Here is a 288,358-nt window from a genome sequence, read left to right as displayed (position 1 = left end):
GTGCAGCATTAGATAAAGTTTAATCGTCGATTAATGCACGTAGGCGCCGCCAAAGCTGCGAGGGGGTATGGTTGTCGAGATGCTCCTCTTGAATAATGTGATGAATGGCCTCTTCTGGCATGCAATAAAGGTGCTGGATAAGCAGTGCTTTGGCCGTTGAATATTTGTGCGAGACGGGCGGTGAGAAAAGCAAGTCGCTGATCAGATCCTTATGTGTGTGTAGGTGGCTCACCAGGCAGACAAAATGGGCGTCATCATCCAAAATGCTGCAGATGTCCAGTAGGTGGTCCACTAATGTGAACCAACTTTTTGGGTTGTCTTTTTGTAATGCAGGTAGTTTAGGGATCCTGCCAGGTAACACATGTTGAGGCAGCACCGACAGATGGGGATCGGTGCAGGCAGAACAGGATGCCTCCGACACTGGAAGTGCGGTAGGGTGTTGCCTGAGGTCTGTGTGGGGCGGTGGCCGCATGCAGCATACGGTGCAGAGTGAGCGGGCATATTAGTCATTGCGGTGTGTCCAATCTGCAAGACCGATGAAGATCTTGGCGCCAGTGTAATGGCCGGTGCCGTTGCAACAATGGGTGGGGGCGGTCGCGGTGGAGCCATGTTGTGGCTGACCTGGTAACCGCGCGGGTGGAATGGCTGGCACCATTATGAAGGTAAACAGAAGGTGGTCATGGTGCAACCACAATGCAACAGTCACGCAAACCAGCGCAGTCGAGGTGACCGGCGTTGTCGAGGCATCATTTGGCGAGGTTGCTGCAATGCCATGTATATTAGAATGTGCTAAACCGCACATAGAAATGTACAGTTCACAGTTCTAGAACTTTGTCGGCAAGTCAAGCCTTTTGGAAGGTAATGATGTACATGAAGGATAAACCACAATGCCTTTAACTAGAAGGTTGTCCACGTTGTGATTAGGCGGCAGGCACTGTCCATGTTGTGGCTGTCATCGTGTGGCCACGCTCGCCGTGGCTGGGTGTAAATAATTGTTTGTTTTTAACCAAATTCGACGAAAGTACACTTGTCCACTCATGTTCGCAAGTGGCGTAGTTAATGGGGGCCCGTTACACTTGCACTGAAAGACCCTGGTAGATCCATTGTGGCAGGAACAAAGTGGGCTGGCACACGAAGTTCGTAAATGATGAAAACAAGGACAAAATAACTTGCTATGAGACGACGATGGTGTTGGGGTCAAGACTGTGGTTATCATGTAGGATTAGTTGAGGCATAGCACACACTAAGTATTCAATACACATTTATTAATAACTCGTATATAACAAATATGGCAGTTGAACATTTTACGTGCCGAAAGTTTACACTGGAACAAAGCAGTCCAAAGAAGCAAAGTCTCAAAGACAGGGCACTCTGTGCTAGAGGTGCCACATACATATTAACGTTGGACAATCACATTGTCAACTGATAATTTTTCTCAGTGTTATTGTCAATGTGAGGTCGCTTCAGTATATATTGATGGTTTCACAAACTAGTTCTGTCAATAAATATTGAATGTTTTCAGACCTCTTTAGGTTATTCTCACCTCAGGCATGCAGAATAGAGTCGGAGTGTGATTACAAGCAATACTGGCAAGTGACACCACTTTCTGTATGTAAACTCATTACTGCAGTGCCGCTCGTGGGAGATACTATAGGTTGGCGGTAGTGGCAAGGGGCACGGAAACCTTAACTAAACAGTACACGCACAGTCTTAACATAACAGTCTCGACACTCAATCTCATTTTTGTTGCCCACTGTGATAGCAGTCTGCCACGCGGTCAGAGTGACGGTTCTGTGTGCGATTTCAGACGATTGCGAATACTATGAGTTATATTGATTTGCAAAATAGTTTTTACAATAGAGAGTGTGCCATAAATATCGACAATAAATACAAAATGACATTACATTTGTCATTCTTTAGTTTCTTAAGCATCCTGGGAGGTATGAAACTGTAGATTACAGGACTGTTCCTTTATGATTCCCTTGTAATGTTATGGATACTTGTTGAAGAACGTCATTCTCCTTTAATAACAAAACATTGCCAGTAAACACCAGAAGACCTGACCTTTAACAGAAAGATGTCATAAACCTACTCAACAACTTCCAGCCAACTCTGTGAACATGGAACATAGTAAATCGGTATGAAAGGTAATACCTACATTATTTAACGTAGACCCTACCAAATAAGCCACCACGCAAATAGCTGAATGGAAAACCACATAGACCTCATAATAAAACATCAAAAAGCAACAAAACTGTTTAGCAAGAGGGAAGAAACCAATTCCAAGTTGTCGCTACATCTGAGCCACAAACAGCAAGAATTTTCAACATATTTGCATTTGAAGCAAAAATAAATACATGTAGAAAAATATTCGCGTATCACCAAGTCAGATGAAGCCCAACAACAAGCAATCATTATACTCCATAAAAGAATTTTTATGTGTCAGCAGATGTGCCTGTCACAATAGAACACACAGCAACAGAAATATTTGCTTGTTGGGTGTGAAATATGTATTTATATTCTCTTGTCAGTGAAATAAGCTGCAATTATTCACAAATTCAAAGGTATTTCTTCATGAACAACTTGCAGCTTATGTCACTGAATCGATGAAATTTGGCTGTTTTTAGATTTATTTCACGATAATCCATATCCCTTGGTAATTTAGTAATGCATGGAACCCAAAAATATAACAATTATTTTGTTACTTAACCAGAAAAATAAATGAAACGTTTATTATCCTTTATGCATGTCACTGTCTGGTTTCTGAATGCTTGGAGCACTGGTGTTGATCCAGCTGTCAAACGATAGCAACTTTCACACCAGCAAGAGTCGCGGCTATATTTTTTAGACAGTGGAACACCTGTAACAAGAAAATATATCTGTTCTGTGATTTATAGGCCATCCCTAACATGGAAGTAAAAAAAGAAGGGAGGTGGCATTACGTCACAAACTTGAAGCCAATATCCGCCATCTTAACTAGCCCAAAGCATTAGTTCACCACATTCATACCCCAAAGTTCACTGTGGTGACACTTGCCCGTGACATCACTCCAACTGTGTCGTATTACTAGTGTTGTGTCTAGGAATCCTGCATACTCTGTTCGCTAGCCAAAAATCTAACAACTTGTATTAATGAATTTTATTACAAGACAAGTACAAATTCTTAACTTTGATCTAAGAATTCTTGTAGTCCTTTATTCACGATCATTCCTAAGTGTGATTACACACATGTGTTGCAAGCAAAGGGGGACATACAAAATAATCAGTCTTCTTCAGAACAGACAAACACAAGTAACACTTCCTGCAACTGCTACTTACAAAAGTCTGTCAACTGAACTGCAGTAACTGCTGATCTCTAACTGTGTTACATAAAGATTGCCAATGAAGAGGCTACGTTGTGTTGGCTAATGAAGTGGCTAATGTCGAAGCTGCTATCGAAGGGAGCAGCCACCAGTCGGGCAAGGCACTTATGTAGTCTCCACCTAGGGGCTGCTGCTATTGCATTGTCGTCCTGGAGGGAGGTCAGTCAGTGAGCAATTGGCTAGCCTCTCGTCACAGCCTACTCTTCTCTGTCATTTCTGACTGGCTTGCTGGTGCTGACTCTACACCATAACAACTAGAGCAAATATGCATTAGTGAACAGAGAAACATTCGAAGTTGCCCTCCTGACGCTATGTTATTCGCATAAGCTTTATAATTTTTAGTATTTATAACAGTTGTTGCTTCTCTGTGGCTGGCACAGGATGCAGAAATTGCTTTAACCCATACCCATTACATGCAAGGGAATATTTGAAGTGTCTACATAGAAGAAAAGGAAGTAATTGCCTATGCAAGCACTGTTGTTGTGCTGCAATTGACAATAAACATGTGTTTCTGCAGTCTCCCTGATTTTGAGTGGACTTAATCGGAAATGTGATTGATTTGGATATGAAGTTGACTCTAATTTGCATATAAAATGTGGCTGATTTGCATAATAACATATCACTAGAAGGGAAAGGCGAGGCTATTTATAGCCCAGCACCAGAGTTATCACACCTCTTGCACAATTGGAAATGAATTTTTCTCCATCATCGGTCCAAGTAATACTAGAGACAGTAACCAGTTTATGGCTCACAGAGACACGCACATTCACAGAGACACACAGAGACACAGCGGCGTTGCAGATGACACAGAGAGCACCCCAGAGTGCCCCAGGGAGCTACAACAACAAGAAAAATCGCTTCTCAGCTTTTGGCAAGATCAATGTGTAGAGTTTTTATTCAAGGTCAACACTTTATTTACAATAATACAGAGTTAAGTCACCAACAAGTGATACATCTTCACAACAACCACGTCTTTTACACCAAAAATATATAGCTTTATCGTAATCTACCTTCCTGCAATCACAAGCCATTTTTAAAACTTTGTGGCACATAATGTATTAAAAGAAATCGGTGTGCCCTCACTTCTTCTGTGCATGACCTATGCCCCTCACACTGTGGGAGGCCATAAGGAATGAGCAACATAGACTGAAAGCTTCAGATGTCATTAAACCAGTATCTGCAAGGGAGTGGGCAACACCTTTGGTTATCGTGGAAAAAAAAGTCAGGGAAACTACACCTGTGTGGAAACTTGACAGTCAGTTCCCAGTCAGAGATTGATACATATTCCCTTCTGAAATCAGATACACTTTTCTCTGCACTCACAAGAAGTCAGTATTTTTTGAAAGTCAATCTTTCCAAAACTTTCTTACAACTGTCCCTGGATGAGGAATCACAGAAAGTCCTGGTAGTTAACATGTCACACGGATTACAGTTGGAGACAGTGTTAATGGCTTCTGATGGCGCAGCTCACAAAGAATGCTACAGTGCCAACTTGGGTGAAAGTGCATAGACAGCACCTATGTTACAAACAGCTGCAAATAGTGAAAATTTAACCTACTTTGCTATAGTTTGGTTCGCTGTGCACCACAAACTGTTTCCTGATAAATTTATTAAGTGTACTTAGAAAGTATGAGAACAGAATGTTTATTCAATACTTCCAAGCCATAATGACAAGAAAAGAAACCAGTGACACAGATTCTTGTATTGCGGAATGGCTTCTATAATAAATGGCACCTTAAAGAACACATTACTCCTTTAGTTGCCTCTTACTTTATTAACAAAATGATGAAAGAATCAATTCTAAAATATCCACAGCATGATGAACAGCATTTTAAACTACATTGTATTGTAGTCAGAATAGCAAGATAAATAAAATAAAATTTCCATTACAGAACATAAAATGCTCTGAACTACTTTTTACTACATAGACTGCTTGACAAAAGGTAGATGTTCCATGAAAATTACAAAATAAATTTAGATTCCATTCACTTATCTTTTTATTTGGATGTTTCACTGTCACTGCTTTCAGAACTGCAGTAACTGGATGTGGATAGCAGATTAACAATTAACTAATCCATTATTTCACCTCCAACAGCTCCACTCTGGTAATTGTCTTCTTGCAGTTTATCAGTGTGACATATGCAAGCTTCCCAATCAGCAATGGTGAAGTTGTCTATTGCTTCATGGATCAGTCTTTCAGTGTTGGCTACTTTAAACACAGTATTTTTATTTGCCACATATCTCTTCATTAATGGCAGTGATAAGAACTATCAGCCTGTAATCATGTTGCAGAGCTATGGAATCAGTTTCATATTTTTCACCATTGCCTTTTGAAATCTTAACCAGCTCCAACAGTTCTGCTCTTGTTTGTGTTTCAGTATGTCATATATTATTACTTTGCAGCCATGAAAGAGAATCACTATTTGTTATATTTGTAGTGGGATGCCTCTTGGAATAACAGAGTAGCATTGTCCATAACAGTGACAGAGCCTCAATGCAAATAAGGCAACAATTGATTCTGAAACCATTCTGAATTGTTTCTCCATTTTGGAATGGTAGACAGAGTTAGTTTCCGATTTTGATCACACTACAAGTTTACTTTGAGGCACAAATCCCATAGCAGCTGAACCAGCTCGACACATTATAATATGCCCTCCTTTCCCCAGTGGAACTTCCAGGCCACCTTGTCTCACTGTTGTTTGCCAAATAAAATTTGTAGTGCAGTTTTGATGAACCCAAGTTTCATCCAAGTAATACACAGTTGAAATTTCTTTTGATCTGACTTCCTGTATTGTTCTTAGAAATGTCACTTTTCTTCATTAAAATTTTACCTAATTTGGCACACTATGTTTCTCCCTGGAAACTGAAATTCTACATTTCCAGTTGCCTGCTAAGGCAGCCTGACCTCCTGCACAATTCATCTGACAGTTCACACATCAACATTACCACAGGCTGCTGCAGTGCTTTCTTGCACCTTGGCAACCTTGCAGACTGACTTCACCTGAATCTACCTCACAAAACTTCAAAAATAAGATCCCTTGCCTGTTTGTGAAACTCTTGACACTTTCTAGGTGTTTCAAGTATTATGAGAAAGCTTATAGAATACCACAGAAATCAGTCAACTGTAGTTTGACACACATAAAACATGATAGAATGCTCAAATATGATGGAAGTTCACACAGTACAGAGCATGGAAAGTGACTGCGTGCTGCATGGCTATATGGGCAGCTGTCTGTTGCAAATCCCATCACAGAGACCATCAACACTGTTGCGGACTACAGTTTGTTTCAAATGCTTAGTTTTTGAGGTGGACAGTGACCCAACAATCTTTCCAAGGTTCCTTGAGTAACTGTTGCAGGATGTTCCTGGCTGCATAAATTATCTAGACAACATTGTGGTGATGGGGCCAATGATGGAAGAACACTTAGGAAACTAGTGACAGTAGGTGAAGGTATTAAGCCCGCACAGATGCTTCCTTGTCCAACAAATTTAAAGGGGCTCCACTCCTTCTTGGGGAAAAGTAACTTACTACTGAGAATTTATCCAAGGTGTGACATTGACTGTGCACCTGTTCAGCAACCTGCGGAAGAAGAGAATGCCTTTTTATGGTCACAGAGGCATGTGAACAAGTGTAGAACATCAAACAGGCCCTCCTACCAACACTATGTCTCTCCATATTTCAGTTGGGCAGACAGTTACCGGTTGCAGCAGATGCCTCTGAACAGGGCCTGGAGGCTGACCTGACACATCGGGACACAGACAGCTCTGAAAATCTCATCAAATTTGTTCTGAAGGCACTTAATACCATGCAGAAGAGGTATTCACTACTAAAAACAGAAGCACTCATAGTTATCCTTGTGCTGGAGAAATTTCATGTATTCCTAGTTGGAACAAAGTTTCAACTTATTACAGATCACAAGCTTTTGATCTCCCTCCTTGGTCCTGCAGCAAAGCTACCTCAGAGGTCTGTCCACCAGCTCCAGCGCTGGGCACTCTTTGTCAGCAGGTACATTTATGAAATCCACTTCTACAGTACCACTCACCACACTGATGTGGACGTTCCATCCCATCTTCCAATGTGTCTTGACCTGGAGTTTAACCAAATCTTGTAGTCCTAGTTGGACGAAGATGTTCAACAGGCAGTGGATGCTTTTCCCATTGAGGGGAGGGGCATGTGACTATAGTCATGCCCAGGGACACCATCTTAAAACAGGTATGGTGCTACATACAATGGTGCTGACTGGACCACATTTCTGGTTGGGACTCCAATCCATTGTGGTCTTACTTCCGACTCCGCCACTGGCTGGTCATGGTGGACAGAGCTATCCTACTGACCACAAATTGGTGATCTCCCTGGGTAGTCCTGACAGAACCTCTGTGCTGACAGCGTTAATGGCTATAGCACCAAGGCCACCGGCACACCTCAGGGAAAAAACTGCTTGCCCAGTGGCATGTGTACCGGCCAGATATGGACTGGCAGGTTGAACACCTTGTCTGCAACTATCATCAGCAAGTGGCTCCCTGCCACATGTTCTCTCCCTGGATGATGCCCTTGGGAGCATGTTTGTGTACTTCACAGGTGCCTTCCTGGATACTACCTAGTTCATTGTCTTCTATGTATGCTCTAACTTTCTGTACATGGTTGCTTGTTGGTGCACAAGATCAGAGGTAGGCTACAATCACAGTGCCCAGCAGAATTTTTGCTACTGAAGAACTTCCTCTCATGTTGGTGTTAGACAATCAACCACAATTTCGGTCACAGGTTTTCAATGAGTCCTGAAGACCAGCTGTTTCTGCCTTTCCACCCCAGTCAAATGGTGAGACCAAAATACTCATTTAAACTTTTAAAATACAGATGAAGAAATACACAGCCAACGCTTCTACAGAGAAGGTGCTAACACTTTCTTTGATTTCCTACAGGTCGACACTGATAGGGGGAGGGGGGGAAGAGTCCAGTGAAACTCCTCCATGGCTGCCAGCCCTGCATGCTCCTCCATCTCATGCAGCCAATGCCTGAGGTGTCCGCAAACTTCCGGCTAGTCACCCACACATAGGCATCAGGCTTCAAACACCAGGACAAGGAGATTTGGTGGTCGTCCAGCAGCAGTGGGGACACTGCATGTTCAGCCAGGCATGGGGAATTAGACAGTGAGACGCCATTAAAATTAGCTCCATCTGTGGCAGGGGATCCAGCCACTGCCACCTGCAGGCCCTCCAGTAGGCACACATTGTGGTGATGCCACCTTTTGTTTCTCTTTCACCAGACCCTCTCCTACACCTCCTCCTGGTCCTGAGCTGTTCCTGGACTCTGCTTCTGAGCCTTGTTTGCCAGTCCCCCTGTTTGTACAATGACCGTTGCAGTCTGGTCCCTTTAATCCCACAAACCACAACCTGTTGGTAGGTAACCTGCGATGGACAGGATGTCAGAAGAAGATCATGCTGCAGTACAGGTGTGACCCTCACCACTGAAGCTCCCTTCCATGCCAAGTCTCGATGTTGAGATGGTGTGGCCTCCACTACCAGCATCAGAGCCATAAAGACTCCAAATGCACCACCGAGCAGGTACCTTCCAGCCATACACTCCCATCTGCACTGACCGGGAGCTGGCGCTGGTAAAACCTGAGGGGCTGTTGGACGCTTCCAAAGACGTTGCCCTGGTTTGGAGTGAGGCTTAGGTGCCCAACTGAGTACGGGACAACTCCCTGAGATGCTGCTCACTGCTTCCTGATGGAAGAAGAGATGCGGTAACCCGCTGGGCTACCATCTAGACGTTTAGCACCAACCAGTGTCTCCAACTTCAGCCATTGTCACACGACTGGCACATACAATGCAACAGTCATTCCACATCCACTATTGTGAGGCAGGCCACCAGTGGGAGATATCACAGCTGAATGAACATGCATGACAGCTGTGCAGTCCCAGAGGCACCTGCAGCATGCTGTCTACATACGAGGGGGTTAAAGCCAAAGTGGTGTAAGTCATGTTTCATGCATTTAGAGAAACAGAAGGTTTTGTGAGAAGCATTATAATAAATTCCACAAGAAATGGTGGTGGTGGTTAGTGTTCAACGTCCCGTCGACAACGAGGTCATTAGAGACGGAGCGCAAGCTCGGGTTAGGGAAGGATGGGGAAGGAAATCGGCCGTGCCCTTTCAAAGGAACCATCTCGGCATTCGCCTGAAACAATTTAGGGAAATCACGGAAAACCTAAATCAGGATGGCCGGAGACAGGATTGAACCGTCGTCCTCACGAATGCGAGTCCAGTGTGCTAACCACTGCGTCACCTCGCTCGGTTCCACAAGAAATCAATACCACTTTTTTGTGTTTTACATCGCAGGAAGGTGTCATTGTTTCAATGTGTTCATAATTGAAAACAGTTTAATACAAAATCATGTGTCTTTTGAAGGGCCCAAATTATTTACTCCATTTTGCGTTTAACCAATCTTGTATTTGCAGTAAATTTAAATAAAACCAAAAGGTATTTTTAATGACAAATGATATATTTCAGAAATAACTAAGAGCAGTACAACAAAATATCCTTTCTTAGCTATGACAATGTTCAGTCACGTTCAGTATCAACAACATCCAGCGGGCCTGCATCATCAACTGTTGCTTCAGCTGTTGTAAGTCCCTGGAAGTAAGCATGGTTGATGGGTGGAATGTATGGTAGAAGATCTAGCATGTCCCTTTTCTTTTCCTTGGTTACAGGTCTTGGTCCATGGTATAGGTTTTCCATAGCAATACATCCAAGTGAAACTGGCCTTCCTGGTTTGGCTGGCTTTAGACATAGATCGGAGAATGGAAAATCCTCATTAAGAGTCTCCAAGTAATAGAGCATAAAAGGTTCATTCTTCAGTCAACGAATCCACTGCATATTAAGCCACGACACTGGTTTTTTAGTGACATTTTGTTTTCTCCTTGTAATAGCTTGTTCAAGATTCTTCGTAAAGTTGAAGTCTTCACGTGACATTTGCGTAACAATAAAAGCTCTCTTTCTTCTTGATTTTGCGATTATGGAGCACTAATCAGCAGGAACATAAATTGTTTTACCTCTTGCATAGGATTCTATAGATCCAAAATCTGAATCATTAGGGAGATAGGAGTGGCCACTAACCAGAAATTTATGGTCCATAATGTTGGTGTTAACACTGGTGTGAAGCAATTTCATGAGACACAATGCAAATTTCAAATTCCTACAAGTGTCACTACACATGACAACATGTTTTGAAGCTGAAGCTCTTGTAGTAATATGTTTTGTAACACAAGAACCTATTTCTTGTGACCCACGTGAGGCCATTGTCTCATCCCATGTGTACATAAAGCCAATATCAGTTGACAGCTCATGACAGCCAAGATTGTATAAGTACATGTTTCTTTTATAATAGGCCACAGAAGTGGTCAGTTTGGGGAATGGTAGAGCTTTCCGCAAGTCAAAAGTGAAGGCATAATACAATTTATCTTTCTGTGACTTTTCTTTATCTAATTTCATGGATATTCTAGCAGCCTCGTCCTTTCGAAGATGAAGTTCGTGTTGAACTTCCACGTTCTTTCTTTCTATTGCATCTTCTAAAGTGGACATCTGTATTTTGTACTTGTCACACTTCACACAGGTATCTTTATGTGGAGCATGAAAGTGCAAGTTGAAGTCATTACTGAAACATCTGCGATAAATGGGCTCTTTAACAGGTAAGATTTTTTTTCTCTTTGCAGTATTCTCTGTGTAAGTTATACATAAGACGTACATTAAGGTCAGGGGATAAATATTTTCTGTTTGGATTTTGAGCGCTTGAATAACGAGACTGGTATGAGGGGAATGATGAAATATGCTTCCGGACAATATCCATTCTTTCATCAGAGATTTTGTTCATGGGTATCCCACTTCCTCGTTTGTCCGACCCTGGTTGCTCTCCCATTTTCAACTTTTGTACAGATCTGGTCATCCGCCCATCTGATATTTGGAATGTTTGAAGGAAATATTTCTTGCATACTTTGACACTAGTTCCATCAACTTGAATGTAAAATTGATTGCTGGTTGACTTTGGCAATCTTGACCCATCTCTAGGACGCCTGTGTTGAGGACTTATGTGCTTAGTTAACCCACATAGAAAAGCATTCTGACAGGAAAAAGAACCTAAATTCCAAAATGTTTCGAATGAACTTCTGCGTGCCACTTCTGATATCTTATCCATACATTTTAATCTGCAGTTACAATTTATGTTTGAGAACATCTTTTCAGGACCCTTTCTCCCTTCCTTAGTTTCATATGCCTGACCCAAATTTCTTTTTTCTTTCTTTCCTGCTTCATACTCCCCCTTTTTTGCCTCTTTCTACTTTGATTTGGTAATTCATGTTGTGTTATTTCCACTTCTTCCTCTGCAACCAAACAAACACACATAATTATTTTCCGAATGTTATGCTACGACGTTTTGAGGTTGTGTATCAAGACTGTTATTATTTTTACGAATTGTTTTGCAGAAATTATGCTACATCATTTAGCTCGTGCACCACATTTGCTATTATTTTCAGTGAAATTATGTTTATGGGCCAGTCATTGTTAAACTTCAAAGACATGATAATGTGTTACTAATGTAATTGACCAAATAATAGACTACGTGAGTTAAACTTACCTGAAGAACCAAACATTTCATTCTCTGAAGGATCATAATCATCACTAGATCCTGCATTTTGCAATATACTGGGTTCACTACTTGTGTCTTCATCAAATTGAGGATCCATCTTCACCAAAACACGTAAACTACACAGTACGAAAGCACACCTTAGAAGCACTTAGAGGAATAATGGCATAAGTCAGACTTGCACCACAATGCCTGTAAACAAAGCGGCCGTTTCATTCACAAGTGAAACTGCTAATGCCATCTATGGGGGTAAGAACAAAACTGTGAGTTACACCATTCTTCCATTTAACAGATCTATATTTCAAAATTGTATTGCAGCACTTAAGTCAATAATTTTAAAAACGTGACTTACACCACTTCAGCTTTAACCCCATCATATGCAGTTACTGCTTGGCAATAGCCCTCAGTCTGCTCTTGTTCATTGTGCTATTTACTACACTAGCCAGAACTGTACTGTATCTGTTTTGCCATGTAGCTATGAAACATTGTATTAGTTGTGAACTGTTATCCTGTGAAATCATTAAATATACTGTTCTGGAGGTGTTGTCTTGTGTTTTTTTATGCTGTGAATTACAACAATATGTTTCAATTAGAAACACACATTCCCCCTTAGTAAAAATTATACCTGTGTTCCATGGGGCTCTGTCCTTGCCTCCTTCTTTTCCATTGTGGCTATGAATGAACTGCCCCATTGTGCACCACAGTCTGTAACCTGCTATGCTGATGGCATAAATTTACTTATTTTACATCACAACATCACAGCTATTCATAAGATTATGCAAGAAACTCTTGTCTTGGTATAAAATAGGTTGCAACCAATAAACTTGTTTGTAATCCAGACAGAACCCAAAATCTGACGGTAGGGTTTCTAAGAATATAGAAAAAAAATGTATCACACTCTTAGGAATGTATATTGATGCCAAATTCAATTGGGAAGAGCATTTCAACTGAGTTTGTAAAAAGTTCTCAAGAGTGTCATGGACCATGTGAAAACTGAGATGTATGGTCAGTAATTATTATCTCTGTACAACATATTTTGGGCTCTTCCCATCACATATCTCATATGGATACATTCTTCTCATATCAGTAACATCTTAAAAGTACAACAAAATCGTTCTCGTACTATGCAAGACTGGACCTATAGAGCACTGTTGCCCTCTTTTTTACTAGGCTTTGGATACTAACAGTTGTGAATCTATGTATCTGTGTGTCTGCATTCTTTGTGAGGAACACTGTTAAACAATGTGTTATCAGGGAGGCAATTCACAAACACAATATTACAAAGAAGGCAAACGCTGACATTCCAAGACATAGGCTAGCAATAACAAGAAGCTCTCATGAAGCGAATGGTCTCAAAATTTCCTCTTGTTGTTTGATCCTTGCCTTTTAAAAAATTCAAAATAAAGTTATATGACTGGTTAACAAAATATCAATGTTGCAGTATGAAAGAGTTCTATGATATGGATGATGTTGAATTTAAAATTTAAGTTAAAAGCTGTACATCTTCACTTGATATGCATGATGATGATTTTAGTACTTAAGACTGTAGCTGTACTATGTAATTTGATTACACAACTGTTATTTACAAATCAGTGATGCACTTTATGAAAAATGTGTAAGGTTGGCCCCAAAGAAAACTGCCATTCTCCCTTCACTAAGGTCACCTTAGGCACAGACTGACAAATACAGGGAAATCTCACAAAATGAACTCCCTGAAGTTTGTTAATGAATTGTCACATTCTGGTCTAAACACATCTTTAAACAATTTTAACGGGTTCATTATCAATCGATTACAAAGCATGACAGAATTATTTGGCATATGTAACGATGAAACAGATATTTCAGATTCTGATTTAAGATCTCCGTAACTCAGTAATATGTGATATTTAATTTGTATATGTAATGTGAACATTAACTCGAATATTTTGTCTGTAACTGTAACATGCTATCACTGAGAAAGCCTTGTCTATTGTATCTGGTCAATGGCAATTAAAGAAAAAAGAGAGAATAAAGAATATGGGGGAATAAAGAATAATGGAAAAATTTTAGAAACATAGGTGTGGTGAACTGTACTCCAACAAAATTTCAGATTTTGTTAAGGGATATTTCCAGAGTATTTTCATACAAGGTACCCATGGCCTCTGGCAGTTTATTATAGAATAATAATTTAAAAATGGTTTATTCCATTTGTTTACTTTTGTTTCTCTGAAAATACCTTCATCATAGTGATAAATCCATTACTATTCAATATCAGAATGTACAACACAAGATACAGTAATGCAACAACCTTCAGAAAGATGCAAACATTATGTGATGTGGCTGCTGTTGTTGCAGGAACAGCTCAGCTCAGAGTCACTGAGTTACTCTTTTATTAAATGTAGTAGTAAGACTGCCACAAAAATAAACCTGAAACAGAACCAAGCAGTACTTAATGCAGGCTTGAGTCAGAAGAGAAAGTAGCTGTTATCAACAACAAGTACCTCAAGTGAATGAAAACTGTTTGTTTCCTAATCAGACACACAGTGCATACTGTCAACATTGTACTAATGTGTAGATATTTTTAGTGCAATACAGATGCAAAGAAAGTGGAGGTAAGAAATAGAACAAAATGAAATATCTCTACAATGAGCCACAGGAGACCATGGGCCTCTTACTCAAAAAATATCTCCAAGCAACCTCTGAGGTTTTGTCAGCAAAGTTCAGTTTCAGCCTGCGTGTACAGGGTGGAGAAAAACTGTGTAACGAAATTTTAACCCTGGGTAGCTGATGCCAGTTTGAACCAAAATTACTAATGTTGTGTAGGTCAACAATGCACCATTTTAAAATTATGGAAACTTGGCACCATGGGCTCTGATTGGCCATGGGGTTGCCCTGTTGCCACCAGTCAGTTGACAGGCAGAGCTATGGTTGTCGATTCACAATACCAACGTCCCTCACCCCATCACATCACGATCTTCAGATGGGAAAGCATTCATGGTCATGCGATATCCAGAGCATCTGGCAATGGGGCAATCCCACGGCCAATTGGAGCGTGTGGCGCCAAGTTTCCGTAGTTTAAAAATTGTGCATTGTCGACCTACACAACATCAGTAATTTAGTTTCCTACCAGTATCAGCTATCTAGGGTTAACATTTCGTGATACAATTTTTATCCACCCTGTTTGATGGTTAAAAAACTACATGGTCCCTGAATGGACTATAGTGTTGATAGTTATTGTGAAAACTGTTACATTTATGAGACAGTGCTGATGGACTGTTGTGTATACAAACAACAACCACTCTTCAACTAATACAGAAATTGAGTATGAATGAATAACAGTTGATGGGCCTTAATGCCAAGTGTGCTGCAGAGTTATTATTTCCATGTATTCTGTTTATTTTGTCAGAGTTTGTGTCCACAAATCTGACAAAATAAGGGTATCTGATAATGATACTTTCTTTTGACACTTAACATTTGCTGGCTCATATTGGGAGGTCTAAAATAGGGCATTAGGCTATCCTTCTTTTCATCCTCTTTTTTTCCAAGCAACTTAGAATGTGCACATCCCAATATCCTTTTCTTGATAGGTTTCAGAAACAGGAAAATCATTTCTTGCTAGATGTTTTGAGATTGGTGATTGTCATTGGGTAGGTCATTTTGTTAAAGATATGTTGTTATTAAATTTTAATTCTGCGATACTTCAATGAACACACTCAGCTGAAAAACAAAGAAATTTATAGTTAGTTAGTTTGAGTTTGAACTTAATTATATAATTAAATTCTATACATTACTGTGTAGGTGATCAAAGAAATTTGTTGCCGAATACCTGTTGTGTGCCACCCTAAAGCTGACAATGAGTGATGGGTAATGTGAGTCATTCCTCCTAATGTTGCAATTATTTTTTAACTGTTATTAATGTTGACAACAAATTTCATAATGGAATTAATGTTCTGTGAGGCTGTTGTCAGTACGAGCAACTGTTTAAAGAGCTATCTACAGGAGGTTCTTGAAGCTTCTGTTACGGTTGCAAGTCAAAATGCAGGATGCCTGAAACAGAAAATGGCACCTTGTATGTTAAAAATATAATAAATTTGCAAGTCTTACCAACATTCATCAGTTTTTATTCTTACACGGAAACTAAACTACAAATGACATACTCAAAATTAAAATATTTAAAAGTTAATGGTGTCTATCTTATATATTCATGAAAATCAGTGGGGCTGGAGCTGGAAATTAAAGACATGTCTGATGTAGCAGCCTTTAGAAGTTTCTTCTTATGTGGAAATTGCTGATTAACTCTGAGCTCATATTATAATTTATTTTAACAAGAAGTTCACTTTCCACAGATTTCATGTTAAGTTTTTGCTGCTTATCAGGACACAAGTTTCAGGGAAAATACTTATGCTATGAGCACACTGCTCACAGGAACAGAAAACACAGATTTCGCTATCTTTAATCAGTTTGGAGCTGCATTTTTACTAAAGAACTAAACCTATTTTTGGTGTGTTGGTAAACATTACATTTTAAAAGTTTTAATGACACTTCTTAATGCTAGGAATTCATTGTACAGTTTGTCACCATTTACTTATATACTATCATCATTTACTATGTCTATAAGGCTAAATTTTTCCTGGTATGAATTGCTCAATCTCTTCATATTTTGAATCACATTTTTTTAAAAATCTTTCAGTCTATATTCAAGGTTTTCTTCAAGAATTCTAAAATGTCATAAAGATCTGTAGGCTGCGTGTTCTCATTTTCAAGTTGAACAATTGTTGATGTAATGAAATAATATAGTTATGTATGAACTACATATAAAAAAGAAAAGTGACCACTGATGTCCTCTTCCATGCCTTTCACAGAAGTCCATATTAAAGAGTCAGTCTCTTTTTCCCCTAGAGAGAGAAAGTACAATCAAATAGCTTCCCAGTGTCTTAGTAAACTCACAAGAGCTGGCAACAAGGGCAACCACCAAATAGGAGTATGCCATAAAATTGTTGAATGTTGTTCTTCAACAAAATCAAACATTTTTTTGAGTTGATGAGTTTTCTTACCAGAAGGTAAGAACTCATTGTAGACTTTTAGAACTAGACTCTCGACACTGAATTTAATCATTTTTCATGCATTTCTGGCCATATTATGAATAACATGACAGTTATAATTAGCTTCAAGTATATTGCTATTTAAAGATTTATAATTTTGAAAAACTACATGATTTTTCCAAAGTTCACTGCTGCCTTGTCTACACTGAAATTTGATGTGTTAAAAAGTTCCAAACTGCATTCATATAAAATAACTTACACTTTTGGAAAATAGCTTCATCTGTTTCACTGCTACCATCATAGAACCATAGTAATTTCTGCTTCATCCCAGATACACTATGTGATCAAAAGTATCCAGACACCTGGCTGAAAATGATTTACAAGTTCATGGTGCTCTCCATGAGTAATACTAGAATTCCATATGGTGTTAGCCCACCCTTAACCTTGATGACAGCTTCCACTCTCACAGGCACATGCTCAATCAGGTGCTGGAAGGTTTCTTGGGGAATGGCACACCCACGCCCATGACTATCAGATAACAACAGTATGTTGTTGTTATGCTTGATCTGAATCATTTGACTACCAGTAACTGTTTTCGTGCAATTGAAGGACGTTCCACTCCATTCTGTTGTGCCTTTTTTTGCAGAAGTATTGTTTTTTGGTGGAATATTGACGCTAACGGTTGCTGGTTTCAAATTGTGCCCTGTAGGACTATTAGTTACTGCATTTTGTTTTGAATTAGAAAGAAGAGTGCGAGTGCTACGTATTCCAGGTTCACTTTGTAGGTATTTTTTCAGTAATGCATCATATTGATGTTTGAGAAGTTGAAACTCATCTAATATCATCAAGATAACTTCATCTTTACTGTTAAACGTTTGACCTTTCCCTTGTTTACAGCATCTTCGACATAGCCAGATTTTTTGCTTTTCGCTAACATTCATACAGCTGTTAATGATTAATACATTCTTAACCTCTTTGACAGAACTTGAGGTATTCTAATTGTGATTTTCCTGTATAAGTGTGGCACTGCTTCTTAAATACATTCTAGTGTTTTATAACCTGTCGATTCCAATTTTCTGAACAACTTCTAGGGAGTGCTTGTTAAATACATTGTCTACATGATAGCTGCTATTTATTGTTTGGCTATTTTGTTTAATAACAAAGTCCTCACATTCCTAAACTAATTTCTAGGCCTCTGATATTCAATTTTGTAACTGAATAATTAATTCCAGGCATTGTACAAAGGTTTTTTTTATTTTTAATCACTTTCCTCAAGACAATATTTCTTGTAACATGAAATATGACTTACTTCACTGTTTATCATAAACTTTCATACAGTTCAACTTAATTTTCCTTAAATATGGTATTTTGATTTATTTTGTGATCCAAGGCTTTTACGTGTCTTATTTTGCCACACTTAATGTTTTCTTGGTAAGGCAACTGTCAAATATTGATCTAAATCCATCTGTTAATACATTAAATTTGGAAACGACATGTCACGTTATACACACAGCACTCCAGTCATCTTTCTGTAAGCCTGCTTAGAAACTTTCTGTTGTCTGTTTATTATTATTATGTTTTCCATTATACCACTGGAGTGTAATCAGGTAAGCTATTTAGTATGGATGGTTGTACATCATGGTCAGAAAGGACATTCACTACTGAATAAACATTGATATCACTGCAAAAAAATTGTTGATTAGTGTACTGTTCCACTTAGGAATTCTGGTATGAAAATTAATAACAGAACTCAAGTTATACATTTTAAGCAACATTTCCAAATCATTTCTATTATCTGAATCTTTCAAAAATTAATGTTGAAAGCTCCACACACTATCGTTTCCTGTCTTTTGGCTGTTAGTTAGCATAATAATGACAGATTTTTCCAACAAGTTTCGAAAATTTCTCAGTGGGGCTCATAATATAATATGAGCAAGGTTTCTACGGCTGCCGCTGCCTCTCACATCCCAATCTCCATCGTTCATGGCCATTCCACTCTCCTTCATTAAGACCTCTCGCCACCATTGCTTCATTGACATTGTCTTTCCAGCATCTCGCAGGTCTACCATGCTTTCTTCTTTGTTGTCGGGTCCATTGCCATACCCGTTTTGGCCATCTTGTGTCTGGCATACGCTGCAAGTGAGCATACCAGAGTAGGCGATTCATTTCTATGTAGTCTAGGATTGTGCTTTTGACATTCATCCTCTCTGATCCTATCATTTCTAATATGGTCAAGTCTGGAGTATCCACAACTCCGTCTCCAGAAATCCATCTCAACAGCCAGCGGCGATCTTTCTGCCTCTGAGTTAGTTCCCACAACTCTGCACCATATGTTGTGATACTTTCAATAATTGTGTGGTAGATGGTATGTTTTGTTCTGCGCAATATGTTTTTGTTCCAGAGAATACCATTTAGTTGTTTTATGGCTCGCTTGCCCTGGCCTATTTTATTGTTTACATCATCCATACTTCTACCATTGGATGACAGTGTTGCTCCCAAGTACTTATAATTATGACACCCCTTAATAGTATCAGAACCGAGCTGTAAGTCGTTAGCAGTTTTTTCTCCCATTTTCAGATATTCTGTTTTAGATATGTTTATGACAAGAACCCATTTTTCATATTCTTCTTTTAATTTGCGGAGCTCTTTTTAGCATAATAATTACAAATAACTTTTCCACTAACAGGTATTCATGACCGTATGTTTCCAAATGTTGCTCTGAGCTGAAACTACTGGTTTCTACAGATTCGAACTTTTATGTTATTTTTAACACACAGGCTGGTATTCAAATGTTCCCAAAATGTATTATTTGAAATTTTTATGGCTTACTTAGACCTTACTCTACACAGAAGCCTTCAAAGTAGTTGCTTTGGGAGCAAATACATCAGTCTCCCAATCTTTGTGCCACTTTTGAAATGCACCCAGAAAGTCTTTCTATGCTAGGATATTTAACACACCCTGTGATTCCACTTGAATCTCTTCCTCAGTATCAAATCTTCACCCTTCACCTTGATTTCCATCTTGGTCATCAGTTGATGTTTGCTTATTTTTGAAATGTTTATACCAGTCTTAAGTCTCTATCTGACACAAAGTGCTGTCCCTGAAAGATTCGACATTAGATGCTTTTCTGTTCAACTTTAAAACGAAAGCTCATACAGATACACTGCTCTTTCTGGTCAGTCATAAGAAAACCACAAATTCCTAGAAATGCAACAATGGAAATATGGTCATCCTGGACTTGGCCCAGCTCTAAAAATACAGAAAAAGTACTCAATACACAGGTGGAAGTTCCTTTACCATGAAAACAACTAATGTTAAGGATACAGGTACTTTTCTGGCTCAATATCATGTAAAAATCAACACCTATTTCTTTCAGGCACTGTTTATAATGCATATGTTTTACAGATTTTTTGTTGATATCAGGTAATGCCCACACCCCATGAACCATGGACCTTGCCATTGGTGGGGAGGCTTGCATGCCTCAGCGATACGATAGCCGTACCGTAGGTGCACCCACAGTGGAGGGGTATCTGTTGAGAGGCCAGACAAACATGTGGTTCGTGAAGAGGGGCAGCAACCTATTCAGTAGCTGCAAGGGCAACAGTCTGGATGATTGACTGAACTGGCCTCGTAACACTAACCAAAATGGCCTTTCTGTGCTGGTACAGCGAATGGCTGAAAGCAAGAGGAAGCTACAGCCGTAATTTTTCCCGAGGGCATGCAGCTTTACTGTATGGTTAAATGATGATGGCGTCCTCTTGGGCAAAATATTCCGGAGGTAAAATAGTCCCCCATTCGGATCTCTGGGTGAGGACTACTCAGGAGGACATCATTATCTGAAGGAAGAAAACTGGCATTCTACAGATTGGAGCATGGAATGCCAGATCCCTTAATCGGGCAGGTAGGTTAGAAAATTTAAAAAGGGAAATGGATAGGTTAAAGTTAGATATAGTGGGAATTAGTGAAGTTCGGTGGCAAGAGGAACAAGACTTCTGGTCAGGTGAATACAGGGTTACAAATACAAAATCAAATAGGGATAATGCAGGAGTAGGCATAATAATGAATAAAAAAAACAGGAGTGCGGGTAAGCTACTACAAACAGCACAGTGAACGCATTATTGTGGCCAAGATAGGCACAAAGCCCACACCTACCACAGTAGTACAAGTTTATATGCCAAACAACTCCACAGATAATGAAGAGATTGATAAAATGTATGATGAGATAAAAGAAATTATCAGTGAAGGGAGATGAAAATTTAATAGTCATGGGTGACTGGAATTCGATAGTACGAAAAGGAAGAGAAGGAAATGTAATTGGTGAATATGGAATGGGGCTAAGAAATGAAATAGGAAGCTGCCTGGTAGAATTTTGCACAGAGCATAACTTAATCATAGCTAACACTTGGTTCAAGAATCATAAAAGAAGGTTGTATACATGGAAGAGACCTGGAGATACTCAAAGGTTTCAGATAGATTATATAATGCTAAGACAGAAATTTAGGAACCAGGTATTAAACTGTAAGACATTTCCAGGGGCAGACGTGGACTCTGACCACAATCTATTGGTTATGAACTGTAGGTTAAAACTGAAGAAACTGCAAAAAGGTGGGAATTTAAGGAGATGGGATCTGGATAAACACAAAACCAGAGGTTGTAGAGAGTTTCAGGGAGAGCATTAGGGAATGATTGACAGGAATGGGGGAAAGAAATACAGTAGAAGAAGAATGGGTAGCTTTGAGGGATGAAATAGTTAAGGCAGCAGAGGATCAAATAGGTAAAATGACGAGAGCTAGTAGAAATCCTTGGGTAACAGAAGACATATTGAATTTAACTGATGAAAGGAGAAAATATAAAAATGCAGTAAATGAAGCAGGCAAAAAGGAATACAAATGAAATCGACAGGAAGAGCAAAGTGGCTAAGCTGGGATGGCTAGAGGAAAATGTAAGGATGTAGAGGCATATCTCACTAGGGGGTAAGATAGATAATGCCTACAGGAAAATTAAAGAGACTTTTGGAGGAAAGAGAACCACTTGTATGAATGTCAAGAGCTCCTATGAAAACCCAGTTCTAAGCAAAGAAGAAAAAGCAGAAAGGTGGAAGGGGTATATAAAGTGTCTGTACAAGGGTGATGTACTTGAGGACAATATTATGGAAATGGAAGAGGATGTAGATGAAGATGAAATGGGAGATATGATACTGCGTGAAGAGTTTGACAGAGCACTGAAAGACCTAAGTTGAAACAAGGCCCTGGGAGTAGAAAACATTCCATTAGAACTACTGATAGCCTTGGGAGAGCCAGCCCTGACAGAACTCTACCATCTGGTGAGCAAGATGTATGAGACAGGCGAAATACCCTCAGACTTCAAACTTCAAGAAGAATATAATAATTCCAATCCCAAAGAAAGCAGGTGTTGACAGATGTGAAAATTACCAAACTATCAGTTTAATAAGCCCTGGCTGCAAAATACTAACACGAATTCTTTACAGACGAATGGAAAACCTGGTAGAAGCTGACCTCGGGGAAGATCAGTTTGGATTCTGTAGAAATGTTGGAACACGTGAGCCAATACTGATCCTACAACTTATCTTAGAAAATAGATTAAGGAAAGGCAAACCTATGTTTCTAGCATTTGTAGACTTAGAGAAAGCTTTTGACAATGTTGACTGGTATACTCTCTTTCAAATTCTGAAGGTGGCAGGGGTAAAATACAGGGAGCGAAAGGCTATTTACAATTTGTACAGAAACCAGATGGCAGTTATAAGAATCGAGGGGCATGTAAGGGAAGCAGTGGTTGGGAAGGGAGTGAGACAGGGTTGTAGCCTCTCCCTGATGTTATTCAATCTGTATATTGAGCTAGCAGTAAAGGAAACAAAAGAAAAATTTGGAGTAGGAATTAAAATCCATGGAGAAGAAATAAAAACTTTCAGGTTCACTGATGACATTGTAATTCTGTCAGAGACAGCAAAGGACCTGGAAGAGCAGCTGAACGGAATGGACAGTGTCTTGAAAGGAGGATGTAAGATGAACATCAACAAAAGCAAAACAAGGATAATGGAATGTAGATGAATTGAATTGGGTGATGCTGAGGGTTTTAGATTAGGAAATGAGATGCTTAAAGTAGTAAATGAGTTTTGCTATTTGGGAAGCAAAATAACTGATGGTGGTCGAAGTAGACAGGATATAAAATGTAGATTGGCAATGGCAAGAAAAGCGTTTCTGAAGAAGAGAAATTTGTTAACATCGAGTATTGATGTAAGTGTCAGGAAGTCGTTTCTGAAAGTATTTGTATGGAGTGTGGCCATGTATGGAAGTGAAACGTGGACGATAAATAGTTTGGACAAGTAGAGAATAGAAGCTTCTAAAATGTCTGGGTAGATCACATAACTAATGAGGAGGTATTGAATAGAATTAGGGAGAAGAGAAATTTGTGGCACACCTTGACTGGAAGATGGGATCGGTTGGTAGGACATGTTCTGAGGCATCAAGGGAGCACCAATTAGTACTGGAGGGCTGCGTGGAGGGTAAAAATCATAGAGGGAGACCAAGAGATGAACACAAGGCTGATTCAGAAGGATGTAGGTTGCAGTAGGTACCGGGAGATGAAGAAGCCTGCACAGGATAGAGTATCATGGAGAGCTACATCAAACCAGTCTCTGGCCTGAAGACCACAACAACAACAACAACAACAACAACATCAGGTAATGCAGCACACTTTTTATACAAATTAGAAGTATTTTGAATATTTTTGAACCTGCTTAGTGCTATTAAAAAAAATTACAAAGAAACTGATGCAATCTTTTTTTCCAAAATGCTTCCTCAAATTGAGGTACCATTTAATCCAATGTTATACATTTGAAGGAGACCAAATTTTTACCAGATATGCATGACATGATGGCTGACGTACTAGACCTATTTAATTCCACATATTATGTATATTACAAGGATAAAAAATATCACATCTTACATTTTAATTTTTATAATTTTTTCCTAGCAAAAATGTTATTTTTTTAATAATTTAGTTCATTCTGCAATAAATTAGGTCTACTACATAAGCACCGACTATTGCAAGTTACAGAAAAAAAACTTTAGGAAATATTTGTACCTGAATTCTGAAAAATACAACTTGTGGGAAATGGTGAATGCAGATATGAGTCCAATTAAATTGTGCCTCAGAACATTCCTGAAGCATAGTCTTCATCCTGCAGCATTTATTCATCTTCAAGCTTCCTCTTGGCATTCCTTTTAGCACTTCTTGCTTCTTTGGTAACTTGAAGAGTGAATCTTTCAGCTTGTTACATTCCATCCTGGATTTTCCATTGTTTTAATCTTTCAGCTTCATGCACCCATTGTCTGTCACAAGCAAGCAATTGGTCTTTCATATTAGAGCCACATTTTATGCCTAAATTTCTCAGGACTTCCAACCTTCCTACCACTCTATCATTGAAACACATCACTGCATCTAGTACACCAACTTTTAATGTATTTAGTCCTACAAAAACATTCTTGGGTAATCTTTCCCATATGAAATGGTTGAAACTTTCATTTGTATTCTGAGTGCCCCCATGAAGACATTTACTAAGCAAAATAGGGTCACTGAGGTCTCTAAAAATTGGTTTTACTTCATCCATAACAGGCTCAGCAAAAGAATGCTTCTGATGGTATATTTGACTACATTCTTTTGCTTTTTGGTAACCATACCAAGAATCTGCTCCTTTAGGGCAAAGTCCGTGAACTGGGTGGTCATCTGTGGACAACTTCTGAAAGTTGGTGGCCCATACAGCTTTTCTCATTGCTGTAACATCATTCAGAGGTGCAGTTCGTCTAATGTCCAGTTCATAATAACTCTGAAGAAGGTCTTTTTCAGTTTCTGTCACTCTGCCTTGGCCAGACAGAGATTTTCCATCAGATAGCAACTTTCCTTTCATTTCTCTTCGTAGCTTCCTCAATCTAGCACCCATCCTCTTTTGCACTTGTCCACAACACTCCAATTTTGTTATCATAAACATTGAACTCATCAATTTTACTGAAAGCTTTAGAGTTCTCATCGCCTAGGTACTTCGTATATCTAACATTATAAACAAGCACTGACCTCTGAAATATTTTTAGAGCTCCATCACACTTCACTCCACTGTAACCATCATAATTCTTAGAACATTGATGTTCAATATGTCCTTCAGTGTTACCATGGAAGGTGTGGCAGTACTTAGATAAGCACTCAACATCAACAACTTTTCCATTCTCCAGAGAAGTAGCACTTACAACACAATTCAAGGAACAATGTCCTAGACATTGCCATGTCCCATCAAGTGCAACAGCTATGTCCCTGGTTCTACTAATATTTGCAGTTTCTTCTACTGCACGTTTCATAGATGCTTTAAACACAACCATCAAGGGACCTAAAAGTATTTTTATGTACTTGCTGAACCTACTGGAAGGAGGAGGAAGGTTCATCAAACCACAAAACGTTTGAGCAGCCTCTTTTCCTTTTCCTATTGGAAGCACTGCATTCACTAACTTCAAATTCAAATTGTAAGAATTATGCACAATGTTTGAAGTCATTTTCAAGGTAGTTTTATTGCAGGATCTACACAGAACAACTAATTTTGACGCTAAACCCTTCCTGCTACTTTGTTGTTCAGTTATTTCCAGACAGCCCATACCATCACATTATTTACATTTCGCCACTTCCTTTATCAAAGAAGATAAGATGCCCACGTCAACAACAACAAATCCCTTACAAACAGCATCATTGTTAACACAAAAATTTGAATCACCAGGAAGCATGCTCACAACAACCTCTGAAAGACTGCACTGGTGCAAATCTGCAACACACCAGATTACCTTAAAGTAAAAGTTTTAACAATTCACACAAGCACACAAACTATGCACCCCACAGGAAGGATGTAAATGGTACAAAACACTAAAATTAAAAGATCAACTTGCCACCAAAGGTGAAAATTGATTTTAACTTCTAAGAACAGTCTTACGGTGGAAGGGTGGCAACTTTATATACTAAAATGACCATTTAAATAAAACCCTATGAAATGCAATCTTATATAAAATATACAAGGTTGACCAAACATGCTCTACATTACACATATACCGGCTCTCAAGATGATAGGCAAGATAAAAACATTTTTCAGGAATTCGGCCATTACACTTCAAGCAATAAATTCGTTAACACACTGAATCTGACAAATATGACAGAGGCAGCTACTAACATATGGTAGATTGATAGGGAGATTACCGAACAACCTGAACCGCAGGTTGCTCTAACCCACCCCTACTCCACACGGGAAAAACGGACCACCCAATTTATAAACAACCACCTTCCCATGGGTGGGCAAACAGAGAAGAATGGTGGGACGACTCCAAAGCAAAACGGCTGGTAACCTCACCAAGAAAACAAGTAGAATTTAACAAGAGTAAATCAAACAAGATATCACCAATCACTTAACTTCTAATAAACTGCGACTTCTCAAGAAGACCTGGCGCAGCACTCCCAAAGCAATCTCCCGAACCGTCCGCTGCCAGCCGCTTCAACGGATGCAGGAAGGCGCACCAATCTCCTGTCTCATGGCGTCGCAGCTCGCACTGGTGAGACTGATGTCGTGGGTTGACTCCTGTTGCTCTCATGTCGACCGCGAACTCACTACCCCTCGCTATACGCCGCGGTCCACTGGACTCACGTGGCGACCTCACATGCACTGACACTCAAGGCAGACAAGTCATCTTGTGTCTCAGTGCGTGACCAACCAACTGATCAATCCAACCGCCAATGATCATTGCCTGAGCAACTCGAGCAGACTGGCGGCCTAACACACAGACTCAGATGTAGCAACTAAGTCCCGACCGGGTGACTACTCGCTGAGTTCTCTTACTGGCAGAGTGGAAAGACTTTCATTTATCCAGCTTTAAAGATTGATCCAAACGAAAGACATACTAACACTCCAGACGACAAACAGACACTAACCGCCCCACAAATTCAGACGAGAGACAGACTAGCAAGCTGGGGACGAGAGACTGACCCAGACTGACCGACTGGCGAGCTCATAGTGCCCCTTAAATGCTTGTGAACAGGCAATCTTACCCTTTTCCCACCAGAGGGGAGACACCAAAGCTGCGATTGCCACAGCAGCATCACCGCCAGAAACGGAGGGCGACTGCTTCACACAACGCGATGTGGCACGATCTTCAAAACAGCAATTTTTACCACAGACCAACCTCCTCCTCTCAAACTAGAACAGGCTCCCGAACTCAGAGATTTCACCTGGCTCAAATGGACTCAATATTCCCTACCGGTCTGATCATGTCTGACTAACAGGTTAACCGGCCCCAACACATGGAGCACTGTGCATGGACCTATAAAGTGGGGTGTGAACATCCCTGCTCAGCCCTCCATCCTTCCTCGACCCCGAACATTCTTAATATAGACTTGATCCCCCAGTTTACCCTGATAAGGACTCCTATTGCGGTTGTACCCCACGGCTTGATGACCATGGGCAGCCGCTATATTCCAACGAGCCCAATTCCAGTTCTTTCTAATTAACCCCGGGGATACCCGCTCATGAAGTAAGTCTTGGATGCGCCATCAGTTAGACAAAAAGACGAATTGATAGGATAGGCTGGAGTAGTCTTCAGTGCCTCATGAGCCACAGAGTTGAATGCAAAATTAATCGGTTTAACCTGATGGTAAATTATTAAAGCTGATTTTAGGTTGCGATTCACACGTTCAGCAAAGGACCCCTGAGGGTAATACGGTGTTGTGTTTATGTGCTTGATGCCAACAAAAGGCCTTAAACTTGTCTGACACAAAAGCAGGGGCATTATTACTAACCAAGCTCTTAGGAGGCCCAAAGATCGAAAAGATGTTAGTAAGGTGAGAAATAGTTACGTTGGTAGTACTACTTCTACTCAGAATAAGCCAAGCAAAGCGAGAAAAGGCATCAATTACCGCCAAAATATACATATTCCCTCTACTGGAATGTGGCAACAGACTCACATAATCGATATAAAGATGATCCATCGGATAATTTTCACATTCTGAAGATAATAGATCTTGCTGTAGGGCATTGCTAGGTTTCACGGCCTGGCACAAATGACAACCGGCTACTAATTTCTAAACGTCACGCTCAAGATGAGGCCAGGTCACGTACTGCTTAATTTTCTGAATCATTTTATATGTGCCTAAGTGACCTCCCATCAAAGAGCAATGATAATACTGGAATATTGGCTGGATTAATATTTGTGGCAGACAAGTTTGGATGTGGCGCTCTCGACCCACTGCCTTACACAGAATACCTTTCCTCCAGCTGTAGCCTCCAACTACATCACCAGACCTAATCCGGTGTTTGATGGAACCTAATTCAACATCCTGTTCCTGGTTTTCTTTGAGATTACTAAACACTTGGGGTACTTCCCCCAAAACCAAAAGCTGACCCTAAAGTGGACCCTGGTGGTGCTCCTCCGAACAATCGGATGGTGGGTCAAACATCCGGCTGAGGGCATCAGCGACCACATTCTCGGAACCCTTGATATACCTAACCTTAAATTTATAGGCTGAGATTCTCACAGCCCAATGTGTGACCCGACCAGTCTTACATGGCCTAGCCAAGACCCAACTCAAGGCTTGATTATCAGTCTCCAGCAAAAAAGGTTTGTGCTCAAGGTAAACCCGGAATTTTTCTAATGCAAATAGGACTGACAAGGCCTCACATTTGTAGACTGAGTATTTTGCCTCAGCATCATTCAAATGGCGCAATCATAGGGCAAAGGTTGCCGCTGACCTTGCCATTCTTGTAATAAGACGGCTGACACACCCGCACTCGAAGCATCCGTCTGAACTATAAAAGGCTTATCAGAATCAGGCACCCCAAGCATTGGTGGATTAGCAATGGCGGTTTTGATCTGTTCAAAGGCCACCTCCAGGGTGGGACCTCAAGTAAATTTAACTCCTTTTTTATGAAGCTGATTCAAAGGGCAGCTAATGCCGCAAAATTCGGAATGAACCTCCTGAAATAATTTGCCATACCAATAAACTTAGTGACTCCTCGCTTATCAGTAGGAAGTGGGAGTGCGCGCAAGGTTTTAGTGCGCTCTTGATCAATCTGAACGTCATAACCTGAAACAATATGGCCTAGAAAGGAAGTCTGTGGCCTCGCAAGTGTAACATTCGAGAGTTTAAAGGTTAAACCAGCCTGCTGAAGCTTAGTAAATACTTGATGTAAATGACTCAAATGCTCTTCAAATGATTTACTATATATCACAAGGCCATCCAAATAGTTACAAACAAAATGCAATTTAAATTTACCCAGTTTACTATCTAATAAATGAGTCAACACAGCATCTCTGGTAGCCAGCCCAAATGGGACCCAGTTAAATTTGAATAGATTCCAAACAGTGCAAAACACTGTAACATGTTTACACTCCTCAGTCAACAGAATCTGATAATAAGCTTGATTTAAGTCAAGAACGGTGACCCAATATGCGCCTGAAAACTAAGTAAAGGAATTGTGTAGATCAGGCAATGGAACTGACTCCAACGCCACCTTCTCATTCAAACGACAGTAATCGACCACCGCCCTGAAATCGCTACCCTGATCCTTCAGTACCAAGAATATCGGAGAGGCATACGGAGAAGTTGAGGGATGAATAACCCCTTGATTTAACATCTTCTGTACCTTATCCCGCAATACTTTCATCTTAGGTGGTGAGAGATGATATAGGGACTGCCTAACCGGAATATTGTCAGTCAAACGAATATGATATTCTAATTTATTCATTACTCCAAGTTTATCGCAAAATAAGTCAGGAAAAGCCTCCAGTAACTGATGGACCTGTTGAACCTGACTTGAGGAAAGATGATCAAGATTGACATTATCGAGAGTAGTGACTGACAAGGAAGAAGGCAGGGATGACACCACCGCTCGACATTCACACAATCTGAACTTCTGACTTGGCGCAAATTTAAAAAAAAAAATTACCCCCTAAATAATCCAGAACAAGCTGAGTTTTAGAAATGAAATCACAACCCAGCACCATATTTACCGGCAGGTTAGCAACAATAGCATAGGTCATTGACCAGGAGAACCGTCCTACCAAGACACTACCCTTAACCCACCCAGCCAGAGGCAACACCTGACCATTGGCCATACGACATCTCTGAAGCGGAATCTTTTCAGGTTTGAGCCTGGTAAGATTGCCAAATTCCAAAACCCAAGCCTGTTTAAGCAAGGAATAAGTGCTACCCGTATCCAATAAGGTGCAAAGGGGTTCCTGATTCAAACTCGGACAAACATAAGGTCGATATAACCGGGAATCATCAGCTACGGCATGCCCCTCACTAAACAATAACTTACTCCTGGAAACGTGCCACCTGCCCTTATGTTACTTAGTACTTCTTGCCCCACGTAAAATCAGACAACTCCTAACCAAATGCGTACTAGCCCCACATCGAAAACATTTCCTGTGTACGCCTTGATAATTACTACTTGGATGATCTCTCTCCACTCCAAAATATTCCTTCGCTTGTCCCAACACACTAACTTCCTAGAGTCCTTGCTTAACTTTAGTGCAGATGCAGAAGTAACAACAACAGAGTGTCCTTCCCAGGTCTTCGGGGGTGACTTGAAAATAAAATTTATTTTATCAGCAGCCGCCATCCCTTCCAAAACTACTGCAATTAATTGTTCTTCTGACAAATCACTTAGCAAGGCCTGTGAAGCTACCCTTACCCTTTCCACATACATCGACAAATCTTCACTAGCGGCCTGCACCTTCCAAATATACTGACATTCCAGATGTTTCCTAAAGGCCTCTGTAAGTCTCTCAGTGATTATTAGTTGTCTAAGTTGTCGTAATGAGAACCCCTTCAAAAAAGCTCTAGAAATTAATTTGTTACACTTCCACATTGCTAACGGGTACAGCAGAGCTAACAGGGTGGAGTGCGATATTCGAAAAGCAAAAGAATGCTGCTCAAAATAAACCAGTAACCACAGAATTTCCTGTATCTTCACCAATGATTCTACACTTAATTCTCCTACATCCTTTAACAGAAGTGCAATCGGGTTAGGTAGCTTTGAGAAAAACTCCGAGTTAGGTTCAATTCCGCAGTTTGGGTTATTTAGTTCGCTTCCTGTTCATGCCAGATCGACTTGGACCTGCCCTCTGGATTCTTCGGAGCTAGACTCTAACCCAGTTAACCTAATCTGTAACACAGCCACCTTTCACAGCAACTCAACCACTTCCTTACAATCAGCTGTAATGGTACTTTGACTACCGCGCCTCCGCCAATACAAAGATATAATTTACGATCACACACACAGAAGAGTGCTGCGCCAGTGACCGATTTTTATAAATAATTTTGTTCATCTTTTTACTTTTGTGTAGGTTTTTGTTTATAACAACTAATTGATTACACTCTCTCTCTTGTCTTCATACGAAAGATGTGTATTTTTCGGCGATGTGTTGAATGTGCTTTTGGGTGGAAATTAAAATTATATTACAAAAAGAGGTTGTTTCAATAGTGATTCGAGGTGGTTATTGCCAAATTTGTAAATTGATCATGACAGTGAGAACTTGAAGAAGTTTTCAACAGACGGAGAAAAGTGAAAGACGGGTCGTCCTACAAGAGAAATTAGGAGGACAGCCATGAAGACTATATTGTAATTAATACCGTGTATCTAACAAGATTATAAGGTAAATTTAAATTAGTTTCTGATGCTATTTCCGTACAGTCGCTTTTTGTAGTGTTGCCGACCCGGTCTGCCATGCACGGTCAAATTACAGCACGATCTCAATCAATAATACAAAGTCCAACTTATCTGTAACTGAAACCACCAAAATTCAAAACCCAATCAGATTTTCTATTTTATATTTTTCATGGCAGAACCCCAAGGATAAGGAAACACTACAATTGGGGACCGTGACAGGACAGATTGTCTGGCAAAACCAGCCGATTTACCAGACATAATTAGAACACTTAAAAGCCACTTACCATTTCCTTACCGTGATAAATTAATAGGAGTGTCCGAGGACAACATAAAGAATTTTTTCAGTTATGTTGATGAGATAGATGTTGTTTACAGAGATGAGATCAGGAATTTCAATCAATTGTATCTGATCCATCCAAGCAATTCGCGTACGCTCAACAGAAATGACAGAGGCTATTGGAATCCGCCTCCGACACCACAACAAAACACTCAAAGAAACAATTCGCACTACACTGGGACAAATTCATTCAATATTAGGAGAAACAACTAGCAGCATTGGCAAGGAAACAGTAATTATTACTATAATGGTTATCCGACCAGTAATTACAATCAGAACAATAACAGTTGTATTCAAAATAACAACAACAGCCATGTGGATAAGATGCCTGTCATCTCAACTGCTAGTGATACGAGGCTGTTGGCATCCAGCACGGCATTCCGTATTCCCCTCCTCAACCTACCGATTCCATAATCTGCTAACAGTCATTGGATCTCGACCAACGCGAGCAGCAATGTCGAGATACGATAAACCGCAATCGCGATAGACTACAATCTGACCTTTATCAAAGTCAGAAATGTGATGGTACGCATTTCTCTTCCTTACACGAGGCATCACAACAACATTTCACCAGGCAATGGCGGTCAACTGCTGTTTGTGTATGAGAAATCTGTTGGAATCTTTCCTAATGTCAGCATGTTGTAGGTGTCACCACTGGTGCCAACCTTGTTCGAATGCCCTGAAAAGCTAATCATTTGCATATCACAGCATCTTCTTCCTGTCGGTTAAATTTCGCATCAGTAGCACGTCATCTTCATGGTGTAGCAATTTTAATGGCCAGTAGTGTAATATTGTTTGCGCCTTGTTTCATAAGTATGTGTAAATAAATTTCCCTCAAAAAGATGTCAGTTTTTTAACTCAAAGAGAAATGTTTCATATATAAACATGGAAGGAATTGTCAGTAAGTCAAGGCTTGCAAATAAAGGCTTGCATGATTGTCTATTGTTTGTTTCAGTCATAGCTCTGATAATTTTTTTGTGTAGCTTGAACACTTTGAGGAGGCTTCCTTTTTCAACTCCCCCAAAAATTATGTCATATCTTACAATTGATATACCGGGTGATCAAAGAATGAGGAATGTGCTAGTTCAGTGTTATGATCCTATCGCCATAGGAAAGGGATTCAAACTGGTAAATGTCCGTTGACAAATGCAGCTGTGGCAAGAATGATTTTGAAGTTTGAAGCCATGGGTTGTTTAGATGATAGACCCCATAGAGGCCAACTGAGCACAAGGTGTAATGCTGCTGAGACAGTTCGGGAAGAAATGGAGACTGTAGCGGGTTCGCCTTTGCATGGGGAAGTCAGCACTCGTGCAGTCGTACGTCGCACCGGCGGTGTTTGGTTGGCACTGAAGCGTACCCTCCGATGCTATCCATACAAAATCCATCGGCATCATGAACTGTTATCTGGTGATTTAGTGAATCGGAGGGCATTTGTGGTGTGGGCGTTTCAAAAGATGGCGGAAGATGACGATTGGTTGAGTAATGTGTTGTGGACCGACGAAGCTCATTTCACGCTCCGAGGGTCTGTCAAAGCCCACAACTGCAGAATTTGGGCTACCAAAAATCTTAGAACTGTCATGGAAACTCCGCTGCACGATAAGGAAGTAACAGGATGGGTTGGATTTACTACATCTGCCATTATCGGGCCCTTTTTCTTCGAGGAAATGCGTGATACTGGTTTTGTAACTACTGTGACAGGTGAGAGGTACGCCAATATGTTACAGAATCACATCATCCCCAGCCTGGCTGATAAACACCTGCTGGAACGTATGATGTTTATGCAGGATGGCGCTCCACCCCATATTGCTAGACACGTGAAAGATCTCTTGCGCGCATTGTTTGGTGATGATCGTGTGCTCAGCCGCCACTTTCGTCATGCTTGGCCTTCCAGGTCCCCAGACCTCAGTCCATGTGATTATTGGCTTTGGGGTTACCTGAAGTCGCAAGTGTATTGTGATCGACCGACATCTCTAGGGATGCTGAAATACAACATCCGATACCAATGCCTCACCATAACTCCGGACGTGCTTTACAGTGCTGTTCACAACATTATTCCTCGACTACAGCTATTGTTGAGGAATGATGGTGGACATATTGAGCATTTACTGTAAAGAACATCATCTTTGCTTTGTCTTAATTTGTCATGCTAATTATTGCTATTCTGATCAGATGAAGCGCCATCTGTCAGACGGTTTTTGAACTTTTGTATTTTTTTGGTTCTAATAAAACCCCATGTCATTCCAAGCACGTGTGTCACTTTGTACCTCTCTATCTACATTGTTCCGTGATTTATTCAGTTTTCAAATTTATACTGACTTTTCGATCACCTGGTAAAATATGCATTATACACAATTTTCCTAACAGCTAAGTCAGTTACTTTATTCAGAGCCTTCATTGTGTAAACAAAACTATTTAGCTGCTTCAGTAAGTAATCCAGTCCATGACAAGTTTTTCTCTATGGTTACTCCCAGAAATTTGACAGATTCTGCAGTTAGCAGTTCTCTACCTTCATAACTTAACTGTATTACATATTCAACAGTTTGTTTGGTCGTGAAGTCTGCAATTTATGTTTTTGTTAAGTTTAGTTTCATAGCATTGTTATTTATCCAATTTTCTAGTTCCTAAAGAGTCTGTTTTGTTTTCTGTGCTAATTCTTCAGTGTTTTTACAGCACACTACTGCTGTTGAGTCATCAGCATACAGAATAGTATCAGGGCGCGGTTCCATTTGTGCCAAGTTTATTTTCAATGCTTAATATGTGTTTGTAGACAGGCATGCGGTGGTGGCGTTGACGATAGACACGTTGACAAGGCATAGTGCTTCAATGCTGTTGTGGACAGAGCTCACAACGGAATGATTCCACTGGCGTGCACTGCCCGCTTATATAGAGAGCGAACGACCTTGGTTACGTAAGGCAGCTGATAAGGGACTTAGACTCTGCAGGCACCAGCGAGCGAGCGCTATCCCCGACACGCATGCTAGGTGTTTTAGAGTATGCGCGTCCACTGGTGCGCCGGCCTGGCACCGAGCCAAGCGGGTTGCATAACTGGCTGGCTAGATGCCCAGTGGGCAGTACGGCACTATGCTTTGTAAATTTTTTAGAACTGTTGCATCCTTGAGCCCACGGTTCGAGATGTACCCTTGTCCGGTTACAGGTTGACGCTACAGATCACACTTTATTAATAATTATAATACAAAGTTACATCACCAGTTAGAGTTGCATTTTCAGCAAGTACACCAAGTCCTTTAATCCATACATGTATTTTTTCATCATTACTAACTTTACGACATGAGCGAGTGTACAAAGTAAAAGGCATATTACTATATACATAATTAGGTCTAGATTGGGATTTAGCATCTATTCCACAATGCAAGGTCTCAAGGCTCAAGGATGCAACAGTTCCGCACTGGCTGCTTGGCACCTAGCCGTGTGGTTACGCAACCCGTCTGGCTCGGCGTTGGCGGTGCGCCAGCGGGGACGCGCATACCTAGAACACCTAGTGTACGCGTCCGGGATAACGTCCCACTGGCCACTGCGAAAACACTAAGTCGCTTATCTGAGGTCAAAGTCCTCGCACAGTATATAAGCGAGCGAGCACTTGCGCTACGCTCAGTCTGTGTCTTGCTGCTGCACTGGCAACTGCATTGAACGCCGCCAACATGCCCTACAGGAGATATCGACGTTGTCGTCACACAACAGTTTACAAAAATATAGAAAATATTGAACATACTACAACATCAGGAGACAAGGAAAACCGCATTCCAGTTAAGAGTGTTGCAGCCCATGCCCTCATATACATCTACATCTACATCTACATTTATACTCCGCAAGCCACCCAGCGGTGTGTGGCAGAGGGCACTTTACGTGCCACTGTCATTACCTCCCTTTCCTGTTCCAGTCGTGTATGGTTCGCGGGAAGAACGACTGTCTGAAAGTCCCCATGCGCGCTCTAATCTCTCTAATTTTACATTCGTGATCTCCTCGGGAGGTATAAGTAGGGGGAAGCAATATATTCGATACCTCATCCAGAAACACACCCTCTCGAAACCTGGCAAGCAAGCTACACCGCGATGCAGAGCCCCTCTCTTGCGGAGTCTGCCACTTGAGTTTGTTAAACATCTCCGTAACGGTATCATGGTTACCAAATAACCCCGTGACAAAATGTGCCGCTCTTCTTTGGATCTTCTCTATCTCCTCCATCAACCCGATCTGGTACGGATCCCACACTGATGAGCAATACTCAAGTATAGGTCGAACGAGTGTTTTGTAAGCCACCTCCTTTGTTGATGGACTACATTTTCTAAGGACTCTCCCAATGAATCTCAACCTGGTACTCACCTTACCAACAATTAATTTTATATGACCATTCCACTTCAAATCATTCCACACACATACTCCCAGATATTTTACAGAAGTAACTGCTACCAGTGTTTGTTCCGCTATCATATAATCATACAATAAAGGATCCTTCTTTCTATGTATTCGCAATACATTACATTTGTCTATGTTAAGTGTCAGTTGCCACTCCCTGCACCAAGTGCCTATCCGCTGCAGATCTTCCTGCATTTCGCTACAATTTTCTAATGCTGCAACTTCTCTGTATACTACAGCATCATCCACAAAAAGCCGCATGGAACTTCCGACACTATCTACTAGGTCATTTATATATATTGTGAAAAGCAACGGTCCCATAACACTCCCCTGTGGCACGCCAGAGGTTACTTTAATGTCTGTAGACGTCTCTCCATTGATAACAACATGCTGTGTTCTGTTTGCTAAAAACTCTTCAATTCAGCCACACAGCTGGTCTGATATTCTGTAGGCTCTTACTTTGTTCATCAGGCGACAGTGCGGAACTGTATCGAACGCCTTCCGTAAGTCAAGAAAAATAGCATCCACCTGGGAGCCTGTATCTAATATTTTCTGGGTCTCACGAACAAATAAAGCGAGTTGGGTCTCACAAGATAGCTGTTTCCGGAATCCATGTTGATTCCTACATAGTAGATTCTGGGTTTCCAAAAACGACGTGATACTCGAGCAAAAAACATGTTCTAAAATTCTACAACAGATCGACGTCAGAGATATAGGTCTATAGCTTTGCGCATCTGCTCGACGACCCTTCTTGAAGACTGGGACTACCTGTGCTCTTTTCCAATCATTTGGAACCTTCCGTTCCTCTAGAGACTTGCGGTACATGGCTGTTACAAGGGCGGCAAGTTCTTTCGCATACTCTGTGTAGAATCGAATTGGTATCCCGTCAGGTCCAGTGGACTTTCCTCTGTTGAGTGATTCCAGTTGCTTTTCTATTCCTTGGACACTTATTTCGATGACAGCCATTTTTTGTTTGTGCGAGGATTTAGAGAAGGAACTGCAGTGCGGTCTTCCTCTGTGAAACAGCTTTGGAAAAAGGTGTTTAGTATTTCAGCTTTACGCGTGTCATCCTCTGTTTCAATGCTATCATCATCCCGGAGTGTCTGGATATGCTGTTTTGAGCCACTTACTGATTTAACATAAGACCAGAACTTCCTAGGATTTTCTGTCAAGTCGGTACATAGAATTTTACTTTCGAATTCACTGAACGCTTCACGCATAGCCCTCCTTACTCTAACTTTGACATCGTTTAGCTTCTGTTTGTCTGAGAGGTTTTGGCTGCGTTTAAACTTGGAGTGAAGCTCTCTTTGCTTTTGCAGTAGTTTCCTAACTTTGTTGTTGTACCACGGTGGGTTTTTCCCGTCCCTCACAGTTTTACTTGGCACGTACCTGTCTAAAACGCATTTTACGATTGCCTTGAACTTTTTCCATAAACACTCAACATTGTCAGTGTCGGAACAGAAATTTTCGTTTTGATCTGTTAGGTAGTCTGAAATCTGCCTTCTATTACTCTTGCTAAACAGATAAACCTTCCTCCCTTTTTTTATATTCCTATTAACTTCCATATTCAGGGATGCTGCAACTGCCTTATGATCATCGATGGACCTTGTGTATTTCTTGGATGTTCACTTAATTTTAGCTTGGATATAAATGATACATTCTCACATGGAAATGGATGGTTCACCGTTGCTATAGTGAGAGGTGGTAGTGGAGTGTCTAGTGTTCCTGGACTTGAAAGTTTTAATGATAGAGATGTAATTGCCTATCGTATGTATCATATTTTTGAAATTGCTAATAAAGACTTTGGTAAATCTGCTTATGATTCTACCTCTCCAGCCTAGCCAGCTGGTTACGCAACCCGTCTGGCTCAGCATTGGCGGCGCGCCAGTGGGACGCGCATATCTAGAACACCTAGTATGTGCGTCTGGGATAGCGTTCCGCTGGCCACTGCAAAAACTCTAAGTCCGTTATCTAAGGTCAAAGTCCTTGCACATTATATAAGTGAGTGCGCTCTCATGCTGTGCTCAATCTGTTTCTTGCTGCTGCACAGGCAACTACATTGAACGCCGCCAACATGCCATACAGGAGATATCGACGTCGTCGTCGTACAACAGTTTACCTTTCCTGGCATGTCATTTATATAATATAGAATAGTATTGGGCTTAGTATGGACCCCTTGGGTACACGTGCTTGTATTTCCTTCCAACTGGAGCAAGCTTTCTTGCCCTTATGTTGTATAGCTACCCTCTGTTTCCTATTTTTGAGATATGACTTGAACCAATTTAAAGATTTTTCATGGTAGCCATAAGAAGCTAATCTGAGGAGCAGCTGCTTATGGTTTACCATATCAAATGCCTTACTGAGGTCACAGAAGATACTGGATACACTCTCCTTGTTATTGAGACATTTGCTTATTTTAGTGATTAATTCATTAATACCACTCACAGTGCTTCAGGCCTTCCTAAATCCATACTGATTATTAAGAATAATGTTATGTTTTTTTGTTATGTTTTTCTAGTTGCTCAAATATTTTAGAAATAATTGGTAGTATTGATACTGGGCAAAAATTTCCTATCTCCTCTTGTCTGCTCTTTTTGTGGATAGGTCAAACTTCCACATAATTCAGCCCATCCGGAAAGCAGCCCTCATCAAATGATTGATTTACTGTGTAACAGAGTTGGGATGCAATATTATCACATCCTGCCTTTATTATTTTTGTTGGGACTTCATCCCACCCCACAGATTTTAGCTTTTTAGGGATTTTTAATGTTAATCACCCCATAGCAGGATACATGAGTGAATTTGAATTCTACTGATCTGTGCTGCATTATATTGGGACTTACATGTGGAGGAGGGAGTTTGTCAATTTTGTTAGAATTTATGAAATACCTGTTGAATTCTTTGAAAATGTGTCTGGAGTTTGTAATCATTTCCCCATCTATTTCTAATTTATGATTAAAACTTTTTGTTTTTTCTGCACCTATTTCACTCCTGACAATTTGCCATACAACTTTTGATTTATTTGTGGCATCTGATATGTATTTACTGTTTGTCATTTGTTTTTCCTGTTTATCTACTCTACCAAATATGTTGTATAGAACTTAAAGAGAATAACATGTTAATCATCAGTATATAAACTCTGTGTTCTTAGATAAATTTGAAACTCTGTTCCATAAGTTAAAAACTGCATAAGAAACTACTTATGTGTGCTGATTTCAACATAGATGTAAGAACTGATAACAAATTTGCTTTACTTTTAAGGAATATGATAGCTACAAATGGGCTAAATCTAAATTTTGACCAATGCGCACAAGTTACAGCAACTATTTCAACATGTTATTATTATTATTATTTACATTTTATGGCCTTCATTGGCCACTCTAGCCAACTTTATACAAAGAATTTTCCAGTTTTCTGTCAGCCTTGTACTTCTTCATTCTCTCGGATCTTATCCTTCTTTCTTCCTATTTCAACATATATTGATAACATTGTTAGTATTTATAATTACAGTGTCAAAGAAAAATGTATTTAAGGCTTAAGTTTATCAGACCCTGCAGCACTATTTGTATTGTTTTAAACTAACAACAAATAGATGTAGGAACTTCAACCAAGAAAATGTGGAGGTATTTATTAAAGAACTAAGCCTCACCCTATGGTCGGTCAGCATGTAGGTGCTTAAAGATGGATAAAATAAATAAATAAATAAACATGCTTCAGAAAAATGACAACTACAATAAGTTTGTAACCAAATTCATGAGTATATTCAATGAATGCTTCCCTCTTGTAGCAGTACAGACTGTGTCTCATAAAAGTAGATCTTGGGTAAAAAAAGGAATCAGAGTGTCTTGCATTAAGAAGAGGAAACTGCATATGGAGGCAAAAGTTAATTGAAATCCTGTATTTCTTAAATATGTAAGCACATATAAAAAAACTTTCCAAAGAATGTAAATTAGCGAAGTGTTCTGCAAACAATACATTCATTTTAAATGCAAAAAGCAAATCCAGAGCTGTTTGGTCTGTTATAAACAGTGTGGTTGGCAGTGAAATGGAGACAAAATGTCATTCCAAACTAATGATAAATAGTAGAGCAGTTGCAGATCCCAGTGCCATATGTGAATCCTTCAGTAATTTCTTCATTAGTTGTAAAAAAAATGGGTGACTGTACACCAAGTGCAATTCCTAGTGTGGCAGTAAGAAATTGCTCAGTTTTAAGTTTTCACCCATTTCAAGATCTGATGTCATAAAAATCATAATGTCCCTAAAAATTTAAACTCAGTGGATTGGGATGAGGTTCCCATTAGAATAATAAAATCAGAGTGTCACAGTATTGCATGTCCACTCTCTTTCATAATCAACCAGTCTTTTGCAGAGGGATGTTTTCCATATCAGTTTAAATATGCTGAAGTTCTACCAATTTATATAAAGGGCAAACAAGATGAAATATCTCATTGTTACCAATTTTCTCAAAAATATTTGAAAGAGCTGCATGTGACCACATAGAAAATTATAATTCATTCCACAACATTATTTTATGCAAGCAGTTTGGTATCAGGAAACCCATGAAATGAATGAATTAGTCACAAAAGTTGGCGGTAGTCTCAGGAATAGAATGTGTATATCAGGCATCTGTTGCGATCTTAGAAAAGCCATTGACACTGTAAATCATGATCGGCTACTTCAAAAACTGACTGGCTATGCTTTTCAAGGAAAGTGTCTTAGCTGGATGTCATCATACTTGGCAAACAGAAAAGCAAAGAGTACTTGTTAATAACAGTGGCAAGAAATTCCTTTCTGGCTGCAGACACATACAATTAGGTATCCAAAAGGCTTGCTATTAGGACCATAACTATTTTTGTATTAATCAAAGGTATGCCATGCCAGGTTGAGTCAGATACCATCCTTTATACAGATGGCTCAACAGCAATAGTCTGCTGTAAAACTGATGAAGACTTAATCCACCAAATTGAGCAGACAACTGGTGAACTGGAGGCATGGGTAAAAATAATACTTTGAAATTAAACTTTGCAAAAACAGAAATTGTTCATTTCACCATGAAACAATCAACACAATATATAAGTTAAATAAGTAGTGTGAACTTTGATTGGAGACTGCAAGCTGTGTCAGATTCCTTGGTGTGTTAATAAATAAAAATATGTTGTGTAGTGATCATGTAGACAGCATTCTTAATCAACAGAACAGTCTTTTCTATGTCATGAACATGAATTTTCTGGCGGTCTGAGAAAACTAATCTGCTCAAAGCCTTTAGACTACAACAAAGATCATCTGAGCCATGGCATGAGTTAAAAAGAATCATCACTGCAAAACCTATATTCGAAAAGCTAGGTCTAATTTCCATTCCAAGCATGTATATATGTGAGATTCTCATTTTCACAAAGAGAATCCCTCAACTTTTTGAGTCTCCTGCAACAGTATGAGACTAGATGTAGGACAATCTACATGCTACCTACCCACAGACTCAAACTATATGAAAACACTCCACACTACATGGGCATGATATTTTAAATGAAGCCTATACGGAGAAAAGTGACCCAGATCTCAAAAATACTGAAGGAGACCTGGAAAAATATTTTAAAAGTAAATGCTACTATAGTGTAGAAGATTTCTTGAATGACGACTGTGCAAGTAGTTCCTCTCTAAAAAGTAACAACATATATATTATAACAATAGATTTTTAAATGACTACACCTACAGTAATATATATGTATTGTCACCTTATAATAGTTTATTAGTGTATATGTTAATCTTAAAATTGACAGGTCACCCTTGTCACAATCTTTGATTGCATGAGGCATGTAATGTGATGATAAAAATTTGATTTGACTTGACACTCATCAACAACTACCCGAACCACTCAGCTCATAACCACTTGTCACACTGATTCAAGGAGGACACATTTCAGTGTACTCATAACCATTTGCATACATAGTTCAAGTTCCAGAATGAGATTTTCACTCTGCAGCGGAGTGTGCGCTGATATGAAACTTCCTGGCAGATTAAAACTGTGTGCCCGACCGAGACTCGAACTCGGGACCTTTGCCTTTCGCGGGCCAGTGCTCTACCATCTGAGCTACCGAAGCACGACTCATGCCCGGTACTCACAGCTTTACTTCTGCCAGTATCTCGTCTCCTACCTTCCAAACTTTACAGAAGCTCTCCTGCGAAACTTGCAACTAGCACTCCTGAAAGAAAGGATATAGCGGAGACATGGCTTAGCCACAGCCTGGGGGATGTTTCCAGAATGAGATTTTCACTCTGCAGCGGAGTGTGCGCTGATATGAAACTTCCTGGCAGATTAAAACTGTGTGCCCGACCGAGTTCGAGTCTCGGTCAGGCACACAGTTTTAATCTGCCAGGAAGTTTCATAGTTCAAGTTTTAGGAACTTTTGAGCAACACCTCGTGCCTGACCTTATCTCCTTTCTCCATTTTTCCCACACTCCAATAGCCTACTAATTTACAGTGATTTATGTTTAACATATGACTTCTTGTGTACAGGCTACATGTTGCTCAGATAGGCATAATATATTGTCTTCCTTTTCACATTATAGATTGTGTTAACAGATATGACATTAATTAAGTTTGTTTTTTAGTCTTCTAAAATTCTGATGCATCACAGTAAACTTATTCAAAAAGCTTATTTTTTGTAGTATGCTTCATTTATCTAGCCCTCTTTTACAACTGCTCTGTCTGAATGTTACACCTGTAATCACAGAAATGGTGACAGAGACAACTCTCAACCCCCCCCCCCCCCCCCCCCCCCCCATTACCATGCACCCACCTTATTTTCATTGTTGTTGAGATACAGGCCATATATTGCCTATCTCCATCTCCCAATAGCAGCAGCTGGCACAGAACCAATGTGAGCCCCATTCAAAGTCAGCAGCAACACCACTAATTCCTGTTTAACTTGCTGATGCCTTTGTTCCTCAAAAGTTGGTCAAGTCTACAGTTATGTGTCAGGCAGCAGCACGTAGCTTATCCAGGTCAGTTCTGATAGTGGATTCTCTGTTCTTGGCCAAGCTGTTGCCTATTTCCCCAGCTGTCAGTTCCTGGTCTTCTTCCTTCAAGTCCCTAACTTACAGTCTCAGTATCCTCTATTACCTAGCCAGGACCAGCCCTAGGTTTTACAATGCTTGTGGCTTGGCACCCTGAACCTAGTCTCTCCTGCAGCTACTTAGTAGCAACACAATCCTTTTTCTTCTCAGTTCAGTTTTTGACCTGTCTTGTAAATTCTTGATAATGATCTACTGACCCTGCTATTTTCCAAAGCTAAATGAGGCTCCTTCCCCTTCCAAGGTAACAGATACACTGTATTATCTATTTATTAAACCCCTTACAGTTCAAGCATTCTTTATTAAACAGATAATATAGAAATGTTGTAATTGTTTTGAAGTTCACAATTCCAATCTGTACTGGGTCATGTAGAACACAACAAAAGAATAATCCAGATAGTCCAGAGGCAAGCAAATCTGCTAATAATCTGTGGAACAAAAATCCAAAACATAGTCCAGCTGAAATCCAATAAACAGGCAGGCCACAAAACTATAGTGCAAGCAAGGTAGAGACTTCAGAAGAAAGTGACATGAAGTGTCCTTCAGCAGTCTGGTGGTTGGGTTTTATCTCCAGGTTGATGTGAGCAGCCAGGCCCACATGATGGCCCACTGGTGCCCCTTTCCAGCTGCCTGAGAAGTCTTTGATAGCGGGACATCAGCACGGTATTAACCTCGCTGTCAGATACCAGGTATACAGAACTGCTATTGATCTCAGTGGCAACAGAACTATGCCAACTCCTTTCTTTTCATCCCTTTCCTGTTAGCTTTTCTACACTCCACTTTCTTTTTTCTTCTCAGTTGTTCTACTTCAGTTCAATTTTTTTGTACTCAAACTCTGCCTGAAGGACAAAAATTGGTTCCTCTTGTTCTGTGATCTTCCTGTCTTTTACCAATAACCAACGTAGCCATGGGAGAGTCTTATTCAGAATCAGTCCAGTGAAAAGCTATTCACACGCCCTTCTCCAATCTTAAAAGTATTAACTAAACTGTGGCAGAATGCACATTTGTCATGCACAGTCCTAAAATTATAAATAATTGCACAGGCGTAGGTTTCTGTTAACTGACAGAGCGAATTGGTTACCTGGTCGGGTGGCAGCATTGTCACGTTTACACCCGAGAAGCAGGGAGAGGAGGCAGCTACAGCATACATTCTAATACTCTTACAAGGGGAACACTATCTGTGTGTGTCAGTAAATGAGGTGCTGATTTAGAGAAAGAACAGGAACAAGATTTACAATTCATCTCACCTTGGCTGCTGATGATGCTTCACTGGCAGTTTCCATAAAACCACTTTCCCCATTGTTGTTGCTATTTTCCACAGCTGTGTATGAGACCTCTGCAATTTCTCTTCTGAATATATGTACATAATCCAGTAATGAAGTGGCAGCAATAGGGAATGACGCAGGGTTTTTGTTTGCTCATAGTTGCATGTGGGCACGTGCACATTTCAACCTGCCAGAGTTTATGTCGTGTCAATCATGTAATGTTCTTTGTGCATGAAAAATATTTTTATATATGTCTCGTCAGCATTGACATCCTGATGAGAAAGTTTTATGTTTCTTAAAGAATACCACTGTTGAACTGGAAATTGTTTTCACTGTATGAAGATGAGGATTTTGTACCAGAGACAAGCAAAGATGAAGATGAAGACATCATGAACATGGAGGGGTTATTGGAGGAGGATTCAGATGCTAATCTGCAACATACCTCACCTCATCCATCAAAGCAAGTCCAGTTGTTTGCCCCTAGAAAGATGGTCACCAGGAATGGCACCAAGTTGGGGATTGCTACTTTTTTGTCTTCTGGAAGGAGCTTACAGTTGTAAATGAGTAAACGAATCTGTCATCTGTGCTTTCCACCTTATTTTTGATGAACCAGTGTACATCTCTTGAAGAAATATACAGAAATAAAGGCTCAAAAACTCCTAAAAGCAATGTCTCAAAATACACTTACCAGTACAATTGTGTGTTCTATGATTTGCTCCATGAGGTGACTAGAGGAACTGTAACACACAAAATATTAGTTTACTTTATAACAATATAATTTTGAAGATTTACTTAACTTGGTACAACCCCTCTTCAAATGAATGTTCACAGAATCTACAACTGTTTCTGAATACTAAAGTGTCAACAAACAGCTGAACTGTGATATTTTATGAACAGAGAGGAAAACATTGTGGCTGAATTTAGACAAACCAAACTGGGAAATTTGACTAGACTATAAATTTTGCTAAAAGCAGAAAAGTGGAATGATGTATACATAAAGGTCAGCATAGAAAATTGCTGGGAATTTTTCTGTGGTGTATTAAGATACCACACAGATATAGTTTGTCCTAAAATATGTGGAACTATCAAGAGTAATCCAAACAAAAACTGGTACACCATAGAAATTAAAAAATCAAAAGATGTGCTGATTGAGTTCTGCATAAATTATCCAAAAGACAAAGGACACGACTCTCATGAGGCTTACAGGTGCAAGAAGAAAGGATATACCAGTATGATAAGTGAAGCAAAGGCTAACCACCAAAAACCTGAAATGCAGACATCTTCTAACACCTCTAAAACAGACTGGAATTAGATAAATGAGAACAGAAAAGAGTAATATGTCTTAAAAGATACAAGTATAAAGTTGACAAGGGAGCAGAAAGAAGTGACAGATCCACAAAAGGCCTGTAATGGTGAAACTTCAATGAGCAAGGTAGCGCCACTATCTGAAGGAGATCCAGCTGACTACAGACCCATAATGATCACAACTGTTCTGTCTACAATAGTAGAAGCTGTGACTGAAGATAGAATTGCAAACATAAAAGAGAAATAAAACATCTTAAATGAAGCACAACACGGATATAGAAAGGGGAGATCTACTAAGACTGCAGTGGCAAACTTCATAACATACACCACAGAGGCATTGGATCACCAAAGGAAAGCAATGTGTACTTTGACCTTTCAAAACCTTTTGATTGTGTCTGTCATAACATTCTTATAGGAAAAGTGGACTGCTATGGCATAAAGGGAAAAGCTGCAGCCATTATAAAAATCGTTGTTGAACACAAATAACATTGTGTTGAAATGAAACATATATCAAGGAATACAAAGAAAAATGTCTACTCTGATTTTCTGCAGGTAAAATATAGAATAGCTCACAGTTCAGTACTAGGACCTCTGCTCTTCATCTTGTATATAACTGTTATGCCCACTGTAGTAGACAGAAAAGTGATTATGTATGCCAATGACACAACTTCATTATTATATACTGGCTCAATGAAGGAATTGGAAAAGAGAGCCACTAAGAATATGGAAATGGCAGAATAGTATTTTAGAGAAAATAATTTATTGATCAGAAGGAATGAATTTATGTGTAAAAAATTTGAAACAAACAGAACTAATAGCTCAGAGGAATTTGTTCTGAGCATTTGGGATGCAGATTTGGAACAAGTAGAGTGTAATAGATTTTTGGAAATAGAGGTGCGCAAATTTCTGATAGAGGAAAACCGCATTGATAATATATGTTCAAAAATAAGTACAGATATATTTTAATGAAAAAATGTGCTATATAGTGGACACAGAAATCTTGCTAAAAATATGACAGACATCTTCCCACACATACTGTACTGTTTAGCAATATGGGGAGGAGCAGCAGATGTACATACAGCAACTCTAAACAAAGATTTTCTTGACCACAACACAAGAACTAGAGAAAATTACAATATCTGCAGCAAAAATGGCAAATAGGGACCCTACAAATGCAGGAAGCTTATTTTATAACAGACTGCCACTTAGCTGCAGAGCACAAAGGAACTGAGCACCTTCAAAAGAAAACTGAAGGAACATCTCATTTCTGGTATAAAGTGAAGAAGCACTAGCAGGCAAATCCATAAGACAAATGTAAATGTAAGGTTGGAAATGGAGCAAAACATTTTATTTTTCATGTGGAAACAAATTTCCTGAATGAAGGAAAATGGAAAATGAAGTGTAGTGCTGAAAATACAGAAGAGAACATATAGATTAAAAATAGTTGTGCAAATATGATTTAAATGAGCTTTCACTCTATAAATCTCCAAGTATTTTCTGCAGTGTCACCAACACATATATGATCTAAGAAATTAGTTTTCATTTTGTCAAAATGCATTAGTATTTGCAGCAGTAGGGCAAAAACATATAACTTTGTAGATTTGCTTGTGTATGCAAGACTGTTGCATAATTTAATGAGAGTGTTAGTAGACATAATCACTGTGTATTATTACGGATTATTGTAGTGCCCCCAGAATTTTATGAAAGTCTGGAGACACTTGTCTTCCAGCCATTTTGAACACGCATTATTTTAAAGCAGGGCGTAAGGATGAGCACGGGACATTGCACTCATTTATTGTTTGTGCGGGCTAAACTGGAAGTGAGATAATTCGTCGGTGCTGGCAAGTGTTCAGCGCAACCTGCCAAGAATAAGCAAATACGGCCCAGAGCTCTGTGGCTGGCTGCAAAGAGTAATGTAGCATTGTATTGTTAAAAAGTACGTGGACTGAACGTGGATAGTCAGCCATGATAAAAGCTTATGTATTAATTATGTTCAAAAATGTGTAATTAATTGATTCTGGTTGCCCGGTAATGTGTGGCTTACATCATAAGGTTCAGCTGTTTTTTTGTACAAAGTGGAAATAAATATGTTCTGGTTCATTGACTGATATTCCAAGAGTAGTGTATTTTTTAAATAAGAAGAGAAAGAGTGAGAGAAGCGTCCGGTGCTAGCAGAAGACATTGGTGCTGCAAGAAAGCAGAACCAGCATTTTTCAACAAGTGAGTCCACAAAAATGCTTAAGCTGTATAGAGAGAGCTTAACATTACACCGGGCCACCGCATTATCTGTAAAACATTATTACAAACAATATTTTTGTGTGTTAATGACAAATTCGGGGTAGGTATTAAAATTCATGGAGAAGAAATAAAAACTTTGAGGTTCGCCGATGACATTGTAATTCTGTCAGAGACAGCAAAGGACTTGGAAGAGCAGTTGAATGGAATGGACAGTGTCTTGAAAGGAGGATATAAGATGAGCATCTACAAAAGGAAAACAAGGATAATGGAATGTAGTCTAATTAAGTCGGGTGATGCTGAGGGAATTAGATTAGGAAATGAGTCACTTAAAGTAGTAAAGGAGTTTTGCTATTTGGGGAGCAAAATAACTGATGATGGTCGAAGTAGAGAGGATATAAAATGTAGGCTGGCAATGGCAAGGAAAGCGTTTCTGAAGAAGAGAAATTTGTTAACATCCAGTATTGATTTAAGTGTCAGGAAGTCATTTCTGAAAGTATTCGTATGGAGTGTAGCCATGTATGGAAGTGAAACATGGACGATAAATAGTTTGGACAAGAAGAGAATAGAAGCTTTCAAAATGTGGTGCTACAGAAGAATGCTGAAGATTAGATGGGTAGATCACATAACTAATGAGGAAGTATTGAATAGGATTGGGGAGAAGAGAAGTTTGTGGCACAACTTGACCAGAAGAAGGGATCGGTTGGTAGGACATGTTCTGAGGCATCAAGGGATCACCAATTTAGTATTGGAGGGCAGCGTGGAGGGTAAAAATCGTAGAGGGAGACCAAGAGATGAATACACTAAGCAGATTCAGAAGGATGTAGGTTGCAGTAGGTACTGGGAGATGAAAAAGCTTGCACAGGATAGAGTAGCATGGAGAGCTGCATCAAACCAGTCTCAGGACTGAAGACCACAACAACAACAACAAAATGACAAATTTATAAGAAATTTTTTTTAGTCTGTATAAAACTATGACATGCCTAATATCATTGTAAAATATGATCTATGGACAAAGAAATAAACTAACTGACCAACTAACTGACTGCCTAGCTATCACTTGATACAGACAGATTTATGAGATTCTTCACTTGTAGGATAATTGACATAATGTTCTAACAAAGACGTTTGATTCACTACGGCCTATCTGAGATGATGATGTTGTCTTGATCAGTGATTGAGAACTGGGATGAGCATTCCTTTGCTCAGCTGCAACCAAGCCATCAATTAAAGTGGCATAGTGAAGCTCCTGGAGGCACAGCTATGCCAGCTTTGTCCATTGGCTGGTGTGGCATGCAGTGACTAAACTCCTCTGTGATTTTGATGCAAGGTTTCAACCTTGCTTTGGCACTCTGTTCTTCAGACATCATCACACTTTGGTTACAAAGAAAGCCTACTTTCATCGTGGATATTATGCCAAGGGATGGCTCTCAGAAGTTTTTCAGATGTCTCTGTTTTGATGCAAAACTTGCCTGACGTAAGCTTGTTCTCTTGTCTCTGAAATCTGGCAAAAGTCCATGAAAAACAGCTTTCATTTTTTACTGTTCTGGAGAAAATATAACCATAGATGAGCAACCATTGATTCACTGGATTCATGCACAACAAACCTGACAAATACAATAAAAATTCTGGATTGTTGTTGAGGCATCAACAAAGAATATATGTAATGCTTTCTAGTAGCTTGGAATAGAGGACATGCATAGAGGGAAGTAACCACTCATAAAGTATGTAGTGCTGCATGTCATGAAGCCATTTCGTAATTAAAGAAGAAATATGACAAGAGACAATTTAAGAATGGCTCTTCAGATTTCTAAGAAGCTCAAAGGAAAGAAAACTTCATCAGTGAGTACAATGAAATCAAATAACACTTCACCACCATCCTGCCCCAGACTGACATCAAAGACTGCACCACAACTTCTTCTTCTTCTTTTTATTTTTTTTTATTTTCTGGATGTGTTCTAATCTCTGTCTTCATCTACAGTTTTTATCCTCTACAGCTCCCTTTTAGGACCACGGAAGTTATTCACCGATATCATAACACATGCCCTACCATCCCAACCTTTCTTCTTTTCAGTGTTTCCCATATATTTCTTTTTTTGCCATTTCTGAAGAGAACTTCTTCATTCATTATCTTATCAGTCCACCTAATTTTCAACATTCTTAGACCACATGTCAAATGCTTTGATTCTCTTCTGTCCCAGTTTTTCCCACATTCCATGTTTCTCTACCATGCAATGCTGTGCTTCAAACATACATTCACAGAAATTTCTTCCTCAAATTAACGCCTATGTTTGATATTTGTAGACTTCTCTTGGCCATGAATGCCCTTTTTGCCAGTTCTAGTCTGCTTTTGATGTCCTCCTTGCCCAGTCCATCATGGGTTATTCTGCTGCCTAGGTAGGAGAATCCTTCAACTTCATCTACTTTGTGATAATCAATCATGATGTTGAGTTTCTTGATCTTCTCATTTCTGCTACTTCTCAACACTTCCATGTTTTATCAATTTACTCTTGAACCATATTCTGTACTCATTAAACTGTTCATTCCATTCAGCAGGTTCTGTAATTCTTCTTTCCTTTCACTGGGGACAGTAATGTCATCACCAAATCTTATCATTGACATCTTTCACCTTGAATTTTAATTCCACTCTTGAACTTTTATTTTATTTCCACCATTGCTGCTTTGGTGTACAGATTGAACGGTAGGGGCAAAAGACTACATTCCTGTTTTACATCCTTTTTAATTAGAGCACTTCATTCTTGGTCTTCCATTCTTATTGTTCCCTCTTGGTTCTTGTACATATTTTATATTACGTGTCTTTCCTTGAGCTTACCCCTGCTTTTCTCAGAATTTCTTACAGCTTGCACTATTCTACATTCTCAAATGCTTTTTCCAGGTCAACAAATCATATGACTCATTCCTTATTTTTCTTCATTGTTGCTTCCATTATCAATCGGAATGTCAGAATTACCTCTCTGATGCTTTTACCTTTACTAAAGCCAAACTGATCCTCATTTTTCTTTCCCATTCTTCTGTATATTATTCTTGTCAGCAGCTTGGATGCATGAGCTGTGCAACTGATAGTGCGGCAATTCTCACACATGTCAACTCTTGCAACTTTTGGAACTGTGAGACTGATGTTTTCCTGAAAGTCAGATGGGATATGCCAGGCTCATGTATTCTAAACACCAACATGAATAGATGTTTTGTTGCTACTTCCCCCAATAATTTAGAAATTCTGATGGAATGTTATTTATTCCTTCTGCCTTATTTGATCTTAAGTCTTCCAAAGCTCTTTCAAATTCTGATTCTGGATCCCCTATCTCTTCTATATCAATTCCTATTTATTCTTATATCATGTCATCAGACAAGTCTCCCCCCCCCCCCTCCCCCTCTTAGAGGCCTTTAATATACTCTTTCCACCTGTCAACTCTCTCTGCATTTAACAGCAGAATTCCAAATGCATTCTTAATGTTACTGCCCTTGCTTTTAATTTCACCAAAGGTTGTTTCCACTATTCTGTACACTGAGTCAGTCCTTCCAACAATCATTTCATTTTTGATTTCTTCACATTTTTCATGCAGCCATTTTGCCTTAGCTTCCTTACACTTCCTATTTATTTATTTCTTAAGTGACCTTTTTTTCTGAATTCATGATTTTCCTTGAACATTTTTGTACTTTCTTATTTTGTCGATCAGCTGGAGTATTTCTTCTGTTACCCGTGGTTCCCTCACAATTACCTTCCTTGTAATTATACTTTTCTTTCCAACTTCTGTGACTGCCCTCTGTAGAGATGTCCATTCCTCTTCATCTGAGCAGCCTACTGAGCTGTTCCTCATTGCTGTATCTATAGCCTCAGAGAACTTCAAGTGTATCTCTTCATTCCTTAATACTTCTGTATCCCACTTCTTAGCAATTGATTCTTCCTGACTAGTCTCTTAAACTTCAACCTACTCTTCATCACTACTAAATTGTAATCTGAATCTATATCTTTTCCAGGGTATGCCTCAAAAACCAGTATCTGATTTTCGAATCTCTGCCTGACCATGATGTAATCTAACTGAAATCTTCCGGCATCTCATGGCCTTTTCCAAGAAGAACTTGAACAGAATATGTATTATGTTGCATGCCAATCTTGTGTATGGCAATAAAACGTGTAAAATTTTCAAAGTCCCAGAGTGAAGCAATCTTGCTACATTATGACAAATTCAGCACAAGGTAGCCAAAATGAAAACATTTCGCCACTGAGACTGGGTCAGGACAAAATACAATATCAGTGTTTCTGGTGAGCCAGGCAGCAGACTTCAGCAGAATGTAGTGGGTCAGGGCTAAGGTGAATGCAACAAATGGTACCAAGATCTTTTACAAACCATTTATGTACTATAACAAACTCATTAAGCAAGCACAGCAGGAGGATAACTCCTGATATCTTCATAACAGGAAGCCCTGTGTGATAATGACAAATGATGTTGGGTAAACATTAGCTACTACTTCACTCCATAGATACCCCAGCAGTTTAGCTCATAAGTCAGTCAGCCACATTGACTGATGGCTTACCTTGTAAGGTAACGGGGGATAATATGGCCACACAACAGCTTTGCTAGCAATGGAAATATCTGCTATGAAGAAATGGATGGGATGTGAAAAGCACAAACACAAGTCAATACATTTATAGACTCATATTTCCCTGATAAAGAGAAGGCAGCATTCAGCAGTTTCAGATGGTTTAAATTATTTGGTTACATAATTGCATATAATTACTGTACATGACTTTCCACTTAAGTAAATAATGTAGGGTGTGCTTGTAATGTGAGTCCTTGGATTTGCTGGATACCTAATCACTGAAATAGAAGTCATGCAAAAACAAGCTCTTCCAAGTAGTTTGTCATTTAAATTTAAAGCACAGCAGCAGAAATAATATGTTGGGCTGGTGTACTTCAATCAAAACGTTTCATAGTAGAATTAAGTTATAAAGATGTTTAGATTAACTGCAAAGTAAGTCATTATGAAGACACCATTCATTTTTGATCTTTCCAGTGCCAGACAAGTATTTGCATGTCTCATATATCGTGCAAAGATGTCGTTAAATGAAGGGAGAGGGGTGAAACTGTACCAAAACATAAGGTTATTCCTAATTATGTAAATCTGATGGCATGTCATAAATTAGTATTTATTTTAATTTTCAATGCTTAAGAATAAAATTATGTATTAAATGCAGAGTGAAAATAGTGTAATGCAAAATGGACATGAAAGTACTTGTTTCGTGTTTTGATGAGCGTTCATAGTCCCATTGCATAGTGTTTTATTTTTTAATTGCTACTAATTATAAAATTATGTGCTGATAAATGTGTGTAAAATTATATAATGTATTTAGGTGTAAGTATTTACAGTAAATCTTATAAAATTGTATATGAATTGTGGCCATGTTTAGGAATTACTTTGATTAATGTAGTGTCCCGTGACCCAACTCAGGACTGGGGATATGAGCGTGAAGGGTGGCTTTTGGTCATTGTCTATTGTGGTGGTAAGTTCAGAGTGGCAAAGTGCTACGAGTGTGAGCATGGATGCCAGTGTATGCGAATAAACTATGAAGCAACAATGTGAAAGTGTGTAGGTGCGAGACAATAAACCATGTGTACAAATTGCACTGTTTCTCATTTATCCAGATCAGATTTATTTGTGAACTTTAATATGCATGGCCACAAAGTTAGAAGTGCTTTTTTTTAATAAATAAGTTTCAATCTGAGCTTGTATAGTGTGCCTCATTTTGTGCAAGGTAGTGGCATAGACAATTGTGTATTCAATTCACTGCTATTCAAAGGCTAGCCAATATATGACTCAGTATTAGGTGCGCAAATGCAACCATTCACTACCAACCCCGTTTGCAGATGAGCCACGTGAAAAATAGGTAGTGAATGAGCCCGAGTACAGTTGCAACCTCACGTTTGCATTTGGTCCCCTGTTTGCAGCAAAGTGACATCTGGCAAAAGTCTGTTATAGATTTCCTGCATGCTACAGAGAAACACAGGCACTACTGGGAGATATAGCTACCCTGCCATAATCACCAGTCACAGAGTTCAGCACCACAGCCTGTCTCTGTTACAGATGGGAGGACCTGGAGGTCTTTCCTTCCTTCCAGGATCAGGACACCAGCATTCCTGACATTCCAGTGGGCTGAATAGGGCCTGCTTGGATGGCAGGCCAGTATTGTTGTACTTCACAGCAACCATCATTGCAGTACAATGGATGACAAAGAGTAGTGAGTGAGAGAGGACACAGCACCTCCCAAGTCAGCACGTATGAGTTCACTGCATGTGTTGCCATCACTCACAGCCGTGGCGTCATAGTACTGCTGGTACAGGTGTCAGCCAGTGCAGCAGCCAGCTGGAACTAAGTGTGCAGTGTCAGCTGCCTCGAGCAGTCTGAAGGCTACTTATGACGCAGATCCTCAGCAGACATTGACAGTCGTTGCCAACCATGAGTCGAGATGCTACCTGTATTTTTATGGAAATAAATAACTAGTTCTGAACCTTCTTTCACTGTGCCTACTGGTGACCACAGGTCACTACCATCGAGAAAAACTGGCAAGGAGCGAACTGGGAGAGTGCTTCCTGACACAGAACCAGTTCTACTTACGCCCTCCCAATTGTCACCTCTTGCAGCTATTATGGCTGAAATTTATTACAGAACTCAATTAGCCTTTCTCCTCTCTCATTCCTACTACCGAACCTATATTGCCCCATAACCCATTCTTCTGCTCCTTCCCCTACAACTGATTTCCAGTCCACCATGACTATTAGATTTTCATCTCCCTTTACATGCTGAACTGCCCATTTGGTATCCTCATACACTCTCTCTATCTCTTTATCTTCCACTTGGTACTTTGGTGTGTATACCTGAACTATTAATGTTGGTGTTGGTTTGCTGTTGATGCTGATGGGAGCAACACTATCACTGAACGCATTCCTATTCATAAAAAATCCTACCCCCATTATACCATTTTCTGCTGCTGTTGATATTACCCTAAACCTGTCCAACCAGAAATCCTTGTCTTCTTTCCATTTCACTTCACTGAGCCTGACTGTGTCTAGATTGAGCCTTTGCATTTCCCTTTTCAGAGTTTCTGGCTTCCCTACCATGTTGAAACTTCTGACATTCCATGCCCCGACTCATAGACCATTATTCTTTCATTGGTTATTTAATCTTTTTCTCATGGTCACCTCCCCCTTGGCAGTCCCCTCCCAGAGATCTTTAATGTTGTGATTTCCATTGCCTTCTACACCCTCATGCCATTGATCACTGCTGAATCTTCTGCCTTTGGGAGCAGTTTCCCACCCCAAGGGCAAGAGAGTGCCTTCAACTTTCTCTGCTCCTCCACCCTCCTTGACAAGGCTGTTGGCAGAATGAGGGTGACTTCTTTGTGCTGGAAGTCTTCAGACAACATTGCTAGTGATTTTTATTGAAAACATAAGCAGTGCCAGGGTTTGAATACCAGGACTGAGGACATTTTGATTAATAATCAAAGACACTACCCGTATACCATGGGTTTATCAAGAAAAGAAGAATAAGAATTTTATTCTTCTAAGTACACTGCATACTGAAGTAGCAAAAAGCATAGAAGGAGAGATGAAACCTGAATGTATAACAGTCTACAATGTAGCAAAGGTGATTTGGATGTTTGATCAAGTCGCCTGTAAATACACTACAAAGGTTGCACCTAGGAAATGGCTGGAGCACATCTTCTACAATATCTTGGACATGGTGGTGAAAAATGCAAGGGTCATCTACAAAATAGCAATGAACAAGAAATTTGAAAGGATGAAGTTCACACTTCAGCTGTTGAATGAACAAGAAGAAGAAGGAGAACAGGAAGCTGCAAGACTGGAGATAACTAAGTGAAGTGTCAGAAAGCGTGTGCAAAAAATATGGGCATGAATCAGGAATTATCTGTGTCAAGTGCATCTAGAAAATTACAGTGACTTGAATAAAACGTACAACAAAGCTGTGTGTAGAATGCATGCAAGTATAATATGGACCATATACACTAAATGGGTCTAGAAGGTTGTATGCACAATTAATATAAGAAAGTTCACAGTCTAGTGAATTTGTTAGCATGAGCAACGGTAAATCAGTAAGATATTTTCTTGTTGCAGTAAGTACATAAGTAATGTATTCATTACCATGTTACTTAATTACAGCTATAACTTGCAAACGTTGGATTTAACATATACTAAAATAAAATACTTGTTTTAGTTAAATCTGAAAATATTTCATGTGGGTTCAAAATGACCCCTTTTATGCCATTTATGGAGTGTCAGAGACTCCACTGTTCTTGTCAATTCCTTGCTTGATGCAAGTACTGATGATGTTAAGTTATGTGTCACATCTATAAAACAATGTAATACATCCTATTTAAGTACAATAAAGATCTTATTTGAAAAGTGTTTCAAAAATTTTGATATCCTGGTATCCACTGACTATGTTCACTTGTAGATCCCATGTGCAGCTCCAGAATTTCAGTTTGTCTTCACCATCAGAAAACTTGTTTTCGAGGTGTCGTTGCATTGCAACAAAAAGGTAAGGAACTAAATAAACAAGATCTCTTCTTCCATGTGCCTTCCAAAAAATTAACTTTTCTTGACATAAAATCCGCACAATTACACTTAATCATACAATGTAGACTTTCACAGCTGATATTTGCAATATTGCTGACATCTGATGTATGGGCAAAAGGCCGTGAGCCAAGGCATAAGTCTCTGCCAAACATTTCATCTTCCACTGCTGGAGATTCGCCAGAGCTTTGAAACTCAGAAAGCTGTTATAGACTCAAAACAAGCTCAGCAAACTGAACTATATACATGTATCCATGCAACAGTCAGCTTGTGACATCATCAGCCCACTGCCTAAAATCATAGAGTTCTTTATCCTCAGAAAATTGAATGGAAACTGAGTGAAATAGAAAAGAAAAAAGTTGTCTATGCACTAGAGAATGTATGTGATATGAATATTGAAACATTTCGACTTGGAAACATTGAATCCTGTATCGGTTCCAGTGGATCCAAATGTGAAACTGTAGTCAGTGAATGAAAATGTGTGACTTACAGCGAAATTTTCATTCAGCAAAGCTGTTGGTTCACTTTTATTTCTCACAACTGTTTGTTGACCAGACCTGGCTTTGGCAACGAATGTAGTGAAGGAATACTTGAACAATTATGAGAGTCATTTGGGCCCTCACACAGACATTCCTAATTGTGCAATTTAGGATGTGCCACGAAGCTCCATGCACAAGAATGTCCATGTGAACACAGTGTCATCAAAGGGGCAGGTGTGAGGTCAAGCAACCACCACTGCATTTAGACATACATGCCTGATGTACGGCATTGTAATGCATACAGTTTTGTGCTTACTTGCAGATTCTTACATCACCAGCATTGACAGCTGCCTGAATCAATGTACATGGATGAGCTGCCACTAGACAGAATTCATAAATATGTGCAAAGAACAACAGTGCTTGTGGAAAGTGAGATTCAAACACTACATAAATAATAATTTAAAGAGAGAAGCTCATGATAAATTGATTGTATCTGGCTAAGCAGTTTTCCTTGAAAAGAACTGTGACTTTGTTGCAAAAAAATATGAAGCTTACAAGGCCCATTTAGAATTGAACTGAAGAAAGTTTGTGACAGTAAGAATAATGGCAGGTAGTGTGATTACATATATTGTAAATTTTGTGATGCTATGACTTGCTTTTATTTACTGTGGGCCAAAGGCTGCCAAGGTTTGTGTTATGACCAGATGAAACTGCTCTGGGAGGTGGCTTTTCAGAACTAGAACATATGAAACATGAAGATGCTGTAAGGTAAAAGATGTAACACATCTGGGAGAAATAAAATACGTTGGAGCAAGAAAAGCTGCTTTTTCTTTACAAAACAAATATAAAATATTGGTTCACTTTATTATGTGTATGATATAAAGGTTTACTTAATTTGATACAATCCTTTGTCACTTGATGCATAGAATCACAATCTTCTCTTGAAGTACAGTGTTAAACATTTATGAATATCCATCTAACAATATTAGAGAAGGAAAGTTGCTACTCACCATATCGTGGAGATGCGCACACACACACACACACACACACACACACACACACAAACAAAAACTCACACAAACGCAACTCTCACACATGTCTGCAATCTCAGGCATCTGCAGCTAGACATTGTTAATGTCAGTGTCATTGATGTGCATTGCCAACTTTGGTGAGGCATCACAATCTTTGGACAATGCCACATTCCTCCATCCCCCCCCCCCCCCCCCCCCCCAAAACCTCTGCATCGCTATCACGTAGGGTGGACTCATGTGATGACAACAGGGAAGAGAAGCATTGAATGCAGGCACGTGATGACCTTACAGTGGGGGCTCATCCACATGCATTGGTTCGGGCAGCTGAGCAAGTGTCGACACCGGTGATGTAAGCAGTAGTGACTATGGTGGTGACAATGATAGCTGTGGGCCATCAATGTCTATGGGCACTACAGCAGAAAGTGCCAGCTATGACTGGTGGAGAGATGGCTGTGACCTCAGGTGCAGACCCCAGCAATGTGCTGGGTCTGTGGACAGAATATGTGTGGTGAAGCTGGTTTTGGTGGTGCTGCAGTAGCCCAGCAGAACCGAGTACAACATAAGATGAGCATCTGATTGCTTTGGTTATGACTCCATGCTCCTAAAGCTATTTCTTACCAAAGACTAAAGATTTCATCCTCTGGCTGAAATGTGGACTGACCTGGTGGAATGCATTGTTCCTGCAGTGGCCACAGAAGATGTAACAGGATGCAGTGCCTTGGACAAGGTAACAATTCTGCCACTGGCTTTCCATCATGTGGCAAGGAGTGGTTGGAGGAGAGAAAAATATTGAGTGCCTGCTCCCAAGTATGGGAGGAATGGAATGGCTTTTGAACATTTGAATGAATTATTCATCCTCACTGTTTGACTGTGGATGAAACGGTGGACCTATCACTTGATGCATGTCATTGGCAGCACAAAACTATTGGGTATCAAGTAACATGAATTGTGGTCCATTGTCAGTACCAGAGAGCTCTGGGAGACTTTTAAGACCAAAAATAGAAGACAAAGCTGATACAATACTTGCAGTAGTGTTGGATACTATGGAGACAACAAAAGGAAATTTATTGTAAGCATCTACCACTAACTAACATTGCATATTCCAGAATGGACCCATGAACTTAGTGTCCATGTGTTGCCACAGTCCAGATGGATCTGTGCAATCAAAAAAATGTTGCAGCAGAACTGATTGATTTTCCACATAAACTTTGCGATGAGCAGTCATGTTCAATCCAAGCATTGATTCCCTGCCAAGTAAAATGATGGTGGCCTTGTTTCTTTGTGCAAACATTGCCCAATGACCTTGATCCAATAAAGACAAGACTTCTGGCTGTGGAAACTGAAGGATTACAACACATGTATCATCATTCTCTGTCCACAACAGCAGAATACCTGATCATGCAAAAAATGCATGATAATGTAAGAAGTAGCAATGTGCCACTGGGTGGGAAATTTCTTTCAAACTGTGTGGCCACTCATGGTGCATGTATTGTAAAACAGCTATGTCAGAAGCAGTGGCAGTGGCAACACACTGGAAATCAAGAGGAAAATTTTGAGGTGTTTTAAAATCCTGAGAATCAATTCGAAAAGATGATTCCTCAGACGAATCAAACATTGTGTTGGTACCTTCTAGTAACTGGGACAATGTGTCAGCATTCGAATGTTGGGCAGTAGGCATGTACAACAACTCATACTGATGATTAGAGAATATCAGAGCCCAGGATTGTTCCGGCATAACGTCAAGCACTGGCATGACAATTGAGAATGGAAGAGCAGAGAGGGCTGTGAGACAACGTCAGCCAATAGTTCACTGATAGACCCCTCTCTAGGATGACACCAAGACAGGATTGGCATCTAGACCAATAGAATATAAGCAGTAATTTAGATAATGTATTGGTTTGCTTATATTATGAATTGTATATACTGAAGAGTTTGCTTATGTTTGTCAGTCGCCCCTTGCTTGCGACACGTCTGTATCTCACAGAGTTAAGTATTGTTATTATTTTCTTTTGTAATAAACTCCATTAACGTGATTTGCTTGAATTGTTGTCTAGCAATCCAAGAAAGCAGGTTTCCTAAGTACCCTATATTAGATGAGTGAGCAGAACACAACACTGGCAACAACGTGTACAATGAACCATGAGCTGACAGCCACCGCTGCTTCCCTGTTTTGACTTTTCATGGGCTACAGTTTTGCTGGCTCTATAATTATCTCTTGCCCTTTTCTTTGCAGGGGTGTTTACTTGCTTTAACAGTCTCTTATAGTGTTTTTGCTAATCAGTGTTTTCCGGTGGGCATTGCAGAAATTTTCTTTGCTTTTGTACTTAATTTTCTTGCTTGCCTTGTCTGTTTATTGCATTTGTCTCTTCCAACATGCCCACCCCACATATCCCACCACCTGCTCAGGCACCTCAGCTGCAAGTGTTAGATGAAACGCAGCTAATGCAGATGTTTCAGTTCCTAACCCAGCAAATATCTACACTGCTAAACATGGTACAGCAACTATTGGCCAATGATGTGTGCCCAACAGACCAAACTACTAATTCAGGCACAATCAACACCTACAGCAGCTCCTAGTGCTATACTGCCTTTTTGCCAGATTCGTGAACAAGAAGAGGAATGTCTCGAGTGGTTGCAACAGTTAGAAGCCCACTTACTTATTTACTGTCCATGGTAGGAAATACAGTGTTCCACCTCATTCAAGAACTCCTTCCTAACGTCAATCTGAGTAAACTTCCATATGATCAGGTTGTGGGATCGCTAACTAATTATTATGACCAACAAGTGAATGTGGTAGCAGCTAGGCACCAATTCTTTAATTGCAAGAAATGTTCAGAACAAACTTATTGTGAGTGTGTAACAAATTTGCAGGATGCTTGTGGTGCTTTATATTCAGATGTTATGCTGCATGATGTGATTGTGTACAATCTAACGGATGTTAAATTCCGAGAATACATTTTGAAACAGTCCGATCTATCATTTCAGCAAGTAGTGCAAATACTAGATCAGTATGATTCAGGTTCCCTGTTGGCCCACAAATTGAGCACCCAGGCCAGCAATTTGTCAGGTTGAGTTGTACCTTGCTAGTGACCGGCCCATTAAGCAACAGCTTGTGAGTGCTATGCTCCGTAAACAGTTCTCCACGCCGCGTAAGCAGCTCGCTTACCATGCGGCTACACAGGCGAACAGAATTAAGTCATGCCCTCAGTGTTATTCATGGCACAAACACCAAGACTGCCCCCACCCCCACACTCCCACTGTCGTCGTGCTCCCTGTACAACGATGGCCTGTTGCTTTGGGAGGAAGGGCTGTGAGACAATGTCAGCCAATAGTACACTGACAGACTCCTCTCTAGGATGACACTGAGACAGGAGTGCCATCTAGGCCAAGAGAATATAAGCGCCACTACACTTGGCTGCAGCAAGTTGTAGTTGAGCTGACCTATGAACGCCACAGCAGTGACTTAGAAACTGTATTGATTCACTTGTATTACGAATTGTGTATACTGGAAAGCTCGCTTATGTTTGTTCGTTGCCCCTTGCTTGCAACATGTATATGTCTCACAAAGTTAAGTATTGTAATTATTTCCTTTTGTAATAACCTCCATTAAGATGATTTGCTTCAATTGTTGTCTAGTGATCTGAGAAAGCAGCTTTCCTAGGCATCCTATATCAGACGAGTGGGCAGATCACAACAAGCATTGCAATGTTTGCACTGTCCAAGGTAAGACAGATTTGATACGATTGAACAAGGCCATTAAAGTCTGATGATCTGTCATCAAATAGAACTTCTGGCTATACAGATACTGGTGGAAGTTCATAACACCATAGGTAATGGTGAGAACCTTTTTTCAAGCTGACTGTAGTTACACTGCATTTTGTTAAGAGTTTTTTAGGAAAAAGCAAGAGGTCTCTCTCTGAAGAGCCAATCTTATGAGAGAGCAAAATAAACCAAACACCTATGACTTAACAATGCATCTTTCAGTTGCTGAATTGCATTTTGGCATTCTTTAAGCCACAAGAAAGGAACATTTTTGTGTGGCATAGCTGGTGAAGCAGAGCAGTAATTTGCAGAGTGTTTGGTATAAATTTGATATAATAGGCAAGCTGACCCATGACTGATTGGAGCTCCTTAATGTTTTGGGGTGCTGGCAGATCTCTAATTGCAGCCAAGTGCAAAGCAGTGGAATGTATACTCTGTGCATTTTATTACATGGCCCAAATAGTTCAGTTCTTCCTGAAAGAAGGAGCACTTTTCCTTGTTGCACTTTTAGCCAACAAGAGAAAGAACTCAAACAAGCAGTCTAACTTTGCTAAATGTACAGCAGGTGTACAACCAAATAGTTTGTACGAGAAAGGGCTCTTGATGTTAACTGTGGAGCTGAACCACTTCCAAATGATAATATTTGAAACTGGAACAAATCTAACTGAGTGTTTATTTCTAAGTATTGCTTGAACTGTTTGACAAGTGGTAGCTTGCATATGCCTTCTGCAAATCTCTTTTTCAAAAAGTATCTGCCCTGATCCATCCTGTCCATCAATTCTTCCAGACATAGAAGAGGAAAGAATCCACTACTGTTTATGGATTTACTGTTGCCTTAAAGTCTGCAAGCAAGTGTAAACCACATGAAACCTTCTTTAGAATGACCAATGGTGATGTCCGTTAGCTTGCAGAAATGTCTTGGCTAACCCTATTGTCTTGGCATCTTCCCAATTCTTGAGCAACTTGCTCTTGTAGTGTATGTGAACAAGTTGTGTGTGAGAAAGTCACAGCTATGCATTGTCTTTCACAGCGGTGTGTGCTTCAAAGTTTTTAGCTGTACCTACATATGGTTCAAATAGTTCCGTGCACTTACTACACAAGTCAAAAACGTTAGTGTGAGGGACAGAAACACTGATTTGTAGCACATTGTTTTGAATTCACAAATTGAACAAATCAAATAAATCTAATCCAAAAATGTTTGCACTATTTCTAGAATTAAGTGCATGAAATGAAACACACTTTGTCCCAGCCAGAAACATTGCTGGCAAACTATACACACTAAAGAACTGAATTTGTGTACATTGTAGGCAGACAAAATAAAAGTACACACATCAAAAGGAGTTTTGCATCACCCTGGTTCCCAGAACTCCTGAAGACAGACATTGACTGTGGATGTTGTATCACAGACACAGTCCCTTTGACTGTTCAGAGATGTCACTAAACCCACCCAAAGATGTAAACAACCATGCATGAGCACCGCCTATTAGACAGAGGGGGTCCAACAGACGATCAGTCCCTGTTATTCCACCAGGAAGGAGGTAAACGGCTCGTCTTGTCTGTAGTTCCCCATGCCTAGATGGTCAATACCACAGTTCAACCACATCTGCATTGTTACTTTAGGCCAAAGGGATCTCAACAAGGGAAGTGTCCAGGTGTCTCGGAATGAACCAAAGCGATGTTGTTCGGATATGGAGGAGATACAGAGAGAGACAGGAACTGTCGATGTCATGCCTCGCTCAGGCCGCCCAAAGGCTACTACTGCAGTGGATGACTGCTACCTACGGATTATGGCTCGGAGAAACCCTGACAGCAACGCCTCCATGTTGAATAATGCTTTTTGTGCAGCCATAGAAAGCCGTGTTATGACTCAAACTGTGCGCAATAGGCTGCATGATTTGCAACTTCACTCCTAATATCCATGGCGAGGTCCATCTTTGCAACCACGATACCATGCAACACAGAACGGATGGTCCCAACAACATGCCAAATGGACTGCTCACGATTGGCATCACATTCTCTTCATCATTGAGTGTCACATATGCCTTCAACCAGACAATCATTGGAGACGTGTTTAGAGGCAACCCAGTCAAGCTGAATGCCTTAGATATACTGCCCAGTGAGTGCAGCAAGGTGGAGGTTCCCTGTCGATTTGGGGTGGCATTATGTGGGCCGACATACGCCGCTGGTGGTCATGGAAGGTGCCGAAATGTCTGTACAATATGTGAATGCCATCCTCCAACAGATAGTGCAACCATATTGGCAGGGCATTCGTCTTCATGGACAACAATTTGCACCTCCTTCTTGCACATCTTGTTGAATGACTTCCTTCAGAATAAGGACATCGCTCGACTATAGTGGCCAGTATGTTCTCCAGACATAAACCCTATAACATGCCTGGGATAGACTGAAAAGGAATGTTTATGGATGACGTGACCCACCAACCTCTCTGAGGAATCTACGCCCAGTCGCTGTTGAGGAGTGGGATAATCTGAACCAACAGTGCCTTGATGAACTTGTGGATAGTATTATTGAATACAGGCATGCATCAATGCAAGACGATATGCTACTGGGTATTAGAGGTACCGGTGTGTACAGCAGTCTGGACCACCACCTCTGCAGATCTTGCTGTACAGTAGTACAACATGCAGTGTACGGTTTTCATGATCAATAAAAAGGGCAGAAATGATGTTTATGTTGATCTCTATTCCAGTTTTTTCTATAGGTTCTGAAACTCTCAGAACTGAGGTGATGCAAAACTGTTTTTTATGTGTGTAGGTTGCTGAAGTGTTGGGCTACTGATTCTGTCATAAATGTCCTTATTTATCAGCAAAATAGAAGCACCATTGTCTGACCGTAACTTAATTGTCTTTTGTTCCACTTTTAAAAGAACAAAAATGTTTGTTCATGTTCTGGCATAGCACAGTAGAAGATTTCTGAAATGCTGAAGTGAATGGTTTGGTTCACACCTAAGTGAGTGGTGTGGACCGTACTGTATACACCTGTTGACAGTGTAGCTGCGGTTGTCGTGCACTTGCACAACTGCGGCTGTTGTCCTGGCCTTTCTTGCCACATAAGCACATTGATTGTATGTGCTCATGTCCACAAATCAGCACGGCTTTGCAAACCATCACTCGTGCAAAACCTAGCTTGCTCTTTTCTCACATTATATTTTGTGAACTATGGATGAAGGGCAACAGGCAGATTCCATATTTCTAGATTTCCAAAAAGCATTTGACACAGTACCCCACTGAAGACTGTTAACACAGGTACTTGCATACGGAATAGACTCCCAGATACGTGACTGGCTTCTTAAGTAATAGAACCCAGTATGTTGTCCTTGACGGCGAGTGTTTATCGGAGACAGGGGTAACATCAGAAGTGCCCCAGAGAAGTGTGATGAGACCGTTGCTATTTTCTATATATATATAAATGAGCTGGCAGACAATATATATAAATGATCTGGCAGACAGGGTGGGCAGCAATAGGCAATTGTTCACTAATGATGCTGTGGTGTACAGGAAGCTGTCAAAGATAAATGACTTTAGGTTGATACAAGATGACCTTGACAAAATATTTAGTTGGTGTAATGAATGGCAGCTGGCTTTTAATGTAGAAAAATGTAAGTTAATGCGGATGAGTAGGAAAAACAAACCTGTGATGTTTGGATACAGAAGTAGTAGTTTCTGCTTGACACAATCACATCATTGAAGAGTAGGAAAAACAAACCTGTGATGTTCGGATACAGAATTAGTAGTTTCTGCTTGACACAATCACATCATTTAAATATCTGTGCATAACATTGTGAAGCAATATGAAATGGAATGAGCATGTGAGGATTGTGGTAGGGAAGGCAAAAGGTCAGCTTTGGTTTAATGGGAGGATTTTAGGAAAGTGTGGTTATCTGTAAAGGAGAACACATGTAGGATGCTAGTGTGACCTATTCTTGATTACTGCTTGAGTGTTTGGGATCTGCACCAGGTCATGTTGATAGAAGACATTGAAGCAATTCAGAGGCGAGCTGCTAGATTTGTTAGCAGTAGGTTCAATCAGCATCCAAGTGTTATGTTTATGCTTCGGGAGCTCAAGTGGGAATTGTTGGAGAGAAGAAGACATTCATTTTGAAGAACACTACTGAGAAAGTTTAGAAGACCAGCATTTGAAGCTGACTGTTGAACTATCCTACTGCCACCAACATACATTTCACATAGGGAAACCAGAGATAAGATATGAAAAATTAGGACTCATATGGAGGCATATAGGCACTCGTTATTCCCTTACTCTATATGTGAGTCGAACAGGAAATGAAACAACTAGTTGTGGTGCAGGGTACCGTCCACCGTGCGCCGTATGGTGGTTTGCAAAGTTTGTATGTAGATGACCTTCATGTCCACATTGAAAGCAATTATTGCTACAACAGGGACAATCTTCCAATTGTGCCTCAAAAAGCAATGATGACATGATTTTCTCCCACAGAATTGTAACATGTTGTGTGCCACGAGATGGAAAGTTTTCACTTCTACTGTTTTTACTGTTCTTACTACTTGTCTGAGCTCTATTCTTAATTACCTGAACACTATTCTGCACATGGGAGTGAATGTCTGGCACACTACGAGCAAAAGAACCAGGCGGAGCATCAAAGTCAAGCTCTGTTTAGTCCACAATTATTTGAGATTCCACTATAGACACAAATGTTATTAAGTCACAGCAGTTTTAGAATTGCAGTGCAAATGCATGCATCTGATATATTATGAGATATAGCATCATGCAATAAGACTTCACTATAGCTAATTCTACATGAATACTTACTTGCAATGCCTGGTGAGGCCACTGAGTTCAGCTACTCACACTTTGGTGAACTGACCAGGTTGCTGCTTCAGATGAAAAAATTTAAACTGCGCAGCTACTACATGGATTTTACTACAAAAATGTTCATTCAACAATTTCACGATGTTGTCATATGTGATTTTCTTTGGAACACTTTTGGCAAATGATTTGACAGAGAGGTGATACACATCTGAACTAACAGCAGACTAAAAGTAACCATTGTGCCCCATAGCTGTTATTTTGTAGGCTGCAACGTGGGTCTCTAATTGTGCTCTATGGTACAACTATTCTTTGCCTCAGCCGAGGTATGGGTGAAATTTTGGAGCAGCTACTGGTGGCAGTGATGCTTGCTTGTTCAATACAGGTATCAACTGGCTGACAGTGAGCAGCAGGTGTTCCATCAGCTGCTCCTGAAATTGTGCCAGCTAGGTTGAGACATTTCCTGTGGCAGCTCAGACATGGTGAAATATAGTAGAGCACAAACTAATGTAACAGAGTGAAAACAAAGAAGTAGCCAGAAACACATTTTAAAGATCTTTTGAACGTTACTACTTAACTTGCGTTGGCCTGTGGTTCATTGATGTTGTGGATGCTGTCGATAATGAGAACAACATGAAAATTTCAAGCTTGACAAATTATTTATTGACATCAACTGATCAACAGAACTGACATAAGTGCAAACCAACTGATGAAACTGAACTGTACTGTCTCCTGAAGTAAACAAAACTTGACTGACTCCCCGCACAGCCTCACTGTGTCGCTTTAAATACCATTTTAACAATCGCTACCATTGTTAATTTATTACAAAATGTAACTTACAATTAAAAACATTTTCATCTAAACTAACTGCTGTTACGTTTGTACAGATTATAAAATATAATGTCAAATAACATGATATTTTTTATCATTATCTTGGTTTTATGTGTGAGAATTAATTCACAATCTGATTTCAACAATTATTTTGATTTTACTTCAATTTTGTAATTAGTGGCTTTATGAATTTTATTACTGACATTTGTTTGAAGTACGCATCGTGTTTCGCCAGATTACATAAATTAAATACACACATATTTTCGCAAATACTGGAATTTCGTAAATTTGGGTGGTGTAACTAACAAGTGGTAAATATCTGTGTAACTTACAAGCATCATTAATTACAATCGATTATATAAAAATGAATAACGAATGAAATTACATCACTGGATAATAATTACTATTTTCATTAGAATGGTAATGAGGTTTTTGTGTTAGTGAATTTACAAATTGCAATTATGGTAATTAGAGGCATTATTTATTTATTCTAACATTTCCACAGCCTGTTAATATTTGTTGCTAAACATCTATTACTTCAGTTTCACGATCTGATATTTAATTTGGCATATGTATACATTTTTATTAATGACAACACTCTATTAACAATCACAAGAATGTACGCCATTCCAGAATATTCTATACGTATTTACAAAGAATAATAATTTTTTGGGCAAACTGAACTGAACGATACCTATAAAAATAAACATAAAATGTTCTAGGAAGCACTGACTCGCATGATAAATACACGGATGCATATAAAAAAGGTGGTATCAAACAGTTCATATTGATATTGCGGAAGGCTATTGCATCATAACATGAGCAACATGCACAAAGGGCAGCAAGCTGGTGTGAACGATGAGCAGCCCCAGTTCTCATCATCATTTGTTATGATCAGATGAAACGACAATCCCCTGGCCATAACTGTGCTGGTGTAAGCTTGCACAGCACACTATGCAGCAGAGAGGTTGCGAGACAACAGATAGAGACCCACAACACACTTGCAGGGAACACACGGCCAAGGCCCTCTCGGCCGCCAGTAATTAGTATCACCGCCACAGATGAGAGGGCCAGTTAGTTCAAGTCTGTAGCACAGAATGAGGCAGCTCATAGCAACCACAATAGAGTACATAGTGGACTTTGTACTACCCCTGCAGTGAGGCTAAAGTGGACTAGGACAGAGAGCTTGTACCGCAGCACATGGAAGATTAAGTAGCTCTTTGTTTACGTTAATAAAGGACTCAGTTAATAACTACATGCAGTTTGTGTTTTAGAAAGAGGATACTGGCCACCAAACAGAATCCTCTCCTTGCTCCTATGGTACAGCTCTACAGAGACAAAGGGATGACATAAAAATAACTGTGGGTTGTTTGATTGTTCTGGGAGATGGCTTGTCACAACTAAAACATATGAAATATTAGTTCACATTGTTACACAAATGATAAAAAATTTACTTAACTTGGAAGAATCCTTTGCCACAGGATTGCCTAATAATTCACAACTGTAACTGACCATTTAAGTGTCACTTGATGCAAACATTTACAACTCTTCTTTTGAAGTACAATTTTCAACATTTACAAAGGGAAAATTTCGATCTGAGACTTGAATAACTCTTTAGTCATGCTCGATGATGTTGACTGCTTCAGCTGAGGTCACAAACTAGCTAGAGTGCTTCCATGCTCAGCTCTATGTTGACCTCTGTGCTTGGGTGCTGCTGCGCTGACAGATAGGACGTGTCTTCTTCAGTCTCTCCCTTTTGTTGCTGCAGATAGCAGCAAGACATTGCTAATGTCTGTGGTATCGATCTACATTGCTGACTTCGATGTAGCACCACGATCTTTGGATGATACTACAGTTTGCTGAAAACTTGGACTACATAGACTGAGTTGTGTGACAATAATATGTGTAAAGTCAGGCTGTTACCAGCACCATCCCATGATTCAACAAATTTTTTTCCCTTGTCTCCTCCTACATGTGCAAGATCTCAAACTTCCACTGCAGATCAAGGCATTCTTCCAAAGCGTCCCAGCTTAGGATACTTTCACTGTAAGTCAGTTGATTACATTCAACAACCAATTTATTGACACAATCAGTTTATGTTCACAAATATAAGTTCGGCAACTATTAGTACTTTAAAACAAATAAGAAAAGTCCTTCTTAAAAATAAAGTGATGACTTCTTTTACAACTTAAAGTTCTTGGGAAGCAACACAACTAAGTATCTGTGTGCGAGTATCTTCTGAAAAGTTCTCTTGCACACAGAACACACTTTCTTCTTAGCCATCAACAGTAGGCAGAAAATAAAAGTCCCATCTCACGAGCAGTACAAGGAGTTCCAGCATCAGAGTGCATGGCCGGAGCAGCGGGTTGCAATGCATGGTGGCCCCGGCAACATTGAGTCTGGGCATCATTGTGGTGCTGACGATCTTCTAATTCTGCTGGTAGAGATGGAAACCTGTCTGCTGCTCACCGAGTGCGGGCAATTATATCTGCATGGTGGATGACTACCAGGTAGATATTGGTCTAGCAATGTGGGCTTAGATTGGCTGAGGAAAATGGCATGGCAGATGTAGCTAAAGATCTGTATATGTGGGAGCCTCTACTGCTCTTGCACTTGCCCTCTGAACTAGCCTGCTTCCTGCAGGTTAGGTGAAGTTCAGCTGACTTTGGCTGGTGCACCTGTCGAGCTAGAGTAACGACCCACATAGTGATGCAGGTTGGCGGCATTGCAGGGACCTGAGAAACACGTCAACTTACCTGAACACATTTTACTAGAAATATAGTAACTATGTAACCACAGAGTAGTAACAGCAGTGAATCTTTTTTATCGTTTATAAGCAATGACATCATTTAAAAAATGGATATCTGTGTGAGTTGTCTTCCATGTAATTTTCAGTAATTTCTTAAATAAAAAATTTTGATATATTTACCAACGTTCTTAATTGCTTATCTTCATGACCTCTAGTCATAGTGCATCATAAAATACACTCCTGGAAATTGAAATAAGAACACCGTGATTTCATTGTCCCAGGAAGGGGAAACTTTATTGACACATTCCTGGGGTCAGATACATCACATGATCACACTAACAGAACCACAGGCACATAGACACAGGCAACAGAGCATGCACAATGTCGGCACTAGTACAGTGTATATCCACCTTTCGCAGCAATGCAGGCTGCTATTCTCCCATGGAGACGATCGTAGAGATGCTGGATGTAGTCCTGTGGAACAGCTTGCCATGCCATTTCCACCTGGCGCTTCAGTTGGACCAGCGTTCGTGCTGGACGTGCAGACCGCGTGAGACGACGCTTCATCCAATCCCAAACATGCTCATTGGGGGACAGATCCGGGGATCTTGCTGGCCAGGGTAGTTGACTTACACCTTCTAGAGCATGTTGGGTGGCACGGGATACATGCAGACGTGCATTGTCCTGTTGGAACAGCAAGTTCCCTTGCTGGTCTAGGAATGGTAGAACGATGGGTTCGATGACGGTTTGGATGTACTGTGCACTATTCAGTGTCCCCTCGACGATCACCAGTGGTGTACGGCCAGTGTAGGAGATCGCTCCCCACACCATGATGCTGGGTGTTGGCCCTGTGTGCCTCAGTCGTATGCAGTCCTGATTGTGGCGCTCACCTGCACGGCACCAAACATGCATACGACCATCATTGGCACCAAGGCAGAAGCGACTCTCATCGCTGAAGACGACACGTCTCCATTCGTCCCTCCATTCACGCCTGTCGCGACACCACTGGAGGCGGGCTGCACGATGTTGGGGCGTGAGCGGAAGACGGCCTAACGGTGTGCGGGACCGTAGCCCAGCTTCATGGAGACGGTTGCGAATGGTCCTCGCCGATACCCCAGGAGCAACAGTGTCCCTAATTTGCTGGGAAGTGGCGGTGCGGTCCCCTACGGCACTGCGTAGGATCCTACGGTCTTGGCGTGCATCCGTGCGTCGCTGCGGTCCGGTCCCAGGTCGACGGGGACGTGCACCTTTCGCCGACCACTGGCGACAACATCGATGTACTGTGGAGACCTCACGCCCCACGTGTTGAGCAATTCGGCGGTACATCCACCCGGCCTCCCGCATGCCCACTATACGCCCTCGCTCAAAGTCCGTCAACTGCACATACGGTTCACGTCCACGCTGTCGCGGCATGCTACCAGTGTTAACGACTGCGATGGAGCTCCGTATGCCACGGCAAACTGGCTGACACTGACGGCGGCGGTGCACAAATGCTGCGCAGCTAGCGCCATTCGACGGCCAACACCGCGGTTCCTGGTGTGTCCGCTGTGCCGTGCGTGTGATCATTGCTTGTACAGCCCTCTCGCAGTGTCCGGAGCAAGTATGGTGGGTCTGACACACCGGTGTCAATGTGTTCTTTTTTCCATTTCCAGGAGTGTACATTCCCTGTCTCAGGAATTATGTAGACAGCAATGATGTGGAAATTCCTGTGGCAAACTTTAAATCTTCCAAAAAGTGAGAGTAGCACCGAGACAACTTTCATTTCTTTAGCACCTTCTTAATCTTGTATTTTTTATGGTCTCTTGCATGGATTCCTGTTTCATTATTTCTCTTATTGTCTCATTTATTACGCTATCAATTCTAGTTAGTTCTATGCAGATTTTTTGAAATTTCATCTTGCAAGCCCATATTCTGCTCACTGGTGTTTCTAATGTATATGCGAATATTGGAACATAACACATTCAGTATAACAATTAAAATAATCAAGTTTTGACAATATAATTTAACTCGATAGATAAATGACTGTATCGATGAAAAATCTGCTCACCAAGTGGCAGCACATACCTAGAACCTTTTTTCATGTGTGTTCTCCAGCTGTCACTTGGTGAGTAGGTTTTTTATCTGTGCAGTTATTCAGTACAACAGTTGCTTGCTTTTCAGTGGTACATTCTTGCCTCAGAGAAAGCTATTTTCTGTCTGATGGCTCCATGGGTTTGCTTTCCCCTTCCAGAAATCTCTTTGTCATTCCGGCCACTGTCTGCAATTTCCCTCCGTAGGTACTTGAAACTTGCCACATTTTTTAGTAATTGCCCTGTGATACATTCATTGCTACACTCATCATATTCCTTATTGTCAAAATCACTTCACACTTATCAATAATGTTACACTATTTCCTCCTCTATCTTGTACACCCCCTCCTCCATTTCACTATGCCATTAAATCATCTTGCTTCAGCCCATTTGCCTCTTGTAATGAGTTTGTCTTCCCAATTTACACTTTAACAACCATTCACACTTTCTTGATACATTTCCTTTATTTTATCATAGTCAGCCTTCCAGTTCCCTTTTTCTTAAGGACTTCCCAAATCTTGCTTCTTTTGAAACCATCATAAATCTTTTCGGTTTCCTGGAACATCACTTCTAAATCCTAAACCATATTTGGAGTGTCTCTATTCATAACTTTACTTACTTGTAAATATGCCTCTGAAGTCGCATGGAATTTTTGTTGTTGGTTGTCCTCCTGCTATTGATGGACTTGAGCAACATTTGTTGAAGAAAGTACACAACACGGCAGCAATTTATTTTTGAACTCTTAATATTTTTTTTATGATCAGCTTTGAAACATTTTGGAGACACAATGTCTTAGACAGGTCAGTAAGCTACACTATTAACTAACTTGTATAAAGTTCATTGGCAGCAGATTAACATATTACTTTACATGACTCTGATAGATATAGCAGCTTCACATTTTAACTGTTTTGTCACCAACTGACTAAGAAATACACTATGTTTAAGTGACTACTGGTGCATCATTTAAATTACCAAGCAGGGACTGCATTAGTGTTAGTGTGCCACACCTATTTATAGATGCATGTAATAAGAAAAATTACAGTTTGTTGAAATACGGAGGAAAATTAAAAGCAACAAAGAGACAACAGGCAGTGATGTAAGTTTGTTAAGCTAATATCAATATTACTAAAAATAGCACAATTATTGATATTGTTTTATATGAGAGCAATTCATTGTGAGAGGGGGTTCCCAAAATTCGCTACAGATTCTTGATAAAATGAAATTATATAACTGGGATAATTAATAAACCAAGAAGTTACAAGGGCCATACTGATAGTTGTGAGCAACCCATTGTCAAAATTATAATTCCAACAATGTAACAAAAACTACTGCAGAATTGTAATCTACAGAAAATTCACCAGCTCAACGCCATATTGTGCCGCCATTAGTGTCTATCACATGATCACAGGCAGTATGTCCAAAATGACAATATCAGTGTTTGTCTTCAAAATGATGTCAAACGGGCTGACTTGGGGCAGGAGAGGCACCACAGGACATTTTAATTTCCACTGTCTATACTTTTACAAATAAATTCATAAAACTTTGAAAGCACGATCAGGAAGGATTCAGGATTCATACTCGTAGGAGTGGAAGCTCAAAAACATAACAAAATACATTTTTCTACTTGTGAAATTTCATCATTTTTTTCACTTACTACTGGCTGCATTTGTTGCTATAGGTACACTTTTCTACCTAAGTAAGAGAGATTCTTTGATGAATTTTGCACACTATACAAACTATAGTTACATGTGTATGAAACTCTAGAGTTTATTTAATTTATGAAAAAATGAATGAACTGTTACATTTTAAACTTCATGTTTAGAAAAAACTCAAATTTTACAGTTAATTATCTCAATTTTTACCACAGCTTTTAATAGATTTAGAAAATTCAAGAGTTTCATACACCTGTAAGTACTGATTGTATGCTGCGCAAAATTCATCAAAGAATCTCTCTTACTTAGGAAGAAAAGTGTACCTTCAGAAACAAATGCTACCAGTAGTAAGTGAAAAAATGATGAAATTTCACATGTAAAAATAAGGTATTTTGCTACATTTTTGAACTTCCACTGTTATGAGTGTGAGTCCTCAATCCTTCCTGGTCATGCTGGCAGAGTTTTATGAATTTATTTGTAAAAGTATAGACAGTAGAAATTAAAATGTCCTGTGGTGCCTCTCCAGCTCCAAGTCGGCCCGTTTGACATCCTACCCCCCTTAAAGAGGGAAAAAGTTCTACTGAAAGTCACCTCAGACTTCAGTGTAACTATGGAAATGTCTGAATGGGTGCCAACAGTGTTCAAAGGTGGAAACAAGAGTATCCAGGATGAGCCTCATGGTGATCGCTCTTGAACTGCCTTCATGGAATGCAACAAGGAAAGATTCTGACTGATTATCTTGAACCTGGATGAATGATAAATGCCGCCCATTATATACAGACACCATTGAAGTTCCATTGTGCTTTTTGCACTAAATCCCTTGGAAGATGATCACCTGGCAGCAGGATAAGTGTGTCCTTACGCTGCTGGTGTCACTGTGGAGAAGATCAGGACATTTTGGTGGTGAACTCTTCCACATTCTCCGTACAGTACTGATGTGGCTCTCTCCAACTACAATCTTTCCAGGTCCGTTAATAAACACATGTGAGGCCAGTGCTACGATACAGCAGAGGTCATTCAACAAGCAGTGTTTAGTGTCTCCAGGAAGCTGGAACAGAGTTCTATCGTAAGGATATTCCCAGACCAGCATAATGATGGGAAAAATGTGTGCAAAGAAATGAAGAATATGTTGAAAAGTGACAAAGTATGTGTATCAAGATGATGTACTTGGTGTGTCTAAAAAATTAAAATTACAAGTATTAAAAATTGTTGCTCATCACTTTCAGTAAGACTCTTGTATTTTAGTGGAAGCTAGTATTTTTGGAAACAGAAAAGTCAGGGATATAAAAGTGTGGTACTGAATTTTTGAAATAATTGAATATGAATAACTTTTGAAATATTGTGTTTTTGGAAAAAGTAAAAGGTTTGTTTCAAAGAGGTGACTGAGGGTGTTCATATGAGCTATACCAGTTTAGAAACAAATAACTCTTTGCTCATTGAAAACTCAGCTTCTTATGGTTTCTATGTATAGCAAATACAAATATTTCTTCAAATAAAATATTTCCAGGGGAACTTACTACACTACTGTCATCAGTAACTGGGAAATTACACAGTGAATAATAAAATTTTATGAATTCCTGATTGTACAAGAAATTGGATATTTTGAATAATTGTTGTATATGTATTATTACTGAAAAGAGATATGACAAGCAAAAAAGTTTGATGTCAGTAGTGGTATAAGAACAAGTAGGATAATGCCACCATCCTGTGTTATACCTTGGAGCTGCCTTACACTAAAATTACATCCACTGTCAACCTTCCTTGTCTAAATCCATATCGATCCTCTCCCTGTCTTCCTCCTGTTATCTTCTGTACTCTCTTTTCCAGGCTCTTCTCAAATCCCTTGTCAATGTGAAACATCAAAGTAACTCCCCTGCAATTCTGTCATAATTTCCTGGAACAATGATACCTTTTTCTCCAATCTTCAGGTGTCCTCCTTGTAGCAGGACTTTGAATTTCGCCGTGCTACACTCGTTCCCTCAGATAAAAATTATACCGTCGCAGCAGTATGAGCGCTCGACGGCAGAGAGTAACTCTTTCTTGTTTTCTATCCGTTTCTTTATTGTCTCTCGAGAGCAGAAGCTTAATGCAGACGTGATCTGATTAAGATGAAAAAACTAATTAATGTGTAGGCATATTGTGGAAGTTGTTATGACATTTGGAGGAGGGAAGCAATGTAAAATAAATTGCATTTAATATCAAGACGGTTTTTGTATATATTAGAAATTGCTGGACAATGACACTTATTGCAAGATTTCGGAGCAGACTTTTCACGCAGAAATGAAGTAGGAGATTTTTGAAGACCTGGACACTGCACGAAAGAAGACATTTAACCTGGTAAAGGATGAACTCTTATCTACACCATTTCCCCCTGTCAGTTACATTTTGTTAGTCTCGGTTCTTTTTCAGTACTTTTTGTAGTGGAAATTGGTTTAACTTTTGCTCAAAAATGCCACAAGGGCCACCCTAACAATAGCTTTTCCAAATCATGAAGTCTGATAGCTTTTCTGTAATATGAAGTCTGATTTGCATTTCATTCTTTCGCTTTTTCACGGTCATTTTCGATTTTAAAACCCCCTTTTTTATTCACCATTTCTTTCCCACATTTTCAACCTTTTCTTTTCTTCTTTTCTATTTTTTTTATTAACCACTACATCCTTTCCATACTGTTCTTATTGACTCAGTACAGCCACTGCACTCTAACAATGCCAGCTACTCGACCATCTCCAAACTTATGAGTATTTCACCCAGTCCAAGTGTTTTTCCCCACTTTCATGGTCTTTATTGCTGCCTCTAATTCTTTTCAGGTTAGGTCCACCTCAACATCCTCTGCATCCCCCAGCTTATTATTTTCCTTTTCTGTATTTCCTGTTTTCAGTAACTCTTCAAAACATTCCTTCGACATCAACTTGAGTTCCTATACCTTCTCAGCTACCTTTCCTCCTTTACTGGCTATACTAACATTTTCCATCATACCTCTCTTATTTGAAAAACAAATTTCCATAAAGGAGTTTCTTCTCCTCCTAGTCTTCTTCCATAATTTTTGTTCACTCTTGCATCCATTTCCTCTTCTTCCCTGCTGCCATTCGCTTGGGCACAGTTTTATTCTCAATGTATTGCTTTTTTGTTTCCTCTAGTCTCTCTTGAAACAATTTTTGCAACTTTCTCTCTTACTCTGTCGTTTCATTTGAACTTTTCCCATCCCCCCAGTACTGACTATTTGATCTTTCGGAATATTTTCTGAAAGTCTTTGCATTTCTCTTGTTCCAACTTCCATATTCTCATTCTTATTTTGCATGCTTATGCTTCTCTTTAATCCAGTCTTCACTACCGAAAGGTGGTGGTCGCTATCTAGGGCTTTATAATATTTGTGTCTCAGTGACATATTATGTAGTCTACTACAGATTTACTGAACATATCATTGCTGTACCAAATTACCTTATGACATTCTTTCTTCTTAAAACATGTTAGCTGCTGGTCCATTTCTTTTACAAAAGTCTAATTATTTTCATCCTACCCCATTTCTCCTTTCCCTCCCTATACTTCCTCATACCATTGCCCATATGTGTATTTATGCCTCCCATTTTCATTGTCTTTTCTCTGGTTGATTGCGCCTGCATTGCTTCTTCACAGACCTTCTCCTCTTTAGTAGAACATCCAACTTGTGATGCATATATTTGCAGAACTTCAATTTCCTTTCATTTTGATCTGCATCATATTGGCACTCATTTCCTTCACCTCTTCTTTCAATCCTACTCTCATGACTACTGTCACTCCATCTCCCTTCTCCTTCTTCCCTCTCTAGTATAGCATAGCTCCGATACTCAATTCCCAGCTTCCTTTCCCCTTCCATCTGGTTTCTGAGCCTCCCAGGATAACAAATATCCTTCTGTTTATAAAGCCGACTGGTTCTTTCACCTTCCACATCAGTTTTTGTACATTCAGTGTCCCAAATATTAGTCACTGAGAGTAGTTGGGTCATCCTCCATTATATTTGTTGTCTCCATGGCTTGTTCCTTGTCTGATAATATATAGTCAATATAGAATTTATTTTTACTTCTAATAATGTGGTTTGAATCTACTCTTGTTATCAACTACAAATATCATTACAAAGTGTATGATCTGCCATGAAAGCATATGGATCTCTAAGTCCTTGAAAGGGTTCTGCAGTATGTTTGATCACCAACTTTTATTATTATTATTATTATTATTATTCCTAAAGGACCCAACTGCTGAGGTCATCGGTCCATAGACTTACGCACTACTTAAAGTAACTTACGTTAAGAACAACACACACACACCCATGCCCGAGGGAGGACTCGAACCTCCGGCGGGAGGTTGCCACGTAATCCGTGACATGGCGCCTCATACCGCACAGCCAATCCGCATGACGATCATCAACTTTATGCAGTACTCTTACCACATGTTTCTGTAGAATAAATGCTTTTCTATGTAAACCTCACCACCCCAGAATATAATGCTAACAAACTATATTGTCTGAAAGTACACTAACAATCTTGCCTGGAAGTCAAGAGAGAGATTTCTGTATCCAGGCAGAACTGAGCTGTTTAGTTAACTTATCCACATGCTGACGCCACCTCAGTTTATCATACATATGAATGCCTAGATCTTCACACATAGAGCCTCATCCAGTGTGTGCTCACTGATTATCTTACTTCCAGTATCTACAAATAATGTTTCTCTGTCTGAAATAGCTTAATATGAAGCCTTTGAAAGATTGGGCTCTTCACTATGAATGAGTTGTACCCTGTTCCATTATTAACCAGACTGTATCTGCTATGGATGTGTCTGTGCCCTTTACTGGAATACTTTTGTCATCAGCAAACTTCACAGTCTCTGAATAGTCCTCTAATGTCCCTGGTACAGCATTTATGAAGAACAACAGGACTGGGTCAAGCATCATATTTTGTAGGACACCATATTTAATACTTTCAATTCCAAAGGTACTCTTACTCCCATCATATTCTTCATTAATGTGATTTTCTGTTTTCTACAGTTAAAATATCACTATCAATGCTTTGTATATATCTTTATTGTCATAACAATAGTAGGAAAGTTCTGTCAGAATATAAATAATTTAGGAGGCCACTCACTAAATAACAGTGCCATCGACAGGTACACGTGAAATAGAATGAAAATTGTTTGTCCACTCAGCACAGATGTGTGTGTGTGTGTGTGTGTGTGTGTGTGTGTGTGTGTGTGTGTGTGCATGTGCGCGCGTGCTTACATTAATTTCCTAGAGAGTAATTTTTCTTGTTTATTTATAACAAAACTGAGTTTGTGAGATCACAGGTGTTCTTTGTTGAGATATCATTAAATAAACCAAACTGTGGTGATGTTAAAAGATTACTACTGGAAAAATGGTTAAACGTTCTTTTGTAAACTACCTCCCCAAAATTTTAGAGAACATGGGAAGATTGGTCTATAATTAGAGGTAACATCCTTATCTTCAGTTTATAGATAAGTGTCAGTACCATATAGTTCAGTTTTTCAGGACATACACCTTGACTCACTGACTGCTTACAAAGGCACCACAAAAGTTCATATTTTTCAATAACTTAAAATTTTTTGTGATTTTTACAAGTAATTCAGCACAATTTTTGTCTACGGATGGAGTACACAATGCCTGTGCAAGTAAGTCTAATGGATTGGCTTTTGAACTTATATTTTTTGGTCTCTGTGTTTTCAGTTACTCTTTCAAAGAATTCTTTGAATTTAGATGACAATTATTTGAATTTAACATCATCTGTATCAGTCTTAATGTCATAAGAGAGATGAATATCATTTGCCTTACTGAGTTTATTTGTTTCCTGCCTAATCATGATCCAAATGGATTTGTTTTGTTCTTGAAATATTGAATTTTACATGCATAGCATGTGGTTTTATCCTAATTGATGAAATCATGAAGAGTTTTGCAATACTGTTTGTAGTGCATCTTAATTCTTGATTAGAGCTAGTCCTCTTCATTAAATAAAGCTCTCTCTTCATGGCATAAGATGCTTCAGTCCCACATATTAGTCTCCCTCCCTCCCTCCCTCCCTCTCTCTCTCTCTCTCTCTCTCTCTCTCTCTCTCTCTCTCATGCTTGCATTTGACCTATTGTAAAGAAAAAATGTATACATAGTGTTGTGAGAATATTTTTAGGAAATAATTAAATTTCTGTGGGTGCCATTGGCAAACTCCTTCATACTGCTCATGCAGTAAATTCTTTCAGATTCACTTTACTGAATCAGCATTCATGATCCTGTGAAACTGTACTTTCCTCTTCTTTGCTAAGCATGAGTTTTATTGTTGCCATTTGACCACCATTTATTATGGTAGAACATGCATGAAAGACGTATTTAGAAATGAGTTATGGGTTGCTGTGGCATTATGTCTTTATATTCCTGTTAAGAATATTATGATGAAAAACAACCCATTTCTGAATGTCCTTCAATCTGTACTATTTTAAATGAAACGTCCAAATATGATGAGTTCCCAGTTATTTAAATACCCTGTTAGTACCACCTTTAACTGCCGAGTCTAGTTTAATACACTTGCTGTTGGGAGTCTATACACTTTAAGAACTACTATCATGTATGTTTCTAAAACCTTACACAAGTACACACAAAAAGAGGTGTTCTATGCAACCATTAATTAGGACTATGGCCTGGCACTTGATTTTACACTTTATGTATCACTCTGCTATTCCTTATGTCATGCTTAAAGTGAAGTTATACTACTTTTTGTGACGTTTTACGAAATTCAAACCAGGAGCAGATTCTATAGTTTCATGTGTGTGCTTTAGTAGTTTAATTTCATGAATTTCTGTATGTTAATTTAATATTTAATAGACAAAGTTCTCACATTTATGTTTGCATTCGAAAGTAAACCAATTTCGTGATGTATTACAAGTTCCTAAACAGGAGCAGATTATTTAGTCTCAACTGAGTGCTTTGGTAGTTTAGTTTTTGAATCTCTGTATGTTAATCTAATTTATTAGACACAGTTCTTGCATTTCTGTCTGTGCCTACAGTAGAGTTCTGTAGTGTGTGTCGATAGTCCTTTGTTTGTGTAGTGTAGTTTTCTACTGTTTTTAGTATGGATAGGGACAGGGATTGCTGTGTGTGGATGCAAGCCAAGTTGGTGATACTCCACTCTCAGCTCCAGGCTGTATTGGCTTCAGTTAATTGGCTTGAGGCTGCAATGGATGGGCATCACTGCTGTGAAGTGAGGATCCAATGGATGTCCAGCACGACCCATGAGTCTGCTGATCAGCCCGCACCGGTAGCTAGCACAGTTACTGCTTGCAACGAGGTTGACCTCTCATCCATGATTGAGTGGGAGGTTACCGCAGAGCATGACAGGCAGCAAAAGACGTCCCGAGGGGCCAAACATAAGGCCTCCATGGTTGGTCTGAAAAACATGTTCCAGGTGCTGCTTGTGGCTGACACTGTTCCTCAGCCAGATGCAGTCGCTTGTCCTGTTTCAGAGGAAACCACTCAGCCTGCAAGATCAGGCAATCACAGAGGGTGGGGTTATTGGTGGCTGGGAGCTCCAATGTTAAACGCATCATGGAGCCCCTCAGGGACACGGCTGCCAAGGAGGGGAAGAATGCCAATGTACACCCTGTGTACATACTGGGTGGAGTCATCTCAGATGTGGACTGGGTGCCAAGAAGAATGCAAGGTGCAGTCAATTGCAGGTCATGGCCCACATTGGTGCCAATGATGTGTGTTGTTTTGGATCAGAAGAGATCCTATCTGGTTTTGAGTGGCTATCAGCAGTGATGAACGAAGCCAGTCTTATTTGCAAGATGAAAGCAGAGCTCATCATTTGCAGCATAGTTGACAGGGCCAATTGTGGAACTCTGATACAAAGCCAAGTGGAGGGTCTTAATCAAAGGCTCAGACGGTTCTGCGAATAAGTAGGCTGCAGATTCCTCAACTTGCACAATAGGGTGGTGCTATTTCGGAATGAACTAAATACATCAGTAGTTCATTACATGCAGGGGGTGGGTACACAAATGCAGGGGCTGCATGGCATGGATTAGTCATTTTTTAAAAGTTGGATCTTGGGGAAACACAAAAAGCGATTCAGTCTCAAAGGGTGCAGGTTGACCACAGGAAGAATGTAGATTTAGCAATCACTGCTATAACAGCTGCAAATTGTCGTAGCTGTGTTGGGAAAGTACCAGAGCTCCAATCACTCATAGAAAGCACTGATGCTCAAATTGTTACAGGCACTGAAAACTAGCTAAAGCCAGAGATAAGGTCAGCCAAAATTTTTGTAAAGGACCTAATGGTGCTCATAAAGGATAGGTCACACACAGTTGGTGGTGACCTGTTTGTTGCTGTTTGAAGTAGTTTATCTTGTAGCAAAATTGAAGCAGACGCTTCCTATGGGTTAGTATGGGTAGTCATTCTTGGCAACAAGAATAAAATATAATTGAATACTTGTACTGACCTCCCAACTCAACTGGTACAATTGCTGAAAGGTTCAAAGAAAACTTGAGTCTAATTTCAAACAAGTATCCGACTGGTACAATTATAGTTGATGGTGACTACAATTTACCATCCACATGATGGAAAAAATACATGTTTAAATCTGGAGGCACGCATACATCATCATCCAAAATTGTGCTAAATGTATTATTTCAAGCAGTTAGTTCAGGAACCCACTCGAATAGTAAATGTTGGTGAAACACTCTTGACCTCTTGGCAACAAATGATCCTTAGCTAATGAGGAGCATCAAAACCGATACAGAGATTAGTGAACAAATGGTTGTCATAGCGAGACTAAATACTGTAACTCCCACATCCTCCAAAAATAAACGAAAAATATACCTTTTCAAAAAGACAAATAAAAATTCACTTAATGCCTTTCAGGAGGCAATATCCACTCCTTCCAAATTAACAACGTAAGTGTAGACCATATGTAGCTTGAATTCAAAGAAATTGACAGAATTGAGAGATTTATACTGAATAAATTAACAAATGGTGGAGCTGATCCCCCTTGGTATACAAAACAGGTAAGAAAACTGTTGCAGAAACTACGAAAAAGTTTGCCAGATTTAAACAAATGCAAAATCCCCATGATTGGCAATCTTACAGAAGTTAGAAATTGAGTGTGGGCTTCAGTGTGAGGTATGTATAATAGTTTCCATGATGAATGTTGTGACTCGCCGATCTTTCAAAGTGCCGCCGCGTAGTTACGCATGTCCTCTGCATGCGGCGCTGTCTGCCAGCCATGCAGCAGCCGCGCCACCTAAGCGGCCAGCCAGCCAGCGGCCGCTAGACTTGGACTCAGTGCTGATTTGACTGTTACAGTGTACACATGTCTTACTTTGTTTACTTGATCTGTGACTTCCATGTATTGTGTCGTCCTAGAAATATATTTGTTCAACTTGACGTAACAACAATTGGCGACGAGGTAGTGATTTTTTCTTTTTCATCGTTGACCCACAGGTTTCCATGGCTACTTTAGAGCAACTATTGCAAGGTCTCACTGAACAGCAAACGCTTCTCACATATGCGATTCGTGATTTCATCACGGCATCCAATGCGGGGTGTCTCTTGTTGTTGTCTCTACCTCCTTTTCCTTCTTATGACGAGACAGCAGAAGAATGGTCTGATTATGAAAAATGTCTTTGACAGCACTTCTTGGCATTTCATGTCGCAGACGACCAAACATGTAAGTAAGTCTCTGTTCCTTTCATGGATTTCACCTCAAATGTATCGTTTGTTGATGCAATTGGCTCCTTTGAAAGATTCTGCGTCTTTGTCATTTGCTGAAATGTGCTCACTTCTGTCCGTATATTTTCAAAAGCATACGCATGTGGTAGCCTCTTGTGTTGCCTTTTATTGTTGTCAAAAACAACCGAATCAATCCTATTTCGCTTGGGCTGCTGAACTACATGGCCTCAGTCGAAAATGTCAATTTGTTACTGACATTCACAAAGAATCCTATGCCGATTCCATGGTACGGGATGCTATTATCCGGTCGGCGCTTGACAAAGAAGTTAGGCAACGTGCCCTTCAGTTGGCAAATCCGACTCTAGCTGAAGTCCTATCCATCGCTCAGTCTTTGGAAATTTCTCATGCCGCTGGAGCGCAAATAGAGGCATGGGGTGACATCAGGGAAGTACAACCTCTGTGCTCTGTTGATGAAGTGTGCGGCGTGTCTCCGCCGGCCGACGTGGCTGCAGTACGCTCCCAAGTGCAGCCTGGGCCTAACCATAAACAAACCTCTAAGAAACTGCAGCAAAACCCACGGCAACTTCCTTCATGTCCGCAGTGTTTTACGAAACATTCACGTGAGGATTGTACCCAACATTGGGCCGTGTGTTACAAATGCAAAAAGAAGGGCCATGTGTCATATGTTTGCAAATCCGACCGCATACCTGATGTTCATGAACGTGACGCTGATTCTGCTTCTGTGTTGTCTGTCAATGGTACTTCTTCCCTTTCAGGGAAGTTATTCCTCACTGTCCAAATCCTTGGTCGGGATGTTCGCATGCAGGTGGATACTGGTTCTGCTGCCACTATCCAATTCTCAGACGTATCTTCAGTTGGGTTCTCCAATCCTATCACCTGTCACTAGGCAATTACGGACGTACAATAAACAGAAGATTTCTCTCTTGGGACAATTTAATGCTGTGGTATCTTACAAATCCATCGCTCCCACTGTTCCCGTATTTGTGGTCGACCATAGTAACATGGAGAATCTTTTCGGTTTCAATGCCTTTCGCGTTTTTGGGATCTCCATAGACAACTCCGTCAATATCGTCTCTGATGCTATTCCTTATGCTCAATTGGATTCCTTCTCGACTACATTTTCGTCCCTTTCTTCTCCTGAGTTAGGCCGTGCAAACGATTTTGAAGCTCATATCACGCTCAAACTCACTGCTCGGCCTAAGTTCTTTCGGGCGCGGCCCGTTCCTTTGGGTCAAACGGGAACTGGATCATCTCACTGCTTCAGAGTCACTTCCTGTCACTTAAAGTGAGTGGTCCTCTCCTGTCGTTGTCATTGCTAAGCCCAATGGTAATATTCGTCTCTGTGTCGATTTCAAAGCCACTCAATGCCTCATCGACACTTACCCTATGTCCCAACCTGAAGAATTGTTGACTAAACTTGCTGGAGGCCAGTATTTTTCTAAACTTGACCTGCCAGAAGCTTATCATCAACTTCCTCTCGATGCTGCTTCCCGACAGCTCCTGGTCCTTAACACGCCTTTCGGCCTCTATCAATACCAATGACTGCCAATCAGTGTTGCCAGCACCCCTGCTCTCTTTCAGCGATTCTTAGAACATTTATTGCTCCCTGTCCCTGGGTGTATAAATTACATGGATGACATTGTTGTCACTGGCTCCACCACTGAAGAACACCTTCAAAATCTCCGCACACTTTTTCACGTCTTACAGACTGCTGGTCTTAAGTGTAATCTTCAGAAATCAAAAATTTTTCAGGCATCTATCACGTACTTGGGGCTTCAATTCTCTCGGGATGGTATTCGTCCGCTTCAGCAAACTGTCGCTGCGATCGATACCCTTCCTTGCCCTACATCTGCTAAGAAACTGCAGGCCTTTTTGGGGAAAATAGGTTATACCATCTGCGGCTTCGGTGTGCAGCCGTTGCATCACTTGTTGCATAAAAACATGCCCTTTCACTTCTCTGCGTCATGCAATGCGGCTTTCCAGAAATTGAAGACTATGCTGAAACAGGCCCCATGCCTGGCTACTTATCGACCTGGCCAACATCTTGTTCTTGCCATGGACGCCTCTCAATAAGGGGTTGGTAGAGTCCTTGCGCACCGTTTTTCTGACGGTACTGAACAACCCATTGCTTATGCCTCCAAAACACTCACGGATGCCCAACGAAAATATTCTCAAATTGAAAAAGAAGCTTTGGTCATTATTTATGCTCTTCATAAGTTTGGTGTTTTTCTCTATGGATCCAAATTTCATCTTGTTACGGACCACAAACCACTTGTTTCCTTGTTTCATCCATCAACGTCGCTTCCCGACAAGGCTGCACACTGCCTCCAGCGTTGGGCTCTTTACTTGTCTCGTTTCAATTATGAGATTCATTTCTGGCTGACGGCTCAACATGCGAATGCTGATGCACTGTCTCGCCTTCCCATGGGTCCTGATCTGGCGAACTTTTGTGTTTCCACCTGGATGTTGCCGAGCAGCAGTTTGTGGACGGGTTCCCCATCACCGGGGACCGGTTGGCGGCTGCTACGGGTTCTGACCCTACCCTCTCCCCAGTTTTACGTTGTATTCAGAAGAGTTGGCCAGATCGTCCATCCGCTAAAGACTTATGATCCATTGCGGAACTACTATGCTTTGCATTACTGCCTCACGGCTAGGGATAGTGTTATCCCCCTTTCCACCGAAAATGCTTCGCCACGTGTTGTGGTACCTGCGTCTTTGCGTGCTTCGGTCTTGCGCATCCTTCACCAAGGGCAATGGGGTGTCTCTCGCACAAAATCTGTGGCGCGCCGTCATGTGTACTGGCCTGGCATTGACTCTCCAATTGCACACATGGTTGTTGCCTGTGGCCCTTGTGCGTCACAGGCCGCTGCCCCAAAGGTATCTTTGTCACCGTGGCCTTCGCCCGAGAAGACCTGAATTTATGCTGACTTCGCGGGACCTTTTTTAGGTACTTATTGGCTTCTCATTATTGACTCCTACTCTAACTTTCCTTTCATTGACCATTGCACGTTGCCCACCACCGCGGCAACCACGAATGCTCTAGCTCGCATTTTCTCTTTGGAAGGCCTTCCCTCTACTCTTGTTACTGATAATGGTCCGCAATTTGCCTCTTCTGATTTTGCAGATTTTTGTGCCCGCCACGGCGTTATACATGTCACAGCCCCTCCGTTTCATCCACAGTCAAACGGTGAGGCTGAACGACTGGTCTGCACATTTAAGGCTCAGATGAGGGAACTCCTGATTTCTTCTGCTGCTGATGATGCGCTTCTCCAATTTCTGTCTTCTTACCGTTTCACCCCCATGGGCGACCACAGCCCGGCTGAGCTCTTACATGGCCAACAGCCCCGCACGCTACTTCATCTTCTGCAGCCTTCCACCTCACGGCCGCGGGTGCCTTCGCCAGACTGGTTCACCGCCGGTGACCTTGTACGGGTACTAGGATATGGCAGGTGGCAAAAATGGAGTCCTGGCTGCATCTTACGACACCGTGGCCGACGCCTGTATGAAATCCGGATGGACGTGGGTGTTGCAGTGCGTCATTCAGACCAGCTTCGGCCTCGTGTGCCGGCAACGCCTGTTCCAAGTGCCGCTACACCACCTTCGGCTCTACCTGATGCTCAGGATACTGGACTCTCTCATTACTCACAACGCAGTCCATCATATTGGTGCCAGTACAAGAACTGACGCCACCAGGAGACATGCCCATGCAGGAACCAGATGACCATCATCTGTTGGAGCAACTCTACTCGCCTCCTTCTCCTACAGACGTCGACACATCACCCATGTCTCCTGTTATAACAACCGGTCTTGCCGCAATGGGCAGATTGGGGCACAGAACCCCAGCAGATTCGACCCCCACATCTCCTATCATCTCGACCCGTTATCATCGGGGACACTTCCGTCCGTATGGGAAGCCTCCGCCTTGAGACTTTACGGCCAGTCAAACAACACCTATGGACGTTAGCAATCTACAGGTCACCTCCATCAAGACCAGTGCAAAATATTTAAAGGGGGGAAAAGTGTTGTGACTCGCCAATCTTTCAAAGTGGCACTGCACAGTTACGCATGTCCTCTACATGTGGCGCTGTCTGCCAGCCATGCAGAAGCCGTGCCACCTAAGTGGCCAGCCAGCCAGCCAGCGGCCGCTAGAGTTGGACTCAGTGCTGATTTGACTGTTACAGTGTACAAATGTCTTACTTTGTATACTTGATCTGTGACTTCCATGTATTGTGTCGTCCTAGAAATATATTTGTTCAACTTGACGTTATAACAATGAAATTTTTTGTCTTGAAACTTGGAGGAAAACCCAAAGAGATTCTTATTTTATAAAGTATGGTAGCAGCAAGATACAATCAATGCCTTCCCTGCATGATAGCAATGGAAATACTCTCGATGACAGTGCTAATAAGAAGAAGAAGAAACACAGCCCTCCAAAAGAAGACGAAGCAAATATTCAAGAACTTGAATCAAGGATAGCTGCCAACCTGAGTAACTTCGAAGTAGATATCCTCGGAGTAGTAAAGCAACTTAAATAACTTAATGAAAGCGTCTTCTGGTCCCGACTGCTTGCTAAATGAAAGATCTGTACCCAAAGACTGGAAAGCTGTACAGGTGACACCAATATTCAAGAAAGGTAATAGGAGTAATCCACTAAATTACTGGCCCATATCATCCACTAAATTACAGGCCCATATTATTAATGTCGATATGCAGCAGGATTTTGGAACATATTTAGTTCAAACATTATGAATTAACTTGAAGAGAATGGTAAATTGACACACGGTCAACATGGATTTAGAAAACATCATTCTTGTGAAACAAAACTAGCTCTTCACTCACACCAAATGTTGTACCTCAGAAGTGGATTATTATCAAATTGCGTGCTTATGGAACATCATCTCAGTTATGCGACTGGATTTGTGATTTCCTGTCAGGGAGGTGACAGTTCATAGTAACTGATGGAAAGTCATTGAATAAGGCAGAAGTAATTTCTGGCATTCCCCAAAATAGTGTAATAGGCCCTCTGTTGTTCCTCATCTACATAAACAATTTAGGAGACAATCTGACCAACCATCTTAGGTTGTTTGCAGATGATGCTGTCATTTACCGTCTAGTAAAGTCATCAGAAGATCAAAACCTATTGCAAAACGATACAGATAAGATATCTATATGACACAAAAAGTGGCAATTGACCTAAAATAATGAAAAGTGCGAGGTCATCCACCCAATAAATCAATAAAATCTAGAGGCCATATATTCAACTAAATATCAAGGAATTGTAATTACAAACAGCTCAAACTGGAAAGAACACACAGAAAATGTTGTGGGGAAGATGAACCAAGACTGTAATTTATTAGCAGAGCACTTAGAAGACAAAACAGATCTACAAAAAACACTGCCAACACTATGACTGTCCACTCTCTTTTGGAGTACTACTGCCTGGTGTGGCATCCTTACCAGATAGGATTAATGGAGTACATTGAGGAAGTTCAACAAAGAGCAACAAGTTTTATATTATTGAGAAAAAGGGAGAGATTGTCACAGACATGATACAGGATTTGGGGTGGGCACCATTAAAACAAGCCGGCCACTGTAGCTGAGCGGTTCTAGGCGCGTCAGTCTGGAACCGGGCGACTGCTACGGTCGCAGGTTCGAATCCTGCCTCGGGAATGGATGTGTGTGATGTCCTTAGGTTAGTTAGGTTTAAGTAGTTCTAAGTTCACCTTGCCGTTGGTGGGGAGGCTTGTGTGCCTCAACAATACCGACAGTCGTACCGTAGGTGCAACCACAATGGAGGGCTATCTGTTGAGAGGCCAGACAAACGTGTGGTTCCTGAAGAGGGGCAGCAGCCTTTTCAGTAGTTGCAGGGGCAACAGTCTGGATGATTGACTGATCTGGCCTTGTAACGCTAACCATAACGGCCTTGCTGCTGTGGTACTGCGAACGGCTGAAAGCAAGGGGAAACTACAGCCGTAATTTTTCCCGAGGGCATGCAGCTTTACTGTATGATTACCTACACTTGGTTCAAGAATCATGAAAGAAGGTTATATACATGGATGAACCCTGGAAAAATAGAAGGTTTCAGATAGATTATATAGTGGTAAGACAGATTTAGGAACCAAGTTTTAAAACGTAAGACATTTCCAGGGGCAGATGTGGACTCTGACCACAATCTATTGGTTATGAACTGTCGATTAAAACTGAAGAAATGTGAAAAGGTGGGAATTTAAGGAGATGGGACCTGGATAAACTGAAAGAACCAGAGGTTGTAGAGTGTCTCAGGGAGAGCATAAGGGAACAATTGACAGGAATGGGGGAAAGAAGTACAGTAGAAGAAGAATGGGTAGCTCTGAGGGATGAAATAGTTAAGGCAGCAGAGGATCAAGTAGGTAAAAAGATGAGGGCTAGTAGAAATCCTTGGGTAACAGAAGAAATATTGAATTTAATTGATGAAAGGAGAAAATATAAAAATGCAGTAAATGAAGCAGGCAAAAAGGAATACAAACGTCTCAAAAATGAGATTGACAGGAAGTGCAAAATGGCTAAGCAGGGATGGCTAGAGGACAAATGTAAGGATGTAGACGCTTATCTCACAAGGGGTAAGATAGGTAATGCCTACAGGAAAATTAAAGAGACCTTTGGAGAAAAGAGAACCACTTGCATGAATATCAAGAGCTCAGATGGAAACCCAGTTATAAGCAAAGAAGGGAAAGCAGAAAGGTGGAAGGAGTATATAGAGGGTCTATACAAGGGCGATGTACTTGAGGACAATATTATGGAAATGGATGAGGATGTAGATGAAGATGAAATGGGACATCAGATACTGCGTGAAGAGTTTGACAGAGCACTGAAAGACCTGAGTCGAAACAAGGCCCCGGGAGTAGACAACGTTCCATTAGAACTACTGACAGCCTTGGGAGAGCCAGTCCTGACAAAACTCTACCATCTGGTGAGCAAGATGTATGAGAGAGGCGAAATTCCCACAGACTTCAAGAAGAATATAATAATTCCAATCCCAAAGAAAGCAGGTGTTGACAGACGTGAAAATTACCGAACTATCAGTTTAATAAGTCACAGCTGCAAAATACTAACGCGAATGGAAAAACTGGTAGAAGCCAACCTCGGGGAAGCTCAGTTTGGATTCCGTAGAAATGTTGGAACACGTGAGGCAATACTGACTTTATGACTTATCTTAGAAGAAAGATTAAGGAAAGGCAAACCTACGTTTCTAGCATTTGTAGACTTAGAGAAAGCTTTTGACAATGTTGACTGGAATACTCTCTTTCAAATTCTGAAGGTGGCAGGGGTAAAATACAGGGAGCGAAAGGCTATTTACAATTTGTACAGAAACCAGATGGCAGTTATAAGAGTCGAGGGACATGAAAGGGAAGCAGTGGTTGGGAAGGGAGTGAGACAGGGTTGCAGCCTCTCCCCAATGCTATTCAATCTGTATATTGAGCAAGCAGTAAAGGAACCAAATAATAGTCTGGAGTAGGTATTAAAATCCATGAGAAGAAATAAAAACTTTGAGGTTCGCCGATGACATTGTAATTCTAGCAGAGACAGCAAGGGACTTGGAAGAGCAGTTAAACGGAATGGACAGTGTCTTGAAAGGAGGGTATAAGATGAACATCATCAAAAGCAAAACGAGGATAATGGAATGTAGTCGAATTAAGTCGGGTGATGCTGAGGGAATTAGATTAGGAAATGAGACACTTAAAGTAGTAAAGGAGTTTTACTATTTGGGGAGCAAAATAACTGATGATGGTCGAAGTAGAGAGGATATAAAATGTAGAATGGCAATGGCAAGGAAGTGTTTCTGAAGGAGAGAAATTTGTTAACATCAAGTATAGATTTAAATGTCAGGAAGTCGTTTCTGAAAGTATTTGTATGGAGTGTAGCCATGTATGGAAGTGAAACGTAGACGATAAATAGTTTAGACAAGAACAGAATAGAAGCTTTTGAAATATGGTGCTACAGAATAATGCTGAAGATTAGATGTGAGGAGGTATTGAACAGAATAGGGGAGAAGAGAAATTTGTGGCACAACTTGACTAGAAAAAGGGATCGGTTGGTAGGACATGTTCTGAGGCATCAAGGGATCACCAATTTAGTACTGGAGGGCAGCGTGGAGGGTAAAAATCATAGAGGGAGACCGAGAGATGAATACACTACGCAGATTCAGAAGGATGTAGGCTGCAGTAGGTACTGGGAGATGAAGAAGCTTGCACAGGATAGAGTAGCATGGAGAGCTGCATCAAACCAGTCTCACTGAAGACCACAACAACAACAACAACAACAACGAAGTTCTAAGGGACTGATGACATCAGATGTTAAGTCCCATAGTGCTCAGATTCATTTGAACCATTTTTTTGAACCATTAAAACAAAGGCGTTTCTTGTTGCGGTGGGATCTTCTCAGAAAATTTCAGCCATCAGCTTTCTCCTCCGAATACAAAAATATTTTGTTGATGCTACCTTAGATAGGGAGAAACAATAAACATAATAAAGTAAGGGATTGCATGAAAAGATACAGGAATTCGTTTTTTCCGCATGCTGTTCCAAAGTGGAATAATAGAGAATTCGATGAACCTTCTGCAAAGCACTTAAATGTGATTTGCAAAGTATCTCTTTTGATGTAGATGTATCCATTCGGGTATGCACATGTATTTCTATGACTTCAAAATGAAGTTCTTTAATGCATAGCACCTCTCTAGTAGTCATGTGAGAAGCTCAGATTTCTTATTCAAAAAGCTTCTTATGTTTTGTAGAAAACTCCAAATTGGGTGTGATGTTTCTCTGTGTACTGACAAAGGATTTTTTTTTTTCCTCTGGTTGTTTCAACAAGATCAATTGTCATTTAGTGGCTCTGAATTTCTGGAACACTTACCTTAATAGACCAATGACAATATTGGAAATCACAGGGATGGTTTTGACAGACTCTGCTCTGCTTACAATGAATGCTTCAGAAATAAGTTGTGGATGTAACTTCTTACCGAAAATTGTCACTTGTAGTTCATGTTATGTGTGGTGTGATTATATCTGGGGTGATGCTTCAGTCCCATCCATGTGTGACTGCTGTACTCTATTCAGTGATTCCTCAAGAGCTCTATTTGCAGTCAACAGAACAATTCATTCACGATTTGTTGTATCATTCAAAGAATGACACTAACTTCATGTCAGTGTGATGAGCATTCCTGGCAATGTGCCTGATGCCAACCTTAATTGGGTAATTGAGCTTACAAGCCAAACTGCTCATGGCTCTCCCAATAATCACAATGTGATATTCTTTATGAAGATCTTTCCCCATACACACTAAATCAAGGGTGACATTGCTGAGCCCTAAATTTGGTTTAAAAATTCTAGTTACTTGGAATTCTCTACCCAAGGAATTCTGCTCTAGTTCAGACCTTCCCCTCCCATGACTACTCCCTAGCAGAAGGAACTTTGGCATCTGATTATTACTAGCCTTAACCTTTGCCAGTAGAATTTTCCTACCCACTGCATTTCCTCCAATTCTTATTTATATTACGCAGACAAGGATTTAAGGGGTTGTGGACTGTTACACTACTTTTTTTTTTAATTAAATGCAATGGGAGATCACTTAACAACTTTATTTTCTTTTGCACTAGTTTTTCAAGTTGCATACAGTGTTTTTGTTTATCATTATTTATAATTTTTTCCCATATGATACTTCTTAAAACATTCTCCCAGGTGCAGTCCAGGCTTCCTCTTGGCTATATTGCAGCAGAAAATTGTTTCTCTTCTTCCTCCTTTCTTCTTGTGTTTGCTGCAAACCATGCAATCCTTTATTCGTTTCATTTTGCATTTCAAAATATATTTTCCTGTTTCATGTCTCCTCAGTGTCACACGATCATGTCTCCTCCTCTTCTTTGAATTTCTTGTATAGGAAAGGTGAGTCTATAGTTGCTCTCCACATTAATTTCTGTCTATTGAGAAAACAAGATAACTGTCCACTACAGCAACTTCAATCAATCAGAATAACGATTTTTTCTGCCACTCATATGGTTGCCTTGTAAAACCGTAACAACCACAGTGCTGATCAGTCCTGTTGCTCATCCCATAAATTTCATGTATTCCAAAATAACAATGGGTTTTGGCAACTGCACAGGCTCTTTCTTCCAATAACCAGTGATCAATTGGGTCTGAGAACCAATGAATGTACTCAACATTGTCACTAAGCTCTTGCCATAGAATGAAAGACATGATTTTCATCTCACTTTAAGAGGCACGTAACTCTTATTCAGGAAGTTTTGTCTTCAAATCACATGGAAAATCCTTCGTAGAAGGTGTAAGGTTCCTAGAAGGCTGTTGGATGAAATTTCATTTTGTGCAATTAGCAAGAAAGTTGATGGGTTGTGTAGGACCTGTAGATGTGATATCCTGAAGCACTTGCACAAGCTAGCAATTTATGTGCTAAATTAACCACCATTCGGTTTACAAAAGGTAAATCAGGACAAATTGTTCTTTCTGGAGTTGCATTTCCATAATATGGAATTTGGGGAAAAACATAACCGTTTTTTGGATCACACAGACAGAAAACTCATAAACCCCACTTCATAGGCTTCCTTCGATTGTAGCACTTAAATTGAATTCTTCCCTTGAATCCTATAGTGCTCCCATCTACAGCCACATTTCTTTTTGGTATGTAAAGTTCTTTGCATTTACTGTCAGTATGCTCACTAACATTCTTCACTTTAATCCCTCTGGTATGTTGGAACCTCTGAGCTGTGACAGGTGGAACTAAATGCAGCATCCAAAATACTGGAAGGGAGGGGGGATATAGAGATAAGCAAAAACATCCTTGAAGAATGGAGTTTGTTCTAGACAGTGTTCTCTGCCTTCAAATGCAAGGCCATGTTCAGTATTACACAAGGAAAGCTTCCAGTTCTTCTAATGAAACATCCCTACATGAGTGACACATTGAGTGTGTTGTAAGTCGAGTGACTTTTCTTTAAAATACATATTCACAGCATTCACAATTTTGCTAATAAGATTGTCAGTGAAGGGAGGTTGGAAATATTCAAGTTTGGATTTTGGTCAAATACTATGAAGAACGGTGAAACCTTGTTGCTTGACAGAAAAAGGAAACTTCTTGGGATCACCATCACAACAAACCTTCCAGGTAATGGCAACAGATTCTGTACCTTATCACTTTCCACTCCTTCAGCACATTATGATTCACTAGAACTTATATCCCGCAAATGGCAGAAGTTTCTTCCTGAACATTTTCATCACTAAATTTCCCTTCATCATGTCTTGAAGAAGCTACCTGGCAATATCATCATCACTTACTTGTTTTCTACTGGCCATTATGCTACCAGAAACATTTGAGTTGTCAAGTCTTCGTGCTGCCATTTGCCTAGCGAATTCCAACAATGGAACGGACAGTAAGCACATTAATGGAAATATGTCAGACAACATCTGACATTGGAGCCGTAGTGGATAATCATAATGTTGAACATAGTCTGACAGTTGATCCAAAAGAATTAGCTTGCACTTTTCCTCTCTTGTCAGAGCATTGCCAAACTCTCTGGGTTATTTGAGCACTTTAACCACAGTTTCCAAGGCAGTGAAGTTGTTGGAGACATCTAGACTAAAGCTAGCAGACAGAGTTAAAATACATTCACATAGAGCTAGCAGGTTTGATCATAGTCCAATTGCTGTGAATTGTGGTAAAGTCATGATGTAAATGCTCTGGTTGTCATATGTGATGTTAAAGACCAAATCCGTAAACAATGATTACAAACATTCTACTGACCTGGCAGAGGTATGGTGAGTACACATGGCGTGCTGCATACAGCAAACTGCCGAGACAGCAAAACTTGGCAACTTGAAGCTCTAGGAATGAACCTGGCTGCAGCACAACAAAGATGCAATAACTAAAACAACAACTTTTTTTAAAATTTGTTTTCCTGCTACTAGTTTCAGGGCTGCAGCCTCATACTAAAGCACTCATTCTTGTTAAAATAAACCAGACTGTCATGTTATAACCCGACATCATCAATACCTTGCTTCTTTTTCCCATAAAATTGTAAGTATCACTTTTCAAATGTCAATATGAGACTATGTGTTTTAAGGTGTCAGCCAATATGGAACTAAATTTATAGTTAGGACTGCTGATGTAGCTGACTCTTGGTCTTTTTTCACTTTTTGCATTCCACTCCTGACACTACAGTTCTAGGATTTGCAACAATGAAGTGTTTAACTCCTTTTTGAAAAATAAGAACAGACATCCTTCTGACATTTTTTTAACTTGTGCTTGAAATTTACTGGTTGGCTCTAAATTTATCTAGTTAGTACAGTTTTACTCAATAAATCAGAGGTTTTGTGTATGTAACCATGTTGTTTCAAAATTATTCATGTAAATGTTACTCAATAAATCAGAGGTTTTGTGTATGTAACCATGTTGTTTCAAAATTATTCATGTAAATGTTAGTTTCAGCAGTTATTTTCATTAGTTTCTAAACTTTGTGTTCTGAGACCATATCTTTGTGTCAATGATTAAACTTCATAGTTCTTGATTTGGGCTTATAAAACTTTCTCCTTGTTCATGTATTAACAATATTGTAATGAAAATAAATCTTAGTTACATTCTTAAGATGCAAGGTAAATATGCCCCTGTCATCCAAAATATAGAAAAAACTGCTAATAACAGGCAAACTATACAGTACATCTATATCTATCATAAAATATCATATATCTAAAACAAAGAAGATGTGACTTACCAAACGAAAGTGCTGGCAGGTTGATAGACACACAAACAAACATAAACATACACACAAAATTCTAGCTTTCGCAACCAACGGCTGCTTCATCAGGAAAGAGGGAAAGACGAAAGGATGTGGGTTTTAAGGGATAGGGTAAGGAGTCATTCCAATCCCGGGAGCGGAGAGACTTACCTTAGGGGAAAAAAAGGACAGGTATACACTCGCATACACACACATATCCATCCGCAGACGTGTCTGTGTATGTGCGGATGGATATGTGTGTGTATGCGAGTGTATACCTGTCCTTTTTTCCCCCTAAGGTAAGTCTCTCCGCTCCCGGGATTGGAATGACTCCTTACCCTCTCCCTCAAAACCCACATCCTTTCACCTTTCCCTCTCTTTCCCTCTTTCCTGATGAAGCAGCCGTTGGTTGCGAAAGCTAGAATTTTGTGTGTATGTTTATGTTTGTTTGTGTGTCTATCAACCTGCCAGCGCTTTCATTTGGTAAGTCACATCTTCTTTGTTTTTAGATATATTTTTCCCACGTGGAATGTTTCCCTCTATTATACTCATATCATAAAATATCATATAGTATACATAAACCAGGAAAATATGACATTACAATGCTCTCTTAACAATTCACAACAACAAATGACACCATCAACCAATCAAGGTATATTTAACAGATGTTACAATATAATACATGTGAAAGAAATGTTGCGCTATACATTCATGTAACACAGATGTTTGTATTATCTTTGAAGAAACACTAGATAATCACTGAAAAGGAAACTGTACGATATAAATTTTTGTTATATAATTTCTTTAAAAATGGTTATGGTGTCTGCTGAAATTGTACACAGCTGTAGGCTCTAACTCACTGTACAAAACAAAGAGCTCCAATTGTTTGAGAATAACACTTTCCATAACAAAGTGAGACAACGAACAAATACTTTAATCACAATGTTATTTGTGAAGGTTTTTAAAGACACTACTGTTTTATTTCTTGTATAAGAAACTTCCTCCCATATCTATATGTCATAACATCATCTTTTTGCTCAGTTTTACCCCACTATTAAATTTTCATGGCACATTGTGCAAAAGGATAAGTGGCAAAAACTGACTGCTGTGGATCAAACAATATGTGAACCACTTTTAACTCATATATGTTATTGTCATGCCATGCCACGCATCTTACTCTGAATGGCTATGCATAGAAACTTCTTTATTACTTCCAAACAACTGTCGTATCTCTGTAACAGGTAACAAAAAAATGTTACATGATAAACCTATCAATTCCATCATCTACTATATTTGCATCCCAGAATAGAGTAATTTGTGTTTCTTTGGTATAAGCTGTCTTATGTAGTTATATGGAACAAATGCAATAGCAACCCAGAAACACAATAAAATAACAACATCAAAAGTAATATAAATCACATAAATATCAACTGAAAAATCCAAAAAGAATTTAACAACTGCTTGTAGGCAGTATTCTTGGCAACACTGAACTGATTAATTGGCTACTCTCTAAATTTTTCCAAATGTTATTTCTCCACTTTTTTTAAACAGCTTTAAGACTAGTTACTCTTGTGCAATTTTCTGTTACATGAGGTGACAGCTGGCTTGAGGTGATAAGAGGCACATGTCTACATTGGAACAAACGTAAATTGCTCCACCCAGTAAAAATCTGTAAAAGGCATGTGCAAGACTGCATCAGAATAGTTTGCAACTATTTACTTATCACAGGAATCACATTTAACTTATTACGTGGAATTTCAGTAATATTAAAATATGGAATACAATCAAACACAAATAAGGGCGAAGAGTGATATGCAAAAGCCATCAACAAATAAATAGAAATAATGGACACATATCAAAGGAAGAATTAACACACAGCATTTGGTTGTGTCACACAGGCACCACAGATGTCGTACGATAGATCCAATTCATTTGTGGAATGAATGTGATGAGACTGCTCATATTCATATTACTTTTAGTCTTGTCAAAGTTATTTTTTATTTTTATCATTCTTAGATTACTTTCAAATATTATTATAAGTATACTACATATTATATCATAAGTATCACAAAATATAATTAAAGTAACAAAATTACTCCAGTGTATTTCAATTCTATACACTTCACAGAATTTCAAAACTTCTGTTCACTTATTTTTCAGTCTTCACAATCATTGTATAATATACTACCATAACAAAACATTGGGGGGAAAAACAAAAATTGGAGTTGTAGTGTTTTAAATCAATATACTTTCAGCAAAAAATGTGAACTAAAATATTCCCCTACTATCCATTTTATCAGTTCTGTCCATAGAAGATGCAACAATGGTCTTCATATCATTGTCAGATTAAAAAATTACATTTTACAATGTAATAATTTTTAAAATATAATTTCTGTTTTTGGAGTGCTGTACTCAATTTGCACTTCACAATTAAATGCCAACAGTTTCAACAAATGTAAATAATAATCTCCTAGAGGGAGGTGAAATAATTTGTCAAATATCTCAATGATCTGTAATACATACTGAAATCAACAGTTTTCTAGTGAAGATTTGTTATTTGTGAAGGTTCAAAATGTGATGCAAAATTTTTTATCCTTTGAGTAACAGACAATTTGTGTACAATGCAAAGAAGTGAAAATATTTGTTGGCTAATATTTGTGAGGAAAACTGTTCACAGAATTCTTGAATATTATATCTGAAGCGTTCATTGCACATTCTAGATACATTGCACATACTAGATACCCATGGTGAAAAATATCTATTTCAGACAATGCAAATTTCTTATACTGACTTTCCACTTTTTGCCAAAAAGAGTAAAGTTTTCTAGATATGCCACCCACTGAAATCTGTTTCCAGCAACATTAATGAACTGTGAGCAAATCAATCACTTATGCAACACAGTTTGTTATGTTCTGGGCTGAAATCAACTAACAACACTCTAGAAATACAAACCATGCATGTAATCAGACAGCCTCAGAAGTTTCACTGAGTCACATAAATGTTTAGTTTTGTTCAGACAAATTGAATTCTCTTTCCTTTTTAAATTTGACTTTACTTTATTCACAATTATATCACTTTATTTCACATAAGACCACTACACAACTCACTGAGATAGGAACTTTCTGGTGGTATATTTGATGGAGGTTCATCTTCTAATAATCTATCAAGCTCCAGAGCCTTTGGTCCATCCATTGGATCAATATTTAATGCACATTGCTGAAAAAAGAAAGTGTAGAAAGTTTACAATTAAACGTGCACACTTGTTTAATAAAATCACGAAAATTTTGGCAAGCCATACTGCAAAACTTAATGCCCACACAAGCTACAATATTTTGAAAATAATTAACATAAAATGTACACTTTCTGCTACACATTGTGGAAGTGCAGTAGGCAGTTCTGTTGATTCATTGGAAAAGAAAATGGATAGTGTGAGTACAGCAGGACAAGAAAATTCAGAGACATATATAAATAAGAAACCAAAATAAATAAAGTCAATGAAACTTCACTGAACTGAAGTCATTCCTTTGATGAATTAAAGGCCTGTATGATCTAAAAGGATGAAATAAACAATGCAACACAAGATGTTTTACACTGAAAAGGTAAGCCTAAAATCTTTAGTTTCAAATCAATTATACAACCAGACATGAAAAATCAATAGTCCAGGAAAAAACTTCCTCGTTAAGCAGGAAATAATATTTCTAGTTTCCTGGATGGAACAAATGTTGTTGCAAGACATGAAAAACAAGACCTAGTGATCTCACTTAAAAGAAGAGCAAATGAACTTAATACCTTTAAGTTTCACACCACAATGACTTGTCAAAAAGGTCCTAAGCCACCAAAAATGTGAAAAGTGTTACCATTGAGATACAATATATATGTAGGCGACTTGTAAATGTAACAAAGGGGATCATAGAGCAAACAGTTGAACATCAAATGTTTATTCAAACTTTTAGCTACATTTCGAATGATGTATAGCTGTCTTCCTCAGAATAAGTAATAACTCGTGTCACATATTTTGTGAAAAGAGAAATGAAGTCATAGGGCTTAGTCAACAATAAAATGATTCGTATAAATGCTATGGCATGGCCATTTGGATTAGCCAACAGTAAAAATGATTTGCATAAAATATAAGGTAGATGTGCATCATATACACAAACAGACAACTGCGTATATTATGCACCAACCTTAGATTTTACACACGTCATTTTTACTGATGGCTACGCCATACAATTTATATGGAGCATTCATTGTTGACTATGGCTTTGTTTCTCTTTGCACACAATATATGAAGTGTCACCACTTTCGAGGAAGACAGATTTATATCTGTTGATGCCTATGTAAAGTTTTGCATTAACTCTGACCTGCAACTGGTTGGCTGTATGACTCCCATTATATCCGTAATTCTACAGTTGCTGACTACTGCCACTTTCAAGATTTGAAAATGTAGCATTTGAGATACAAGCATATTGAGAAAAAGATCCCTCACTGCATACAGTTTATATCTCAATAGATCAAGGAAAAACTTTGTAACAGAAAATATTTTAAAAACAGTAAATAAGAATATAAATGTGGATTGTGATGTTTCAGAAGTTATTTCTGCCAATGATAAGAATTATGTATTACTGAGAGAAGCTAGTGTGAAATGCACTCCCATCCAAATGTGACATTTTGATAGTATAAGGAAACATCTTCAATGCCAAGTACTTCATACACAAGAACAACAGTAAGAGCAAAATTGCCTGAAGTATCTACAACAACAACAGCAGCAGCAGCAGCATCAACATTCAATAACAGTTTATCCACCATTGATCACATACAGCATAATAGGTTTGAACATTAAATATACAATTAACAATAATTTTTACAGTGAAGTTTTTACAGTTTAATTCCATATCTTTCAGTGTTCCTGTGATTTAAATTGGTTCTTTATTCCTGATTACTTTTTTTTATTTTTCAGAATTTCACTGACTTGATAAGAATGTCCCCATAGCAGTATGCCATAGGAAATGTGAAATAGGTGAAAATATACCACCTTCAGATACCAGTGACAGCATCTGTCACTTCCACATGAGACAGTATACTCTTGCAGGCTTGGCTAATATTTTACTTCCAGTTTCATTTGGAATCAGTGTGAAAGCCTAACAATTTACTGACATACTTTCCTCAGCTGTAGCTAAACCCAGAATAAGTTCCTGTGTTTTATCAAGCTAACATAGGAATTCTTTGGAAGAAAACCAATTAATTGCTGGTTCTAATTTTTCCTGTGCTGCCTGATGCAATTCTGTCATGTCATAGTGTGTATTGAGCAGTCATATCATCTGCATAACACACTGTTGAATCTGCTCCTACATTATATGACACATCATTAATTGCAATTATGAACAGAAAGGGTCCTGGACTGGGCACTTGACACTCAAGTTCAAACTTCCTTCAAAGAGGAGTATCTATTTTTAACTGATACAAAAGACTGCCCGTTTCTTAGCTACCACTTGATTACAGCTTAAGATGGGTCATGTATGCCGTAATATGCGAGTTCTGCAGGTAACATATTAAACAATATACAGCTGAAGGTTTTGCTGAGATCACAAACTACAACTTGTACTAGAGCCTTACATTTAAATGCAGTCAGCATCTGGCTAACAACTTCAGTGACAGCAGTAGCAATATTTTTTCCATGTTGGAATAGAAATTGTCTGTTGTAGAGGAGATTTTGCTTTCTGAAACAGTTATTTTGATGGTTGTACATTAGATAATCAAAAACTTAGGATAAAATTGGGACAATAGAAATTGGATGATAGTTTTGGGGCAGATGCCTATCTGTTTTTTTAAAGGCTGGTATAATCATAGCAATTTTGAACGCATGAAGGAAAACTTCACATTCTAAACACATATTAAAAATGAAATGAAGAGGTTAACAGAAAAGATATATTATTTTTTTAATTACATAGTTAGAGAACCAATACCAGTCCACAGAGGGCAGGTCTGTCAGCAAATCTGTCACTGCTCTCTGGCCTGAAAATAACACACAGTTTAAAACAAATTGGCACACAGTGATCTGTACGCTACAATTCCCACACACTGGAGTCTCTTCTTGCTACAGCAGGAAGCCATGCATCATAGGGCTGTGGCCTACGCCAGGACTAGTGAGGAAAACCTTGTCCCGCCGAAGTGGCTGGAAGGAAGGATGCCACAGCTGCGCTGCGCGCAGCGAGGCGATAGCATGTAGGTGGATGGCACACCACAATGACTGAGTATTGTGACATGCCTCCTTGGCTTCCATCCTTTCATTCCCTGCAATATCCATGTGCCCTGACACTCAGCGGAAAGATACCTTCCTCATTAGCCTTTGCAGTCAGAAGAGGGTGCCCTAGATATTTTGGACTACTTTACCTTTACGGTAGAAGTGTTATAGACTGTGAAGGGCACTCAGAGAATAGGAACAGACAAGGACTTTAGTACTCTAATCATGTCTCATCTGTTCTAGTGACTGCAAGAACACATATAATTCCACATCAAGGGCAGTAAAGTCTTGAGGCAATTGGACATTGAGGACACAATCAGGGAAAACAATGGAGCAATCAATCAAGTCCCCCTCTTTCAACCCACCTGTAAAGACACCTGGAGAGTTGTGGTGCTCAGTTAAAATGTTCTTGAATAATGTACTCAAAGCATGTGCAGAAGTGCAACCTCTCCTGTTCTCCACCTAATGAATCCAGCACATGCTGCATGCAAATCTCAAACAGCCTTGTTGCTTGTGGATGACTGGATAAAAGACACTCCAGAGGCAGAGGAGCAACAGTATGGTATGTAGGTGAATCGGAGATGCGAGGAACTTACAAGCATCATGAGAAGCTGCTGCTGGATTGTAAGTGGTGGTTCACCAGCCTCAGCCACAGCTCAAGAGGCTGGGTATGGGTCTGGTCCTATAAGCACCCATGGGCAGTATAATCCCTCTCATGGTGGGCAGTGTCAGTGATCCATACACTGTGCACCCATAGTCTAGCCGTGAACACATGAGAACTCTATAAAACTGTAGCAGATGCACCCTGTCTGCTTGCCCAGATCTGTGACTTGACAGACTTCATGGTATTCAGTGGCTTCAGGGTTCTTGCTTTCAGACATCTTAGGTGTGGAACCACACAATTTGGAGTAAAAAATGAGGTCCCTAACCTCCACACTGTTTAAGTTCCAATTAACAAGTCACTGGAGGAGGAACAGAAAACACAAAAATCACCCACAAGTACATCAGGGCTCCTTACTGTAGACGTGATACTGTTTATAGCTGTGGCAAAGATGATAATAGTTAAAATATTGCCCTGAGGGACACCATTCTCCTGCTCAAAACGATCCAGCAGCGTTTCACCAAGGCAGGACTTAAAAACCACTTAGGCAGGGAAAGACCATATGAAGATGGAGTTCAAATTGGCTCTGAGCACTATGGGACTTATGAAGATGGGGAGCTGGCCATGAAAGCCCTACTGATGAAGTTGCTCTAGAATACTATGTCTCCAAGTAGTGTTGTATGCCTTACTGATCTCAAAGAATATACCAAGACAGTGATGTTTATGTATGAAAGCCTGCTGCCTTCTAGCAGGCCAGGTTGTCGACACTGGATTGAAATCTCTGGAATTCCCACTGAGAACAGCTAAAGAGTGGCCTGGTCTTTAACAACCAGACCAGGGTCTTACTGACCCCACCTCGTTAAGGTGATACTCTGGTAACTAATGGGACACGTGCGATCCTTTCCTGGTTTGAGAAGAGGATCAAAATTGCCTCTCTCTAGGAGTTGGGAAAGTGACCTGTCTGCCATGTCAAATTAAAACATCTGAGGAGGATTTCCTTGAATGTTGTAGCCAAATGTTGATGCATGCAGTACCAGATTTGGTCATGACCAGGAACACTGTCAAGAGTCTCAGACAGGGCCAAATCCAGTTCCCACATGGAGAAAAGGTAACTGTAAGGCTCAGAATTGATGAATATGATGTCCAACTTGCCCTCTCTACAGTTGCATGGTAGTGGATGAAACACCAGATCCTGGCTGGCAGTGGTAGTAGTCTATGCAAAATGCTTTGCCATCATCTGAATGATGTCTCCAGACATACTTTGGAGACTTCCCTGTTCCAGCACTGCTGCTATTTACATGCATTTACTGGAAATACTCCTGGTGGCTTCCCATACTTTTGTAAAACAAAAAGAACAGCCCAAAATGCTGTGAGGTGGCAGAACTGAAACTGACAAAGAGCCACACACCTCTCCTTGATTATTGAGTGGCACTCTCTGGTCCACTAACGTATGGGGTGCCTCCTAAGATGACCTGCAGACTTTGGAATGGATAAGTCAGCGGCACGATGTATCACTCGTGTAATGTGGTCCACCCATTCCTTGACATTGCTGCAGTGGTCAAACACAGCCAGCTGGCTGAACAGTGTCCAGTTAATCCTGCAGACCATTCATTTAGGTCGCTTCCATTCAGGTAAAGCTCCATCCAGTAGATGGATCCACAGAGGGAAGTAGTTACTGGAATGAAGTTGCTTTCCATTGGGCTGAGACCACAAGGGTGGGGAGCAGAAAGAGAGTCCAATGTTGGATGACAATCCAGTAGCAGCTGAGCAATGAGTGTGACTGCCCATGTTGAGGACGAACAGCTCCTGAGATGATTCAACCCCCAGGGCAAGTACTGTGCGAGGCCCATAATGTAATATGGGCACTGAAATAACCCAATAGGAGAAATGGGTGGGGTAGTTGTTCAATAAGGTCAGTGAGAGCCTCAGAGTTTATTGCATCCTGAGGACGTAAATAAAGGGAGAAGATAGTGATCTTCTGATCCATATGAACTGAAACAGCTACTACTTGTAGGTCAGTAACTAAGGAGACTGCAAAGCAACTCCTCCATTGGCTCTGTCCCCAGTCAGGTCATCCTTTCAGTAGATGGTATAACACCATAGCATAGAGGCATAAGTGGCTTTAAAATGTGTTTCTTGTAAACACAAGCACAGGGGGTGTGCCTGTGTCAGCAGTTTCAGCTCCTCCACATGTGAGCTGAACCCATTAACGTTCCACTGTTATATGGGAGCCATTTATCATGTGGGTTGCTCTTTTATCCTGCCTTTCTACCAGTGAGGGGAGCCTGTAATGGGTGGAGGCTCAGGCTTGAGATGAGATGATTGCCCTAGTCCAACATCAACATCTATTAGCACTACAGAAATATGATGAGAGACGCTAGAGACGATGACATTGACATAGTCGGACTGTTTACTGTCCGGCTCTGTCAGTGGTGGACACTTGGCCTTTGATTTTTTTCCCTGTGGATTCTTTGGAGCCACAGCCATGATTGTGGTAGCGGCAGCACTGGAAATTATACCAGACTGAATCTTAGGAGGGGCAGGTAGCTCTGCAATGTCAGTAACCATGGCCATTTCTGAAGGTCTTGGAGGAGGTACAGATGTCGATATAACTGCAACTTGACAACTACTCTGACAAACACATATAGTAGTGGTGACACTAGTAACCTCCACTTGTGTAGCAGCATTAGCTTTCTGCACTGTCTGTTTAAAAACTGAAGTAAGGGAGGTGCCGAACATTGGGGGCAGCATGGCCTGTCTTACCACATTTGCCACAAATGACTCCTCTCTTACATTCAAGAGTAGTATGCCCAAAGCACTGGCATTTAAAACAGTACATCAGGTTGGGGGCATAAGGCCACACACTTAGATGAAGGAAACCTGCTGTAACATGCTGAAGAAGTTTCATGTAAAATCTGACTCCTTTATCCTGATGTTGAGTACAACATCCCCGTCCATGCTCTTCATTATATTTTTGCACGTCGACTACAACTTCTGGAGTTCACTCATCTTTCAGTTCCTCCTTGGGAATGTCCACCAGATCCCTGCACATCACAACACCTTTGATGTAATTTAAGAATGTATGTAGCTTAGTTTTAATGGCATATTCCTCAAGGCATTGAGCTTTCTTTACTTGTTGGGAACTGGAAGTTACTGCCAACAGTGCCCCATTTCACAATCACATGACTGATTTTAAGGTACCAGCAATGCCGTCTATGCCATTGTGAATAGAGAAAGGTGAAACTTTCTCAAAGCTGTCCTCTTTTCTTTTCACAATTAAAAACACATTCTGACTACTGGCATTCATTCTGTTACTTGAAACAATACTTTTACAATGTACTCCAAGGCCAGGAGGACTGGCTATGCAAGCCCTCTTGTTTGACTGGGTGTAGGTACCTATCAGCAGTCCACCCTTTCCACTGGGAGGAGATGGAGAGAATTTTGGGGGTTTCATATTGGTCCCACAAGCAAACAGGGAAATAAAAGTCCACCTAGACAGAGCCCCACATGCCTTGGTAAGCATTATACTACTGAACTGCGACAGGTTCATCAGAGGTTGCCCACTAACAACTGTTCCACCTCAATAGCCATGCATCTCATTGGTGTGCAGCGCACCTTGAGGTTGAAGTTTTTTTCATAGAGGCTTTTACCACCCTCGTGATCCAGGTGGTCAAGCCAAGATCACTGTTCCCTGAGACACACAACATCCCACCTATGTGTCTTACAGAGGTTGCTGAAGCATGCACAGAGCTTACGGTGACAGAGGACTGGTGGTATTTACCAGTCCCCAGTTCAGGGGCCCTTTTTTGAGGGGTGGGGGGAAGCAGAAAATAAGTAAAATTTGCTTGATTAGTCTACTCAAGTTCATTTGTGTTACATACCCATAGAAAGCGAGCACACTTTTCCACATGGTGTCCGTCAGCTTCACATGCAAATACAGTTCATTGTTATGTTGTCTTCTGTACTTACTGTTCTTTCTTGCTGGGACTAATATCTTTTTCCCATAGAGTCCAACTTATTATTCACAGTTTCATAACATATCACAATGTCCAGAGCCACTGGTAGAATTAATACACAATAATACCTCAGCTTGGCATCAAATAACAATGAATGGACACCTCTACTCACTTGGTATGTCACTACCATCTTCCTGATCCGAGATGTAGAGGCTTCTTGCTCAGTAATGTTCAGTTCAATGCACTGCCCATAGGTACCTGCACTTTTCTGCCACGTCAAATCTCCCCTGATCTACATGTAAGCTCTCCAGTCAATGGATTAATATTAATTATAAACTCCTTGTTATCACAGCAAACCTGGAGGTCACACTGGTCCTTGTATTTTGAGTTAACTGACTTGTTTTTCAGTTGGCTCTAGGGAATCAAATGAGACTGCAATGTCACCAGCATAAGCTAGGCAGTCCATTGCCAGGTCTACGATGCTGTGACTAATTCAGACTGCATTTTCGAGCCAAGAATGCTGCTGCTCTGGGCCGAAACAGTAGAGAGAGGTTTGCCCTCTACAACCATTATGTATAACAAAAAAATAAATAAAGGGACTATTTTTGTTTCTTATAATAACAACTCCTAGCTATTTTTTTGATTGCCAGTTCATCATCTGTGATACAAGATGTAGGGTAGATTGCAATTTCAGTACTTCCTCACACAGGTCTAAACAGTACATTCCATAAATATATGGTCCACTGTCAAGGGGCTACCACATTCACATAAGAGTTGATCTCCTTGTTTTAGGATTAAATTATAGGTGCACTTGGTGTGGCCAGTGTGTCTGCATAACACGATGAATTCTTTCTGTGAAATGCTTTGACAGGACATCTACGCAGCTGGGGTTCACTTAATCAGTGTTAATTTGTTAAGGGTTGTTGGGACTGTCAATCCTCTTCTAAAACTTTTAAAACTGAATGCCTCAGCCATATTTTTTGTAATATCCGACTTGGTTTTTTGATCAACATGTTCATTTCTTGGATACTCACGTGACAGAGATGCTAACATCATGAATTTCTGCTAACCAGTACTGGATGTTAGGTGCCAGTGTATTATAAGTGACTATTTGTTGATGATTCATAGGCCTCTCATTGAATCACTTAGTAATAGGAGGCTAATACTCTCTTGAGTTCTGATGTGATGCAGAACCTGCATGATGAGTAGTTCAGTGATAAACATGATATATGCGTTCACCAGAAATCATTTCTCTGAGCCAACAATGTACAAGAGCACAACACAGACTTAATCTTTGATTCAAGACTTGTCTTTGCACACAGTTTCTTAGTTGCCGTAGTCTTAGAAAAGTGAGTGACATATTTGTCAGAAGGTTGTTAAATCAATGTTATCCTTTGAACTCTGGGACAGGTATGGATGCATCATTAGACAAGTTACTTGCCACAGAGTCACCCGTGTTTTTTGTTTGGTGTTTTCATTATATATGGGGCATGCATCTTCCATGGCTTTCTATTCTCTTCAGAGTGCCTGCCTCTTCACTTCTGGGCATCTTCCACTAGACTTCAGTTGGACTTCCCCAGCACTCCTGTTCTCCTGTTGTGGAAGTTTCCCGATAAGCCTGGTCCCACTAGGTCCTTCAGCAGTGAGGTCCGTTTTCTCAGCAATGACCTTACATGGTTCTCGTTTCTCAGGTTTGCTTCTTGCTGAAGATGCCACCATCTCTCCCTTGGGAGTGGAGGATGCTGTACCCTTGGCTGTGACCTACATCACATCAGCTGACTTTAAAGTGAGGTGGCTCCAACATCTCCTACGTAGGTAAGAAGAATATGGTATCTGTGACTGATGCCTTTCAATCCAGGCACCAACCGCACAGCAGTGTGTCACAATTGCCCCCTCCTCCTCTCCCGCCGTCCCAACCCAAGCACCTGCAACTCACTGCAACTAATAAAGCCTGTACCAACCATTGTGATATCTGCTGGTGCCACATCTGCTGAATACAGTTCTTTTATCATCAGCACTAGTTCATCTCCATGAGCCACATTTGGCACGATTCTCTGGTAAACCTCAGCAAAGTGGTTTTATAGGATGTTGACCTGCTGCTCTCAAATCAGTTCAACATTGGAAGCTAATTCTGTGGTTCTCTGGGCCAAGAGCTGACCGCACAAGAAGTCCCACAATCAGAGGTCCTTCTGTCGGAGAGCAGCTTTCTTCAAGGTAAAAAAATATAATAATAATAATAATAATAATAATAATAATAATAATGCAATACAGCTACATCCCAATGTATATATACAACTACAGAAATCTGTAATTATTGATACATGTTCAATTACCCGAAAGTTCCTAAATGCAATGTAACATATACCGCACAGTTAAAAGGAAGTCACACTTGATCAAGGTCCGCGTCACTTTCTATTTTTAACAAGACATAACGTCTGAGAAAGGAAAGAAGTAATAATGATAATAATAATAATAATAATAATAATAATAATAATGATAATATAAATCACAAGGACATCTTCCCAAGCAGAATAAAAGTTGCAAAAATATGCTAGTTGCATGTTTAATCAAGAAACATTCACAAAATTAATTTCTTCAATTTCAGAATCTCAAAGAACCATGCAATAGGTGAAGTGCACAACACAAATTACTTTGAAGATTTAGAATATTTTGTGTACTCACCAGCTCACTGAGTCTTTTCACATAATTGTTATAATGTTCAAGAGTCTGGCAATGTTGTTCTGCTTGTTCATACTCCAGGAAAAATTTATGACACATTCTACATCTCAGCCCCAGAGTCCACTTTAGAAGCGACCTGCCTGAGAAAAAGAAGCAGTCAGTTGATTACAGTGAAATATTAACAAATCAGAAACACTGAATTAAAATCTATGAATTGTTTAGGAATAAAGGAGATGACTCACCAAAAGGCAGAAGTGCTGCTTTGTCGACAGGTACACAAACTAAAAAGGTACAGAGCTTTTCTACACACACACACACACACACACACACACACACACACACACACACACACACAACCTGTCCCTCTGCATTGTGCTCGGTCAACTGCCAGCTCTTTCCTGGCCCATGGTGAGAGTACGGATGTGAGGTGAGGGTGCAGGGTGAGTTGGGTGAGGGATGGAGAGAGGCAGTGGGAGGCAGGAAGGGGGTTGTGGAGAAGCATCTAGTGGCTAGGGAAAAGTGGGGAGCCATCTGTGGGCTAGCTAGGGGGTGCAGGTGTAGGAGGCAGGTGGCAGACGGCTGGGAATGCGATTCCAAAGACTAGTTCATGAGCTCGCAGCACACAACTAGCTGACATGTATTGGGCGGGCATACTCACTGATTGAGAATAACAAATTATTTAGGAATAAAGGACTGGTTGAGAACAATGAATTATTTAGGAGTGTTTGTGTGCATGTTTCTTCAACAGCTTGAGAAAGAAATTTCACTCCAAAAGCTAGCTAAGCTCTGTACCTTTTGCTTGTGTACTTGTCAATGACGCAGCACTTCTGCCTTTTGGCGAGTCATCTCCTTTATTCCTAAATAATTTCTTAGTCTCAACCAGAACTACTCCGAGATAAACTGCAATTGTTTTTACATTTCTTAGAAAATCATGTAATTTGACTTTATTACAAAATTTCAGTGATGAAATGTTACACCATTTTTTGCTTCATCTTAAGAAAGACTTAATTCTACAATGGGCACATGTGATATATGAATACCCAGAAAAATGCTGAATTTTAAATATCTCAGGAGGTTATAAACAATCAACAGGTACACTTTACTGCAGTTGGCATTACTGTTGCAACTAAAGTTTTCATAAAAACTAGAAGAGACACCAATCACACCAAAAATTACATGTCACAAATGATGTGCTGTCATAGAAACACAGTATTCATCTAAAAAACAAGGTGATCATCTAACGATGAAAACAGAAAATAATGCAAAGAAAGAAATATATTATCATGCAATATGCAGATAGCTCTTTAAGCCTTTCACCATACTGACATCAGCTTCGTAGCACTTGCTACTGCCATACACTTCACAGTGATTTATGGAGTATAGATGTAGATATAGAATAGAGGTATTCAGCCATAACCTACCCAGTGATGTAAAGAAATGAGTAGACAGTAAAATTAACTATAGAAACAAGCTGTAATCATATCTGAATGTGTAACAGTACTGTGTGTATGCCACAAGCCATCTGATTGTATGTGGTGGAGGGTACTTGTGACACCTCTAACTGATACCCCTTTCCCTGCTCCATTCCTGAATGGTGCATAAGAAGAGTGATTGTTAGTGAACCTCTGTATTCTCAAAGTGGTCATTTCTTGTGATGTACACAGGAGGAAGCAATATATTGTCTGACTATTCCTAGTAAGTACTTTCTTTGTAGTTCAATAGTAAACCTCTCTGTGATGCAGAATGACTGAGGACTAATGCCAAAAGATGATATATCTATAAGAAAACTCTAAAAGAAGAGATCATTCTGGAGTCGAGAAGGAAAAAAACTAGTGGAGGATGCCACAAGAGACCCATACATTGCATTAAGCTCCAGAAAATGAGCTGAAACACATTATATCGATACGAAAGAATGGGAGACGCACTTTGACAATGTACTGAACAAGGAAGGACCACAGAAGAGGTCAAAGATCCTATTAACAGCACAAAGAACAAAAAGGCTGCAGGCCCTGACAGGCTTTATAGTGAATATTTAAAAGACACTGCCCAAATACTAATGCCAATGTGGACAAAACTCTACAATAGGTGCATAGAAACAGCCTCCATTCCAGAACAGTGGAGGCAGTCAATAGTACAAGTGCTATATAAAGGGAAAGGAGACCCCATAGACCCTAGCAAATACAGAGGCATAACCCTAGACAACTTACCTTTCAAAGTATTCAGAAAAGTAATAACAGAAAGAATAAAGTAAACAATTGATGAATACCTACCCAAAAGCCAAATAGGATTTAGGAAAGGAAGATCAGCTCTGACCCAAATAGAACCCCTGCTAAAGAGAGTATGGGAAGCCATTGAAGACAGGTGAAAGTTTTATGTAGTATTCATAGACTTCACAAAAGTCTCTGACTTTATAACCAGAAAATTAGTGGGCAAAAAACTAGAGGAAACCCTAAATGAAAACAACATATTGACATTAACGATAACTGCAATATTGCGATGGAACGAGATAAGGATCTTGGACAACTTCTCCCTATCAGAGCTGATACTCTAATCAGATACTTCAGGGAGACTCACTGAGCCCTCTGTTGTTTATCCTTGCCACGGAAGAAATTGTAAGAATACCCTAACTGGGGGGGGGGGGGGGGGGTAATCTTATATGCACATGCAGATGACATTGTAATAGGCGGAAAGGACATTGAAAAAAAGTTACAAGAAACAATAGACTGTTAGAAAATGGGGTTTAGGTCAACAAGGCCTTCATCAAACACAAACACAAACACACACACACACACACACACACAAAATGTAACTTACACACTCATGACCACAATCTCTTGCTGCTGAGGCCGCACTGTGAACAGCAGTTCAGGATGGGAGATGAAACTGGGTGGTGGGGTTAGAGAGGAGGCTAAGGCAGGGATGGGGAGGGTTAGTGGGGTAGGGATGCAGGACAGTAAAGTGATGTCTGTGGGAGCATACAAGGACAAAGTGGAGAGAGGGTAGGGCAGCTAGGTACAGTTGGGATGTTAGACAGAGGGCGAGGGAGGGTTTGTGAAAAAGGAGAGAGATAAAAAGGCTGTGGGTGCATTGGTGGAATAGAGAACAGTATAGTGCTTGAATGGGAACAAGGAAGGGCAACAGGATGAGGACAAACACAAACGAAGGTTGAGGCCAGGAGGGTGTCTTGAAAGTAGGATATATTGCAGGGAGAGATCCCACCTCTGCAACTCAGAAAAGCTGGTGCTCGTGGGAAGGATCCAGATGGCACAGGCTATGAAGCAGTCATTGGAATGAAGAAAATTGTGTTTGGTGGCATGCTCAGCAGTGGGGTCGTCCAGCTGTTTCTTGTCCACACTTTGTTGGTTACCATCCTTGCAGACAGACAGCTTGTTGGTTGTTATAGCCATGTAGAATGTAGCTCAGTGGTTGCAGCTCAGCTTGCAGATCACATGACTGGTTTCACAGGTAGCTCTACATGATGGGATAAGTGATACTTTTGACCGGACCAGTGTCGTTGGTCGTGGGAGGATGTATGGGACAGGTCTTGCCTATTACAGGGATGTGAGCCATGAGATATGGAGTTGGGAGTAGAAATTGTGTTGGGATGGATGAGAATATTGTGTAAGTTTGGTGGGCAGCTGTGGGAGGTGTGGGAAGAGTAATGGGTAGCACAGTCCTCATTTCAGGGCACAATGAGAGGTAATCAAAACCCTCGTGGAGAATGTGATTCAGTTGCTCCAGTCCTGGGTGCTACAGAGTCACGAAGAGAATGCTCCTCTGTGGCCGGACGGTGGGACTTTGGAGGTGGTGGGAGACTGGAACGATAAGGCATGGGAGATTTGTTTTTGTACAAGGTTGGCCACAGTGAGGTCCCTGGTGTATTTTGAGAGTAGCTGCTCGTCACTACAGATGCAATGACCAAGGTAGCTAGGCTGTATGGAAGTGACTTCTTTAGTGTGGAATGGGTGGCAGCTTTTGAAGTGAAGTTATTGCTGGTGGTTGGTAGGTTTGATAATGACAGATGTACTGATGTAGCCACCCTTGAGGTGGAGTCAACAGTGAGGAAGGTGGCTTGTCAGGTTGAGCGAATGGGGGAGAAGGTGTTTAGGTTGTGGAGGAATACAGATAGGGTGTCCTCACCCTCGACCTGGATCATGAAGATGTTATCAATGAATCTGAACCTGGTGAAAGGTCTGGGTTTCTGGGTGTTTAGGAAGGATTACTCTAGATGGCCCATAAAGAGGTTGGCATTGGATGGTGCCAAGCAAGTGCCGACAGCCATACCCTGGATTTGTTTGTAGCTAATGCCTTCAAAGGCGAAGTGATTGTGTATGAAGATCTAGTTTGTCCTGGTGATTAGGAAGATGGTCGTAGGCTTGGAATCCATTGGGCAACTCAAAAAACTTTCCACCCTTTTCATTTCCTGCTCCCACCTTGGACTACCACTACCCACCTCCTATACGACCGCCTCCAAACCTCCCCCACATCATCTCATAGTTGACAAACAATACCTGCAGACTTACTACATTTACCTCACCCTCAAAAACTCCCTCCCACAACCATACAGAGTCTGAAACTAAACAGACCTGAAACACAGTCATGGTCCTTTCCTCCAAAAGCCCCGCAGAAATATCAATCCTTTCCAAAGGCCTCTTGTTTTGCCTCATTCCCAAATGCAATCATGCAGGACTTGTTAAAGATCATCTCTCCTTCTTCTGGTCCCTACAGTAGAAAAACTTTTTCTCCACGAATCCTACCAATCACGTTCAACCAAAGACCAATGCTGAGCCCTGCCTGAGTCAGTTGACTCGGCCATCAAACCGTGATCCACCCCCACTACTCACCAAATCACCTTCCGCTAACTTTCCAGAATTTCTTAACCTCGAACCTTGCCTCACCATCATTCCCCAAATCCCTCCATATGCAACCTAAGCTTACATCACGGAAAGAACCAGAATTTACCATCTAAAAACTGATCCTAACCTTATAATCCTACCTGCTGACAAAGGCTCCACCATCATTGTTTTGAACTGCATGGATAACCTGGTGGAAGGGCTCCACCGGCTGTCAGATTCATCTACCTACAAACCCTGCCAGACTGACTCCATTCCAGAAATCCAGCAGGATCTCCTGTCTCTCCTCAAATCCTTAGGCCCATCGCAGAACCTCACCCCAGAGTCCATCTCTCTACTTACCCTACCACTCCCCGCACCCCCACCTTCTACATGCTTCCTAAAGTCAATAAACCCAACCACCCAGGATGACCCATTGTGGCCAGTTGCTGTGCCCCAACTGAGAGAATCTCTGCTCTCATAGACCAACACCTTCAACCTATTACCCAGAACCTACCCTCATATATATAAGATACCAACCATTTCCTCGATCGACTCTCCACAGTTCCTGTTCCTTTACCACATGATACCCTGCTCGTCATTAATGATGCCACCTCCCTTTACATTAACATCCCTAATGCTCATGGCCTTACCACTAATGAACCCTATCTTTCCCAACGACTGATGGGTTCCGAACGTGAGACCTCCTTCTTAATCACCATGACCGACTCTATCCTCACCCACAATTACTTCTCCTTTGAAGGAACTACCTGTAAACAAATTCAGGGTACAGCTAAGGGCACTGACATGGCACCATCCTATGCCAACCTATTCATGGGCCATCTAGAGGAATCCTTCCTAAACACCCTGAATCCCAAACCCCTCACCTGGATCAGATACACTGATGATGTCTTCATGATCTGGATTGAAAGTGAGAACACCCTATTCACATTCCTCCACAACCTCAACACCTTCTCCCGCATTTGCTTCAACTGGTCCTATTCAACTCAACAATCCATCTTCCTTGTTGTCGGACTCCACCTCAAAGATGGGTACATCACTATCTCTGTCCATATCAAACCTAACAACCACCAGCAATACCTCCACTTTGACAGGTGCCACCCATTCCATACCAAGAAACCCCCTTCCAACAGCCTAGCCACTTGTGGCCATTGCGCCTGTAATTATGAGTGGTCCCTCTCGAAAATACACCAAGGGTCTCACTGAGGCCTTCACATACTGTAATTATCCTTCAAACTTTGTAGAAAAACAGATCACCCATGCCTTACCTCTCCGGTCACCCTCCACCTCCAAAGGTCGCACCGCCCAGCCACATAAGAGCATTCCCTTTGTGACTCAGTAGCAACTGAATCACATTCTTTGCCAGGGTTTTGACTACCTCTCATCGTGCCCTGAAATAAGAAATGTCCTACTCAATACCCTTCCCACCCCTTCCACTGTGGTATTCCACCACCCACTGAACCTACACAATATGCTCATCCATCCCTACACAACTCCTGCTCTCAACCTCTTACCTCATGGCTCACATCCCTGTAATAGACCAAGATGGAAGATCTGTCCCATACATCCTCACACCACCACTTACTCCAGTCTGGTCACAAGCATTACCTGCCCCATCATGACAAGGCTACCAATGAAACCATTCATGTGATCTACAAGCTGAGTTGCAGCCACTGTGCTGCATTCTACGTGGTTACGGCAATCAACAAGCTGTATATCGGCATGAATGGCCACAGACAAACTGTTGACAAGAAAAAGCTGGAACACCCCACTGCTGGGCACACCGCCCAACGTAACATTCTACACTCCAGTTACTGGTTCACAGCCTGTGCCATCTGGATCCTTCCCACCAACACCAGCTTTTCTGAATTGAACAGGTCGTTAGTCTTTGTCCTTACCCCTGTAGCCCCCTCCCTGTTCCCATACCAATACTACACAGTCCTCTATTCCACCAATGCACCCACAGCATTTTTACTTCTCTCGATTTCCGCTAACCCTCTCCTGCCCTCCGTCTAACCTCCTAACTGCACCTAGCTGCCCTACCGTCTTTCCATCTCGTCCCTGTATGCTCCCTAACAGCACTTTACCATCCTCCATCCCAACCCTGCTAAACCACCTCCTCTCTGCCTCAGCCTCCTCCCTATCCCCACCACCCAGTTGCATCTCCCATCATGCACTGCTGCTTGCAATGTGGCCTCAGCAGCCAAGCAGCCAGAGACTGTGGTCGTGTGTGTTGTCTATAGTTATACATCCTGTATTTTCCATTGTTGAAGAAGCAATAAATGATATGGACAACTGTTGCATCTAACACAGCCTCAAAACAAATGTGGCAAAAACATAAATGAGGGTGCTCTGAAATAGAGGAAGAGCACCCGCATCAGGTGAGATCTCCATATGGGAGAGGAAAATGAGAATTGTACCAGACTTCAGGTACCTAAGGGTACAATACAAACAACTGCAAAATGTTTCACAATGGTTGTAATAGAGAAGGCAACGGAGACAACAATGGCTATCCATGAGAGCCAAAATCTTCCCAATACTGATATATGACATAGAAATTATTGGACCACATCTCACAGTGGAAAAGCTAATGACACGAGAAAGAGTAAAGGTGACCTATATAAAGAATACAATTGGAGTGTTCAAAACAACACAATCAAGACTTGTGCACCTTCTGGCAAGGGAACTGTTCCTCACTGAAGACAAACCTGATGCTACCCAGCAATAGTGCTTCGAAAAGTCTACAAAAAGCACTGAAGGAAAAAAGGGAAGATTTACCTCCAGAATTTTAAGCACAGACACCATGACTGATCAAACTTGGACAAAGGAAAACTTGGAAATGTGACACATGATCACTAGAATGGTGGTCCATGGTTTCCACCAACTTATTTTGAACAACACATCATACCATGAACCAACCACAAACTGTGTCATCAAATATGCAAACGTTACCATATGGAACTCTGTACTGAAAGGAGATGGTCAGTAAGTGACTATGCACACCACAATATATAAAATTTCTAATTTTGTGTGTTATCATCATTGTACATCGAACTTGTGTGGCTATTTGGCTGCAATAAACTTATTATTACAATGCCTCTCTTGTAGCATCTGCCACTGGAGTTTGTTGATCATCTCTGTAACGCTCTCGCACTGACCAATGACTCTGTGATGAAATGCACCACTGTTTGTTGGATCTTCTCTCTCTCTTTTATCAGTCCCACCTGGCAAGACTCCCAGATTGATGAACAGTACTCAAGAATTGGTCAAATAAGTGGCTTATAAGACACTTCTTTCATGGATGAGTTACATTTCATCAAGATGCTTCCTATCAATCTCAGTCTGGCACCTGCTTTTCTCACTACTTGTTTAAAATGGCCATACCACTTAAGGTCACTCTGGATAGCTACTCCTAGATATTTTATAGTAGATACTGTTTCCAGCAGTTTGTCATCAATAGTGTAGTTGTACAGCAGAGTGTTTCTTTTCCTACGTATATGCAGTATGTTACATTTATTCACATTCAGGGTCAGCTGACAGAGCCTGCACATTTGCCAATTCTCTGCAGGTCATTCTGCAAACTGATACTGTCTTCTAGCATTACTACTTTCTTACAGACAATCGTATTATCTGCAAACAGCCTTAAAGAGATTGCAATGCTTTCTACTAGATCATTTATATACGAGGGGCGCTTGAAAAGTCTGTGCAAAGTCCAAGACATGGTACCACCAGCACATATCAAGGTTGTGTTTAGTTAGTAGCATCTTTGGAAAGAACGCACACCAAGTTTCGGCCATATTGGTCTATTTCTTTGTGTTTGGCATTCGTGTGAATCAAGGAAGTCAAGTGATTGTTAAAAAGTGGACGAAGAAGAATTTTGTTTGGTGATTAAACATTACTTTAGGAAAGGCAAAACGCCTCAGGAGACTAAAGAGAAGCTTGATAAACATTACGGGGACTCTGCACCTTTGATTAGAACAATTTATAAGTGGTTTCAAAATTTTCGGAGTCGCCATATGGGCACAAGTGGTGCTGAACATTCTGGATGCCCTGTGAAGGTTACAACTTCAGAAATCATTGGTAAAATCCATGATATGGTGATGGATGACAGAAGAGTTAAGGTGCGTGAGATTGCTAGTGCTGTAGGCATCTCGAATGAATGGGTATGCAACATTTTGCATAAACATTTGGACATGAGAAAGCTATCAGCAAGATGGGTTCCACGATTGCTCACACTTGACCAAAAACACAATCATGTCAAGTGTTGCAAGGATGGTTTGCAGCTGTTCAGGAAGAATCCACAGGACTTTAAGCATCTTTTGTCACTGTGGATAAAACATAGATAGATTACTATATTCCTGAGACCAAACAACAATCTAAACAATGGGTTACCAAGGGATAATCTGCACCAAAAAAGCGAAGACCAGTTCTTCACCCGGAAAGGTTATGGCGACAGTCTTTTGGGATTCACAAGGGATAATCCTCATCAACTATCTGGAAAAGAGTAAAACTATTACAGGTGCATATTATTCATTGTTTTTGGACAGTTTGAAAACCGAGGTGCAAGAAAAATGCTGACAATTGGCCTGCAGAAGAGTCCTTTTCCATCACAACAATACACCAGCACACACCTCAGCAGTTGTGGTCACAAAATTAATGTAAATATGATTCCAACTCGTTTCACATCCCCCCTATTCTCCAGACTCGGTTCCCCCAATTTGAGGAAATGGCTGGCGGGACAAAGATTTTATTCAAACGAGGAGGTGACTGCAGCAACTAATAGCTATTTTGCAGACTTGGACAATTCCTATTATTCGGAAGGGATCAACAAATTAGAACAGCATTGGACAAAGTGTATAAGTCTAAAAGGAGACTATGTCAAAAAATGAAAAAAGGTTTACCCCAAACACGTAAGTAGTTTTTATTTCTCCATGGACTTTTCAAGCGCCCCTCGTACATTGTAAACACAACAGTCCTATGACACTCACTAGGTGTACTCCAGAAATTATCTTTACATCTATCAACTTTGTTCCATTAAAAGCAGCATGCTGAGTTCTATCAGCAAGGAAGATCCAGTCACAAGTCTGATTCAATACTTGATGAGCTCATATCTTTTCACCAAACAGCGGTGCAGGACAGGGCCAAATGCCTTCCTGAAGGCAAGGAACACAGAAACTACCAGAATGCCATTGTCTACAGCATCATGTATCTCGTGGAGGAATGGAGATTTTTTTACTCTCCAAAACAATTCTTGAGCATATAGGCCTATAATTATATGTGTCTGTCCTATGACTATTCTTGAAAACGGGAATGACCCGAGTTTCTTTCCAGTCACTACATACACTACATACTTTGTTACTCTAGTGAACTACATTAATTGAACTGCTACTGGAAGTGGAGCAAGTTCTTTTGCATAATGTTTGTAGAATCTTACAGGTATATCACCTGGTTCTGATGCCTTTCTGCTACTAAGCGATTTTAGTTGCTTTTCTATTTCATGATCAGCTACCTCTGATTCTGCCATTTCAACATTTGTACACTGATTGAAAGCAGAGATCCTATTAAATCTTCCATGGTTAAACAACTTTGGAAGATCAAATTCAGTATTTCGTCCCCCTCTTTGCTATCTCCCATTTCTGTGCTAGCATGGTCCCTGAGTGACCAAATGATTAATTTTGAAATGCTTGCTGATTTCACGTGAAACCAAAACCTCTTAGGGTTTTTTAGTCAGATTAATTGACAAAATTTTACTTTCAAAGTCACTGAACGCTTGTCTCATCGTTCACCTTCCACTCATTTTCATTTCGTTTGGCTTTGGTTTGTTAGCTAGGTTTTAACTTCTATTGAATCTGTGATGAAGCTCTCTTTGCTTATGTAGCAGTTCTCTAACATGGTTATTAAACCATGGCACGACTTTCCCGTGCCTTAAGACATTGCTCAGTACACACATATCGAAGGCAAATGAACAATGCTTTTAAATTTTTTTCCATTTGTGCTCCACAACTTCGTCATCATCTCTTGACTACTCAAATACTCTGCAATTTGTTTATCTACATTTTTTAACATTCGTTGTAATACACGTAGTCAGTTGCTATCACAGCTTTCTTATCGCTGATATCTTCCTCTACGTTAACTGATTTGACAAGTTCAGGTCCATTTGCTGTTAGGAGGTCTAAGATGTTACCTTCATGAGTTGGTTCTCAATTACCTGCTCAATGTAATTTTTGGACAAGACATTCAGAATAATGTCACACAAATTGCCTGTCTCTGGAACCAATTTTGATAGCATGACTCTCCCAATCTATACCTGGCACACTGAAGTCACTCCCCATTAACGGCAACATTAGTTCTCTCTGTAACATTCTACCACCACAGCTCCTGACCCAGGCATATTATAAAAGCATTCAATTACTATTTTTGACCAACATTTGTTGCTTAATTTCATCCAGACTGATTCACATTTGGAATCCGTGATAACATCACTTGATATTATTGAATTCTTTACTGCAATAAATATGCTGTCACTGTTGGCGGGTAACTTATCCTTACAACAAATACTCCAAACTGAACTAAGGAGTTCACTGCTTTTCACTTACAGCCCCAACCAACTTTCTGTTCCTAACACTATCTGGGCATTATAGCCTTCAATAAGCGATACTAATTCTTGGACCCTCCCTTGGATGCTCCTGTAGATTAATAATATCATATTAAACTTTTCTGTATCTGATCTGCAAGATCAAGCATTCTCTGAGAGAACTGTGGCTGACATATCTTCAATTATGGCAGGCAATTCATCTCTGTTCCCAAGGGGGTGTTCCTCTAACTTAAAAAAAAAAAAATAAAACCCTGTGCCCATCACACATACTCCGCTACCATTGTAGCTGCTACCTGTTTGCAGTGCATGCCTGACCTGTCAATGAGAACCCTACAATTCTCCACCTGATAGTGGAAATTCACATCTGATACTGTCACAAAATTATCTGGGACTCTGTGTTAGATCTTCCACTCTGTTCCAAACTAGAGGACTGTGATCAACCTGGGTATGATGCTACAAATAGTAAGCTTATCCTGCACCCTGTGTGTGATGCTAGTTGCCTACACCAAATCAACCACCCACTGAAAGGGATCGAGGAAGACTTCAGGAGCCAAGTGGCAACTGTTATTTGCACCAGCGTGTGCCACTATTTGCAGCTGGTTGCAGCCAGCCCACTTGACAGCCGCCGGCAGTGCCTCCTCCACATATGGGATGAGATCTCCTAGCAAATATTCTGAGTGCACACTGGCATTGTTTCTGGCCCTGTTTGCTATTCCCCTAAAGCCATCCTCACACAGGATAAGGCAATTAAAGGTGACATAGACAGGGCATCCAATCTCAGGAGAAAGCATGCCTTCGGCACACGTTGAGGGGTAACATGTCATTCATAGAATGACAATACAGGAAATACATTGAGTTCAACTTCTCTGCATGTGTTATTCCACTGCAACAAGAAAATTCTCTTTTATCATTCTTGACTCATTGGATTGAAGTCCATGGAGGAGAAGCTGTGATGCAGTTCAAGGATACTGAACAGAAGGACCCTTGTAACATTGGTATTGTATGGGGAAATTAGGGAAATAAAGACCATGGAAAAATTCCAACGGGATGGGCTGGTTAACAATGATCTGTGCTCTCTGCACTCTTCAGTGGCCATGGTTGGTTTTATTTGGCTTGCAAACTGCACAGCTCCTTTACAAGAATCAAAGCATGTAAAATAACTGCTATTAGTGACTTTCAAAGAAGAGCAGAGAAAATCATGAAGAAGACTTTGGACTCATTAATGGCTTGAACAGCAAATTAGTGTTTGAGGAACATTGCATAATGCTGTACAACAATCTGAGATATGTACTAGTACGAGTTATTCATTAACTCAAGCGAATGTTCATCCCAAATTTGGTTTTAAATAGGATATAGTTGAGGTCATATTGTGCATGCACAATATCTATGTTCTCAGTGTTCAATGACTACCAAAACTGAAATAACATACTTCATTAACTAGATTTAAAGATCGAGATTCGTTTTGTAATTTCATTCAAATGGAAGAGCAGATTTTGTTTCAAAGCTGCTACCTTTAACTGAAAAAATATTTCCTGGCCATATACAAGCATGATCCAGTTCAGAAGCCCACAGATAGGTATACATATTTTACAGATAGTTCATAATAGAAAAACTGTACACTGTGTAACTTGTGTTTGCTTTAGACATAGACTAGCAGTCTTGTTAAGACCTATGGCCATGGAGAAACATTCTAATCCTTAGCCTTTCAAACAAGAATTGCAGCAAATACTGTACACTGTGTGTGTATATTACTTATAAGAAATAACATTGACTATTGAGATAATGCTCCTATTAAATGATTATAATGGGCCCAGACTCTTTAAGGACACACACAGGAAAAAAACAGAAAGAGACGGATGCAACCCTACTACCTTTTTCATCACAACTGAACTCATGACACTATCAACTGTGCTACAGCTGCAGCACTGCTACAATGCCTCCATATATGGAAACAGTGTTGAAAGACTGAATGTACAGGTATCATTTTTTGATACTTAATATGCTAACTGCACCAAAAAGATGTGCTTTTGATAGGTCATCATTGTGCTGTAGGATTGAAATGGTATATTTTTGTAGCAAACAAGTTATAACACTAAGAAGAATCTACAGAAAGCCTTTACCTACCAATAGTCATTTTATTATAACAAATTGTTTCTAAAATGAAGCACTTTCAAGAAATCCTCAATTGCTGATGCTCTGATGCAGCTTAAAATCAAATCACATACTCTGCTAGGAAGAAAAAGCCACCAAATAAATATAGTTTAACATAATACATTATGGTGGCTCCTATGTTCTGCTTGTGGTGTAAAACAATGACACATTATATTGGCCATGTTTTCCTTCATGAGGTAAAAAATCTGACATGAAATTCAAAATTTCCTGCTCTACACTTCAGTGGAAAATGGAATTTCACACTGTGACAATACCAGCTCCTTGTCCACCTGTGTTTTCACATTCTGTGGAACAACTTTGTCTCCATCATCTGCCTAATATTGGAGCTCCAAATTACTAGCCTACATGACCTCTGTACTTCTCTGGACTGGGCAGGAAAGTAGGCTACTGGCCAACAGAAGAGGCATCCCCTGCTGGCTCAGAAGTATTGTCAACAATGGGTAGCAACTTGTACCTGTTGCTAAGACATAAGGAGCCACATATGTGGCCCCTTCCCTCTTTTGCCTTCTGCCCAGTGACATGTGAACCCTCCACTGTCCGCCACTCATTCTCGATGGAACAGTCAGATGTTGCATATTGGAAGAAGCAGCAACAAATAGGTCACTAGGGGATTACAATGGTAGGAAAGTTACAGTGATTAAAATTCTTCTGGGTATTATGCCGCGTCATTGCTAAAAACTAACAACAATAATAAACTAAAACCGACGTTGCGGCCGAATTGCAACGGCCTTCCTCAGGGCACAACTGGTTTTGCATGGGGATAGGTGCTTCTATTTATTACAGACTATCAACGTCTTAAATAGCCTGCACAAAAATATAAAGTTCACACATGAGACTGAAAACAATGGTACCTTGCCATTTCTGGATGTGGAAGTATACAGAGCTGCCGAAGGTAAACTGGGACACAAAGTGTACCGAAAACCAACGCACACTAATCGGTACCTGCACGCGGAGAGCAACCACCACACAGCTCAAAAGTATTCTGTTCTGCATACGTTAACTGCCCGAGCCTACCGGATAAGTGATGAAAATAACATCAAAGAAGAATTAAAGAAGCTACAACACACATTTCGTGCCAACGGCTATGATGACAACATCATAAGAAAGGTAGCTAAAACCAAAGGGAGCAGAACACAAGAAGAAGGCAAAGAAGAGAAGCTTCCACTGGTACACTTTTTTTTTTTTTTTTTTGTTTTTTTTTTGTTTTAGGGCGCAAAACTTCTATGGTCATTAGCGCCCGGTCCGTGACTTAGGAAACAGTAAAAAACCGAAATTGAAAACCAGCAGCAATGGGAACGAAAGTCATAAAATTGGAGAAACTAAAAGCAGAAGGAAGGCTTAAAAATCCACTACAGAAAGGGGTTGGTTGTCCCCAAAAAAGCTTCAAATGACTGACGTCATTTCACTGGCACTAATAAACTTGAGAACGTGGTCGGCTGAGCGCGTATCATCTGCTAAAATCGACGATATATCAGGCGATAGCTGTAGACGGGAGCGTAACGGATTAAAATAGGGGCACTCAATTAAAAGGTATCTTACCGTCCACAGCTGAGAGCAGTGGGGACAGAGTGGGGGAGGATCGCCGCTTAAAAGATGTCGATGGCTAAAAAGACAGTGCCCTGTCCAGAGTCTAGTTAAAATTACCTCCTCCCGACGACGCGTTCGGGAGGAAGAGGTCCAAGAGCTTTCATGTCCCGCAATTTATTATGGGTAAGTGTCGACCAATGCGTGTGCCATAAATGAACAACACGTCGACATAGAACGCTCCGTAGATCGGCGAAGGGAATCGATTGAATAGCTGGCCGAGGAAGAGAGACTGCAGCCTTGGCTGCAATATCGGCCGCCTCATTTCCACAGATACCAACGTGTCCCGGGAGCCAGAGGAACGCCACTGAGACGCCCCCCAGGTGGAGCAAGCGCAGACAGTCCTGAATCCGGTGGACCAGAGGGTGCACAGGATAAAGAGCTTGGAGACTGAGGAGAGAGCTGAGAGAGTGTGAGCAGATAACGTACTGTATCCGCTGATGGCGGCGGATGTAGTGGACAGCCTGGAGAACAGCGTAAAGCTCCGCAGTATAAACCGAACACTGGTCGGGAAGCCGAAAGTGATTTGGGGTGTCGCCAACAATATAGGCAGTCCCTACACCTAACGATGTTTTCGAGCCGTCGGTGTAAATAAATGTGGCGTCCGTCATTTGTGCACATAGAGCAGCAAATGCCCGACGATAAACAAGTGAAGGGGTACCATCCTTGGGAAATCGACAAAGGTCACGGAGCACGCAGATCTGGGGACGGAGCCAAGGCGGTGCTGTACCCCAAGTTGTCAAGAAGGTTTTAGGAAAGCGGAAGGAAAGAGAATGGAGCAGTTGACGGAAGCGGACTCCCGGTGGTAGTAGGGAGGAGGGGCGGTCTGCATACCCTACATCAAAGGAGGCGTCGAAAAAAATGTCATGGGCTGGTTTAGCAGGCATGGAAGAGAGATGGCTAGCATAACGACTCAGAAGGACTGCTTGCCGATTGGACAGTGGAGGTTCAGCAGTCTCAGCATAAAGGCTTTCCACAGGGCTGGTGTAAAAAGCTCCAGACACTAAACGTAATCCACGGTGGTGGATAGAGTCGAGACGCCGAAGAATAGACAGCCGAGCAGAGGAGTAGACTATGCTTCCATAGTCCAATTTCGAGCGCACTAAGGCGCGATAGAGGCGGAGAAGGACCACTCGGTCCGCTCCCCAGGAGGTACCATTCAGGACACGGAGGGTGTTAAGGGATCGCAGACAGCGAGCCGAAAGATAGGAAACGTGGGAGTACCAGCACAGTTTTCTGTCAAACATAAGACCCAAGAATTTAGCGACGTTTGAAAACGGAAGGTTGACAGGACCTAGATGTAAGGAGGGCGGAAGAAACTCCTTACGTCGCCAAAAATTAACACAAACGGTCTTACTGGGAGAAAAACGGAAGCCGGTTTCGATGCTCCAAGAGTGGAGGCGATCGAGACATCCTTGAAGACGTCGTTCAAGAAGGATGGTCCGTTGAGAGCTGTAGTAGATTGCAAAATCATCCACAAAGAGGGAGCCCGAGACATCAGGAAGGAGACAAGCCATAATTGGATTGATGGCAATGGCAAACAGTACAACACTCAGCACGGAGCCCTGGGGTACCCCGTTTTCTTGGGAGAAAGTACGGGAGAGAGTAGTGTTCACCCGCACCCTAAATGTGCGCTCTGCCATAAATTCGTGAAGAAAAAGGGGCAGCCGACCTCGAAAGCCCCAAGAGAACAGAGTGCGGAGGATGCCTGTCCTCCAACAGGTATCGTATGCTCTCTCCAGATCAAAAAATATTGCTACTGTTTGGCGTTTCCGGAGAAAATTGTTCATGATGTAAGTGGAGAGAGTAACAAGATGGTCAACTGCAGAACGATGCTTTCGGAACCCGCATTGGGCAGGTGTTAAAAGACTGCGGGATTCCAGCCACCACTCTAAACGGTAATTCACCATACGCTCCAAAACCTTACAGACACTACTCGTGATAGAAATGGGGCGATAGCTAGAGGGGAGATGTTTGTCCTTTCCAGGTTTCGGAACAGGAACGACGATAGCTTCCCGCCATCGTCTGGGAAAAGTACTGTCGGTCCAAATTCGATCATAAAGGCGAAGGAGGTAACGCAGACTATGGGATGGTAAATGCAGCAACATTTGGACGTGGATACCATCCGGTCCTGTGGCGGAGGAGCGGGAAGAAGAGAGTGCATGTTGGAGTTCCCGCAAGGAGAAAACAGTATTGTAGCTTTCGCGATTTTGAGAGGAGAAAGCAAGAGGTCGCACTTCCGCTGCACGTTTCTTCGGGAGAAACGCTGGCGGGTGATTTGAAGAGCTCGAAATCTCAGCAAAGTGCTGACCCAATGAGTTAGAAATTGCGACGGGGTCCACTAATGTGTCATGCGCGACAGTGAGCCCAGAGACCGGGGAGAAACTAGGCGCGCCTGAGAACCGTCGAAGCCGACTCCAAACTTCCGAGGAGGGAGTGAAGGTGTTAAATGAGCTAATAAAGAATTTCCAGCTTGCCTTCTTGCTATCGCGGATGACACGACGGCATCGCGCTCGGAACTGCTTATAGCGGATACAGTTGGCCAAAGTAGGATGGTGGCGGAAAACGCGGAGACCACGTCGCCGCTCACGTATTGCATCACGGCATGCCTCGTTCCACCAAGGAACTGGGGGGCGCCGGGGCAATTCGGAGGTGAGTGGTATTGAATGTTCCGCAGCTGTAAGAATAACACTGGTAATATGTGTGACCTCATCGTCGACGCTGGGAAAGTGACGGTCATCGAATGTCGCTAGAGATGAAAAAAGTGTCCAATCAGCTTGGGCAAACTTCCAGCGTCACGGGCGCATGTAGGGCAGTTGAGGCTGCAGTCTAAGGACACATGGAAAGTGGTCACTCGAATGTGTATCATCAAGGGCGAACCATTCGAAGCGCCGAGCTAGCGGAACAGTACCAACCGCAAGGTCTAAATGAGATAAATTTGTCGTGGAGGCATACAAAAATGTAGGGACCCCAGTGTTGAGGCAAACTAGATCTGCTTGGTGGAAGACGTCTAGCAATAGTGAGCCACGTGGACAAGGATGTGGAGATCGCCAAAGCGGGTGGTGGGCATTGAAGTCCCCAACCAGCAAATATAGGGGTGGAAGCTGATCAAGAAGATGAAGGAGATCAGCTCGTGCCATTGGTGTGGACGATGGAATGTAGACAGTACAAAGAGAGAACATGTATCCGGAAAGGGAAAGACGGACTTCGACAGCTTGGAAGGAAGTGTTTAAATGGATTAGGTGATAATGGAGAGTTTCTTGGAGAAGAATCATGAGTCCTCCATGTGCTGGAGTGCCTTCAACAGAGGGGAGATCGTATCGGATGGACTGAAAATGAGGGAGAACAAAGCGGTCATGGGGACGCAGCTTTGTTTCCTGAAGACAGAAGATGACCGGCGAGTAGGATCGTATGAGGACCGACAATTCATCGCGATTGGCTCGAATGCCACGGATATTCCAGTGGATAATGGACATAGAGTGAACAGAAAATTGAGGAATGTGACCAAGGTCGCTGTCAACTCAACGACTGCTCAGAGCTTGCGACTGACAGCATGGAATGGCATTCAGCTGAAGGCAGAAGATCCTGATCCATAGGTTGGTCAGGAGCAGCTCCTGCCACCAGCGATCGGCCGGATGAGCGGCCGCCAGCAGTGCGCCTCGGCGACACAGAGGACGGCCGAGGGCGATTTCCGCCAGGTGGTGCTGTAGATGGGACACGCCTTGGCGGAGAAGGAGAGGTAATAGGTTTCTTTGTAGCCTTCTTGGAAGTATGATGTTTAGAGGAAGGAGGAACCGATGGTTGTGAAGTTGGGGTACGTAAAAACTCTTCACGAGTATGCTCTTTTTTCGAAGTCTTGGTGTCTGACTTTTGGACTCGAGATTTAGCAGAACTCGACGAAGGGTGAGCCAGAGAGTGGGCAGGCGAAAGTGGTGAGGTTGATCGGGTGATCTTTGCGCTGGCCGATCTGACGACCGTGGCACTAAAGGTGAGGTCGCAAGTTTGCGTGGCCGCCTCCTTTGTTGGCCGAGGAGAAGCAAGGACAGTGCTGTATTTTCCTTTCTGAGGCACGGTGGGCTGTCGACTGGCGAATAATTTTCGAGCAGCAAAGGTCGACACCTTTTCCTTTACTCTAATTTCCTGGATGAGCTTTTCGTCCTTAAAAATGGGACAATCTCGAGAGGAAGCAGCGTGGTCACCCATACAGTTGATGCAACGAGGGGATGGAGGTGGACAAGCACCCTCATGTGCATCCTTGCCACATGTAACACATTTGGCCGGATTGGAACAGGACTGGCTGGTGTGATTGAACCACTGACACCGATAGCAATGCGTAGGGTTTGGGATGTAAGGGCGAACGGAAATTATCTCATAGCCTGCTTTGATTTTCGATGGGAGTTGAACTTTGTCAAATGTCAAGAAGATAGTGCGGGTTGGAATGATGTTCGTGTCAACCCTTTTCATAACCCTATGAACAGCCGTTACGCCCTGGTCAGACAGGTAGTGCTGAATTTCTTTGTCAGACAATCCATCGAGGGAGCGTGTATAAACGACTTCACGCGAGGAATTTAAAGTACGGTGCGGTTCCACCCGGACAGGGAAGGTGTGTAGTAATGAGGTACGCAGCAATTTTTGTGCCTGGAGGGCACTGACTGTTTCTAACAACAGGGTGCCATTCCGTAATCTTGAACAAGACTTTACAGGACCTGCAATTGCATCGACACCTTTCTGAATAATGAAAGGGTTGACCGTGGAGAAGTCGTGACCTTCGCCAGACCGAGAAACAACAAGGAACTGTGGCAACGATGGAAGAACTGACTGTGGCCGAGACTCAGTGAACTTACGTTTGTGAGCAGACATAGTGGAAGGTGAGGAAACCATTGCGGAAGAATCCCCCATGATTACCGGCGTCTCCGATGGCGCGCTCCTCCCTTGTGGGGGCCCTCTCTGAGGGCACTCCCGCCTTAGGTGATTGTTCACACCTCCCGACAAACGGACGGAGGGACCAATCGGCACTTTCGGAAGGTATCAGCTCAGGTAATCACCCCTCCCTGGGCCTGGCCGTTACCAGGGGGTACGTACGTGTCCTACCTGTCTACCCGGGGCAGGGAATTACGCATTACCCCGTCACCGGCTACGCATGGAAGTGCATGGGTCGGCCTTCAGACACGCACAGGGAGGAAGAAAGAGAAAGGGAAAGGAAAGAAGAGAGGTCTCAAACGCCGCAGCGGAGAAAAGGGTAAAGAGAAGAGGCAAGGAAAAGAGAAGGACAAAGGAAGGATGAAGACATACAAGCAAGGCGAAGAATGCGGTACATTTACAAGCGTCCGTCTCCGGACGTAGGCACAAACCATACTCCCAGAGGGGGAGAAAGGGAAGGAAAGAGCCAGAGGTGGGGGGGGGGGGGGGGGGCGCGAAGATGGGGGATGGGGAAGGATGCGGAAAGGGAAGGTATGCAGCCCGGAAAGGAAGGAAGGCCACATTAGCTCGGGGTCCCGTGCTCGCTACGCACGTATCCACAAAAGAGCTGTGGATCCCCTGGGGGAGCTGGTACACTTACCATATGTAAAAGGAGTCAGTGAACGGCTAGGCAATGTCCTCTGCCAATGAGGTTTCAAACCGATTTTTCGAAGCAGTCACAGGATCCACAAAATGATAGGTTCTACCAAGGATGTAGTCAACAATCTTAACACTGCAGGTGTTTATGAACTATGGTGTGAGTGAGGAGTTGCCTACATAGGAAAAACAGAGAGACCTGTCAGCTTACGAGTAGCAGAACATGAATGCTATGTACGATTACAACAATATAATAAATCAGCGATAGCGGAACACCACCGTGACTGTAGACAGCCTATCAGGTTCCAGGAAGCCCGAGTACTGGTGAAAGAATCATGGATACGAGAATGCAAAATACAGGAGGCGATCAAAATTATTAAGCAGCCTGACAACATCAACAGAGAAGATAGCTACAAACTCCTGGCGTCCTGGCTGCTGGCCATCCCAGTCCAACGGGCCACGAGCGGTCACGGGGCAGAAGCTACATGGGACACGGACGTATCTGCACAGACAGCTGTAGAGCAACTGTCAGTCCACTTCCGCGCACATCAGGAGGAAAACGTGCTGACCAGAAGCCGAACGCTGATTGGCAGGTGACATGGACATCCACGAATAGCCTCTTTCCTCCCATCTTCCCTTACGTCATGACTAGCCAATCATATTACAGGGCCAATTAAAAGTTTTACAGCAGTGACGACAGACATCAATAGTCTGTAATAAATAGAAGCACCTATCCCCATGCAAAACCAGTCGTGCCCTGAGGAAGGCCGTTGCAATTCGGCTGAAACGTCGGTTTTAGTTTATTATTGTTGTTAGTTTTTAGCAATGACACGGCATAATACCCAGAAGAATTTTAATCACTATGACACCGGCCGCGGAAGCCTACGTTCTTATATCGGTACCGAAGTTGTTGCAGGTCTCATCACTGGTGCCCCAATGATACTGCAGTTTTGAGCAGTAGCCACAAGCTCTGTCGACCATGGCGAAAGCAGCTTCCAGCACTTTGACTGCAGTCAATTTCCCTTGGGTCTGTTCACGATAAGCAGAGTTCCTATCCATGTCATACTGTGTAAAAAACTGAAGAAGATTTCAAAAAATACAAACAGTGCAGCCAGGAGTAACTGAGAAAGTACAAAGAGAACCTGCAAAAGAGATAATTACCTGACTGCACCACTACTGGCTGTAATGTACGCAGAATATAAATGAGGAGAATATACCAACATAAAAATCTGCTCTTTAGAGTTCTCACTAAAGCATAACATAAATATTAGCTCACTGAATGCACATGGACAGCACACAATCAGACAAACTGAGACTACCAACTGACTTCTCTAGCATGTTCAAACTACTTGGCTGTGGTACTTCACGCAGCAGAACTCTACACTACTAAAACTACGACACACAAAACAAGAAAACTGAAACTAGCTCTCATTGTCTTTTAGACTACACTGAAGGTGATACTAATAATCACTGTTACAAAATGAAATGCACAGGCTGCTAGACAGGGTGAGTCAGGAGGAAAGATTGGTTGGTTGAACTGAGGGGGAGGGGGAACCAAACAATAAGGTCATCAGTCCCATTGGATTAAGGAAGGGTGTGGAAGGAAGTCGGCTATGCCCTTTCAAAGGGACGATTCCCATATGTGCCTGAAATGATTTAGGCAAATCGTGGAAATCCTAAATCAGGATGGCTGGACACAGGTTTGGACCATCACCTCCTGAATGCAAGTCCAGTGTGATAACCACTGCACCACGTAATGGGGATGGGGTGGGGGTGTGTGTTCTAGGTGGGGAGGGGGCAAGCAGTAGGTGGGCTTCACAATACCCAGATCCTAAGCACGCCCGGTCATAACACAAAACAGTCCACAAAATAACTGGTGTAGAGCAGATTTCTCAACAATACTTCAGTTGGCTGTAGAGATGAACACATTCATTTGTGGACAGAAGTAAGGTTGGTCTAGTGTCTGCTTGATAGTAAATTGTCATGACTGCTGGCTGGACACCCTATGTTGTTCTGCCAGATGTAGATGTAGTGTAGCTTATCAATTGTACGTCATCATCCATCAACACATCCAGTAGGATTACAAGATATAGAACTAAATAATTAACTCCTATGAGCTAGGACATTTCAGATCTGAATCAAAGTTATAGGAAAGCAACAGGGAAAAGCAAAATCACTGTTATTGCTAACTATACACATATTTAGAAAATCCACAGAAATAATGTTAAGTCAATGGAGATACAAATATGGGGAATGGAGAGGGGAGTGAGGTGGGGGTGGATGAGAAGAAATAAGATGGATGGAGGGAATGGGACAAGCAGTGAGTGGAAATGAGGACATTTGTACATTTTTCTATCATGTCTGAGACACCCTGGGAAAATCATGTGCCCCAAATAGCCAGAAATAAATGAAATTTATTTGTACTCAAACTGGATACAATAAAACACTCATTCAGACTTGAATACAAACTATTTGGTTCAATTCCACGGATGTTGCAGTGGGAGACTTCTTACAAGGGCAACGTCTGGGCAGCCATATCATATCAGTGGAGAGCAGTAGGGCTTGAGAACAGGCCAGGAAAGAGTTTCTGGCAAGGCGGAAGCTTGTAGCCGGTTGGAGGTAGACATGTCTGCTGCATAGAGATGGTTGCCTTGGACAGATCAATGGCAGAGTAGGAGCCATGGCGAGCTGCACACAGATGGGCTACAGGTGCAGCAGATGTAGAGGCCAGTGTGGAGAACTCTGATGAGATGCCGAGTGATGACTTGAGCTGGGGGACTGAGTGTAGACATTGGGGGCCAGTGTTGAATGAGATGCAGAGTTAAGGCTCAGAACATAGCCTGGAGTGAAGACATCAGTGATTGATATGGTGAACTTGGATGGTATGTGGAGTGAAGTGCTGGGCAATGGGAGGTATGATTTACGGGCTGGTGATTGCCGTCGGGGTTCTGGTCTGTAGTGACCTCTGATATGCAATGGCTCTTGCAGGCTGGGCAGCACCCTTTATAGCAGATGTATGTGTGTGTTTGGATCTGATGGGCACCCAACGGCTAGGTCGTCAGTGCCCTTACACTTATGAAAGCAAACGAATGTGGGGATGAACTAAAAGTGTTTGTACATGCATGCACTTGAAATGACCACACAGTCCCTCTGTATCGCATGCTCTCTCACATGCATTAAAACCAATTAGGATGGAAGAGAGCTAATCAAGGAATTAAAACACAGAGAAAACAAAACACAGAAGAACTAAAAGAAAAACACAGGGGAATGTGAATGGTTGACCACTTACAAAAAAACTAGGCTGAGCCAGCCACCCTTTGACACATTAAGAACATCTCCCTAAAAGCTTGTTAAAAATGTTGGACAATTCACAAAACATTAAAACCCTAACACATTTGTTTGAGCATTACATAAAATAGACAGCAGATCCGCTGGCAAATCCATCGCAGTCCGCTGGTCGGCATAAGCAGTCCAATAAAATGTGCTCACCGTGGTCTGCACACCACAAGCACCACACATTGGAGAGTCTTTTCGCCGGAGTAAGAATCCATGTGTCATAGGGCTGTGGCCTATATGAAGACGAGTAAGAAGGACCCCATTTTGCCAATGTGGCTGCAAGGAAGTAGTCCACAGCTGAGTTGTGGGCTTGATGACATGGAGCTTGTTATCAGTCTCTGCCAGCCACTTGTCTCCCCATCTACACATGACTTTGTACCTTAACAGCAAGGTGATAGCGTGCAGGGGGATAGCACTCGCTCCACCCTTTCATTCCCTGCAATTCCAATGTGCCCAGGTACCCAGCAGAAAGACACCTCCTTCCCCAGTCGTCGTAGTTGTAGGAGGGCATCCTGAATATTCTGGGTTACTGTATCTGCTTGGTACAAATGTTGGAGGGAGTATAGGGCACTCAGAGAATCTAAACAGACGAGACACAGTGCGGTTTCTGGGCCTCGTGTTTGACTCCTGATTGTGGTGGTTACCACACCTGAGAGACCTGAAAGCCAGAACCCTGAAGGCATTGATCATCATCAAGTACCGTAGCCACAGGTCGTGGGGAGTGGACAGGCTGTATCTCCTTCAGTGTTATCGGCCGGAAGAATGTCTCATCTGCTCCAGTGCTCACAAGATCACATATAATTCTGCATTGAAGATGGTAAATTCTGGAGGCAGTCTGATCTTGATGACGTGATCCAGAAAAACGACAGAGCAACCAACAGAGTCCCCCTGCTTAGACCCATCCGTAAAAACAGTTACATGGTTGTGGTACTCAGATAAAATATCAGGGAATACCGCATTAAAAATGGAAGCAGGAGTGCAGTCTCTCCTGTGCTGCACCAAATGTAAAATCACTCTGGACCTCTCCAGTAACCAGGGTGGCAGACAGTTGAAACCCTGGATTTGGGGTTGTACTGGCTCCACACCGAGTGACACCAGCACATGCTGCACACGGATCCCAAATGGCATTGTGGCTCATGGACAGTTGGAAAACAGGTGTTCCAGAGGTGGACGAGCAACAGTACGGTGTGTGGGTGAAGTTGGAGCTGCAAGGAACTTACACACCTGATGCACCATGAGGAGTTGGTGCCGGTAAGTGGTGGTTCCCTGCCTACGGACAGTTGCTAGGTATGGGACTGGTCTGATAAGCACCCGTGGCCAGCAAATCCCTTCATGGTGGACAACGTCAATGATCCACAACTAAGAGGACCTCTCTGACCCATACACCATACAACCATAGCCCAGCCATGAACGCACAAAAGCCCGATAACACTGAAGGAGATACAGCCTGTCCACTCCCCACAACCTGTGGCTACGGTACTTGATGATGATCAATGCCTTCAGGGTTCTGGCTTTCAGGTCTCTCAGGTGTGGTAACCATGACAACCAGGAGTCAAACACGAGGCCAAGAAACCACACTGTGTCTCTAAAATGTAGGATGGTGTCCCCCACACTCAAGGCAGGCAAATTAAAAAGATGATGAGAATGAGTAAGATGAATGAACACACACACACACACACACACACACACACACACACACACACACACTCTCTCTCTCTCTCTCTCTCTCTCTCTCTCTCTCATCTGCAGAAAACTGGAATCCCATCTTTGCAGTCCACTCCTCTAACCTCCACAATGTAAGTTGCAACTTATGACTTGCCTTTGCAACACTGGAGGAAACAGAAGACAGCAAAATCGTCTAAAACTAAGGAACACGTTGAGGACTTCTTACCGTAGATGTGATACTGTTGGTGGCTATGACAAAGAGGATAACACTTGAAACACTGCCCTGAGGAACACCATTCCCCTGCTTAAATTGGTCAGATACCATGTAACAACTCGGGCCCTAAAAAACTGCTGAGACACGAAAGACCATATGAAGATGGGGAGGTGGCCACGAAAGCTTCATTGATGCAGTTGGCGAAAACACAATGCCTTACTTATATTGAAGAATATGTGGAGGAAAGCCTGCTGAATAGCTGCCTCTAGGAGGGTCAGATAGTCGACAGTGGACCGAAATCTTCGAAATCCACACTGAAAGCGGTTAAGGAGTTGCCTGGTATCTAACAACCAGACTAGATGATGGTTAACCATTTGCTCCAGAGTCTTTCCTATATAGCTCATTAAGGCGATACTCCGTAACTACTGCGACATGTGCGGTCCTTTCCTGGTTTGAGGAATGGGATCAGAATTGCCTCCCTCCAAGAGTTGGGGAAGTTGCTTGTCTGCCATATTAGATTAAAGCATTTGAGGAGGATTTCCTTTGATGCCATTGGCAAATGTCGAAGCATGCAGCACTGGATTTGGTCATGACTAGGTGCAGACAGTGCTGATTCGTGCTCCAACATGGAGAAAAGGGAGTTGTAGGCCTCAGAACTATTGGACCGAAAGTCCAGCTTTTGGGGGTTGTTGGGTTGTTTTTGGGGAAGGAGACCAGACAGCGAGGTCATCGGTCTCATCGGTTTACGGAAGGACGGGGAAGGAAGTTGGCCGTGCCCTTTGAAAGGAGCCATCCTGGCATTTGCCTGGAGCGATTTAGGGAAATCACGGAAAACCTAAATCAGGATGGCCGGACGCGGGATTGAACCGTCGTCCTCCCGAATGCGAGTCCAGTGTCTAACCACTGCACCACCTCGCTTGGTAGTCCAACTTTTCCCTCCCTAGTGTCACTCAATAGTGACGAAATGCTGGATCCTGGCTTGCATTGGTAGTAGTTTGTGCAAAATGTTCAGACAGCGCTGAGTAATGTCTCTGGGTGTTGTTTGGAGGCACCCCTGTTTCAGCACTTATGCTATCAGTAAATGGCTGTGTTTACCAGAAATCCTACGGATGGCTTCCCATACTTCTATAGAAGAAGTGGAATGACTGATGGACTCCAGGAGCGCTTGCCATGGCCTTTTCTTATTCTCCCTAATGACACGTCGAGCCTTGGCCCTTGTGACTCGAAATGCCCTAATGTTGTCTGCTGCTGGTCGGCATTTAAAGTGTTGAAGAGCCACATGCCTTTCCCAGATCATGGAACCGCACTCATCTGTCCAGACTGTCCGATGGTGAGGTCAGCACACGATGGATCACTCGTGTCATGTGGTCCACCCATGCTGTCGGAGTGTTCGAACACAGCCAGCTGGCTGAAATGTGTCCAGTTAGCACTGTTGACCATCCATTTTGGGGGCTTAACTTCAGATGGTGAGCCATTTAGTAAGTGAAGGTGGATAGAGAAGTGGTCACTGGAATGAAGGTGGTCGATGACCTTCCACTGAACAGATTTGGCGTGGCCAGGAGAACTGAAAGAGAGGTCAATGGCTGAGAGTGACCCAAGTAGCAGTAGAGAAATTTGTGTGAGTACCCGTGCTGTGGATGCACAGCTTGTGAGACATCATGAGGCACTCCAAAACCCGACCCCGAGGGCAAGTATTGGTTGAGCCCCACAGGACATGATGGGCATTGAAGTCTCCCAGGAGGAGGAATAGTTGCAGGAGTTGTGCAATAAGATCCTTGAGAGCCTCAGACTCTAGTGCATCTTGCAGAGGTAAATACAGTGGGCAAACAGTGATCCTTCAACACACATAAACTTGAACTGCAACTGCTTGCAGGTCAGTAGCCAAGGGGAGCGCATAGAAGTGGTATGCATTGGTAACAAACACTGCAATACCTCACTTGGCCCTTTCCCCTGATAGGTCATCCTTGCGGTATACCATATATCGCTGTAGCACAGGGACATCTGTATCTTTAAACTGAGTTTCTTGTAAACAAAAGCACAAGGGACATGCCTGTGCTATGAGTTTCAGTTCCTACACATGAGTCCTGAACCCATTCATGTTCCACTGTAGTATGGAAGCAATGTCATTGGTGTGGTTTTAATTTACACATATCTTTACACCGGGGAGGTGAAGCTCTTGAAGAGCGAGGGGGAGTGGAGGGGCTGCCTGGATCCGAGGCATCTAACTCCACGATATCCTCCTCATCAGTAAGACGGGAAAGAATGATGTCTGACGGTGCTCAGGACAGTTTTTGACCTGAACATCATGAGCCTTTTCCTGCTCCCTGTCCTTTCGAGGATGAGGGGGAAAGGGGGCATCGAGAGGCACTCTGCTTTTCTTGTACCTTCTGGATGCTCGCTGTGGAACTGTTGTTGGTCTTTCCTGGTGCGGCTGCCTGGATTGCTTTGTCCTTACTCTTTTTCACCTTGACATGTACATATGCAAGTACAGGTGCTTTTGGTAGATACGGGCATACAAAGTGTCATCTGTGTCAAAGTGGCCACCTTGGGAATAGGTTTCTGCACCATGGAGGAATATGAGGTAGCATAGACAGGGGGTTTTGTCCCCTTATATTCTTTTTTGGCTTCGGCATATGAGATCCCCTTGGTCACTTTTATCTCCTGTATTTTGCATTCTTCAGCAAAAAAAGATCAGTCCGGCTCCAGACTTGGTAGTTCCCAGAGCATTTGACACAGATCGCCAGAAATGGGCAGTCAGTCCCAGCGTTATGAGCAGCTTTTCCACAGTTCCCACAGATTGCTTCACCTCCACAACTCATGGTTGTATGGCTGAAACGCTGGCATTTATAGCGCTGCACAGGGTTTGGAATGTAAGGCCGAACATTAAGTCGAAGGGACCCTGCCGTACAATGTTCAGGCATTGTCTGAGAATTGAATGACAATGAAACTGGCAGTCTTTTCAGTTGCTTCATTATTCCTGTGTGATCGGTGCTCAACATCGACTATTCCCTGGAATGCCCATTGTTGCTTCAATTCTGCTATGTCCATGTCCATAATATCTCAGCGTGTGACAACACCCTTACTGGGGTTGAGAGAGGTGTGCATCTCAACAATGATATCATAGTCACCAACTTTATGCAATTTCTTAAGGTCTAATTGCTTTGAAGTATTAGTTTCAACCAACAATGAGCCATTGCGCAATAGTTTTGTAGATTTTAATGTTCCATCAAGCCCTTCCAAAAACTTATGGATATGAAAGGGCGACACTTTTGAAAATGTCCTCTCCTTCCTCTTTATCACCAGAAACACATTGTTATTCATGACTCCATGAGCCCTGTTACTGTAGTCCAAAGTATTCTTATTATTAGGAGGACTAGCCTCTCTCATTCTTTTGGATGAATGGGTGTGAATACTCCCGCTGGGAGGAGAAGATGATGATTTTGAGGGTTCCATCTCAGTCCCACGAGCAGCTAGGGAAATAAGGACCTCCTCAGACAGAGCCTCACACGCCTGAGTAAGCCTTATACAACTGAGGTGTGGCAGGTTCCCCAGAGGTTGTCCGCTAATGACAGTTCCACCTCAACAGCCACACATCCCATCAGTGCAGAGCACACCTTGAGATTGAGGTTTTTTTTTATTTTTATATAGAGGTTTATCCTGTCCTCGTGATCTGGGCAGTCAAACCAATATCCCCATTCCACCACAGCACCACATCAGAGCGTTTGGTGACAGGGGATTGGCGGCTCTTACCAGTCCCCAGCTCAGGAACCCCAGGGTCACCAAGCCTGTACCCAGCAAATCAATGCTGAGCCCCTGAGGCACTTCCGTGACAATTGGTGGTGATGCGATCAGCAGAAGAGAATTCATGCCCACAATCGCAGCACTAATTGCAGTGCCTGAAGTAGTGAAGCAGCCATGGCAGCTGCAGGAAATGTGGTTGACAGAAAACATGATGTGCTTACGTTTATGGTTGTACTGTGTTCCCTGCAACTTCATGGTGGTGTCACCAGCAGCCTGGAGAGGCTGCAGCCTGCATTAGTTTTGTGTTGCATACCAAGTGGATCCTTGGGTGATAATATACTCCTCACCCCTTAAAAGAGGTGGCAGAGCTGGCTTGAAAGTGAAGATGCTGCTGCCAAGAGGAGGCAACCTGAGACTGGTGAACCTGTGGTGGCAGCAGCAACAGCAGCAGTTGATAATGAGAGGCAATGCATGATCAACAGTGGTCACTATAGATATGATGTGCTCACACTATGTGTGATGTAGCACTGATGCAGCTGACAGGAAGGGGCTGCACCGATTGGGGATCTGTGCATGGCTGTCATGAAGGAAGCTGGCTGGTCACTGGGAGGCAGCGATGGTGATGAGACCAGATGAGACACAAGGTATAGCATCAAAACTTCCACAAGCACCCTACCATATGCCAGAGGAAAAGGACAAGGAATGGGAGCAAAAGCTCAAGCATGGACGATACAATAGGGCAACCATGTAGGAATGGAAGGAGGCGGTGGTGCAGGAAAAGAGGACATAATGGTGACTCTGAAAGGGCCAGTGGGAGTACGGTGGCATTGGAGGTGGTGAATCAATGGAGGTTACCAGTGGTGACATTAGTGGCAGAGGATCGAAAACATTTCTGCAGGCGTCCAAGATGACACCAGTGCAGCAACAGGCGTGGCTGTAATGGAGCCTGCGATGGCAGAACTGGCTGTACCAGAGAGCATTGTGGTGGCAATAAGCACAGCAGGAGGCTAGGTGGAATCTGCTAGTGGGGTCAAAAAGCCAGCAGAGGAGACGCCGATAATGCAGGTGCTTGACCCAACACCAAGCAGCGGCAGGTAATGGGCTGGTGGGACATCGGTAGCATGCCGACAGCAGTCTCGGCTAGAAAACAACAGGCCAGTGGGATGTTGGCGGGGGAGCAATGGGTTTGGGCAGATGAATGTCAGGCCAGTGTGACACTGTCTGCGAAGAAATGACATTGGCCAGATGAGTGTTGCATTAGTGGGGTGTCAGATGGGAAACAATGTGCTCAGATGGATGTTGATGCACCATAGTGATATCACCAATGTGCAGATGGGCTCGGCTGAGAGAGACGGCGAGGGCCTCGCTCAAGGTGATGAGCGGCATGCAGATTAGCTTCTGCCGAACATTGTTCCGTTGTATGCACTGTAGTAGCAGCAGCAGCAACTGTGCCGGTACAGTTGAAGGCAATGAAGCCATACTGCATGAGACACACATGTGGTGAGAGACAAACATGCGACCATCCTAAATAGTGCACTGAGTTGGATGGCTACACTGAGTGAGCACACAAAAAAGTCTAACTGTCTGTGGTGGGATGAGATAACATACGTGGTTGTCAGATGTGCATTTTGCAAAATAACTACTGGGACAACACTAGTATATTTGTGGTAATAGTTATTTATCTTGTTGGTATACAGACCAACAAAGCGTCTTATTCTTAAGTGAAATGTGGCATTTATTAAGTACTCACCCTGACAAAAGACATTTGCAGTAGCAGCAGCAGCAGCAAGATCAAGAGTGTCAGTGTGTGTGGAGGAGTTGGCTGCACTGCAACAGTGACACCAGAGCAGCTACAAATTTGGTTGGAAGCAGAGGGACACCCTACGGTGCTACTCCAAGAAACAGGAACACGTGTTTGGCCACCCTGGCATAGCCTTCCAGCTGCCCACCAGCAGACAACACCTCTTCTACCTGTTCCATGGGCATGATGCTAACTGCAGCAGCAAGTCTGGCGAGTTTTACCATCTGCCCCCATCCCCTGGAACTGTCTAAGCAACACAAGTGAACTGTAGGGTATTTAAGGCACCAGTGCTCAGGACGGATTGTCCATCATTTTGGTTCACACACATAGAAAGCCGTTTCAGCAGCTAAAGTATGATGCAAAACTCCACCAAATTGCGGATGTAATGGTACTACTAGACAACCCTTAGCTAGTGAGGTTAGTAATGTCATCACAAACTCGCCTGCCTCTGGAAAGTAAGAGTTATTAGCAGGCGAGTGCATTTGGTGGTTTTCTCCCTCTAGCATACAACTCTTAGGCCAAATGTTGCACAGGAAGGAAACTCGTGACAGGAAGCTTGCACAGATCCTGCAACACCTCCACAGCTCGACTGGACCAGACATCCTGAACCAACTCCTACTGTCCATATGACTCTCTCACTTGACAGAGGTGCATTGCACCCTACTCTCAGTAACCCAAGAGATGAATTTGAGCACCTAGCAGAGATCACAGACAAAGTATCTGAGGTTCCTTCCCACAGGTGTTTACTACAATGCCCACTGTAGAGAGGATGGACTACATCACCTCTCATCTCTACGAACTGACATGCAGTTCACAGCATATATAAATGACAAAACCATTACAAACAGCCATCTGGGACTCTGCAGTACAAGAGCATTAGGACCACAGCATTTTTCTTGGCCTGGTATATAGAAGGACAGCCATACATGGACTCAGAATTGCATCCATTGCAAGAAATGCAAAGTAACAAGGCACATATGAGCTCCACTCAAGTTTCGATGTCCCAGGGGTGTGATTCTCACATGTCCATATGGACTTGGTAGCACCGCTCACTGTCACATGTATATGCCAACTAGCTCTGCAGATGATGAAGAAATAGATGAAATGTATGACGAGATAAAAGAAATTATTCAGGTAGTGAAGGGAGACGAAAATTTAATAGTCATGGGTGACTGGAATTCATGAGTAGGAAAAGGGAGAGAAGGAAACATAGTAGGAGAATATGGATTGGGGGGAAGAAATGAAAGAGGAAGCCGCCTTGTAGAATTTTGCACAGAGCATAACTTAATCATAGCTAACACTTGGTTCAAGAATCATAAAAAAAGGTTGTATACCTGGAAGAATCCTGGAGATACGAAAAGGTATCAGATAGATTATATAATGGTAACACAGAGATTTAGGAACCTGGTTTTAAATTGTAAGACATTTCCAGGGGCAGATGTGGATTCTGACCACAATCTATTGGTTATGAACTGCAGATTGAAACTGAAGAAACTGCAAAAAGGTGGGAATTTAAGGAGTTGGGACCTGGATAAACTGAAAGAACCAGAGGTTGTAGAGAGTTTCAGGGAGAGCATAAGGGAACAATTGACAGGAATGGGGGAAAGAAATACAGTAGAAGAAGAATGGGTAGCTCTGAGGGATGAAGTAGTGAAGGCAGCAGACGATCAAGTAGGTAAAAAGACGAGGGCTAATAGAAATCCTTGGGTAACAGAAGAAATATTGAATTTAATTGATGAAAGGAGAAAATATAAAAATGCAGTAAATGAAGCAGGCAAAAAGGAATACAAACGTCACAAAAATGAGATCGACAGGAAGTGAAAAATGGATAAGCAGGGATGGCTAGAGGATGTAGAGGCTTGTCTCACTAGGGGTAAGATAGATACTGCCAACAGGAAAATTAAAGAGACCTTTGGAGAGAAGAGAACCACTTGTATGAATATCAAGAACTCAGATGGAAACCCAGTTATAAGCAAAGAAGGGAAGGCAGAAAGGTGGAAGGAGTATATAGAGGGTTTATACAAGGGCGATGTGCTGGAGGACAATATTATGGAAATGGAAGAGGATGTAGATGAAGACGAAATGGGAGATAAGATACTGCGTGAAGAGTTTGACAGAGCACTGAAAGACCTGAGTCGAAACAAGGCCCCGGGAGTAGACAACATTCCATTAGAACTACTGATGGCCTTGGGAGAGCCAGTCATGACAAAACTCTACCATCTGGTGAGCAAGATGTATGAGACAGGCGAAATACCCTCACACTTCAAGAAGAATATAGTAATTCCAATCCCAAAGAAAGCAGGTGTTGACAGATGTGAAAATTACCGAACTATCAGTTTAATAAGTCACAGCTGCTAAATACTAATGCGAATTCTTTACAGACGAATGGAAAAACTGGTAGAAGCGGACCTCGGGGAAGATCAGTTTGGATTCCGCAGAAATGTTGGAACACGTGAGGCAATACTAACCTTACGACTTATCTTAGAAGAAAGGTTAAGGAAAGGCAAACCTATGTTTCTAGCATTTGTAGACTTAGAGAAAGCTTTTGACAATGTTGACTGGAATACGCTCTTTCAAATTCTAAAGGTGGCAGGGGTAAAATACAGGGAGCGAAAGGCTATTTACAATTTGTACAGAAACCAGATGGCAGTTATAAGAGTCGAGGGGCATGAAAGGGAAGCAGTGGTTGGGAAAGGAGTGAGACGGGGTTGTAGTCTCCCCCCAATGTTATTCAATCTGTTTATTGAGCAAGCAGTAAAGGAAGCAAAAGAAAAATTCGGAGTAGGTATTAAAATTCATGGAGAAGCAGTAAAAACTTTGAGGTTCGCCAATGACATTGTAATTCTGTCAGAGACAGCAAAGGACTTGGAAGAGCAGTTGAACAGAATGGACAGTGTCTTGAAAGGAGGATATAAGATGAACATCAACAAAAGCAAAACGAGGATAATGGAATGTAGTCAAATTAAATCGGGTGATGCTGAGGGAATTATATTAGGAAATGAGACACTTAAAGTAGTAAAGGAGTTTTGCTATTTAGGGAGTAAAATAACTGATGATGGTCGGGGTAGAGAGGATATAAAATGTAGACTGGCAATGGCAAGGAAACCGTTTCTCAAGAAGAGAAATTTGTTAACGTCGAGTATAGACTTAAGTGTCAGGAAGTCGTTTCTGAAAGTATTTGTATGGAGTGTAGCCATGTATGGAAGTGAAACATGGACGATAACTAGTTTGGACAAGAAGAGAATAGAAGCTTTCGAAATGTGGTGCTACAGAAGAATGCTGAAGATGGGTAGATCACATAACTAATAAGGAGGTGTTGAATAGGATTGGGGAGAAGAGAAGTTTGTGGCACAACTTGGGATCGGTTGGTAGGACATGTTTTGAGGCATCAAGGGATCACAAATTTAGCATTGGAGGGCAGCGTGGAGGGTAAAAATCGTAGAGGGAGACCAAGAGATGAATACACTAAGCAGATTCGGAAGGATGTAGGTTGCAGTAGGTACTGGGAGATGAGGAAGCTTGCACAGGATAGAGTAGCATGGAGAGCTGCATCAAACCAGTCTCAGGACTGAAGACCACAACAACAACAACAACAACATTTTGGCTGCTCCCAGCAAGTGACTTCTGATCAGCAACAGCAGTGGAATGCAGAAATATTCTGTGGAATGGCTCAGCTGTATGGGACACATGTGACAAGGACTTCACCGTAGCATGCAGGCTCAAACAGCATTGTTGAGTGCCTACACCACTCCTTGATGGCCACTACAATATGCCACATGATAGATTTGTGGATTGACACCCTTCCAGTAGTACCCTGGGATCGTGCAGTGCATTATAAGAAAACTGTAAGCCTTCCCAGTGGAGCTAGCAATGGCAAATCTCTGAGTCTACCACGGCATGTTCCAAACAACAACTCAGCCCTCCATGTTCCGCTCCAAATTTCCTCTTGGAATTCTGGAGGCAAATGGAGGCCATGAAACTGAGTGGCACTACATGGCATGGAAAAAAGGCTACTTTTGTTTTCAGAAACCTGCCAATGACAAAGCACGTTTTCCTCCAAAACGGCTCATTTTGTCCATCACTGGAGTCACCTTACCAAGCCCATACAGGGCTAAACGATAGGCCACTCACTCTCTTCATGAAAGTGGTAGACACAGTATTGTCCACTGACCAGTAAATCCACCTTTTGAAGTGCAGAAGACACTGGCCAAATGCATAGCATCACTGGGTACAGAACACTCGCAACATCACAGCTGCTGGTAATGCAACGTTATCTAGAGCACAGCAGCCCATCCATCTGCAGCAGTCACCTTCAAGACCAAACAACCAACCAACCAGCCACAACAGAAATTCAACATGGATGAAAAATGTTGTTGCATTTTCATCCCACAGACTTTTCTTCACACATTTTATGTATAAATTAGTGTTTACCAAATTACTCTAAGTTTTGCTTTTTCATAAATCTTACTGCGTATCCTTGTGTGAGGCAGCTTCCTCATGTGATTTTTGCACCAGCAGAAGCAACACATCACCTGACTACATCTAAATCTCATGATAGTATACAGCATGTAGTTTAGATCAGAGCATTTGAGTTCACATATTTAATTCCTGCAGTAGCTTTTGCATAAGCAGTTTGTCTAGTAAAACATAACTGTTGATAAATCGATTTTCAGTAGAGAAATTCATTTCTTTCTTAAGAGCTTGCGGATCTTGCTGTTTCAGGCTACAGTGAAACTTTGCAGAGCTGATTTTATTGTTGGTTTATTCTCCTTGTAACATTTTGTGTACATTCCATCCTCAGTAGCACCGCAGTCTGGTCACTCTCTCTTTTGTGTGAATCTGTACCTTTTCAGTTACTCCCCATTGCTTTGCTTGTATTATTCGATTTCTTTACACAGTATGATATGGCTGGACACAGTGCTTGTTGTGAGTGGAAACAGAATTAGCTGCTCTCCGTGATCAGCTAGAAGTTGCTTTGGCCACAGTTGACAGGTTTCTGGCTACTGCTAAACCCTGTGGCAACATTGGAGCACCAGTGATGAGACCAGTGACATCTTTGGTGTTGTTGGAAGCCCTGGTGAGCTAATTGTTGCTGCGTCTTCTGATATGCAAAATCAGACAAGTCTGTCCTCACTCTAGAGTGAGTGTTGGACAGGTATGAGGTGCTTCCCAGTGTTGATAATACTTCTGAGCCAACATAGGATGCCTCTTCCAATAGGCCAGTGGCCCACTTTACTGCCCAGTTCGGGTAAGTGAAGAGGGCGAGTATGCTGGTCTTGTGGAGCTCCAATGACAGGCAGGTAATGGAGTCCCTCAGGGAAACAGCATGCAGTGTGGGAAAGAATGTCAGTGCACACTCAGTACGTTTGGCAAGAGGGGGTGGGGGGTCTCATTCACAATGAGGAAAAGGCCCACCTCAAGCAAATCAAGCAGACTGGGTGCAACTGGTTGCAAATAGTGACACAGCTTGGCATGTATGATGACTGTCGCTTGGGTTCTGAGGCCATCCTCAGCTCCTTTTGACAGATGGCTGATTTGGTGAAGGCAGTTAGCATCAGATATGTGGTATCATCTTTGATTTGTAATCAAAACATCTTCCGTCCTGGGCTCAAAACCCACCACCCCTTAAATTTTGATTAATAATCAGCATTGGTGGCCAAAGACTTATGTCATAAGAAATCACCCTCTTTCTGTCAACATACTTGTCAAAGAGGGCAGAGGAGTGGACAGAGGTTCAGGGAGTGGAAAACAGCCCCTAAAGGCAGAAGAATCAACAATCATCAACGGCATGAGGAAGCAGAAGGCAAAGGAAACCACTGCATTAAAGACACACAATGTGTATCCACAGGTCATGTGGCCTTTAATTGAAAAAGTGTCATGATGATCTCTCCATTGGCAAGAGATTCCGGAATAGTCTCCCATTCAGATCTCCGGGAGGAGACTGCCAAGGGGGAGGTGACTATGAGAAAAAGATTGAACAACCAAGGAAAGGATAATGTTCTACAAGTTGGGGCATGGAATGTCAGAAGCTTGAACGTGGTAGGCAAGCTAGAAAATCTGAAAAGGGAAATGCAAAAGCTCAATCCAGGTATAGTAGGGGTCAGAATCAACAGCAAACCAACACCAACAACAATACTTCAGGTATACCTTCTGATGTCATAAAGCTAGAGAGAGAGAGAGAGAGAGAGAGAGAGAGAGTGAGAGAGAATATGAGGATGAGGATGAGGATACTGGAAGGGCAATACAGTGCGTAAAGGAAGATGAAAATCTAATAGTGATGGGGCGCTGGAAACCAGTTGTAGAAGAAGGAGTTTTCGAAATGGTTACAGGATAAATGGCCTTGGGGCAAAGAATGAGAGAGGAGAAAGACTAATTGAGTTCTGTACTAATAAATTTCAGCTAATAATAGTACCCTGTTCAAGAATCACAAGAGGAGGAGGTATACTTGGAAAATGCCACGTGATATGGGAAGATTTCAGTTAGTCCACATCATGGTCAGACAGAGATTCTGAAATCAGATACTGGATTTCAAGGCATATCCAGGAGACGATATAGACTCAGATAACAATGTAGTAGTGAAGTTTAAGAGATTAGTCAGGAAGAATCAGTAGATGAAGAAGTGGGATACAGAAGTACTAAGGAATGACAAGATATGCTTGAAGTTCACTACGGCCATAGATACAGCAATAAGGAATTGCAGAGTAGGCAATATGGTTGAAGAGGAGATAGGTGGAAAGAGTACACTGAAGGCCTCTATGAGGAGGAAGATTTGTCTGATGTGATAGAAGAAGAAACAGGAGTTGATTTAGAAGAGAGAGGGAATCCAATACTAGAATCAGAATTTAAAAGATTTTTGGAGGACTTAAGATCAAATAAGGCAGATGGAATAGATAACATTCCACCAGAATTTCTAAGATCACTGGGAGAAGTGGCAACAAGATAACTAGTCACATTGGTGTGTAGAATGTATGAGTCTGGCAACATACCATCAGATTTTCAGAAAAATATCATACACACAATTCCAAAGACCGCAAGAGCTGACAAGTGCGGGAATTATTACACAATCAACCTAACAGCTCATGCTTCCAAGTTGCTGACAAGAATAATATACAGAAGAATGGAAACAAAAACTGAAGGTGTGTTAGATGATGATCAGTTTGGCTTTAGGAAAGGTAAAGACAATTCTAATGTTGCAGTTGATAAGGGTAACAAGATTAAGGAAAAATCAACACACATTCACAGGACTTGTTGACCTGTAAAAAGCATTCAGCAATATAAAATGGCGAAAGAGTTCAAAATTCTGAGAAAAATTTATAGGGGTAGATTGGTAATATACAATATGTACAAGAGCCAAGAGGGAATAATAAGAGTGGACTATCAAGAAAAAAGTGCCCAGATTAAAAAGGATGTAAGGCAGAGATGTAGTCTTTTGGCCCTATTGTTCAATTTATACATCAAAGAAGCAATGGCAGAAATAAAAGAAAGGTTCAGCGTGGGATTAAAATTCAAGGTGAAAGGATATGAATGGTATGATTTTCTGATGACATTGCTAACCTGAGTGAAAGTGAAGAAGAATCACATGATCTGCTGGGTGGAATGAACATTCCAATGAGTATGGAATATGGATTGAGAGTAAATCGAAGAAAGACCACAGTAATGAGAAGTAGCAGAAATGAGAACAGCAAGAAACTTAACATTAGGACTGATGGTCACGAAGTAGATGAAGTTAAGGAATTCTACTACCTAGGCAGAAAAATGGAACAAGGAGGACTTCAAAAGCAGACTAGCACTGGCATAAAGGGCATTCCTGGCTAATAGAAGTCTAATAGTATCAAACATAGGCCTTAATTTTGAGGAAGAAATTTCTGAGAATGTACATTTGGAGCACAGCATAGTGTGGACTGTGGGATAACTGGAACAGAGAATAGGCGAAGCATTTGAGATGTAATGCTACAGGTAAATGTTGTTAGGTGGACTGATAAGGTAAGGCATGAGGAGGTTCTATGCAGGATTGGAGAGGAAAGGAGAACACTGACAAGGAAAAAGGACAAGATCATAAGACATCTGTTAAGATACCAGGGAATGACTTCCACGGGACTAGAGGGCACTATCAGAAGCAGAATATATTGGGATATTTTAGGTTATCCCCTTCCCTGCTCCCACTCTGGCATTACACAGCCCTCTACTCCACCAAAACACCCACAGCCTTTTTACTTCTCTCCTTTGCTGCTGTCCCCCCCCCCCCCCCCCCCCGCCAGTCCCCTGCCCTCCATCATCTAAACCTCCCTACTGCATTCAGCTGCCCTACCCTCTCTCCATCTCGTCCCTGTATGGTCCCACAAGCAGTAATCAGCACTTTACTGTCCCCCACTTCTATCCTGTTATTCCTCCCCCTCCCTGCCCCAGCCTCCTCCTTACCCCCACCACCCAGATTGTTTCTCCCATCATGCACACCTGCTTGCAGTCTGGCCTCGGCAGCTAGAGACAGCGGTCATATATGTGTGTGTGTGTGTGTGTGTGTGTGTGTGTGTGTGTGTGTGTGTGTGTGTGTGTGTGTGTGTGTTTTTCGGAAGAAGACTTTTGGTTTAAAGCTTACTTGTTCAACAATCATTTCATTGTGGCTATCTGCAGCTCAATGTCTCCACTATATGGTGAGTAGCAATCTGTCCTTTACATAATATTATCATTATTCTATTCAGGACTTTCCACTGTTTGAAAATACTACATTTGTCAAACAGAGTATGCATCTATTACCAGTTTTTGCATAATCTCTGAATGATTGATCAATACCCTTATGTATTGTGATATATTGTGAAATATACAACATTTCTTGAGGGTCTTGATAAACTCTTACTGTTATCATCAATTGTAGGCTTAAACTTAATTGTGGGTTTTAAAAATTTATGATAACAGGAGGCCTATCCTTGTTCAAAACAATCGTTCTCTAATTTCATTGCACAGTTACATGATAAATAGGTTAATTTTGAGAATTTTCAGACAATTACAAAAATATATTTTTGTAAGTTACTGGGCACGAGTATCTTCGTTACATAATCTATTTCGTAACAAATCTGCATCTGTCGTTCACTGCCAAAGAATACATCATCCCTGAATTTCATTGTATATCAATGCAAACAAACATACATTTTTGAGAATTTTCAGAAGCTATCATTGTCCATTGCATATTGAGTAATTTGTAGTAAATTGGTGTAGGTGATTTAGTTACTGTAGCAGATATTCTAACATTTTGTGTTACACCTAGTTTTTCCTTTAAGAGGAGTAGTCCTACATATCACACATATTTATTGTAAATTAACTCTGTTTCTGATTTTGCTAACACCTATAATTAGGCTCAAATCTCACTGGTTAAAAAGCCTATAAGATTACAGCAGGACGGATATAATAGGAGACAAAAAAGGCTAAGAAAACGGACTGTCTTAATTGGTGTATGGAATATACAAGGATTACAAAATAAAGTAGGAGAAGTGATTAAAGAAATGGAGGCTAGAAATCAAGATATTATTATACTCCCAGAAACAAAAAAAAAAAAAGGGCGAGGTATTGAACGAATAGGATCATATACACATTTCTATAGTGGTATCCCAAAAAATCAAAGAGCAAAACGGGGGATATCGATATTGATGAAAAACAAATTCAAAAGAATGGTCACAAACTGGGAACCTATTGATGAAAATCTGATTAAAATTAATATTGATATTCATGGATAAAAAATTACTATTATAGGAGTATATGGAATAAGCGAAGATGAACCAATTTGTAAAAAGGATGATTTCTATAATAATTTAAATGGAATCATAGAGGATATCGGGAAAACCAGGGAGATTATTATTGCAGGGGATTTTAACAGTAGAACTGGAAGTAAAATTGGAAATAAAATTATAGGACCATTTGGAGAAAATGTTATAAATGATAATGGTAATAGACTTATTGATATCTGTGAACAAAATTCATTGAAAATATTAAACGGCTTTTATCAACATAAAGAAATACATATATATAAGTTTGTTTGTGTGTCTATCGACCTGCCAGCGCTTTCGTTCGGTAAGTCACCTCATCTTTGTTTTTATATATAAAGAAATACATAAATACACATGGCATAAAGATACATTGAATCAAAAATCAATAATAGACTATATTATAATTAAACAGCAAACGAGGATAAAAATACATGACATAAGAGTATATAGAGGGGTAACTCTCAGCGATCATTATTTGGTAAATTCCAAATTTTTATTCCCCTTCAGAGGAAAAAGCACTGAAGAAAATCGAAATTGTCCTATAGAAAATATACAAACAGAAATCAAAATTCCTAAATATAATTTGAATAGTTTTGAGAATGAAAGCACAATATTTTTATATCAAAAGAGATTAGATGAAAAACTGGTAGAAACAGAGTTTGATAATACAGAAGATCAATATCATTATATTGTAAATAAACTACATGAAGCCGCCAAGGAAGCTTTAGGAGAAACAGAAGAAACACGTACAAACCATCCATTATACTACTGGAATGAAGAAATTAAAAAGGAAGTGAAATTAAAGAAAGAAAAATATTTAAAATGGTTAAATACCAGAAACCTTCAAGATAAAATAGAGCTTAATGCACAACAAGCGAAAATCCGGAAAAACGTTGCAGAAGCAAAAAACAAAGTTTGGGAACAGTCATGTCAAAAAATTGAATCCTATATTGGTGGTAAAAGAAACACAGAAGCATGGAAAACTATAAAAAATTTAAGAAGGAATTCCAAAGAAACAACACATATTAAATATATTACTCATGACTCTTGGGAAAAATATTTTAAAAGTTTATTAACAGAAAACAGGGAAGAATACTTGGGAAACCCGGAATATAATGAAATGATAGATCTACAAGCAGAAAATTACATCCGTTTGGAAATAGAGACAGTAAAAACTGCAATAAAATCTTTAAAGAATGGAAGGGCTACAGGCATTGGAGGTATTCCTGCAGAATTATTAAAATTAGGAACAAAGAAATTAATGGAATTGTTAAGAAACCTTTTCGAAAGATGTTTAAATGGGGAAGATGTCCCAAATGATTTGAAAGTAGGATATATTTCAGTGATACATAAAAAAGGAGCGAAAGATGAGTGTAAAAATTATAGGGGAATAACAGTGACCAATACCTTCAGTAGATTATATGGAAGAATTATTAAATATTTGTTAGAACAAGAATACAAAGAAAAGGAGGCTGAAGAACAAGCAGGTTTTAGAGCTGGAAGATCAACAATTGATCATGTCTTTTGCCTACAACAAATTATTGAAAAAAAAAAAAATGGTTCGGGCACAACCTATACATCTAGTATTCATAGATATAGAAAAACCCTATGATAGTGTGCCTTTATCCAGTTTATGGAAAGCTTTAATATCAATAGGAATAAATCCAAGAATAATTAAAGCAATTCAAAATTTATATAAAAATTCTATTTCAAAAATAAAAATTGGTAAATATCTATCACATGGATTCCAAGTCACAAAAGGATTACGTCAAGGATGTAGCATCTCACCTACATTGTGTAAAATATATACAGAAGTAACTTTACAGAATTGGAAGAAAAAATGTCACGCTATGGGACTACCAATAAATGATAGAACAATATACTCGTTACAATTTGCAGATGACCAACTGATTATAGCCCAAGACTACGAGGACATAGAGTATATGATCAGAAAATTGATTCAAGAATATAAAAAATCAGGTCTAAATGTAAACATGAATAAAACAAAGTACATGGTAATTGGTGGAATGAATGGAGACTTAATATTAGAAGAAGGGATGGGAACAATAACAGCTACTGAGGAATATAAATATTTAGGTGTGAAAATTACAAATGATGGGAAACAGGACAAAGAAATTAGATCAAGAATAAATTCTGGAAAGACGACAATCTCTTTATTGAATGGAATTCTCTGGGACAAACACATAACAACTGATAACAAAATAAGGATTTTTAAAACAATAGTTAGGAGCATTATTACATATGGTTCAGAAGTGTGGACAACAAAATGGCAACTGAAATCAAAATTATTAGCCACAGAAATGGATTTCTGGAGACGTTCAGCAAGAATATCAAGACGAGAAAGAATAAGAAATGAAGTAATCAGAGACAAGATGAAATGTAAAAATTCAATTATGGATTTCATCGAGCACAAACAACTTAAATGGTATGGACACATCAGACGAATGGAACAGGAAAGGCTACCAAAATGCATAATCGACTGGGTACCAATTGGAAGAAGAAAAAGGGGACGACCACCTGATACATGGATACAGGGAGTTCAGTCAGCAATGAGGAAGAACAACATTCCTGAAGATTTATGGACATATAGAGAAAGTGGAGAACAATAATTAGTGACTTACTGTAATCTAGAATAGGTGCTGGAAAAATTTACTCACATTGTAAATCCAGAATAATAATAATAATGTTTTAGGAAACATTATATGTAATATCCAACTTTTTTTCTATAAAATAAAAGTTTACAGGTAGGCTAATCAAATATCCATGTTAATTCTTAATCAGTTCACTTTTACTACAAAATCCTGAAGTATAAGTATCTCCAACTCAAGCATTTAAGTCACATTGGAATGGGATGCACAGTTATTATAATACACTTTTGCAAATGTTCTGCTGCCATGCCCAGTCTTCTGTCTGACAGTATGTCTGAATAAGTAGACAAAGATTGCTGACTTCTTTTGAAGTCAAAGGTGCATATTTGTACAGAGGATTATTCTAGGAATAACATTCTCAGAGTGTTCCACAATTTCACCATTAAATAAATGAGGCAAAATAACAAGATTTGAGTATCGAGGGTTCTTATTCACCACAGATCACAGTTTGCTGAAAACTGCACCATTCGCTTCACCTGGTACAACACTGGTTTCCGAACTGCATCTTCCATTATTACCACAGCCTCCTGGAGAGGCATACTTCAAGCATCCAGTTTCTTAATACTGTCATGGCGCCAGCTGAAGTGACTTGCAATGTATGAAACTGAGTTGAGCACTTTAGAACTGTTGAATGCTGATAAGTATTCACTCACAGACACTACAAGATCAGAAGATAGTTCTCCACCACTAGCTTCACAATTTCAATGTGTTTTTTCTGGCTCCAAAGGCAGAAGTCCATCAAGGCAGCTGCCATTTGTAGCATTGTACACGATATGGACATGTCAAAAAAAACATCACTTGTTGTTGATATCTGTGTATTTACTTCCGGGAATTGGTGTCTGTCTGTCTGTCTCTCTGTCTCTGCCACTAGTTGCAATGCATGACCTGTACATGTAACAAGCACTTGGTCTGGATAAAATACAGTAAGCAATTTCGCCACTTTCAACATGTATGAAGTGGCATCTATGTACACCAATAAGAGACCCTCTCCTTTTACACCATGTGGCCATAGTAATTCAAGCCCATCATTAATGAAGCTAGCAATTGTTGGAATATTTGCAGCCTCCAAAGGTTTACAATAAATTAAATGGGGTTTGGATGAAGCCTCAGAGTCCAAATGGCCTCCAATTCAATTAGCTATGAAACAGACTAGATCACCCATTGTCTCATTAGCAAGAATCCAAATGTCAATATAGTAGCAATCTCAGTACGTCTTTCTAAGAGTCGACTCGTTGGGAATATTTTGGTTCCATTGTTTCAGTAAGCAATGTTTAAGCCCAGGTATCTAAAGTTTGTTCTAGGGTATGTTCCCTGCAACCAATTCAAAACACAGTGCTTTGTAAAGTTTACTATTGAATGATGTAGGCCGTCCTTGCAGTTGTGTAAGTAGAACCTGTTTCTTCCAAGAAATCCAGTGTTTATTTCTAGTATGTAGATTGCTTCATTATTAGTGTTTATTTTGAAATTTCATCCTACATCCTATACATTTATCATAAGTTAGGCTGAGAACTATTTCACCATTAGTGGTTAATGCACTGTCAATTAATCCACGTTTTCAGCTATATTGACAACAAAGTCAGAATTGGTGCCACTGCTAACTTAAATGCAACTGACTTTTACATATTGTGAAGCTTTCAGAACACTAAAGAAAGGCAATTAAAACGAGTCACTGTTGTCCTCATTGAACCTGGGCAGTTTAACTATGAGTGTAACTGGACTGACAGCAGTATGAGAAAAACAATAATGAAACTTATTTTTTGTTTCTTTCTTACTATGTGAAGAAAATGTTGGGGCTTGTAAAATGTATAATGATTCCGCAATAACATTTACATATTTAAAATTATGTAATATAATGTGAAATACATAACAAACCTTACAAAAAAAAAAAAAAAAAAAAAAAAAAAAAAAAAAAAAAAAAAAAAAAAAAAAATTGTAATTTAAAACTTTGAAATAGGGGCCATTCAATGGAATTTGTCAACATTTTAGTTTTTTTAAACAACTACATCTAAATGAACAGAATATCTAATAATGTAATCTGGGCTTTCCATAGTGGTTCACCTTGTCCATGAAAGATGGTGGCTTATTTTTTTAAATGTTCAGGGATGGGGAAATATCATCTATGGCCTCTACATAGTCACTGGTTTTGAAGTATCTTGCATTTGTTAATTTTAAACTCAGGTAAATGACCGAATGTTCAAAAAATGACACTTCATGAGGTTGAACATGTGGTCAGCTTACTGCAAGGCAGAAAAAAAAGTGAGTGTATGTTTTAGGATGTTCGTGTATGTTAGACTCTGTGATGCTTATAACATCGAGATAATCACAGCACAGAAATCTCTCAGGTCTGTGGTTCCACATATCTTTGGAATACGGCAGGAGCACCACAAATAACAAACCAGAGCCTCTGGTGTTGGTAGATACTGAATGAAGTATTCAGATTGAGAAATCTTTGGCAGCCTGGGTGCAAAGATAATTGCAAAAATGCCTCCAACAGATCGATTTTAGAGTAACATTTGTATCCTTTTAATTTATAGAAGAGCTCCTCAGAGTGTGGAATTGGCAGGATCAACCACCAACTGTGAACTGATTATTTTAAAATTTCCGCGCAGTCCCTGGGAACCATTTGGTTTGTGTACCACAACTAAAGGGGACACCCATGAATCAGACTAGGTAGGTGTCATCACTTGTTATTGAAGGCAGATGAGCTCAATTTTAATGCCTTCACACAGAACTTGGCATAAAGGACGTACCCTTGCAAAATGGGGAACTGCTTTGGATTGAAAGTGTATCTTGGCTTGCATGTCAGCAGCAAAGCCTAGCCATGAAAGAAAAAAAAACCTGGAAAATGTGTACAGAGATTGTCGACACCCTGTAAGGGAACTGTGGTTAGATACAAGATGAACTGTCTCATTAATGGCAAACTGTAACTGATTAAACGCGTTGAGACCAAAAATGTTATCTGTTGCAAGGGAATTAATAACAATTAAAGTGATGTGACAGAACATACATTTATACATCACTTTCATTTGAAAACTGTCTCAAATGCCTAGTTAATGTTCACTGTAGGATGTAAACTTCTCTGAATAAATATGCAATGCCTGTGAACTGAACTCTATGTATGTGTTTCAATTTATCAGTGAAGCTGAGACCCCTACATCAACTTGAAAGAAAATAAGTTTGTTGAACATTTTCAATTCAATTAATAACTTCTAATGTGCACCTGTCTCAGAGTTTATGGCAGTTTTGATTTTGTTGACAGAATTCTGTTCCAGGTCCCTTGCAGAAACTACCCCTGTTGCCATATTTCCAACAGGGAACACCATTCATGATGCCTGGAGCATCAGTCGTGAGGATAGTCTAAAACAATAATGACAGGATGACAGCTTCCATTTGCAATTTGTTGAGGCACAAATAAAGAGCTATAATTGCAGAAGCGTGATTTGAATTTTGAACCCTGTCACTGAGTAGCTGTTTGCGAATTTCCTTGCCTGAATCATATTGGATAACACAGTCACAAATGACATATTCTGGGTAGCTTTTTACTTGTCTCATTCACACACACAAAGTTACAGAGCCAACTTGAGTCTTTTTAGTTCTGCAATCCATTTCTGGTACAATTTGGAAGGTGATTTGTGGAGGCAGAAAGATTAAAGTCTGGAAAAGACAGTCTGTCCATGTTGTTTAACATGTGGAGCTTATGGAACAAACACAAAGGTCTTAAGAGGATCAGGACCAACAGATTTCTGGATCACTATCTTTAAAAGATGTGAAGAGGTGGCATAGTCATCAGAGATATACACCCAATCATCCTTGTCATCTTGAAAAATATGAATAGGGACACTGTTAGCTGCTGATATATCAATATGATAAGACACTACTGCATGGTGAGCTGTTGTCCATTTCATTCCTTCCTGCAATTTCAGCTGTTTTGATGTGTCTCCTCATGAGATTTGAGGAATTTAGGGAACCCTGGTTCCGTTGTGAAACATTATGGATATGTAGAACATTGTTACAACTGTTAGAATGGTGTTTCTGTTTCCTCTATTTGAACAGAACCACAAATTACAGGTTCTGCACAGGTTAAGTGTCTGGTGCACAACAAATGATTCTGGCTGTCTGCAGTTACACATAAGATGAACATCATGAAATACAGGACGGTTATAATTAAAGTTAAACTTTCAAACCACTGTAGAAATAACATCACTGGTCATATTGACATCAAATTGCAACAGAATATTATTGGAGAAGGGGGAAAACGCATGGCAGAAGCAAAATAAATAGTTACAAAATGTAGCAATAGATGGCACTGTAAGCACCATAATTTAATAGTTATTGACTACAAATGATAAATGAATCATACAAAAATACCTAAGGTAAACAAACTGTACTACTCAGTGTGCATGGGTGTACAGGTGTGATACTGTTAGTTACGTAAGTCCATCCACTACGGCAAGGTAATATCACATTGGATGGGAAAAACTGGTTTTTGTCTTGAGACCACAATCCGCATGAAAAGCATCAAGTAAAATCAAATCGGATTATTAATTTCCATGTGACTGGTGCAAAACATGTTCAATATGCTGTCCACCATTTTCTGCAACAAGTTGAAATCAAGAAACAGCATGTTGCACAACTGATCGAAGTGTTTCCAGGTTCACATTCAGAATGTGTTGCGCAATGCGTGCCTTCAATGCAGCTAAGTTGGAACACTGAACAGAGCATCTTTCAGGTAGCGCCACAGCCAGAATTCACATGGACTGGGATGGCCAGGGGCTGATAATTCTAGCATTTCTGAAATGGCACTTCAGCACCTGCTTCACTGGATTTGCAATGTGCGAAAGTGTGCCATCTTGCATAAAAATAATCCCATCCACACACCCATACTGTTGAAGAGCTGGAATGACGACGTTGCGCAAAAGGCACTCATAACGCTTACCAGTGATGGTACAGGTAACAGGACCAGAAGAATTCGTCTCTTCGAGAAAGTATGTCCTATGATAAATAATGCCATAAACCTGCACCACACAGTGACCTTTTCAGGATGAAGTGGTACTGGCTGATTTACGTGTGGATTTTCAGTTGCCCATATTTGACAATTCTGCATATTGACGTATCCCGTCAGACGGAAGTGGGCTTCGTCTGTCCACAAAATCTTCCACAGCCAATCATTGTCCACTTCCATGTGAGCAAGAAATTCTAAAGCAAAGGTCTCTCTTGCTGGCAGGTCAACAGGAAGCAACTCATGCACATGGGTAATTTTGAATGGATAGCAAAGAAGGCTGTTTAGTAGGATTTTACGCACTGTGCTCATGGGTATGTCCAATGTTCGCACAATTCTCCGTGTACTACATGTTTGCACACCACCACTCATCTCCTCCTGCATTGCTGTGGCCACTGCTTACACTGATGTCGAATCAATTTGTTTCCCCCCTCTTACCAGGTTGCACAGAAAAAGAACCTGTTTCTCCAAATTTCTGAATCATTTTCTCCAGACCCATGTCAGTCATTGGATCAATGCCTTCAGTGTCCGGAACTTCTGCAGAGCAACATCTGCATGGTCATCATTCTTGTAATCCAGCTTTACAAGCAGAGCACAGTCCTGCATTGAGACAGTCGCAGCGAATGTTGCAGACGTGCAAGGAGGAAAAGCCATGTACCCGACATGTTTTCATTTATGTATTCTGACACATATAGCACCATCTATTGATCAATTTTCACACTATTTTTTTTCTTCTTCTGTCATACGTTTCCTCCCTTCTCCGATAATATTCCGTTGCAATTTGATGTCTGACCAGTAGTGTTATTTCTACAGCATTTTGAAAGTTTAACTTTAATTATAATCGCCCTGTACTTCAAGTACTTGTTTACACTCTAACTGCACTGTAATGTTATGAGAAATCCAGCCACAGACAAACATCAAACGTAGTTCGAGTTTACAGCATAGTTTGTCAATAGAATGATAATCAGCACATGTCTAGCAACCATGTAGTGATGAATACTAGACTGAATTGCTGTCGCTGAGTGGGCAACTGTATTTCGTTCTGGAGACCATGGAATCACATCATGTGTCATGATATGGTTAAGGAGGGCATGTCTACGCCTGTTCCTGAGCGCTCACTGTCTACTGCAAGTTTATGGGCCATTGGTTGTGAAGACGAGTGCATAGTTTTGTTCTCTGAGTTGCTGGCTACAGCACAGTCTTTTTCATCCATGGCAATAATGAGAGGAGTCTACAAGCAATCATCTCAAAACTTTGAGCTTTGCATGTCTTGCAGCTGTGATGATATTTCACCTGTGCTGCTAAAAGAATGCGAAAGAAAATCATGCCTGTGGCAGACCTAACAAATAACTCACTCTGGCATAAAGAATTCTTTGACATCTTGAAAATCTCTGAAATTCTACAAGTGTATAAAAAAGAGAAAAAAAATGACGCAAAAAATTACACATCAATATCATTAACTTAGTAGATTTTTAGAGGCAGTAATACTGAATCAAGCTGACGTGTGTTCAACAAAATTTAATGTATTCAGTAATCTACAGCACTGTATTAGGAAAGGGCGATCTACCTTAACAGCAGCATACTTTTATACATGAAATGTTAAAATGGATAAAGGAGACAAACAACAAGCAATTTTGTGGACATGGTGAAAGCTTTTTGTATTGTAAATCACAGAATTTTAATGCATGAATTAGAAAAACATGAGATCAGAGGAGTAGACTTAAAAATAGTTAACTGTTATTTAACAGACAGGAAACAAGAGTTCTAGACAAAGACACACACACACACACACACACACACACACACACACACACACACAGAGAGAGAGAGAGAGAGAGAGAGAGAGAGAGAGAGAGAGAGAGAGAGAAAACTTCCAGTGGGATGGGAATCAGTAGATATGATGTACATGTACAGACAAACAAATGATTATGGATGATTTATTCAAGAGAAGGAGCTTCACAAATTGAGCAAGTCGGTAATGCACTGGAGCACCTCTGGTTCTTATCTAACCAGTTATTCAGCTTGGTATTGATTGATAGAGTTGTTGATGCCCCCCTGAGCAATATCATACCAAATTCTGTTCAATTGGCACAGTAGGTTGTCAAAAGCCTGAGCTGGTTGGAGGGTCCTGCCTGTAATGCTCCAAACATTCTCAATTGGCGAGAGTTCCAGTAACCTTGATGAAGACATGCAGTAGAAACTCTTGCCATTTGCGGGCGGACATAATCTTGCTTAAATGTAAGACCTGGATGTACAGTATGGTCAACATACTGCTGTACTGTAAGGGAGCCACAAATGACGACCCAAGAGGCCCTGCCATGAAATGAAACAGCACCTCAGACCATCACTCCTGGCTGTCAGGCCGTATGGCAGTCAACAGTCAGGTTGGTACCACACTGCTGTGTGGGGCACCTCCAGACAAATCTTCAGCCAGGAATCTCACTGACTGGAGTAGAATTGTCATCAGTGATCAATCAGCCCAATGCCCAGTGAAGATATGTCTGGAGATACTCCAGACAGCAATGGGCAGTGAAATACCAACCTGATGTCGCCTGCCATACGGCCTGACAACCAGTCTGAGAGGCTGGGATGCCATTTCATTTCATAGCAAGATACCTTTGCTTGTCATCTGCAGCACTGTGGTACATGAACAATAGTCTACACCCTATTTTATTGCTGTCCATGGTAAGCCATCCTGAGCTTACATTTCAGCAAGATAATGCCTGCCCACATGTGCTGAAAATGCTCAGAACATTGTGAGCAGGACCCTCGAATCCCCCTGGGATTCTCCTAATCTAATGTGTCAGTTTGACAGGAGGACATCCAATAACTCTATCAATCATTGCTAAGCCAAATAATTGTTTTCAGAAGGGTCACAGGTGGGCCAACACTTTATTGATTTGCTCAATTTGTAAAGCTTTCTCTCTTGAATACATCAGCCAATTTTTCTGAAATTGTAATCATATGCTCATCTGTATATGTACACCACACCTACTGATTTCCATCCCATTTGGGTAATTCCTTCATTGCCCTCCCCCCTTTTTTTTTTTTTTAGAATGTATATAAGGAATGAACTGTTGCTGACGACTAAATCATCCTATAGTCTACTTTAATGTGATGTGCCTCAAGGAAACACTTTAGGGCCATGGGAACCATGGAATATTTCAGTCTGCATTTAGCTTAGCCTGCACCTCTCAGTGATATGATTTGCCAGGAATGACACGTGGTTCAAGTTCATATTAAAACTACATATCTCCATTCCTCAGGAGGATACTGGTGTGTAGGTTTCAGGAGAGTACCTTGTCAGGATGTACATTGAAATGGGTGTCCAATACATGTAGGAATAAAACAGCCAGTTCAAGAGGTAAGAATACTGTATAATCTGAAATTACTTGTTACAGTGGGTGCAACCTTGGGTTAATGAACAAGTCATTACCGTATTTACTCGAATCTAAGCCGCACTCGAATCTAAGCCGCACCTGAAAAATGAGACTCGAAATCAAGGGAAAAAAATTTTCCCGAATCTAAGCCGCACCTGAAATTTGAGACTCGAAATTCAAGGGTAGAGAATAGTTTTAGGCCGCACCTCCAAATCGAAACAAAGTTGGTGCATTGTAATATTAGACACAATTTAGGTCGAACCAATGACGATACAGCTACAGTAGTGTGGTTCGAGTCGTAAGTTTAGCAGTTAAGCTTTACCAGGTAGCCATTGCCATGCGTCAGGCGCTCCGTCCATATTTATACGGGTACCGGTACCCTTCCTTTTTCACGTGCTTCATCAGGTTTGAATTGATTGCTTATTTTTCTTTGATCTTATAACTGCCGTTCTCTTTGTTATAGGTGTTTACGTCACTCTAAAATGAAAACGCGTCACTGTACTGTGTCATGCCTTGTTTGCCACATACTGATAATGAGTGTTTACGGCCTGTCGCCGCTCGCGGCATGGCTTATGGCTTGCTTTTGTGCGTGATACAGCCGCTTGAAAGAGAGAGAGAGAGAGAGAGAGAGAGAGAGAGAGAGAGAGAGAGAGAGAGAGAGACTGCTATTTGTTGTTACTTACACTGCTGCTTTCTTTGATAATGATCAACAAGAACCAAATAATAGACTACGTATGATAGAAGACGTTCTGAACGAGAGTTTAGTGAAAATTTTTCTCCATTTGAAAATCTTTGCACACGCCTCTTTAGTACATAACATACCGCACAGAAATTAGAGTCATCTTAGATTTAAAAATCTAGTCAATTGCCGTGCCTTAGTTATGACTGTATCACTTTTAGGCATAAGAATCATGCGAATATAAACATGACATGATACATACATTCTTCCACGTATGCTGTTGTCTCATCTAGGTTTGTAGTTTATTAGGCAGACAGGATTTAAATGAGATAGCAAACACGAAACAATACATGGCAAAATGTTTATGTTTGTATTATTCTTATGGCGAAGAGAATACTGCATGTGATTCACAATTCATAAAAGTTACTATTAGCAACCATATCTTCTCACAGGTAGGAAAAAATTCAGAATGTAGAGTTGGCCATATTGACAAACATCCCAAATAGTCTTGCCAGTCGGATTTTTGTATTACATTGAAATGCTGCTACATTCGAAGATGAACAATATGGAATTTGTATTTACTTTGTTGGATAATGTATGAAAATGCAGTGATCGAAACTCGGGGCGGAGAAAAAAGCTCGTCTTCCACCTTTTTTTTTAATTTATTTACTGGCGCAGAGGTTTTGGCGCCAGTATTTATCTTTGTGCCTGCAAAGCATGCCTGTGTAGCGCTACATATATTCGACGGCAGAAGTTAGTTGTGGCGGCACCTACCAACATTTTTCAGAACTTCCGCTCGATTCTAAGCTGCAGGCCGTTTTTTGGATTTCAAAAATCGGAAAAAAAGTGCGGCTTAGATTCGAGTAAATATGGTAGTCAATCTCAGTGGTAGACAACTGGTGATAGAGTAAAAGCTGAAGGTCAATTGGGGGGTGGGGATTTCTGTTATGTCAAGCTGAAAGCTAAGAGCAGAGACACAGATGCCTTCTCAGAAGATGTTCTGCTTGCATATCTACCGTCAGCTTAAGATACCTCCTCCACTCATCTTCTCATCTTATTGGCTGCTACAGATGTCATGACCCATCTTTAACTAGAAAGAACCTTTTTCCGGCTGAAATTATTGTTGAATCTGCCATGTAGGCTATGGGAGCAAGCACAAAAGTACTGCATGTGAAGAAATATTTTTAAACCGTTAAAATTATAATGAAAAGGATAGCTGCTACTCACCATATAGTGGGTATACTGAGTCATAGAAAGGCATGACAATAAGACAGTAGGAAAGTTAGCTTTTGGCCAACTCGGCCTTTGTCAAAAATAGAAAACACACACACACACACACACACACACACACGACCACAGTCTCCGGCAGCTGGAGTCTGGCTCCATCCTGGATATTCCATTGTTTGAATTGTTAATATTTCAGTCCCAGTACCCTCTCTATAGATGATGGCTTCCACACTGGGACAGGTTCGGTCCAATTGAAAAACTTGCCATTGAGCCATATGGAAGTATTATTATTATTATTATTATTATTATTATTAAATTACTACTACTACTACTACTACTACTACTACTACTACAACTATTACTACCACAATTTGTATGGAACTCAGTGCAAATATACACTCCTGGAAATTGAAATAAGAACACCGTGAATACATTGTCCCAGGAAGGGGAAACTTTATTGACACATTCCTGGGGTCAGATACATCACATGATCACACTGACAGAACCACAGGCACATAGACACAGGCAGCAGAGCATGCACAATGTCGGCACTAGTACAGTGTATATCCACCTTTCGCAGCAATGCAGGCTGCTATTCTCCCATGGAGACGATCGTAGAGATGCTGGATGTAGTCCTGTGGAACGGCTTGCCATGCCATTTCCACCTGGCGCCTCAGTTGGACCAGTGTTCGTGCTGGACGTGCAGACCGCGTGAGATGACGCTTCATCCAGTCCCAAACATGCTCAATGGGGGACAGATCCGGAGATCTTGCTGGCCAGGGTAGTTGACTTACACCTTCTAGAGCACGTTGGGTGGCACGGGATACATGCGGACGTGCATTGTCCTGTTGGAACAGCAAGTTCCCTTGCCGGTCTAGGAATGGTAGAACAATGGGTTCGATGACGGTTTGGATGTACCGTGCAGTATTCAGTGTCCCCTCGACGATCACCAGTGGTGTACGGCCAGTGTAGGAGATCGCTCCCCACACCATGATGCCGGGTGTTGGCCCTGTGTGCCTCGGTCGTATGCAGTCCTGATTGTGGCGCTCACCTGCACGGCGCCAAACACGCATACGACCATCATTGGCACCAAGGCAGAAGCGACTCTCATCGCTGAAGACGACATGTCTCCATTCGTCCCTCCATTCACGCCTGTCGCGACACCACTGGAGGCGGGCTGCACGATGTTGGGGCGTGAGCGGAAGACGGCCTAACGGTGTGCGGGACCGTAGCCCAGCTTCATGGAGACGGTTGCGAATGGTCCTCGCTGATACCCCAGGAGCAACAGTGTCCCTAATTCGCTGGGAAGTGGTGGTGCGGTCCCCTACGGCACTGCGTAGGATCCTACGGTCTTGGCGTGCATCCGTGCGTCGCTGCGGTCCGGTCCCAGGTCGACGGGCACGTGCACCTTCCGCCGACCACTGGCGAGAACATCTATGTACTGTGGAGACCTCACGCCCCACGTGTTGAGCAATTCGGCGGTACGTCCACCCGGCCTCCCGCATGCCCACTATATGCCCTCGCTCAAAGTCCGTCAACTGCACATACGGTTCACGTCCACGCTGTCGCGGCATGCTACCAGTGTTAAAGACTGCGATGGAGCTCCGTATGCCATGGCAAACTGGCTGACACTGACGGCGGCGGTGCACAAATGCTGCGCAGCTAGCGCCATTCGACGGCCAACACCGCAGTTCCTGGTGTGTCCGCTGTGCCGTGCGTGTGATTATTGCTTTGTACAGCCCTCTCGCAGTGTCCGGAGCAAGTATGGTGGGTCTGACACACCGGTGTCAATGTGTTCTTTTTTCCATTTCCAGGAGGGTATATTTACTAAAATGGGCCCCAGCCTTCTTGAATCATGATAATTTATGGAAAATAAGAGGCAATTAAAAGTAGTAGCTAAGATACACAAGAAATAAGAGGGGTATCTACGATACAAAAGACATAGCCTTGTAATAAAGTGATGTACATACGTAACTACAACATGTGTGGTAGAGAGAACTTCCACAGAATTACAAATAATAAAAATGGTGCAGAAGGCAGTCTACATATAATAGGAGCTACTACTTCCATTTTCTTTCTTTCTTTCTTTCTCTTTCTTCTTTTTTACAAGAGACTATCATTTGATTTTAAGATAGCTAATTTAAGACATCTTAAAGAAATGGTTTTATTCAATAGAATATTCCAAACTACTACGTAACCTTGTAACACTTTAGTGAATACAGAAATAAGCTTCTTTTTGTAACAGAAAACTGATAATTTCTGATCCTCTCTTCTTATATCAGTGTATGCATTTGTCTTTTACTGGTAACAGGAGTACAATTAGTACAAATGTGTACATATGTGGGACAAAGCTATGACAATGTCTAAAAACTGATTTTTAGGGGGACACCAAATAAATAAATATGCCTTGGACCAAGGTATATACCAAGCCAGACGCGCAGTGGTTAGCGTGATTTCCCTAAATCACTGCAGGCAAATGCTTTGATAGTTCCATTGAAAGGGCACACCCGCTTTCTTTCCCCACCCTGGAAACACTCAGAGCTTGTGTTCCATCTCTAATGACCTTGATGTCGACAAGATGTTAAACCCTAATTTTTTTTCTGTCTTTCCAAGCTATAGGGCTCATTTTACGGAGAAGATTTTGACCTTTGCACATGATGTGGTCAGTGGGTTTCCATCATTGCAAGAACATCATTGATTACAATTCTACAAATGATAAAAATATACCTAACTGCTGAACTACAAAAACACGAGCTAGCCACTCTGTAGCACACTAAAAACCTCCAACCCAAAGGCTTAGAGCAGAGACTACACAAAGTTTTAAAAGCCATATTCCATTCATCTTGTTAGATTGAAAATATAAGACATACAATAAATTTGCTGCTGCTTTCTTGTCCCAACATGAAGTTAAACTGCTAAAATGTGATGTGCAGTACTTTTAATGCTATAGGCATTACATACACAGAGGTTGTTCTACTTAAGTACGAAACTAACAATGGAAACTCCCCATCGACCCCCTTCAGATTTAGTGGTAAGACAGCCCAGTGGATAGCTCATCATAAACTGAACACAGTTCAAGGACAAAAAGGACAAAAAGAGGAAGAAGGTATAATGAACTGTGAAAAAAGAAGCAACATTTGAAACAGTGAACAGTCCAAGCTCAAGATGTGCAAAGTTAAAAACAATAGAATACCTACAGTGTCATGGTTATGTGGTCACCATGTTGGACTGTGTTCAAATGTCCCTTCTGTGCCACTTTTTTTTTTTTAAAGAAAAAATTCCATTGGTGTGTGTGTTTGTTATATTCAAATTTGTGTCTGTGTAACATCTGTTTGCAACAGCAAGGTGTAACAAAGGGACCTCCAGACGTACATACCTCCTGTTAGTTCTACACAAGTACCACATGTTACAACTCTTGTGAGCTGTTTTGGAAGTTTGACTCGAATTCCTTTATTGTAATGTAGTTCACACTGATCTATTTGTTGTTTTCATTTCTGTGAGAGGTCTACGTGGCATCTTGTTTGCTCTCACTATTTATTACATTTACTTTTGATGGTAAAATATTCTCACCACATGACTCATATTCTTTAACCGTTTTATAGTACGACAATTGCCAAGACTACAGAAGAAGAGAAATGTCAATGGCCAGATGGAAAGTTCATAATTTTGTGGTGAGGGGGGGGGGGGGGGGAAGAAAGAAAGAAGAGAAGAGGCATGAGGGAGATTTGAACTAGGATCTTCCACATTGCAGTCCAACACAATAATCACACAACCACAATGCCATAATTCCTGCAATTCACTCTATGTTGCAAATCTTAAGCTTGGATCATTCACTGTTTCTATTTTGCTTCCTTTCTCACAGTTCAGTACACCTTCTTTCTGTTCTCATGCTTGATCTGAGTTCAATTTTTGATGGGCTATCAACTGGGCCTTATACCACTAAATCTGAGGGGGATGCAATGGGGAGCTTCCTTTGTAAGTGTAAAAGGATAGTGCCCAATTTATAGGCAGATCAGGATGAGATCAACTCTCTGGAATGATTGGAGGAAGGTATGTTATGGTAGACCAGCCAATTTCATAGGCTGCAGCTACATGTTCATCATCTGTCATTCCTCCTTCCACCTAAAAATAACTCTCTAACTCAATAGTAAGATGACAGCCTGCAGGGGAATGGCACACTGAGACATACTGTGTTTACTGAAGGCTCCTTAGTTGTTTACAACTGACTGCTCTTTTCCCTGTTTGTAATGTGCCATGGTGTTCAGCAGAATAGTATTTGTTGGTTGGTTGGTTTGGGGAAGGAGACCAGACAGCGTGGTCATCGGTCTCATCGGATTAGGGAAGGATGGGGAAGGAAGTCGGCCGTGCCCTTTCAGAGGAACCATCCCGGCATTTGCCTGGAGTGATTTAGGGAAATCACGGAAAACCTAAATCAGGATGGCCGGACGCGGGATTGAACCGTCGTCCTTCCGAATGCGAGTCCAGTGTCTAACCACTGCGCCACCTCGCTCGGTAATAGTATTTGTCATTCAGTGGTTGTAGCAAGAAGAGAATACTATTAATTTTGTATTATTTTTGCTACTAAATACATCTGTTGTGTCACGTTTAAAACATCAATACAAAATTTCTTCTTCAATAATGCTTTAGCCACTCCAGTTCCTTCAGGATTGCATGCAGTTCAGCACCAAATACTTGAAAATCATTAAAAATATGGATCCTAAAGACATACTTGAGGAAAACATATGAATAGTCAGAGCTATCTTTTGCTTTTAATCGTCAGTATAAACAGGCTGTAAAAAAATGAACAGCACACATTGCACGACACAGTCCTCATACATAGACGAAGATATTATGCTATATGAACATTGGTCTGGAAATGCTTTGTTTCCATATTAAACTCATTTTCTCCAACTCATTAATAACAGGAAACACACAAGAACAGAACATTAGAACCATAGTGAACATGCACTCTTGGTGACATCTGGTTACACAGTTCACTGACGTGACTCAATATCTCTGCTATGTGGTGAATGGCAAGTTTCCTTTCATAATATTGTTACTGGCAGTATTTTGATTTTTATGTCCCTGTTGCAAAGCAACGTACATCATTGTTTGTTTATAGGTAACATGAACCGTTCCAGTGATCAGTCCGACTGTTGCAAGCCCATGGGTTACTACATTCAGTTAATCACAGACAGGGCTCATGCAATGGCAGTGTACACAAACACAGAGATGGCAAATGCCCATTTGATGTATGGATTAGCTGACAGCAATGGTATTCACACCCAATGTTTATACTGGGAGAAATTTCCACAGCAGGATAACATTTGAAGCCATTTATCATCAATTTACAGAAACTGGGGCATTTCAGCCTGATACTTATGACCAGGAGAGACAAGAACGACAAGGAGACCGCAAAGAGGAGCAGCAATTCTTCATGCAGTTGACGGTGACCCTAGTGACAGTGCAAGACATGTAGCTGCAAAACTGAATATTGAGGACATGACTGTCTGGCAAGTGTTACACGAGGATCAGCTGTATCCATACCATTTACTGCATGTGTAGGCACTACCAGCAGCTGATTTTCCTGCACAGGTATTTTTCTGTGAATAGTTTATTCAACAAACTGTTGTTTTAGTGCAACCAAGCTCTTCACAGATGAGGCATCATTTCAGCGAGATCAGACTGTAAATTTTCACAATCAGCATGTACGTGCAGACGTCAGTCCTCATTCAACTGTTGAAGCAAGTCATCAACAAAGATTTTCTATCAGTGTTTGAGTGGGCATTGTTGGTGACTGTTTGGTACGGCCTCACTTTCTTCCACCCAGGTTCAACAGACAAAATTATCACTATCTTGTAGAGAATGTTCTACATGATCTGTTAGCAGATGTGCCTTTAGCCGTGGGAAAAAACACGTACTTCACGCATGATGGAGCAACTCGTTATTTTAGCATCAATAATAACAAATTTGGTGACAGATGTACAGGTAGAAGTGCACCAACTGCCTGGCCTCCACCCTCTCTGGACCTAAATGAACTGGACTTTTATTTGTGGGCGTATTTGAAAGCTCTTGTGTATGGAACCCCAGTACAAGATGTTCAGAGTCTCTGTACCCGTATTATGGAAGGTTGGGAAACCATACGCAATACTCCAGGGATGCATCAGCGCATCCAAGATTCACTACATGGCGAGCTGATGCATGTGTCAATGCCCATGGAGGGCACATTGAACATCTCCTGTGAGAATGTGTTGCATGTGGTACGCTGGTGTGTTCCGTTCATGTACCTTTCCCATGATTAATGAGTTGGAGAAAATTAGTTGTAACATGGAAACAAAGCACTTTCATATAATACAATTTCTTCACCTATGTGTGAGGAATGTGTCCCGTAATGTGTGCCATACATTTTTGTTATACCCTGTATATAGGGTGTCCCAGAACTGTTGCAAAAACTTCTAGAGGAGGTGGGGCAATAATAATGACTGACAATTGCACAGCAACCAATGGCCACAAGTATTGTCATATGGTGCTAGGTGGTGCTGCACATGAGAGTGCTGGAAGGGAACTTGATAACTTCCTCATTCCAGTGCCAGTCAGCACATTGAGTGCAATGACAAGCCACTGGATGCATTTATCCAGAAATGCTTCCCAGACAGTTATGGATCATCACACCCTAGTTTGTTTGCACATCTGCACCAAAATATCTGTGAGTACAGGTCACTAAGAAGTGGCAGAGCTAATGAGGTCAGGCCATGATTGGCACATTCAATCATTAGGTAAGAAAGTGTGTTGAATGCCTTTGAGACTAATCCAAGCACCAGCAAATGTACTGTTGCCTTGGTCATAAGAATGTCTCATAGTGGTGGCCAATGTGTTTGAACACTGAGTGCTTACATGATGTGATAGATCCTATTTTGATTTAGCCATAAAGTATGTTATTCAGTCAGTATTGGAATATTGTGCGGGGCAAAGATGCAATATAAACATGCCTACACCAAAAAGAGTTACATACAAAAAGAAAGATAAACATATATCTGTAATCTAATGTTTCCTCAAGTTGATATCAAATTTTTCACTCTTCAACTATTTGTCGCTTCCCGTTCATGATTCTGAGTGGACATACTGAGTATATATCAGACAATAACATATGTATATTTGTTTAGAAGTTTTTACTATCTTCCAGAAACGGAGGCAGTTTCTTTCATTTCTAAATTGCTCATCCTGAAAATGGTAAACGGATACACTGTAGCCTGCAATCTTCAGATATAATGGCGACATTATTTATGATTGCATTATACTGCGTTCTTTACCATGGAGATAGACGATACTTCCTTTTCTCCAAGAAAGAAGAGGTAACTATCGCTCTGTGCAAAGGAGAGTTAATATAGTAATCAATTTAGACTGTTACAGTGGTATCATACTGACAGACTGTGGAAGTGCAAACTCAGACACATGAATTTCTGCTGGTGAAAGTCTCCGCTAGCCACATACCTCGAAATAATCCACATTATTTGCACCTCCTTAAGGCACCGGTACTTAAATACCAGTATAACTGGTGACCATAAAAAGGATGGTGCCAAGTATAGGGAACGGAATCAATTAAAATATATAAAACATGTAAAAAAATTCCACTCTATTAATTATCTATTGTTTTCTTTGTTACATGAAACAACACTGCCAAGAGAAGGAGAGGAAGGATCACAAGAGAAGGATATGCATAGATGAAGAATAAAATTTCTATGGAAACCAATAGAAAAAAATTGTGAAACCCATTGAGAAGAGAGGAAAATTCAAACTAATAGCTTGCATAGCTGCACTTGCTAGCGCCTCACTTGTATCTAACAGCAGTAGTACCTCTCTCCCCTCCCATCCTAAAAATTGGAACATTTAAAGAGTAGTAAAATAGTGTATTTATTAAAACCTACTTTTTGGTTGATAATTTTTAATAAGTGTACGTGCGACAACAATGAGTTGCAGTATATGTTTGTAACACACCACAGGATAATTTAGAAAATTTTCTCAGGGTAATTAAGACAACCATGCCTCCATCCTTGCTACCCTCCCCGTTTTCCTTTCCCTGTTGCTTCATAACCTGGGTTGTGAGTAACTGAATCCACTTTCCCCTCTTCCCTTTCTTTTCCCTCTCTCCTCCCTGATGAAGTAACAAAGTTCCGAAAGCTAGGAACGTAAATTTTCTGTTCTGTTTTGTGTATCTATCGGCTGTACTGAGCTGAGGTAAGTACTGGCCACCCCCTCTATCTCTTTGTTAGTATTTGTTTCACATATAAGCTATCTCCCCCCCATGAACCACGGACCTTGGCGTTGGTGGGGAGGCTTGCGTGCCTCAACGATACAGATAGCCGTACCGTAGGTGCAACCACAACGCAGGGGTATCTGTTGAGAGGCCAGACAAACGTGTGGTTCCTGAAGAGGGGCAGCAGCCTTTTCAGTAGTTGCAGGGGCAACAGCCCGGATGACTGACTGATCTGGCGTTGTAACAATAACCAAAATAGCCTTGCTGTTCTGGTACTGCGAACGGCTGAAAGCAAGGGGAAACTACAGCTGTAATTTTTCCCGAGGGCACGCAGCTTTACTGTATGATTAAATGATGATGGCATCCTCTTGGGTAAAATATTCCGGAGATAAAATAGTTCCCCATTCGGATAACCGGGCGGGGACTACTCAGGAGGACGTCGTTACCAGGAGAAAGAAAACTGGTGTTCTACGGATCAGAGCGTGGAATGTCAGATCCCTTAATCGAGCAGGTAGGTTAGAAAATTTAAAAAGGGAAATGGATAGGTTAAAGTTAGATATAGTGGGACTTAGTGAAGTTCGGTGGCAGGAGGAACAAGACTTTTGGTCAGGAGAATACAGGGTTATAAATACAAAATCAAATAGGGGTAATGCACGAGTAGGTTTAATAATGAATAAAAAAAATACGAGTACGGGTAAGCTACTACAAACAGCATAGTGAACGCATTATTGTGGCCAAGATAGACATGAAGCCCACGCCTACTACAGTAGTACAAGTTTATATGCCAACTAGCTCTGCAGATGACGAAGAAATTGATGAAATGTATGATGAGATAAAAGAAATTATTCAAATAGTGAAGGGAGACGAAAATTTAATAGTCATGGGTGACTGGAATTCAAGCGTAGGAAAAGGGAGAGAAGGAAACATAGTAGGTGAATATGGATTGGGGGAAAGGAATGAAAGAGGAAGCCGCGCCGTAGAATTTTGTGCAGAGCATAACTTCATCATAGCTAACACTTGGTTTAAGAATCATGAGAGGAGGTTGTATACATGGAAGAACCCTGGAGATACTAAAAGGTATCAGATAGATTATATAATGGTAAGACAGAGATTTAGGAACCAGGTTTTAAATTGTAAGACATTTCCAGGGGCAGATGTGGACTCTGACCACAATTTATTGGTTATGAACTGCAGATTAAAACTGAAGAAACTGCAAAAAGGTGGGAATTTAAGGAGATGGGACCTGGATAAACTGAAAGAACCAGAGGTTGTACAGAGTTTCAGGGAGAGTATAAGGGAACAATTGACAGGAATGGGGGAAAGAAATACAGTAGAAGAAGAATGGGTAACTTTGAGGGATGAAATAGTGAAGGCAGCAGAGGATCAAATAGGTAAAAAGACGAGGGCTAGTAGATACCCTTGAGTAACAGAAGAAACATTGAATTTAATTGATGAAAGGAGGAAATATAAAAATACAGTAAATGAAGCAGGCAAAAAGGAATACAAACATCTCAAAAATGAGATTGACAGGAAGTGTAAAATGCCTAAGCAGGGATGGCTAGAGGACAAATGTAATTATGTAGACGCTTATCTCACTAGGGGTAAGGTAGATACTGCGTATAGGAAAGTTAAAGAGACCTTTGGAGAAAGGAGAACCACTTGCATGAATATCAAGAGCTCAGATGGAAACCCAGTTCTAAGCAAAGAAAGGAAAGCAGAAAGGTGGAAGGAGTATATATAGGGTCTATACAAGGGCAATGTACTTGATGACAATATTATGGAAATGGAAGAGGATGTAGATGAAGATGAAATGGGAGATATGATACTGCGTGAAGAGTTTGACAGAGCACTGAAAGACCTGAGCCGAAACAAGGCCCCCGGAGTAGACAACATTCCATTAGAACTACTGACAGCCTTGGGAGAGCCAGTCCTGACAAAACTCTACCATCTGGTGAGCAAGATGTATGAGAGAGGCGAAATACCCTCAGACTTTGAGAAGAATATAATAATTCCAATCCCAAAGAAAGCAGGTGTTGACAGACATGAAAATTACCAAAGTATCAGTTTAATAAGTCACAGCTGCAAAATACTAACGCAAATTCTTTACAGACGAATGGAAAAACTGGTAGAAGCCAACCTCGGGGAAGATCAGTTTGGATTCCGTAGAAATGTTGGAACATGTGAGGCAATACTGACCGACTTATCTTAGAAGAAAGATTAAGGAAAGGCAAACCTACGTTTCCAGCATTTGTAGACTTAGAGAAAGCTTTTGACAATGTTGATTGGAATACTCTCTTTCAAATTCTGAAGGTGGCAGGGGTAAAATACAGGGAGCGAAAGGCTATTTACAATTTGTACAGAAAGCAGATGGCAGTTACAAGGAGTTGAGGGGCATGAAAGGGAAGCAGTGGTTGGGAAGGGAGTGAGACAGGGTTGTAGCCTATCCCCGATGTTATTCAATCTGTGTATTGAGCAAGCAGTAAAGGAAACAAAAGAAAAGTTCAGAGTAGGAATTAAAATCCATGGAGAAGAAATAAAAACCTTGGGGTTCGCCGATGACATTGTAATTCTGTCAGAGACAGCAAAGAACTTGGAAGAGCAGTTGAATGGAATGGACAGTGTCTTGAAAGGAGGGTATAAGATGAACATCAACAAAATCAAAACGAGGATAATGGAATGTAGTCGAATTAAGTCGGGTGATGCTGAGGGAATTAGATTAGGAACTGAGACACTTAAGGTAGTAAAGGAGTTTTACTATTTGGGGAGCAAAATAACTGATGATGGTCGAAATAGAGAGGATATAAAATGTAGACTGGCAACGGCAAGGAAAGCGTTTCTGAAGAAGAAAAATTTGTTAACATTGAGTGTAGATTTAAGTGTCAGGAAGTCGTTTCTGAAAGTATTTGTATGGAGTGTAGCCATGTATGGAAGTGAAACGTGGACGATAAATAGTTTAGACAAGAAGAGAATAGCAGCTTTCGAAATGTGGTGCTACAGAAGAATGCTGAAGATTAGATGGGTAGACCACATAACTAATGAGGAGGTATTGAATAGAATTGGGGAGAAGAGGAGCTTGTGGCACAACTTGACTAGAAGAAGGGATCGGTTGGTAGGACATGTTCTGACACATCAAGGGATCACAAAATTAGTATTGTAGGGCAGCATGGAGGGTAAAAATCGTAGAGGGAGACCAAGAGATGAATACACTAAGCAGATTCAGAAGGATGTAGGCTGCAGTAGGTACTGGGAGATGATGAAGCTTGCACAGGATAGAGTAGCATGGAGAGCTGCATCAAACCAGTCTCAGGACTGAAGACCACAACAACAACAACAACAACATAAGCTATCTGACAGGCAAACTCGCAAGTGTGATATTCCTGCTATACAGGGTGTTACAAAAAGGTATGGCCAAACTTTCAGGAAACATTCCTCACACACAAATAAAGAAAAGATGTTATGTGGACATGTGTCCGGAAACGCTTAATTTCCATGTTAGAGACCATTTTAGTTTCGTCAGTATGTACTGTACTTCCTCGATTCACCGGCAGTTGACCAAATTGAAGGAAGATAATGTTGACTCCGGTGCTTGTATTGACATGCAAGTCATTGCTCTACAGTACTAGCATCAAGCACATCAGTACGTAGCATCAACAGGTTAGTGTTCATCACGAACGTGGTTTTGCAGTCAGTGCAATGTTCACAAATACGGAGTTAGCAGATGCCCATTTGATGTATGGATTAGCACGGGGCAATAGCCGTGGCGCGGTACGTTTGTATCGAGACAGATTTCCAGAACGAAGGTGTCCTGACAGGAAGACATTCGAAGCAACTGATCGGCGTCTTAGGGAGCACAGAACATTCCAGCCTATGACACGCGACTGGGGAAGACCTAAAACAACGAGGACACCTGCAATGGATGAGGCAATTCTTCGTGCAGTTGACGATAACCCTAATGTCAGCATCAGAGAAGTTGCTGCTGTACAAGGTAACATTGACCACGTCACTGTATGGAGAGTGCTACGGGAGAACCAGTTGTTTCCATACCATGTACAGCATGTGCAGGCACTACCAGCAGCTGATTGGCCTCCACGGGTACACTTCTGCGAATGGTTCATCCAACAATGTGTCAATCCTCATTTAAGTGCAAATGTTCTATTTACGAATGAGGCTTCATTCCAACGTGATCAAATTGTGAATTTTCACAATCAACATGTGTGGGCTGACGAGAATCCACACGCAATTGTGCAATCACGTCATCAACACAAAGCTCTTGTCTACACAACCTCAGTACCAAATGTAGAGACTCTTCGTAGTCGTATTGTGGACGGCTGTGATACAATACGCCGTTCTCCAGGGCTGCAACAGTGCATCAGGGATTCCATGCGACGGAGGGTGGATGCATGTATCCTCGCTAACGGAGGACATTTTTGAACATTTCCTGTAACAAACTGTTTGAAGTCACGCTGGTATGTTCTGTAGCTGTATGTTTCCATTCCATGATTAATGTGATTTGGAGAGAAGTAATAAAATGAGCTCTAACATGGAAAGTAAGCGTTTCTGGACACATGTCCACATAACATATTTTCTTTCTTTGTGTGTGAGGAATGTTTCCTGAAAGTTTGGCCATACCTTTCTGTAACACCCTGTATAAATTGCGATATTCTGTCAGTAAAAGTTTATTGATGCTTTGCCACTATGCATTTTTTCAGCAACAGCTACAACATGGGATTCTGTTATGGGGTAATTCAACAGGCACTAACTGTGTATTCAAATGGCAAAAAAAGCAATTAATGTATACAAGGATTGGGTCCAAGAGAAACCTGTAACGAGCACTTCAGCCTACTAAACATAATGACCTTCCTAAGTCTCTATATGTATAACTGCTTAATATACGTAAATGAAAATAAACAACAATTTACACAGAGAATAAATTTACATTTGCACTGCATACTTGATATACCGTATCTAGGCTGTCACTGACACACAACAGTCACAAACATCTAAGTCTAAAGTTATATAACGAACTGCCACAATTAGTCAAAACCCTCACCCTCTTTAAATTTAAGGAGGTATTAGACATGTGGTTTCAAAATAAATCATATGACTCAATTGAAGAATATCTTGGAAGTAATTTGGAAGGAATGTATAAACAATGAAATAATGTAACTATGATTAACTAAATGTGTACAGCTGTATAATAAATTCTCGAATGTAAACTGTATAATGATTATTACTGAAATCTTCTGATTAGTAAGAAGTTTATGTATTTATATAATAGAGGGAAACATTCCATGTGGAAAAAATATATCTAAAAACAAAGATGATGAGACTTACCAAACAAAAGTGCTGGCAGGTCGATAGACACACAAACACACACACAAAATTCAAGCTTTCGCAACAAACGGTTGCTTCATCAGGAAAGAGGGAAGGAGAGGGAAAGACGAAAGGATGTGGGTTTTAAGGGAGAGGGTAAGGAGTCATTCCAATCCCGGGAGCAGAAAGACTTACCTTAGGGGGAAAAAAAAGGACAGGTATACACTCGCACACACACACATATCCATCCGCACATACACAGACACAAGCAGACATTTGTCCAAACTCTTTGCCTTCACAAATGTCTGCTTGTGTCTGTATATGTGTGGCTTGATATGTGTGTGTGTGTGTGAGTGTATACCTGTCCTTTTGTTCCCCCTAAGGTAAGTCTTTCCGCTCCCGGGATTAGAATGACTCCTTACCCTCTCCCTTAAAACCCACATGCTTTTGTCTTTTCCTCTCCTTCCCTCTTTCCTGATGAAGCAACAGTGGGTTGCGAAAGCTTGAATTTTGTGTGTGTGTGTGTGTGTGTGTGTGTGTGTGTGTGTGTGTTTTTGTGTTTGTGTGTCTATAAACATACCAATGCTTTTGTTTGGTAAGTTACATAATATTTGTTTTTAGATATATTTTTCCCACGTGGAATGTTTCCCTCTATTATATTCACATCATTAATTTGAACCCAAAAATTACGTTTGTTATTGTCACTGTTGCATTTCGAAATCTTTTCTGTCATCTTACTTTCTCTTTCTGTTTTTGCAAGTAGTTTTACTTTGTATTCACCTTCTCCTTTTTACCTTAATCTACCATAAAATTTTATCCTGCCTATATATACTCAATAATACGTAACCCACTTCCAAACAATTAAAAAAAAAAAAATCCGCTTTCAACACTACCGCTGCTATAAAATCCACCGTTCCCAGTTCACAAACAGTTCCTATCACCTATTAAACAACCATTTCGGCTAGTTCTAACAACTTTCGCTTTATTTCCATTTCCGTTTTTCCCACATCACTGATCATTTTTAGCCGCTTCCCACAGGTTTTAACGTCATTATTTCTTCGTCAGACAATTGTTAGCCTCATTTTCATAATCTGCCACCACAATACCACTCCTTTTAATACATTTACACGCAGTTTTTTCGAAATTTTCCCAAATTTCTCCACCCTTTAACGTGTTTTGGCGGCAACACAACCACCTAACCTTTGTGCACATCGCTGTTTACCAACCCAAGTTCACCACAGGATCAACATAGCTCAGCTTTAACCAACACTTTTTCGACTTTTTTCACACCAGATCTCCAGCTGCTTTCTAGTTCACCTTTATCTCTCCCCATATATTTTTATTTTTATTTTCATTTTCATTTCAGTGTTACGTTACACTTTCCACCTTCTAATACCATGTCACCCTCACAACATCCCCACAATGACCCCATTCAGTTTTAATTATATTCCCTCCGCAAACATGCCTTCGCCCTAGCCAGATTACGCTCCCATATTTTATTTACTCAGGCTTGTCTGACATTTGGCATTACCCCCAAAGGCCTCACACATAAAGTTCCCATCTCTGGCTGTAACCCTTCTTTCCATCAGTCCCTATACCAGTTCCAAACTGAACAATCCATAGCCCTCACCCACCTAATCCTTCGCCTACACATCAACTCAGCCAATGAACACACCCGTCAACTCCTATCCTTAATAAAAATCCTCAATCTTTCCTCTCCCACATCCACACCGGCTGTTCAGAGCATCCTCCTACAGGCCAACCGCAAATTAGAACAGCATGCCACCCTCCACCTCAAAAAACTATCCAATCTCCTGGTTTCCCACCTCCGGAAAAGCAACTCACTCACCCTCCACAACCTTTCCAGCAAACCTCAACCTCCTCTCATTGCACACACACCCAGTCTCCCCCATCTACTCCATCTCCCACTTCCAGCTCCACTCCCCCCAAAACCTCAAAATTCTAATCATCACAATCTGGAACCACAAAACCCTAATTCAGTAGTTAACCTTTCCTCCAAACCTCTCTCCCAATCCGAAACCTCTGTCCTATCCAAAGGCCTCACCTTCAGCCCTACTCCCAGATTCAACCAAACAGCCCTCGTCCTACACTCGTACTCTCTGCTGGAAATATCACTTTGCCACGAAGAAAAATAAACCTAATTCTACTCCTAATGATCCAACTCCCCAAGACACTATCCTAATTGAACCCTGCCTGGAACAGTTCCGTCCTCTGTCACAGCGGGACCCACCTCCTCTTCCTCAAAATCACCCTCTCGAAACCTTCCAGGAATTTCTCACTTCCAGCCTTGCCTCTCAAGCTTTCTTGAAAAACCTTAATCCTACTCCCAACATCACCATTGCTGAAGCCCACAGGCTATCCGTGATCTGAAGGCTGACTGATCCATTGTCTTTCTTCCGGCAGACAAGGGTTCCAAGACGTGGTACTTGATCGTTGGGAGTATGTGGCTGAGGGACTGTGTCAGCTTCCAGACGACACTACATACAAAGTTTTCCAAGGTAATACCATTCCTGACGTCCCGACGGAGGCTCAAGGACTCCTCAGAACCTTAGGCCCCCTACAAAACCTTTCACCTGACTCCATCAACCTCCTGACCCCACTGACACACCACACCCCTACCTTCTACCTACTTCCTAAAATTCACAAACCCAATCATCCCGGCCACCTCATTGTAGCTGGTTACCAAGCCCCCACAGAATGTATCTCTGCCTATGTAGATCAACACCTTCAACCCATTACATGCAGACTCCCATCCTTCATCAAACACACCAACCACTTTCTTGAACGCCAGGAATCCTTGCCCAATCTGTTACCCCCGGAAACCATCCTTGTAACCATTGATGCCATTTCCTTATACACAAATATTCCGCACGTCCAGGGCCTCACTGCGATGGAGCACTTCCTTTCATGCCGTTCACCTGCCACCCTACCTAAAACCTCTTTCCTCATTACCTTAGCCAGCTTCATCCTGACTCTCAACTTCTTCACTTTCGAAGGCCAGACATACCAACAATTAAAGGGAACAGCCATGGGTACCAGGATGGGCCCCTCGTACGCCAGCCTATTCATGGGTCGCTTAGAGGAAGCCTTCTTGGTTACCCAGGCCTGCCAACCCAAAGTTTGGTACAGATTTATTGATGACATCTTCATGATCTGGACTCACAGTGAAGAACAACTCCAGAATTTCCTCTCCAACCTCAACTCCTTTGGTTCCATCAGATTCGCCTGGCCCTACTCCAAATCCCATGCCACTTTCCTTGACGTTGACCTCCATCTGTCCAATGGCCAGCTTCACATATCCGTCCACATCAAACCCACCAACAAGCAACAGTACCTCCATTATGACAGCTGCCACCCATTCCACATGAAACGGTCCCTTCCCTACAGCCTAGGTCTTCGTGGCAAATGAATCTGCTCCAGTCCGGAATCCCTGGACCATTACACCAACAACCTGAAAACAGCTTTCGCATCCCGCAACTACCTTCCCGACATGGTACAGAAGCAAACAACCCGAGCCACTTCCTCATCCCCTCAAACCCAGAACCTCCCACAGAAGAACCCCAGAAGTGCCCCACTTGTGACAGGATACTTTCCGAGACTGGATCAGACTCTGAATGTGGCTCTCCAGCATGGATACGACTTCCTCAAATCCTGCCCTGAAATGAGATCCATCCTTCATGAAATCCTCCCCAATTCCACCAAGAGTGTCTTACCGCCGTCCATCTAACCTTCGTAACCTCTTGGTCTATCCCTATGAAATCCCCAAACCACCTTCCGTACCTTCTGGCTCGTACCCTTGTAACCGACCCCGGTGTAAAACCTGTCCTATGCACCCTCCCACCACCACCTACTCCAGTCCTGTAACCTGGAAGGTGTACACAATCAAAAGCAGAGCCAGGTGTGAAAGCACCCATGTGATTTACCAACGGACCTGCCTACACTGTGAAGCTTTCTATTTGGGAATGACCAGCAACAAACTGTCTATTCGCATGAATGGACACAGGCAGAAAGTGTTTGTTGGTAATGAGGATCACCCTGTGGCTAAACATGCCTTTGTGCACGGTCAGCACATCTTGGCACAGTGTAACACCGTCCGGGTTATCTGGATACTTCCCACTAACACCAACTTATCAGAACTCCGGAGATGGGAACTTGCCCTTCAGTATATCCTCTCTTCCCGTTACCCACCAGGCCTCAACATCCGCTAATTTCAAGTTGCCGCCGCTCATACCTCTCCTGTCATTCAACAACATCTTTGCCTCTGTAGCCTCTGTACTTCCGCCTCGACTGAAATCTCTGCCCAAACTCTTTGCCTTTACAAATGTCTGCTTGTGTCTGTATATGTGTGGCTGGATATGTGTGTGTGTGTGTGTGTGTGTGTGTGTGTGTGTATACCTGTCCTTTTTTCCCCCTAAGGTAAGTCATTCCACTCCCGGGATTGGAATGACTCCTTACCCTCTCCCTTAAAACCCGCATGCTTTTGACTTTCCCTCTCTTTCCCTCTTTCCTGATGAAGCAACCGTGGGTTGCGAAAGCTTGAATTTTGTGTGTGTGTGTGTTTGTGTTTGTTTGTGTGTCTATCAACATACCAACGCTTTCATTTGGTAAGTTACATCATCTTTGTTTTATATATATATATAATGAAAAAATGTAGGTTCCAATCAGGATGTTATAGAAGTTAAGCGAGATAGCCGGGATCTGAACCATATAACAGAACACATTTGAAAATAACTATTTTTTGACAATAAGTACATATTTTCCAGACTAAAATAAGATACTACTTTTGCATGCAATTCCATGTTGTATTTTGATAAATTTCTTAATGTGAAACTCCTGTAACATATGTCAATTTAAAAACAATGAACCACTATTACACGTACGCTGTGCTTTTATCTAGGATATTTTTGCAATGACAAATTAAAACGAATTTTGTTGGAATAATAAATATGGTAAATTCACTAGAGATATTTCAGCCAAAGTATCCCATTATTATAAAGTATGAGCCAACGCACTTTCAAAATTATAACTAAGATCTGATAACAAAAGTCAGTCAAATGGGGAAAGTGTGCCTCTAAATTCCACTGTAAAGCAAAATTAGAAGAAAGTCATTAAGCATTACTTACCTACCGGAACATCAGAGTTATATTCAGGTAAATCGGTTTGCTGCTGTGCTTCTTTTTCATCAGCATGTTTACTTTTAGCGTCTTTGGTGCATTCAATATTACCAATACATTCATCTGCTGACTGTTGGTCCGTGTTTATATCGACTTCATGTTCAACACTTCTTGTCTCAACGGCCTTCTCTCGTTGGTCATTGTTGTGAATGCTGCTTTCTCCTTCCTCTCTTTCTTCATCATTATCATGAATGTCACGATCACCATCACTACCACTACCCTCCTCCTCCTCCTCCTCCTCCTCCTCTTCCTCCTCCTCCAGCATTTTCTCTTCTTCCTCCTCTTCCTCTCGGAAGCTGCGGAGCCTATGATTTCTCTCACCAGCTGCAAATGTTTTACAAATGAAACATTTCCATTAGTATTTCTTCTATCCATAATCATTCAGGGACTATTAAAACAATAAGGGGCATAAAGATCTGAAAAGGTTCTGGAACTTCAAGAGAACATCACTTTTTCAATAATGCTATGCAATAAGTCCCAAAATAAGTTTATTTCAGTCTGCAATTGACAGGGTGAGTCACATTGGATGACCTAACATCCCTTTTTTTTGTGAATGATTACACATACTGAAATGCGGTTTTCAGAAAATGTTTGAGTGTTGAGCAGCACATATCTTTTTTGTTTGGTTAGTGTTTTTAGTGCTGGTATCAATGGAGATACTGAAGCAAGTATGTTTTTTAAAACTGAATGTATAATTTTTATAAATGCATTCAATAGCTCTAGAGAAGACAATTACAGTGATCTGTTGATTCTGACATTGAAATCTGTAGTAAAAAAAGTCCAGAAATGTCCTAGAATTTGACAGCATGGTGGCTGGAATCAGCATTAGCGGTGCAAACACTGCCAAGCATTTGCCTGTCTACTTCTCTGCACTGCAGGCCACTTAATTCTGCTTCAACATTCATTGTGTGCAGGCATGTAAACCAATGACGATAAGTTTGATATAGTACTTTTATACAGTAAATGTAAAAGAAATGTCATAAAAACAACAGAGTGGTGTAGAGCTATCTATCCAGCTTGCCTGTGTCTGATGTGCCAGGCAACTGGACCAGTTATTAAGACACTAGTGCAGACACGCTGCTTGAACATCAAAAAGAGTACAAGAAAGAAGGTTGGAACTGACAGAGAACACAAATAAGTTATTCTGCTTATGATGCTAATGAATCTGAACAGTGGTGCAAGACATACTGCCAAGGAATGTGGACTCAACCAGACAAGTGCCATCACATCCTGCATCTACAGAATATCTACTCCCATCATCTGTCACTACATCATGCACTCAATGACTGTGATTTCAAACAACGTACAGAATTATGTCGGTTTACCCTTCAGCAACTGAGAGACAACTTATGTTTTTCCAACGTGTGCTCTCTACCAATGAATCAACATTTACTAACCACACTAATTTAAATCTGCATAAAATGCACTAATGAGCAGCAAAATTCATATTGGTTTCGTCAGGTGTAGTATCAACAGACGTGGAGCATAAACATATGGTGCGGCATCACAAGAAATTGCATTGTGATCTTACTTCATCCCAGGCATTCTAAATGGATATTCATATGCACAGTTTCTGATGAACATTCTGCTGGTTTTTCTAGATGAGGTATCACTGGATATTCGACAGTGTATGTGGCTCCAACACAACAGTTGTCCAACTCACTCAACCCACGTTGCAATGCAAATATCGAATAAGAGCTTTCCTGGATGTTGGATATGATGAAATTTGGATTGCCAGAGCATTCTCTACCATACCATTCACTGTAATTCCAGCTGTTCATCATTCTTTCGAATGGCAGCTGCAAATATGCCTTTCAGTCCATGATCAACAGTTTGAACACATTTTTAAATAAAGGATAAAGTTATTTTTTTGGAAGCAAAATCTATGTTATGTGATCTGAGTGGTTACCAAATCACTGATAGTAAATTATTTACTTCATTTACATGTGTATAAAATTGCATTGAAATGTCAAATAAGTTCGACAGCGTGTACTGCATGTAGGTGGTAACTCTGTCATTACATGCTTCCATTCAGCGTGAAACCACAAACGAATATTTATTTTGCGGTGCACAGGTAATCACCAAAGTATTTTTAATAAAAGTTTTAGTTCAACGAATGTATCCTATATGATATAATTTATAGCTGCGTAGGTAGAGACAGTTGTCTGACAGGACTATTTAACCTCTACGAAGCAATTTAATACACTAGTTTCTTTTTGCAGCATAAAAGACCTATTTATTTTTGAAGGGTGAACAGCTGATTTCTCTGTTTCAGTTGACATAAATCTGGGAGGATACACTAATGTGAAATATTTTTCCTAAACCTTTTGTGATGTTCTAGAGTCTCGCATACGTCGTATTTTGATAAACAACATTTGTAGGGGAACCTGCATCTAGGTCATAAGTTGGTTCAAGGGCCTACCTTTAGGTATACAATTACACAGTCAGCTCAGCAGTGTTTGCACTGCAAATGCCATTTTCAGCCAATTTGCTCTCACACTCTAGGACATTTCTCATATTTTTTTTAATGACAGGTTTCAATGTCAGCGTTAACAAATGCTATATCACTGTAATTGTCTTCTCAAGAGCTATCGAATGCAGTTACAAAAAGTTATGTGGTTTCATACAAAAAAATACTTTTTCCAGTATCTCCTTTGATACCAGTGCTAGAAACATTAACCAAACAGAAACATACATGCCCCTCGACACTACACTCTAATATTTGCTGAAAAATCACATTTCGGTATGTGTTAACGCTCACAAAGTAAAAGGGATGTTACATCTTATGTGTATCACCCTGTACATTAGATTATTCACATCAATGGACACTTGGCCAAAGAGGTTTATGGGTGAATACCTAGCTTCCTTCTTTACCACACTTCGCAATGGTGACTGATAGTGTAAGTCATTTCTCCACTGTGTATTATATTACAAATGTTACTGTTGTTTTTGAACAGTAACTGGCTATGAATTGAAAACACAACTAACTGTAACTAGTCACTAAAATTATACTTTCATCTTTTGGTGGATTTATTTAAATTGACAAGACATAGATGATTTGTATACACATCTTTTCTGAGTAATCCTTGACAATGTCTGACAGTAGAAACACACAATTACTTTTAAACATAACTGAAAAATTACATGGTGGCTTTGATTTCATAGATAATGAGTAATATAACTATGAATACCTTTAAATGATCACAGGCTGATTCTTGAGTTGTTAAAACTTCAAACAGAAGCTTTTCAAAAGTGGTGCTACAGATAAATGCTAAAGATTGTATGGAAAAGGGACCAGTTTTATAAGATACAACCAGAGGTATCGATGAACAGTCAATTTGATAATGGAGATAGTGTTTGTAAACAGAGGGTGGGGGAGTTTAAAATTCTAGAGGGAAACTAAGGCATGACTACAATAAGCACTAGAAAATGAAATCAGCAAATACTGTGTATTGAGCATTAGAAGCTAACAAGTGCAGTGAGTGTATTATATTGGGTTGGTGCAAAAGTTCATAGCATTTTTCTGTAAGTTTAATGAACACAACAGATACACATAAAGAAGACTTTAGTCATCAATAATATATTATCCTTCACTATTCAGAACAGTCTGCTGACACTGGAGTAACTTTCCTACTCTGCGACTGTAGAAATCATGTGGTTTTGAGACAAAGAACTCATTGAGCCATGTTTGGAGCCCATTTTCTTAGAGAAAGGAAGTTCATTGCAGGTTGTTTGCTAGAGAGCAGGAAAGATGAAATCTGAGAGTGCAAGATCAGGTGAATAAAGTGAATGCGGAATGACTTCCCAGCCCAACTCCTGTATATTGTTCTTTGTCATCTAGCAGAATGTGGGTGGGCGTTATCATGGAGTAGCATCACTTCACACAGTCTTCCTGGTTAGTGTTCTTGGATTGTGTCTGCAAGACATCTCAGTTGTTGACAAGGGAAGCAATTTGTAGTCCACCATTGTCGCTACTCCATCAGATGCATAACATTACCTGTTGTGGGTGCCAGTGGGTCATTGAATGGGGAGTCGCTACTTTGTTTGGTCCAACCATTTCTTTCTTTTCCTTATGTTAGTATAAAAACACAATTTCTCATTACCAGTAACAATACAGATAAGGAATAGTTGGTCAGGAACGGTTGGTGTTGTTCATGAGCCAACTGATGACAAGCAAACTGAGATGCATATGTGGTCACCTGCTGATATTTGTGATATCAGCTTAAAGGATGCAGTACCCATGCACCCAATTTTTTAAACATGTAACACATCAGCCTCAGTTGCAACTGAGAAACCAAACTTCACCCAGGTTTCAGCCAAAATAATTTGGCCTTCTTCAGAAGTAGTTTAGTGTCACTTGCTTCTGAAGAAGGCCATAATATTTTGGCTGAAACCTGGGTAAAGTTTGGATTCTATTTGCAGCTCAGGCTGCCATGTTACATGTTCAATTATCACAGTTGCTGACAGGGCTGCACAAAGTTAAAAATTCCTATTTTTTAACCTTCCCCATTGCAAAGAAATATCACATGGTGGTGGAATGATCACAGTTCATCACATCTACCAGTTCTTGAGTACAGCAATATGGATCACTGTGGATTAATGTGTTTAAATGATCTTTATCAAATCCCAAAGGTCTTCCTGAACATAAATAGTCACTAATGTCAAAACGTTCTTCCAGAAAACCATTTTGTTGCTGTGCCCCATCCAATTGCTTATCCCCTTACATGGCACAAATGCTTCTGGCTACCTCTGCTGCTGTCACCCCTCTACTGTACTCAAACAGAAGGATACACCAGAAATGTTCCAATTTCTCCACTTGGCACTCCATTTTCTACTGTCCACAGCTCTACTGACTATGGTAAAATGACAATATGTAAACTCAGGCAGCTACAAATAAAAAATGAAAATTGATAAATAAACCCATAGCAACTGGAATACCAACATTCTATTTTTTTATCTTGTGTTGACTCTCTCTCTCTCTCTCTCTCTCTCTCTCTCTCTCTCTCTCTCTCTCTGTGTGTGTGTGTGTGTGTGTGTGTGTGTGTGTGTGTGTGTGTGTGTGTGTGTGGTGGTCTAACCAATAAAGGTTTCTCATCTGAAACTCGGCCGTGGACTGACTGTCTCGTGACTAAAAATCAGGCCCTTATATATCGTCACAATAATAGGCACTGAAAGTACACATTGTTTGATGTTTAATTTACAGAAATTAAAATTAATACTTAACTCATTCGATTAACTGAATACATTGAAAAATTAGTTCTTTTTAACAGTTTCCTCTACTACAGGAGTTAGGCCGAATTATTTGTTTACATCATGAAATTAACAAATATAGTTACGTAAACAATACTTTTGACAAAACTGTTAATTACTTTGGAATTAATTAAGGGCTGGCTTTGCAAACATGTTTTCAAATAGAGCTAAATAGATACTTTAAGATTACTAGTATTTTGTCTTCCAAATGTTTATAATTATTACAGAATTTATATTTGTTTATATGTCAACAATAGAATTTAAGTTTAGAAACAATTACTGATTTCACCCTATAACAAAATATACTAACTAGGAATAGTCAAAATAAATTAGAAAATCAATTACATACCTAAAACTAAGCACAAAATTAGATCTGGTGTTATAGTCTTTAAAACGAAGCGCTAATCTTTCCCTTTTATGAAAACACAGATTATATTCATGTATGTTAATGACATATAGTTAATCATGAAAAAATGAATTTAAGGAGACAGATGGCGAAACTAGGGGGGAATTAAAATTATCCCTGCTTGCTTTGTCACAACGTTTATTGAGTTAGTACAAAAATACTGCCTATCTGTGTGCTGGGGATTGCAAGAAGAGTGACAGATAGTAGTGAGAGTCCTTGAGAATTTCCAATAAACTTCAAAATAGGATTTTCTTTATTCCGTAACTAAATACTTATGGGTAGGAATTCATCTGCTTGGTGCTCCAAGGCAAACTTTATATTTTTGTGGAGCTGTTTCTAAGTTTTATGTATTTCAATTAGCAAATCATATTGACCGAAATTGCCAAGCCATCTGTTTGCTTGTAGAACTTGTAGCTGAATTTGAAATATTCTTCCTGACAAAATAGTGAAGCATTCACAAGGGGAAGAGGAAATGAAATGAAATCAAACATTACAGTTTGAGAGGGTATGTGTTGTTATTTCACTGATTACAAAACCAAGTCAAATTTACACACTGATATGGCCGGGGAGGGCGTCGTAAGGCCTCTGTATCCTCTCCTGGAGCAAGCTGGCCCACAACTTTTGTAACTCGTACTTGACATCCTGGATACTGGCACTGGGACAGAGTTGAGGTCCAAGAGTATCCCACACATTTTATCAGGGACAAATCTGGGGATCCTGTTGGTTATGCGAGTACCTCAACATCATGCAAAAGTTCACAGACACATGTGTCGTGTGGATGAAAATGCTGAAAAATGGCATCACAACAGTAATGCACGGGGTCACATATGGGTGCAGAACATCACTGCGCCAACTATGTTCCCTCAATCACCACTAGCCATGACCAGAAGTCACATTTGATGACTCCGCACACCATGATGCCACAAATAACAAAGCTATATCTCTCCAAAAAAAATTGGAAGAATGGGACCTCTCCCTAGGTCATTACCACGTTTTCAGACGATGGTCATCCTGGATAGTGCAAAACCCTGATTCACCATTTGGCAGCTTCCTGGTCACAGCATCATTCAAAACACAGCTGTTTGTGTATTGATGTTAACGGTACCCTATGCTTGCTATGGTAGTTCCCTTGTCTGGCTGCAGCTGGTCTCTCACCAAGGGTGTAGATGACACAGAATGTTGAAAGGAGTTCTCAAATGGCAGGTATAGATGTGGAGGGGTTACAATATGCACAATGCACAATATGGTGATCCTCCCTTGTGATGAACAGACGTGGTTGACCAGAACCCTAACAATGAGTATGCCTGCCCCCACATTTCCATGCAGATCAACAATGGACCACTGTCACATCCTAAAGCCTCACAAATCCAGATACTGCATGATTTCACCAGTTGATCATACGGAGAACCACAACGAGGCCCTTTTCAAGGTATGTGATGCAATGATATTGCTGTCTCCCATGAGTACAAATCATCTCTGTGTCCTTCACAGTGATCACTGTTCATGCCCCTATATACCACATCAAGACTGGTAACAACACTAAGCCTGAACAATGATAACTCACTTAGGTGTAACACTAATAATTTACATAACTGCTGATAGATGAAGAGAGTGATGAAATGTATGATGAGATGAAAGAAATTATTCAGATAGTGAAGGGAGAAGAAAATTTAACAGTCATGGGTGACTGGAATTCAAGCGTAGGAAAAGGGAGAGAAGGAAACATAGTAGGTGAATATAGACTTGGGGTAAGGAATGAAAGAGGAAGCCGCCTGGTAGAATTTTGCACAGATGATAACTTAATCATAGCTAACATTTGGTACAAGAGTCATGAAAGAAGGATGTATACATGGAAGTGGCCTGGAGATACTAGAAGGTTTCAGATAGATTATATAATAGAAAGACAGAGATTTAGAAACTAGGTTTTAAATTGTAAGACATTTCCAGGGGCAGATGTGGACTCTGACCACAATCTATTGGTCATGAACTGCAAAAGGTGGGAATTTAAGGAGATGGGGCCTGGATAAACTGACAGAACCAGAGGTTGTATAGAGTTTCAGAGAGAGCATTAGGGAATGATTGACAAGAATGCGGGCAAGAAATACAGTAGGAGAAGAATGGGTAGCTTTAAGAGATGAAATAGTGACGGTAGCAGAAGATCAAGTAGGTAAAAAGACAAGGGCTAGTAGAAATCCTTGCACAACAGAAGATATTTTGAATTTAATTGATGAAAGGAAAAATATAAAAATGCAGTAAATGAAGCAGACAAAAAGGAATACGAATGTCTCAAAAATGATATCAACAGTAAGTGCAAAATGGATAAGCAGAGATAGCTAGAGGACAAATGTAAGGATGTAGAGGCATATATCACTAGGGGTAACATAGATAATGCCTACAGGAAAATTAGAGAGACCTTTGGAGAAAACAGAACCACTAGTATGAATATCAAGACCTCAGATGGAAACCCAGTTCTAAGCAAAGAAGGGAAAGCAGAATGGTGGAAGGAGTATATAGAGGGCTATACAAGGGCGATGTACTTGAGGACAACATTATGGGAAATGGAAGAGAATGTAGGTGAAGATGAAATGAGAGATATGACACTGCACGAAGAGTTTGACAGAGCACTGAAAAACCTATGTTGAAACAAGGCCCTGGGAGTAGACAACATTCCATTAGAACTACTGATAGCATTGGGAGAGCCAGCCCTGACAAAACTCTACCATCTGGTGAGCAAGATGTATGAGACAGGCGAAATACCCTCCGATTTCAAGAAGAACATAATAATTCCAATCCCAAAGAAAGCAGGTGTTGACAGATGTGAAAATTACCGAACTATCAGCTTAATAAGTCATGGCTGCAAAATAGTAGCACAAATTCTTGGCAGATGAATGGAAACACTGGTAGACGCCGACCTTGGGGAAGATCAGTTTGGATTCCATAGAAATGTTGGAACACGTGAGGCAATACTGACCCTACGACTTATCTTAGAAGATAGATTAAGGAAAGGCAAACCTACGTTTCTAGCATTTGTAGACTTAAAGAAAGCTTTTGACAATGTTGGCTGGAATACTCTCTTTCAAATTCTGAAGGTGGCAGGGGTAAAATACAGGGAGCAAAAGGCTATTTACAATCTGTACAGAAACCAGATGGCAGTTATAAGAGTCAAGGGGGCATGAAAGGGAAGCAGTGGTTGGGAAGGGAGTGAGACAGGGTTGTAGCCTATCGCCGATGTTATTCAATCTGTATACTGCGCAAGCAGTAAAGGAAACAAAATAAAAATTTGGAGTAGGAATTAAAAATCCATGGAGAAGAAATAAAAACTTTGAGGTTCGCCGATGATATTGTAATTCTGTCAGAGACAGCAAAGGACCTGGAAGAGCAGTTGAATGGAATGGACAGTGTCTTGAAAGGAGGATGTAAGATGAACATCAACAAGAGCAAAACGAGGATAATGGAATGGAGTCGAATTAAATCAGGTGATGCTGAGGGAATTAGATTAGGACTTAAAGTAGTAGATGAGTTTTGCTGTTTGGCGAGCAAAATAATGATAGTTGAAATAGAGAGGATATAAAATGTGGACTGGTTCAAATGGCTCTGAGCACTATGGGACTAAAGATCTGTGGTAATCAGTCCCCTATAACTTAGAACTACTTAAACCTAACTAACCTAAGGACATCACACACATCCATGCCCGAGGCAGGATTCGAACCTGCGACCCTAGTAGTTGCGCGGTTCCGGACTGAGCGCCTAGAATGTAGACTGGCAATGACAAGGAAGAAGAGAAGTTTGTTAACATTGACTATAGATATAAGTGACAGGAAGTCGTTTCTTAAAGTATTTGTATGAATGTAGCCATGTATGGAAGAGAAACATGGACAATAAATAGTTTGGACAAGAAGAGAATAGAGGCTTTCGAAATGTTGTGCTACAGAAGAATGCTGAAGATTATGAAGATTAGATGGATAGATCACATAACTAATGAGGAGGTATTGAATAGAATAGGGGAGAAGAGAAATTTGTGGCACAATTTGACTAGAAAAAGGGATCGGTTGGTAGGACATGTTCTGAGGTATCAAGGGATCACCAATTTAGTATTGAAGGGCAGCGTGGAGAATAAAAATAGAGATGAATACACTAAGCAGATTCAGAAGGATGTAAGTTGCAATAGGTACTAGGAGATGAAAAAGCTTGCACAGGATAGGGTAGCACGAAGAGCTGCATCAAACTAGTCTCTGGACTGAAGACCACAACAACAACCTGCTGATGGTGTATATATGTAAGAAGTTACATTATTTAGGAATAAAGAAGATGACTCACTGAAATGCACATGCGCTGTGTCGTCGACAGGTACACAAACAAAAAGTACAGAGCTTTGCTTTGCTCACTTGACTGCCAGCTCTTTTCTGTCCCCCAGTGAGAGTACTGGGGTAAGGGGGTGAGGTGAGGCTGGAGGGTGGAGTGGGATGAGGGATGGAGAGAGGCGGGAGGGAGGGAGGGGGTTGGGGGAAGTGCGGAGAGGCTCATGGGAGAATGGGATGCCGTCTGTGGACTAGCTAGGGGGTGCAGGTAGAATGAGCTGATGGCAAACAGCTGGGCACATGGTTTCATAGACTAGAGTGTGTGATGGCAGTACACACCAGCTGGGTGTGTACTGCTATGGACACGGCATGGGGGGACAGTGAGTTACCTTACATTTAGGCCAGGGAGGTTACAGGAGCAAAGGAAGAGCTGTAAGGATAGCTTCCATCTGTCAAGCTCAGAAAATCTGCAACTGGTGGGGAGGGTCCATATGGCAGAGGTTTTGAAGCAGTCATTGAAATCTCACTTGCTGAGCTCTGCTGCATTTCGTGCCACTGGGTAGTCACATTGTTTTTGGCAACAGTTTGGTGGTGGCCATTCATTCTCATTGACAGTTGGTTGGTTGTCACATCAATGTATAACACTGTGCAGTGGTTGCAGCACAGCTGGTATATAACATGCCTGCTTTCACAGGTGGGCCAGCCTCGGATGGGTTAGGATAAACCTTGACAGGACTGGAGAAGTGGTGCTGGGTGGATAGGACAGGTCTTGCATCTGGGTCTTCCACAAGGATATGATCCCAGTGGTAGGAGATTGGGGTGGGAGTGGCGTAAGGATGGACTAAGATGCTGTGGAGGTTAGGTGGGTGGCAAAACACCACTTTGTGAAGGGATGGAAATATCTTGGGTAGGATTCTCTTGTTTCAGGGCATGATGATGGATAATCAAAGCCCTGACGATGTATGTTTCAGTTGTTCCAATCCTGGGTGGTACTGCATGAAGAGGGGGCACTTCTTTGTGGTTGGTTCTTGGGATGTATGTGTGGATCAAGTCCGTGTGGGGATGCAGCACGAAATATCTGTGTGTATATTAGGTATGGAGGCTATGGCCTGTCTATGAAGACCTTCGTTAGTCCTTCAGCATACTGGGTGAGGCAGTTCTCATCACTGCAGATGCATCTGCCACAGGCGGTAAGGCTGTATGGGAGGGATTCTTTGTTGTGGAACTGGTGGCAGCTGTCGAAGTGCAGGTACTTTTGGTTTTCCTTCTTGTTTGTTTTGTTTTAGGCACAAAAACAACTAGAGTCATACGTGCCCACGCCACAATTGCAGAACACAAAGACAAAAAGGAGTTAAAAATGACTACAAGTTAAACTCAATCGATGGAAGGAAATGCAGCTAAAAACAGGGGCATGGAGAAAGGCCCATAAAAAAAGCCATACAGAAATGGAGGTCCTAAACTAAAGATTAAATTTCCTTTGCATATTGACATGATGGACAAAAAGGAAAATGCGGACGACAGCCCACATGTCGTTTGCTAAAACGGCCAATAACTCAGACGGCTAACACAAACAGGAATGTAGGCGGTTAAAAAAAGGGCATTCCATCAGGAAATGGCAGACAGTCAAAGGTTGAGTGCAATGAGTACGAAGTATTAGGGGAGAACCACTTAACAAATGCTGATGGCTAAAAAGACAGTGTCCAATACCCAACCTAACTAACATGATATCGTCATAGTGGAAGGACTGAGAGGTCTTCGAAGCCACTGGGAGAGGCCTAATAACCTGGAGCTTGTTCCCATGGAGGCAGGACCAGTTGTGGTGCCAAAGTGACACCACCTGCTGACAATGGCAACACAGAGATCATCAGGGGGGATGTAAGAACTAGCAGGCTGAGATACAAGGACTGCAGCATCAGCAGCAGAGTCAGTGGCCTTGTTTCCTGTCAGACCAATGTGACCAGGAACCCACATAAACATCACTGTTGCTCCATCAAGAGTAAGCAAGTGACAGCTTGCCTGGACCTGATGCATGAAGGGATGGACAGTGTACAGCACACAGAGGTTTTGAAGGGCACTGAGAGAGTGAGAGCACATGATGCAATTGAAAAGCCTGTGTGCATGGCCTGACACAGGACAAAGAGCTCTGCTGTACATAGTAAGGAGTATTCCTGAAGCCAGTACTGAAAAACATCACACTCGACACCACAGTCAGTCCGAGAGCCATCAGTGTACACAAAGGTACTATCGTGAGGTTCTGTGCGAAGATCAAGAAAATTATAGTGACAGAGCGAGGCTGGAGTAGTGTCCTTAGGAAGTGAATGACGGCCATGGTGAACACAGGCTGCTGCACAAGGCCAAAGTGGTGAAGGATTCACACCCATCAAGGAAGAGGCAGGTAGTGTGAAGTTAAGCGGTTGGAGCAACAGCCGAAAGTGAATTCCGGGAGGTAACAGGAAGAGGCACACGCTCCATACTGGCAATCAAAGAAGGAGCCATAAGATGAATAGCCAGGCATGGCAGGCAAATGGAATGTGTATATGCTGAGGAGGAAATCAAGGTAGTATGGCAGTAGCAGTGCAGCAGCTTCTGCATACAGATTCTCAACAAGGTTAGAGTAAAAGGTGCCAGTGATCAAAGGGATGCCACGTTGGTGGATAGTACTGAGACGGCATAAAAGGAACAGATGTGCAGATGCATAAATGAAACACTTATAGCCTACAGAGAGAGAAAGGTGGACTGATCCGCTCCCCAGGAAGTACTGCTGAGGACACACATGACACTGAGGGACCGCATACAGTGGACAGCCAAGTAACACACGTGGAAGGACGAAGACAGTTTCCTATCAATCATGAGTCCCAGGAATTCCGTAGCTTCAATGAACAGAAGAGCAACATTCCCAAGATGTAAAGACAGTGGAAGAAACCAATTGCACTGTCAGAAATTCACACAAGTGGTTTTGTTGATGGAAAAACGAAAGCCATTGTCCATACTCCATGAGTAGAAGACAATGCTGAAGAAGCCACTCAGGGAGACAAGTCTGTTGAGAACTGCAACAGATGGCAAAATCATTAACGAAAAGGGAGCCAGAGATTCCCAGTGGGGGACAGGCTATTGTAAGAGTCAATGGTGATAGCAAAGAGGATGACGCTCACGATGGAACCCTGATTCACATCATTTTCCTGGATAAAGGTGTCCAACAAGTCAGAATCCACACGTACCTTGAATACTTTTTTTTTTTTAAATCCTGAAGGAAATGGGGCATGCAGCCACGGAAGACCCACATGTACAGAGTATGCAGCATACCAGTCCTCCACCAGGTGTCATAGGTTTTCTACATATATCGAAAAACATGCCACAGTCAAGTGTTTCCAAAGAAAACCATTCATGACATGGGATGACAAAGCGACACAATGGTCAACTGCAGAACGGTGCACTTAAAATCCACACTGTGCAGTGGTTAGTAAATTGCGAGACTCTAACCACCATACTGGGCTTAGGTACGTGTATGACAGTGGCTGCACACCAGCATTTAAGAAAGGTGCCCTCCTCCCAGATGCGATTGTATGTACAAAGGAGAAAGTGCTTGAGCACTAGGGAAAGGTTCTGCAACATCCGACTGTGAACATCATCCAGCTCTGGGGTGGAGGATCGGGATGAAGTGAGAGCATGATCTAGCTCTCCCATACTAAACGTAGCACTGTAGCACCCACGACTCTGAGAAGAGCAGGATATCGCCTGAGCCACCTCCACTTGTTTCCAATGGAGGAAGGCAGGGTGATAGATGGTGGAGCTTGAAATCTCCACAAACTAATGGCCCAAGATGTTGAAGATACCAATAGGGTTCAATAAGATATCATCTGCTATGGTCAGGCCAGAAACTGGGGGATGGACCTTGGTCCCAGAGAGCCGTCGGAGGTTGGCCCACACGATGGAAGAGGGAGTGGAACTGTTGAAAGAACTAGTAAATGAAAACCAGCTAGCTTCTTTGCTATGCTGAAGAACACGATGACAATGAGCACGTAACTGTTTATAACAAATGCAGCTTGCCATCGTAGGGTGACAGTTAAAATCATGGAGAGCACATCTCTGTGCACGAATTGCATTGCAGCATGCTGTAGTGATTCGAGAATTTCTGTGTAAATTCTAGAACCACTCAGCCTTCTACCATCTCGAAGACATGATACTCTGGATATGAGTGTGGGATGCTAGAATCCTACCTATTGTGTATCACATGTTTGTGTGTGCAGGTTTAAAATCAGTCGTGGGAAGAAAGTAGACACGGTGGATGAACGGCACCAACAACTACCTGTCGGGCAATCCATAGATGTTTTAGTGAGTTTGTAAGGAAGAACCATGGAGTTTACATGCAGCTCTGTGCTTATTGTCTCATTGATTATTGTTATTAAAACAAGGACAGTTGAAAAAGAACTCTTGACGTAAGCTTGCTATAGGCAAGACTTATTTTCTGATTCATGTTAAGAAAAGTTATGGTATCTAAGCCAACTTTCTTTTAACTGTAACTCAATTTGTTTCTGACATTCGGCTGTATGAGAGACTTACAGGAAGTTACAAATTTATGTGGAAAGTGAGAGTTTTATTGCGTATGGAGGGTAAATACATCGTTAACTGATAAAAAGTAAAGTTTGTATGTCTACTTATTTCATAAGTAGAATGAGTCTAAAAATTCCTGTACCTAGCGTTATTCAATAGAGAATAAGTCAAGAGAGTTTCCTCCAGCCGGCTAGCCAGTAAAGAAGAGTGACTGCAAGTCCCAAGTAAGTTGGGGTTGGGTTGGGTTGTTTGGGTAAGGAGACCAGACAGCGAGGTCATCGGTCTCATCGGATTAGGGAAGGATGAAGAAGGAAGTCGGCCTTGCCCTTTCAAAGGAACCACCCCGGCATTTGCCTGGAGCGATTTAGGGAAATCACGGAAAACCTAAATCAGAATGGCCGGACGCGGGATTGAACCGTCGTCCTCCCGAATGCGAGTCCAGTGTCTAACCACGGCGCTACCTCACTCGGTTCCAAGTAAGTAACCTCGTGAAGAAGTGGAAGTTGGTTTGGGGGAATAAACCAATATAATCCAGATTCACACTCACACTTTAAGTCATTAGAATATAGAATGCCTCAGTTCACCAAGGGACCAGGACACGGCATGGTAAAGAGGAAGTGCGAGGAATGGAAAGTTCTTTGGTGGTAAGAATAATGTTTGTAAGATATTCTACATGGTCATCACAACTGGGGAAATGATGTTTGTTGAAGGTCACCAGGGAGGAGTAAAGCCTCCAATTCGCTTTAGAAAGCTGCCATTTGGGTGTGCATGTAGGTCAGCAATGGATAGCACACAGGAAATGGTCACTCAAGTATGTGTCAGAGATAATGGACAACTCAAGACAATGGACAAGCTGGGCAGTGCAGAAGGAGAGGTCCAAATGGGAATATATGTGCCTCCAGTCTGAAAGGAATGTGGGTTCTCCTGTGTTAAGTCAGATGAGGTTAAGTTGATTGAGAAGGACCAACAGGAGGGCACCACTATGACAGGTTCTGGGAGAGTGCAAAAGGAGATGATGTACACTGAAGTCACCGAACAGCAGAAAGGAGTTGCCCAATAAGCTGGAGGAAGTCATCCCGGATAAGCAGCATGACTCCCCCATGAGACAGAATACTGTCGTCCTTGGAGGGAAGGTGAAGTTGGACCAGAAAGAAATGCGAGAGATCAAAGCCATCGTGAGGATGCAATTTTGTTTCCACAAGGCAGAGAACTGTGATTTAAAGAGCAGTCCCAAGTCCTCTTTGTTGGATCTAAGGCCACAAACATTCCATTGGAGGAGAGTCATGACAAAGAAAGGGGAGGAGCGAAAAAATGAGAGGGGTGTCACCTTGGCAGCTGCTGAGTGCCAGCCTTTGAAGACACTCTGCTACAGGGCTCACAGGCTGGAGGATCCTGCTCCATGAGATCTATAGAGGCATCAGCATTCTCCTTCTGTCGGTCTGCAAGTCCAGGGCAGAAAAACAGTTCGCGGTGCACAGCGGCAACACGTAGGCTGGCCAGGTGAGAGTATCATGTGGTGACACCACTGAAGATGATCTTCACATCAGTGAAGGAGAAGACCATTTGCCTTTGTCTGATTTCTTAGAGCCCTTCTGGTTGGTGGAGGAAGACTCTGATGTTTGTGGGCTGGAGGGATGAAAGAAGGCTTCGTGGGAGTATTCCTTCTGTCCTTTCAGCCTGCCGGTTGTGTAGCAGGTGACCTCGCCCCTTGAGGCAGAAGTTCGTGGCCTGTTGCACAGCTGGAGTGGAAGACAGGGATGCTAATGTGAAACTGGGTGACTTTACAAGTGTGTTGCTGAATTTGAGGTTGCATGTCTGCATGGTCGCATTGCAAATGATGCAGCAGGGAAAAAGAGGCAGACAATCGCCCTCGTGAGCATCCCTATCACAGGTTACACAATTGGCCGGGTGTCAACAGGACATCCCAGTAGCAGTGCATCAGGTTCAGAATGAGCAGTCAGACTGTGACAACTTCATTGCCTGCTTTGACCTCTGACGAATGCACTGCTCTATCAAAAGTGAGAAAAAGAGTGTGTATGGGCAGGGATGCATCTACCTTTTTCATCACCCTATGGACTGCAATGACACCGGGGTTTGATGAGGGCTGAGGTATGGATGGAGACATCTGAGAGGAGGAGATTGATGTCTAAGAAGATGGTGTGATGGGTGGAGGAGGACCAAGTGAAGTAGATGGGAGAGAAGGTGTTGAGATTGTGGAATAATGAGGACAAGGTGTCGTGGCTTTGGGTCCAGATTGTAAACATATCATCAATAAACCTGAACCAGACTGGGGTTTGGGGTAGCTAGGAATGTTTCCTCTAGATGCCCCATTAAGTGGTTGCCAGGTGTGCCCATGGCTGTGCCAGAAATTTGTTTGTATACCTTCCCGTCGAGGTGAAGTAGTTACGGACTGGGATGTAGTTGGTTAGGTGTACGAGGAATGAACTGGTGGGTTTTGAATATGTAGAGCACTGAATAGGTAGTGTTCAATTGCTGCAAGGCCATGGGCATGAGGGATGTTGGTGTATAAGGAGCTTGCATCTACAGTGACGAGTAAGGACCTGGGAGGTAAGGGTGTGTGGACTGTGGAGAGCCATTGCAGGAGTGGTTGGTATCTTTAATATGAAAGGCTAGGTTTTGGACAGTTGATTGCAGATATTGGTCAACAAGAGCCAAAATTCTGTTGGTGGGGCCACTGTAACCAACCACAATGGGGTGCCCAGGATTGTTAGGTTTGAGGATTTTGGGGAGCATGTAGAAGGTGGGTGTGTGGGCTGTTTTTTGGATGAGAAGGAAGATGGATTCATGGAAGAGGTTCTGGGAAGGGCCTACAGATTCCATCAAGGATTGGAGGTTATGTTGGACTTCTGGGATGGAGTCACTTTGGTAGAGCTTGTAGGTGGAGGTGTTGGACAATTGGCAGGGACCCTCTGCCAGGTAGCCACTCTGGTTCATCACAACAGTAGTGGAACCTTTGTCTGCCAGGAGGATGATCAGGTCAGGATCTGTTTTTAGTTTGTGTAAGGCAGTACTTCTTTCTGCTGAAAGGAACCTGAGGAAGGATGGTGAGGCAAGATTGGAAGTTAGGAATTCCTGGAAGGTGACCAGGGGAAGGTTACGTGTGAGTGTTGGAGGGTCACAGTTGGATAGTGGTATGAACTGGGACAGGCAGGATTTGATGTTGGCTCTTGAAATAGCAAACACTTCTTCCACTATGACAACAATACTTTCATGGTGTGGGAGCATACCAGACAGGAACTGGATGGGTTTCTGGATCTCTTTAACAGTACCCACCAAAACATTACATTCGCTGCGCAGGGTAGCCACACAGTCTGAGATGCCTTGTCACAGTCTGCGCGGCTCCCTCCGTCAGAGGTTCAAGGCTTCCCTCAGGCATGGGTGTGTGTGTTGTCCTTAGCGTAAGTTAGTTTAAGTTAGATTAAGTAGTGTGTAAGCTTAGGGACCAATGACCTCAGCAGTTTGGTCCCATAAGATCTTATCACATTACATTCACTGTGGAAATAGAGGAGAATGTTTGTCTTCATTTATTACACATACTAATAACGAAGGCAGATGGTACACTAGACCAAGAAATACATAGGAGGAAGACCCACATAGATCTATACCTGCTGAACCTGTCAATTATGATTACAGAGCGCATGGTATCATGAAGATTGGACTGCGGATCACTGGAACTGTCACCTGATCATATGAAACCCATTTATTGTTAAACCAGGTTGATTGTCGTGGCCAGATACGTCATCATCCAAGTGAAAGGCTCCTCGAAACATGCAGCTGGCCACGGACGCAGGCCAGTGGAACAGTACTATGTTATGGGAGACATTCGCCTGGGCTTCCATAGGACCTGAGGCAATAGCTGTGGACTTTGTGAACATTATTACGGACCATCTGTAACCACTTACACTTCATGTCTTATCCAACAGCAGTGGCATTTACCAACATGACAAGTGCCCCAAACACAAGGCTAAAATCGTGCTGCAGTGGTTTGATAGTGAACTCACATTGATGTCTTGGCATCAAATTCAGCTTACCTGAATCTAACAAAGCCCAAGTGAAATGCTATCTAGTGTCAGCTCCGCACCAACTAACCAGCTACCCATAAATTATGGGAAATGTGCCACCTGTGCGAAGGTATCTGGTACCACAAACCTCTGGAAACCTATCAAGTACTTGTCGAATCAACGGCACGTAGAATCACTGATGAATTGCATTCCAGAGGTGGACCAACATGCTTTAAGTAGTTGTTGTTATGGTCTCCAGTCCTGAGACTGGTTTGATGCAGCTCTCCATGCTGCTCTATCCTGTGCAAGCTTCTTCATCTCCCAGTACCTACTGCAGCCTACATCCTTCTGAATCTGATCTCGCTCTATGATTTTTACCCTCCACGCTGCCCTCCAATACTAAATTGGTGATCCCTCAATGTCCCAGAACATGTCCTACCAACCGATCCCTTCTTCTAGTCAAGTTGTGCCACAAGCTCCTCTTCTCCCCAACTCTATTCAATAGCTCCTCATTAGTTATGTGATGTACCCACCTAATCTTCAGCATTCTTCTGTAACACCACATTCTGAAAGCTTCTATTCTCTTCTTGTCTAAACTATTTATCGTCCACGTTTCACTTCCATACATGGCTACACTCCATACAAATACTTTCAGAAACGACTTCCTGACATTTAAATCTATACTCAACGTTAACAAATTTTTCTTCTTCAGAAATGCTTTCCTTGCCATTGCCAGTCTACATTTTATATCCTCTCTACTTCGACCATCATCAGTTATTTTGCTCCCCAAATAGTAAAACTCCTTTACTACCTTAAGTGTCTCATTTCCTAATCTAATTCACTCAGCATCACCCGACTTAATTCAACTACATTCCGTTATCCTCATTTTGCTTTTGTTGATGTTCAACTTATACCCTCCTTTCAAGACACTGTCCATTCCGTTCAACTGCTCTTCCAAGTCCCTTGCTGTCTCTGACAGAATTACAATATCATCGGCGAACCTCAAAGTTTTTATTTCTTCTCCATGGATTTTTAATTCCTACTCCAAATTTTTATTTTGTTTCCTTTACTGCTTGCTCAATACACAGATTGAATAACATCGGGGATAGGCTACAACCCTGTCTCACTCCCTTCCCAACCACTGCTTCCCTTTCATGCCCCTCAACTCCTTGTAACTGCCATCTGGTTTCTGTACAAATTGTAAATAGCCTTTCGCTCCCTGTATTTTACCCTTCTGCCTTCCGAATTTGAAAGGGAGCATTCCAATCAACATTGTCAAAAGCTTTCTCTAAGTCTACAAATGCTAGAAACGTAGGTTTGCCTTTCCTTAATCTATCTTCTAAGATAAGTCGTAGGGTCAGCATTGCCTCACGTGTTCCAACATTTCTACGGAATCCAAACTGATCTTCCCCGAGGTCGGCTTCTACCAGTTTTTCCATTCGTCTGTAAAGAATTTGCGTTAGTATTTTGCAGCTGTGACTTATTAAACTGATAGTTCGGTAATTTTCACATCTGTCGACACCTGCCTTCTTTGGGATTGGAATTATTATATTCTTCTAGAAGTGTGAGGGTATTTCGCCTGTCTCATACATCTTGCTCACCAGATGGTAGAGTTTTGTCAGGACTGGCTCTCCCAAGGCTGTCAGTAGTTCTAATGGAATGTTGTCTACTCCGGGGGCCTTGTTTCGACTCAGGTCTTTCAGTGCTCTGTCAAACTCTTCACGCAGTATCATATCTCCATTTCATCTTCATCTACAGCCTCTTCCATTTCCATAATATTGTCCTCGAGTACATCGCCCTTGTATAGACCCTCTATATACTCCTTCCACCTTTCTGCTTTCCCTTCTTTGCTTAGAACTGGGTTTCCATCTGAGCTCTTGATATTCATACAAGTGGTTCTCTTTTCTCCAAAGGTCTCTCTAATTTTCCTGTAGGTAGTTATCTATCTTACCCCCAGTGAGATAAGCCTCTACATCCTTACATTTGTCCTCTAGCCATTCCTGCTTAGCCATTTTGCACTTCCTGTCGATATCATTTTTGAGACGTTTGTATTCTTTTTTGCCTGCTTCATTTACTGCATTTTCATATTTTCTCTTTTCATCAATTAAATTCAATATTTCTTCTGTTACCCAAGGGTTTCTACTAGCCCTCGTCTTTTTACCTATTTGATCCTCTGCTGCCTTAACTATTTCATCCCTCAAAGCTACTCCTTCTTCTTCTACTGTATTTCTTGCCCCCATTCCTGTCAATTGTTCCCTTATGCTCTCCCTGAAACTCTGTACAAACTCTGGTTCTTTCAGTTTATCCAGGTCCCATCTCCTTAAATTCCCACCTTTTTGCAGTTTCTTCAGTTTTAATCTATAGTTCATAACCAATAGATTGTGGTCAGAGACCACATCTGCACCTGGAAATGTCTTACAATTTAAAACCTGGTTCCTAAATCTCTGTCTTACCATTATATAATCTATCTGATACCTTTTTGTATCTCCAGGGTTCTTCCATGTATACAACCTCCTTTCATGATTCTTAAACCAAGTGTTAGCTATGCTCTGCACAAAATTCTACCAGGCGGCTTCCTCTTTCGTTTCTTAGCCCCAATCCATATTCACCTACTATGTTTCCTTCTCTCCATTTTCCTACTCTCGAATCCCAGTCACCCATGACTATTAAATTTTCTTCTCCCTTCACTACCTGAATTATTTCTTTTATCTCATCATACATTTCATCAATTTCTTCATCATCTGCAGAGCTATTTGGCATATAAACTTGTACTACTGTAGTAGGCGTGGGCTTCGTGTCTATCTTGGGGACAATAATGTGTTCACTATGCTGTATGTAAAGCTTTAAGTAGGTGGTCATAATGTTTTGGCTCATCAGTATGTGACTTGTTGTTTCTGAGAAGCATCGTATTTATTTTGAGATTTTGGATACTAGACTGAATTCTTAATTTCCAGCAATAACTACAATACTTTGAGAAATGAAGTCTAATTTAGAGGTATTGACAAGTGTGAAGAAATATGATGAATAACAGGAAATCGCTGATGAATAACAGGAAATCGCAACTCCCCAGCAAATTAAATTGTTGAAGAAGGTTGGTAAATTTATTGTATGAGTATCTACCCGAGTTGACAGCTGTAGCCTTAGCAATGGAAGTCAACAGCCAAGATTACGCTCCTGCACAAAAGCAACTGACAGTGCTGCAACTTAACAATACTGAAGAGATTAGAGTACTTGATGAACAATTGTTAAATTGTTTGACTGTAATTACAACGAAAAAGAAACTAACTAGTCCACGAGTCAGAAGAGCTTTGACTACAATTTCAGAGGGCTTCAGAGGTACCATTTGCCCCATGACAAGTTTGCAGCAGGCATCACAGATCACAGCTGTGACTCATCAACCTACAGCAACAGCAACGGCAGCTACACACTCATTCATGACAATGCAATCCAACTGTTACATTGATCCAGCTTCCAGTCAGCATCTTGACAGCTGTGACAAGAGGCGTACAGGCAGTAATGTGACAGTGGTTTATTACTTTTAGGGCACAATTTAGAACTGATAAAGAGACAAATGAAGTTAAGAGTGCTGGAGCAAAGCAAAGATTTGTTAGCTTGGAGGAGCATATACACTCCTGGAAATGGAAAAAAGAACACATTGACACCGGTGTGTCAGACCCACCATACTTGCTCCGGACACTGCGAGAGGGCTGTACAAAGCAATAATCACACGCACGGCACAGCGGACACACCAGGAACCACGGTGTTGGCCGTCGAATGGCGCTAGCTGCGCAGCATTTGTGCACCGCCGCCGTCAGTGTCAGCCAGTTTGCCGTGGCATACGGAGCTCCATCGCAGTCTTTAACACTGGTAGCATGCCGCGACAGCGTGGACGTGAACCGTATGTGCAGTTGACGGACTTTGAGCGAGGGCGGATAGTGGGCATGCGGGAGGCCGGGTGGACATACCGCCGAATTGCTCAACACGTGAGGCGTGAGGTCTCCACAGTACATCGATGTTGCCGCCAGTGGTCGGCGGAAGGTGCACGTGCCCATCGACCTGGGACCGGACCGCAGCGACGCACGGATGCACGCCAAGACCGTAGGATCCTACGCAGTGCCGTAGGGGACCGCACTGCCACTTCCCAGCAAATTAGGGACACTGTTGCTCCTGGGGTATCGGCGAGGACCATTCGCAACCGTCTCCATGAAGCTGGGCTACGGTCCCGCACACCGTTTTCCGCTCACGCCCCAACATCGTGCAGCCCGCCTCCAGTGGTGTCGCGACAGGCGTGAATGGAGGGACGAATGGAGACGTGTCGTCTTCAGCGATGAGAGTCGCTTCTGCCTTGGTGCCAATGATGGTCGTATGCGTGTTTGGCGCCATGCAGGTGAGCGCCACAATCAGGACTGCATACGACAGAGGCACACAGGGCCAACACCCGGCATCATGGTGTGGGGAGCGATCTCCTACACTGGCCGTACACCACTGGTGATCGTCGAGGGGACACTGAATAGTGCACGGTACATCCAAACCGTCATCGAACCCATCGTTCTAGCATTCCTAGGCCGGCAAGAGAACTTGCTGTTCCAACAGGACAATGCACGTCCGCATGTATCCCGTGCCACCCAACGTGCTCTAGAAGGTGTAAGTCAACTACCCTGGCCAGCAAGATCTCCGGATCTGTCCCCCATTGAGCATGTTTGAAACTGGATGAAGCGTCGTCTCACGCGGTCTGCACGTCCAGCACGAACGCTGGTCCAACTGAGGCGCCAGGTGGAAATGGCATGGCAAGCCGTTCCACAGGACTACATCCAGCATCTCTACGATCGTCTCCATGGGAGAATAGCAGCCCGCATTGCTGCGAAAGGTGGATATCACTGTACTAGTGCCGACATTGTGCATGCTCTGTTGCCTGTGTCTATGTGCCTGTGGTTCTGTCAGTGTGATCATGTGATGTATCTGACCCCAGGAATGTGTCAATAAAGATTCCCCTTCCTGGGACAATGAATTCACGGTGTTCTTATTTCAATTTCCAGGAGTGTAGTTAACTTAATTTATCATAAAGTACCAGGAAAGATTGAATCCTCTATCAGCACACCTCATTCTAATGTAGAAAAGAAGAGAACAGAGGACAAATTACTCAATCTAAGTATAAATAAAACAACTATGGAGGTAAATGAGTTAAAAGTTCTACACATATAAAGGTACGGGTAAAGTTACTGGCTTACAAAGAAATTTGTTATTACAATGTACAATGGCTGTAAGCCTGATTGTGAGAAATATTTGGACTCTAATCAATGCTTAAATGAATACATAACTTTTGCACGCACTGTGGGTGAATGTTTGGAAATCACGGTTCACAGTAATTATATTCAGACATAAATTGGTTTTAAGGATTGTTATCACAGATATTTGTACCTGAATGAGTATTCAACTGAACAGTTAAGTTATGAATACAGTGTACACAAACTAGTAAGTCTATAGTTATTAGCTGTCAGAAAACTGGTTCTAGATAGATAAAACAATGAGGGGCAAAGTATGCTAAGCGACATAGATGTATTGTATACATTAAAAAGTAATGGATTACTGAACAGACATGTTGTAGGGAGAGACTTAAGGTTTGTCTATACCCTAGGTGTGGGTAGAGGTAGACACAAAGAATCATTTTGTTTGTGCTATACCTTACAGTAAACAAGGATGTGAACAGAGGAAGTCAAAAGATTAGATAATGAAAACTGCATAAGGAAATATTGGGTCTTGTTGAATTTGAGGTTGCATGTCTGCATGGTCGCATTGCAAATGATGCAGCAGGGAAAAAGAGGCAGACAATCGCCCTCGTGAGCATCCCTATCACAGGTTACACAATTGGCCGGGTGTCAACAGGACATCCCAGTAGCAGTGCATCAGGTTCAGAATGAGCAGTCAGACTGTGACAACTTCATTGCCTGCTTTGACCTCTGACGAATGCACTGCTCTATCAAAAGTGAGAAAAAGAGTGTGTATGGGCAGGGATGCATCTACCTTTTTCATCACCCTATGGACTGCAATGACACCGGGGTTTGATGAGGGCTGAGGTATGGATGGAGACATCTGAGAGGAGGAGATTGATGTCTAAGAAGATGGTGTGATGGGTGGAGGAGGACCAAGTGAAGTAGATGGGAGAGAAGGTGTTGAGATTGTGGAATAATGAGGACAAGGTGTCGTGGCTTTGGGTCCAGATTGTAAACATATCATCAATAAACCTGAACCAGACTGGGGTTTGGGGTAGCTAGGAATGTTTCCTCTAGATGCCCCATTAAGTGGTTGCCAGGTGTGCCCATGGCTGTGCCAGAAATTTGTTTGTATACCTTCCCGTCGAGGTGAAGTAGTTACGGACTGGGATGTAGTTGGTTAGGTGTACGAGGAATGAACTGGTGGGTTTTGAATATGTAGAGCACTGAATAGGTAGTGTTCAATTGCTGCAAGGCCATGGGCATGAGGGATGTTGGTGTATAAGGAGCTTGCATCTACAGTGACGAGTAAGGACCTGGGAGGTAAGGGTGTGTGGACTGTGGAGAGCCATTGCAGGAGTGGTTGGTATCTTTAATATGAAAGGCTAGGTTTTGGACAGTTGATTGCAGATATTGGTCAACAAGAGCCAAAATTCTGTTGGTGGGGCCACTGTAACCAACCACAATGGGGTGCCCAGGATTGTTAGGTTTGAGGATTTTGGGGAGCATGTAGAAGGTGGGTGTGTGGGCTGTTTTTTGGATGAGAAGGAAGATGGATTCATGGAAGAGGTTCTGGGAAGGGCCTACAGATTCCATCAAGGATTGGAGGTTATGTTGGACTTCTGGGATGGAGTCACTTTGGTAGAGCTTGTAGGTGGAGGTGTTGGACAATTGGCAGGGACCCTCTGCCAGGTAGCCACTCTGGTTCATCACAACAGTAGTGGAACCTTTGTCTGCCAGGAGGATGATCAGGTCAGGATCTGTTTTTAGTTTGTGTAAGGCAGTACTTCTTTCTGCTGAAAGGAACCTGAGGAAGGATGGTGAGGCAAGATTGGAAGTTAGGAATTCCTGGAAGGTGACCAGGGGAAGGTTACGTGTGAGTGTTGGAGGGTCACAGTTGGATAGTGGTATGAACTGGGACAGGCAGGATTTGATGTTGGCTCTTGAAATAGCAAACACTTCTTCCACTATGACAACAATACTTTCATGGTGTGGGAGCATACCAGACAGGAACTGGATGGGTTTCTGGATCTCTTTAACAGTACCCACCAAAACATTACATTCGCTGCGCAGGGTAGCCACACAGTCTGAGATGCCTTGTCACAGTCTGCGCGGCTCCCTCCGTCAGAGGTTCAAGGCTTCCCTCAGGCATGGGTGTGTGTGTTGTCCTTAGCGTAAGTTAGTTTAAGTTAGATTAAGTAGTGTGTAAGCTTAGGGACCAATGACCTCAGCAGTTTGGTCCCATAAGATCTTATCACATTACATTCACTGTGGAAATAGAGGAGAATGTTTGTCTTCATTTATTACACATACTAATAACGAAGGCAGATGGTATACTAGACCAAGAAATACATAGGAGGAAGACCCACATAGATCTATACCTGCTGAACCTGTCAATTATGATTACAGAGCGCATGGTATCATGAAGATTGGACTGCGGATCACTGGAACTGTCACCTGATCATATGAAACCCATTTATTGTTAAACCAGGTTGATTGTCGTGGCCAGATACGTCATCATCCAAGTGAAAGGCTCCTCGAAACATGCAGCTGGCCACGGACGCAGGCCAGTGGAACAGTACTATGTTATGGGAGACATTCGCCTGGGCTTCCATAGGACCTGAGGCAATAGCTGTGGACTTTGTGAACATTATTACGGACCATCTGTAACCACTTACACTTCATGTCTTATCCAACAGCAGTGGCATTTACCAACATGACAAGTGCCCCAATCACAAGGCTAAAATCGTGCTGCAGTGGTTTGATAGTGAACTCACATTGATGTCTTGGCATCAAATTCAGCTTACCTGAATCTAACAAAGCCCAAGTGAAATGCTATCTAGTGTCAGCTCCGCACCAACTAACCAGCTACCCATAAATTATGGGAAATGTGCCACCTGTGCGAAGGTATCTGGTACCACAAACCTCTGGAAACCTATCAAGTACTTGTCGAATCAACGGCACGTAGAATCACTGATGAATTGCATTCCAGAGGTGGACCAACATGCTTTAAGTAGTTGTTGTTATGGTCTCCAGTCCTGAGACTGGTTTGATGCAGCTCTCCATGCTGCTCTATCCTGTGCAAGCTTCTTCATCTCCCAGTACCTACTGCAGCCTACATCCTTCTGAATCTGATCTCGCTCTATGATTTTTACCCTCCACGCTGCCCTCCAATACTAAATTGGTGATCCCTCAATGTCCCAGAACATGTCCTACCAACCGATCCCTTCTTCTAGTCAAGTTGTGCCACAAGCTCCTCTTCTCCCCAACTCTATTCAATAGCTCCTCATTAGTTATGTGATGTACCCACCTAATCTTCAGCATTCTTCTGTAACACCACATTCTGAAAGCTTCTATTCTCTTCTTGTCTAAACTATTTATCGTCCACGTTTCACTTCCATACATGGCTACACTCCATACAAATACTTTCAGAAACGACTTCCTGACATTTAAATCTATACTCAACGTTAACAAATTTTTCTTCTTCAGAAATGCTTTCCTTGCCATTGCCAGTCTACATTTTATATCCTCTCTACTTCGACCATCATCAGTTATTTTGCTCCCCAAATAGTAAAACTCCTTTACTACCTTAAGTGTCTCATTTCCTAATCTAATTCACTCAGCATCACCCGACTTAATTCAACTACATTCCGTTATCCTCATTTTGCTTTTGTTGATGTTCAACTTATACCCTCCTTTCAAGACACTGTCCATTCCGTTCAACTGCTCTTCCAAGTCCCTTGCTGTCTCTGACAGAATTACAATATCATCGGCGAACCTCAAAGTTTTTATTTCTTCTCCATGGATTTTTAATTCCTACTCCAAATTTTTATTTTGTTTCCTTTACTGCTTGCTCAATACACAGATTGAATAACATCGGGGATAGGCTACAACCCTGTCTCACTCCCTTCCCAACCACTGCTTCCCTTTCATGCCCCTCAACTCCTTGTAACTGCCATCTGGTTTCTGTACAAATTGTAAATAGCCTTTCGCTCCCTGTATTTTACCCTTCTGCCTTCCGAATTTGAAAGGGAGCATTCCAATCAACATTGTCAAAAGCTTTCTCTAAGTCTACAAATGCTAGAAACGTAGGTTTGCCTTTCCTTAATCTATCTTCTAAGATAAGTCGTAGGGTCAGCATTGCCTCACGTGTTCCAACATTTCTACGGAATCCAAACTGATCTTCCCCGAGGTCGGCTTCTACCAGTTTTTCCATTCGTCTGTAAAGAATTTGCGTTAGTATTTTGCAGCTGTGACTTATTAAACTGATAGTTCGGTAATTTTCACATCTGTCGACACCTGCCTTCTTTGGGATTGGAATTATTATATTCTTCTAGAAGTGTGAGGGTATTTCGCCTGTCTCATACATCTTGCTCACCAGATGGTAGAGTTTTGTCAGGACTGGCTCTCCCAAGGCTGTCAGTAGTTCTAATGGAATGTTGTCTACTCCGGGGGCCTTGTTTCGACTCAGGTCTTTCAGTGCTCTGTCAAACTCTTCACGCAGTATCATATCTCCATTTCATCTTCATCTACAGCCTCTTCCATTTCCACAATATTGTCCTCGAGTACATCGCCCTTGTATAGACCCTCTATATACTCCTTCCACCTTTCTGCTTTCCCTTCTTTGCTTAGAACTGGGTTTCCATCTGAGCTCTTGATATTCATACAAGTGGTTCTCTTTTCTCCAAAGGTCTCTCTAATTTTCCTGTAGGTAGTTATCTATCTTACCCCCAGTGAGATAAGCCTCTACATCCTTACATTTGTCCTCTAGCCATTCCTGCTTAGCCATTTTGCACTTCCTGTCGATATCATTTTTGAGACGTTTGTATTCTTTTTTGCCTGCTTCATTTACTGCATTTTCATATTTTCTCTTTTCATCAATTAAATTCAATATTTCTTCTGTTACCCAAGGGTTTCTACTAGCCCTCGTCTTTTTACCTATTTGATCCTCTGCTGCCTTAACTATTTCATCCCTCAAAGCTACTCCTTCTTCTTCTACTGTATTTCTTGCCCCCATTCCTGTCAATTGTTCCCTTATGCTCTCCCTGAAACTCTGTACAAACTCTGGTTCTTTCAGTTTATCCAGGTCCCATCTCCTTAAATTCCCACCTTTTTGCAGTTTCTTCAGTTTTAATCTATAGTTCATAACCAATAGATTGTGGTCAGAGACCACATCTGCACCTGGAAATGTCTTACAATTTAAAACCTGGTTCCTAAATCTCTGTCTTACCATTATATAATCTATCTGATACCTTTTTGTATCTCCAGGGTTCTTCCATGTATACAACCTCCTTTCATGATTCTTAAACCAAGTGTTAGCTATGCTCTGCACAAAATTCTACCAGGCGGCTTCCTCTTTCGTTTCTTAGCCCCAATCCATATTCACCTACTATGTTTCCTTCTCTCCATTTTCCTACTCTCGAATCCCAGTCACCCATGACTATTAAATTTTCTTCTCCCTTCACTACCTGAATTATTTCTTTTATCTCATCATACATTTCATCAATTTCTTCATCATCTGCAGAGCTATTTGGCATATAAACTTGTACTACTGTAGTAGGCGTGGGCTTCGTGTCTATCTTGGGGACAATAATGTGTTCACTATGCTGTATGTAAAGCTTTAAGTAGGTGGTCATAATGTTTTGGCTCATCAGTATGTGACTTGTTGTTTCTGAGAAGCATCGTATTTATTTTGAGATTTTGGATACTAGACTGAATTCTTAATTTCCAGCAATAACTACAATACTTTGAGAAATGAAGTCTAATTTAGAGGTATTGACAAGTGTGAAGAAATATGATGAATAACAGGAAATCGCTGATGAATAACAGGAAATCGCAACTCCCCAGCAAATTAAATTGTTGAAGAAGGTTGGTAAATTTATTGTATGAGTATCTACCCGAGTTGACAGCTGTAGCCTTAGCAATGGAAGTCAACAGCCAAGATTACGCTCCTGCACAAAAGCAACTGACAGTGCTGCAACTTAACAATACTGAAGAGATTAGAGTACTTGATGAACAATTGTTAAATTGTTTGACTGTAATTACAACGAAAAAGAAACTAACTAGTCCACGAGTCAGAAGAGCTTTGACTACAATTTCAGAGGGCTTCAGAGGTACCATTTGCCCCATGACAAGTTTGCAGCAGGCATCACAGATCACAGCTGTGACTCATCAACCTACAGCAACAGCAACGGCAGCTACACACTCATTCATGGCAATGCAATCCAACTGTTACATTGATCCAGCTTCCTGTCAGCATCTTGACAGCTGTGACAAGAGGCGTACAGGCAGTAATGTGACAATGGTTTATTACTTTTAGGGCACAATTTAGAACTGATAAAGAGACAAATGAAGTTAAGAGTGCTGGAGCAAAGCAAAGGTTTGTTAGTTTGGAGGAGCATATACACTCCTGGAAATGGAAAAAAGAACACATTGACACCGGTGTGTCAGACCCACCATACTTGCTCCGGACACTGATGAGGCAACAGTTTGTTGCGAAAGCTTGAATTTTGTGTGTATGTTTGTGTTTGTTTGTGTGTCTGTCGACCTGCCAGCACTTTCATTTGGTAAGTCACATCATCTTTGTTTTTAGATATATATTTCCTACGTGGAATGTTTCCCTCTATTATATATATATATATATATATATATATATATATATATATGAAACTAAAATGAATGTTTCAAGAATATGTCATGGTGTTCCTATGATGGACTAGGAATTGCTTCCTTATGCATTTTTCACAAAACGCACCAAATGAGATGCTATAAATGAAATACACAATTAAAAGTAATGTTGTGGCTACATAAAGTCCAGTAACAATTGATGGCATAAATCACCCAACACATTTCTGATGATTCAGGAACAGAGAAGTGAGAGAGAAACAAATGAACAGATAGCACATGTTTATGTGCAGAGAGAAACTTATGCATATATGTAGAATTATTGCAGTACCTTGTTATAGAAAACAATCATTGTTGCTATTTTATTGCTCCTGGTGCATGTACACATAAGCCTCAACTTGTATGTAGTGTGCCTTGTAAGATGCAGTTGTTCGTAAATCTGATGCCATTATGCATTTCTCCGTTTGATACCCTTTGAAGATGTGATTCTCCTACTCATTATTATTTTAATTCCTCTTCAACCTCCAAAATGACATTCATCAAAATATATTTGAAGATCCTCCAGCAAAGAGCGTGCAGTCATTTTGTATCGTCATAACACAACAAACTCTTTGTCGCTCTCCAGCAAGTTCTTATGCTGTTTTCACAACCTCTATGGCTCTCAGCAAAGCTCTTATCCTATTCTAACTGATCAATATAAAACGTGCAAAACAGCTGTATATATTCAGCTATCAGTATCTTAATATGTGGGATTGTCTGAGGAAATAACATTACTTTCATACTGGAAAATGCCCAAAATGTTTTTCTTTTCATCTCCAATTCTTATATGGTTAGTTGGAGACTTTCTACTAAGCTCAAACTCAATGAAATAAAAATAGGGAAAGTTGGCTTACTTTGCAATATTCTAATTACAAAAGCAAGAAAGCATGCACAATGGAAAAATTAATTAATTTAAGCATTTCAGTTCAAGAAAAAGTTTACTCAGCTTCAATTCCCTTAACCCTGTTACTTGAATATTACAAATTTTATCTTTTCTGTTAGAAACCGTGTTCTTTTTACGCACAGGCAGTTTTCATCAACTACAGAATTTGAACAGTCAGAAGGATACCAGACCGAAACATTTTCGAATACAAACATATGCATACAGCATGAAAAACATTAAACACAAAATACTAATGTTCCAGCCTTAAAAATTAATTAACCAGCAATATCTACCTACTATGAGTATAAGAATCAGTTGAGATTCTCACAACCTAAAAGCATATCACTTTACAACAGTGTTTCCCAACCTTGCTGAGACCATAACCATAACCCCTGGGTGTAATCAGGTATTAGTTGGTAAACATCTCCCCCCCCCCCTCCCCCCCAAAAAAAATCACATCAACATTAGTGCCTAACTAAACTTCAGAATGAAAATGAATTTTATTTGAACATTTCTATTTTTAAAGTGATGAAAGATAACTGATATTTAGTTTCCATAAATCTTTTATGAACTAATGAGTCAATAACAATGTCAGTGTAGCAGTTGTTGCATAGCTGACAGCAAGCACCTGGGATAGTTTCTGTTTCCCATGTAATATTTAGTTTAGTTTCTGCATAGAAACAAATTGTACCTGTGTATTTCACTCTGTAGTTTGGATGGCTGGTTGGTTTAAAAGAGGGGGAAAGGGACCAAACTACGAGGTGATTGGTCCCTTGTTCCTGATAAAACAATGCCACAAGTGTGAGAATAAAACAGACGAGACATATAACACAACACAGGAAGAAAAGAAAGACCACAAGAATGAAGGAAAGTCAACGAACACTAAAAGGAACAAAAGGACAAGAAAACAACAGAGAGATGCAAGAAACTTTAAAAAGAGAGTAAAACAAGGAAGCAGTTTACAGTGGCTGGCCGAGCATGAAAATAAAAATGAAAAGCCAGCCACCCTGCAACAAATTAAAACCTCCACCCTAAAAGCACTAGGGTGAAGGACACAAGAGGGAGAAAGGACATGTGCTAGAACTTAGATTAAATGATAAAACCCACTCTCATGAATAAAACGCAAAACTAAATCAGCCAATAAGGCGTTGTCTCATTTAGTTTTATGTTTTATTTGTGAGAGTGCGTTTTATCATTTGATCTAAGTGTATACTAACTAACTCTTACACTAACTTCTTGTTTTTTTTTTCCTTTTTTGCATTAATTTCCACATATTAGCTTTGTGTGAACTGGCCTTGGAATGTAGTATGAACTGAAAGTAGTGTAACAGGAGAACTAAGATTGCACCCAGTGACTTGGGCTGGTAGTACATTACTTGTGATACAGACAAAAACTGTATGAAGATGGTTAGGGACTGTGCCTGCTTGGTATGCGTGCAGGATGAATTGGCAATTGTACATAAACAGCTGAAAGCTGTGTTGGCCACAATCAACAGACTTCAGAGTGCTGCCTTGGGCTGTGATGGCAGTGGGACACCTGAGACCAATGCTTTAGCATTGCCTGGGATTCCTAACATTGCTGTGCCTTCCGATTTGCATGTCCCAGCCACTCAACACTTTCCCGACTCTGTTTCGCAAACAGTGGCGGGTTCACGAATCTCTAGACAGAAATGGGAACTGGCCACATGGCTGTTCGTTTATGCCTTAAAACAAGTCTGAGATGTTGCCCAGTGCTGAACTCACCTGATGGCACTGTGACCAATCTCCCAGAGAGATTTGTACAAGTGCAGAGAGTGGAACTGCATGCCACTAGGAGCTCCAATGTTTGGGAGATGCTGAAGTTCTTAAAGGAACAGCAGGCAGGTTGGAAAAGGAGGTCAGTGTCTACTCTGTTTGCTCACTGGAAGGTCTTGTTCAAGATGTGGAGGATGTTCTGATGGCACCCAGTTGCAAACTGTCAGCACGAATGATGCCTGCTGCCTGGGTTCACATGCAATTTTTGGATCTTATGTTGAAAGGTGTGGAGCAAGTAAAATACAATGTTTACTGTGTGTGCTTTAAAAAAGAAGTGCTTAATATCTAAGAGTTTATAGAAAAATAAAATATATTTGTAAGGTAGGTTGACGTAGCAACATATCAAGTGTGTATAGTTGTTTTCTTTTTTGTCTATGTATGTGTGTTATTACATTCACATAAAGTTACAATAAAATTAAGATAAAAATCACAGCAGGTTATGGTCCCAGAGCAATAAGAAAATAGAAAAGCTAAAAATAGAAGGCATGATAAAGTAAGAAAAATAGTTAAAGATGTTTCAAGAAAACGAAGAATTTCGCGATATACAAGTGCTTAAAGATAGCAGTACATTCAATCTGTGGGATGTTGAAATTAGAATATTATTTAATACACAAGACCTGTGTCATATTGTGGATGGAACTGAAACTCTGGAAAACTGCAAAACTTTAGAAAAATAGAAAAAAATGGGCAGCAAGGCAAAACATTTTATAATGAGAACAATTGATAAAAAGAAAAAAAAAAAAAAAAAGGTAAAGCCACATGTATTGTGTTGTGAAACTTCCAAGGCAATGTATGATGAACTTAAAACAATTTATGAAAGAGATGCATCTCAAAGAAGTCAGCAGTTGCTTCAAGAATTTTATAGTTTCAAGTACGATAAAACCAGAGACATATCTAGTAATATATGTGCACTACAGAATATAGTATTTGAACTGAATCATCCCAGTCAGAAAAGATGACAGATATTATGATCATACCCAAGATATTGTCTATTTTGCCAGAAGAATACAAACACTTTTCTCCAGCATGGGATTCGTCACCCAGTGGTGAGAAGACTATGGAAAATCTAATTGCAAGGCTTATAAGAGAAGAGGAATGACTGGAAAACAATAATTAAGAAGAGAGTATTGCCTTTGATGTTGGGTTTAACAAAAATAAAATAAAAGATATAATTTGTAAAAATTGTGGTGGTCATGGACATTTTGCAAGAGAATGCAAGAAGCCTAAGAAGAAAGAACACTGTTCTATATGCTAGAGGAATAATCACAAAGAGGAAGAGCGTTACTTTAAAAATAAAAATAAAATTCAAGAACCAAAATTGAGATCTTTCAAGCCCTGTCCTCATTGCAAAAAGACTAACCACAAAGAAGAAGACTGTTATTTTAAGAACAAAGACAGCGAAAGAACATCATTTTGCACTTTTGAAAACATAGAAGAAGATCTAGTCACTCAAGAAAACAAGAAACAAGACATTGATGAAGAAAAGAAGATGGAAGACACTGCACATATTGCATATCAATGTAACAAAGAAAAGATTCCACAAGAAGCCAAAGAGAAAGAAGATATGGTCATGGTTAGAGGTCTGCACGGATGCGGACCCTAACAATAACTATGTCATTACATACCATAATTCTAAGTACTACTGTCTATTACTATTAATTACTCATTCAAAACTTAAATATATGCGGATGCAGATAAGGAACTTGCGAATGTGGATTAATTGCTGCGGATGCGGATTAGGACCTTGCGGATGCGGATTGCATTTTACTTATCCGCGCAGACCTCTACTCATGGTTGTTGATAGTGCATGTACAGGACATTTGTGTAATGTAGTGGACAAGTTAACAAATGCGAGACATTATGATAGTATTGTAAAAGTTGCCAAACAAGGTGGATCAATGAAAATAGTTGCAATAGGAAACTTTGTAGGAGATAACTGTCCTAAAAGATGTAATGTATGTTCCTGAACTGAGCAGAAATCTGATGTCTGTAAATGCAATCACTGAAAAAGATTGTACAGTTGTATTTACTAAACATTCTGTTCAAATCTATAAAGGTGAAATACCTGTGTTGAAAGAACAAAAAACAAGAAAGGGTTGTATGAAGTGAACATTAAATCAGAAATGCAATCACTACTGACACAAGAAGAAAAACAAGAATGGCATAATAAACTAGGTCATCCAGGCATATGCTGTACTTCAAAGATCAAGAGAATGTGTGAAGGAGTTCCTAATAGTTTATGCTCAGCAGAACAATTGTGCGAAGCTTGTTTGAGAGCTAAATTAACAAGAAAACCATTCTCTACTGTGAGAGAGAGAGCAACAAGACCTCTTGAAATCGTACATACTGATCTGTGGAGAGATAGAACCCCCAACATTTAATGGATATAGGTTCTACAATGACAGTGTTAGATGATTTCACTCATTTCTGCATAACTTACTTGTTAAGATATAAGTCAGAGGCTGAAAGATTCATAAGAAAATAGGTGTCAGAAAGTGAAAATAAGTTCAATATAAAAGTGTCAAAAATAAGATCTGAAAAAGGTGGTGAGTACACCAGCCATGAGTTTAAGAATTGGTGTGAAGGAAAAGGAATTGTGCTAGACTATAGCCCTCAGCTCAATGGGAAAGCAGAGAGACTAAATCTGACAATAACAAACAAGGCAAGAGCTATGATATTCGATAGCAAACTAAAGAAAGAGCTATGGGGAGAGGCAGTGCTCACAGCTACATACTTAATCAAGAGAAGCCCAACTATCAATCAAAGTGTCACACCTGCAGAGAAGTGGTTTGGGAAAAGACCAGATCTGTCAAGACTTCAAATTTTTGGATCAAGAGTTTTTGCCAAAAAAATTAGGCTATTTGAAGAAACTAGATGTAAGAAGTAATGCATACATTTTTGTTGGTTATGCACCAAATGGCTACAGACTGTTTGATGCAGAAAGAAGAAATAATGTTGTGTCAAGAGATGTTGAATTTGAGCAGAAAGTGACAAAAGAAACTCTACAGAAAAATCTTGTTTTTGGTGAACTATCAAATGATACTAGCAATCAAAAAAATGAAATAGAAGACCACGAAAATCAAGGAGAAGAAAATCAAGAAATAATAACATGCAATGAAGACAAGAAACTACAACCTTAGGAAAAGAACTAGTTTGAAAAAACCTGTAAAATATAATGATTATGAAACAGCTTTACTTACCTATGAAGAATAAACATGGTTGGAAATTAGTTAGTCCAGAGGAAGCAAAAGGGAAAGAAATCTTAACAAGCAAATGGATCTTTAAAGTCAAAGATGATGGACAATATAAGGCCAAACGAGTTATCAGAGGTTGTCAACAAGAAAAGGATATAGATTTCAAGGAATAATTCAGCCCAGTACTAGATATATGTTCACTGAGACTGTTGTTTGCGCTGGCAGCAGAGAAAAGTTTCCATATGAGAGTGTTTGATGTCAAAACAGCATTTCTCTATGGGAAACTGGATGAAGAAATTTTTATGAAGATACCTGAAGGATACAAAGAAGCTAGAAAAATGTGTGTTTTGAAGAAAGCTCTGTATGGACTTAAACAGGCCCCATCCAGATGGAATAAAACTTTGACAGATTTCCTAAAAACAGAAGGACTAATTCAATTGAAATCAGATCAGTGCATATTTAATAATGCAACTGAAGAAATGTACATGGCTATACGTGTTGATGATGGAATCATAATAGGAAAAGACTTCATCTACATCTACATTTATACTCCGCAAGCCACCCAACGGTGTGTGGCGGAGGGCACTTTACGTACCACTGTCATTACCTCCCTTTCCTGTTCCAGTCGCGTATGGTTCGAGGGAAGAACGACTGTCTGAAAGCCTCCGTGCGCGCTCTAATCTCTCTAATTTTACATTCGTGATCTCCTCGGGAGGTATAAGTAGGGGGAAGCAATATATTCGATACCTCATCCAGAAACGCACCCTCTCGAAACCTGGCGAGCAAGCTACACCGCGATGCAGAGCACCTCTCTTGCAGAGTCTGCCACTTGAGTTTGTTAAACATCTCCGTAACGCTATCACGGTTACCAAATAACCCTGTGACGAAATGCGCCGCTCTTCTTTGGATCTTCTCTATTTCCTCCGTCAACCCGATCTGGTACGGATCCCACACTGATGAGCAATACTCAAGTATAGGTCGAACGAGTGTTTTGTAAGCCACCTCCTTTGTTGATGGACTACATTTTCTAAAGACTCTCCCAATGAATCTCAACCTGGTACTTGGAGAAAATTGAAAATTTACTACAGAAACTTAAGAAGAAATTTGAAATGGTTGTGGCAGAAAATCCAGATATGTACTTAGGGATACAAATAATAAAGACAGAGGGTGGAATATTTTTACACCAAGAACAGTATGCAAAGAAAGTACTAGAAAAATTCAATATGACTGACTGTAAGGCCATGAAGACTCCATTAGTTCCAGAGGGAAAGACAAATGAAGAAAATCAAGAAAATGAACACACTGAATTTGCATATCGTGAAGCCATAGGAAGCCTTCTTAATCAAGAAAACGAACACATTGAATTTGCATATCGTGAAGCCACAGGAGGCGTTCTTTATTTGTCATGTAAAACCAGACCAGATCTTGGATTAACAGTAAATTATGAGAGCCGCTTCACAGAAGACACCCAGAAAAGAGATTACAAAAATGTAAAAAGAACTCTTAGTTATCTACAAGGTTCCAAGAAATATGGTCTTTTCTATAAGAAAAAATAAAGTGAAGAAGATGACATTATTCATCTAAATGTTTATTGTGATGCCGATTATGCACGAGATTTAAGAGACAGAAAAAGTACAAGTGCATACATAGTTCTTTATGATGGTGCTCCCACTAGCTGGTGTTCCAAGAAGAAAAGTGCGACAGCTACTTCATCAACTGAAGCAGAATACATTACAGCAGGACAATGCACCAAAGAAATAAAACACATCAATACCCTAATACAAGAGTTAACCAGAAGAAAAGTGAAAATCATTCTTCATGTAGGCAATCAAAGTGCTAACCAAATGATCAAATCAGGACAGCTGGTTAAACAAAGCAAACATATAGATGTAAAATTTCCCTATGTTAGCGAACAATGCAGAGAAGGTTTGTTTGAGACAAAATATTGTGATATGGAAGAGCAATTAGCAGACATACTGACCAAAGCTCTACAAAGATCAAAGTTTGAGAAATTTAGAAATGCTATTATGAAACAATTACCATGACTGTGTGATAACTAAATTTGTGAAGCTTGTGATTGATTTAGAGTCATTAAAAACAAACATTGTACTTTAAGGGGGGATGTTGAAAGGTGCGGAGCAAGTAACTTAACATCTAAGAGTTCATTTAAAAACAAAATATATTTGTAAGGTAGGTTGACATAGCAACATATCAAGTGTGTATAGTGTTTTTTTACTTTGTGTCTATGTATGTGTGTTATTATATTCACATAAAGTTACAATAAAATTAAGATAAAAATCACAGCATCTTACAGTGCTGATTTGGTGAAGACTGCTAGCCTCATTCATGGAACTTAAGCAGAGCTATCATTTTGTAGCATCTTTCTCAGAACTGAGAATGAGGGCTAAGCGTGAAGCATTCAGTGTACTAGAAAATAAAATTCTATCTTCTGACATGACACAAAAATTCTAATAAATTTTGGTCTTATGTTAAATCAGATGATTCTGTGATGATCTTGGATGTAGATTTCTTGACCTCTGCTACTGTGCAGTGAAATGTGGAGGAGCCCTCTTAATAGATCAGACGTGCACTACCCACAGGAAACGGCTACTAAAGCAGTGGAGTATGTGTGGTATGCACTGTGTGCGTTTTAGGATACAGAAATCCCTCAACAGGCCCGCTGAGCTGCATTATGACCACAGACAGGGTTGCATTCATCCTAGTGGTGTAGAAAGAAAATGTTAATACAGTATGAGTTAACTACAGAAATGTTCAGAAACTACTCTTCCTTATAAACATTAACAACACCCACATACTAATAGGGACAGAAAGCTGCCTAAAACCAGATGATGTTAGTAATGAAATTCTAAACTATAAGCAGAATGCACATCAAAAAGATAGGTTGAACACTAGTGGTGAATGCTTGTTTACAGACATAATAATATGATAATATCAAATGAGCTTAGTACAGATTCAGAATGTAAAATAATTTAGATGAAGATGAGTGATAAAGGTGGATGAAACATGTTCACTGGATGCTTTCATAGACCCTCTGCTTCAGCAGCATAGTGGTGAAGCATTTGAGGGGAATCTTGGAGAATACTTTGCGTAAATTTCCTGGTTTTAGGTGGAGATTTCAACTTACCAGCAAGTACTGGGGTATTCGAGTGATTACAGTGGATAGGAGGGTCTAAAAATAGTGTGAAATTATTCTAAGTGCCTTATCTGAAAATTAACTTGAGCAGTTAATCAGATAACTGAGTCATTAAGGTAACATGTTAGACATGCTGATCACAAATAGACCCGAACCTTTTCACTCAGCATAACAGGGAATCGGTGATTGTAAGTCCTTTAGTGTGTCAGTGAACACAGCTGCAAATAGCTATACAAAGAAAGGTAGGAAGATCATCTTGTTTTGCAAAAGTGACAAGAAACAATCTCTTGTTATCAAATAGATCTATATAAAAATTTCATCTCCAGCACTGACGCAGTTGAGCATCAATGGACAAAGTTAAAGACCATTATACAAGGACTTTAGACAAATACGTGATGAGCAAAGTTGTGAGGAATGGGAAGTGGCTGTTGTGGCTTGACAACCATGTTAGAAAGCTTCTATAAAAACTATTACTACTACTACAAATTAAAATGTAACAAAAAAACTCACAGATAAGCAAACACTAAACGAAGCCAAAATTAGATTAATGAGGGCCAAGCGTGAAGCATTCAGTGTACTATAAAATAAAATTCTATCTTCTGACACGACACAAAATTCTAATAAATTTTGGTCTTATGTTAAATCAGTAATCAAATCGAAGCCATCTGTTTAGACATTCTGTGAACATAATGGCCCTGAAATAAAGGATGACAAAGGAAAGGCCAAAAATTAAATGTTGTTTTCCAAAACTGATCCACAGAGGAAAATCACACTGCAGTTCCTTCCTTAAATCATCGCACGAATGATAAAATGACATATCAGAATAAGTGACTATGGGATGGAAAAGCAACTGAAATCCCTAAACAGAGGAAAGGCCACTGGACCTTACGGTGGTGGTGGTGGTGGTGGTGGTGGTGGTGGTGGTTAGTGTTTAATGTCCCGTCGACAACGAGGTCATTAGAGACGGAGCGCAAGCTCGGGTTAGGGAAGGATTGGGAAGGAAATCGGCTGTGCCCTTTCAAAGGAACCATCTCGGCATTCGCCTGAAACGATTTAGGGAAATCACGGAAAACCTAAATCAGGATGGCCGGAGACGGGATTGAACCGTCGTCCTCCCGAATGCGAGTCCAGTGTGCTAACCACTGGGACCTTACGGGAAACCAATACAATTCTATGTAGAGTATGTGCAAAAACTTTCATTTTTCCTCGCAGCAGTGTACTTAGGTTCCCGGTGGAATTATTGGAAAAAACCACAGCTCTTCCCATTTTCAAGAAGGTATGTGAAATGGACTCATAAAACTATAGGTCTGTATCTCTGATGTCAGTCAGTTGCAGAATTTTGAAACATGTGTCATGCTCACTTATCATGACATTTCTGGAGTCCAAAAATCTCCTCTGTAGGAACCCACATGGGTTCTGAAAACAATGATTGTGTGACACCCAGTTCCCTCTGCTCACCCACTAGATCCAGAAAGTGGCAGATAGAGGTGCATAGGTAGATGCTGCCTTTAATTTTTGGAAGGCAGTTCTGCACTACTGCCTAATGAACAAAATAGCATTATGGATTTCAGACCAACTTCGTGACTAGACTGAGGAATTTCTAGCACACGGAACACAACATGTCATTCTCAGGAGAGAGAAATCTTCAGACATAAAAAGCTAGAGGTAAGAAGACCTGCAGAGGATTGATGCTTATTTATTTATTTATTCCATGTGATCTGATGGTACACAGTGTGTTGCAGATGTTGGAAAATATCATTTAACATTGTTAACATATATTAACATAGGCCTATAGTATCCTAATGTATTATATTGCTCAATGTTTTCAATTTAACACAAACAGCAAGATTACTGTTCTAAGTATTCATTTACAGAGTAAAAACAGTGGCACAACAAATATGACTTCACGGCTTTGCAAAATTTTATGTTGTCTTCGATGGACTTAATACTAGTGGGAAGATTGTTGAACAGTTGGGGGCCCATGTGGAAAGCTCCCTTTTCACACAGTTGAGTGTTTGTACGTATAACATGCAGGTTTGCGTTTTTCCTGGTGTTGTGTTCATGTATTTCATTATTTTTTACGACTCTGAGGTCAGTTGACACAATGTGGTTTCTGAAAAAATTTAGAGTCTCAAGAATGTAGAGGCAAGGCAGTGTAAGGATTTCCAACTTTCTGAAGATGGGTTTGCAGGAGTCTCTGGGTTTGCTCCCAGTAATAATCCTCATTGCTATCTTCTGGATTCTGAATATGCTCACAGCAGTTGGAGAATTTCCCCAGAATATTACACCATATTTTAGGTGAGCTTGTATGTAAGTGTAGTATGCACTGGTTAATGTTTTCAGGCTAGCACATGTTTTCAGTACACTCAACGCATAACAGCCAGTACAAATCCTGGCATTTACCTTTCCTGTATGTGTATTCCATTTCAGGTTGTCTTGAACCCACAGACCCAGGAATTTGAAAACAATGTCGGTATCTATTGACTGGTTATTTACAGTGAGAAATGGCTAAGAGGAATTTGCATTTTGTGTTGTGTGAAAGTTCATGGAAGGTGTCTTTTTGGTTTTGATAGTTAATCTGTTGATTTTAGCCCAGTTGCTGAGTTGTTCAGTGGCCAAGTTTACAGCTTTTTGCACAGCCTCTGTATTCTCCCCTTTGAGGAGTACAGTTGTATCATCAGCAAATATTATTGTTTTGTGTGCATCAACATTCAGGCTCAAGTCATTAATACACAGGAGGAAAAGCAGTGGTCCCAATACTGAGCCCTGTGGAACATCTTGCTTTACAGTTTTATTACTTGATAGTATTTCGGTTATTGAGTTGCTTTGTCTATTAGTATACTGCATGCTGATTCTCTGCATCCAATTGGTTAGGAATGTAGCACTCCAGTTGTTTGCAATTCCTATGATACCATAGTGTTATAATTTTTCCAGTAATATTTTGTGGTCAATAGTGTCAAAAGCCTTTGACAGATCCAGAAATATGCCTGTTATGGGTTGTTTTCTATCTAACAGTTCTAATAGCGTATTTATGCAATCATATACTGCAGTTTCAGTAGATTTGTTGCTTCTGAACCCATGTTGAGCTAAACTTGGTAAATCTTTTTTTTTTTTTTTTTTCAATGAAGTCCATCATTTTTTTGTACATTATTTTTTCAAAAACTTTAGAAGAGCAGGATGAGATTGAGATAGGCCTGTAGTTATTCATATCTTTATCATCACCTTTTTTGAAGACAGGAATTACTTTAGAAAGTTTCAGAGCTTCAGGGAAGATACCTGCCTGGAAAGAACAGTCACAGAGGTGAGTTAATGGTTCTGCAATTGTGTGTTCACAACTTTTTATTACAGCTGCTGGTATACCATCAATTCCAGCTGAATATGAATTTTTTAACTCTCTGAGGGCTTTTGCAACACCATTTTCAGTGACTTTGGTAATGAAAATTGACTCTGCACATGTGTGATATTTTTGATTTGCTGGTTGGTAATTTGTGTTAGGATTATTTTGGACCAATTTTTCAGCTATGTTCGTAAAGAAATTGTTGAAAGAGTTCACCACATCTTTGGGATTAGATATAGATTCATTGTTGAGTTTGATTTCTATGTTCGTGTCTGAAGCTTTCATTTCCCCTCTTTCCCTTTTTATGATATTCCACATTGCTTTTACTTTATTGCTGTATTTGTCAATTTACTCATCATTCTGCATCCTTTTTGCTTGTCTTATCACTCTTCTTAGGCTACCTGTGTAGTTTTTATAGTATTCTGTTAGTTGGGTGGAGTCACTACTTTGTTTACATAACATGTAGAGTATTCTTTTATGTTTGCAAGAGATTTTTATAGCTGGTGTAATCCAACTCTTGTTTCTATTATTATTGTTATTTATTCTTACTGGTTTTTGTGGAAAGGCCTCTTCAAAGTGGTGGATCATTTTGTCAAGAAATATGTTGAATTTCATGTTGACATTACTGGCTGCGTACATCTCTGTCCACTTTTCTTTACTAAGGAGGGCATTTAGATTGTTCAAGTTCTCTTGGCTGAAAAATCTTCGTAAAGTTTTAGGTGGGACTGGGTTTTTGAGGTATCTTTGCTAACATCGACCTTTAGAATAACAGCTTGGTGGTCGCTGAATCCTGCATTGTATACTTCTAGAGTTGGGTTAAGTTTATTTCTATTTGCAAAACTTTGATCTAGAGCTGTCTTGGATGTGGGTGTTATTCTAGTGGGCTTGTTTACAAGGCCATGCAGATTATAAGTGTTTGCGATGTTAATCAATGTTTCCCTGTTTCTGTTGTGGGTGAGAAAGTCTATATTAAAGTCACCACATATAATCACATCTTGTTTCCATCGACTTCTTTTGGATAGGAACAAGTCCCCTACTGGAGGGGGGGGATGTTAAATTGTAGCTACAATTAGATTTAGATCTGTAAGCTTTATGGCTGCACATTCAAAGATCTCGTCTGTTCCTATTTCCTTTAGGGTAGGAAGTGGGCTATATTCAATGTGTTGTTTGATGAAGATGGCAACCTCACCATGTCCATCATTTGATCTGCAGAAGTGTTAGCACAATTTGAAGTTTGGTAGTGAGATTAACTTAACCACATCAGTGCAGAGCCAGTGCTCTGCTCGGCATACTACTGAGATATCACTGAGTTCACTGGTCAGCAAAATGCTTAAGTCATCAGTTTTGTCTCTCAAGGATTGGACATTGTGATAATAGATTTTCAGGTCTGAGTGGGGTTTACTCAGGGGCCTCGAAGTCATATTTACTGTGTCACTGACCTTTAGTTTAAATTGTGCTGTATTCCAGGTATGTTGACTTCTGAGCAGTTGCGCTGGTTTTGTTGTTCATCCTTGGCAGCCGACTCATCTTCCAGGTGGGCCTCAAAAGTATCCACATGCACTTCACACTGTTGAGGCATCACATTGACGTTTTGGAGGGATATCTCGATAATGTTCACCATCACATTATCGATCCTTTCAGGTTCTTGACCTTTTTGTGGGGTCAGGGGGTTTGTGTTTTGTCTCTGTGACTTCGTGACCTATTTGTCTACTGTAGTTTGCACAGTATGGCCACTATTACTCTTTTTATTTCCCATCTTGTTTGTCTTTATCCAATTGCTTATTAGCGTCTGTTTATGGTTTCTGACTTGGCACAGGAAGTGGTAACTGACCCACAACACAAAAGTTTTAAAAAAATGCATATACACAGACAGAAAGACTCATTATTGTACAATAATGTGATTGCAGAAAAATTTCTGGAAGCAGTTACTTCCATAGAATATCTAGGAATGTGCGCACGGAGTGATTTTTAAGTGGTACAACAACATAAAACTAATCACAGGAAAGCCAGATGCAAGACTGAGGTTCATTGGAACAATCCTCAGGATATATATATATATTCCATCAATAAAGAGGTTTGTTTACAAGACACTCATTTGACCAATATTTGAATAATACTCATCAGTATGGAATACATGCCAGACAGTATGGAAAGAGGAAATAGAAAACATACAAGGAAGAACAGCAGTTTCAGTTACAAGTTCATTTCATAAGTGTGAAACTGTCACAGAGATACTCAGCCAACTCCAGTGGTAAATGCTGCAAGAGAGGCATTCTGCATTACTGTGTGGTTTACTGTTAAAAGTTCCATGGGTGTACATTTATGGAAGAGTCAACCAATATACTGCTTCCTCCTACGTACATCTCACAAAAACAGCATCAAAATAAAATCAGAGACACTTCAGCCAACGTGGAGGCTCACCAGCAATCATTCTTCCCATGAACCATTTGTGACTGGAATGAGAAAAGGGGGAAGCGACACTGGTACACCAAGTACAAGCCATAACACATGGCAAGATCACTTGTAGAGTACAGATGTTGACGCACATGTAGAATTGGTGCTGCTTACTTTTAACATTATTTTTTACAGAATGATGAAGCAATTCTCAGTGCATTGTTAGTGCTACCTACAACTATGTCTCATAAAAGAAAGCTAACTATCCACTCTGAGCATGGACATATGTTACAAAACATAATTCTGCATCATGCCCTTCCCTGGTGACACTAGCTTCATCCTGCCCTGCACCCCCATTTAAAATACAGGGTGTCCCATTTATCTTTACCACCCTAAATAATTGTTTGTCCAGATGCAAATTACAAAATGTTTCAAGCAAACGTTCTTTAGCCATCAGGGGGACATCAATCAGCATGATTGCCTTCATTGTAGCTTTGTTTTTTACAAAGATACATACAGCGGTATGACTTTTTTAAATGACAGCCTGTATTTTTTATTTGGTAATTAATTTCCTCTCCTAAAGACCTCTTCAAAAATGTATCGCAGTGTACCATTCACTGAAGCACTTATTAATTACATAACACAACAGTGACTTTGAGCCCATGGTCATAAACTCCTCCACTTACTGTAGTTCCTTCTCTAGATTGTCGCACAGATGACAAAATGGTATATATCGAAATTGATGATAGAAGGACAGAAAAACAATTAAAATTGCTCAAAAGATGAAAGGCCACTGGAACTGATGGGATACCAGTTTGATTTTACACAGGGTACGTGAAGGAACTTGCCCCCCTTCTCGCAGCGGTGTACCGTAGGTCTCTAGAAGAGCGTAGTGTTCCAAAAGATTGGAAAAGGGCACAGCACATCCTCGTTATTAAGAAGGGACATCGAATAGATGTGCTGAACTATAGACCTATATCTCTAACGTCGATCAGTTGTAGAATTTTGGAACACGTATTATGTTCGAGTATAAAAACTTTTCTGGAGACTAGAAATCTACTCTGTAGGAATCAGCAAGGGTTTTGAAAAAGACAATTTTGTGAAACCCAGCTCACGCTATTTGTCCAAGAGACTCACAGGACCATAGACACGGGTTCCCAGGTAGATGCCATGCTTATTGACTTCTGCAAGGCGTTTGATACAGTTCCCCACGGTTGTTTAGTGAACAAAGTAAGAGCATATGGACTATCAGACCTATTGTGTGATTGGATTTGAAGAGTTCCTAGATAACAGAACGCAGCATGTCATTCTCAGTGGAGAGAAGTCTTCCGAAGTAAGAGTGATTTCAGGTGTGCCGGAGGGGAGTGTCATAGGACCAATGCTATTCACAATATATATAAATGACCTTGTGGATAACATCTGAAGTTCACTGAGGCTTTTTGCGGATGATGCTGTAGTATATTGAGAGGTTGTAACAATGGAAAATTGTACTGAAATGCAGGAGGATCTGCAACGAATTGACGCATGGTGCAGGGAATGGCAATTGAATCTCAATGTAGACAAGTGTAATGTGCTGCATATACATGAAGCAGTTAATTCCATAAATTATCTCGGAGTAGGCATTAGGAGTGATTTAAAATGGAATGACCATATAAAATTAATTGTCGGTAAAGCAGATGTCAGACTAAGATTCATTGGAAGAATCCTAAGGAAATGCAGTCTAAAAACAAAGGAAGTAGGTTACAGTACACTTGTTCACCCACTGCTTGAATACTGCTCAGCAGTGTGGGATCCGTACCAGACAGGGTTGATAGAATAGAGAGAGAAGATCCAACGGAGAGCAGCGTGCTTCATTACAGGATCATTTAGTAATCGCGAAACCATTACGGAGATGATAGATAAACTCCAGGGGAAGACTGCAAGAGAGACACTCAGTAGCTCAGTACGGGCTTTTGTCAAAGTTTCGAGAACATACCTTCACCGAAGAGTCAAGCAGTATATATATCTCGCGAAGAGACCATGAGGATAAAATCAGAGAGATTAGAGCCCACACAGAGGCATACCGACAATCTTTCTTTCCACGAACAATATGAGACTGGAATAGAAGGGAGAACTGATAGAGGTACTCCAGGTACCCTCCGCCACACACCGTCAGGTAGCTTGTGGAGTATGGATGTAGATGTAGATAACAAATGAAAACCAAGTAAAAACATAACACAAAATTGACTTTGTCTCTCCTGTACCATTGCCCAGGAGTAGAACATTCAAAGATGCTCAAAGTGGTGACCCTGGACACCGATACACTGGTGCACTCGTTGAATGGATGAATTATGTACCGCTTCCAGTGTTGCCTGCTGAAGAAAATTACAAGCAACTACGATACGTTCCTGTATGTCCTCTGGAGTTGTTGGAATATCGTGCTAGACAATGTCTTCAATGCATCCCCAAAGAAAAAGTCTGAAGGATTTAAATCAGGAGACGTAGCAGGCCACGTAACTGTTCCTCCTCGACCAATCCATCTGGCAGGCCAATAATTGTAGTACCAAGCATCCCACACCAGATGTTAACTTTCCACTGACACTGATATTCCACCTGTCTAACCCATTGTTGGTTGTCACTGGACCACTAATGCATGTTACTTGTATTTACCTGACCTTTGTTTGAGAAGGAACATTCATCAGTTAACAGAACATTGGAGAAGAAGTTTGCGTTGGCGAGGATTTGCTGCTGTGCCCACTGATAGAACTGTACACAATTCTGGAAATCATTCCCATGCAAGTCTTGGTGTAGGTGGACATGGTAAGGATGGAACCAGTGACATGTCAGAATTCCATGTACACTGGTTTTAGGAATGCCAATCTCATGTCCAAGCTGTTGTGTGCTCACATGTGGATGGATTCATAGCAACGGAAGCGAGAACAGTAACTTCGGTAGCTTCATCAGTGCGAGTGCTACTACAATTGCATTGTCATGTGTTGAAACTTCCCGCTTCCTGAAGTGTCGTAACAACATGAGAAAACGTCCCTCAGAAAGGTGGGTTCTTATCAGGATACTGCTCTCTGTACAGTTCCGCTGCCTGCTTAGCATTTCGCCTACCTTCAACAACAACAGTGAAAGAAACATTATGTTGATGCAGTTTGTAGGAAGGACAGCCTTTACTGTAGGCCTACTCTACACAACAGTATTTAAAAGGAGTAAACTGTTGTACTAAATGTACCCGTACATAAGAAAACAGTATTGTAATTACTGTTCTGTTAACTTACATTCCCCGCTAGATGAGTAGCATTTCTACCTTCATTTCATTGGTGTACATTCTACTCACATAACTACATAACTCTTCAACTGATGATGGTTGACGGAATGACGGGTGTGACTTCTACTTATGTTTACATTTGTCTTCTGTCAATGCCAGTGCGTGGACATGTTCCATTACCCTGAGTACCTGCACTAAGCGCTGGAGCGTCAACATCAGTATTGTGTTATGTAATTAATAAGTGCTTCAGTGAATGGTACACTGTGATACATTTTTGAGTAGGTCTTTAGGAGAGGGGGAAAAAATACAGGGTGCCATTTAAAAGAGTCATACAGCTGTTCATATCTTTGTAAAAAAAAATAAAGCTACAACGAAGGTAATCATCTGATTGCTGTCCCCCTGATGGCTAAAGAACATTTGCTTGAAACATTTTGTAATTTGCATCTGGACAAACAGTTATTTAGGGTGGTCAAGATAAACAGGACACCCCGTATACCAAGTTGAAGTGCATTCACAGTACATAGGCCACTGTTTCACTTGACTGCTTAATGCCCTACTTTTGAGTGGCGGAAACTGGAAAACTTTAGGCTGCCAATACCTTGTTTATGAACACTGCCATTAATGATGATAATAATAATAATACTGTGTTGGCTCTACAGCAGAGTAGTAGCTGTTAAATACTTACTGTTGTGTTGTGCTGTCAATTAGTTCATTTGTTATTGTGAAGTGAATAATGAAGCAATGTCTGACCTACAGCAGACACTATTTAAACCTTGGAGAAGGCATTTTCACAAGATATTTAAGCATATCTGATGTACATATGTCAGTTTTACTGTCAAAGATGCACGGTAGAAAGGATGTGTGTAGTTGGTGAACTACATTACGAAAATGATGTTTATTCATTTGTTACACATGCTGTAAGCACCACCACACTGTTACACATGTTAATGCTAGTATTTGGAGAAAAAAGTAATTATTGGTAACTTAGGTAACCAGTATTATAGTCTCAGAAAATAGTGATAACAGCAATCATCTGCTAATAATAATTTAGTTTTGTGTGCGAAACACGAATGAATCCTTTCGTATTTAACCCTCAGAAAATTGAACTTTAGCCCTCAGGGGATAACTACACCCAGGTTGGGAACCACTGCTTTACAGGATACAAAGGCAGAAATATTCACTTACTGTCCATGATACATACCTTTATGACTATGTGTTCTCTCTGCATTTGCATTTAACACCGTTCTTGTAATACCACTTAAAGGAGTAAGACTTCTGTTTAATGGTACATCCTCAAGTGGTGTTAACTGCCAATTTCTGCTGGCACTCTGATCATTTCCATTCCTCGTAACAGCTAAAAAGGAAACAGCCTTAGTGTAGTACGATAAACATTTTGAGACAAACACCATCTTCTATATTTCAAGAAGATTGTGTCCCATTGCTCTTAAATATTTGAGAAAAGTCATACTTCAGAACCACTAGTAGCAGCTTATGAACTAAATTTTATCAAACACCAGTTTCAATAAAGCAGTCATCATCAACAGGTACCATAAAATTATTTATGCCAGCAAGCATGACAATGTTCTTACTGTGGCATCAAAAATAAAAGACCACCATGCCTCATGGAAACTGCCATAAATAGAAAAATGCAAGCATATAGTCAACAGTAAAATTCAGTGGTATAGTTAAATAACCTTTTGTACACAATGTCATATTCATGTTACCACTAAATCTTCCTGGGTGCAGTACAATCTGTATAGTGATGATTATCTGATTCAAGTATACAACTGGTTTCTGTACAAAACTGCATACTGATCAGTATACAGCCTGTCATCCATGAAAAAGACAGAACCTGAGAATATCAATATGTAAAAGACTATTTGATTATACCAACACATTTTACTGTTGACTTTATTTGTGTATTTTACTACTTACTTCAATTTCAGTGACTCAGGAGTCTTCTTTTATTTCACTTTTGGCACCACAATAAGAATGATGCCATACCAGCTAATTAAACCAATTTTACTGTAACTGATGATGATCTCTTGACCAACACTGACAGTTAATAGAGATTTATTTCATCAGCACATCTTGGCAGTTCTGAAATATGAATATTTTTAACTATACTCACTGCAAAATTCACATAACACCTAATCTTTCTGTTTTAAAACACAAGACGTTATTCTGTACCAAGTTTACCACTTGTTCTCAATATTTAAATATTTACGATATTTGATCTATTTCTATATTTTATCTGTTTCATTCCTGCTTCTACATCTACATTTACATCTACATCTATACTCTGCAAACCACCATGAGGCACATGGCAGAGAGTAAGTCCCATTGTATCAGATATTAAAGTTTCTTCCTGTTCCATTCACATGTGGAGTGTGGGATTAGATGAGATTAGATTCAGTCTTCGTTCCATAGACCCAAAAAATGAGATGATTCTCATGGGTGTGGAACATGTCAGAAAATATAACATAAAACATCTGAATATAACATTTACTACCTTGATCATTTGTCAGGAGAGTGTCGAAATAGCTAAATGCAATGCGGTAAACGGGAACAGCTAATATTTACAGAATTAACAAGCTGTCAGAATGAAACATTATTATGCACTATTAATAAATTTATCATACACAAAATATCTAATCTTGACTGTTGTGACCAAGTGCTGTCAAAACAGAAATGTAACAGATAGTTTTACTCAAGCTGGCTTAACAGTCTCTGTTAAGGCATTCATCTATAGAGTAGAAGGAGTTGCCTATCAAAAAGTCTTTCAAACTCTGTTTAAACCGTGCTTTATCTGAATCCAAGTTTTTAATGGTTGCTGGCAATTTATTGAAAATGTGTGTTCCTGAATATTGGACCCCTTTTTGGACCAAGGTAAGTCATTTTATATCTTTATGTAGACTGTTCTTATTTCTAGTACTGATAGTATGTATTGAGCTGTTGATTGGAAATAGAGATGTATTACTTGCAACAAATTTAATTGAGGAATAAATATACTGAGAAGCAGTAGTGCACCAGCCAGGTTAGCCAAGAGCACTAATGCGCTGCTTCCTGGAGTCAGGTAGGCACGCTGGCCCTGGATCGAATCCGCCTGACGGATTAACGATGAGGGCTGGTGCGCCGGCCAGCATAGATGTGGTTTTTAGGCGGTTTTCCACATCCCACTAGGTCAATACTGGGCTGATCCCTACGTCCCACCTCAGTTACAAGACTCACAGACATTTTAAAACGTTTGCACTCTTTCATGGCTTACACTAGATGCATACAGATGGAGCACACTTAATCCTGTCCCAGGGGTACGGGGTGGCAACATGGAAAAGCATCCGACCACCCTCTCATACTAGCATTGCCAAATCCATAGTAACAAGTCCGACCCCACGTTGCAGTGGGACAAAGGCTGAAGAAAAGAAGAATACTGAGAAACAGTGGTTAGAATACAAAGTTCCATGAACAGGTTTCTACATGATGTTCTAGAATTTACACCACAAATGATTCTTATCACACACTTTTGCACACTAAAAACTTTTGCTCAGTTTGACGAGTTGCCCCAGAATATGATCCCATATGACATAATAGAATGAAAGCAAGAAAAAATGCAAGTTTTTTATATTTATATCTCCTACATCTAACATCGTTCTCACGGCAAATATAGACTTGTTTAGGTGCTTAAGCAATTCTCTGGTATGCCCTTCCCAACTGAATTTATTACTGAGTTGTAATCCCAGAAATTTAACACTGTCAAAGTCTTTGATCTGCATGTCTTCATATGTTACACACATGCTGGAAGGAAATCTCTTACAGGTTCTGAACTGCATATAGTGGGTCTTCTCAAAGTTTAATGACGGTGAATTAGCTTTAAACCACTTATTAATGTCAGTGAAGATTTGATTAACAGCTATTTCTAAATCTGTACATGACTGGCTACTTATTGCAATGTTTGTATCGTCTGCAAACAAAACAAACTTAGCATCTGGCAATGTAACATTTCGCAGCACTGCCAGTGACACCAAATATTCTACTTTACTTAACAGAATGCTGTGGCTCATACAGTCAAAGGCTTTTGACAGGTCACAGAAAATGCCAGTAGCCTGTAATTTATTATGTAATGGATTAAGTACATTCTCACTGTAAGTGTAAATAGCTTTCTCTATATCAGAACCTTTAAGAAATACAAACTATGACTTGGACAATGTATTATTTGCAGTCAGATGCTTAAGGAGACACTTGAACACAACATTTTCAAATATTTTTGAGAAAACCAGCAAAAGTGAAACTGGTTGATAGTTTTATGGTATCTCTTTATCTCCGTTCTTGTAAAGAGGCTTAACTTCAGCATATTGAAGCCAGTCTGGAAATGTTCCGCTGAATAGAGATTGATTACACAAATAACTTAAGACAGAACTCAACTTGTATGAGCATTCTTTGATTAATTTCATTGATATGTTATCATACCCATTGGAATACCTAAAATTTAAGGATTTTATGATAAAGGCTACTTCTTTTGGAGATGTGTGTGTTGTTTCCATTTTACTGAAGTTATTTTTAAAGAATGATTGTCTGAATGCCTCTGTGCATGCAGTAATTATTCTATCTTTTCCTCATGATCCCTATATGAGTGATATGTAAGGGGTTGTAGTATATCCCTACAGTTATCAATTAAATACGGTTCTTGAAACTTTGTCCATAGACTATCTCTGGAGGGTTTACATCTGTCTTCAACAGTTTGCCAGTTCCATTGCTTCAGGATCTGTGATACACTCTCCTATGGATTAAACAAATCTGTAACCATTCGTGATGCCCTTCTCTGTATACGTTCAATATCCCCTATTAGTCCTATCTGGTACGGCTTCACAGACTTCAGCAATTCCTAGAACTGGTTGCACAAGTGATTTGTAAGCAATCTCTTTTTCAGACTGATTGCACTTCCCCAGTATTCTACCAATTAACTGAAGACTACCACCTGCTTCACCCACAACTGAACCTATGTGATCATCTCATTTCATAACCTTACGAAGTGTTACACCCAGGTATTTGTACGAGTTGGCTGATTCCAACGGTGACTCATTGCTTTGTTTAGTGCAAAATTTACATTTCTTATCAAGATCTGACTGAATATTTATGCAGCTGTGCTCAGATAGTACTTCATTATAGGTAATTGTATCATCTGCAGAAAGTCTGCTAATACTACCCACATCAAAAAAAGTTTTACATCAACTCAGTTCCGAGAGTTCCAGAACCTGTACAGAAAATTGGAGCAGAGATCAACATAAACATCATTTCCGCCCTTTTTATTGCTCTTGAAAACCACACATTGCATGTTGTACCACCATACAGCAAGACCTTCAGAGGTGGTGGTCCGTACTGGTACCTCTACTACCTGGTAGCACGTCCTCTTGCATTGACACCTGCCTCAAGATGACTGGGTGTTTGTGTTGTCCTCATCATTTCATCATCATTCGTGAAAGTGGGGAGATTGGGCTGAGCAAAGATTAGGAATTTGTACGTGCACTGATAACTGCGCAGTTGAGTGCCCCACAAAGCAATTATCATCATCATCATCATCTTGAATTGATGCATGACTGAATTCGTCATGGCATACTATCCACAAGTTCATCAAGGCATTGTTGGTCCAGACTGTCCCACTGCTCAACAAAGATTCGGCATAGATCCCTCACTTTTCAATATATCCCAGGCATGTTCGATAGGGTTCATGTCTGGAGAACATGCTGGCCACTCTAGTCGAGCGATGTTGTTATCGTGAAGGAAGTCATTCACAAGATATGCCTGACCACTACTGGTGTATGTCGGCCCCACATAATGCCACCCCAAAACAGCAGGGAACCTCCACCTTGCTGCACTCACTGGACAGTGTGTCTAAGGCGTTCAGCCTGACTGGGTTGCCTCCAAACACGTCCCCAACAATTGTCTGGTTGAAAGCATATGAGACACTAATCGGTGAAGAGAACGTGATGCCAATCCTGAGCAGTGCATTCGGCATTTTGTTGGGCTCATATGTACCACGGTGCAGGGTGTCGTGGTTGCAAAAATGGACCTCGCCACGGACGTCGGGAGTGAAACGGCACATCAAGCAGCCTATTGCGCACAGTTTGAGTCATAACACAATGTCCTGTGGCTGCACAAAAAGCATTATTCAACATCATGGCATTTCTGTCAGGGTTCCTCCGAGCCATAATCAGTAGGTAGCAGTCATCCACTGCAGTAGTAGCCCTTAGGCGACCTGAGCGAGGCATATCATCGACAGTTCCTGTCTCACTGTATCTCCTCCATGTCCGAACAACATCACTTTGGTTCACTCCGAGAAGCCTGGTCACTTCCCTGGTTGAGAGCCCTTCCTGGCACAAGGTTACAATGCGGACGCGATCGAACTGCAGTATTGACTGTCTAGGCATGGTTGAACTACAGACAACACGAGCCATGTACCTCCTTTCTGTTGGAATGTCTGGAACTGACTGACTATTGGACCACCTCCATCTAATAGGCACTGCTCATGTTAGGTTGTTTGCATCTTTGGGTGGGTTTAGTGACATCTCTGAACAGTCAAAGTGACTGTGTCTGCGATACAGTACCCACAGTCAATGTCTACCTGCAGGATTTCTGAGTTCTGAGAACTGGGGTGATGCAAAACTTTTTTTGATGTGTGTATTAATATTATGTGGAAGGTCATTAATATACAACACGAGCAGCAAGGGTCCAAACATACTTCCCTGTGGCACACCTGAAGTTACTTATACATCTGACAATGACTCTCCCCCCCAAGGTAACATGCTGTATCCTCCCTACCAAAGACTCCTCCATCCAGTAACGAATTTCACTTCATACCCAATATGATAGCACTTTTGACAATCAGTAAAGGTGTGGTACTGAGTCAAATGCTTTTTGGAAATCAATAAACACTGAATCTCCTTGCTTGGCTTGATCCAAAGTTTTCCTTATGTCATGTGAGAAAAGTGTAAGTTGGGTTTCACATTATCAATGTTTCGGAAATCCATGCTGGTTGGCATTGAATAGGTCATTCTGTTGAAGATACCTCATTATGTTTGAACTCAGAATTTGTTCTACGATTCTATGACAAATCAGTAACAAGGATATTGGACAGTAGTTTTGTGGATAACTTCTACCACCCTTCTTATAGACAGGGATGATTTGTGCCTTTTTCCTAGAACTGGGCAAGGTTTTTTCTTTGAGAGATCTATGACAGATCATAGTTAGTAGAGGGGCTAACTCAGCTGAAAATTCAATACAGAATTTGACAGGAATTCCATCAGAGCCTGGATCTTTGTTCAGTTTCAGTGATTTAAGCTGTTTCTCAACATCACTGACACTAACACTTATTTCACTCATCTATTCAGTGGTATGAAGGTTAAATTGGGGCAATTCTCCTGGATTTTCCTTTGTAAAGGAACATTTGAAGATGGTAAGTTAAGGATTTCAGCTTTTGCTTTACTACCCTTAATTTCAGTTCCTATCTCATTTGCTAGGAATTGGGCACTAACTTTGGTGCCAGTAACAGCCTTTATATAGGACCAAAATTTCCTTGGATTTTGTGAAATATCATTTGACAATATCCTGCTACAGTAGTCACGCATTGCTCTCTTGAGAGCCAAACACATTTCATTCAGCATCTCTCTACCTATAGCACTACACTTTGATTTACACCTATTATGCAGTTAGCTCTGTTGCTTTATAAGTTTCTTTACAGTGACTGTATACCACAGAGGTTCCCTCCCAGTATGAACTGTTTTACTGAGTACATTTCCATCCAGAGTGTGGTCAACTACTCTTTTAAACTTGAACCATAGTTCCTCTACATGCTGCTGCCTTTTGATGAAAGTTTAAAATTACTCATATATATATCTAGTTTTAGATGTCCTTTGTACTTTGGTAATCACTGTTGCCACAACTGTGTCATGATCACTGATACCAGTTTTGGTGTGGACATTCTCAAAGAGGTCAGGTCTATTTGTTGCTATTAGATCCAATATATTTCCATCATGAGTGGGTTTCCTAACTATCTGTTCTAGATAGTTTTCAGAGAAGGCATTCACTGGGGTTTCACAGGACATTGTATCATGCCCCCCACTAACAAAACTGTAATTTTATGAATTATTTGTTGGTGATTAAAGTCTCCACCAATGACTACAATATGAATGGGGAACCTATGTGTAAGTGAACTGAGGGTTTCTGTAAAGCTTTTGGTCACATCAGGAGAAGAGTATGGTGGGTGGCAGAAGGATCCAATTATCATTTTAGGCCCACCCTTGATACTGTGTCTTGCCCAGAAATGTCATAAGCAGCTTCAATTTCTTTCTCAGTGGATTTGGGTTTCTTGTCCACTGCAACAAATACACCACCTCCATTTTCCATTTGCCTATCCTTTCAATATACACTTATATTATCCCAAAAAATCTCACTGGTATCAATTTCACATTTCAACCAGCTTTCTGTACTTAGTATTATGTGAGCTTCACTGCTTTTTACGAGGGCTTCAAACTCTAGCACTTAGTTGCAAATGCTTCGGCAGTTCACAATTACGATTTTAATACTCATCTGTGGGAGACATTCCTTTTGATCTTACACTGAAACTTCTGGGTTTCCTACAGCCATTGTTATCTGGATTGCATGGAGAGTCGCCTAAAGTAAAAAAAAAAAAAAACCTTGTGAGCACCTCACACACAGTCAGCTACCTGAGTAGCAGCTTCTGATGTGTAGTGCACATGTGACCTATTTAGGGGCACCCTACAGTAGTCAACCCTCTGGCAAAATTCCACGAACTCGCAGCCTATCTTGTCTTGGAACTTCCACAGCATCTGTATTTATGGTGATTATCAAACAATGGAAAATTCAAGATGGAGTTACAAAAATTGAAACAGACTTTTGGTCACCACATAGAGGTAGACTGAGTGGCAGAGAGAGAGAGAGAGAGAGAGAGAGAGAGAGAGAGAGAGAGAGTCACTAAAGCCCAGCTGTGACTGCAGTGAGCCACAGTCTCAACAGGGGTGGCTACAGAAGATTATTAGGGTGGGGGGAGGGGGAGGGGGAGGGATAGCAGGGTATGGGTACAGTAAACACTGTAGTCCTGCCTATGGGAAAATGCATGGACATGGTGGGGTCAGGACAGTGGGCTGCTAATTGCAGCATAAGTAGTCTGTGCTGTGGGGGTAAAGGGGGAACAGACAGAAGTAGAGAAGGTGAAAGGGTTATAAGGAAAGAAGCACAAAAAGGGAAAAAGACTATGCAGGTGCCCTGGAGGAGGTGGGGGAAGGGGGAAGATGGTGTGAGTGAGACTGAAGTGGGAGTGAGGAAGGGGACAGAAGCAGGTGGTGGACACAGGCTAGCAAAGGTTGAGATCAGGAACTTATGGCAACAAAGGATATGTTGTGGAGGGTGCCCATCTGAGCAGATCAGAAAAGGTGGTGTTAGTGGAACAAATCCAGATGGCACAGGCTGTGAAGCAGTTTTCAAGTCAAGCACGTAGTACAATGTATAACTGTTACCAATAAAATTGTAACAGTCTCCATAACTTCTGATTCTTCTGCCCAGGCAAGGGCAGTGAAGTAGGGGCCCATGTGCTACAGTGTTAGCACTGATGATGTCACAGTACACAGGCCACCTATCTGCTTCCTCTGATCAAATGATGACATTTACCTATAGTGGACTTGAGAGGCTGCTTATTCACTGTGTTCGTGCCCACGATCAATAACGGACATTTCTTAAATCCAGACATCCAAGAAACTGAAGCCTTTAATATGGCACCACAGAAGTAGGGCTCGTATATCCCTCTCTAAATAAACCACCTCTTGTGTGTTAAATATGTATTTTTATTAACTCCATATCTTCCTGATGCCTATTGCCTAGCTTGGCTACTCTGTACACTGTATATGGCTACAAAGAGTCATCCAGAATAGCACATAAGTATGGAATGCACTGTTTCCTTATGGTGCAAGGGCCTGTTAGACAGCCCTGGTGAACTATGCTTTCATATATCCTCTGATCCCACAATTTCACACACACTGGTGTGTGCATTGACACACAGTAAGTTACTTGTTTCCATATAACTAGGTGCTGCCCAGTGGAGCAACACATTGCTATCTGTTTGAACTGGCCAGGTACAACATTACATACATCAGGCATGCCCACATGTGGAAGCTGGTGTCTGTCTACTAGAATAGTTGCCTACCTACACTTTAATCACAGTGGAGGGCCATGGGATTGGTTTCCACTCTGTGATACAGTGCCCACAAATCACTAGTGGCTGTGCTCTGCCACTGTCACCATGACATAGTCCTCATCACAGCCTGGAGATGCTGATGGTGAGAGTTGAACTGTTATTATCCTACAGCATTGTAATGATTGGTAAGTTGGAAAATTGAATAAGAAGGTCAGGGAATACTATTTTGCAATGTACGACACTTGACAAGAAAAATGAAGCACCCAAAAGACATGGTCAAATGTCAACGTAACCACACACATGCATCACGTGTTGGTATGTAAATGATTACACAGTTGCAATTCTTTATGACGGGTAGAATGTTCATGAGACTGTATTAGCATTTTTCGTGTTTACTGTTGTCACCAGGCATGACATGGTTTAATAGGAGGATAAATAGCCCAGATGATGAGTGAAGGACATGGAGATGCCACATACTCTTCTGAGGCAGCATTATCAGCTCCTGACAGAGTTTGAAAAGGACCTCATAATGGGTCTCCATTTAGCCGGCTGGTCAAATCATGCAATATCCAGATTTGTGGGTCATTCAGATATGATAGTGGCCCTATGTTGGACTGTATGACAACATGAAGCCAGACTTACTGAAAGTCCCAGTTGACCATGTCTGACCACCATAAGGGAGGATTGTCGAAAAGTGCATTAAGCACATCATAAATGCTTCCCATCTGCACCCAACATCTGAGAACAAGTAATGCACTTCTTTCAATATTCTGCGTGAAATGCACCCCGGATGATTTGTGGCATGCCATCAATATTAAACTTTGTGTGCGATCTGTAACCCTCCTATGTACAATGTCAGTATATTTACTTCAAAAATTTTCTCTCAGCCATTGTTTTTTATGTTTACTGAGGTTTCCATGCTATGCAGTTCAACATAATTATGTTGCAGCAGTCTTCACAGGACTTTGTCTCCTTTTATGCGGATGGGTGCTGAAAGAAGGTACTAATTGTCTTCCAAGCTACTTGAATGGTATAAATGGCTGAACTTTAAACTTTCTGTATCAACACTTTCTCTTACAAAACACAATACTGTGTCTCAATATACAATATTGTATAAAATGTGGGTTGACAGAGCAAAATGATGTAGTTTGGACATGATCAAGACAACATGTATTCACTACACAAGCCAGTTTGAAAGTCATTTGTCATGGTGTCTGTCATAGTCATGATCTTTTTTTTTTCATTTTTCGCCTTGTCTTCTAAACGCCTTCAAACCAAGATACCACAGAACAAGCAGCCTCACACAGCAGGTGGAGATGCTCACTCACCATCTTGCCTTGTATATGTGATGTATTGAAGATGATCTCCCATCTGTGACAATATCTCCCATAGTGGGATGTCCCAACAGTTACTTACTACTAAATGTCACAAACATCTATCATCATCGTGGAAGCCTGGAAGTGGGACATGTTACTTCATAAAAATGTCACGTCACACTTCATACACCCCCATTGAGACAAAAGATGACATATAAACCATCTTAATCGACTAATTTTAATAACATTATTTACATTTAAAGTCCTTTGGACCTGCTCAAACTTTTATAATGTTACTAATAAAATAGAGAACACTATAGCGCTTCTCTTTGAATCCCAGTTTTTCTTTTGTTTCTGTCTTTATTAATAGCAGTCTTGTTTACAGAACACCCTTTTTATATTTATCACGTACACTGTCTTTCATCACATTGTTTCACATATCTCACAATAGCCATAATATCATTTAACATTTCCCTGCACACATGACTGTAACCATCGAACCATCGGGATGGACTGTAACAATATTATGAAAAGGAAAGTAGCCACTCACCATATAGCAGAGATGTTGAGTCACAGATAGGCACAACAAAACGACAGTCACAAATAAAGGTTTTGGGCAGTAAGGCCTTCATCAATAATAGACCACACACACACACACACACACACACACACACACACACACACACACACACACACAAACAACTCACACACACAGCTGCAGTCACAGGCAACTGAAACCACACTGTGATCAGCAGCACCAGTGCATGATGGGAGTGACGATGGGGGTAAGGGGGGGTGGGGTGGGGTGGGGGGAGGGGAGAGGGTAGGGATGGCAGGGATGGTAGACAGTGGAGTGCTGCAGGTTAGACACAGATTTTGTGTGTGTGTGTGTGTGTGTGTGTGTGTGTGTGTGTGTGTGTGTGTGTGTGTGTGTGTGTGCGCGCGCGCGCGCGCGTGAGCAGGGGGGCAGGGAGGGGGGCAGGGAGGGGGGGGTAGCGGAAACGGAGAGATGTAAAAAGACAGTGTGACGGTGGAATGGTGGCTATGTAGTGCTGGAATGGGAACAGGAAAGGGGCTGAGGATGGATGAAGACAGCAACTAACGAAGGTTGAGACCAGGAGAGTTACAGGAATGTAGGCTGTTTTGCAGGGAAAGTTCTCACCTGCACAATTCAGAAAAGCTGGTGTTTGTGAGAAGGATTCGTGTGGCACAGGCTGTGAAGCAGTCACTGAAATGAAGGATGTCATGTTTGGGTGGTCCACTTGTTTTTTGGCCACAGTTTGTTTGTGGCCATTCACGTGGACAGACAGCTTGTTGTTTGTATGCCTACATAGAATGCAGCACAGTGGTTGCAGCTCAGCTTGTAGAACACATGAGCGGTTTCACAGGCAGCCCTGTCTTTGATGGGGTACGTGATGTTAGTGGCATTTCAGGGCACAACAATAGGTAGTCGATGGTGGAGAATGTACGAGGGCTGTTCAGTAAGTAATGCAACACATTTTTTTTCTCGGCCAATTTTGGTTGAAAAAATCGGAAATTTCTTGTGGAATATTTTCAAACATTCCCGCTTCGTCTCGTATAGTTTCATTGGCTTCCGACAGGTGGCAGCGCTGTACGGAGCTGTTAAAATGGCGTCTGTAACGGATGTGCGTTGCAAACAACGGGCAGTGATCGAGTTTCTTTTGGCGGAAAACCAGGGCATCTCAGATATTCATAGGCGCTTGCAGAATGTCTACGGTGATCTGGCAGTGGACAAAAGCATGGTGAGTCGTTGGGCAAAGCATGTGTCATCATCGCTGCAAGGTCAAGCAAGACTGTCTGATCTCCTGCAATGGCGGAGCATGCGAACACACTCGTTCGAGATGATCGACGGATCACCATCAAACAACTCAGTGCTCAACTTGACATCTCTGTTGGTAGTGCTGTCACAATTGTTCACCAGTTGGGATATTCAAAGGTTTGTTCCCGCTGGGTCCCTCGTTGTCTAACTGAACACCATAAAGAGCAAAGGAGAACCATCTGTGCGGAATTGCTTGCTCGCCATGTGGCTAGGGTGACAATTTCTTGTCAAAGATTGTTACAGGCGATGAAACATGGGTTCATCACTTCGAACCTGAAACAAAACGGCAATCAATGGAGTGGCGCCACACCCACTCCCCTACCAAGAAAAAGTTTAAAGCCATACCCTCAGCCGGTAAAGACATGGTTACAGTCTTCTGGGACGCTGAAGGGGTTATTCTGTTCGATGTCCTTCCCCATGGTCAAACGATCAACTCTGAAGTGTATTGTGCTACTCTTCAGAAATTGAAGAAACGACTTCAGAGTGTTCGTAGGCACAAAAATCTGAACGAACTTCTCCTTCTTCATGACAACGCAAGACCTCACACAAGTCTTCGCACCCGAGAGGAGCTAACAAAACTTCAGTGGACTGTTCTTCCTCATGCACCCTACAGCCCCGATCTCGCACCGTCGGATTTCCATATGTTTGGCCCAATGAAGGACGCAATCCGTGGGAGGCACTACGCGGATGATGAAGAAGTTATTGATGCAGTACGACGTTGGCTCCGACATCGACAGCATTGAATGGAGATTACGTTGAAAAATAGTGTTGTGTAGCTAAAAGATTGGGGAATAACCTGGTGTATTTCAATTCTGAATAAAACAACCCCTGTTTCAGAAAAAAAATGTGTTGAATTACTTATTGAACTGCCCTCGTAATTCAGTTGCTCCAGTCCTGGTTGGTACTGAGTTACAAAGGGAATGCTCCTCTGCGGCTGGACAGTGGGACTTTGGGAGGTGGTGAGAGACTGGAAAGATAAGGCATGGGAGATTTGTTTTTGTACAAGGCTGGCAGGATAACTACAGTCTGTGAAGGCTTCAAATGAAACCCTTGGTATATTTCAAGAGGGACCACTCCTCACTACAGATGCGACGACCATGGTTGGCTAGGCCGTAAGGAAGGGACTTCTTGGTATGGAAAATGTGGCAGCTGTCAAAGTGGAGGTATTGCTGGTGGTTAGCATGTTTGATATAGATTGAGGTACTGATGTCTTTGAGGTCACAAAGATGTCAATGAATCTGAACCAGGTGAGGGGTTTAGGATTCTGGGTTTTTAGGAAGGGTTCCTCTAGATGGCTCATGAATAGTTTGGCATAGGATAGTGCCATGCAGGTGCCCAGAGCTATAGGCCGGATTTGTTTGTAGGTAATGCCTTCAAAGGAGAAGTAATTGTTGGTGAGGATACAGTTGGTCACGGCAACAAGGAAGGAGGTTGCTGGTTTGGAATCCCTACCATATTATCCCTCCCCCTCTCCAACCCAGCCTCCTCCTTAGCCCCACCCAGTTGCCACTCCCACCATGCACTGGTGCTGCTGCTCGCAGTATGGTTTCAGTTGCCTGAGATTGCAGTAGTGTGTGTGAGTTACGTGTGTGTGTGTGGGGGGGGGGGGGGGGGGTCTATAAAGCTTTATTTGTGACATTCTTTTTGTTGTGCCTATCTGCGACTCAGCATCTCCGCTATATGGTGAGTGGCAGATTTCCTTTTCATAATATTGTGACTGTAAATATTTCAACATAAATGAACTTTCCTTTCACAAATCGATGAGAGCCCCGCTCTCCACTTCAACCATTATATCCTAAAATTATTTTCTACTTTATCTCTGTTTAAAAGCATAATACTTCTCCATGCCAACAGACTATCTTTCTTTTAAGTATTTACACTCTTAACATACCTACAACTTTATGTCTTCTGTTGGTTTTGCCAGTCACCGGTACAGTTTCACTAGAAGTGTTGTAATCTCTCACAAAACCTATTCCCGTTACCTTAACTTACTCCAATACATGGATTATTTTCACTTCAGTTTAGATCATACATACATCCTACTCTGTCTCATGCTAACTAGAGGATTTATGTGCGAGATATTTCACAAGCTTCCTTTTGCCTTGTCATCTTATATTTATGATTGTATCCTTTTTTCTGAAAAGAAAAGTTGCTACTCGAGATATAGCGGAGATGTTGAGTCACAGTTAGGCTCTTTTTGTTGCGCCTATCTGTAACTCAGCATCTTCACTATATGGCGAGTAGCAACTTTCCTCTTCATAATATTGTTACATTCCATCCTGGATTTTTCACTGTTTGATTGTATACTGTATATATTTTATGCACCAGAGGCAGCCACTGCTATTTCACTCTAAATCACTAAATGCTTAAGCATCTCTCTTATGGACCCAAGGAGATACATGCTGATCCGTAAATTGAATCCACGATTGATAACTGTGAATCCCAGGCATTTATGAAGTCAAGCATGCATGTAAATGCTGCTGTCCTTCTCTGACATTAACCAAGTAAGTCTCTTTACATTGTACCAATTTGGAGAACAGTCTGCGAATAGGAACAACAATTACTTGCTAATGCTTCTTTACTTTCCAATGTATGGTGCTAGTGTCATCTTATGAGTCCACCTTCCCTAATATGGTTCGAGGTCATTCCTTCTGTGGAATTACCTGAAACCTAGGTGAAGGCCATCCCTTCAGTAGGCCCACCTACCCTTTACTCTCCAACAAATTCATTATGCCAGGTACACTGCATCACAAACACTAATCAACACGCAAATCGTCCAAAATTCTTTCCTTATTTATTTAAATGAAGATATTGCTCCTTACCCTTTTGACTCTTCCTGGTCACTATAACTTACATTCCCATGATCCTCCAAATTTACATTCACACCTATACTTCTTTTCATTTGGTGTCTCAATGCTGGTATTTCAGACCACTTATCATTTGAGCAGACTGTGGTAATGTCTATAAAATCTTCAATCCTACATGCTACCATAAAATAGTGCTACACATATTTTAACTTCTCCCAGCATGAACATATTATCTCTTTTTCAGGTCTGAAGGAGTATTGAAGTATGAAGTTACAGCTTCTCTTAATCACTCATCCTTTCACATTCATAGCTCATATTACATGAGTACCCACAACTGACTAGACTTTCCTAATTTCAACACTTTTGAAGTGTTTTTGAATGTCTTCTTAAGTGTTTGGAGCTGAGTCAAAACACTGACATTTGATGTTATGTTTAACATAACATGTTAAATTACCTTTAACGTAACTCAAATACTGTTAATTATCTTCTTTATAAGGAGGTCCAGCAAATCAGTATCTCTGTAGAACCATGCGTGGCCCTGGAAAGACTTGACATTTTCTCCTTTGCAGGTGTTATTGGTGGAAGTATAAACAATATCAACACCACTGACTGTCACGTACTTGTTTCAGTGGGAGTACAGATCACAATTACTTCGTAACTTGGAGCAGATACAATTCAATTCAAACATAACATCTGCCTTGAAGGCTGCTCGACAAGTAGCAGTTTGTAAGTAAGCACATTTCATTTTAGAGCTTCCTTCGTTTGTTGCTGTTTACATTCTTGGAGATTGTGTCCGCTCCTTAACAGCCAAGACACTGCCAAGGCGCGACGTCAAAACATAAAAGGCATCACCCACAGCAGGTGAAGATGTTTACTCCCCATCACACCTTGCCAATTACTTGAACCGCACACCTCTCTGTTAACTCTGCACAAACATGAAACACAATGACTACACACAATATGTGTTTCGTGACTTATTCCCTACCTAATATTACTTTACTAGTTTGTCACAATCATCTTTCCTTGTCATAAATAGGAAGTGGGAAATGTAGTTTGTCTAAACAGCCTGTAATACTACAGAGTCCCTAACTTAAAGGAAAGATGTTGAGATAACTCTTTACTCTGCTAGTTACAAATGAATCCTTGTAACATAAAATTGTAACTTATTTAATGATAACTAACCTTTTGTTAAGGAGAAAATACTCCAGCTACAATAACAAGGCACAAGTCATGTATGGTCCCATCCATTTCCTGTTCTGAATACTATTTTTAGTATTGTCCTTTCAATTTTAATGTTTAAGAAAATGATAAGTTTTCTATTTAAAATGGCTCTGAGCACTATGGGACTCAACTGCTGAGGTCATTAGTCCCCTAGAACTTAGAACTAGTTAAACCTAACTAACCTAAGGACATCACAAACATCCATGCCCGAGGCAGGATTCGAACCTGCGACCGTAGCGGTCTTGCGGTTCCAGACTGCAGCGCCTTTAACCGCACGGCCACTTCGGCTGGCTAGTTTTCTATTTAGTTTCAGCCAGCTTCTGCTATGCAGTGTTACCTTACAGTGTGCTGAAAGTAGGAGACGAGGTACTGGTGGAAGTAAAGCTGTGAGGACGGGGCGTAAGTCGTGCTTGGGTAGCTCAGTTGGTAGAGCACTTGCCCGCAAAAGGCAAAGGTCCCGAGTTCAAGTCTTGGTCCGGCACACAGTTTTAATCTGCCAGGAAGTTTCATATCAGCGCACACTCCGCTGCAGAGTGAAAATCTCATTCTGGAAACATCCCACAGGCTGTGGCTAAACCATGTCTCCGCAATATCCTTTCTTCCAGAGGTGCTAGTTCTGCAAGGTTTGCAGGAGAACTTCTGTGAAGTTTGGAAAGTAAGAGACGAGGTAATGGTGGAAGTAAAGCTGTGAGGACAGGGCGTGAGTTGTGCTTGGGCAGCTCAGTTGGTAGAGCACTTGCCCGCGAAGGGCAAAGGTCCTGAGTTCGAGTCTCGGTCCGGCACACAGTTTTAATCTGCCAGGAAGTTTCACTTTCTTACATTGTTGTTACCTGAGGCGTTACCTGCTGGGTATATGTCTGCTATATGATCTCTGGAGTCTAATCTCAGTACAGGCTCTTGTCAACTTGTCTGAAACATCTCTGCTCCAAACCATAATTCATCTCAGCTATCAGGTAAGTCTATTCAAAACCATCCTTTGCCTGTGCTATCAGGTATGTTTATAACTAATTTGGAGAAAACTTCCATATCATGATCATTAGCAACTATACAACTTCATACTTATGTATGAACTATTCTTATACTTGTTCTAAGAACAGACGCTGTGTCAAACCACTATACGGTTACAGATGTGGGTGTCCAGCTTTTTCCCTTCACACTCAAAAAAATATGGTGCAGGCCATTCATCTGACCAAGGTATAGACCATACCTTCCAAGGGTTCGCCTATCTTTACACCTCTCCTATGTATACTAATCAATACAGGTCATTCCTCCCATGGATTCACATGACTAAGGCATAGGCATTCCTCCTATGGATATGTCTATCCTTTTCTTCTCCAACGCCTATTGTGATTTTGGGTACACCGCATTTTAACTTCATCAGTAAACCTAGCTATTAGCCCTTTTCTATAATCTTTATTCACTTTAAATGAGAAGATTCCCCATAATAATTTTATGCTGACTTTACTTGATTACTCTCTACTTCTGCACTTTAACTCCTCTTTTTTCAACTTATTTTTTTACTTGTTACTCTTGTTTACAATGAGTACAACAACACCATGTGCACATGGTTCTCACCTCTATGATTCTGCTTCTGCTCTTTGATAAGTATTTTCTTATCTTCCAATCTCTTATACCTACCAGATTTAGAAAACACTTGACTATTTGAGTATATTCAATGTACTTCCTTTTAACATACTAGGATAATGTTAACAACTCATCTCCTGTTCTGTAAAATCCTTCCTCGTGAACATATGTTAATGTTCTAATTCCTATCCTGCATAATGTGCTTCTTGTTGAGAATGCGTTAACACACCACTCTTTAATATACTATTTCTTGTTGTGTTACGCATGATAGCATGCCATCAATTTCCCTGACCCACTATGTTCTCCATGGACTCTCTTCCCTACAACATGTGTGGGCATGACTAACATACGTCATCTAAGCAACACACTATAAAATTCTGTGAGTCTACTGTCATCATCATATGTGAAATACTCTCCAGTGCAATCCTACTGCTGTATGTCGTAACTTCAATTATCTGGATGGTAAAGAGGAAGGATCCTGCAAAAGAAACTTTGCATATGGACAGAGTGACGATAGATTTGGTACTCCTGAGGGAGAAGTAAGAAAAGAAGACAAAGAGACAGGTATGTCAGATCGAAGTAAAAAAGGAGTCAGCACCCCATAAATAGATTCCCTTACCACCCTCCACCCCAAGGACCCTATCTGCTAAGGTATTTCACTGTGGTGACAAGAGAAGCAGGTGTTCGGCATTTCTTACAAAATAGCTTTGCCACAGTTTCACTCCTAGAGAAAACTCAAAAATTGACACTAACAAACCACTAGGAAATGCCACAGAGCAGGAAGCATTTTCACGTACGTTGTCGTAAAACTGTCACTATAATCGTTAAAGTCAGTCTATTCATCCATCAATACATTTTTAGAAGTGATACCTCACTACCCATGATTGACACCCCCCCCCCCCCCCCCCCCACCAAAAAACAAAAATCACATATAAACCCAACCGTACTATTCTCTTTCATTCAGTTTTATGAAATGTATAAAGCTGATAACATTTTACTTCTAATTCTTAAATAGTCATTTTACTACATTCATAGTTTATCAGAAGTATGTTGTCATTGCTATTTCACTTCTCTATACTTTTGTAGTACTAAATGTTCCTCCTTATAATATCATATGAGAATAAAAATAAAATCCTTCTTATTCTTTTTCATGTACCATATGTACATGGTAACATATAGTGAAATGAATGACATGGAAATATTAACTGTCACATATTCATGATAAATCTAATCTTTAGTACAGTTAAGTTTATGGACTAATTGATAATTTATTAACTTAACATAGCATTTCAGTAGTGACAAAACAAGCACTAGACACTATAAGTCCATCTGTTGTACACATAGGGACCTCACTGGCCATTTTCACGTTGAGCTCAGACTCTTTTTGTGTTCTTACAGTTATTTTTATGGAAGAAGTGACAGTGGAAGATATTACTTCACTAGAAGATAACAAGACAGTCAAAGAAAGAAAGAAATTCTCTCTGGGTAAACTAAAAAGAGAAATATGGAAATAATTTAATGGGTCAGCTGTTGGTCGTCAATCCACCAAATTCCGAATTCATGAAGGACATAAACTTCCTGGGGCCTTGCATCTTTTAAGAATATCTATATTGTACAATTATTTACTTTGTCCTGCATCAATATACTGCTTTCGGATGTGATATGTCTTGGACTCTGAATGGTCCCCTGTACCAAGGGAATATTTATTTGCCTCCTCCTTTAAGCTTGAGCTATGATGAAAATCACGCACTAATACCGTATCATCTAGGTGTAATAGCTTTATCATTAGAAGTCTTGATTCCTTTCTCTAGTACCTTCCGCCGCAGAAGTCGAACACGCAGAAGTTGAACATGCGGCAGAACAAATGGACATGGTCAGCCCATAGAGGGCTCCGCCTCCGCGGCAGCTATTCCGCACAGCGGCTCTCCCGCAGCGAGGGCGTCACCACTAAGCCACGTGCAGACAGCGGCCAATAGCCGCTCCCTCCGGTTTCATATATAGGGACCCGCTCTGCCCTAGTCCAGCCAGTCTGGTACTTGCTCTGGATTTCGTTTCTATCTCAGCGGTACTGCGTTCTGGTTGTTGCTCGTTGTTGACACTTGCCTGGCTCTGGTTCCAAGTGGATTTACGTTTGGTGTTTGGTGTTGTGGTTTCCACAAGCCTCCGTTGTTTATCTCTTCCTTGTTGTGTCGCTCATAGTCGGTCGTGGTCTGTTGTCCGACTCGTCCTGTGTTTACCTGGTGGTGCGTGCTCCACCGCCGGCGGCTTCCCCGCCTCGCAGCTCTGATCTGCAGCCCAAGGCATTACCGCTGTTGGTTGTGGTTACTACACTTTCTGTGCCTATCATGCAGATTCTCCTGTACCCTTTCTTGCAATTTTTCTAAGTCAGTCTCTGGTGATAATGGCCAGGTAAAAATTTTCAACAAGGGTTTTCCTATAAGGATTTTATTCATAATCTCTAACAGAGCTGATCTTGTTGACATATGTGGTAGTTCATTTAGGATTACCTGAAATTCTGGAACTAGTTGTGTCCATGTAGTATGTTTTCCAGAACAGTAAGTTCTACAAAATAGTCCTAATTCCATTGTAATGCATTTGCCCGAGTTAATTTGTGGATTATAGTATTTTGGATCTAACAACTATAATGCCAATTTTTCCTATATGCTTACAGACCAGTATTCTCTCTTAAATTTTCTTTAAAGTCCTCCTAAGATGTAAAATATTCAGAATGACTGGTTCCCCATTCCACTGCATCTCCTACTGAGTAACTTAAGGCATGATCTATCTTCTACCATCCTCCCAGTTGTGCACAAAGATCAGGAAAATATTGTCAAAAAATAGGTCAGATGAACTACTTCATTTCATCTGATTTTTCGCAATCGCTTTGATGAATTCATATTATTTACTAGTAATAACTCTTCTAGTAAATTACCCAATAACCGCTACTACTTACAGCCATTACTCTGCAATATCTGCCTTAAAAGAGTGATGTCGTCGTTGTGGTCTTCAGTCCTGAGACTGGTTTAATGCAGCTCTCCATGCTACTCTATCCTGCGCAAGCTTCTTCATCTCCCAGTACCTACTGCAGCCTACATCCTTCTGAATCTGCTTAGTGTATTCATTTCTTGGTCTCCCTCTAGGATTTTTACTCTCCACGCTGCCCTCCAGTACTAAATTAGTCATCCCTTGATGCCTCAGAACATGTCCTACCAATCGATCCCTTCTTCTAGTCAAGTTGTGCCACAAACTCCTCTTCTCCCCAATTCTATTAAATACCTCATCATTAGTTATGTGATCTACCCATCTAATCTTCAGCATTCTTCTGTAGCACCACATTTCGAAAGTTTCTATTCTCTTCTTGTCTAAACTATTTATCGTCCATGTTTCACTTCCATACATGGCTACACTCCATACAAATACTTCCAGAAACGGCTTCCTGACACTTTAATAAATACTCGATGTTAACAAATTTCTCTTCTTCAGAAACACTTGCCACTGCCATTGCCATTGCCATTGCCAGTCTACATTATATATCCTCTCTACTTCGACCATCATCAGTTATTTTGTTCCCCAAATAGCAAAACTCCTCTACTACTTTAAGAATCTCATTTCCTAATCTAATTCCCTCAGCATCACCAGACTTAATTTGACTACATTCCATTATCCTCGTTTTGCTTTTGTTGATGTTCATCTTGCATCCTCCTTTCAAGACACTGTCCATTCCGTTCAACTGCTCTTCCAAGTCCTTTGCTGCCTCTGACAGAATTACAATGTCATCAGCGAACCTCAAAGTTTTTATTTCTTCTCCATGGATTTTAATACCTACTCTGAACTTTTCTTTTGTTTCCTTTATTGCTTGCTCAATATACAGATTGAATAGCATCAGGGAGAGGCTACAATCCTGTCTCACTCCTTTCCCAACCACTGCTTCCCTTTCATGTCCCTCGACTCTTATAACAGCCATCTGATTTCTGTACAAATTCTAAACAGCCTTTCGCTCCCTGTATTTTACCCCTGCCACCTTCAGAATTTGAAAGAGGGTATTCCAGTCAACATCGTCAAAAGCTTTCTCTAAGTCTACAAATGCTAGAAACGTAGGTTTGCCTTTCCTTAATCTTCCTTCTAAGATAAGTCGTAGGGTCAGTATTGCCTCATGTGTTCCAACATTTCTACGGAATCCAAACTGATCTTCTCCGAGGTCGGCTTCTACCAGTTTTTCCATTTGTCTGTAAAGAATTCGCGTTAGTATTTTGCGGCTGTGACTTATTAAACTGATAGTTCAGTAATTTTCACATCAGTCAACACCTGCCTTCTTGGGGATTGGAATTATTATATTTTTCTTGAAGGCTGAGGGAATTTCGCCTGTCTCATACATCTTGCTCACCAGATGGTAGAGTTTTGTCAGGACTGGCTCTCCCAAGGCTGTCAGTAGTTCTAATGGAATGTTGTCTACTCCCGGGGCCTTGTTCCAACTTAGGTCTTTCAGTGCTCTGTCAAACTCTTCACGCAGTAGCATTTCTCCCATTTCATCTTCATCTACATCCTCTTCCATTTCCATAATATTGTCCTCAAGAATATCGCCTCAGTATAGATCCTCTATATTCTCCTTCCACCTTTCTGCTTTCCCTTCTTTGCTTAGAACTGGGTTTCCATCTGAGCTCTTGATATTCATACAAGTGGTTCTCTTTTCTCCAAAGGTCCCTTTAATTTTCCCGTAGGCAGTATCTATCTTACCCCTAGTGAGATAAGCCTCTATATCCTTATATTTGTCCTCTAGCCATCCCTACTTAGCTGTTTTGCACTTCCTGTCGATCTCATTTTTGAGCGGAGAAAATCTCCGACCCAGCCGAGAGTCGAACCCAGGCCCTTAGGATTGACATTCTGTCACCCTGACCACTCAGCAACCAGGGCCGGACATGTGTTTCACGAAGACCACTGATGTTATTTGATTTCAATAAAATCAAATACGTTTGGTGACAAAAATATGCATTTCCTTGGAGTCGCAAGACATATGTAAAATACCTTCGCTGAGTTCAGAAATAATCTCAGAAAAATGTAGGCCACTTGAAAGAAATGTTTAAGGCACGGAAGAGTTGTGTAAACTAACACTATAGATGACTGCCAATAAAATGTTGGTTCTACTACGCTCATTATTGTCAGTTATTGCTCATTGTATTGTGTCTATTATTTTAGAGGTATTGTGTGTCCACCTGCTAAGCTGAGTGGCAACTTATTTTCCCAACATGCAGCAGGCCCGGGTTTGACTCCCGGCCAGTTTGGAGATTTTCTACACTTGTGGACTGGGTGTTGTGTTGTCCTCATCATCATTTCAAGATCACCTACGTGCAAGTTACCCAATGTGGCATCACCTATACGAAGACTTGCAACCCGGCGGTGAAATTTCCTCGGATGGGGCCTCCCAGCCATCAATGCCACATGACAATTTCATTCTACATTTCATTGTGCGATTTTTCTTTTGAGAAATATATGAGTACATGACGTACAAACCGCCAACAACTGCCACAATTTTTTTCTGCTTATAATCCATACTTTCTAATATATGAACTCCTTTCAAAGTGCCAAAATGTACTAGAATATACAAAATGGCTATAAAACACCGCACTGTACAATGTACTTGTGGTGAGACAGTCGCAATTCCTGAAATCTATCACCCGTGGCCTCCAGCCTGCCAAGAAGCACTGCAGTCCTGGGTCCTTGGATAAACCATGAAAATCCACTGCACTACGCCACACACAAACAGACCCGGCCTGCGGTCAGATCGATGAGACTAGATCCGATGGGCATGGCCTGCACATTAGTGGGCTTCAGACCGGCTGGCCCGATCCATTCACAGTTACCCGCAGGAATGGCATGCGGTTTTGGCCCATCGTTGAAGTCCACTTGCATGGCTAACATCATGTATCACAGACATCATGTTGATAAAATGAGACTGTGATGATCAATCCATGCAACAGATAACTTGCTCGAATACTCTGAGAATCAATACTAATGAGGATAGGAAACAAATCACGGTAAAGATGATCACTGAGCCACACACAGGCACGTAGGGAAGATAATCACACTACCACAACTAAATTTTTGGCCACAGCTTTTGTCAGAAAATGAGAGCACACACACTTTCACATAATCACTCAGACACAATTCATGCACATATGACTGCTGTCTCTGGCTACTCCATCACCAGTCTCTGACCATCAGATCCAAACACTCACATGTCATGCCTCCCTGACTCTCATTGGCAGCTGCTAGGCTAGTGGCAAGATGTGGTGGAAGCACTGACTGCAAGCTGAGGGAATAGTAGGAAGGGGAGAAGCGGAAAGAATGAGGCAGTAGGGGAGCAGCGCATGTATTCAGCTGAGCCCATCCTGAAACAATGCATTATATCTCAGTAAACAAACCATTTTATCTACTGAGACAAAAATGAGATTTTTCCAGTGTTTTTTTCAAATTTCCCTGATGCGTTTTAAATTCCCTGATTTCCAGAACTTGTGGCAACCCTGGAAAGTCTTAGCTCAGACCTTGGCAGCCAGAGACAGTGGTCATGTGTGCAAGTTGCGTTTGTATGAAGTGGTGTGTGTGTGTGTGTGTGTGTGTGTGTGTGTGTGTGTGTTTTGTCTATTTGAGGAGAAGGTCCTTTGGCCAAAGCTTACGTGTTTAGTAATCTTTTTATTGTGCCTGTCTGAGTCTCAAATTCTCCACTGTACAGTGAATAGCAGTCTTTCGTTTTCATAATATTGTCATTAATCCTTCCTGGATTTTCCATTGTTTAATCTGATAATAAATCCACTTACAGCAAAGTAGATATGCAATGTACTTCTATCCTCATTCCTAACACACTTAACTTTTGAAAACCATATATCACCATCAGAAGAGATGCAGATAAATTACTTAACAGTATTTTCTCCACTTTTTTGCAGCTTCTCTGCATCCGCCTTTATTTTTTCACACTGGCACAATCTCTCAAAATGACTTTTTCTGCTGTTCTTCTCTTTCCCCATCAATGCCTTTTCTCTGACCCCCCCCCCCCATATGCTCTAACCAATATCGTTACACGCCATGTAATGTAACAAATGAGTACTACCTGTCTATTTTGTCATCAGCTCCCAATAATTATCAATTTCCTCCAAGTTTATTACATGTCCAATAAAGTTGTTTATGTAACATTAATAGGTACACGAAAACCTGCAAATTAGTTATCAGACAAAGTTCAATTTAATTTTACTGTTCAGTCTCTTCTTCTCACAGCACTGAGTCCATTGATACCATTAGTTTGGCTATAGATTAAGTTAATTAAAAGTTATAATTAATTTAAGATAATAGTCCACTTCGATAAGTAGAGAAACCTATGAGCTAATTGGCAGATACCAATGTAATAATCTACACCATTTGAAAGCCAAGCATTCCAACTTTACAGTAAAATACTTTAAATTAGCTGAAACATATGAAATCTTATGAAATAATTAAATCTGAAGTTGTGGTATACTACCCATCTTCATTGTAGATTTTGCCCAAACCACTATTGGACTCTGACCTTCAACTCCCTACTTTTGTTACTATAACTTATCTGTACAGTATCACATACAACACTACTAACAATTTCATGTAACTCACTATGGGTTTGAATATGGTGCTTATATTTGTAAATAAAGGATTAACATCGTGGAGGCATAATAGTATCTGCATATTTTTCTAAGTTTCTAACCAGTAGCATTTTTTATAAGATAAATTCTTGTAAAAGCTTGTAGTTATTTCAAAACAACCAAATTTAATCTTATCTATTTTCAAAGTACTATGCAGTTTATGAAACAAGTTAGTTCATACACCAGTCTTTGTAACACCATTTGAATTCCAGAGCATGCAGTCTGCAGTTAGAAATAATAGGCACTACAGCTGTGTTGGTCAGTATGGGAAAGTTCGCCATGATCGGTCTCTAAAATGTACTGTGTTTGAGAAGGACCTCACATCCTGTTGTGTGTCATTTATTAAACTCAATGACAATTTCATTTAATTATTTCATGTTGTGTTGGTGGTTAGTTCCTATGGGACTAAACTGCTGAAGTGATCGGCCCCTAGGCTTACACTTTACTTAATCTACCTTAAACTACCTTGCTCTAAGGACAAAACACACACACACACACACACACACACACACACACACACACACACACACACACACACACACCCGAGGGGAATTCGAACCTCCAACGTGGGGGGAGCTGTGCAAACCGCGACACGACACTTCAGACCACGCGGCTACCCTGCGTGATTTCACATTGTGAATTAGCATTCAACTTTGATAACTGTGATTAACTGAAAATGGTGTGCTGCTACAATAACAATCCAATGCAGCAACAATCTTAATAGTGTGGACATACTTTCACTGTGCAACCTCATTTATTTGTGGTGTCTTTTGCTCAGCCTGAAAACCAGTGTGTTATTCTGGCGAAATTATTCTGCTACCCAACACAGTGGCTAATCTTGTTATTATAATGTTAATTGTTCTTATGCCACACTAAACAGTCACTAATTATCTCATCATGCTTAGGTCTACAGCACGACGACTGTATAGCAGTTTGTAGCTATTCATCTACCTGCATGACTGGCCATCAACTGTTAAGTGTATAAAAATGTTATTAAAAGTCACAGAAATTCAGCCCTATATAATGCGTGATTTACATTATTGGAATCATTCTATTGTCACCAAATGTTTTCAGCCAGTTTCAATGATCAGGAAAGAGGTGCTAGCTAATGAGGGCAACTAAGTAGGTAAGATGGTTTAGTAAGACCTTAGCTCAGAAGTAGTTGCAGAGATAGGTAACTTAACTAGTTACCATGTGTGTGCCAGCCTGCAGTTCAATGTCTATTCTATGTGTGAGTGATGCTCTACGCTAGCAGGAATATTTAAAAATTAGTACTAAGTGTTCCTGATGATTTCTTGATCACATAACATCTTTCAATACTCATGAGAACTAAGGTACTTACCTGTGTGAACTGATAAAACTGCAATACAGAGATGATATCAGAGTCTTATAAAAATAGAAACTACCAATAACAATTATTAAATACTTATGTGAAGTAACTACTTACAACTTGGTGTTTCTTCTGCAAAATTAGATACAGTTCTAGTAATCTGTGTAATGGGGTCATCTCCGATTCGGTTTTCTTGAATATACGGTGATTTGTGAGTACTGGAAGAAGCACTATCACTGTTTGGCATAACAGATGACTCACAGGCAATCCTTTTTATTTTTGCCCGTTTACGAGCATTCCTCCTTTTTTTCTTTATTCCATCTATGGCAGAGTCAGTGTTTTTAGCAGGAGATACAGAACCCTTTCTTTTCCTAGATCTTGGTTGGCGCATTTCAGAATGAGCCTTCTGCTTAGTTTTATACCCATTTTCGTTACACAGATTTGATCCTGTTCTCCATTCATTTCCACGTCTGATATTTCTCTCTCTCTTTTCACCTGTTCAATCACCAAAAAATGTTTAGAATTGCTTTTTGGTCCTCTCCACTTGTGCTTACCCACTCAAGTTATCAAAGTAACTTCAATTAAAACAATTCAAAATTCAATAACAATTTACAAATGGTAACACTAACCCACATCTGTATAGTCTGAACAGCTGGAGTGGATTTTTTGACTGTTCTGTTTGAAGAATAGCTGCAAAACCAAGACAGAAAGCTAATATTACTTTTGGTGAATCACAGTAATTAACCACACACACACACACACACACACACACACACACACACACACACACACACACAGAGAGAGAGAGAGAGAGAGAGAGAGAGAGAGAGAGAGAGAGAGAGAGTGTAGACATGGCAGTATGTCTGTCTAACTTCATAATATACATCACTCACAGATATGTAAATGACTAAAGTTACGATTTTGAAGTTCAAGGTATATACTGCATCAAAATCTAACATGATCTAAGGAATTTTCCACTTTCTGGTGAAGGCACTGGAACTCTACGTTAAGCTAGGTTGATGACCATGTAACACTTTTTTTTGGAGAAAAAACACTTATTTCATCATCTTAATTTCATTTTCCGTTGTTCCTTAGTTGCATCAAAAGTTATAGATGTATGTCCTGTCTTTGCAACTAAATGAAAGACAGTTTGTTTTTTGCCATACACATTTCACTTCTTTTATGTATGAAGCATCTTCATTGGTGATTTACAATGTTACTAATTCATTGTATATTATCCTGGATAGGTCTTTACTCAGTTTTCATAATCGATGTGGCCAATTTTCAGCTTTTTTTTTTTTGAGCACATTTATTTCAACACTTCACCTGCACTGTTCACTCTGTACTGAATGTACAAAGTGAAAAGTGGAAGTGAAGTGTTATAATAAATGTGGTCGAAAAACACTGAAAATCGGCCATCTGGCATATAGAGACCGAGTAAAGACATCTCCAGGATGACACACATGAACTAACAACACTGGTAATTGTTACTGAAGTTGCTCCATAAATAAAAGAAGTGAAACACATGGCAAATAACAATCTGCCTTTCAGTTAGCTGCGAAGACGGAACATACATCCAAGACGTATATCATGGTTAACATTACGGTAAGCAGTGTAAGAATATGTAAATGTGTGTGTATTTCTGAACATGCAATACTTTAGAGGAATACAGACAGGAAGCTTTGTGAAGAAAGGGTTTAATTACACATTTTAGTTTCGTTTTGTTAACCTTCAGACTTACAACTCTAGAGAAAAGTTGTAGGATGTCACTAAGAGTTTGAAATGAGATGGAATTTCTCACACTGTTTAGGGCTTTGATGGCAAACATATGGTTTCACAGAACACACAAAACAGCGAAAACCGCTATGTCAATTGTAAGCACGATTTCAGAGTTCTTTTATTTACTCTTGTTGACACAAATGGCCTATAAATCATACTGCCTCATGAAACGTAATGGCCCATTGAGGCTTATTTAAATGGACAATTCCCGGTCTAATTCAGGATTGCACATGTAAACAAAATATGTAACTCATCCAGAAAAACTTATAACTGAGAAAATAACTGTTTAATCTATTTCAGTTCAAAGTGTAGAAGCTCTGTAAATGAAGGGAATAATTCCCGTGAGGGGAGTCTCCAGTTATTAATAGAAAATATAAATGTATTATTGTAATTTCTTATTTGAGAGTTTATTCTCGAAAGAATTAAGAGACATGTACTAATATCGTAGTGTACTTACTGTACTGAGCAGATAAAATGAAACATTCCATGTGGGAAAAATATATCTAAAAACAAAGATGATGTACCTTACCAAACGAAAGCGTTGGCATGTTGATAGACACACAAACAAACACAAACACACACACAAAATTCAAGCTTTTGCAACCAACGGTTGCTTCATCAGGAAAGAGGGAAAGATGAAAGGATGTGGGGTTTAAGGGAGAGGGTAAGGAGTTATTCCAACCCTGGGAGTGGAAAGACTTACCTTAGGGGAAAAAAGGACAGGTATACACTCGCGCATACACACACATATCCATCCGCACATATACAGACACAAGCAGACATTTGTAAAGGCCTATATATAATAGAGGGAAACATTCCACGTGGGAAAAATATATCTAAAAACAAAGATGCTGTAACTTACCGAACGAAAGCATTGGTATGTTGATAGAGACAATAACAAACACAAACACAAACACACACACACACACACACACACACACACACACACACACACAAATTTCGAGCTTTTGCAACTCACGGTTGCTTCATCAGGAAAGAGGGAAGGAGAGGGAAAGACGAAAGGATGTGGGTTTTAAGGGAGAAGGTAAGGAGTCATTCCAGTCCCGGGAGCGGAAAGACGTACATTAGGGAGAAAAAGGGACAGGTATACACTCACACAAGATGTCTGCTTGTGTCTGTATATGTGCGGATCGATGTGTGTGTGTGTGTGTGTGTGTGCGCGCGCGAGTGTATACCTGTCCTTTTTCCCCCTAAGGTAAGTCATCCCCCTCCCGGGATTGGAATGACTCCTTACCCCCTCCCTTAAAACCCACATCCTTTCGTCTTTCCCTCTCCTTCCCTCTTTCCTGATGAATCAACCGTTGGTTGCGAAAGCTTGAATTTTGTGTATGTTTGTGTGTCTTTCAACATGCCAGTGCTTTTGTTTGGTAAGTCACATCATCTTATAGAGGGAAACATTCCACGTAGGAAAAATATATCTAAAAACAAAGATGATGTGACTTACCAAATGAAAGTGCTGGCAGGTCGACAGACACACAAACAAACACAAACATACACACAAAATTCAAGCTTTAGCAACAAACTGTTGCCTCATCAGGAAGGAGGGAAGGAGAGGGAAAGACGAAAGGATGTGGGTTTTAAGGGAGAGGGTAAGGAGTCATTCCAATCCCGGGAGCGGAAAGACTTACCTTAGGGGGAAAAAAGGACGGGTATACACTCGCACACACACACATATCCATCCACACATATACAGACACAAGCAGACATATTTAAAGACAAAGAGTTTGGGCAGAGATGTCAGTCGAGGCAGAAGTGCAGGGGCAAAGATGTTGTTGAATGACAGGTGAGGTATGAGTGGCGGCAACTTGAAATTAGCGGAGATTGAGGCCTGGTGGATAACGGGAAGAGAGGATATATTGAAGAGCAAGTTCCCATCTCCGGAGTTCGGATAGGTTGGTGTTAGTGGGAAGTATCCAGATAACCCGGACGGTGTAACACTGTGCCAAGATGTGCTGGCCGTGCACCAAGGCATGTTTAGCCACAGGGTGATCCTCATTACCAACAAACACTGTCTGCCTGTGTCCATTCATGCGAATGGACAGTTTGTTGCTGGTCATTCCCACATAGAATGCGTCACAGTGTAGGCAGGTCAGTTGGTAGATCACGTGGGTGCTTTCACACGTGGCTCTGCCTTTGATCATGTACACCTTCCGGGTTACAGGACTGGAGTAGGTGGTGGTGGGAGGGTGCATGGGACAGGTTTTACACCGGGCGCGGTTACAAGGGTAGGAACCAGAGGGTAGGGAAGATGGTTTGGGGATTTCATAGGGATGAACTAAGAGGTTACGAAGGTTAGGTGGACAACGGAAAGACACTCTTGGTGGAGTGGGGAGGATTTCATGAAGGATGGATCTCATTTCAGGGCAGGATTCGAGGAAGTCGTATCCCTGCTGGAGAGCCACATTCAGAGTCTGGTCCAGTCCCGGAAAGTATCCTGTCACAAGTGGGGCACTTTTGTGGTTCTTCTGTGGGAGGTTCTGGGTTTGAGAGGATGAGGAAGTGGCTCTGGTCATTTGCTTCTGTAGCAGGTCGGGAGGGTAGTTGCGGTATGCGAAAGCTGTTTTCAGGTTGTTGGTGTAACGCTTCAGGGATTCCGGACTGGAGCAGATTCGTTTGCCACGAAGACCTAGGCTGTAGGGAAGGGACCGTTTGATGTGGAATGGGTGGCAGCTGTCGTAATGGAGGTACTGTCGCTTGTTGGTGGGTTTGATGTGGACGGACATGTGAAGCTGGCCATTGGACAGGTGGAGGTCAACATCAAGGAAAGTGGCATGGGATTTGGAGTAGGACCAGGTGAATCTGATGGAACCAAAGGAGTTGAGGTTGGAGAGGAAATGCTGGAGTTGTTCTTCACTGTGAGTCCAGATCATGAAGATGTCATCAATAAATCTGTACCAAACTTTGGGTTGGCAGCCCTGGGTAACCAAGAAGGCTTCCTCTAAGCGACCCATGAATAGGTTGGCGTACGAAGGGGCCATCCTGGTACCCATGGCTGTTCCCTTTAATTGTTGGTATGTCTGGCCTTCAAAAGTGAAGAAGTTGTGGGTCAGGATGAAGCTGGCGAAGGTAATGAGGAAAGTGGTTTTAGGTAGGGTGGCAGGTGATCGGCATGAAAGGAAGTGCTCCATCGCAGCGAGGTCCTGGACGTGCGGGATATTTGTGTATAAGGAAGTGGCATCAATGGTTACAAGGATGGTTTCTGGGGGTAACGGATTGGGTAAGGATTCCAGGCGTTCGAGAAAGTGGTTGGTGTCTTTGATGAAGGATGGGAGACTGCACGTAATGGGTTGAAGGTGATGATCTACGTAGGCAGAGATACGTTCTAAGGGGGCTTGGTAACCAGCTACAATGGGGCGGCCGGGATGATTGGGTTTGTGAATTTTAGGAAGAAGGTAGAAGGTAGGGGTGCAGGGTGTCGGTGGGGTCAGGAGGTTGATGGAGTCAGGTGAAAGGTTTTGTAGGGGGCCTAAGGTTCTGAGGATTCCTTGAAGCTCCGCCTGGACGTCAGGAATGGGATTACCTTGGCATATGTAGTGTTGTCTGAAAGCTGACGCAGTCTCTCAGCCACATACTCCCGACGATCACGTACCACAGTCGTGGAACCCTTGTCCGCTGGAAGAATGATGACTTCCTCAAATCCTGCCCTGAAATGAGATCCATCCTTCATGATATCCTCCCCACTCCACCAAGAGTGTCTTACCGCCGTCCACTTAACCTTCGTAACCTCTTAGTTCATCCCTATGAAATCCCCAAACCACCTTCTCTACCCTCTGGCTCCTACCCTTGTAACCGCCCCCGGTGTAAAACCTGTCCCATGCACCCTCCTACCACCACCTACTCCAGTCCTGTAACCCGGAAGGTGTACACGATCAAAGGCAGAGCCACGTGTGAAACCACCCACGTGATTTACCAACTGACCTGCCTACACTGTGAAGCTTTCTACGTGGGAATGACCAGCAACAAACTGTCCATTCGCATGAACAGACACAGGCAGACAGTGTTTGTTGGTAATGAGGATCACCCTGTGGCTAAACATGCCTCAGTGCATGACCAGCACATCTTGGCACAGTGTTACACCGTCCGGGTTATCTGGATACTTCCCACTAATACCCACCTGTCAGAACTCCGGAGATGGGAACTTTCCCTTCAGTATATCCTCTCTTCTCGTATTCCGCCAGGCCACAACCTCCGCTAATTTCAAGTTGCCGCCGCTCATACCTCACCTGTCTTTCAAAAACATCTTTGCCTCTGTACTTCCATCTCGACTGACATCTCTGCCCAAACTCTTTGCCTTTACAAATGTCTGCTTGTGTCTGTGTATGTGCAGATGGATATGTGTGTGTGTGCGAGTGTATACCTGTCCTTTTTTCCCCCTAAGGTAAGTCTTTCCGCTCCCGGGATTGGTATGATTCCTTACCCTCTCCCTTAAAACCCACATCCTTTCGTCTTTGCCTCTCCTTCCCTCTTTCCTGATGAAGCAACCGTTGGTTGTGAAAGCTTAAATTTTGTGTGTATTTTTGTGTGTCTATCGACCTGCCAGCACTTTTGTTTGGTAAGTCACATCATCTTTGTTTTTAAATATATATATATACATAAAATTTTAATTGTTAATTAATCAAATTTTCATCTTAAACAATGCCGAGGATTGTTCGGGATTGTTAAGAAAGTAAAGGGTGGCTGCCATGTTGGCAGAGGGGAGTCAGTCTGGTTTTGGGTTTTGAGCAGTGAGCATGTAGCTGCTCCTTTTGTATTGTAAGTATTGTTTTCCATTGTAATAATACTTTAATTTTGTTTTAAGGTACAATAAATATGTTTTAAAATAACGTGATACAAGATGATTTTTAATTTTAACTTTTCTGAAGTTGAAATTTTACAGTAACTGTCTCCAGGACTTTTGCAGCGACAGAATGCCTGATACGATGAGTAAAACAACCCCTGAAAATGTTTTACTCATAAAGGAACCAAAAGGGTTCACCACTTAAAGGTCCCCAGAACCATTTCTCTCCTTCAACATGTACTCATGGGAAGTACAAATGAAGGCATCTATTTTATTCAGGTTTAACTTTTCTTCTTTACAGGTTGTTCTTATTTGTGAGGAACTTCTGACAGTAATTTTGTTTAACACTGGCTTCATAATTGGCAAAACTAACCAAACACAAGTAAGCAAATGCACGATAAAACTTTTCAATTTACAGGTTTTTCTCATTAGATTACCTGGCCAGAGTGCTAACAGACTTGCAACTACTGCATGTCTCCCCGACTGGAATCGGGAGATTCCTGTGCTTGCACATGGTTGCTCGCATGCACGAGCAGAGGCATGTGTGAACTTTGAACTATACCATTTATTCCCTCGCCCTTTGGAACAACAGATGCATGAGCCTAGTGAACACAAAAAGTTGAACAGCTGTAAATGCATCTTTAATGTTAGGCACTACTGGGTAAAGTCCATGGAGATAAAGGTTAAGTGTTGGGGTGGATAGTGGGAACACAGAAATGGAGGAAGAGTCTGGTGTGAGGGCAGGGCTGTAGTATGAAGAGGAGAAGAGATAGGGAAAGATGGGGAAGGAAGAGGGAATGGGGAGTCCTGATTTGGAGTGGGATAGGTGGGTCAGAGTATGGTCGATTTGGATAAATATCCAAGCAGATTTCATTGTCTGTGAAGTGGAGTCCACGGAACACGCAGATTAGGCTATGGAGTAGAGCACGTCATCTCAGCCCTCAGACTTGCTCGTAAGCTCCTCGCCATGGTGTCGCACACCCTCAGGCACAATGTGCGATGGGCCAAGAGCCGTAGACAGCCTGTGTATTCCCACTGTGCTCTTACTGCTCGTAAGACACATTAGCAATTGAGTACTGTTTGTCACAGTGAAGTGCTATGACAACAATGAAGGATGTTCTATAAAAGTAGACTGTACAAGGTAACTTTTATAGAAAACAGATGAGACATGCCTTGTACATTCTACTGGGCATACCTGGAATGTTTTCAGCTTGGATAATTTCAAGCTACGACACTGCTGGGTGGGTGTGGGTGGGGGTAGTTCACCTGGAAAGACAATGTCGACTTTGATAGGATGATGGCTTATTCCATCTGGGTGATAGTAGATGTACTGATAATGCTTTCAATGCCATACACCAACATATAGTGTAGTGTGGTAGCTAACAGAGTGCCATTCCTTTAATAGAAAATGCTCACAGCCAAAAGGTTCAGTGTGATGCAACCATGTGAAGCAGGCAACCATGCCATAGATATGCACTCTTGCTTCCTACAACCGAGTGAGTTTGGAAGGGGTCAAATTGTGGCCTTCCAAGTGACAAGATGGTCTTTTGGAGAATTGCCATACAAGCTGAACATGCTGTGACAAACGCACAACGATACTGACTATCAGTGGTCATGTGAATATTCTCGCACCCATAGATGAGGCTCTGGATGTCCAAGTAGCACAGATGCCCACCAAGATGATCATATTGTAAGGGCAGCAGTGGCAGATTATTCAGCTATCACAGCACAGATCAGAGGGCTTGTGAGCCCAGATGTGTCAACATGAACTGTTGCAAACTGGTTATTAGCAGTGGGACTATGAGCTTGCACACCTCTCATTCACCTTTGATGTTTCTGGAGGGGATGCTAACCAGTGCTCGGTATGCGCAGAATGTGGTTAGACCCAGTCTTTTTTACAAACAAGAAAGGTGGTGTGTTGTCCCAATAGGACAATGCCCACCCACAAACTGCCCATGAAACTCAATGTGCTCTGCAAGAGGTGCAGCCACTTCTATGGCCTGCATGATCTGCAGACTTGGCTCCAATCAAGCACATGAGGGATATGATGGAATGAGAAGTAACTTAAGCAACCTATCAACCAAGAACTCTCACAGAACTATGTGAACTGGTTGAGCAGGCATGGCATAACATGTCCCATGACAATATCCAGCAACTGTATGATTTACTGGACACCAGAATCAGTGTCTTCATTGCCACACATAGAGGCTACACCATGTATTAATATGGGTGTTTCAGAGTGGCTCAATACCCAGAACCTCAGAATCGCTTCTGCTACTGATCTATAAATGTAATCATTTCATATATTCCATATGCACTGTTGCGACAATAAATCTTGAGCACATTCCACACCAATGTTAACAGATTTTCCCAAAGTTTTCCTCCTCCACTCTTACAACCCTTTCAAATGAACAAGTTGAAGTTTACTCTTACAGCTCTTATAGTGTCTGAAGGCGATTGATGGGGCGGATAGTGGGAACAAAGAAGGGAAGATGGAGATCGGTGAGTGGACAGAGCCTTAGAATGAAGAGAAGAGGGGATAGGGAAAGGTGGAACTCATGCATTTCTTCTACACATCACCATACTTAAGTTAAATTATCTCAATTACATATAAAGCAAGAAGTTCTGTTATTGTTCAAGGTTCGGGAATATCGCTAGGGTTTTTTGTAAAATGAAGTTAAAATCAAATCTGGAACACAAAAAAAGTTTTGATAACATGTTGTTGTTGTTGTCTTCAGTCCTGAGACTGGTTTGATGCAGTTCTCCATGCTACTCTATCCTGTGCAAGCTTCTTCATCTCCCAGTACTTACTGCAACCTACACCCTTCTGAATCTGCTTAGTGTATTCATCTCTTGGTCTCCCTCTACGATTTTTACTCTCCACGCTACCCTCCAATGCTAAATTTGTGATCCCTTGATGCCTCAGAACATGTCCTACCAACCGGTCCCTTCTTCTTGTCAAGTTGTGCCACAAACTCCTCTTCTCCCCAATTCTATTCAATACCTCCTCATTAGTTATGTGATCTACCCATCTAATCTTCACCATTCTTCTGTAGCACCACATTTTGAAAGCTTCTATTCTCTTCTTGTCCAAACTATTTATCGTCCATGTTTCACTCCCATACATGGCTACACTCCACACAAATACTTTCAGAAACGACTTCCTGACACTTAAATCTATACTCAATGTTAACAAATTTCTCTTCTTCATAAACGCCTTCCTTGCCATTGCCAGTCTACATTTTATATCCCCTCTACTTCGACCATCATCAGTTATTTTGCTCCCCAAATAGCAAAACTCCTCTACTACTTTAAGAATCTCATTTCCTAATCTAATTCCCTCAGCATCACCCGACTTAATCTGACTACATTCCATTATCCTCGTTTTGCTTTTGTTGATGTTCATCTTATATCCTCCTTTCAAGACACTGCCCATTCCGTTCAACTGCTCTTCCAAGTCCTTTGCTGTCTCTGACAGAACTACAATGTCATCGGCGAAACTCATTGTTTTTATTTCTTCTCCATGGACTTTAATACCTACTCCAAATTTTTATTTTGTTTCCTTTACTGCTTGCTCAATATACAGATTGAATAACATCGGGGAGAGGCTACAACCCTGTCTCACTCCCTTCCCAACCGCTGCTTCCCTTTCATGCCCCTCGACTCTTATAACTGCCTTCTGGTTTCTGTACAAATTGTAAATAGCCTTTCGCTCCCTGTATTTTACCCCTGCCACCTTTAGAATTTGAAAGAGAATATTCCAGTCAACATTGTCAAAAGCTTTCTCTAAGTCTACAAATGCTAGAAATGTAGGTTTGCCTTTCCTTAATCTATTTTCTACGATAAGTCGTAGTGTCAGTATTGCCTCACGTGTTCCAATATTTCTGCGGAATCCTAACTGATCTTCGCCGAGGATGGCTTCTACCAGTTTTTCCATTTGTCTGTAAAGAATTCGCGTTAGTATTTTGCAGCTGTGACTTATTAAACTGATAGTTCGGTAATTTTCACATTCTTCTTGAAGTCTGAGGGTATTTCACCAGTCTCATACATCTTGCTCACCAGATGGTAGAGTTTTGTCAGGACTGGCTCTCCCAAGGCCGTCAGTAGTTCCAATGGAATGTTGTCTACTCCCGGGGCCTTGTCTCAACTCAGGTCTTTCAGTGCTCTGTCAAACTCTTCACGCAGTGATAACATATTATGGAAAAACATAACATGATAACATATTTAGGAAAAAGGTATCCTTGGATTTCATCAAAATTTTGAATAATATTTCTCATTTACTGCAGTTTCAGCTTGGGACCATTACGGGAGTAATCACCATTGTATTTTGCTCTTTTCCCTCTAGTTTTGAAAAATAGGCTTAACTATTTTAAAATTGTAAGAGAACAAGATTGGGAACTGTATTCGACAGAACAAAAGTTTATTAATTTATATTTTTAATTTCAGTTAGTGTCTGGGCAACATTTCCACTCCTGGAGTCTACGTTCCGTGGAAATGAGAGGATCCAAAGAATTACTTTTACCACACACCTTCAGGAATGTAACTTCTTTAATTGAAAAATGATTAAATAAATTCATAAACAGAGTATATCTATAGCAGACAAAAATTTTGCTTCTACGTACATGCTAGGAAAGTATGTTTATTTTCTGATGTTATGATGTTTGGAAGCAAGAGGGAAAGAAAATGCGAAGGTACAAATATTATGATGATGATTAAACTGTACGTGTAACAAATGTGTACACTTTTCATTGCAGGCCATGTCATACCTCACAGATTTCCCTATAGCTGTGAGTGTGACAGTTGCCTCATTCGAACAATGAGTTTCTCACTAGCCCACTCTCAAACAGTTGCCAAAGTCATGAGTAATGATTGTGTTTTGTGTATGTGCTAACCACCTCTGTTATGGAGTGTATCTATGTATAGGGCTGGTAGGATGTGTTGTTACAGGCACTGCAGCATACCAGAACTGATAATTGGGAAGGGGGAAAGAATGGGCTTGTTGGAATTTAGTTTTCAGGTAGTGGATGATATATAGACGTGTTCAATGTGGGTGGGTGGGTGGGTGATGACGCGGGATAGGAATTTGATGTAAAGAAAAACACCATTTTACAGAACAAATTACTGACCAGTCCATTACTACACTTCACTATAGAAAACTATCTTAATTTTAAAAAAGACGTTATGTTTTGGCATATTCTTTATAATTTGTGTGTTTTATACAGGATGTATCAAAAAGAATTATCCATTTATAAAAAAAGTCACAACTATTATGTTCTTTGAGATACGTGCACGAAAAACCTACTTTTGGAAAGAGCAAACTCTCCGAGTTTTACATGGTTACCACTATGTAGCAGCAGTGTGTGCCCACATCAGTCCTAGTAAAAATGGTGTCTGGACAACAGAAAGCATTTTGTGTTCTATATTTTGCGCAGTGCGGGTCAGTAATAACAGTTCAGCATGACTTCCATACTAGGTATGGTGTGGATCCTCCTACAGTACAGAGCATTAGATGATCGCATGAACAATTCAGAGAAATGGGTTGATTGTGTAAAGGCAAATCAACCAGAGTGTCTGATACAGATGTGGAATGCATCTACCATAGTTTCACAAGGAGTCTGCAGAAATCCATTCGCCGTGCAGCTCGACAGTTCAACATGCCCCTGATGTCCATGTGGCGTCAACGTTTACAAATGAAACCGTACAAAATTCAGCTACTGCAAGCTCGTCATGAAGGTGACAAACAACAACAGGTGGAGTTCTGCAGTTTCATTCTTGCCAAGATGGAGGATGACAGTTTTCTTCCATGCTTCGTGTTTAGTAATGAGGCAATATTCCATTTAACTGGAATGGTGAATGTCACAAAGTGAGAATATGGGGTATGGAACAAGCAGATGAAGTTGTACCGCATCAGGGAGACTCTCCAAAAATTTGTGTCTTTTGCGTAGTTTCACAGGAAAAGGTGTATGGCCCATTTTTCTTTGCCAAGAACATTGTTATAGGAAACACATATCTCGATATGATTGAGAACTTTTTTCCCCCCACAGTTGAAGACTGATTCAATTGACCATTTACCAACAGGATGGGGCACCACCATACAGGCACGCGGAAGTGCAGGAATTTTTAAATCAAAGTATTACTGAACGATGGATCAGTTGCACTGGACTAAATGATTCAGACTTACATTACTGGCCTCCAAGGTCACCAGACCTGATTGTATGTGATTATTTATTGTGGGGGTTTATGAAATACTCTGGTTATGTGCCTCCATTACCAACAATAACGAGTAAACTGAGACATCGCATGATAGCAACTGAGGAATCTGTAACTCGATACATGTTCGCTGCAGTGTGCGAACAATTTAACAATTTGAATACAGCACTGACATATACCAGGCATCTCAAGGGGAGGCATATTGTCCAACTATGAAAAGGTATGAAAAAAACTTTTTGAGTTTGTTGTTCATCAAAAAAACAAAATTCATTGTATATGTTTATTAGTTTCAGAAATATAGATGTCCAAATTGGATGATTCTTTCTGACACACCCTGTATTTATCTCTACTACTGGTTTCTTGTTGTCTAGCATGGTCTTTTTTTCTTTACTTGCATGTATTACTTTGTTCAACTATAGCAAAAATAGTGATCACAATGTTTTAAGAAGCGTGAATACAACTAGAAATTCGTAAATCAGTTATGTGAAATCAGGCTCATACCTTGTTTTCTCCACTGTTTGTATTCCTTCTTGAATCAGTGTCATATGTCCTTTGATACCTGCAAGCAGAGCTTTTTTTCTCATTAAATATTCAGAAAAATAATGACAAAAAACATCAACAAAAATCACATGTTGCACTAACATTCTTCAAGACTAGAGCAGAAAATGCTACACTCAACATACAATTCCAGGAATTACAGATTTCATAATGATCAAACTATAGGATAGTTTGATATGCAAACAGTTTGTTTTTATACTTTGCTATTTATATCACTGAACTGCAGATTTATGGGTAGGACATAGAGGCACTTAAAAGATCACAAGAAACATTAGTTGGCATTCGTTTTTCTATAGCAGATGAGAGTCAGAAGACATGCTGGATATGGAAGAGGTAGGGATATACATGATTTTTGAGACCCATACATTATTTAATTGAATGGATGGAAGGGTTATAAATAACATGTGACATGTAGCAAATCTATTTAATAATCATTTCTGAAACATAGTAGGCAGCATAGGGACCAAGAGTTCAAGAGAAAGATCACAGCAATATGTTGAAGTAACTCTCATAAAATTACATCATATGAATGTACCACCAGCTTCTACTTCTGTAACTGAGAGGGCCATACATTCTCTCAAGAGTAAAAGCTCTTCTGGTTTTGATGGTGTTTCCAATAGAGTACTAAAGATTTGTTCCCACACAATAAGTCCAGTATGTAATGCATCACTAACCCAAGGCATTTTTCCAGAGAGACTAAAATATACCATTGTTAAACCACTCTGTAAGAAAGGTGATAGGGCCTATTTCACTGCTGACATCATTTTCCAAAATTTTTGAGGTGGTGGTGTATTCTACAATGGTATCTCACCCTGGCAATAATAATATCCTCAGCAAATCACAGTTTGGGTTTCGGAAGGGTTGCTCTGCTAAGAATGCCATTTACATGCTCACACACCACATATTATAACCATTAAATAACAAAATAGCACTGGTAGATATTTTCTGTGACATATCCAAGGCACCTGATTTGTGAATCTTAGATAAATTGAAGTTTTATGGGATTGATGATATAGCCAACCAATGGAACATGCCAAAAGAATGCAGAAAGTTGTACTTAGTGGTAATTCAACCAAAAGAATCCACAGACATAATTCTGACTGCGAAGAAATCACATATGGGCTTCCCAAGGCTCAATCTTGCGTCCACTACTGTTTCTCATATATGTAAATGATCTACAATCTAATGTAAAACAATCAGAATTAGTTCTTTTTGCAGACACCAGTATTGTAATCACTCCCAGCACACATACAGAAATGGAAGAAACTGTGAACAAAGTTCTCAGAAGTATCATTGACTGGTTTTCTGCGAATGGTCTCACCCTGAATTGTAAAAGGCCACATCATATTCAGTTCTGCACCTCTAGAGGTGCTGCACCAGTGATAAGTGTAACACATGGTGATGAAATAACACATAGGACGGGAACTTCAAAATTCTTAGGTGTCCATACTGATGAGAATTTAAATGAAAAGAAAAAAAAACCACATTTTGGAACTCCTAAAACAAACTTCGTCCAGCCACATTTGCACTTAGAATCATAGCAAATTTTGGAGAGAGAGAAATCAGTAACTTCACATATTTTGCTTATTTTCATACAGTAGTGTCACGTGGAATAATGTTCTGGGGTAACTCATCTTTAAGAAAGAAGGTCTTCATTGCCCAAAAACGTGCTGTAAGAATAACAGGTGGTGCTCACCTGCGATCATCTCATAGACATCTGTAAGGAGTTGGGCATTCTGACTACTGCTTCACAGGATATTTATTCCCTCATGAAGTTTGTTGTAAATAATCCACTACAGTTCAAAAGGAACAATGAGGTACATAATTACAATACTAGAAGAAAAAAATGACATTCATTACTCAACTGGGGGTGGCAGACAGTCAAGTGTTGCGGTTTAGACGGAGGGCAGGAGAGAAGGTGCGAAGAGGGGAGGGGGTAAGTAGTGGAAAGGAGAGAAATAAAAGAAATTAAAAGACTGGGTGTGGCGCTGAAACGACAGCTGTGTAGTGCTGGAATGGGAACAGGGAGGGGGCTGGATGGGTGAGGACAGTGACTAACGAAGGTTGAGGCCAGGAGGATTACAGGAACGTAGGATGTATTGCAGGGAAATTTCCCACCTGCGGAGTTCAGAAAAGCTGGTGTTGGTGGGAAGGATCCATATGGCACAGGCTGTGAAGCAATCATTAAGATGAGGGATACCATATTTGGCAGCGTGTTCAGCAACAGGGTGGTCCACTTGTTTCTTGGCCACAGTTTGTCGGTGGCCATTCACGCAGACAGACGGCTTGTTGGTTGTCATGCCTACATAGAATGCAGCACAGAGGTTGAAGCTTAGCTTGTAAATCACATGACTGGTTTCACAGGTGGCCCTGCCTTTGATGGGATACGTGATGTTAGTGATCGGACTGGAGTAGGTGGTGGTACGAGAATGTATGGGACAGGTCTTGCATCTAGGTCTATTACAGGGGTATGAGTCATGAGGTAAGGGATTGAGGGATTGGGAGCAGGAGTTGTGTGAGGATGGACGAGTATACTGTGTAGGTTCGGTGGACAGCGGAAGACCACGGTAGGAAGGGTAGGAAGGATAGTGGACAGGACATTTCTCATCTCAGGACACGACGAGAGGTAATCAAAACCCTGGCAGAGAATGTAATTGAGTTTCTCCAGTCCCGGATGGTACTGAGTTACGAGGGGAATGCCCCTCTGTGGCCGGATTGTGGGACTTTGGGAGGTGGTGGAAGACTGGAAAGATAAGGCATGGGAGATTTGTTTTTCTACAAGGATTGGAGGATAATTACGGTCAGTGAAGGCTTCAGTTAGACCCTTAGTATATTTTGAGAGGGACTGCTTGTCACTGCAGATGCGATGACCATGGGGGGCTAGGCTGTATGGAAGGGACTTCTTGGTATGGAATGGGTGGCAGCTGTTGAAGTGGAGGTATTGCTGGTGGTTAGTAGGTTTGATATGGACAGGAGTACTGATGGAATCATCTCTGATGTGAAGGTCAACATCTAGGAAGGTGGCTCATTGGGTTGAGCAGGACCAGGTGAAGCAAATGGAGGGGGGGGGGGGGGGGGGGGAAGTTGTTGAGGTTCTGGAGGAATGTGAATAAGGTGTCCTCACCTTTAATCCAGATAGCAAAGATGTCATCAATGAATCTAAACCAGGTGAGGGGTTTAGAATTCTTGGTTTTTAGGAAGGATTCCTCTAGATGGCCCATGAATAGGTTAGCATAGGATGGTGCCATTTGGGTGCCCATAGCTGTACCACAGATTTGTTTGTAGGTAATGCCTTCAAAGGAGAAGTAATTGAGGGTGAGGATATAGTTGGTCATGGAGACTACGAAGGAGGTTGTTGGTTTGGAATCCATAGGACATCTGGAAAGATAGTGTTCGACAGCAGTAAGGCCATGGGCATTAGGAATGTTAGTGTACAGGGAGGTGGCGCCAATAGTGATGAGGAGGGCATCATATGGTAAAGGGACAGGAGCTGTGGGGAGTCGGTGGTGGAAATTGTTTCAATCTTTTATATAGGAGGGTAGGTTCCAGGTAACAGATTGAAGGTGTTGGGTCTATGAGAGCAGAGATTCTCTCAGTGGGGGCACATTAACCAGCCACAACAGGGCGTCCTGGGTTGTTAGGTTTATGGACTTCAGGAAGCATGTAATGTAGACAGTATGAATGCAGGGAGTGGTAGGGGTGAGTAGAGAGATGGACTCCAGGGAGAGGTTCTGGGATGGGCCTAAGGATTTGAGTAGTGACTGGAGATCCTGCTGGATTACTGGAAAGTGGTCACAGTGGCAAGGTTTGTAGGTGAAAGTATCTGACAGCTGGCAGAATCCTTCCATCAGGTAATCCTTGCAGTTCAAAACAGCAGTAGTGGAGCCTTTGTCTGCAGGTAGGATTTTAACATCAGGATCAGTTTTTATACAGTGGACTGCGATTATTTCTGTGGATGCATCTGCATGTTGAGGGATTTGGGGAATGATGTTGAGGCAAGGTTCGAGGTTAAGAAATTCTGGAAAGTTAACAGGGGGTGATTTGGGGGCAATGGGGGTGGATCATGGCTGGATGGAGGAGGGAAGTGAGTCTCTGGTTGACTCTGATAGGTATGATTGGTGGCGAAAAAGTGTTTCTACTGTAGGGACCGGGAGAAGGAGAGAAGGTCTTTAACTGGTCGTGCATGACAGAATCTGGGAGTTGGTGGTGGTGGTGGTGGTGGTGGTGGTGGTGGTGGTGGTGTTTAACGTCCCGTCGATAACGAGGTCATTAGAGACGGAGCACAAGCTCGGGTTAGGGAAGGATTGGGAAGGAAATCGGCCATGCCCTTTCAAAGGAACCATCCCGGCATTTGCCTTAAACGATTTAGGGAAATCACGGAAAACCTAAATCAGGATGGCCGGAGACGGGATTGAACTGTCGTCCTCTCGAATGCGAGTCCAGTGTGCTAACCACTGCGCCACCTCGCTCGGTCAGAATTTGGGAGTGGGGCAAAAAGGAGAGGACTGACATTTATGTGGGGCTACGGTTTCTGGAGGAAAGGTTCATGAATGTGTTGCGGGATTGTTTAGGTTTTGGATTCTGTTTGGAGGTGGGAGGGAGTTTTGGAGGGTGGGGTAAGTGTACTAGGTCTGCGAGACAGGGTTTGTCAGCTATGATGGGGACGTGGGGCAGGTTTGGAGGTGGTTGTAGAGGTGGTGGACGGTGGTACTCCAAGGTGGGAGTAGGAAGTAAAAAGGATGGAGAGCTTTTTGAGGTGGCGTTGTGCATATTGCTCAAGTTCCTGCAGGGCAAGAGTTTCAATGTGTGTTCTGGGTTAGAGGAATTTGGGATTGCGTAGCAGGAGAATTTTGCGGATGGAGAGACGGTACTGCAAGGAGGTTCGGGCTTGATTGACATGGTTTTGCAGGACTATGTTGGTCAGAGCTAAGGATCGACAGAATCTGAACAGGGGGAGGTCATTGTGGAAGGAGGGGTGGCAGCCAGAGATGGGTAAATTGATGGTAAGGTCATTAGGGGGATTCCATGAGGCAAGCAACAATGCAGGAACAATATGTGGGACTGGGATCTGGCTAGGGATAAGGAAACTTTTCTGTACTGGGGCAGATGGAAGGAACAAGAATCAATGGTGGTGGAAAAATGCGACAAAATTTCATAAATAATGAAGAATTACGTCCAAAAAATTTCACAAAAATACACCGAAATACGCGTGAAAAATCTCGAAAAGGATGAAATGGATGCAAAAGGTGGAAACAAGATGAAATCTGAGTGAGTCGACAATAGCAAAAGGCGAAAACTCACTAAAATAGGAGGGAAGTCACAAGGATCAATGTAAAGGCTAACTAATAAAAAAAATATACATTTCTGTGGGTAGCAGATCTGAGAGTGAATAAGTGTGAATGGGGGAGGGAGTGGGGGGGGGGGGGGGGAGGGAGATGGTAGATGTGACTGGATGGTGGAATTAGTGAGTGTGAACTGAAATAGAAGGGAGAGGTGAGGGTGGGGTGGGGGGTGGGGGGAGTAGTGGAAAAGGAGAGAAATAAAAAGATTGTCTACATGGCTAACCATAACGCACTGATGATAGCTGCACTCTTAGCTGAAAACATGATCTGCAGTAAGAAAGACGATTTATTATGACTGATTCTGACCTCCTTTCTGTCTTAGATATAGGGACTGGTGCAGGCAGTATGAGATTTTCCAGCGCCAAAGATGAGTAAATAAGTACAGGCATTCTTGGGACTCTCATACTATTAGAGGAATTTTTGTAAGGGAGTTTGCTGATATAGCGCGGCCACCTATGCAGATAATGAAAAAGGATGCAAAATCTATGTGGATGGAGGAATGTCAGATGGCATTCAAAGACCAGAAGAGAGTTTGGATGTCAAGTTCAGTGTTGGTGTTTCCGGATTTCCAGAGCTTATATTGTGCTGTGATGCATCTTATCATGTTCTAAATCAGCCAATCAATAGTAAAGAATACCCTATTGCTTTTGCATCGAGACAATGTAATAGGGCCAAGATGAACTATTCAACCATGGAGAGAAAATTGCTTTACAGGAAGAAGTTTAAAGTTGTAACCAACCATACTGCTCTGAAATGGTTATTAGGACTGTGGTTATCAGATGTTTAACTGTGTCCAGCAGACTAACAAGATGGGTGTTCAGACACAGTGAGTTTTACTGCGAAGTAGTTCACAAACTTGGCTTATTTAAGTTTCTGAGTCTAAGGGCACCCGTATTTTCTTTATAGCTGGTTGGAAAATTTCTACCTGACTGTCCTATGTAGAAACAAGAACATGTGCATGTGACTTTGTATATGATGGAGGTTTGATGGCACTTTTCAGCGTACTTATTATTGTGAATAATTTTATTCTGTAGTTTATTCTCTGTGTAGAAGGATATTTTTAAACAAGAACATGTGCATGTGACTTTGTACATGATGGAGGTTTGATGGCACTTTTCAGCGTACTTATTATTGTGAATAATTTTATTCTGTAGTTTATTGTCTGTGTAGAAGGATATTTTTAAACAAGAACATGTGCATTGACTTTGTATATGATGGAGGTTTGATGGCACTTTTCAGCATACTTATTATTGTGAATAATTTTATTCTGTAGTTTATTGTCTGTGTAGAAGGATATATTTATGTTAAAGTCTGAAAGATTTGCAGGTGTGCATGATTCTTTGCCATGGAACGGAAGACACAAATTTTGACATTTCGTTCTTAACTTTTAATGGTGATGGTGTTTGCTTAAGTATATATTAGATTTTTTCAACTGGGGAGTTTATGAGGGTGATGTTACACCCTTTATTTTGGGCTATAGATTGAAGGTACATTAATTTCATTATATGCATCTGCTTCACTGATGGGGATATGGAGCTTACGATTTACAGATGACCTGAAGAAAGCAGTTTTATGTTGGTTCGGCTGGCATGAAGTACTGTTAATGGCAATATCAGTGGTGGTGGCTTTTCTATATATTTGGAAAGCATACTTGTTATTGTGACTGGAAATAGTCATATTCAGGAAATTAATTACTGTGGTTATCAGATGTTTAACTGTGAATTTGATGTGTGAGTGCATTTTACTCATTTTGTCTTCTAAGTTATTTAGTTCTTCTTTCACACCATTGAAAAGTATTATTGAGTCATCCGCATATATTTTATAAAATATGTTTCTGACTGTAAATTGTGGATGAGTAAAGAAGAACTCCCATTCTAGGCTATGTATAAGTATGCCAGCTAGCAATGCTGCTACCCATTGTTAGATCATTGTTTTGCATGTAGAACTTGCTGTCGAATGAAAAAGTTATGTGAGAGGATTAATTCAAGCAACATAGTGAGATCATAAATTTCTGCATTGGTTAGCTTTTTGTATTTGATTAAATACTTTTGCATTATTGAGAGAGAGTCCTTCCAGGAAATATTTGTGTAGAATTTACTATGTCAAAGGAGGCAAATGTTGCTGTATATAGCACTATTAACTCCTTAATGATGCTGATTAACTCAAAGCTGTTTGTAATTGAAAAGCTATTTTCCAAGGTGTAACTTTTCCTTCGGAATATCATGAAGCTTCCTGGTAGTTATGTATCTTAGCCTGTTTATGGCATTTACAATCTGGCATATGCGACTTTTTAGTAGTCTAAAAGAAGTACTAAATAACACAGCAGATGAAATGAATGAAAAGAAACCAAATATCAAATTCATAGTTGAACAGCAGACAAGGCAAGGAATTAATTTCCATGATATGACTATTTCCAGTCAGAATAACAAGCATTCTTTCCAAATAGATAGAAAAGCCACTACCACTGATGTTGCCATTAACAATACCTCATGCCATCTGAAACAACAAAAAACTGTGTTCTTTAAGCCATCTGTAAACCATATGCTCCACATCCCCATCAGAGAAGTGGATGAATGTAACAACATTAACATATATAAAAACAAAGATGAGGTGACTTACCGAACAAAAGTGCTGGCAGGTCGATAGACACACAAACAAACACAAACATACACACAAAATTCAAGCTTTCACAACAAACTGTTGCCTCATCAGGAAAGAGGGAAGGAGAGGGGAAGACGAAAGGAAGTGGGTTTTAAGGGAGAGGGTAAGGAGTCATTCCAATCCCGGGAGCGGAAAGACTTACCTTAGGGGGAAAAAAGGACAGGTATACACTCGCACACACGCACATATCCATCCACACATACAGACACAAGCAGACATATTTAAAGACAAAGAGTTTGGGCAGAGATGTCAGTCGAGGCAGAAGTGTAGAGGCAAAGAAGTTGTTGAAAGACAGGTGAGGTATGAGTGGCGGCAACTTGAAATTAGCGGAGATTGAGGCCTGGCGGATGACGAGAAGAGAGGATATACTGAAGGGCAAGTTCCCATCTCCGGAGTTCGGATAGGTTGGTGTTGGTGGGAAGTATCCAGATAACCCGGACGGTGTAACACTGTGCCAAGATGTGCTGGCTGTGCACCAAGGCATGTTTAGCCACAGGGTGATCCTCATTACCAACAAACACTGTCTGCCTGTGTCCATTCATGCGAATGGACAGTTTGTTGCTGGTCATTCCCACATAGAATGCATCACAGTGTAGGCAGGTCAGTTGGTAAATCACGTGGGTGCTTTCACACGTGGCTCTGCCTCTGATCGTGTACACCTTCCGGGTTACAGGACTGGAGTAGGTGGTGGTGGGAGGGTGCATGGGACAGGTTTTGCATCGGGGGCGGTTACAAGGATAGGAGCCAGAGGGTAGGGAAGAGTGTCTTTCCGCCGTCCACCTAACCTTCGTAACCTGTTAGTTGCCCTGAAATGAGATCCATCCTTCATGAAATCCTCCCCACTCCGCCAAGAGTGTCTTTCCGCCGTCCACCTAACCTTCGTAACCTGTTAGTTCATCCCTATGAAATCCCCAAACCACCTTCCCTACCCTCTGGCTCCTATCCTTGTAACCGCCCCCGATGCAAAACCTGTCCCATGCACCCTCCCACCACCACCTACTCCAGTCCTGTAACCCGGAAGGTGTACACGATCAGAGGCAGAGCCACGTGTGAAAGCACCCACGTGATTTACCAACTGACCTGCCTACACTGTGATGCATTCTATGTGGGAATGACCAGCAACAAACTGTCCATTCGCATGAATGGACACAGGCAGACAGTGTTTGTTGGTAATGAGGATCACCCTGTGGCTAAACATGCCTTGGTGCACAGCCAGCACATCTTGGCACAGTGTTACACCGTCCGGGTTATCTGGATACTTCCCACCAACACCAACCTATCCGAACTCCGGAGATGGGAACTTGCCCTTCAGTATATCCTCTCTTCTCGTCATCCGCCAGGCCTCAATCTCCGCTAATTTCAAGTTGCCGCCACGCATACCTCACCTGTCTTTCAACAACTTCTTTGCCTCTACACTTCTGCCTCGACTGACATCTCTGCCCAAACTCTTTGTCTTTAAATATGTCTGCTTGTGTCTGTATGTGTGGATGGATATGTGCGTGTGTGCGAGTGTATACCTGTCCTTTTTTCCCCCTAAGGTAAGTCTTTCCGCTCCCGGGATTGGAATGACTCCTTACCCTCTCCCTTAAAACCCACTTCCTTTCGTCTTCCCCTCTCCTTCCCTCTTTCCTGATGAGGCAACAGTTTGTTGCGAAAGCTTGAATTTTGTGTGTATGTTTGTGTTTGTTTGTGTGTCTATCGACCTGCCAGCGCTTTTGTTCGGTAAGTCACCTCATCTTTGTTTTTATATATAATTTTTCCCACGTGGAATGTTTCCTTCCATTATATTGACAACATTAACATAATTACATCTATAGTCCAACCTCCTTCATGAACACCCTAGTTGATAAAATCCAACATAAACTTAAGCAACCACCACACCATTACAAGATGATCATGATGATGATGACGAAATGCCAGAATTTGTCAGCCTTCCTTTCCTTAGCAAAGTGTAATACAAACTCGCAAATCTTTTCAGATCTCTGAACATAAAAATATCTTTCTACATAGACAATAAACCACAGAATAAAGTTGTTGAAAGTAATAAATCCACTGAAGAGTGGCAACAAAAGTCTGGCATCTACAAAGTCACATGTTCCTGAACTTACTTCTATGTAGTACAAACAGGCAGAAATCTTGCAACCGGCTACAAAGAACATATGTATGCCCTTTGATTCAAAAACTTTTAAGTCCAGCTTTGCATCACATATCGCTCGTCATGAATACTCTATTGGTGCTATAAATGACAATCTTTCTGTTTTAAACATTACTGCAAAACAATTGCACATGGATTTTCTTGAACATTTGGATATTTACAGTCACAAGCTAAAATTACCTCAAAAATCCTTAATGAACAAATTGAGTCAATGCAAAACTTTTTCTTCCAGAATTTGCAAGAGATCCTGGCACCAAAACACCAAAAACAACAATAATCAGGCATATTCACTTTCCTGCATAAATTATATCCTCTTAGGCTTGTAAAAACTATGGTATTCTGTAACTTAATTACATAGTAAATATTTCACCCCCTTAGTCATGTAACAACTATGACATGTTTTAACTCATTCAATTTTTCATTACAGAGTAAATAGCACACTCTGTTTATCTTCTATGTGCCTCTTTAATATATATTTTAATATATATTACCTGTATACTGTAAATGTTCAAATGTGTGTGAAATCTTATGAGACTTAACTGCTAAGGTCATCAGTCCCTAAGCTTACACACTACTCAACCTAAATTATCCTAAGGACAAACATACACACACATGCCCAAGGGAGGACTCGAACCTCTGCCAGGATCAGCCGCACAGTCCATGACTGCAGCGCCTTAGACTGCTCCGCTAATCCCACGCGGCATACTGTAGTCCGTGCAAAAATAATAACTACTTACGTGTTTGGGGTAAACCTTTTTTATTTTTCGTCAGTCTCCTTTTAGACTTATACACTTTGTCCAATGCTGTTCTAATTTGTTGATCCCTTCTGATAATAGGAATTGTCCAAGTCTGCAAAATAGCTATTAGTTGCTGCAATCACCTCCTCATTTGAATAAAATCTTTGTCCTGCCAGCCATTTCTTGAAATTGGGGAACAAATAATAGTCCGAGGGAACCAAGTCTGGAGAATAGGGGGGATGTGAAATGAGTTGGGATCATATTTACATTAATTTTGGGACCACAACTGCTGAGGTGTGTGCTAGTGCACTGTCGTGATGGAAAAGGACATTTTTGCGGTCCAATTTTCGGCATTTTTCTTGCAGCACCTTTTTCAAATGGTCCAATAACTATGAATAATATGCACCTGTAATAGTTTTACTCTTTTCCAGATAGTCGATGAGGATTATCCCTTGCAAATCCCAAAAGACAGTCACCATAACCTTTCCGGCCGAAGGACTGGTCTTCGCCTTTTTTTGGTGCAGATTCTCCCTTGGTAACCCATTGTTTAGATTGTTGTTTGGTCTCAGGAGTATAGTAATGTATTCATGTTTCATCCAGAGTGATGAAACGATGCTTAAAGTCCTGCGGATTCTTCCTGAACAGCTGCAAACCATTCTTGCAACACTTCACGCGATTCCATTTTTGGTCAAGCGTGAGCAATCGTGGAACCCAGCTCATGGATAGCTTTCTCATGTCCAACTGTTTATGCAAAATATTATGTACCCATTCATTCAAGATGCCCACAGCACTAGCAATCTCACGCACCTTAACTCTTCTGTCATCCATCACCATATCATAGATTTTATCAAAGATTTCTGGAGCCGTAACCTCCACAGAGTGTCCAGAATGTTCAGCACCACTTGTGCCCATATGGCCACTCCGAAAATTTTGAAACCACTTATAAACTGTTCTAATCAAAGGTGCAGAGTCACCGTAATGTTTATCAAGCTTCCCTTTAGTCTCCTGAGGCATTTTGCCTTTCATAAAGTAATGTTTAATCACCACACAAAATTTTTCTTCGTCCATTTTCTGACAATCACTCGACTTCCTTGATTCACACAAATGGCAAACACAAATAAATAGACCAATATGGCTGAAACTTGGTGTGCGTTCTATCCAAAGATGCCACTAACTAAACACGACCTTGATATGAACCGGTGGTGTCATCTCTCGAACTCTGCATGGACTTTTCAAACGCCCCTCATATGATGTTCCCATAACACCATCTGATGATGAGCCTGCAGTGGTTCAAAAACTAGTTAATGGTAAAATAGCTCATATCTAAAATCCAAAAAAGTGACTGGCTGCACATTTATACCCAGATAAATTGCCAATTTAAATCACAGTTGCAGTTCATCATACATAATGGATATACTGAAAATATTTACTAGTGTCAGGGGAGGTGATGACATTGGAGGTCTGTTTATGGATGAGCTGGATAGAATACTCCCTGTCAATGAATTCTCTGGTAAGATTATCAGTATATCTTGACAGCTCCTGCCTTCTGTTGTGGATGCAGCTTCCATAGGTGGCAAGGCTGCCAGAAAAAGACTTTTTGACACGGAAGGGGTGACAGATGTCAAAGTGGAGGTACTGATGGTGGTTAGTGTGCTTGATATGAACAGACCTATTTATGAAGCCATATCAAGTGCACCAACCACCAACAGCGCTCGTATCACTGCTTTGTCAGCTGTCACCTGTTTTAGAACTTCTTCAGGCTCATCTTCAGATGGTGCACATAGAAGTTATACATTAATTTCCAAAGTGTGATGCTGGATACTTGCTCTGAGCCATGAAGATAGACAAAACAACTTTAATATGTGCCATGAGTAATGTTTATACAGCAAGTTGCATTGGTAAAAGGATCTATTACTTACTGCAACAGTATGAGAAGTTTTGTAATTGTTACGCACCTGGCAGATTCCACTGTAGTTGCCAATTTGCTACAGATCATTCACTTTCCACTATGGATATAGATACTGGTGGTGGCAATTAAAGTTCCAGTTTCAAAATGCTGTAGAAAGAAAACCACTGCTCAGCATGTTGTCAAATTACAACGTGTACACCACCAAACACACAGCACATTGCTTCTCATCAGTTCACGTCTGAGACACCTAACATGACTGTCTCCAAGAAGGATTACGCACTGCTCGTAAAGCTCCTTTACACGAATGGTGACTATGCACAGCAGCCCTGAAGAAGCTCTGGACACTCAGGGGTATGAAAAATGGCATTGGTATGATGAATGCTAAGGATCTGGAGAAAACGGTAACAAAATTCGAAAAGACAGGCTGTTTTGAACTGCAACGTAGCAGAGAGAGCAAACCAGCTGATCCAACTTCCATCGTAGATGTGGCCAAAGCATTGCAGGAGAGACTGAGCAGTGGTGGGCAAATATTCAGTGCACAGGGAATTGCCTGAACATTGGACATGCCTGCGAACATGGTACATAAAATCCTACGAAACAACCTGCATAGTTATCTGTGCAAAATCATCCAAGTTCCCTTCCTCCTGACCTCCCAGCAAGACAGACATTCACCCTGGTATTTCTTGCTCACACAGAAGTAAACAATGAATCACTGTGGTACATTCTGTGGACAGACAAAGCCCATTTCTATCTCCAAAGGCCGGCCACGGTGGTCGAGCGGTTCTAGGCGTTTCAGTCTGGAAACGCGCGACTGCTACGGTCGCAGGTTCGAATCCTGCCTCGGGCATGGATGTGTGTGATGTCCTTAGGTTAGTTAGGTTTAAGTAGTTCTAAGTTCTAGGGGACTGATGACCTCAGATGTTAAGTCCCATAATGCTCAGAACCAGTTATCTCCAAAGACATGATAATAGAAAGACATACAGAATATGGGCAATAGAAAATCTGCACCAGGAGATGAGTCTTGCAGGTCCTGTTGCCTGTACTGTCACTGGTAAATGCTATGAGAGTCTTTCGCACACTAATGTCATTCAAACACTTTAATAGCATAGATGCGTGCATAGGATCATTTTTTGCAAGATGGGACCCTTCTGCACATTTCACAGCCAGGTACGTCACTGCTGCAGAGGCGATTGAGAAAGGCTACAATTATCAGACTTCATTTTCCCATAGCCTGGCCATCCAGATTACCTGATCTTAATCTGCATGACTTTTGACTGTGCGGTTATCTGAAAGATCTACATCTACATGATTACTCTTCTATTCACAATAGTGTGCCTGGCAGAGGGTTCAATGAACCACCTTCAAGCTGCCTCTCTACAGTTCCACTCTTGAACGGCGTGCGGGAAAATGAGCTCTCAATTTTTTCTGTGTGAGCCCTGATTTCTCTTATTTTATTGTGATGGTCATTTCTTCCTATGTAGGTGGGTGCCAACAGAATGTTTTCACAATTGGAGGAGAAAACTGGATCCCGTCACAACGAAAAACGCTTTTGTTTTAATGATTGCCACTCCAATTCCAGTATCATGTCTGTGGCACTATCTCTTCTATTTCCTGATAATACAAAACGAGGTGCCCTTCTTTGAACTTTTCTGATGTCATCCATCAGTCCCACCTGATGTGGTTCCCACACCACGAAATCAATACTCCAGAATAAGGTGGACAAGTGTGGTGTAAGCAGTCTCTTTAGTAGACCTGTTGCACCTTCTAAGTGTTCTGCCAATGACTCGCAGTCTTTGATTTGCTTTACCCACAACATTATCTAAGTGATCGTTCCAATGTAGGCTATTTGTAATCCCTAAGTATTTAGTTGAATTTACAGCCTTCAGATTTGTGTGACTTATTGCATAATTGCAAGTTAGCAGTTTTTTTAGTACTCATGTGAATAACTTCACACTTTTCTTTATTCAGGCTCAATTGCTACTTTTTGCACCACACTCATTTTGCAATTTGTTTTGGTCGTCTGATGACTTTACAAGACAGTAAATGACACCATCATCCGTAAACAATCTAAGAGGGCTACTCATATTGTCTTCTATGTCATTAATATAGATCAGGAACAACAGAGGGACTATAACACTCCCTTGGGGAATGCCAGATATTACTTCTGTTTTACTCAATGACTTTCAGTCTATTACTACGAGCTCTGACCTTTCTGACAGGAAATCACGAATCCATTCGCACTACTGAGGCGATATTCCATAGGCATGCAGTTTGGTTAGAAGACGATTGTGAGGAACAGTGTTGATAGCACTCATTACTTCACGAATATAAAAAGCTAGTTGTGTTTCACAAGAAAGAGGCAAAGATGTTATTGAATGACAGGTGAGGTATGAGCGGCAGCAACTTGAAATTAGCAGAGGTGGAGGCCTGGTGGGTAACGGGAAGAGAGGATATACTGAAGGGCAAGTTCCCATCTCCGGAGTTCTGATAGTCTTTCCCTCTCCTATTCCTGAATTCGAATAATCTCCGGAGTTCTGATAGGTTGGTGTCAGTGGGAAGTATCCAGATAACCCGGACGGTGTAACACTGTGCCAACATGTG

General features: G+C 41.1%; 1 protein-coding gene across 1 annotated transcript; it reads right to left on the bottom strand.

Annotated features, from left to right (window-relative positions):
* Positions 1-99,244: 99,244 nt before the first annotated feature.
* Positions 99,245-272,951, bottom strand: LOC124613263 (zinc finger protein on ecdysone puffs-like). Its single transcript, XM_047141954.1, has 7 exons — positions 272,897-272,951; positions 260,238-260,298; positions 259,726-260,103; positions 232,847-232,999; positions 183,187-183,561; positions 110,250-110,386; positions 99,245-99,985 (listed from the first exon to the last, which is right to left on the bottom strand). Exons 3-7 carry the CDS (start codon positions 259,997-259,999, stop codon positions 99,851-99,853), a joined length of 1,074 nt encoding a protein of 357 aa, XP_046997910.1. The 5' UTR covers positions 260,000-260,103; positions 260,238-260,298; positions 272,897-272,951; the 3' UTR covers positions 99,245-99,850.
* Between the last annotated feature and the right edge of the window lie 15,407 nt (positions 272,952-288,358).

Source organism: Schistocerca americana, chromosome 4, assembly GCF_021461395.2.
Source record: "Schistocerca americana isolate TAMUIC-IGC-003095 chromosome 4, iqSchAmer2.1, whole genome shotgun sequence".
NCBI classification, from domain to species: domain Eukaryota; kingdom Metazoa; phylum Arthropoda; class Insecta; order Orthoptera; family Acrididae; genus Schistocerca; species Schistocerca americana.
Note: the sequence above shows the minus strand (reverse complement) of the source record. Positions and strands in the feature narration are given on the sequence as shown.

What these genes read in the sequence shown, in the direction of transcription:
- LOC124613263 (XM_047141954.1), bottom strand. Translation starts at nt 259,999, where the DNA reads ATGCGCCAACCAAGATCTAGGAAAAGAAAGGGTTCTGTATCTCCTGCT. An exon ending in TGCAGAAGAAACACCAAGTT is followed by an intron (nt 233,000 to 259,725) that starts GTAAGTAGTTAC and finishes TTTCCTTTTTAG; the next exon opens with CTGTTACGAGGAATGGAAAT. An exon ending in GAGAACACATAGTCATAAAG is followed by an intron (nt 183,562 to 232,846) that starts GTATGTATCATG and finishes AAACATTTGCAG; the next exon opens with CTGGTGAGAGAAATCATAGG.